Source organism: Lemur catta, chromosome 19 (assembly GCF_020740605.2).
Source record: "Lemur catta isolate mLemCat1 chromosome 19, mLemCat1.pri, whole genome shotgun sequence".
NCBI classification, from domain to species: domain Eukaryota; kingdom Metazoa; phylum Chordata; class Mammalia; order Primates; family Lemuridae; genus Lemur; species Lemur catta.
The window spans coordinates 8042634-8330991 of NC_059146.1; positions in this window are offsets into that span (position 1 = coordinate 8042634).

Here is a 288358-nt window from a genome sequence, read left to right on the forward strand (position 1 = left end):
ATATGTGCAAAGACATATGACACAAGTAAGCATTTTAGTATTCTAACTTTTACTTCTAAACTCTTAGGTAGATTTTGTCTATATTAAGTAATCTAAAATCTTTGATTAATTTTCTACCTCTGTAAAAGAGTTAACCTATACTTAAATAGTGGCTTATAATGGATACATTCATCAATTATTCATTTTAGAATACATAATATACAATATATGTGTGGATTCCTTGAGTCACTTATGAAGCATATTCAGTAACAAACGGAAGTCTCATGTAACTGGTTCTGTGGGAATAAATGAGGATCTTTAATTTGTTTTCATAAATGCCATTGACGAGATAAAATTAAATATTAAAATGTCAGGAATGCTTGTCATTTTGACATTTTCTTTTATTACAGACAATTTCCTTGTATTACTGGGATAATATTAACTAATAGGTGGGAATTGTATTCCTAGTCTGAACCTTCAAACACTTAAGAAAATAATGGGATTGGCTTTATACATGTTACAACAGTAATAGCTTCCATTTATTAGTCATATAGCATATGATATATATCAATTGATCGACAGATACACACATATACATTATACATATTATATGTAATATATACTTATGTATTAAATATGTTGAAATGCTAATAAGAACTCTTTGAGAGAGATACTGTTATCACTGCTTTATAAATGAGAAAACAGAGCTTCATAGAGTTTATTAGAGTTAGTAAGTGGTAGATCTGGGATTCAAGCCCAGGACTGTCTCCAAAGCACATTTATTCAAATATAAATAATGTTGTACTGCAACTCCTAGCAGAAAAGAAAAAAGAAAAACCTTAAAAAAAACTTGGCATAATATAATAAAATGCTTCAAAAGCATTTTAAATACTTAAATACTATAATTTAGTGATTTGTTTTAATTAAATGTATACTTTTAGAAGTTCTGTTAATGGTATACACAGCTTATTTGTGAGAAACACAAAATTAAAATAAATAATTGATACAACTTCCAGTAAAACATTCCTTACTGAACACAATGCTGTCAAATTCTGTTTAAATCATCACTATTTTATCAATTTAAAAAATTGTATGTCAATTTAGAAGCAAATAGATCTGTCAGCTTTTTGTGGCGGTAGACAGGAGTTGGAGGGTAGAGATGGTGGTGTAATGAAAGAACTATTCTAATACATTTTTAACTAATTACTTTTTTCTTTTCTTTAACTCAAAGTCTTATAACATTTGTTTTGTATTAGAGTGCTCCCCATTTATTTGTTCTTACCATAGCCAAGTTCTATAGACAGCTCATAGTAACAGAAAATGTTTTAGGACACTAATACATTGGAACGTTTTTGAATGTATATGCATATGTGATTATAATAATATGGACCAAGAAGCTGAGATAAATAAAAGCTCTGGATTACTCATAAAAGTCCATCCTTGAAAATATCCTTCTAGTAGATTTTATAAATAATGTATATTACAGGCATTTCAGATGGCTAGAGAACGAGTATTAACTCTTTTGTCAATGTACATAATTACAACAAAATGTTCTAAGAGAATTTCATAATGTAAAAATATTTTTTATTTTTATATAAATAAACATAATATCATAAACATGATAAACTCCATGAATTAGAGATTGTCATCATCTCAATTTAATGAGTGTTAGAATAATCAATAAACAATGATCAATAAAAATGCAAAAGAAAATACATTAAAATGTCTGTAGTGAGTTGTAACATAACATAATTGAACACCATACAAACACATAATTGTACATTAGTGTTTTGAAATTCCAAAATAAATTAAAAATGCTTCTTTATTTAATACAATAATGAACATGTAAAACTTGTAGTCTCATAGGTTCCAATTACTTAGAACACATCTAAAGAATTCTTAAAAATATCTGAAAATATTAAGGGAAGCCTTATGTAGTTGTTGTAGTCAGAAGATTTTGACTTTCACAAATGGTATTCTTACATGGTCCAAATTAATAAAATCTGAAGTATCAATAGGAATCTTGGTGATTTATAATGAGGTTTTCGTTAATTCTTTTGCTGACCTCACTTCAGACAAACTGGACATAAAGAATATTGAAGGGACTTCTGTGTATATAGAAAAAGAAAAGAGAATAAGATAAAAAAAAATTCACTTACCTTCCAAACCTGAGCGTCAGTGATTCAAAATATTCAGTTTTAGATTCCTGCACATTTGGTGTGAAATTTGGACCTGTGGTAGAGCACAATTATACAACATCAGGATGTGGTAGAGTCTTCGGGGTACCACTGTTTATTATGCACATTGTACTCAGGCTCTTCTGTCTTCTGATTCTCATTTCAATCCTCGCTTCCATTGTGCCCATTATATATGTATCCCAGGACTTTCTGACTTCATTTATTTGCTCAATAAATTTCTAGTATCCTTCAGGGTCATCAGTTTTATGTTTTGCTCTTTGGTGAAGATTTGGGGTTTGGGGATAGAAAGAAACGAATAAGTAACAAACATTTCTAAAAACTTCCTTATCAACAGCTCCAGGGACCTAGTTGTAGCCCTACATCATATCCTTGCCTTCTCTGTAGTTGTTGTTTTCAGTTTTTTGAGGTTGCTCAAGTTCTATGCAGTTTAATAAGTTGAAGATACTTATTTTGACATGTATCTTCCCTAGGAGAAAGGTTTACCTTAGTACCCCGTGCTGCAGTAAGGCAATTATCACTCAGTTTCAGAAAATTAAAATCACTTTTTATGCAATCACATTATTGAGGTATATGCTTTCAATACAATAAAATGCATACATTTAAAGGCAGAGGTTAAATGACTTTTGAAAAATATATACAGTCATACAACCACTATTGAAACACTACACAGAATATTTCTATCACATAAGATGTGCCCCTTACTGTCAGTCATCCCCCAACACATAAGTAATCCCTGATCAGTGTTATATCATCATACACTTGCTCTGTCTTAGAAAATGATATGCATTAGATTCTATACTATGTACTGCTCTTAATTTTTTTTTTGTAAAGCAAAATGTTTTTCATAAATGTCTATATTGTGGGTATTGGTAGTTCATCAATGAAGCTATTGAAGAAAATAAAAACCTAGACATCCTTTCTAGGCCATCAAAATAGGGATAGATTCTGGATTAGTTTCACTCACTTCCCCACTCATAAACAATTTCCAAGATTCTAAAAGAAGTAATTATCTGGGGTAATAGAGAATATATTATAATGTACTTTTCTTGATTCTTTGTCCTGGATTTGTTTCAGGATGAGATAAAAGATTTTATTAATAAAAGTATGTCTAACACATTGCATTGTTTAACCAGAGTATGACTAATTTATACCAAAGGCATATGTTTGAATGGGTATAAAATATATTCTTACATCACTGTAAATTTATTGTTATCTGATTCTGACCCAATATTGAAAAGTCTGACATGTATAATATTCTACACATGAGGAAAAGGAATCTACTCCTACCAGATTTCAAAAGGCAAATCCTGACTGGGTGGAAGTGATGGAGTTTCTTCCAGATATCGCTGGGAGAACAATGGGTTAATTTCTTAAAATTGCACAATTCTATAGAGGCACTAATAATAGTAGAGTCACTGTCTTTGAAGTATGAGGTATCTGCAGGTTTTAGGTGCATTGGCCTGAAAAATGAGTGACCTGGATTTTAGACCCAGTTCTTCTGATATTTACTAACTAGGTGAAATTAAGAAATCCAGGTAGACTCTCTTAATTTGAACCTTAAAAATAAATGAGGCATTGGTTATGATCCTCTAGAATTTTTATTTTGATTAAGATTTTAATCAACTTCATGGCTCCAGAAACATTGTATACATACAGAGGAAATTAGGAAGGTATTTTATTGACAGAAAAATGATGGTAGATGAGAAGGAAGAGAGGACAAGTAGAAAACAGAAATCATTTATTGAAGAATAATAATTTTACAATTTAAATATGGATGAATACTATCATATGCAATGATGTAACAGAGGGAATGGCCTAGGGAAAAAATGGCAAAAGATGTTTTCTGTCTCTTTAAAAACTGCCCCTACTCTTTTTGGGAACTGAGGCCTGCATTCTCGCCCCAGTGGCTGGTGGTCAGAGGGACAGGGGAATGTCTTTTGTTCTTTGTGTTACAGGAGATAGCACAGCTGAACTGTCAGCTCCATCTCAGGCCTGGGCTGTGGCCTGCAGAGGTCTGGATGGTCCTCCCAGGTGGGAGGAGGTGACAGCTTTGTCTTCAGCAGAGATGAGACTGATTAGAATCATTAACAACTATAGCCTAGAACTGAGGGCCTTCCCTTTAATAGTTCTGTATTTCTGCTTATGGACAGGAATTTGGATTTTTGAGAGGATAGTCTACCATTTTCCTCCTTTGCCAGCAAAGTAATAAACTTCTCTTCAAACTATTTGTTTCTCCTTCTGATGTGGCCTCAAGGACAAGTGTTGAGCTTTCAGTAACAATGTTAGTATCCACTACATTTAATATATAATATTCATGATACAAAATTGTGGAAAACAAGAAAAATAGCCTAGAAAACATGGAAATGACAGTATTTTTTTTTGTAACCTGACAGATTTCTGGGAGATAATCTAAAGAACCAAGTAAAATGTATGAATTGCACTAATACTAAAAATGAACACATATCAGTTATAGAATAATGAGGTTTTAAAGTCAATATTTATTTCTTTTTATCATTAAAGTAATTTTAACTGTACTGAACCCCAGTTGGGTTGAAAATACAGTGTAATGTATTTGATGTTCCTTACTTAGTTTCAGTTTTGTGGTATGTTATTCGAATAACAGACTACAACAACAGGTTAAATTTAGATTGATGTTAAATCGAGGGAAAGACTAACATCTGCTTCTATGGTCAATTTTCTGAAATTTGATATTTTATGGCTTATAACATGCCCAGCAGTTAAGCTGAATGTGAGTTAGTAGTGAGTTAAGAAAACAATTCAAGAAATTTATTTTATTTTGAAGAAAATTTCTTATAGTTGAAAAGAGTGAATGTTCCCCAGGTAAAATTATTTTTCTTAATGGAGAAGAAAGTATCCCATTCAGATTAGATTGCCACAGGGCCACTTGTTTAAGCATTGACTTTTACATTGTTGTTATAGTACTTTGTTTTTTTAATTGTTAGTATATTATAAATAAGTAATGAAATTCAGTTCATAAAATTTACATATAAAGTTATTACTCCTAAGTAGGCTAAATTTTCATTTTTAATTATTCAGGTTGCTTACAAATGTAAATGATATTTTAAGTATTAATGATATTGATGTGACTACAGTGCTTTTTTTTAACAAAGAAAACATCCCATTTGTCTACAGGTTAAGAAATTAAGGCTCTCAGAGCATGTGTGGATGTTTAGAATGTAAAGATCTCAAGTGTGCATGTGAAAGATTCATCAAGTATATCTTACAAGAAACAGATGCATAAACACTTCATAGAGAGTTATTTACTTGAATAATTGCTTCATTTCTTTATTTCAATAAATTAAATCTCTTTTCCCTCTCCATGACATTCCCTTAGAAAGACAATTTGGCCATTGAAAGAATATTTGCATAACAAAGAAATAGCTCCATTAAAGTAAATTAAAATACTCCCAAATGTGATTTCCTCATATCAGATTTTTAAGTTCACATTTTACTCCAGCTGCAGTGTATGCAGAGAAGAAATTACATAATGTATTAATAAAATCACCTAAGATGGTACCAGTGAGGAAACTATTATAGTGGCCGAGTCAAGAGATGACAATAAATTGAACTATGATTGTGGCAATAGAAATAAAAAAATGTGTCCAGGTTAAAGAGATGATCAGGGATAAATTTACATTACTTTCCATAAAAGAGGATGATTTCAAAGAACATATCCAGATTTCTAGCTTGTGCAACAAGCTGGTATCATTCCCTAGGGTAGAAACCATGGAGAAATACTAGGTTTGGGGTATAAAACTATGTTTTTGATTTAAGATATGCTTAATTTGAAGTACTTTGAAACATAGAGGAAATAGATATAGTTTCCAAAGAAATGTTTGAACCTGGTAATGTACATTTGAGAAACACATGGATAGGTCAAGTCACCTACAGAGAGAGTATATAAAATGTCAAAAAAAAATAAAGTCCTAGGGAAATATTTTGAACTAAATGCAATATTAGTTCAGAAGCCAGTGGGGAAAGATTAACAGGCAAAGAGAACAAGGACAAATAACTGGAGAAGAGGCACTTCAAGAATTCTATGTGGTAGAAATGCAGATGGGTATAAGATAAAAAATGGAAATCTAATAAAGGCATGATTGAGGCACTGATCATTGACTCTGTTAAAAGAATTGTACCTCTGGAGACAGGGAAGCCTCTGATAAGATTAAGTGTTAAGTGTTTAGGTGTTAAAGTTAGCAGGAATTTGTCTGTGTGACAAGGTGGGGAAGCAATTAAGAAAGAAAGAACAGCACTGCAAGTGCACAGAGGCCATTCAGTTGCAAATTGTGAAACCTGCAGAAGTACCATGTTGCTATCTACCACCAAAGTGACCAAAATATTAGCATCTAAATCCATTATTTCTTCCTTTGTCTTCTGTATAATATATGCAGTTAACACAGTGATGACTCCAACCTTCTTGCGTCCTTTTCAATAATAGTTCCATACTCCATTCAAAATACATTTGACATATTTAAATAAATAGAGAGGTAAATAAATAAATCAAGTAATACATATTGCCCAGGTAGACTGATGTGCATGATCAACTGTCGTTGAAAAATTTAGTCTCTTTATATATGTTTAAACAAGGCCAGATATAGGCTTTTGAAATCCTGATCTTCACTGCTTTATATACAAGACTATTATTTAGCTTCTAGCTTGCAGAGCAAATTAAGTTTTCAATCCATTGTTTCCTACTTTGCATGAAACCCAGCAGTTTAAATGTGAATTATTTTCAAATACACTGACAAGAAATATAGATCAAATTCGTAGTTTATGGATATTAAAAATACACCCAAATATATGTAATAATTAGTTACCAACATATGAAAAAATAGCTCATTAAAGAGCTGCTGGAAAATAACCTGCTCAGAAATAATTCACTCTAATATATTGCAGATTTTTAAAAATGTTTCCTCTCTCATTCTTTATTTATGGTGATATTTGCATTCAAATAGAGATCATTTGTTTTTAGGAATTCATCTGCTCCTGCTGTTTGTTCTCCACCTACTATTTAATCCTCACTTTATAGCACAACTATTTGTTGCAGTGAAAATGATTAGGATGTCACTAAAGTTTATGCCTTCAGGTGAGAAATATGCTACATTTAAAGTGCAGTATAACTGGGAAACTAATGTTTTGTACTCATTCAAATTGTTTTAAATTAAAATAAGCAAGAGCTGAGAAATTTAAGGAAAATGATACATTGCTTTCTCCTAACTAAAATATCTCTGTATGGTATATAGCTTTTCACAATGTGCCACCTGTTCTCCAGAAATATAACAGCAATATGATAGACATGCTAAAATAATTGCCTTAGAAAACCCACAAATTGCAGAGCTATGAGATCAACATGTTGACAATACCTTTCTATTGCTCCATTGTACATGTAAATCCCTGTTTATGAGATTGGGAATTACTATTTACTAGAAGTGAATGTAAATTAATCAAAGTAATTCTGCATAGCATTGATATATGGAAACTTTACATATTATATATTTGTCAGAATGCAGGCTATTACACTTCTTGTGTCTGTAATCAGTGGAGATTTAAGTTCATAGAGAGAAAATATGACTAGAGCTTTATGTTGTATTGCCTTGTGACAAAGCCAAATGTAACAGTGTGTTCCATTTCAAGTGCAAAGCTACTAAACTAATGAAAATGTTACTGTTCTAAGCAATATGTTCTTAGAGTTATTGTAGAACACAATGGAAATGCCTGCATTAATATTATTTGGCAAGAGAAATGACAGCTTAGATAAATTCTCAAGTATGGTGCTCAGAAAAAAAATCAACAAGAACAAAATATGTTTCTGGTAGGTTAACTATTTAGAAAGTGCTGGTGGTGGAAGACTTTGAAGTAGATTAGTTTATATAGTGGAATAGGTAGGTCTCCAAGTTTAGATAAGAGAAGTATTTTCAAGGATAAGGAAAAAAAGGAGTTCTGTTTGCAATCAGTTATCAAAATTTTGGTAACAATTGTTCAAAGTAGGAAAAAAGTAGGGAAACAAAGTTTTACTTGAGCTCAATAAGAAAGTGAACAATAAGTAGATACATTTTGTTTGGTTTTACAGGACACTTGCATAGTTAGGATTATATTCTCTCTCTCCCTCTCTCTCTCAATAGCTGGGTCTACTTTGGTAATAAATTCAACACCTTGCCTTACAATGGAAGAATTTGTCTGTAAATAGATTTATTTTTTAATTTTGAAGTATACTTGAATAACTGGCTATTCTCCTCTAAGTTTATTCTTAGACTAGTGGTTTTCAAACTGCAATGTATGTATGACTGCATTATTGAGTTATAAAATCAAATTAATGGTTATTGACTAGCATCTTAGGTAATTAAATTGAATGAAATAAAGTACAAAAGAACAAATCAGGATATATCAGAAGAAATGAGAATTTTCATGAATATTTTGTTACAGTTTGTGCATGTGTATGTATTTTTATATGTTAAACAGAGGAAAGTCATAATATAGTATGTATGATTCATTAAAGGTCATGGTCAAGAGTTTGAAGGCCATCGGTAAAGAGAATCATATAAATTTATACAACATGGAGCATTGCTTAAAATTACAATAGTTATAAAACAATCCAAATGTATATCAATGGAATGATAGGTAAATGCATGTATAATTTTATGAATTATATAATCACATAATTGAGTATTACACAGTGCTTACTGTGGATAAAACAAATTTGCCTGTTCAATAGAAAATAACACCCCATGACATAAGCGAGAAAAGAAAGATAAAAGAAAAAATATTTTAACACTATTTATTAAAATTTCAATATATACAACAATCTTATATACTGTAGACATGTTACATACATATAGTAATATAAATGCAAGATTGGAAATTTTAAATGCTTATGCACAATGGAAGTTCACTTGAGGGCAATGGGCAGCCCAGGGATTGGAAAGGATGCTGAGGAGGATTCAACTGATTTTGTTAGCTATCATTTCTTTAAAGGTAAAGGATTCTAAAAATAAAAAATATTGAAGTTTAACAGAGATAGATGCTATGTACACTGTTTATGTTACATTATATCATATTACATATTTTTCTCTTAAAATATTTCATAAGAAAAGATGTTAGAAATAAAGGGATGCAGCAGAGATGCACAGAAGACTAAGAGTTGTTGGCAAAGTTAGACGGCATTTGCCACTTGTTATGCCCTTCAACACACAATCTTAACTCCTATGACTTCAAAAGGGAGCATAGGCTCACATTTCAAGGAAAGTTTTATTACCAGGGAGTAAGATACTTGTGCCAAATAATAGAAAATTACTCTCCTAGAGAATAGCATAGAAGTCAGAATGACAGCTGAATAGCCTACTATTTGTTTTCTAACTTTTTTTTTTTTTAAGATTACACTAGGCATCTATATTTTTAGCAACAGAAAATTTAGTGATCCTGTGTGTACTGCCTAGGGAATAATCAGCAGTAGAGTTGATATATGGGGCACATTTAAGGAGGTGGGATGGGACTGCAATTAAGTTGAAATAGTTTTATTTCAGGCCAAGTATGAAGATACCCGATAGTCATATACTGTTTCACACTTTTCAAGTTTTACACTTTACAATTTGAGTGAGGAGAGTATTAGGGAAACAAAAGAATAAAATAGTTACTTATCAATTTAAATGTTTTCCTTTCTTTTCTCTAAAAAAATCCAGAAGTGACTCTGTACATGTGGCAAATTACAAAAAGAACATTATTTTTATAAATATAAGATTCTAGGAAGATTAGAACAAAGTACTTTGGAGATTTAATCCAATACTCAGTGAATTTTTAAAGTGTGTGTGTGCGTACATATGCACGTGTGTGCCCACACATCTTTTTACAAAAGTGTTTTTACATAATCTCTGAAAATGTCCATCTCTAGTTATAGTAAAGTGAAAGAGTTGGAAAATGGAATGCCTCCAAAAACATGCTTTCTCTAAGATCTTTTATATAATTTAAAGAATCTTTATTAAACATTTTTTATTTGTCTCATACCTGCCTTCTTGATCAGCTAATGCTAGGAATGTTTATTATCAAATAATTTAGGAATATGCCTAAGCTGGGTTATGGATCCTTCAATCAATAAATATTCCAAAGCACCAGATGGGTCCTCTCCCTTTGGTATATACAGACAAACTTAGCAGTGAGATGGCCCTTTAAATCTGATACGATAAATCTTTTTTTTTTAAGGTTGAAACCCATGTATTCTGCTAGAAATTTGTGAGCAATTTTTGGTGTTGGTAGGAGATACTGATCCTGATATCTGGAATCACGCTTTTTTAAGCTGTTTTCCATATGAATTCAGTAATCAACAAAGATTGGGAACTACATCCACATCTTCATGTTAAAATAGGAAAAAATTGTCTCCTTTGGCTATTGGACAAATTTTTGATTTTTTGAAAAAAATCAATATAGTTTTAAAAAGGTATAATAATTCATTTTTTAAAAATATTTTTATTTATTTTAAAATTTTTAGTTATGGGCATATAGTACTCATAGTTGTATATCTTCATGGGTACATGTGATGTTTTGATACAGGCACACAATGGTAATTAATCGAATCAGGATAAAATGTGAAAAACAAATTCATACCATATAAATTAATAAAACAATAATATATAATTTTTATCCATCTTTTTACTTTAGCTAAATTTTAAAAATAGACTAAAAACCAGTCTTAGTGATCATTTTTTATCACTATTTGAGATCCATTTTAAGTTTACCTTTGAAAGATTTTCCATTTCATATAGACAAAAAGGCATTTCAGCGTGTATGTAAGTACATTAAAAGTTTAGCAGCAGAGGACTTTCTGGGCTGAGGCTTTCAGTATATATTTTCTATGCAGTATTTGTACCCTAAATCAGAAAATAAAGGTTTTAAAACATCAAATTTTATGTATTGCTAAGAAAGTATGAAGCAGGTGTTTAAATCAATAAATAGTCCTTATACATGGCAAACTTAGATAAGACATTGCCCTTTGTCTTTGAGCAGTAACTAGCTTTATCACTGATAAAAACAAGAAGAAAATACAAAATTTCTTATTTATTCATTTTCTCTGCTGTCTTTGTAGGTGAACTCATCCATGCTCATAATAACATTTTGAAGGTGACTATTCCAAAATATTTGTCTATCCTAGAGTTATCTGAATGCCGGAAATTCACATTCAGCTGTCAACTTGATATCTGCACTTATAGATTGCATAAAAGTTAAAATGTATGTCCAAAATGGGAATCTCAATTCTTTCAGTAAATACACACACACACACACACACACACACACACACACACACACAGTGCAGCGCACACCTCAATAAAGGCATACCTCCTTATCTCCAAGCCTTGCCCATCTCAGAAAATGATACCACTACTACCTCAATGCTCAACCTGGGGACCTAGGAGTCCTTTTTTCTTGTTCTGCACATCCAACCCATCAGTATTTTGTGTAGAGTCTAACTAAAACAGTTTCAACTTCATAACCACTGCCCATTTGCATTGTCATGTCCTTAGAACGAGAAGTCATTATGACTCCCTGGAATAAAGTAACAACTCCCTAACTGACCTCCCATTTAAATATTTTCCTCCTTTAATGCATTCATGACACAGAGCCAGAATTATTTCCTTAAAATATAAATCTAATTGAGTCACTCCCTGCTGAAAATCCTTAAATGTCTGCTGATTGCACTGTAATAAATTCTAAACCCCTTACTGTGGCCTCCAAAGCCTTGTAGAGTCTAGTCCTTGACACTAGCTTGATATTGGAAAAAATATTCACCTATTTCTCTGTTCCAGAATAACTGGTATTTTTTTAAGGTTTGGAAATACAAAGCACTCGAGCTCGTCAGAGCTTTTTTTTTTTTTTTTTACCTCTCCCTAATCATGTATGGCTCCATCTCATCCTTTTAATCTCAGCATCAATGGCACCTTCTCAAATAGGAGTACCTAATTGCTTTATCGAAATCCAGAAGACTAGAACTCAGCTTGTCCTATTGATGTCAATAATACAATATTTTTAATTTTTAGACAGGGAAAACTCTTTATCCACACAGTGCTTAAGGAATGCAAACTCCTTGCTAAGTTAAGGCACAGTGGTGTTCTTCAGTGATTAGGCAGCATCTCATTAGCGCTGACTTCACTTGCCTGTTCTTCCATTTTACTTACCTCTTCCCTCCCCTCCTCTACCCTCATCAGTTATAAATCAGGATCAGCCCAAAGGTGTTGGACCACATAGTTAGCAAACAGCAGTAATAAACAGATGTCCATTATTGTTCTAGAATAAACTGCCTGCTGAGGTTTGACCAATTAATCTTTTCCCCAATAACCAAGAGATTAGTGGGGTTTTCCTTTAACCCTGATTGGGCTTACATTTATTTCTCTTTTCCCCACGCCCTCTCATTATGCCCACTTATCAAGAGCTGATTGTATATAACTAATGTTCTACTAAATTTCACTTAGACTCCCAAGTTTTGCCTCTTTTTTGGTAAACTTTTATAACACTAGTCAAATTTCATAATGCTATAGATACACCTGTTTAACACCTGTCCAGGTGAATAACAAACTTATTTATCCCTATTTTCCTTCACCTTCATTCCTAAGCCTGAATGTAGGACCTTTAGAAAGGCATCAAGTATTGCTTTGACCAAAAGGGAAATCATAATTTGACAGATTATAAGAAATGTTAAGTGTGAATTTTTTTTATATCCAGAACAGTAATCAAATATTGCCCCAGATTATCGTTATGTGAAGAATTATTTATTCTGGGAACCTAAATTGGAATAATTTAAGTAGTAATTACTTTTTAAGTAATTACTTACTTTTTAAGTAATTACAGATATTAAGTTAGGACCCAGTTTAAGGTGGCAAAACTAGGTTTCAGACCTAATGCAGTTGAGTTACAGAGTCCACGCTCTTCTCCACGGCCACAGCCACTAGGCTTTGCTCTTTCATACTGTAATTAATGGCAATTAGTTCCTGGGTTTTTCCCATCATATAAGTGCTATTGTATATTACTGTGACTTACCATGATCTGGTAGTTATTCTTAACCATATGCTCCATTTGGTTATGTAAATGAAGAATAGTTAATTCTCAAAAAAACAAAATCAGACAGACTTGCATTAGAATTACAGCTATGCTTGGAATTGCAGTGAAATTTTTAGTATGTTGTTAGAGCTTTCTAATGCTTGATTTTTTATTAGTAAAATGGAAAGAATAATATTTCTTTTCAGCGTTGTGACAAAATTAGAGTATACAGGTAAAGTATACTGCTTGGTATTCAAAAAGGGTTTAAGAAATGGCCGGGCGCGGTGGCTCACGCCTGTAATCCTAGCACTCTGGGAGGCCGAGGCGGGTGGATTGCTTGAGCTCAGGAGTTAGAGACCAGCCTGAGCAAGAGTGAGACCCCCGTCTCTACTAAAAAAAAAAAAAAATAGAAAGAAATTATCTGGCCAACTAAAATATATATATAGAAAAAAATTAGCCGGGCATGGTGGCGCATGCCTGTAGTCCCAGCTACTCGTGAGGCTGAGGCAGTAGGATCGCTTAAGCCCAGGAGTTTGAAGTTGCTGTGAGCTAGGCTGACGCCACGGCGCACGGCACTCACTCTAGCCCGGGCAACAGAGTGAGACTCTGTCTCAAAAAAAAAAAAAAAAAAGGGTTTAAGAAATGAGAAATACTAATCTATCATTTATAGCCATGATAGTTTAACTAAATAAGATATTTTAGTCCCAGAAATTTTAAGAAAATTTTTCTTAGAAACCCAATTAAAAAATAAAAGAGATAAAGGACAACTATTCTGATTGAAGTGAAAGCACAGGAAAACAGAGCTCTGTCATTCTACTCTATTCCTTTACACATTATTCTCACCACTATGAGGTCCAGGATCCATGAGACATCTACATAAGCTTACTCCTTAAGCATAATTTGAAAAGCACTTGGTTGTATAATCTCTCTTATCTTCTAAAGACTACATGTCATACTGAGATAATTATTGCACTCCCAACCTTAACTCATGGACATGTTTATATGATTTTTGACTGTAATTGTCCTGAGATAGAAGAACATGCCTAAATCAAAGTGTTGATATAAGCTTTTTTATATTTGTCACATTTAAAAATGATAGAGACTAAGAACTCGGTCATTACCACTGTATCATGAACATTGAGATGTCAATGATATAGTGAAATAAATCAATACTTTACATTTCAGTACAAAAATAAAAAGAAAGAAATATTGCATTATCTGGCAAAATATAAACTTTCTCCCAACTTTCTCTTTCATTGCCAGAAAAGTGTTAAAATTTGAAGCAATAATCATATAAATATTAGAATCCAGTAAAAATGTATCTCCACAGGTAAACAACCAACTCTAATTCTATATATTAATAACAATATTGGTCAACTAATATTTTTATTATAATCTGAAAAAATCGGATTAGACAAATGTAACTTCATTTTAAATTGCAATATATTTTAATTTCATACCTAAAAATACAGCTTCATTTTAAAATATTTTTCAAAATTATTATGATGGCATTTATTTTCTGTAGTTTATCATTTCTGTTCCCACACAGATTTGTAGAATGCTAAGGACAGACTCATGACAATGAAAAGTTAATAGCTAACTTTTATACTTTTCCCTTATAAACATTTTCCTAACTGGAGCCATTGAATTTATTCAACAAGTTTGCAATAGTTAAGATCGATTTTTTTGCCACTGGCTGAAAACCTTCATTGCTGACTGGTGATAGAAATTGATATTCCACAGAAATCAATGGTTTTCAGGCATATTGTGCATTAATGACAAAATAGGCATGAATATTAGTGGCATCCATTTGCTTGAGAATAGATCTAGCTAGTATTTATCATTTTCTCACTGAAATAAATACAAGGCTTACATAATAACTCAAAGGCATTTGGCTCTGCACAACTCCTCTTTGTATTATAATTGTATTTGCAATCCTTAGTTTTCTCCTTTTTTATTATGGCCAACTATATTCTTGTATAATATATTCTGTAAGAGGCAGTTAGAGTTTTCTAGTTTATAATTCATTATCATTACTACATGCCCTGGTTGATGAAGTTTGCACATTTTATGTTTAAGCAAGTCCAATGAGTTTAAAATCTAAAATTTATTTTATTGTGTACCCACTACATGCCAGTGAATGTAAGTTCCATTTTTAGTTATTTAAATGATTTGGAGCACTTTAGTTACATATTATAGATGGACAAATATATGTGCAGTATATACAGTGAAGACTTTAAAGTATTTTAAAATTTAACTACCTAGTATATCAGATTCCAGGCACAGAACACCATTAGAATGAAAGAGTTATCTTCCAACAAACAATGACACTATATTAATAGAATACAGCTTACATGTTTACATCATGTTATATATGCAAAAATCACAAATAAAAGGATATATTTGTGAAGGAAGGATGGGAGGAAAGAAGGAGGAAGAGAGAGAAGAAGGGATGAAGAAGAGGAGGAAAGGAATTATGTTCTATTTACGATTATATTAGCTTGGAAAAAGTCTTGACTATAGACACAGAAGATTTGGGTTCAAGTTCAGCTCTTTAAATTTTAATTACATTGGACCAGGGATAACACACAGCCACTTAGCCTTAGGTTTCTCATCTAAAATGAGTATAATAATCATGATTATATCACAAGGATATGGCAAGGATCATGAACTACATATGAAATATCTATATTTATATGTTGTCTTATAGTTTGTTGTTTTAAAAGCCATCAACTTTTTTTTTTTACCATTTTTCTTAGCCATAATCTAAGAAAATATGATAGAAACAATTTTACTAAATTTCTGCAACTAACATTGATTGCCCAAAAATCAATAAAATAAGTAAAACAAATATGTGTGTGTGTTCACGTGAGTGTGTTAATTCTAAGGACTTCTTGTCATAGTTTATTGTTGTATGCTCCATAAATCTACTTAGAATTATTTGTGTAATGGTTGATATATAATCATAAGGAAAACTGTCAGATCATGATGATTCCAGGAAATATAGACTTTTATGGGCACAAAGACATAATCTGAAATAGATTGCATGCTACTACATCTCTTAGAGTAAAACAAAAGTATGAGTATTATTGTTGACCTATTTTCATCAATCTAATGAAGTATCAAACTCTGAGGCTCAGCCTCTAGTATCATATAGTCAATGAAATAACTTCCAGTGGAGACAGGCAATAAAAGTTATAGTATGTCTGTTATGTTATCTACTAGGTGGCTTTTCTAGTTGGAGCATTCCCCATTAGAGCCAATCACATTAGTCTTGGTGAAAAGAACAAAGCCTGCATCAATCCACTGATACCACTTGAGGGAACAACATACAATGAAGAAGTATATCAGAAATTTATGAAATATTCAGAAACAGGAATAAATAAAATTGAAACATTAAATTAAGTAATTGGTTAAATTGATGTCCTTTTGGTCTTCAATACTAATGTTATTTCAGAGATAGCCTTCATATATTTTTAATATAAATTATACTAGTCACTTTAAAGGAGTAATTTTATTTTTAATGGTGTATTCCAATAATATAGATGTTTGGTTTTGGTTTGGGGACGATTTTTTTGTTGTTTTTGTTGTTTTACTCTTTCTAATCTCTCTAGAATGGCAACATATTCTATAGTATCTGATTGCAGGTCACCATTTTACCTTTTTATCATTGTTCCTGGCATTGGCACATTTCATTTTCATTAATGAATATCTGGCTGTGTTCAGCATCTTTATTAAACTTTGTTGGCCCTGGATCTCAAAATTTGGAAGAAATGGCATGCTGATTTCAACTGTTAAAAATTTATAAATCTAAACATTTGTCTTGGATGACAAATGTCCTTAACCAAAATGCACGTTCTCCTTATACTTGTGCAGCTCTGAAATAATACAAATTTACAAGTATAAGTGTGAAGCCTTCTATTCTACTTATTAACTGTTACTTCATGATCTTGGTTTCTTTATCTCCAAAATGGTATTCTGTTACCTACTTTCCAGTGTTGTTGAAAGGATTAAATGAGGCAACTAATACATCTAAAGTAAATAAATTTTAATTTTCTATTCTTACAACCACTTTTATTGAGGTTTTTCCTTAAGCTTTTAGTAAGCTTTTAGTCAATGGAATGGATAAGAAGAATTTGGAAACTTAGAAAGGATGCATTTTAACATATTTAGTATTAATTATCTGTGTTAGATGTATCGGACATTAATGGGTCCTGTGAAACATAATTCCATGTAATAGAATATATATCATAAAATTAAGCATACATGGGTAATATATGTACCTTTATACTATCAACATTCAAGGATTTCAGCACTTGTTAATTCAGTACCTTTTAAATATTATTTTCTTTCTGACCAATGGTTTATGCTACAAAGCAATACAACTTAAAACAGTTAACTAAGAATGTTAATTTCCTTAAATACTAGAAATGACAACCCAGGATCTCTGAATTTCTGCTCAGAAGTAGTTTTTCATTTAAAGATGAAGAAGATGGACATGCTCTTCATGGTATTTTCCATACACAATGTCAGCCCCCAGTGAGAGTACATCCAAATGTGATAGATTCTTGACTAAAATTAGGTTCCCATGCAATCAGTTTGTTCATCCTGACCTATCAACTGTTTGCAAAGAATGTGGCTAATATTTCATATTATTATAAAAAAATTCCATTTGATTTGGAATGTCAGACTTTTCACTCATGATAATATTAATCACATATGTATTAATCTATTCCCCACATGCATAATTTGAGTAGGTTAGATATAAACTAATCTGGAATGTGTGGTAACTTGGTGACAGCTACAGCACAGCTTGACTTAGCAATCATTCTGATATATTTTGCAATTATTTTCAATGATGGATATTCAACAGTTCTCATAAATGCCAGACTGAAAACCTGGGACATCGTTCTCTGATTTGATAATAGTCTCCTTGAGATGTTCAATCTAGAAAGGAACACTGCTGAGTTGAACGTGTCTGTTAATGAGTAAAGATCTCTATTAAACATGTGTGCAGCCTTCTGCACACGCAATCTTTCCTCCTCCTCATTCTGACAACCATTCTGAACACAAGTGTCACTGATCGCAGTGAAGGGAGGTAAAAGAGTAAATCTTCGCATGTTATTAAGGCAGAATACTCTTAAATCTTGTACTTTCTTGGTGTTATGTCATCACTTACAGATGGCAGTAAAAAAACATATCTGTATCTCTCTATTTGTATATACAAAGAAATAGAGTTTAGAATGTCTTCAGATAACTGTAATTCTCTCTCATGTTTTCTTTCATAGTTTCATATTTTATGTCATTGGTGGCAAAATATATCCATTTCAAACCATGTGGCAGAGTTTTTTTGTTTTGTTTTGTTTTTTTTAGCTCAGAGAATAGGTTTGCTTAGCAAAACATATCAATGTGCCATTTTGGTTGTTTGGCCTTAGTTTGGTGGACCATGATGTAGATTATGTTATAAATAAGAAAGGAAAAAGAATTTAATATTTCCAACAACTCCTGGAGATTAAAGAAAAAGGGGTGAACATAGATGAGAGAAATAAATGACTTCAATAACCTGGTGAGAGTATTTAAGACAGTAGCTTTCAACTTTTTCAGACTCAACACCTTCCTATTATTTATTCTATTATAGATGTTTTAATACTTTTTATTGAGATTCATTAATCTTGCAATAAGATGGAAATACTTGAAGCATACAGTTCAATAAGTTTTTTTTTAAGTGTGTATATATCTGTCTAACCACCACAATAATCATGACATAGAACATTTGCAGGGTTTCAAAAAGTTGCCTTGTATTCCACTACATTCAATCTTGAAATGTCTTATCCCATAAAACTCTAATCTGCTTTTGTTCACTGCTGAAGCAAGGCCTTTTTCTTTTCTCTCTCCTATGCTGCATGAATTATGAATTTTTCCCATCTGATTAGTGAAAAGCAGCACTCACCACATGTGAGTGCCAGATACCTTTCTTTTCATCCTTTTTGATAGTTCTTTTTTTTTTTTTTTTGACATTTGGTAATGTCCTCATGTGCATGCACTAATGAATTTTCTGCTGAATACTTGAGGAGGATCCTCTGCAATACTTTGTTGTTCTCTCTAGAGCTTTGTCCTCTCTGAGTCTCTGTTCATCAACCTCTAGTTATTAATACCTTGATTTCCCTGAATGTTCAGCTCTGTCTTCTGAACTCGGGGAGTCTGCCTAGTTCTGCATGTGTTCCCTTTCCATGCTGCAGCCTGGAAATCGCCTCAAAGCAGTGAGTTGGGATGATCATAGGGGTCACCTCATTTTTTTTTTTTTTTGTCTCTCTGGGATTTCTCTTCTTTGTTGCCTGATGCCCAATGTCCTAAAGGTTGTTATTTCATATATTTGGTTTCAGTTGTTTGGTTGTTTCAGATGCAAGAGAAATTCCAGTTCATGTTACTCCATTTTAGCTAGAAGCACACCTCAAGTTTTAATATTTTTAAAAGAATATTTTTACTGGACAAAGAATCCTAGGTAGTAGCTAGTTTTTCCCACTTTTTAAGATAGTTCCTTTTATTTCCTGAAATTGCATTATTTCTTGAGAAGTTAGCTGTTGGTCTTATTGTATCTTCTATAAAGAAAACATTTTCCTCTGGCTGCTTTTAGGATTTTCATTGCCTTTTCATTTTAATATTTTTACCATATCATGTGTATATATAGTTTTCTTTTCATTTGTAGTTCTTAGGTGTGTAATAATTATTGACTTTATAATTTGCTGATTTTTGTTTTTGAGGACTCTGAGCCATCATGTTTTTAAATGTTGCTTCTTTTTTACTCTATGTCCTGTACTATGAAGACTCATATTGCCAGAATCTTGTACCATAAATTCTATCTCTTGCATCTCTTTCATTTTTATCTGTTTTCAAAATTTTGCTTCTCTGTGCTTTATTTTGTATACATATTTGTTACCTGTTTTTAGTTTTTGGATTCTCTTTTCCAGACTGTCTGTGTTAAACTCACTGATTATATATATAATTCCTCCTATAAATTTTCAAATCTAGGATTTTATTAAAATTTATATAGTTTCCATATAGTTGTAGGAATTCTCTTTTTTGTTTTTAATTTTTGCAAATATAGCTAACATGCTATTTTTTAGAATACATATCTGATAAGATCATATAGTACCTATTCTTTTGGTGCCAATTATGATATATTTTTTCTTTATAAGCATGGTTATTTTGAACTGTGTATTGGCAAGGTATAGTATAGATATAATGTGAGGCCTAGGACATTGTTATCTTTTTCAAGAGTGTATTTTTGTGATTGTAAATTAGCTAGGATCATTTACAAACCAACATCATCTTCATATAATCAGAGCTTGAAATATTTTGAAGCAAGCAAGGCATCAGTCCTAATGATCCATTGCTTATGAACTGATACAGGTCTATTTTTTTAAATTTTTAATTATTATGGATACATAATATTTACTAGTTGTATGTATTTATAGGATGCATGTGAAGTTTTGATACAAGCATAAAATATGTAATAACCAAATCAGGGTAGTTGGTGTATCTATCACCTCAAGATTTTATCATTTGTTTGTGTTAAGAACATTCCAATTTCACTCTTTTAGTTATTTTAAAGTATACAATAACTTATTATTGACTATAGTCAATTTTTAACTCCAAAATATTGTATTCTGGACTTATGAATGATGTTCATTATGTAGTTTCACGTCTTTATGCTTTGGTATATACTGCCCTCTTTAACTGAAATGGCCTTTCCTACTCCTGTCAACATCATGCTCACATTTTACATCCCAAATTAAATGGCACCTACTCTGTAATACCCTCCCTCTCCCACTCTGCCTGAGCAAATAGCTTGTTTCCCTAGATTCTTATAGTCTTTTTAGTGAAATTGCTTGGCTTGTACTTTCACATTCTATTATTAGGTATCTCTTGTACGTTTATAACATGAGCTGTTTGAAGAAAGAACTAGGTCAAAGTTGTAATTGTAATAGGGGACAAAAACCTCAAAATCTTTATGTCCCAAATGTGTAATACATTACCTGAACTATAGTAAGCTACCTAATAATGGTTGCTGAAATGTAGTTCTGGGGTTGCATTGCTGCGTTCACTAGGACATTTCACACCTTGTAGCAATCTCTGGAAATATACTTCTGTGATCTCTGACCAAATCTAACTGGAACACTTTTGTATTAAAGGGCTGTGAATCCCTAGGCAGTGATTTCAACATGTTTCCATTCTTCTGCCAAATCTAAACCATATGCTGTCAAAAGCATTGCCCTAGGGTTAAAATCACATTCAGAAAAATTAAGTGTTTCCATGAATTTAGGCTGATTCCCAGTAGTTTTTCTTGTTCCAATTCCTGCTTTCAAATGATTATAAAAGACACAGCAAAATAAGTAAAAATGTCTATTTTCATATAGTATAAATTGAAAAAAATCCTTAATAGTAGGAGCACATGTACTTAAATTTGAGCTCAGATTTATTTGGCTCTTCAATATGTCAAAATGGGTCTAAGAAGTTAAGTGAGTGGTAGGATAGATGGATTGGAATCAGAAACATGAACATGAAAAGTTAGACCAGTTCACTTGGGCCAAGACCCAGCACAAATGATGAGTAGAAATTCTAGTTTGGCTTCTCCTTTGGGCATCAACACCTATATTCTAATTCTTTTCATATATATCATGGGATTTATTTTCACAAATATATTTGAACATTTTTTATCATGTAGTTCAATCATAAAAGATACATATATAGATGTTGTAAGTTAATACATGTACTATTCTCCCAACATGCCTATGTATATGTACATATTCACGAACATAAACATAATTTTAAAACCATTAATAAAATGGACAATGAAAATATATACAAAGAAAAGTTACTATTTTATTCTGAAACTTGTCTTCTTCCAAGAGCATCATCTATCTCCTTGGATTTTTGAAGACCACAGCTTCTACCAACCCTCTGTAAAGGACCAGATAACAAGAATGATACACTGTTTTGGGCCCTCTGGCTTCTGTTACCAATATTGTTTTTCAATGTTGCCAATGCAGGGAAAAATGTAGCCATAAACAGTAAGTGAACAAATATCTGTAGCTGTGTTTTGATAAAACTTTACTGATAAAAAAGCAGGAAGTGGAAAAGATTTGGCTCAGGAGGTTATTGGTTTTTCAGTTGTGACTGTTTGTATTTCTTAGTAAAGTGTTAGATTAAAATAAAATAATGTAAATTGAATAACTTAGCATGCTACATTGTTATATTTGAAGATTAATAAATCTTCCTTCTTCCCTTCTTTCCTCTCTTCCATCTTTTTTTCTTACTATCCTTTCTTTATTCTTCCCATTTTATATTCTTTTTGACTTTACCATGTCTGAAAACTAATATATATAAAAGTGCATTTACTTCACTTTTTCTGTTTAGTTATTTTTGGTATATTTTTATATTTCTTTCTTCAGTCTTCACCTCTTTATATCAAACAATGATGTAGACTCATTTTGACAATAATATGTATTTACTATTGTTATTATTTATTAATTAAAGAAATAAAGGTTGAATTTATAGTAATACTTAAATTTTTACTCTGGAAGTCTTATGAGGATATTTTGATCCCATCTAGCTCAAATTAGAGACGTGCCAAGAATGAGGAGGTAGAAAGTTGAGACCAAATAAAGTATCATCTAAAATGCATATTTGAAGAAAAAAGAAAATATATTAATTATTGAACAACATATTAGACATATATACAATATGACAGTAATTATTTTTTTTTGGAAAAGCACTCTAAAAATATGGGGGGGGTGCATAGTATGTAATGCCAAAGATAATCAATCACAGTTTACATAACCAGAGAAATATATTCAGTTGTGAAAATGAATAATGCAACAATATAAATATATCTAGGAAAATCTTAAGTGAAAATAGTACAAAGTATGTAGAGTATTGTAATTTGTGTATGCAAAATGAAAAGGTGTGTGTGTGTATATATGGAGTCAATGCATATACTATCAGTGTTAAGACCTACAAAAATTGGCCACAGCAAGATCTTGAATGGGTGTAGAAAAGGAGCAATATAAGATTTTTGACTGTTAATTTTTTTGCATTTTTTTTGATTTTAGACTATTTTACTGCTGCCTCATACAAAAGAAAACATTTGAAAATATTTGAATATTGGCCTAAGTAGTTAATGAATGGAAGAGTTCATGTTTTAGATTTTATGTAACTGCTATTACAACCAACTCATTGGAAGATAATTTAACAATATAAAAATAGTAAAAAAAAGACTAATAATAGGATGTTTTTATAAAGTGATATCTACATAATCAGGTACAAATAATAAAAAATCCTTTTATGAAACTTGTTAATCATGGCATAGCTACACAATAATGTGAGAAATTATTTGCTGTTATGAGTTTCTAATGGTCAACAGAGAGCTGGTTCTTAATGAGCTAATAAAATAATTTTTTGATAATTTAGTAGTTAATTTTAGGAACGATCTCAGTAGAGATATCACAGTAGCTTGTTATGATATTCCTCTTATAAGTTTAGTCAATTTATTTAAAGAAAATGAACAGAGAGAAATACATTCATTTTTAGAATTTCTTTTTCTAAAAGGAACATGTTTCAGTAGCAAATATTAATAGATATTTTAGAAATTTTGTAAATGGGAATATATAATAAAGCTGAGTGGCTTTGAGGAAATTTTTTCTTCAAACTTTTCTTAAACTTATATAGTTTATAAAATAAAATAAACAAAAATTTGATACATATATATTGAGCAGATAAAACCAAGGAAGATTGATTACTGAAGGAAATCACTATCTCATAACAGTCATATTTAATTTTTATTAGCTGTACCCATAATTTGTATATCATATAAATAAAATCCATAAAATAGTATTTTTAGCCCAACACTTTTCAAACCAAATTAACAAAATAATTTATATGTCACAAATATCTTGGAATGTAACAGTTATATCTTCCCCATGTTATTATTTTCTATCTTTTGAGATCATATGTGATATTTACTGTCATATTTGTTCTTTTGTGGTATTACAAATATAACAAAGTCAATTTTTAAAAAATCAATCATGTGTTTGTTAAAATTATTAAAAGACATTGTGTTTATGTTTAGTGCATTTGCACAGATGGGCAAGTTAATCTTAAAGAACTGTTATAACTCCTTCTGCAAACAAAGGCCCCATGATACTAAAATTCATAAATGATGCAGAAAAATGATTAATGTCCCCTAACTTCATTGAGTTCATGCACATGGAGTGGCCCAAAAACTTGACAATGTCTTTCACAATCTCTGGCACTTTTTTCATAATTTTATATTATTGTACTTATATATATAATGAGGTGCTAAATTGAGAAAATTATATCTTTTACCCAAAGATAATATTTCTTATGCATCCTTCATTTTAGAAAAATTTATCAGTGTATTAAAATTTAATCTACCAGCCTCACAGACTAAAACCCTGTCTAACTTAAATATTTTTATTATAAATAGGATATTTATCAGAAAAGATAATCTATTCAGATTCTTTTCTAATGCTATTAGGACATTTCAAAATTTTTTTTAGAAATAAATTTGCCTCCATTCAACACCTCTCAGTTTAAAATATATATCATATTATGACTATTTGGTTTTTATTGTATGTATCCCTTTCTGTTTCCTACTTCAGAAAATTACACAAGCCTGTTATCCTTACTCTTCACTATTAAACTCCCCCCTACCCACCAAAATAATATTGCCATTGCATTATTTATTGGTAAATTAGCTCTCAGTTTTGCTACATGTATATACTCAATATTTTATACCTTTTTCTTTTATTTTTTTATTAATATCAATAGTGCATATCATCATTCTCTAAGACATACAAGATCAGATGTTTCTAGATTCATTTCTCTTAGGCTTACCAGCTTTTTTACAAGCTACCACATTTTGTTGAGCCTTTTCTCGTATTAGAAGAGAAGACCTCTCTAACCCAGGTCTTCCTTTATTGACCAACATTATCAATTGGTTCAGCATCTTTCCACTCAGTGATTATGCTATGGCAATAGCTATATGATCTGGCTTCCAGCTTCTAGAAAAATGTATTACTTTTGTTCAGTTCTGAATATTATAGCTTAAAAAGTATCAAATGAGACAACAAACAAAATAGTCCCAGGAGAAATACATCTTCTAGCAGAATATATTTTTGCTCTATTTTAATACTTGAGAATCTCATTATAAAATTTGATTCTCATATTTCCAGTAACACATTAAAAAGAATCAAAACATAAGTTTGACAGATGATATCAGCTGGACTTTGGAACTCTGACCTATTGGCCAAACAAGTCTAATTACTTGTATCGAGGGTACTAACCTAGTCCTAAACACTCAATTTTAATTCTAAGGAAGATCTAATGAGGTATAAACAGTGGACACTGCAACATTTTCAATTACACATGTGATATAGCTTTTTAAGTAGAAATTCCTATAGCCCATTTCTCAAAAATCATTGGGAAAATCTATAGTAAATTTAAAGCGCAGCACACACAAAAATGCTCATCAAAACATAAATATAACTTCAGAATCAAAAAACTATTTCTGCTACACTATCTTAGATGAAAGTAAAAACTCAGCACAACAAAAGCACTTACACTGACCAGCCAAAAATGTCTACATTTTTTCATTGTTAGAAATAAAGAAAGCAAATAATATCTTTATACACAGTAAATCTTTTATGTTTTAGTCTCGTACCTCTTCAAGTACTTTTATTTCAACAAATATTTATAAATTACCAATTGTATGCACGATACTATGATAACTGTTTGATGTTGATCTCAAAGGTTAAAACAGACTTCCTGATAAGAAGGTGCTAATTATGTAATAATATATGGATTTGCTCCTATTCTTAATTATATAGAACTTTACATTTCTTCTTCAAAAATGGCATATGGTTTTTGCTAAGAGACAGCTATTTCCCATTAGTCCATAAGTTCCATGAAAGCCTGAGTGCCTGTTTTGCTAGCTTTTCATCCCCATAGTTTGGCTTCATTCTTGTCAGATGTCAACATTTTATCAATATTTGTTGGATGAGTGGATGATCCACTGTTTGCAATACAGGGCTGATATAAATATTTCTAAAATGATATATTCAAACAGCTAATGTTTAATATTAAGTTTACAGAATGTTGGAAATAGCATTTGAGAAGGGCTTTTAAAAATGAGTACAGTTGACTGTGCAGACTGGCATGGTTAGAGGTATTCAAGCAGAAACACATGCAAAAAAATACTGGCATGCAAGTGGGGCAGCATAATTCTGGTACCCAAATGCTATTGAATTTACAGATGTGCATATCATCTGTGTAGAGCTTTCAATACCTGGGTAAGGAGAGAATGACTGACTTCTGAGCCTCTTTTCTCTAAGCTTTTGTTTCCATATAGTAATTAAATACATTTACTTATATGTGTGGGAGGAGGAAGTGTACATGCTGCATGAGAGTACTTTTCTGACAGTTGATACCAGATAACATCTGAAAAATAGATATGGATATGGAATTTGCTGCATTGCTGAAATCTAGGCAAGTTTGCAATCTTTATTTCACAAGTTTGAAGGAATTTTTGCTGATGTTATATTGGTAGAACAAGCTCAAGGGAAAAATATTAATATAATGACTGAGAAAGAGTAGCAGAATCTGAGAATTAACTAGAAATGTTTCTAGCAGAATGTCACTATCAATGTGTAAAGTGGAAGGACGTGGTCTAGGACTAAGGGCTAGACATGTGAAAGCCATAGCACAAAACACAAGCAGTAATGTGTGGCACAGATCAAGTTTTTTTTTTCTTTTTTTAATAAACTTTATTTTTTTAGAGCTATGTTCACAGCAAAATTAGTAGAAGACAGTGAATTCCCATATAACTCCTGTCCTGATTTATGCATAACCCCCCCATTAACATTTGTTAACAATTGATGAAGCTACAGGGACATAGCCTCATCACCCAGAAGTCATAGTTTACATGAGGGATCACTCCTGGTGTTGCACATTCTATGACTTTGTTCAAATATATAACCTCATGTATCCACCATTACAGTATCATACAGAGTGTTTTCACTACCCTGAAAATCCTCTGTGCTCTACCTACTCATCCCTCACTCCCCCTTGAGCCCCTGGCAATCTCTGCAAATGAACAATACTTTAGGCATATCTGAACCCCCCTTTTGATACATTGCTCATATGCTGGGCATTGAGTTACAATGTCTTGCAAAAATTACCTTTAAGCCTCAAAACAATTTTATAAGATTGGTTGTATTATTTCACCAATTATACATATGGAAATTGGGTTGTCAATTATTTTGCAAAATTTGGAAGATTATGTGACACATCAGGATTTGAAACAACTCCAAGACCATTCTCAAGAGTATCATCATAGTCATCCAGCATTATTTATAATAGAGAACGGCTAGAAAAAGCTTAATGCCAGTACTAGAGGATTAGCTAAATAAATTATGTTATATTCAAAGAATGAAACACTATGCTTCCATTAAAAATTACGTTGTGTAGTATGCTTAATTATGTGGTAAAATGTTCATAGTTAAATTAAAAAGGAGGGTACTAAAACTTTATTATCACTATCATCATGGCATCAAGTATGTGGATATAACATTTGGAAGAGAATATACCAAAGGATTATCTGTACAGGGTTAGATTATAGAAAATTTTAAGAAGTAATTTTCAGTATGTTTTTGGAATTTCTAATTTTATGTGAAATGGTGTTTAATTATTAAAATAAAAAATATACTTATTATCCTTGTGTTCTTAGATCTTATATTTTACTGAGTTATGTAGGTATATACAGAAAATATTTAGGGTAATGTGAAAACATAAGGGTTTTCACAGGCCAAAGATTTCTCTACCCCCAACATTTAGAGAGACGAGTAAATAGGAAAAGCAGAGAAAACGAGTGAAGAACAACATTAACAGTACTGGCATATACCTTATATTAGTTTCCTAGGGATGCTATAACAGATTACCACAAACTTGGTGACTTAAAACAACAGAAAGTCAGTTTGAGAGGCCAGAAGTCCAGTATCAAGGGGTGGGCAAAGCTTCAATCCCTGGAAGGCTCGAGGCGAAAATCCTTCCTTACTTCTTCCAGCTGCTGGTGACTCTCGGCCTACTTTGGCTAAGGGCTATGTGACTCTAGTTTCTGGCTTTATCTCCTCCTGGCCTTCTGCCCTGGCTGTGTCTGTGTTACAACTCTCACTTTCCTTTCTCTCAGTGCCAGTCATTGGACTTAGTGCCCACTCTAAATCCAGGATGAGCTCTTTTTGAAGTTATTAATTTAATTATATCTATAAAGACCTTGTTTTCAAATTTATTGATACTGGGAGTTAGGGCTTGGATATATCTTCTTGGGGCCACTATTCTACCCACTGCGTTCGTTAGTGTCTTAGCATTGGCTAAACTTCTACTGAATCCTTCCCTACCCCCACACCTTCTGCCATCCTAGACCCCTACGTGGCTAACCTCTTTTCCTGCAAGTATTTGCTCAAATATTACCCAATAAATAAGGCTTTTTCTAATCAGCCCTTTTAAAACTGCAACTCACTGCACCATGTCTTTACTTCCTTTCATCTTTATCTTGACTCTTATAGCAAACTACATAATTTACGTATGTATTATATTGTGGTCACGCACACATGCATACACTCATATGTGTAAACACCGTCAGAATAGGTATTCTAATAGTTTTCTCTAGGTACTTCTAACAAGCAGTTAGTACATGATAGTTGCTCAATAAATTTTAAGTTATTATTCCTCTCATAGCCATCAAATGGCACCCTGTTTCTCCAGTGAGATATTTACATGGAATTTGTGATATTTTATTGTGGAATATAACAGAAAAATCTGTGAAACATGTATGTAAAGCTCAATTAATTATTATAAAACTAACACATAACAATTATTCAGATAAATACATAAAATATTTCCAGCATTCTCAGACGGTTGCCATGTGTTTTTCTGGTCATAATTTCTTTACTTTTCCCTAGACATTTCCACTATTCTCATGTTTATGATAATTGTTTTCATACTTTTCTTGATACTTTTTACACCTATGTAATGACACATCAACAAACAATACAGTTTAGTGTTGTTTTCAGATAACATATGTAAATAGATTATGCCACAGTTTTGTTTGGCTTTGTTTCTGGTTTTGGTGGCAACAGCATACTTTTAAATTTCATCCATATTATTGTGAATACATAGAAGTATTTTTTAATTTTCTGCACTGAAGTCATTACATTGTATAGATATAACACAATTTTTTGATTCACTCTTATCAAAACACTTGTTTTCAGTTGAGATTATTATGAATAATGCTACTATAAGCATTCCATACATTTAACCAGGCACAAAAACCTGCAATTCTGTAGGTTGTTTAACAAAGAATAAAATTAGTGAAACATACATATTCAATTTGAGCAAAGAGGCCAATTGTTTTGCAATAAATTTTATCAAATTTTGCTCTAAGGGCATTATATTACTACACACCGACTTTAATATTTGATATTGTTAGACATTTAATGTTTGTGAGTGTGTAGTGGTACCTAGCACTATGATTCCCTGAATTACTACTGAAGTTTTCATTCCCCTAATTTTCATCCCCATGATTAATAGTGAAGGTAAGCACTTTTCATATGCTCATGGGTATTTGGATTTTCTATATTATGAAATGCCTGTATTTTTCTCATTTTCTTACTGGGTGACTGTCATTTTCTAATTAATTTGTAGTAGTGTTTATAAATAATAAATTGAGCCTTTTTTGGTTAATGTTTCATGATTATCAGAATCAACATATTCCTTATATTTTATTTTAGTGGTCTCTTTTGATGAATACAAATCTTTAATTTTAATGGAGTCAAACTTATCAATCGTTGACTTTATGGCTAGTGATTTTTGTGTCTTATATAACAAAGTGTTTGCTATACTGACAACATGAAGATAACTACCTATGTTTTCTTTTAAGGATGGTCTCGCAAATTTAGCTGTGCAATACACATGACATAGATTTGGGGTTATGATGTATAAGGTGGCCTAGTTTCATTCTGTTTTACAATATAGAATCCCCAAAGACACTTGTCTATGTGTTGTAATAATCATAATTTCCCATTGCTCTTTAGCAGTACTATCATAATAAATCTAAAAGACATTTTGCTAGTTGTACCTGTGCTTAGATTTAGAGATATGATTGAGGAAATAATTGATACAATCATATGACCGAGGAAATAATAGATTTAGTCATATGAATATCCAAGAATATAATATCCTCTTTATTTAAAATAATTTGTGCCTTTATTTATTTATTTATTCAATGAATTTTCATTGTTTGTTTATTATTTACCATGTACTGTGCTAGACAAATACATTATAGTCATACACAAGGCAAAACTTCTTTCCTCATATAGGTTACATGTGGGGAGATAAACAATAAAATTCCTCAGATATTCATATGACTATGTCTTATATTTGTTTAGTTATCATTTCTTCATGCAGCTCTTCCTCAACCACTTTATTTAAATGACAATAATCTATTAGTAGTAATCCCCATATATATTATTTTTTCTTCATATTAATTAGTATTTGAAATTATAGCATAGATGTTATTTATTAAGTAGCTCATTTTTTATATTCTCACATGTAAGCTCAATGAGGAAATAAATTATGCCTTGTGCATTACTATAATCTATTTATCTGGAACAGTGCTTGGTATATTGTATGATAAGTATACAATAAACATTCATTGAATGAATTAATAACTCACTGAATGAGTTGCTTAATTTAAATAAAAAGATATGCTGTTAAAATATACAAATATTAAATATGTAAATACTATTCTAATATCAATATATGGTAATAAAGCTAAGCGAGAGAATAAAATATTCAGAAATTTGAATGAGAAGAAAACTCAAGCCACAGTTCAGGAAAACACTGAAGAAGAAGGGACAGGCCAGGGGTCAATGTTAAGAGGTTAAAATTAAATCAAAATTAAGAATGCAAACTGTTTTAGTGAGGGTTTTTTAGAGAAAGAGAATCAATAAGGTGTCTTATGTATACAAAAAATAGATTTATTATAAGGGATTGGCTCACGTGATTGTGGAGGCCACGTACCAAGAACCTCAGCTGGCCAGCTGCAGACCCAGGAGATCTGAAGTTTAGTTCGAGTTTGAGTTCAAAGGCTTGAAGCCTAGGAGAGCCAATGGTGCATGTTCCAGTCCAACGGCTAACAGTCACATTAAGAAGAGGGACAGAGTCAGCATTTTCTGAAGAAAATCAATAAATTTCCTGATCCATTAAAGGAAGAGTGTTGGAGATATGAATTCCATTACTTGAAGTAGAAATTTAGGAAAAGAGTGAAGGCTTAGGGAGGATCACGGAATTTTTTTAACTATTGAAAATTGTTTAAATGATTTGCAATATAAAATTGTAGCAGTTTGATAAATGGACCCGTATCAAAGAAGAAAGGCTTGGACTAATGATAAGGATGAACACATAGTAATTGGTAGCAGAAGTCTAGGAAATAAATCTGGTTAAAGCTTTAGCTTTAGATTGAAAATTAGAACAAAATTGAGGCCATTGAACATTAACTGATGCCATGTATGACCTCTGATTAAGCGATTTTGGGCAAAGCTGTTGTGAAACTGCATTATTTGCACAGCAACCTTAGTAAACATCTGTTATTTATTATTATTTTTATGTAGTATCTTAACCATGCAACAAACTATGAGTACAGTATGATGAGTCATAAAACATTATAAATATCTGTAAGTATAGTTATCTTTGGAGATCACAGGTATTCTTTTTATCTTTTTGTTTTCTTTCTTTTTTTTGGAGAATAGAGTGAATCTCCACTTATCAACAAAATGGAACTAAAGCTCAATTTATAATAGTAAAAGTAATTCATTTGATAAAACATATATTTTTCCTTGGTTGATATGAAAAGTTTATTCAGGAGCTGGACTAATACAAATACTGACAGGCTATCTTTAGTATGCACAGTAAAGCAAAACTAAACAGACCAGTACAGCTTCATATTTGTAAAGACATCACAGCAGATTGAAATAATCAAAGCTAGTGAAATTTTTGAAGAACTGAATACCTTGTTTTGTGCCTGTTTCTCTGACACAAGCCAACTGACACTGCCTTTGGAAGAATAGCTTCATATCAATTACAAATACCCCAACATGAAAGTCATATAACACCATCTGTATTCAATGCCATTGTTGATCAAAATGCTACTAGATGCCTTTGAATGACCACTTAAATTCTTTTTCCCATGGGATGCATCTAGAGCTCTATATTTTTCATATTAATCTGAGATTTATGTGTAGTATACTACACCAACATAAATATCTAAAATAATTAAAATTTTAATATAAAAAAACTTCATTTGACTATAAATAAGGGTATGCCTCTTTTTGAATACAGAAGTGCAGAACTATTAATAGATGTGTAGTAGAATATGAAGATATGAAAACACATTTAAAATTTTGATTAAATATGGAGGTAGTAAAATGTAGGTTTAGTTGGTGGTGGTGTTCACACTATTGCAGGTACTTTAAATTCTCAGTAAACCAGGCAGTCTTACAGAGGTGACAAACATGATCATCTATAAAAATTTTTAGAGTCAAGTTTACTATTTTAGCAATTCACATATATTATCACATATATTTTTTAGAGATTCTCATACATTTCTGTAAATCTGTGAAACTATTGTCATTTGTTTTTATGGGTTTAAAGTGATCAGTGCATACCCTGTGTTAAAGATGCTCTTGATTAAGAAGATTCAATCAGCAAGTGATATTGGAGATCTTCTCCTTCTTTCTCTCCTTTTCAACCCTCACCTCTGATTTAGTCAATTGTTCCATGTGGATGATAATAATCTCTCTTAGATTTGTGATCTTGGTCTCAGCAGAGATGTACTCTTTGCAACTATAACTGAAAGTCATTCTTTCTTTCCAGGTAGTAGATTTTAATGAATAGCTATCCTTGAATGATGGGCTCTTAAAATTTAGAACCATAATGGACCTGTTGATAATCTTTTTTCTTTCAATAATTTACACTGATAGACTTTAGATGGAAAGCAGACTCTGTCTTGCTTATGAAGGTAAACCAATATAATAAATTCTCACAATATATTAAATTTTGTGCCATTACTCCTTTTTTACATCAATTTTTATCATTCACCTCATTTTTATTTCTAGTTGAATTCTGAGAAAAAAAATAAAACACACTTTTTGATAAATCTGGATTAACTATAAGTATCCCTTAAGTATAGTTATAAATGAAACAGATTAATTTATGTATGTCTACATATTTATTCTAAATAAATATTTTGCTCATTTCTGAAAATGAATGTCTTCACTGTAATATTTTAAAATGAGGATATTATCAAATAAACTTGATAAGGAAAATGGTTTTCTGGGAGCTTTAAAAATAAAGATTTATCTGATGGAGATTTGATTTTTAAAATGGTACATTTATATTTTAATCTCAAAGCCTTTTTACTTAGTCCCAATGGAACATTAATGTCCATATCTTAGTATATTTCTCATCTAGTCCAACATCCCAGAGACAAAACTAAGTCCATTATATTTTGTGTGTGTGTGTGCGCGCGAGCACACGCTCGCGCATGTATGCATGCTCGTGACAAGGTAGCAGTTATTTAAGGGAAAAACACGAAATGTGAGCCTATAAAATAAAATTTTCAGACTCCAGGCTGTTTTTACTGCTCCTCTATTAAATTTAACTTTCTCTTTTTTCAGGATTTCAAATGAGACTAAATATTCTACTAAAACTTTGTTTTTCTTGATGGCAGTTGTGTATATACCTAACACTTATGAAAGACAAAATATTTAGTTTGAAATAACACATACCAAGACCAATCATTCATGTTTTATGTGAGAGAAACATGATCCCTATACAAGATGAAATTTTGTTTTGGATTTTGGAATATTTGAATACTCATAGTTGAGATATCTTGGGGATGGAACGAAAGTATAAACACAAAATTCATTTACATTTTATATTTACATTATACACATAGCATGCATGTAATTTTATGTAATATTTTTAATAATTCTGCACGCAAAACAAATTTATGTACATTGAATCATCAGAAAGCAAAGATGTCAGGTGTGTCACAATTCTCCACTTGTGACATCATGTTGGCACTCAAAAAGTTTCCAATTTGGAGCATTTCAGATTTTTGCATTAGCATGCTCAACCTATAGCACATTTCTTTCTTATTTTAATAGTAGTTAATATATACTGGACAGTCTATAGGATAGCCTGCTAAGCCTTTTACAAGGATGAGCTCATTTTAATCTTCATGAGAATACCATTTGACAGAGGAGCTGAAAGACACTAAATAATTTGTCCAAATATTCAAAATTCTTTTGTGGCTAGGTAGGACTAGAACACAAGTTTCTTGGAGTTCAGAATTCATACTTTTGCCTGGTAAGTGTGCTCTACTGACTCCCATGTGACATAAGAAAAGAAACTGAAAATACTCTCAAGTTGGGCTTAGGTGCCCCCACCATTGAGCTAGTGGCTATGCACTAAAATCTTGCCTCCAGTGTATCTCCCAGGCTGGAGCACCCTCATGCAGGTGGCCAGATTGGGTAAAACTGCAGGCTTGGGGTAATAATTCATAAGCATATATTGTGGGCAGAGTCATTCAAATCAGCACTGGATGTTCTTGCAGGCATGACACACCACCTATGACCATCATGTGTCCTTGTATAGCACATTTTTTTGAGTGATATTTGCTCACCAAAAAAGCATCTCAAGGGAGAGAATAGCCATGGCAGATCTATGCATAGACATAGTAGGTCTATTCTTGCTGCTGTTCTCATATAAAATCCACACTATTACTAGTGGAGATACCAACTCTAGAAAATTATCTCTGTTTTATGCATAGTTGTCATCTAGATAAAGGACTAAATTCCCAGGTCTTTCAAGCAGATATTAAAATTCATATTATGTATTGGATAATGAATCATTGGATAATGAATCTTTTTATAGGGCTCAGAAAAATTCAGAATTTTAAATCAGTAAATAAAACATCTTAAATAAAATGATACATGATAGTTCTTTCAGTATCCTATTAAATTTTAAAAGACATTGACATAAGCAGACATCTAATTACATAATCAATACAAAATTTTTCAAACCATGTGCATACCTAAAATCTTATATTTCTAATATTGGTGTATAATTTGATTCACATAGTCTACAAAACAGTTTCCTCATTAGCCTCACTCCTTATGCAGAGGAGTCATTAAAGTAATACATTTTTATATGCTAATATTACTAGAAATATATGGAATACTCAACTAGTTTAAGTATAGAGATTTCCCAAAGTGTTTCTTGTTTTTCTCCTTGAATGATTTATTAAGTATCAATGATATTTGGCATATAGGGTCAAGTCATCTACATGATAAGTTAGGCACTTCCTCCTGTGACAAACCTTTATTAATTTCAATATTAATCATTATCATGCTCAGCATTAAATAGAAAATATTAAGTCAGTACTTTGTAAACAAAGATATACACAACCACATTCTGCCAGTAGACAATAAGTCATCAATCACAAAAAGTATACTGCCTACATCCTTTCTGATTGTTTTTCACTCCTTATTTTAATTTTTAATACACTGTATTTTTGTTCAGTAAAATTGTGTTTTAAAACATGTGAGTTGTTTTTGCATGGAATAGGTATTTGAGTAATTATTTTTAAGATTCTTCAAACTAAGATTATATCTATATATTCATATATGCATTTCTCTCTACCTATGTAACTCTTTATCCACCTGGTATTTATTTTTTGAATGAGGTTAAAATGTGTGGTTTTTACTTCCCAAAAAGTCATTTTTCTTGCCCTTTTCCCTCCAATGATTGCTCAAAATTCTTTATATTTTTAACTCAATGCAGAAATTTTGCTGGAGATTATTTCTGGGTCATCAATCGTTATTCTAGTAACATACTGTTTTCATAATTAGAGGTTATAATTTATTTTATTGTATGTCAAGGTGAGTTCTGAAGTTGGGGATATATTTGAGATAATGATGCTTTAGTCATATTTATAAACTGAACAAATATATAAGAACAAAAGATAAATTTTAAGAAATATTAAACAGGATAAATTAGTTCAAAGATCTTAAATTCGGTATAAAAATGGCCAGTCTTTAAAAGAGGGTGACTTTTTTGTTTAAGACAAGATGTAAAAAGAGATAAAGATGGTTTTCAGTGTATAAACTTTATGAATGCATACATATATATTCACAGGCACATACACACACATAACTAAAACATCAGACTTTAAATTAGATGATCTCACTTGCTTCATTAAATAGGAGGAAAGATTGTTGTGATTTGTAAACAATCAAAAAGGTAAGTTTTAAAGAAGTATTAAATTGCTGTTCTAAAGTGATTTGGCTTTAGAGAAGAAAGTACTATTGTATTTAGAGAAAAATAAAATCAATTCTAGATATCCATTCTTCTTTCTTGGCTTGAACAAAGTTCAAATTTTACTATGTATCAGTTGACAAATATAAACTTATGCTATGTCGTAGTTAACTCTGTCTGTAATTAGCAAAAGGGACTAGAAAATCAATATTACTAGAGACTCACATTTATGTCACAGTAATGGAATAGACTCTGTAGAAAGTATAATAAGCCATCAGGGAACACTTTGCTCTGGTTCTTTGTGTTCACTAGATAAATGGAAACACAAGTTGTGTATTCAGTGGAGTCAGGGAAGAAATCATCCCAAACATTACCCAACTTACTTGAAAAATCACAGAAGGCTTTTTGTGTCATATTTAATGTAAAGAAATTATCTATATATTTTGACAAAAAAATAGATATTTGAAAATGTGCTCTACACTTTGTGAGGTAGAGACAGAATCTGTACTTGTCTTTGGAAATTGCTTTAGATGATGATCATGGTGATAGTGATGATTAAGAGGATGATGATTAAGAGGATGATGTGAGTCCTTCAAATCAATATGAATTGGGTTTTTTTTTTCCCAGTTTATTGTATACTTTGCCATTTGGTGAAACTAAGGATTAGAAGGTTATATTTAGTACATCATAAATTGATTAATATACCAACAAAAATTTATTGATATTTTTGTCTTTAACCTTTGCTTAAGTAACCTTAAGTGCAGTTTAAATGATTGACATGTATACATTTTGCCTTGAGTATAGTGAAAAAATTACTTTTAACTGTTTGGAAGATATGGGGAAATTGGGATAAATCGGGAGAGCATTAAGGTCATGTCAATTTACTAACATCTAGGTTTATTGTAGACATTAATACTTAAAAAGGAGCTAGAGTGGGACATTTGAGCACCATTCATTTAGGACCAGGGAGGGAGGAACTTCAGTTCAGAAGATGCGTCATGATGTTTCAATTAGCATAGTCTCAGTCTTTCACTGTCCATGTGGTCTAAAAGTCCCAGACAGAATTCTTCCCCCAGGGCTTGTCTCTGGTATCTTGCCGCTGCACCAGTGAAGCTTAACAATCTGCCTGTGTTCTTCACTGGTGCTGCTCTCACCATGCTGGCTCTGCTGTCTTCTCTGGCTGGCTCTGAACGTTCCTAGTTACATGATTCTCCATCTGCTTCCTTTTCTGGCAGCAAAGTGGCCCTGCGTATATGTTACTTTACATTCTGCCATTTTCCTACTTTTGCTGTTGCTTTAACTATATTTTAAATATGTAGCACAGTTGATTGAAAACTGAAGAAATGTCTAGTACTTGTTTAGATTCTTTACCGAGAACAGTTAGTCTTTGCCACCGACTAAACTGTGCTTTAAACCTAGGTGCAGAAACTTCTTGCAATATGTTTTAAGTAACCAAAATGGAAAATCCAAGCAAACTGTTGCCTGTGTTTAGCTTTGTGATTTAAAGACAGCTGGTAGAGATAAGCATGAACATAAATCATGTCTGAATTTCCCAAACCCAGCACATGAATCGTGAAATCTTTATTGCTTTTTCTGGATAGTCAACCATAGGTTATTGTGATATGGGAGAAAGAACAATGTGTTTGAATTTAGAAAATCTAGCTTCAGAATCTCTACCCACTTATGAACTGTAGGACTTTGTGAATATAATTTAATCTCTGTCTATATTTGCCCCTATTCCCACCTCCACTTTGGACATGAGAAAACAGAGGCTAAGAAAAATATATGCAATTTCCTGAAGTTTTTAAAGCTAGAAAGTGACAGAGATAAATGTCAAATTAGGTGTGTTCGAGCTCAAAACCTACACTCAATCATGACACAGAGGCCCCAATTTTGTATTTTTAAAGGTTATATTATAGTAATGTATGTTTAAAGTGATTCTCATTGCTAGAATTCACACATATTTGAAAACTTTGTAGTTTGTGATCAATTGCTACCTACCACTCAAGACCCAGTTTTTCTTTAGGCTGGAGTTGAATTCATGAGCCTTGTTATTATACTGTCCTACCACAAAAAAATCATAAGTTCATTTTGCACTATGACCTTATATTTATAATTTTTTTCTCCATTTCTTGCTGAACTAATGCCCATCACAATTTACATCAAATTTATGTGGATCACTATTTTATCAACTTCTAGTACTATATTCACAGTTCCTCTGATACACTTATTATGATATTACTCAATCTTTTTTCAAAATTCTAAATATGCTTCCCCTTTTGTCCTTTTACTACCTCACAGAACAGAACCATAATCCTGGATAATCAAACTATCTACATTGTCTCGCCCAAAACTGGGCTACAGAGTATTTATGAGGGGAATATATATATGTATGTATATGTATATATATATATTAGATTGAACATATTTACAACTATAAATTCTTGAGAGTCTCAACTAAACCTTCAATTTGCTAAGTGATTCTATTTCTCTGAATGTTTCATTTTCCACTCTCCACAAGTATTGAATCCTCTTCAACTATTATTAAACCTCCAATACATCTTCTTCTTACAATTTCATTTTCAACAAATAATTTCACATACCACTTTACAGAAAAAAATAAAAAAAATAATAAAAAACAAACAAATAGATGGGAACCATTTCAATGTCCAGGAGCTATACAATAAATCTGTCAATGTTTGTAACTTTTTTTCTTTCTCCTTTCTTTCCTTTTCTTTACTTTCTGTTAAAATGTAGGAAGATTAAAACAGATGATGTAACTTGCCAAAAGTCACACAAATGGTGAATGAGTAGGAATTTTAATCTGACCTCTTGCGATAGTTAATTATATGTGCCATCCTGACTGTGCTAATGGACTTCCAGATAACTGGTAAAAAGTCATATCTGGGTGTTTCTGTGAGGGTGTTGTTTCCAGAAGAGAAGAGGGTGTTTCTGTGAGGGTGTTTGAATAAGGAGCATTAGTCAATAAGCTTGACCTCACCAATGGAGATGGGCATAATTCAATCTGTTAAGGGACTGAATAAAACAAAACTTCTCTCTTTTTGAACTGGGACATCCATCTTTTCTTGTCCTCAGACATCTGTGCTTCTGGTTTTGGGACGTTCAGACCTGGACAGGGACTTACTATCAGGCCCCTGGTTCTCGGGCCTGGCTTATAGGGTAACTACACCACTAGCTTTCCTGGGCCTTCAGCTTAGAGATAATAGATCCTAAGACTTCTCAGCCTCCATAATTATGTAAGACAATCACTCATAATAAATCTCATTCTGCATATTTATATCTACACATCTACCCTCCCAATAGGATATATATATCCTACTAGTTCTGTTTTTTTTGGGGAATCCTAACACACCTGTCTGCCTTCAAAGCCCATTTTCTTTCCCCTGAAATACTTTAAAATTTTGTAGAAACATTATCAAGTCTCTATATGAAAGTATTTCCATCTGAAATACTTTAAATTTTATAGAGACATATTATGTGAGTAGATATAGCATCTTTGAATTTAAAATGGTCAATTTTGCTGCATTCCCCAGTTTTCTTACTCTAATAAAAAACTATAATATAAGTAATGAGATAAGAATTATAAGTGTTTATGACAATCCAATAATAGCCTCACTTTTATAAAGGAATAAGGGAAAACAATAATTCATAATAAAGCAAAAACTAATGCTCAACATACCTTTACTGTGGTCAATAATTTAACTTGATGTTTAAGGAGGCCAATTTTGTTTCTTTGAATAAATCACTACAATATGATTTATTCCTAAAACACTGTGAAATTAATGAAAATATTATTTGTGGGGAAAAATGAGTTTACTTGCATTTGTAATAGGCTTTGCCCGCAGCAGCAGTTGTGCCTGTATCAAGAATATGCCATGCTGAAAAATGGAAGGTTGATTTCTGCTGTTTTTTCCTTCTTTCCCCTTACTTTTGTCATTTATCATTTTGAAATAAATGGGAATCATTTTTAATTATTTTATTATATCATGGGGGTAGAGTAATAGTGTGCCTAGAAATGCAGCTATGCCCAACTTACTCTTAATATCATTTAGGTGATTATTCCCATCACTTAAATTTGCTCAAATACTGTTAATTGTGAAGATCAATCAAACCTAACTAACAAATTCACATGAAAATCAGTTTTGGTTCTTCAGAAGAAATTTTAGATTTTATCAGATTGGTAAACTATCATCTGATGTGTTTCAGGCTTACAGTATAGGTATAGGAATGGATCCTTGAGGCATATCTAAGGGAGTTTCCTGCAGATTGTACTTGCTCCATTACTCCGTACTCCCAGGAATGACTGCTTAACCAGTTTCATATTATCCACAAAGTTGTGTTGAACAAAATGATTAGATGCTTTTTTCACATTCATTAGATCTATGATATCCCTGCCCCCGTGCAGAAACAAAATACGTTATAAAATTACAACACTAAAGGGTAATATTAAGAGTATGTTCATTATATTTAATGATGACTACCTCATAGAGATGTGGCAGAGCTTAAATTAGTCAATATTTTGTAAAGCACTTAGAACCTGGCAATTAAGACCCATATATATTTTTTTCTTTTTTTATGCTACTGAAATCATTCCTATACTCATTGCCATTCCTCTGTGAAGGCCAAGAAAAAAACATCACTTAGCAATAGTTTGCAAGATCAGGTAATATTTTAAAACTTTTTAATGTAAAGTAACACCACTGTGGATTCCATATCCTACTGGTGTATTTAAAAGTAGTTATAAAATATAAGAGCCTTCTCATACATAGGAGTACAAATGGGGTTAATAATTCTGGAATATGTAAAACCAATATAAACACAGAATAAGAGTCAAAATAGTTAAAATGATATTCCTTTGTAAAGCAATGAGAAAATCAATCACCTAATTTTGAAACACATATTTATATTTGCTGGTACCCTCCCACCACCACCTGATCTTTTGTTTTCTTAGATTGAAACACCACATAATAACAATGGAATATTTGGTAGGGAAGGAATTAAGCATATTTAAGAAGCCAGAAAGGTTGATTTTGTTCTGTAGTAAGAAGGGTCTATGGGCCTGCCAAAGACCAGTAACAGTACTTACGTCACATATGCAGGCATGCACCTAGCTCTTCTGGTTGAAGATTGCTTGTGCCCGGAGATTACCACTGTTCCTTATTAAGAATCTAGGAGCCAGTTTTGGAACTGCATAACTTGTTTTTGGCTCTAGAAACAAGATAAAAAGAACATCATTTTTCTTTTCTCTTTGTTTTCCATTCCTGTTAGCCAAAGGAGAAAAAGCACACAGTTAGCTCTTATGTTTTTCCATGTTTCTCAGATCTAGGGAGAATTTGTTCAGGAGGAGAAACATCTAGCCATACATAATTCTGATTCATTAGAGAAAAAATGAGCTGAAAGTTGCCTCTAATCTTTAGCAGTGAAATGTTAAATAGCTTATTAACAGCAAAGCAGGTCAAACAATTTAGAAGTTCATTTGCAAGGCAAACAGGTAGCTGGTCTTTCGTGGCATTATGCATTTTTTGAAATCACAGGTTAACAAAGAAATGTGTCATCTATTATAATCTGAAAGAAAAAGGAAAGTATGAGATACAGTCGTCACATTCAGATACTGGAATATTTTTTAACAGCTTCTTTATATTAGGAGGTGATCCCATTATGAATCTGCTTATCTGTGATGCCCACGTAAATCAGATCAATGATAGAATAACTGTAAATGTAATGAAAATTTCAGATACAGCAGTAGGACATTTGTGATGTGCACTCTGACATCACATAACACAGTTACCTGGTGTTTGCTAGCCATAATAAAGGCAAGTTAATATAGAGGAAATAAACACAGAATGGGCTTAGAACCTAGGTTTATATTCCAAATTCATGCTTTGCTTTTTGAGGAAATTGGAAGCTTACACCTCATTTGTTGACATCTGGTTTCTATAATTTTAAGGTATAAATAATAAAGCTTTTTTCTCTCTATGATCAGAGTTTTATGTTAAAGTGTAAAGGAAATAATGTATGTAAAACAATTCTGTATTCCATTATAATACCAGAGTAGTTTACATCTTTAAGGATAGCATGATGATCCTTGGGGGTAAAAAATATTAGTACCTTTTTCCCGGAGTATCAGTCAAGTCCACCAAAACCAACAGACTCACATGAAAATAGCAAGAGCTATTTACTAATGGTCTGGCTATCCAATTTTATATACAGGAGAAAAGCCTGGTTCTATTGTAATGTTTGCTGTTGCCCTTGCTTGTCTGCCAATGGTGGATCTCTAAAGCCAGAATGAAAGTATGCAAGTTATTTGGAATTTCAAATGGGCTAAAAGCTGTGCATGTGCCCATCATGTCAAATTGCAGTCAGTGAAGCTACTTAGTAATTTTATTATTTCATCAGTAATTATCCAGAGATAGCTTAATTATTCACAACTCTGGGTTTATTACATTTCCATTTGTGAAACACAAGATTGTCAGTAGTCTCACACTAAATCCACTGTCACCAATGCTAGGCTGCTAGTTTGCAAGCAAGAATGTTTCCTTGGGGACTATATAAAGCAGGGTTGTGTATTTGTTCCTGTGTGTTTTTTTCTTCCAAATTAAATTTATTAGATTACATATGCTCACATTTCATTATGAGATCATAAAAAGCAGTATACTCCATAAATATTGACGTGATGCAGTACCTAAATTACATTTAGACTGTGCCGAAGACAGCCACAAAGCACTGAAAAATTGTCTCTTATGGTAACAGAGGTATTCAGAGCAGGAAAATAACTTCCTTTGAATGTAGCCCGCCTGTCAATAACAGTAAGCTTAATAAGAACACTTAATTTAAAAGAAGTATTGTCAAATGTGGTCAAATTAAGATAAAATTATAAAACAATTATGCTAAAACTACAATCACACCATAAGCTTTTTTCAGTTCTTAAGTGAAACACTCTTACCATAGTCTACAATTTATCAAGGTTTCTATATAACAGCCATTATTTTAAATGACTTACACAGCATATTTTATTTAATCTTCACAACTAATTCATTATACATTCGTTTTGATTTTTTTTTTTTTTTTTTTTTTTTGAGACAGAGTCTTGCTGTGTTACCCAGGCTAGAGTGAGTGCCGTGGCATCAGCCTAGCTCACAGCAACCTCAAACTCCTGGGCTTAAACGATCCTACTGCCTCAGCCTCCCTGGTAGCTGGGACTACAGGCATGCGCCACCATGCCCGGCTAATTTTTTCTATATATATTTTTAGTTGGCCAGATAATTTCTTTCTATTTTTTAATAGAGACAGGGTCTCACTCTTGCTGAGGCTGGTCTCGAACTCCTGACCTCGAGCGATCCACCCGCCTCGGCCTCCCAGAGTGCTAGGATTACAGGCGTGAGCCACCGCGCCTGGCCTCATTTTGATTTTTTTTGTTTGTTTTTAATTTCTGACTGAAGGCAAAAAATACCAGGGAGAATAAAATGTCTTGACTGATTTTAAGACCAAAAAGTAGTGCCTGAACTCTATCTAGGTCAAAACCATAGAACTGTATTGTTGTGCTACTGTACTAGATGCTAAAGATTTCTTCTTGGCCTTGGAGGATAATCCTTGCCCTCTTGATAAAGGTCTGTGTAGGTGTCTCATCAATTTAGCTTATCAGAGAAGGTCCTATTGGAGGTGGCTCCTACCTCTCTGTGTTTGTGTCCTGTGAAGTCCTGGAAGTAAGCTTCATTATAATGAGTTCATCCTCTTTTCTGAGTTAAATAACAACACTTTGTCCTTATCAGCTGCCCTGTTACTCATCTAGCTGAGAGGAGATCAGAACTTAACTAGATATTTCTGAGTGTCCATGAATTTTGTTAGAATTCACATTATTCATAGAACATTTGTTTGTTATTCTCTTTTGCTCATGGGACTAGTACTGAGTCTTTTCTAAATGTGAATTTTTCTGCTAACACATAAAAAACTTAACCTTTAAACTTTAAAATTGAAATATATTTTAAGTATCAAGAAAATTTTAATTCTCTTTCTGGATTTGGCAATTTAGCTGGTTATTCAATACTTGAAAAGTTCATAGATTTTTGCAAGAAGAGTGGTCACTCACTTTGTGGCAATCTATAATCTGAAACAATATCTAAAATGACATAAAACAAAAATATGATATTCAACAAAAAGTATAACTTCTATATCGTGATGACACTTTGACATGTTTGCCTGTGATTCATACTTATCTTAGAAGACAGAAAAGTAACTACTCTGAAAATTTAGCAATATTCTGCAAGTAGGAAAATTTGAACAATTCTTCAAATTAGTTTCATTTTTCAAATGAAGTCAAAGTAACTCAAACTGTGTCAAGAAATAGCTGTTCTTATTTTTTAAATTAAAGTCTAACATTTAGAAAGTACTCTTATGCAATGTATAAAAGTCCATAGTCTACAACATAAAAATTGTATTGTATAATTTTACTTTTAGTAGAAGAATTGTGCAAAACCATAGTCTACGTTCATTTACTTATGCCAAATGTTTGAGAAACAATCTTATGGCCCTCATGATTTCAGAAAGTTTATCTGCCTGCCTAAACTTAATGAGAAGTATTCCCTTCCCTGTTTCTACTTATACTCTAAACATTGGTATTATGTGAATTTATTTTCTTTTCATGTCGGTCTGTATGGTATTGAAGGAAGTGTGGAGATTTGGATTTGAGCAACTATCATTATTCAGTGAAAGAAAAGGTGACATTATGTTCCTTTCAAATTTGGTTTTCCTAACCCTATATTTCTATACACAAGAGCACAGAATGTGTTCCAATGTGCTATTTTTCTTAATATTTAGGTTATAATTTGATTTATAAGGAGTCATTTTTGAAAAAAATAAAGAATATTAGAATTTAAAACTTTTATGGCTGCATAGAAAAACAAATAGGTTGTACATCACTCCCCATCAAAATAAAGTCTATACACAAAGTGAATTAGCAATTAGAGAAATATGAACAGTGTGTATTACTTCTGTTTAATTCAGCTTTGCTTTTATAGATATAACCCAAATATCTTTTTCTTAGGCTGTGACTTTTTAGTAAAATAAATATTTTGTAAAAATTAACTGTGAATTAAATGCAGTTATATGAAAAATTTAAATGATATAGGAGAGCTAATTTCTAGTCTTAAATAAAGTATATATGTGTGTGTGTGTGTGTGTATCAAAAGTATGGTAACCTTCATATCACTAAGATCAAGATTGTGTGGTGCTTACTGTTAAGGCTATTACATATTATTAACAACCTAAGGGATGAATTCTAATTCAGGGTCTGAAACACAGTCCGCATCACCACTCATGGTTCCTGGATATCTGGATTCATTATTTTACTTTGAAAAAAAAACTGTATTATCTTCACCCTGGCTATGAAGTTAGATCAGTGAGGTCATCTGCTCTTACCTGGGAGAGTCATGCTGGGAAGACAGAGATCTGGGATGTTTGCTAGAGTCTAACATCCTCTCTGCTACCCATGATAGACATTATTAGCTATGGTTTCTGTCATCATTTTGTAAGAGTCCTTGGCAGCTGCTTAAAATCTGATGAAATGTCAAAGACTAGAGCACCAAGAAGCACTCTGAATAGAAAGGAGAGGATGATAAAATTGCTGAGTCCACTAATAACTTGACATAAGCAATTGAGTAATTCCCTATTTTCCTTCACTGGTCTCTAATATCAATTATGGCTATTTCTTGGTGTGTCCAGCTGCTTCGAGTTGTACCTGTTCCCACAGAGCAGGCTGTTTGGAATCATTTACACAGACATGCTAGATCATAAACTATGCTTGATTTCTAATAAAAGCTATGGTATTTACAGCTCATTATTTTAACAAAACATTTTTCAAAATTACCCTAGAGTAGCATTATGATGAACCTGCATAAAGTATGCAGCCTCACACTCCTAGAAGGAGGTTTGCTTTCTGCAGAGCATAGACTGCTCTCTTCACCCGTTATTCACGGTGAGTTTCTGTTCCATAAAACTGTCTTTCCTCCAAAGGGAGGCGTTGAGCGAAGTATTTTCTCTTGTTAATGACTCACACAGATATCTAGGGCACTTGGCAAACATTTCTAATTTCTCATTTCCTTTCATTTTCTCTAGACCTTCCCGCCCATCAATATTCACCATGTTTGAGAGTACAACCATAGACATAAGTCCTGGAAAAGGCACTGACTCTCCTATAGTACCCCTAGGCTAATAGACAGTCCAACTCATAAATGTGATCCAATGTTACACTCACATAGATATTCTTATGGAATTTTTTTTATAGAAAGAAGTTGAATGGTTAAAGTTGGGGTTCAGTGAGGGACTATTCTTAACTAAAACAGAGAATTGTAATCTACTAATTTGTAGTCACTGAATGTCTAATTTATTTATTCATAAAAGTTTTTTTTGATAAGTTACTATATACAAGATATTCTTCTAGTGGCTAAAGATACAACAATGAGCAAAACAGACAAAAATCCCTGCCCACACAGACCTATATAAATGCTTTCCTACTAAATAACCCCTAAATCTTAGAAGCTTAAATTAAGAAAAGTTTATTTATGGCAAAAGTTGAATCTTTATTACAAATTTGGTCAAGACCAATGGTACAACCACTGTGATTTCTGCTAGTCCAGGGGCAGGGAGGAGAAAAGAGACTCTGAAGGATTTTATACCAGTAATCTAATACTCCAAAACAGAATATATATTTCTAATTTTTTTTAATTTTTAATTATTATGGATACATAGTAGCCATATATATTTATAGGGTACATGTGATGTTTTGATAGGCATACAATGTGAATTAATCAAATCAGGGTAATTGAGATATTGCTCCTACCTCATTTGCCAGAACTAATCACCAGGTGCCACCTAAACATAAAGTGACCAGGAAGTGTGATCCTCCCAGGTATCCAGGAGACAGAGAGGTGGATCTTTACTACAAGCAGCATAAAAATACACACATAGGCATGAGCATAAAATAAGAAATCAAATAAATAGAATACATAGATTATATAGGAGTTACAGAGTAAAATGAAACCGAGAAGTTGAAGAGCATGTTTAGCTTCAGGGTTTGCAGTTGTAAATAGTAAGTCAGGGAAGGTGTAGCTGAGATGTTGACACTAAAGATATGAAGTAGGTTAAAGAGTAAGACAGAAGGTCATTTCAGGGAAGAGTGTTCTAGACAGAAGGCAGAGAAAGCACAAAGTTCTTAAAGTAGAAGTCTGTGTCCTGTGTTCCTGGAATAGCAAAGACAATTGTGTTGTTGGAGTGGAACACACTGGGAGAGTGTAGAAGAAAACTAAATTGAAGATGTCGCAATAAACCACATTACTTCAAGCCACTTCAAAGGTTTGAGCGAAAAAGCAAAGTGGACTTTCCGATAGTTTAACAGTATCATCCTGGTTACTGCACTAACCATGATGACGTAGGGGCTGTGGTAGAAATAAGATGACTAGTTAGGAGATAGTCATCCAGACAAGGGACAATACAAGCTTGAACCAGAATGGTACTAATGAAGCAAGTGAGATGGTTGGAATCTGTTTATATTTTGAAAGTTGACCTAACATAGTGTGGTGATGGGTAGTATATGGAGAATGAGAAAGAAAGAAGTAAAAAATGGGGATTTCTATCCTCATAAACTAAAGCTCTAAGATGTCCTATAAGCTCTGAGTCTAAATATATATATGCATAGTGACTTGGCCCTGTATTTCCACCACCCCCACTGCTACCACCCTGGTCCATGTAACCGTCATCTCCCCAGAACCACTGATAATGGTTTAACTCTTTCCACTCTTACGGTGAGTCAATCCTCCACACTGACCTTTTTGCGAAACAAAACACTGTCCATCCCAGAGACCAAAGTTCCAAGTCCTTGTTTTGGATTTCAAAGGCCCTACTTGACATGGCCCTGGGAGACCCCCTGATGCCATTTTTAATGAATCTTCTCCTTTGCTCACTATCCTGCAGTCAGCCAGCATTTTTCCTATTTGAACATAACAAATGGTCCTGTTCCAGGTCCTTTCCCTTGCTATTTTCTGTACCTGGGTCAGCCTTTCCTTCAGGTTTCCTCTCAAACTTCATCTCAGTAAAAGACGTTTCTGAGCGCTCCATCTCTAATCCCGTCTCCTCCCTCACTCACGCTGCTCTCTTTCACTTTATTCCTCTTTATTTTACTTGTAGCACATGGGGCTGACATCATGCAATATATGCATTTGAATAGATGTCATTTTTTTTATGTTTTCCTCCACTAATTTTATAAATTTATGAGGACAGAGAATTATCTGACTTACTTGTACATCTATCCCCTGATTTGGTGCCTGAATTAGTGCCTGACATAGAGTGAACACTCAAGGTAGACTGGTGTGGAGTGGAAGAATAAATGAATGAATGAAATACAGTTGGGCATAATTACCATCTCCTAAAGGTGCTCCACTTTTTGAAGTTTAAATAAGTTAAGCAAAAATCTGGTGAACTGCCAGAAACTAGAGATGTCGTAATGTACTCAGCACCAGGAATTGAAAGGGGAGAAAGATTCAATTACCGATACTGTTAATATCTTGACAAAAGCAATTGAGTTCTGCTGACATTCTGAAACAATTTATGGAGTTCAAATATTGGTGTTTAGAAAATGGAATAGGCATAAAGATAAACCCATAGCATATAAGGATTAAGGAATATTTACCTATTTTCTGCATGAAAATATGTGTTTGGGTCATGCTGTTAATTTTTAGGAATGAATATGGGAAGTAAAAATTATTCCAGAATATAATCCAAACTTAATGAACAGTTTGGAAAGTAAAATTGAAACCTGCAGGCTTTATTAATGGTAGACAATATTTTAAATGGAATTTAAATCATTCAATAGGTATGACACCTTTTATTAATACAACCCTAGACATTGAGTCAGAATAATGAACATTATGGTCTGCTTTGCCAAAATGTTCCCCAGGGGACTCTGGCAGTTGTAGCCATATCAGCTATGTAAGTACAACCAGATGGTTAAAAACATGAAGCCCAGTTATTTGATCCTTTATTCTAGGCTATACAAAGAGTTGAATTTTTAAATGACTTTTAAAAAAGTATGCCATTACTAAATAACTGTATCATATACTAAAGAATGCTTTAAGTTTTATAATATATTTTTATAAGTGCATTGTAGATTTTAAAACAATAGCTGCATGAAAAGTTGTAAAGGCTAGAGTAATGATTAGGACATTTTGGAAACAATTATCTGCATGCCAATATGGGAAATAATTCCAGATAACAACTGAGAATAAATAATATATTTGATAGAAAGAGCAACTTTGACATGATGAGCTTTATTAATATCAGCATGGACCAGTGACTACCAAAATTAGAGTTTTGCAAGTAATGTTTAAGTTGGCTTAACAATTTTATTATATTAATTATGATATTAAAATTCCACTTAGAGAATGAAGCCTGGATTACGTTTATTTTAGAGACAAGATCACAAGGAGTCAAGGTGAGAGTAAACAGTAGAACAAAGAATAAATTTCCAGTTAGTGATTTAATACACTTTAAAGGGATACTGTCAAAGATGACAGAACTCAGACAGCACCTACCCTGTAAATAAATGGTTGTATTTGGCTCCTTCGGTGCTGGTAGAACGTTATTCACTCAGGATCCTAGCATTTGTAACCTAATGAACTGGGCTAAAAATACCTTATTGTTAACAGAGAGGCTTAGGCATCAAAAAGTTGTGACAAAAATGGTGACTTTTTCTCCTGTATTCAAATAGTAACTCATGTCCATAATGAGTGTGACACTAAGTGCATGAGGATTTTCAACTTCTATGAAAGTCATCTGTCCTGTGTTAAATGATGTTATTGCATAAAGCAATCCATTTGTCTCCCTATCCATCTATCATTTATAGATCCCTATGCTCACTACGTCCTAGCCTCTGACATATTTTATACTCTCCGTCTCCAGTTTCAGAGAGAAATTAAATATTCAAATATTCACATTCTTTCCATTGTGAAATGCAGCCTCTCAAAGCAGAGATTTAAGTAAACTTAACAAGCATTTTGGCGATAAGCGGCCTTTAGAAATCTTTTTTTGTCTTTGTATTTGATCTCTTTTCTTTGCAACAGCTCAATACTCTAGAAAAAGATATGCTAAAGAAAAGTCAAATACTAAGGTAAGTCTGTGGTAATAATGGCACTTGTACTTTCATTATTAAATATAAAAGAGGGAACAGACTACGAATAGGTGAGAAACACTCAGGTGTATTGATCTGTTTTTCCTGGTTGCCACACACCACTTGCCCATCCCCTCTCCTTCACCCTACTCCCTCCAGAAAAACACCACAAAATCTTTATGTGAAGTCTATAATTTCAAAGTCTTCTTAAATGTTAAGAATGCTATCAGTCAATAATTTTGTAGTTACTCTGTAGTTTTATAATCTAAAATTACTAGTATTAGTTTCATTTGTATTCATAAACTCTAAGGACTTTCAAATTCATATTTGATTTATACTCTATATTTGCGCCAATGATACTAAGAAACAGTCCTGTAGAAAATATTACTTATTCAGTTGAACCTGTGACTGATTGCAATTTGTTCAATAAGAATAGAGAATATCTAAATATATTTGTGTTTCTTGACATTGAACTTAGTTTGTACCACTTGGCATGTGTCTCTTTTCTAAACGAGGGCAGCATTTCAGTTGCTATTTATTTGTGCCAAATCCTGGCTAAACTATTTAATTCACATGATCCTGAAGAAATGGTAGCCGGGGGCTTTGTTTGTTCTTGTTCCAGTAAATCACAGGACAAAACAGGTTTTAGGGCACTGTTTGAATCCATCCCTCAGGCCTCTCTTAACAAATGGGTGTCACTCAGAAATGCTGGCGATGATGACTTCTTGATTCCAGGCATACTTTTAGAGTGCTAGTAAAGTGACCTATGGCCTTTCTTGCAGTCTGTCCCAGGAAGATGGGAAATGGTAATTATAGTGTAATAAAGAACACAAGGACTCTATTTAAATGGCAGAATTTGCATTTAAATGGAAATTTCAAAATGAAAACATGTAAAAGCTTGATAGATACAATATTTAGTATACAGTGCATGCCAGCAGTTAGAAGCACGCCTAATCGCATGTCAAGGGGGTTGTGTAGAGGTAGGCTTTTGTGCATGTCCAAAGGGCAGGGGCGGAGTTTTTGAGTGAGGTTGAAAAGGAAAAGGTAAAATTAGCCATAGATGTGACACATTTCATTGAATTGAATGAATAAGCATATTATGGTTTTTTAAAAGAGTAGGGAATGAATTCCTGGGGGCACTCTAATCTTATGACCTACAGCTAGTGAAAAGACTAATTGATTAACACTTAGGGACTGTAATGGAATTTAACTCTATAAACTGTTCACAGTAATTCTACATTAATCCATTAATTGAAATTGTTTATTTTTATCCTGGATAGGGAATTAAGGTATACACAAGTTTAAATACATTTGACGACAAGAAGGTATTTTGAAACTGTCATGAAAATCTATCATGAAAATGATTTCCTTATTTTAAATAAAGGAGACCTTCATAAAGTTGCCTCTGCAGGGTGCAAGAAGGTAAATGAGCTCACTTCCCCGAAATTCAGCAAATAACGTGATGAAGGAGAAATTATGTTTAAGTCATGTAAGTTACTTTGAAGGTGCTTTCCTTTGCTTAGGTAGTGATATTGTTAAATAAGGCAACAAATTAGTAATACTAATTTCCAGTCTCATCAAAAGGGTTCTTTTCTTTGCATCCATACCAGAATCAATTGTTTTTGTGGTTTTTATGTAAAAGCCATACTAACAGTGGTAAGGTGATATCGCATTCTTTTAATTTGTCTTTCCCTGATGATTAGTGACATTGAGCATGTCTTCATGCATTTGTTGACCATTTGTCTCTCTTCTTTTGAAAGACATCTGTTCATGCTTTTTTTTCCCACTTTTAAATGAAGTTGTTTTTTTTCTTTCTGATTTATATGAGTTCTTTGTAGATTATGGATATTAGCCCTTTATTGGATGAGTATCTTGCAAATATTTTCTCCCATTCTGTAGGTTATCTATTCACTCTGTTACTTCCCTAGCTGTATAGAAGCTTTTTAATTTAATCTAGTTCCATGTATTTATTTTTGTTGTTTCTATAATTGCTTTTGGGGTCTTAGTCATAAATTCTTTACCTAGGCCAATATGTGGAAGAATTTTTTCTGCATTTCCTTCTAGAATTCTCATGGCTTCATGCCTTATATTTAAGTCTTTTATCCATCTTGAATTAATTTTTGTGAGTGGTAAGAAATAGGGGTCTTGTTTCATTCTTTTGCATGTGGCTATACAATTTTCCCAGTACCATTTATTGAATAGAGCTTCTTTTCCCCAGTATATGTTGTTGTCTGCTTTGTTAAAGATCAGTTGGCTGTATGTAGATGGTTTTATATCTGGGTTCTCTGTTCTATTCCATTGGTCTATGTCTCTTATTGCAGCAAAATTCACAATTGAAAAAATGTAGAATCAATCCAAGTGCCCATTAATTCATGAGATTAATAAAATGTGGTGTATTTATAGTATGGAATACTACTCAGCCACACAAAGGGATTAATTAATGCCTTTTGCAGCAATTTGGATGGAACTGGAGACAACTATCCAAAGTGAAGTATTGCAGGAATGGAAAAACAAACACTACATTTACTCTGTAATAAATTTTAACTAACCAAGGGCATGCATGTGCAGAGAGAGAAGTAAAAGCCATTGGAAAGGAAGCAGAGGGGAGGTAGGGGGGCAACAACCTACCTAATGGCCACAATGAATACTATTTGGGTGATGGGAACACTTATAACCCTGACTCAAGCATTGTAAAAGCTACCCATGTAATAAAAACATTTGTACCTCCTTAATCTTTTGAAATTAGAAAAAAATTAAAAAATTAAAATACAGAAAATTTTAAGTCTATAATAAAGGAAATATTCCAAATGCTAAAAAAAATGATCTTTGAAAATATAAACAATCTTTAGGTAGACTAAGAAAAAAAGAGAGAAAACCCAAATAAATAAAATCAGAGATGAAAAAGCACACATTACAACTTTGTACTGGCAAAATACAAAGTACAATTAGAGTATACCATGAGCAACTATATTGGAAAACCTAGAAGAAATGGATATATTTATAGACACATAAACCTACCAAGACTGAACCAAAAAGAAATCCAAACACTGAATGAGTCAATAACTAGAACTGAGATAGAAGCAGTAATAAAAATTTTCCCATCTAAGAAAATCCTAGGACCTCATGACCTCTGCTGAACATGGATGGAACTGTGAACATTGTGTGAACAACACTGAACGACAAATTTTGCGTATTTTCACTCATGTGTGGTAGCTAAATATTGAAACAACTGATGTCATGGAGACAAAGAGTAGAATGATGGTTACCACAGTTTGGGAAGGGCAGTGAAGAGGGGCTATGAAGTGAGATGGTTAATGGGTGCAAAAGTTTCCAGTAGAATTTGGGGAAACAATTGATATTAAAGAAAATAGTGTCAATAATTTTTTTCTGTTTTAAAAAACAAGATTATTGAGGATTAAAGAAGAAAAATAGATATGGATATTATTAAATCATTTTATATTCAAAGCAGAGAAAATTATGGTACGAAGAAGTACAGACAATGGTAGATTGTGTGGTACTTTCAGCAAGGAAACAGTCCTACCCAAACATATTAGATGAGAAGATGAGATCGAGATGAACAAAGAGGCTAAAGCACAGGAGAGGGAAGAGATCACATACTGGATTATAGGATATCTGCAAAAATCATATATCGCTGGCCCACTATATATGCTTTTTCTTCTGCCAAAAATAACTTCCACTCCCTCCTTTGCAACTAATTTAGACATTTATTCAGTGTCTCATATGCAAATATTTTGTGATCCAGTATGTTTTGGTGTTCTGTAATCTGAGTTGACATGTAGTAATATTACTAGATTCAAAAAGGTATAATTTTAAGAAATAATATTATTTACTCTTAGTTTCAATTTTATGTTTTTGACCTTTTATAGTTGATATTTTTATCCATTATTAAAAGTAAGTTACATTCGTTTTATTAATCTTGATTTTATAATCCATGAGTAAATATAATTACAGTTACCACATAGTAAATGGTTACTCTTTGCGGGGCAAATATTGACTTATTCAATCATCACACTAAATATGTTCGTCAGGCTTTTACATATTTGTTTTTAAGGAAATTGATACACAGAAAGAAAAGTTGTTACATTCCTGAATGGAATAGAGTCTTCATTCATATTTGCTACAACATGCTGCCCCATGGGCTCAATTTACACACATTTATATGGTTTCCAAAAGTGAATGAGAGAGAGAATACATTTATATGTCCCAATCTCCTCTCTGTTGTCTTTCTATGAACTTTAGGGAATTTTATAAAAATATAATGTAAGGGAAATAAAAGTGAATATAAGTGAAGTATGTAAGTGTGTGTGTGTGTGTGTGTGTGTGTGTGTACATGTGCAATCACTTTTGCTTCTCCGTACCCCTCCAGTGAACCTCAAGTTCAGGCATTAATTCTAGAAATCAAAATTGTATTGCACTTTAATATTCTCAGGTAACTGAACTACGAACTCTATGAAATAGTCAAGGTATTACAAGAGAGACTTATAAAGGACACGCCAGCCAAGTTTTGACATATATAATGTTAGGGACCCTAGTACAACCATGTCTCAGCAGTAGCTGAAAGGTTAATGGAATTGGGATTTGTGTAGACATGACTGATTTTCCTGCTGCAGGAAGAGATGGAGGGGGGAAAGAAGCTGATTTGGACAAAGACCTTTAATGTCGTTCACATCTGCATCTTCCTTTTTTAAGGGCAGCAAAGCACCAGTCTTTTCTGTACTAAATCACTCCTATCTCTTAGAGGCATCCAATGCTTGTCAAAGAAAACATTGTTCAGCCAAGAATAAGCTAAGAGACTACAGAAAATAGTCAATTTGAGAAGAGCAAAAACAAACAGTGTGAATCAAGCAACTTGGTGTAGCATTTCTGTTTTCAAGTTAGTGTCTTCCTGGTATAAAACTTTAATATTTGAAGGCATGACTCCTAGGTCTTGAATATTATATAAAGATGATTTTCACAGTGCATTTCTGTCATCATCCCCCTAAAGAATGTATTTAAAACTCTGTTTTAGATAGTATGAAGGTGACACCCTACAGCAGTTTGCTACTGAAAGAAGTTACTTCTTTTTCCCATATATGAAAAAAGCAATTTTATTTTTTTAAGCTTTCCATTAAGAAATCTTTCTTCTGCCTTTTTGTTCCTTGTTGGAATATAACTGTTAGCTCATGATTTGGCACAACCTCACAGAGTAGTGTGACCACAACTATGAGAGAAAATCAAGCCAGATTTCAGACCATTCATTCCGCACATTAAAAAAAAAAAACTGTTATAGAATCCTATGCACAATATAAAGTTTGGGGAAGTTATTTTAATATAATCTATACTTCATAATTTCGTGGGTGATTTTGTTTTCCTTTTGAAGTTGAAAACTAAACATACAAAGGAAGAAAAAGGCTGAAAATCAATACAAGTATTCTATACAGATATCTTACAAATGTTCCTTCCATTTTTCACTGATCAACTTCATTCATTTATCATTTAGTGTATATACTATCTCATCTCTTAGAAACAGATAAACCAAAAATATTTCTATATTTAAATAACTAAAATATATTATAGATGATAAACTAGGACAATTGGTTACAGATTGAAATAAAATAAAATGAACATTGATATTGAGTGCCATCTTCATTGCAGTGTGTTTTGTCAAAGATGTTTAAGATAAGTAAAATAAATAAACCAAAACTGTAGGTCTGCTAATATGTCCCAAATTTTGAGTAATTGTTAGCATCTGACAGTCCCTCTTCACCTTTCTGTGCAGAATAAAAAAATAAATTAGAGACAGAAAATATTGATTCTTCATTCCTGCTGCAGTTAATATTTGCTCTACTGAGGATACCACATTTACTTAATATGCTCAAACTCGAAAAGGGAAAAGCAGAAAAATACATTTATAATATTGACATGAATGTTAATGTAGTCTGGATCTATAAACCTAGACACAGCAAAAATAAGTCACATAGATAAAAGAATATGAGATGGCAAGAACTTCTGATTTCACATAACCCAATACCCTTGTTAAAGCCAAAGAAACAGAAACTCACAAATGGAGGTGCCTGGGCCAATATCTTAAAAGAGGGGTCAGCAAACATTTTCTGTAAAGGGCAATATAGCATTTTAGGTGTTTTGGCCACTTGGATTCTGTTGCAACTACCTACCTCTGCTGTTGGGGTAAAGAAGCAGTCACAGAGAATGTGAAAACACAAGAGGGTGAGTGTTTTCTAGTAAAGTTTTATTTACAGTCAGTGAACTGGATTTGGCCCATGAGCCATAATTTTCCCCTGCCCCAAACTTGTAAAGTAGTAAATTATTAAACTAAGGGAGAAGAACTCGGACGTCCGCTGTAAGACCTGTGCAACATCTATTCTGAGACACTGTTGTTTTCCACTTACATTTGTACTAGACACCCTTAACATGGAAAAACAATCCTTTCAGAGAATGATCCTAAAGATTACAAAATGTTCATTGATGTATAAGCAACAAGAAAGCTCATTTGATATGCAGAGATTGGATATCAGGAAAAAATAATTAGATAATCTTCAAAGAATATTAGATTCACTCATTGATAAGAGATTCTACAAATTGCACTCAAAACTGATGCCTCAAAATAGGACCTGCCTTACATTTTCAAGGTTGCTAATGAATGATGACAATTGCAAGAGTTAAATTTATGAGCATCACCGAAGTTTTCTTAGAGGGAGGAAACAATGACAACTTGCTGCCTTTGGGGACTGGGGACACTGCAATAACACACAATAAACTTGGGCATGCCAGGCCAGTTCTTCTCAGATATTGTTCATTTTGTTCTTTCCGGAGATAAGATATACAATTATAAATCTGTTCTGAACTGTTGAGGTCCAATTACAGCTACGTGGACCAATGAAAAGTTTACCACCGCAAAGATTACTTAAAGTTCAGGTGATGCATAACATGTGATATCATCAATTATGGCTTTCCTCTACTTAAAGGCTATTTGATGAAGAATGGCATCATGAATAAATACTTGTCACAATCATATGAATAAGCTTTTTTAAAAACTAAAATACAATATAAAATATTATATAATAAAATGTCCCATCCATTCAGGAAAAGAAAACAGTAAGTGCTATTATTCATTAAATCTACTAATATTTGATGAGCACTTATTATGAGTTCAGCAGTGAGCTAACTGTTGAAGAAACAATGAAATAGGAGGTCGACATTGTTCCTTCCCTCATGAACCTTTAACTGGAAAAAAATTCTTAAAACTATTATATTTGTAAAATGATTATCAGTTATGATATATACTACAGGGGAAAAAAATAAGGTAGTTTAAAGAAAAGTTCTTATGGTTAAGTGACCTTAATCTTGAAAGATAAAATGATTATATCCATTCTCAAAGTGAGGAAAAGATAATTACAGGCAGAGAAAACAGATTTAACAAAGTCCACACACAGAATCCTGAAGGAAATAGTGTGGCACATTTAAGTGACAAAATTGAGATTACTCTGCCTGAGGCATCGAGGAGATGAAGAAGGGATGAGTTTGGGGAACTTGCTGAAGATTAGATACATAATGCTGAATTTTATAAATCACATTAAAGAACATTTTAGGACCACATGTGCTATTGTGAAACAAATGAATTGTGGACATGGGAACAAAAGGGAACCATGAGAAATGTTTAGTAACAGCTTGAAATGGTCTGGGTTAGAGATAAGTAGACTTGAACTATATTTTTGGAAGCAGAATGAGCAGGACTTCTGATGAATTGAATACAGGAGTTACAGAGAGGGAAGAATCAGAACTGATTGCCAGGTTTCAGATTTGAAGAGTGACTCTCATTGACTGGCATAAGGAGAATAGGCGATAAAAGAGTGTTGTCAAGCACAACAAGCAGTACAATTTGGAGAAACCATATAAATTTAGAAAGAGGTGTGGGGCTGGAGATTTGACAATCATCTGTGTTATACTTTAAGTACTGGTGTGAATTAGATTTCCAGAGAGAAATAAGAGCGGGGAAAATTTTGAAAGAAAAAATATATTAGATATCATTTAGAATGAGTCAGAAGGGATATTACAAGAACAGAAAAAAAAAGCCACATAATCCAAGTATACTATTTTAAGAGGCAAAACATAGTCAATTGTGCTAAATATTGTCGAAAGTTTAAGGAAATTAGGGGCAAGGAAGTGTCTGCTAGATTTGGCAACAGACAGTTTATTGGTGACCTCAAAAAATTAGTTTTAGTAGAGTAGCATTGACAAATCCAGAGTAAATAGAAGATAAATTGGACACTCTCAGTTAACATGGCAGATGGAATGTACACATTTATTTTTAGTCCTCTTGCAAATACCACTAAATGGGAGTAATGTATTTAAAAAGCCATAAACTCCAAACGACAATCTGAAGAAGATATTAAATAACAAGAGAATAAAATATTGTAAATGAAAGGAGATAGACAAATGTAATTATGTTAGCACACTGGATAATGTTGAAACTTTAAGTGAGCAGCCTAGATGAAAAATCTTTAGAATCTCATGTTTATAGATCTTCATATAAGAAAGGCAGCTCGCCACCTCATCACCTTACAGAGAATCCCTGCAAACAATAATCCCTATACATTATATGTACGCAGAGATCCCAATCTGTTTCATAAAGTTGCATTTTCATATATGCATGAACTCACAAGCATCCCCAAAATCTTAGCAAAAATCTTTAAAATGGAAGACCAAGGACAAACAAGATGAAACAATAGCAAAATCAATAATAACTAGAACCAAAAGTCAGTGATAAAATAACTATAACATATACTTTATATATAATTAATAATAAACAGATAATAATAATATTATAAATAAACGTTTAGAAAGCACCTAAAAGCTTTTGCAACTCAAATGTTTAAAAATGTAAATGAATCATTGGTATCAGTATTGTGCTGGAGAAAGCTGTGCCAGCTTGTAAGAGCCACTTCTTAATTCTTCATGAAATTTTGTGAGCTATGGGTAAACATTAAATTATAAACTTACTGCTAGATACATTATATTTTAAAAGACAAAAGATATTCAATTCAAAAATTATCATTTCCTAATTATATTAATACATTTTACTGTTATTTATGCTCTTGATGTTATTTGCATCTATTGTCTCAGTAAATAGGAAATGTTATTAATAATGAGTTATAACACATCTATTTTCACCTCCCCATTCAGTGATCTCAGGTTGTAGCTTGAAATTGGCCACAGTTGGAATATTTATATCATGGAAATTGACAAAACCTATAAATCTTGCCATGATTTACTGTTTTGTGAAATGTGCAGATTCTTTTCAAAGGCACAAAATGTTAAAAATGTAGATTACACTTAAGATTTATAATGATTTTACATTATGAATAGCATGAAAAATTGAGGAGCTATTTCCAGTATTTCCAAAGAATTACCCAATTCAATAACAAAGTAGCTCATGCCATTGATGAATAAGTTTCCCAAAATGTTTTTGTTGTTTTACTTTTGTATTATTTATTAAAGTAAATGACTGTAACAACCAATATTCATATTAAAGCAACATTTTGGGATTTGCAACCATAAGTTGGATACAGGTAAACAAAACAAAACAAAATCAATGAAAATATTCCGTGAGAATCTATTGCTATTTGGAATTTAAACTTAAGAGCATTACATAATTTACTATTTGTAAGGTGTATGATACAAACCCTTTATATCAACAAATATTATATCAAACATATATGCATATCTACATACATATATTTTGCCAGACAAATGATTGTTAAATAATTACCAACATTGCACTATTCAGAATAAAAATATTTCTACAAAGGTCTAGAAACAGAATTGGTTGGGGGATGGAGGAAACAGAGACAGAAAATTTTTGAAAAAATATAAGAAAAATCAGTGCTCAATCCTGGAGATCTAATATCTAACCATGAGAGTTCTAGGAAGAGAGAAAGGAAAAACTGTGGGGAAGTGGGTTATTAAAAAATAACAGAGGACTATCTCTTATAATTAAACACAGTCATTTAGAACTCAATAAAAAAAAACTTTAAAAGATACACACCAAAGCATATAACCAAGAAATGACAGAATACTGGGATAAAGAGCAGTCCTTAAAAAGCTTCCATAGAGAGGAAAGAGTATCTAAAAGATCACAATAAAAAGGAATTAAAATCAAAATTAAGTTCTGAATACAAGGACAAAAAATAATATATTTTTAAATGTCCTTGAAATTTTGAGGGAGTTTAGAATGCTACATTGGCCAAATTATCCATTGAATTTCAACAAAATATAAAGATATTCTATTAAATGAGCATTTCAAAAGCTTCCTCCTATGTACCTTTCCCTAGAATCTCTAGAGGATGAAATCCATGAAAATAGCAGGAATAAGAAATAAGAAGATAATAGATTCAGTAAATAGTAAATCCAATAGAAAAGAGGGAAAATGAATGTTCTTGAACAATAGAAAAATGAAACCCCAGAAAGATGTCTGTAGAATCTACCTACACAACCATTGATATTGTTTGGGATGAGAAGATTGAAAATTTCAAGATACATGTCACCAGGAAGCAAACAAAACAAACAAATAAAAATCCGTCAGATTGATAACTTTTAACCTTTTTGAGTAGAATGTTATGAGTCTGTTGGAGAACTGGAAAAAACCTACCTGGAACACTTACAAAAACAAGTAGAAAAAAAAACTAGAGAAAATGTAAACAAATACAAGAAAGGAAATGAAATCAAAATATATTTTGGGGCTGAGGTTAAAACTACAATTTATAATAATAACAATGTTTAATATATCTCTATGTCCACATTTAAGAGTACACCATACCCAAAATGGCATCTGTTTTTCATATGACATTCACTTTTTAATTGTAGCTTTACTTTTCATTGTAACTCTTCTGTAATAACATTTTTTATCAATCTCTTCCTTTTTCTTCAATTCAAGCAAGAGTATGTGTATGCACACATACCTCCATAGTAAACATCTTTACACATACATATTTAGATTTTTTTCAAAGAAAGACTTATCCTTGTTAGTCCTTACCTAGAAACTGCTGAAAATGTCATATAAATGGGTCTTAATTACCTCATCAAGTTTCCAAAATTGTTAAAAGCTAGTCTTTGCCTGAGACATACTTTTAAATGTAATGGGACAATATTTTCTCTAAATATTTTGAGCAAAACTATTTTAAAAATCTAATGAACAGAGTTTATTCTCAGGACTTATATTGCCTTCATTTAATGAAATGGATGTGTGATTGAAAAATAAACATCGCCATGGTGGTTCACTATGGTGATGGCAGACATACAGCTGTTCATATTTCAGGCTGATTTATTCAAAAGCTAGAGACACTGTCAACTACAAGTCCTTAAAACGACATCAGAGTAAGTATTTTTAAGTGTCTTTGTTCACTAAAATGTATCTACACATCTTTTGTATAATATATTATGAAAATGCTAAGTCAGTTTTAGGTTGTTAATTCTGTATTTGTTAAATTATTTCAGTTATCCTAGATTTAAAGCTCTGTGAAATAATCAAATTGTCTTCCTTCTATATATAGGAAGAAAAAAAAAAAAAGAAACCAAATCACTTGTCATTTTGTTCCAGTTTGTTAGGTTCCCCTTCAAATGTAAATGTCTGAGAGTGTATGTGAAGCATAAAGCCCATAAATACAGATTCCAAAGGAAATCTTTTTTGTTTTTAAAATCGCAGTGAGGAGTCCTTGGTGTCTTTTACTTATCAGTACATGGTAAGTTATTTGTTTCTAAATTATCTAATAAAAAAACATTTTCCCATTCAGAATTAGTCAAACTCATAATTAAATGAGCTGCCTTGGTGCTCATTTCTTTATACTTTTTGAATACTAATGATGTTGCACTTGAAAAAAAATGATGTCTTCCCATAGTTTATGCTTTAAGTCATTCACTTTTGTTAAAAACAGCTATATGTTCTCTGAAGTCTTTCCTATGAATACTCATTATCTTACATTAAAAAGGTCTTTCTTTCCTTCAACACTTAGAACCTCTTTTCTCTCCCATTGCTTTATTTTCTCTTAACCCATTATTTTGTCCATATTATTGTTTCTGATCACTTCATTAACTTGAGGACATAAATAGCAAACCTGTTTTCACCTTACCAAATGCTGATCTTGGATATCTGAAGGTCTTACTTCATTTTGTCTTCATGTAACACAGAAACACTATTAAAGGAATTAAAATTATTTGGGAAACATTGGGAAACATACGTGTTTGGGGTAGCGTTCCTTTTGGAATCCATATAAGAGTGGAAGTGACTTTCTAATTATTCATACCGAAAGCAAAGCCTAGATAGTGGCTCTTCATTGTGCTTCTTCTCAGTAAACATGGAGCTGACTCCTAATAGTTAAGATACTCTTCATGAGGTCTAGTCATTTGTAAGAAAACTTCCTGGCAGTTAGGGTCCTAGCCAGAAACAGATGGCACATCCAACCAAGATGGTAATTTGAAGGGATTTTTTTAAAGAGACCATGTACAAAAGCTGTGGGCAAGATGTGAGAAGAACCACAAAGGATAGTCCAATACCATTGGACTGGGAATGGCAGGTCAAAATGAACACTTTTCAGCCTAAAGAGGAGAAAGGGGCAAAGATGCAGCCACCCAGAGGCAACCCTGAAGGGTACATTCAACCTCACTCTCTGTATTTTTCTAATCTGCCTTTGTTGTTTTTCATTAGGCAGACACAAACTGAAGTCAGAGGGAGGGGGGAGTGCACACAATTAGCCTCCCAGAGCCCAGGGCAAAGGAGAGTGTAGATACAGAGGAGCAAGGGAAGGTACACAGCATAACTGAAATATTAATCATTACTATTACTCTGCTTTCCTCTATCTCTGTTGGAACCTGTGTTATTTTACTTTCAAAGTGGGCATACCATTTATTAAATATATCCTATGAAATAAGTTTGGTGAAATTAATGAAGTAATGAAGTCAACATTTCATGGAAAACATAAAAATCACAAACTTTCTGCAAATAATAAAAGCACATATAAGCAGGTAAACTTTTAATGACATACCACATATAGGACAGTGGCCCCATATATTGAATACTTTTCCTATATCTTTTCTATGTTTAGAGGCACAAATACCATTGTGTTACAATTGTCTGTAGTGTTCAGTGTAGTACCAGAGGCTGTATAAAATAGCCCAGGGGTGGGGTAGGTCATACCATCTAGGTTTGTGTAATTAGTGTTCACACAATGACAAAATTGCTTAACAACATACTTCTCAGAATATATCCCCATCGTTAAACAACAATTGACTATGTGATAAAAATAACAAGAATTTTTCCATTTCCTCAACATTTTTAAGCTTATATGCATAGAGATATTTATAGTACTCAGAGATGATATTTTATATGTATGTGGTATTAGTTGTACTATCTCCTTTTTCATATCTGATTGAGCTAATTACAGTCCTTTCTTGTTTGTTTCTGGTTAATCTAGTGAGAGGACTACCACTCTGTTTATCATTTCAAAGTACCAACTTTTTGTTCATTAATCTTCAGTATAATTATTTTTTTTATCTATTTAATTTAGTTCTGCTATGACCTTACTTACTTTCTTCTGCTGGGTTTGGGATAGGTTTGCTCTTCCTTTTCTAACTCCTTGAGACAATTCATTTAATCGTTGATTTGTGTTCTCTCTTGTATTTCTTATGTAGGCAATTAAGTCTATGAATTTTCCTCTTAGGACTGTTTTTGCTGAATTCCACAGATTTTGATAACTTGTGTCCCCTTCTTTTGTTAGAAGAATCTTTTGATTTCTTAATTTCCTCCTTGACCCAGTAATCATTCACCAGTAAGTTGTTTAATTTCCATGACATTGTGTAGAGTTGAATGTTTCTTTGGAATTGATTTCTAATTTTATTCCACTGTGGTCTGAAAAGATAGATGGTGTAATTTCTATTTTTTTGAATTTGTTGAGAAATGTTTTATGGCTTAAGATGTCATCAATCTTAGAGAATGTTCTGTGTGCTGATGAGAAGAAGGTCTACTCAGTGGTTCTGAGGTAGAAGGTTCTGTAAATGTCCCTTAGGTCCATTTGTTCTAGGGCCCCATCTATGTCCAAAGTTTTTGTGTTTATTTTCTGCTTGGAGGATCTTTCCAGTTCTGTCAGTGGGGTGTTGTAGTCCCCAGCTATTACAATGCTGCTGTTTATCACTTTGTTTATATATAGTATGATTTGCTTTATGAATATGGCCCTACCTGTGTTGGGTGAATAAATATTTAGAACTGTTATGTCTTCTTGTTGAATCAGTCCCTTTACTATTATATAATGACCAGCTTTGTCTTTCTTTAGTAGTGTTGATTTGAAGTCTAGAGCAGAAAATCAAGGGTATCAAAATGGGGAAAGAAGAGGTGAAACTATCACTCTTTACTGACAATATGATTTTTTTTTTTTTTTTTGAGACAGAGTCTCACTCTGTTGCCCAGGCTAGAGTGCCATGGCATCAGCCTAGCTCACAGCAACCTCAAACTCCTGGGCTCAAGCGATCCTCCTGCCTCCCAAGCCTCCCAAGTAGCTGGGACTACAGGCATGTGCCACCATGCCTGGCTAATTTTTTCTCTATATATATTTTTAGCTTTCCATATAATTTCTTTCTATTTTTAGTAGAGACGGGGTCTCGCTCTTGCTCAGGCTGGTCTCGAACTGCTGAACTCAAGCAATCCGCCCACTTCGCCCTCCCAGAGTGCTAGGATTACAGGCCTGAGCCACTGCACCTGGCCTCCTTGGCTTATTTTCTTGCTTGTTGGTTTGGTTGACACTTCTTTACACTCTGGCAGTTTAAGATACTACAGGTTCTTTTAGATTTCCCCTGTCCCAGATTTAAAATCAGCCATACATCCAAGGAGCCTGTTTCCTTATATAAGTTGTCATTTTACTCATTTACTGATATATCTTCTATTTCCTTACACTGAAATATAAGTTTGATGAGAGTAAGATTTCTGTTTGTCTTGTTACCTGCTGTCAGTGTTAAACACAATGCCTTGTGAACATCACTCAGTAATAATGTAAATAGGAAATGAACAGAAAGAAAACCAAGTTCTCCTCATGTTTATTTATCAACCATAATTTTAAAATGCTTTTTATCATTTTGTCAAAAATTTTCCTTAAGAAAAACCTATAAAATACAGACCATCTTGAAATTACCTCCCTCATAGGTTCTTTTTAATAATTATTAAGTTTTTTTAAAAATTGCAATGAATGGCTAGAGTGACCCTGACATACTCTTTTAAAATAGATATTCTTCCTCCTCCTAGTCCCTCATTATCATTATCATCATCACCATTATCATCATGATCACTATTGTCTCATAGAACTTTGAACATGGCCACAGCAGCAGAAGAATTTTACACTACTTTTCTTCTTTTGTGAGCTAAACAAAAGTATTTTTAATGTTTCTCCATGCCTAATATGGTATTTTCTTGATCTGTCTACCATAATTTTATTGCTTTGATGAAACAAAAGAGACTATAATAGAAGTCATTACTGCATATCTGTTTAAGTCAAGTCTGTAAACTCTCTTTTTAGCATCAAAAGAATATAGGAGATAAACAAAAGGAGAGAAGAAAACTGTAAAAGGAAGACAGCAAAAATGGTTTATCTTAAATTCAATGAAAGTTTGTTTTGTAATTTGCCAGTATTACAATGGCTCTAGTCTATTAGCTTTGGTCATTCTGACCATTTTTCTTCAAATGTTTGGGAACTACAAACATTGAAAATATTTCATGGTATCACATTTTTTCCCCCTTGCTCAGAAACTCTATACAATTCTAATTGAATGTCTTTCAAAGTCATATCAACCAATGCACTGTAATCTTTTTAATTATGCAGCACTAAGTTTACCCTCAGAAACAGATATAAAAAATAACTGTAGAAATTGAGAAGTCACTAAAATGGAAAGCTTATTTATCATTGCAATTTTGTTACTCCAGCACAAATTTCCTGATTCTATCAGGTACTGTCATGCCTCAGAGGGGTTTGTTTTTGATATAGATGATATATATGGTAGAAATTGAAATAAAGAGATATATTACTATACCAGAAAATGCTGATTCCAAATTGCTTTTCAGTCACAATTTTCACACTGTGTACATAATCTCAGTATGTAATAGTGCCTTAGTCATTTGTGGTTTGATTTCTTCCAGTAAATACTTGCACTGCTCATAAAACACATGAATTTTGTCAATATTTCAGACTCAGGTTTTGCTTCATGGTGATAAATGATTGACTAACATTAAGAGAATTGGAAGTATTTCTAAAAGGTAACCTGAATTTTTAAAATTTGAAGTTAACATCCTACAAAAGAAAGGATTTATTTTTTATTTCCTAACTTGCAAATGGTTTAACCTTTGGGCAGAAAAATGTCCTGAATCAGAACTGAGGAGAGACTTACTAAATTTATATAGCTTCTTTATTCTAAATAAGTATTGATGCTGTTTGCTAGAAAAGCTGTTGTTCTCCCCAGAATGCCACCCCTTTTAACTCTAACAGGATATGAGATGAATTGATAATATCAGTACACAAATACAACATCAGTGACTGATTGAGGCTGGGAAAAGATTTCACCCGTGCTGTACATCAAATGAATCACTGTGTTCTAAAGTCTATAATGAAAAGTTTGTCCACACTAGACAAGTTCTTATGTATTAATATATGAATAGGCATTTCTTTCTTTCTTTCCTTTTGAAAACATTGGTCATCTTGTTTGTGCCTTTACCACATTTTACAGAGAATACAGTTGTATTTCTTGCACGCTTTCCTGAAGGATGGTACAATGGAAATATTTGTATAAACCAAATAAAAATTCTTGAAGTAAAGATGAGCAGAATATTCATTAGCATTTGAAATCCTAATCTGGTTTTATCATGGTTTCTGATTATTCCTGAACAGTAAGAGTGACATTCTATGTGCTGTGAGATCTGTTGCCATCCTGTTCTTTAATATGTTCTGTGGTGAGCATTATTTGGTGTTTTTGGGGAAGGTATTCATGTGCCTGTGTTGTGTGTTGGCATTGAATGAGGACTTATTTGCTTACACCGTATTTTTTCTTTGGTGAAATCATTGCTGACTTTTCAAAAAAAAATACTTATCTGTAAATATCTATAACTCATTAAATATCTAATTATCCATCATGCAATGTTTTTAAAGCTAAATTAGACTACCAGATGTTTTGAGTTATACTTACAGAAAAAATTTGTAACATCTGAAGGCTTTTAAGCATATCTATGCAATTTAATAGAGGATAATTATAAATTCACATAAAATCATAGAATATTATAATGTTCTTACTGAATTAAGAGAGTAAGGAATGTTAAATTTATGGCTACATTCCAAATTATAAAAGTTAAAGGGACAATACAATACCAAGTGCCGTAAGGGGAGAAGTCAGTATTAATATTAATATAGATGTGCAAATAACCAGAAATAAAAAAAAATGAATTTACCTTTAAATATGTAATGCTTGTTCCCCCTTCAAAATCATATGTTGAAATCCTACCCCCTAATTTAATGATATTAGGAAGTAGAGCCTTTGAGAATAATTAGAATTAGATGAGGTCATAAAGGAGGAACCCTTATAAATGGGGTTTGTGCTTTTATAAAAGTCACAAGAGAGCTTGCCTTCTCTGCTCTGCTTTCTGCCATGTGAGGATACAATGACAAAATGCACTAAAACCCAGGAGAGGGCCTTTAGCAGAACATGACTATCATGGTCCCCTCATCGCAGATTTCCAGCCTCCAGAATAGTGAGAAATAAAATTCTGTTGTTATAAGCCATCCAGTGTGTGATATTTTTTATAGCAGATGAGCTGAATAAGAAAACAGATAATAACATAGCCTAGAGAGCCTATGTGTTATGAATTGGTTAGAAGAAACTGAAAATATTTAAAGGAAGAGAACTCTCTATATATTACTTTTTATTTCAAGAAGAGTACAGACCCTTTGAGGAATGCATTAGCAGACTTTCATAAGTTTAAATATTAATAGTTTCTGAATTACATGCACTGCCTTTCTTCTCTAAAAACATGAAGGCTAACGTAGTGGCTATATAACAATATATACTGGGTGAATATTTGCCTAAGCACAAATGGTAATGTATTTGCTTCTTTATACATTATTTTCTCAGCAACTGATCCATATAAGTCTTCTATAATTATTTTAGAATTCAATATGATGTTATTCATTCTTTCATATTACAGTGAAGTTGGTACTATCTATGTCTCTCTACTGTATTCTGACCTTATTGAAGAAGGACAAGGCCAGATTTCAATCACATAGAGGCTACCTATTGCCTTACTTGATATAGAGACGTTCTTAAACACTTTTTGAGTATTCCCATGAATATTGATACTTTTGAAAAAGGCCCAAAGCACTCAGCTAAGAAATAGTTATTCTCTTAGAAAATACATTTAAGAAACAACCTAAGCAATAGAACAACATAAAAAAAGATAGAAGTAGGAAATCAGAGGAAGGAGGCAGACAGGGAGGAAATGGATTATTGCAGAGTCTGGGGTCACTTGATATAATTTTCAAATTTGTTAGTGGCAGAATTTATTTTTTTCAGTTTTTTAACTTAACTAGTCACTACTATGTGGCTAATTTCTTACCAACGTGAAGTAAGTAGGCACTTCTGGTAATATATCTTATTAGCCTTTGCTATTATAGTCTTCACGTAACTCTGGTCTGAATGCAAATCTTAGTAAATAGCTTCTAAATGAATTCCAGAAACTTAGTTTAAAAGGTGCCTAGGGAATGCAATTTTAGGTTCTTCTGTGCATGAAGTCCAGCAAGGTATACTAAAAGTTTAAACAAATATTAACCAAGCTAATTTGCCGTACCTAATTAAGTCTTTGACATAGTATAGCATTTATTAAAACAATGCTAATTATATTAATTATATTAATTTTAAAAGAAATAAATTTGTTTTCATTTTGTTTTCATGTTCTTGTTCTTATCTCTACCAAAACTAAGAATTCCACCCTTCAAAAACAGTTTTATCTTTGCCCTAATTTCTCTTTCTAAAATAGTATACCTTTGTAAGTTATAAATATATAGAGATATCATTTAGGTCCTAACCATGACTAGAAGTCTTTCTGATGTAATCATGGCATATGATTGATAACCATAAAACAAATTGATTTCAAACAACTACACATCATTTTCAAGTGGTTTTTCATGTCTGGCTTCTCTTTTCAAGGCACTCAGGGTATGCTTGAATCCTGTTAGATAAAAGAAAAATAGGATAGTAGAAAAGGAAAAAAAATACTTTTTCCCTCTACCCTCCTATGTTCTCCATCTGGGACCCTGGAAATTAGATTTACAAAACACAGATTAACAAGAAATAAGCACAGAGATTTATTTAATATGTTTTCATGATACTGGAGCCTCCATAAGGAGATTAAGACACAAAGAAGCAATTAAGCCTAAGCATGTTTACTAGGTTTAATGAATAGTGGAAAGTCATAGAAAAATGTAATAGGAAAAGAGTGTGTGAGCTAAGGGTAGTGAATTGGGGGACCTTAGCAAGGGATGTTTGCTCAGGTTCCTCTCTGCATCCTTCCATCTTTGGAGATAAACATGTTCCTTTCCTCTGGGTATAGGGAGGATGGTTCTTACATGCAGGTCTTATGATTTGCTTTCAGAGGAGAAGGGAAAGGTCAAAGAGTCTTTTCAGCACTTGCTGTTTCTATAACCTGCTTCAGGGGGAAAAGAGGAAGTCAGAGATGCCTTGCTGCACCTGTCATTTAAGTTCTTTCAATTTAAAATATACAGTGTGCCAAGGCACCGTATTTTGGGTAGCATGTTCTGAACCCCCTAAAACTCAAGAAAATAGATATTAAAATCATAACTTAAGAAGATACAAATAGTGTGACTTAGAAATTTTAAATAGAAAAAAAATTTAAGATCAAACTTTATGTCAAAATAAAAGAAAAAAAAATCCACCCAATGCCAAAGTCAAAAACAGTTTAAAAAGTTAGATGGCCATAATTTAAGTTAAAAAATGTTGAATTAGGGAAGAATCTATCATAACGTCATTTTTCTGGTCAATAATATTAAAAGTGGAAAATTTAGTACACAGCTGTCTATAATAAACAGCACATTTTGGACACATAAACATGGTTTTTAAAAATATGACAACCTACAGGAGGATCATCTCTGCTGTGCTTTACACATTTGACAAAATGTGCTTGTATGTTCTCATTCACATACTTAAGCTAAATAGAAGACAGAGTACTCTGTTGACAGTCTTCCTACCACATCGCTTTTATTCTCATGCATCTCAGCAAGAAACATCTAAATCAAAGAATGTGATTCTCTTACCTGAAGTAGAGATGTGTGGCAATCATCTGTGAGTGAGAGGAGTGCATATCTCCACTTACATAACAATGGTCATTGTCATATTTTAAGGGTGATGTATTGTAAATGTGATAGAAAGGAAACGCATGCAGAAAGTTTACTTTTCTGTATTTAACCGCAGAAGCTATCTAAGAGTTAAAATCAGAAGAGATGGATTCATGTGGAAGAATGCAGACTCTTCAGATGAAGCTGGAGTAGATTATCACTGTGTGTTTATTTTCTTGTATGGGGTATAAGTTCTTAAAAATTGAGAAGGAGTGTAAATATGCTAGAGGGAATAAGAGGAGTCTTCAGATTCTCAAAATTTCTCCTTTGATATAAAATCATTTTGAAATATACAATCAGGAAATTATTTGAAGCCTTTTGTCTAGCCTAACAGAGACTAACAAATACTCTGTATATTAAAATAGGAAACATACATTATGCTTACATCATGCTAGGTCCATCTTCAAGAGTTTTATATTTACAGATTTATTTAATAATTCTGACAACCCTATGCAAAGTTGAGGAATAGAAGGATTAATTACCCAGGGAAATACCAATACTAAGTGGCAGAGCCAGGATTTTGTATCCTTGCCCTCTGGTCACGTGCACCATGCTCTTAAGCTTTGTACCATATTGCCTCTGGAGTAGTGATGATTTGTAAAGATCTTTAGCATCACTACTCACAAGAGGTGGAAAACACTAGAATTGAAATGCATTTCTGGCTTCTTGGGAATACATGTATCACTATTTTTAAATTATGCCTGAACTATTCTTTTGAATTTCCTATTCTAGCTTAATTTTTTAATTTTTAATAAAATTCTGTGTAGAGATATAGAAGTCTTGTCTTTTCCTTCATACATCTTATAAAAGGTAAACTGTGAAAAGACAATAGAAGTTCAACACTTCTTCTTAAATACTTCTCCTTAGAATATTATATGCCAAAATTTAATTGGTTATTTGTATTGTAGACTTACAGATGATTTTGTTGTTATCTCAAATTTCCATTTTTTTCTTCTAGAGTAAATAATATTACTTGTGTAAGAATAATAATACAAATTTTCTTTTTATATGAGGTTGCTGCAACATATTATGGGGAAGTATTAGATAAACAAATCAACTATTCAAAACATACCCTGGCATCTAAGAAATGTTAAACCTACATGAAAATTCTGTATTGACGTTTGCCTACAAAATAGGTTGTGTTTCTTTAGTAAAGTTTCCAAGTGCCATTTTTAATAGGTAAACAGCTCTCAGATAGCAAGGAAAAATACCTTTTGGAGATAAGCTCCAGATAAAATTCTGTCATTTATAAGTTATTATGTACAACCTGTTGCCTATGCTGTGTGAGTAATAAAAGGTAAACATTCCCTATCAAAGAATATACACTGTAACTATAAATTCCATTATTGGAAATGCTAATATTCAAGGATAATTGGATTTCTGGTGTCATATTTAAATTAGAGTATAGGAAAGAGAGAACTCATGGCTATAGAGCAAACTGACCTCATCACAGTCTTTTCAGAAACTGCCATAGGACTTACACAATAACTTAAATATGGGGTTTCAACCCATGCATTCATTACTGCTCTTTCTAAAGCCAAATATACACGATGTTCAGAGATTTCTTCAAAACAGTAGAAATACTTTAACAATTATCCAACATCCTTTGACTGCAGTGAGAACATGAGCTCATGTGCAAATGAAATTTGTCAAGTGTGCTAATAGCTCCCTTGGTTTATGTAACTAAATCAGAAGATCTTTACATAATAATATAATCTGCATACAGAAATATAGATAATGCATACAAATTACCTATAGTAACATTATTCAGAAGCTCAGTGTTTATATTAACTATCACAATGAAAATAATTATTTGAGTTAGTTTAAATTTATATTGTTAATATATTCAATTGTTTGCAGTTGAATTAGAATGTATGCTATTAACAAAAAGAATATTCTCTTTGTGAGATATTTCAATTTGCTTCTTCCTTAAAAAATAGAACCAAAGAAAGAAATCTTTCCCAATGGAAGAATGGTATATTTTTCTATTAAATATTTCACAGGATTCATCACACAGTAGATTAGGAGGTAAAGACAATAAAACAGTAATACCAACATGAGTTAATGGAAGTCATGCTCCAACTGATTTAATAAAAAAAGAAAAAACTGTGATAGGAAAAGATGAGATAGAGCACAAAAAAATCAAAAAAGGTTTAGAATTAAAAATAAATTTGAATATAATTAGAAAATGTATAACAAACAACAAATTTTGCTGTGGGAGGAAGAAATGCCAATGTCTATAAGAATTTTTCCAACATTTTATTCTAGAATTCTTATGGTTTCATGCCTTAGGTTTAAGTCTGTTATCCATCATGAGTTGATTTTTGGGGGTAGTGAGAGGTGCAGATCTTGTCTCTGTCTTCTACATGTGGCTATCCCATTATCCCAGCACCATTTATTGAATAAGGTCTACCATTTGATCCAGCAATCCCATTACTGGATATCTACCAAATGGGAAAAAAGTCATTCTATAATAAAGACATTTGTACTCAAATGATTACAGCAGCACAATTCATAATTGCAAAGATGTAGAAACAACCCAAGTGGCCATCAATACATGAGTGGCTTAATAAAATGTGGTATATGTATACCATGGAGTACTACTCAGCCATAAAAATGATGAACAATACCTTCTGCATTATCCTGTATAGAGCTGGTGCCCATTCTTCTAAGTGAAGTAGCACAAGAATGGAAAAACAAACACCACTTGTATTCACCATTAAATTGGTACTAATCCATCAAAACTTATGCACACATATGAAAGTAACATTCATTGGTTATCTGGCTGGGGGAAGGGGAGAGGAGGGTGTTGTGCACACTGTCTGGGGGATAGGCACACTTGTAGCTCTGACTAGGGTGGTATAAAGGCAATTTATGTAACCAAAGTGTTTCTATCCCTGTAATACTCTGAAATTTTTAAAAAATGGGCAAAAGATATGAACAGAAGTTTTTCAAAAGAAGATAAACAAATGACCAACAAAAATCACTAATCATCATGGAAATGCAAATTAAAACCACAAGGAATATCACCTTACCCCTGTAAGAATGATCATTATTAAAAAGCTGAAAAACAATAGATGCTGGCATGGATGCAGAGAGAAAAGAACACTTATACATTGTTGGGGGGACTGCAGCCTCTAAGGAAAATAGCATGGAGATTCCTCACAGAAATAAAAGTAGATCTACCATTCTACTCAGCAATCCCAACTACTGTGTATCTACCAAAAGTAAAAGAAGTCATTTTATCAGAAAGACACCTGCACTCAAATGTTTATTGCAACACAATTCACAATTTCAAAGATGTAGAATCAACATAAGTGCCCATCAATTCATGAGTGGATTAAGAAAATGTGTGTGTGTGTATGTGTGTACGTGTGTACGTGTGTGTGTGTGTGTGTGTGTGTGTGTGTGTATATATAGCATAGAGTACTACTCAGCCAAAAAGGAAATGAAATAATATCTTTTGCAGCACCTTGGATGGGACTGGAGACCATTACTCTAAGTGAAGTATTTCAGGAATGGAAACACATACACTGCATGTACTCTCTAATAATTGGGAGCTAAACGATGTGCACACATGGGCACAAAGGGATGTAAAGGTCATTTGAAATCATGAAAGAGGGAGGGTGGGAGGGGTAAAAATTTATCTATTGGGTACAATGAACACTATTCTGGAGAGGGGCACACTAAAGTCTCTAATTTAAGTATGACGCAAGGTATCCATGCAACAAAAACATTTGTACCTCCTTAATATTTTGAAATTAAAAAAGGAATAAAATATATACACACATTATGGGTAAAAAAAAGTTTGACTTATGGAGAAGAAAACATCTCCCAACTAACACAAGAACTTAAAAGAAAGATGGAAACAAAGAGCAGTGAATGATCATCCTCAAGAGTGAATCAAGGAGGCTGTGGAAGCTTTGATTAGACAATAAAACAAAGAGCAGAGAGTAAAGAGGAAGCTTGGAATAAATTAGAAACCTGCATTTGTGAATGTGTGTGTGTGTGTGTGTGTGTGTGTGTGTGTGATATGTATACGACTGCAGATTAAATGAAAAAATATATGTTGACATCAGTCGAAAAACACTAATTAAATGGCTGCCCTATTGAGACTCTAAACATTGTAGAAGCTTAGAATGTAGTAGTGAACAAGTCAGTTTCCTACCCACTTGGAGTTTACTATATATTAATAATAGAGAAGATATGCTTAAAAATAGCAAATAAAAAATAAAAAAGTTATAAATAAGCAAATAACACGTGAAGTGATATGAGTTCATATAATAAGGAGACCTGACCTAATCTTGCAGGGAGTGTCCAGGATAACGTTCTATAGAACTGAAATTTCAGCTTAAGTCTAAATGTTGAAGAGGGAAAGAGAAGAATCCCCAGTGTGGGAATTCTTCCAGTTGCTGACTATGTCTATGTTAATTCTGTAAACGGAGAAATAGCTACAGGATGGGTTCATGGGCCCTCTAGAACCCAGTATGAAATGGACCTGAGCTAAAACTCCATTGATCACTTGACCTCCACAAGCTCCTACTCTGACTTGTGGTCCACGGTGACATTTTAGGTCTCCTGGAATTAGTATCACTTTAAAGCCAGCACCTAGTAGTCCCTAAAAAGTATAATTATTTCTTTTTTCCCAATGCACAGTCACCCTGGTAAAAGGCTGTAGGTCCCTTTGGGGAAAGCTGAAAGAAAGATTAATCATATAAATTGTGACAGCATAGTGAGGTCCTTTCTCAAGGGGAACCAGCCTCTCCTTCATTCAAGAGGTTCTGGGTCTGTTAAAAAACCTACTTCTGGAAGTTGATCAAGGGATTATAATGCTCTGTTTTTAAGATTCAGGTTAGACTTCCCTCATTTCTCTTTATCTGACTCCAAATTATATTCTATATCCCTTAGCCTTTTGTTTATTTGTTTGTTTCAGTTGCCTGGGCTAGAGTGCAGTGGCTTATATAGCTCACTGCAGCCTCAAGCACCTTGGCTCAAGCGATTCTCCTGCCTCAGCTTCCTGAGTAGCTGGGACTACAGGCACGTGCGCACCACCACATCCAACTAATTTTTCCATTTTTTGTAGAGATGGGGGTCTTGCTCTTTCTCAGGCTGGTCCAGAACACCTGGCCTCAAGCAATACTCCCACCTCGACCTCCCAAAGTGCTAGGGTTATAGGTATAAACCCCTGCAACTGGCCCATCCCCTAACCTTTTTAAAGTTACCAATGCACTCTCTTAGATGTAATTTTAGTCATTTTATATGATGTCTCAGCAGTGTTCCACATAGTGGATCTTTCCTGGCTTCTTAAAAATCTCATATTTTACCAAAATAAAAGGATTTTAGCAAAGTTTTCATTTGACTGTGAAATTCCACACTTAAAACCCTTCAATAGCTCCCTCTTCCCTTAGAATAAAATCTTGAGCTCTAAGTCTCTTCAAGGGGGGCCAGCTCTCATCCCTCCAATTACATTTTCCTTAGTGGTTGAAAAGTATATACATAAAATAGGTTCTGTTTCAAAATAATAATCTACAAAAACAGCCAAGTTTTAATCTCTGAAATAAGCTAGAAATATCTGAAGTACAAGAAATTTTATACTCATTAAAGGAAACATGTAGAAACATTAATACAATTCTGACATGGCTCATTGAGAGTACTTAGTGGACAAGGGAACAGTTCAGAACACAACTTAGGGCAACAAAAACAGAAGATAATTGATGAGTTGAAGAGATCACACAACCATAGACCCTTGCAGGAAATAGATGGCTCCAGGCTCACCAATTACAGGAAGTAACCCCCAGATACTAGGTAAAGGGGAAATAAAGCCTGGAGGGAAAAATACATGGTGAATTAGTTCTGGCACAGATTATGATGCATCAGTCCTACCTGAGATTTCACTAAAAAATAAAGTCTCTTCTCCATTAAATACATCACCACCACCCACACCCCTGAATTAGGAATTACTATGAAAATTTTCAAATATCCAGCAATAATATCTAGGTACCAAATCCACAGTCAAAAAGAATTAAAAATGTATTCATCAGAAGCTCCTCACTATGAAAAGAAAATATCAAAGGAAGGATGGAAAGTAGTATTGAGAAGAGAAAAATGTTTTTCAAGTTATGGAAATTCATGCCTAATTGAATGCATAAGGAATGGATCCAATAGTCTATAGATACTGATAACGATGGAGATAGAAAAAGGAAAGGTGATAATGGGGCCACCAAGAGACAGGAAGGAATGGAAATCTGGATGCAAGAGAAGGACAAAATATCTTTCATTTATTACAAAGTAGTATTTTACTTTTATGAAAAGAAGTCACAAGGGGTGCTTTTTTATTCTCCTCTATTTTTTCAACCAGTCGGTAGGAAAAAGGTATCCCTTTGATTTCCTTGTAATACTAAAATTGCCCAAACTAAGTAGTGCAGAAGTAACTGTTATATAAAACAGCTGACGTGTTTATGTGTGTATAACCAGAATAATTTCCTGACCAGAAGGGAGGTTTCTCCTCTTGACAGCCCTGTCCCTTTAGTGTAGCACCTGACAACACCGCTATGGGCAGTCATGTCATCATTTGCTTTCTCCAGGCATTTAAGGATGTCATTAGGCCTTAGGCTTTTTGAAGCAAGAAAGGGTACATGCTTTGTACTTTTTCTAGTGTCATATTTGGCAGGCTTTCTATGAAATTACTGCAGTGTTCTCATCTGCCAGATGTCAATGAAACTTGAAGGAAAGGGACAAGCACTGCAGAGATTTTAGTGGAACTTTTTTTTTTTTAATAAAGTATCTACCAAAGACTGATGGAAAAAATACAAGCCTACATACATTGTAATTGCTTTTGAAGTGCTTTCCTTGATGGCTTTAAAATACATAAATATGGAAAAGTAAAAAAGTAGTATCAAAATAACTTCAGAGAGAGATATGTGTGTGAGTTTAACAAAAGTGAAATGAGGTGAAAGGGGAATACTGAACACACCCAAAAATTCAAAGATGAAGAAATCAGCAGAGACGTACAAAGAGGAAGGAGAAAAAAGTGGTAAATCACAGTTGATAAAATAAAACAAGAAATACGTATCGTGCAATTTGGAGGGCCCTTAATGTTCTTACCTGAACAAAATTAACTCCCCTGGTTTAATCATTTCATTTGTATTTTATGTGAGCATATACGGATTTTAATTTGTTCAGGCATTAACAGAATTAGTAGAAATTAGTTATTAACTAGTTAACATAATAGAATCAATGTTTGATGGTGCAGCAAAACGCACAGTCTTGAGGTAATAAAATTAATTCCCTTGATTTATAAATTGTATTAGCATACATGTTTTTTATCTAATCATCCTATCAATTCTAGGAATTAAACAGGGAAAGAATTAGAGTTATATATTACAGATGGGGAAATTAAGGTCTATGACCAAGTATTAACAAACGGTGGAAAATAGGACTAGAAAGCTGGCTTTCTTCCTCCCACCTAGGGTTCTTCCTTTTTTTACAGTACGAGTTCAACTCTATCAGGAGAGACAAATTTGGGTGAGAAGACGAATGTATTAAATAGATAAATAAGCGAGTAAGCAAACAAAGCTAAAGAATGAGAGTGAAAACATACATAATAACTCCTGAAACAGCACAATAATACTCCTGAACAGTTTTTTGGAAAAAAAAAAAAAAACAATCAATGATGGAGTGGCTACAGGAAACACGAAAAAGGCAGACAAAGCAAAATGTATGAGTTACTGCTCAATTTGACATCACAATTCTGCTTAGTGAGGCAAGGTATAAAATATTTCTTTACAAAGTCTGTTTAAGAGTGTATTAATGTCTCCCAGAGAAACAGGTTTTATGTGTGTGTGTGTGTATATGGGGGAGTGGGAGAGAGACGAGAAGAGATTTGGTATAACGAATTATATCACGTAATTATGGAGGCTTGGAAGTCTTAAATCTGCAGTGAGGGCTGTGAGGCTGGAGCCCTGGAATGCAGATGATACGCATGAAGTCTGAAGGCCATCTGCTAGCGAGGTTCCTCTTGCTCCAGAAAGGTGGTCTTTTTGTTCTAGTCCTGCCTTCAACTGATTTGATGAGGCCCAACCACATTAAGAAGGGCAATCTTCTTTACCCAAAGTTCACCCTTTAAATGGTAAACTCATCCCAAAACACCCTCCAACTTGACACATAAAATTAAGCATCACAAAGGGCATGTCCTCAATAAGAAGCTAAATAAGCAGAAAATCGAATATTACAGCTTGGTCTATAGTTTTCATCTTGCTTTAAAAATACAACTTAATATTTATTGAATATCTACTGAATACGCTCTTTTCCAGGCTTAGTGATAAAACTTTCAGACAAGGCCCTGAGCCTCATGCTTTTTATATGCTCATCATTCTTCATGCTTTAATTCTGGGGCAATGGCATTTGAATGACTTTGGTAGCTTAAAGCAAAAGGCCTTTTTATGCAATGTGTGCATTAGACTTCCTTCCTCATAGGATGAGTCTTCCTTTGGCATCCTTACTAACACAAGCCGACTGACAACTTACTTATGGCAGGTATAAGCATTTAGCAATGTTTACTGAAACACATATTTCTGAACATCTACTCTGGGAGAAAACAGAATTAAGTATCTTTAAAAGCTTTCTAGATTTCCTATCAATTTGTATTGAGATCATTTTTATCAAAGGACATTACAGGGAGATATAATTTCTTTGATGTGCTACCTAGAGTATAATAAATCTTTGTGAGTATTAAAAATAGCTTTGAGAGGAAATATATATGTATAATATTATATATTGTAATTTATATTTGCTCCAAATATAAAACAAAGCACTTACTATAAAGTTCAATTTGATTGTTTTATGGGGTTTAGAGCTTATTAAATTATTTAGCATTAATACATTTTATATGAGGCCAATGCTCACTCATGGGGAAAAACCTAAGAACAAATATATTTTATTCAAGACTTCTATCTTATTGAAATATTCAGCTGCTGTATTAGTTTTCTAAGGCTACTGTAACAAATTCTCACAAACTTGGTGGCTTAAAACAAGAGAAGGTATTCTTTCAAATTTCTGGAGGCCAAAAGTGCTAAATCTATAGCACTGATCTAAAATCAAGGTGTTGGCAGAACCACACCTTTTCTTTACAGTCTAGGTGAGATTCCGCTCATTGCCTCTTCTGGCTTCTGTTGGCTGCAGGCATTCCTTGGATTGTGGCCACATCATTCCATTCCTTAAGAGCAGCATCTTCAAATCTTTCTCTGCTCCCTTTTCACAGTTACTTCTCCTCTGTGTGTGGCTGTATAAAATCATCTCCTGTCTTTTTTTTATATAAAACTCCTTGTCATTGCATTTATCACATCTGGAAAATCCAGGATAATCTCTTTGTCTCAAGATCCTTAATCTAATCATATCTGCAAAGATGCTTTTCTGTTATAAGGTAACATTTATATGTCCCATAGGACCTGATATCTTTGGGGGGACCTTAGCCAGCCTATTACACTCACCTTGTAATACATGATTTTCATTTTCACATTTTCATGCATGTGTTAGTCAAGATAAATTAGATTAGGAAACTAACAGACAACTTAAAAATATTTGTGGTTTAAAATAACAAGCGTTAGCTGGGCTCAGTGGCTCATACCTGTAATCCTTGTATTCTGTGAGGCTGAGGCAGGAGGATTGCTTGAGATCAGGAGTTCGAAACCAGCCTGAGCAAGAGTGAGATGCCTGTCTCTACTAGAAATAGAAAAAATTAGCCGGGCATGGTGACATGCTCCTATATAGTCCCAGCTACTAGGGAGGCTGAGGCAGGAGGATTGCTAGATCCTGGGAGTTTGAGGTTGCTGTGAGTTAGGCTGACGCCACGGCACTCTAGCCTGTGCAACAGAGTGAGACTCCATCTCAAAAAAAAAAAAAAAAACAACAAAAAAAACAAGTGTTTATTTTTCTCTTCTGCTACATATCCATCACAGTTCCTTCACACAGAGGCTAACTCTTTTTAGCCTCACAGACATGGGTAGGCACACGAAGAAAGGTACTGTGAATTGTGCACCACCAACTTTTAACCACTCCACTTGGAAGCTCACATTTCACTGGCCACCCCTAATTGCGAGAGATTCTATTTTATTTCTAGAAGTTAGAGAATCAGAAATGTTGGTGAATAGTTCTAATGACTATCATAATGCATTTGCATGTTTCAGATCAAAATCCCAATATGATATGAAGAAAATTGATTTGGAGTAAAACCTAAGAACTTAGCATAATATTGTTTATAATCAGTGTCAAGATTTTAACTTAGAAATTCTACTTTAAGATTTTTAATAATAATTGGGCCGGGCACGGTGGCTCACGCCTGTAATCCCAGCACTATGGGAGGCTGAGGCGGGAGGATCGTTTGCGCTCAGGAGTTCGAGACCCGCCTGAGCAAGAGTGAGACCTTGTCTCTACTAAAAATAGAAAGAAATGATTTGGACAGCTAAATATATATATATATATAGAAAAAATTAGCCGGGCATGGTGTCTCATGCCTGTAGTCCCAGCTACTCGGGAGGCTGAGGCAGGAGGATCGCTTGAGCCCAGGAGTTTGAGGTTGCTGTGAGCAAGGCTGACTCTACGGCACTCACTCTAGCCCGGGCACAGAGTGAGACTCTGTCTCAAAAAAAAAAAAAAAAAAATTTAATAATAATTTAAAAAGTTATACTATTTTTCAATATAGTAGTTATTGAATAATAGGTTACCATCAAATCTATCCAGAGGACCTAGATATCTTTCTGGTAACTACTATTGGTTCAGATTTTGAAACATGATTGAATGAAGTTGCTATTTGCTTGGGCCTGAACATATTTCCTTGGGGTGTTGGGGGGAAGATGTGATATTGTCTCAAGCAATAGTATGAATAATGAGCCCTTTATAAAGACTTTGATATTTGTCTTTCGAGTTGCTTTTTCAGCAGAAAGAGGATACAGGTTTTTATGTAGGGTCAAATGAAGTGCAGTGGCCAATGGAAAAAACAATGAATTACTGAATGTTCTGAAGCTCAGAAGAACTTGAAATGAGTTTTAGATAGTTGCAGTAAGGCCAGGTTCCTTGGGGAAAACTTGAAATGCTGTTTTTGGGTGGATTTCATTTGTCGAGAATGTACCCACCCTCAGCATCAGTGAAAATGATCACACTTATTTGGTCATCTTGACAAAATGATTGTAGGAAAGGAATGCTTTTTATATAGAGGAACATGATGATAAATGTGTATGAAAGCATGTTATGAACTGGCAATCACTACTCAAATGCAGACTTCTTTATCCCTGAAATTTAGCATGTTAATTCATTGAAATATCTCAGAATTTCCAGCACAAATATATACAAATCTACTTTTTACACATTTTTTATCATCTCATATTTTCCAAATATTAGAACTCTAAATTATAATTGAGGACAGCAAATTACGGAGTCTTTCATAGAAAGAAGTGATTAATTTTAATGAAGTCCAACTTTTCAATCCTCTCTTTGGTGGATTGTGCCTCCACTGTCATATCTAAAAAGTCATCATCAAACCCAAGGTCATCTAGATTTATCCTATGTTATCTTCTAGGAGTTTTACAGTTTGACCTTTAGATTTATGACTGTGATCTATTTTTAGTTAATCTTTGTAACACCATTAGGGTATATTTTTATTTCTCTCTATTCAATTATTTGATATCTCATTTTCAGAAATACCAATTATGCATATGTAGAAATATTATATTTATTTTTTATTTTATATATTTATCTTCCTTATTTCCTGCTTAATTCTACTGGAACATAATAATCCCTTGAATATAGGAAACATAATTTTTTTTTTTTTGGCAATCTATTATTGGCATATGCTATGGTTTGAACATTTGTTCCCTCAAAAACTCATGATAGAATTAGGTGGCTCCATCTAAATTATCAGTCAAGATAAACATGTGATCATTCCCCTTTATAGTGGGTAGAGTGAAGTAAGGAAGGCGTGGTGACCTCTGGGGAGCTCAGAGGAGAAGAGGAAGTGAAGAAGTGAATTGATGCTGGTGATAGAGCAGGATAAACATAACATTTTAGAAACTAACAAATAGTAACAATATCATGTATCATCCCAACTGAAGTGATCATTATGAATTTGCAGATCACTAAATACCTATATTGCAGTAAAATTATACCAGAAAGGCCTTGCAGGTACTTCTCTAACTCTTCAGTTGTGAAAATTAACATCTATAAAATTCAGTTCAAATTTATGAAAAGCTTTGGGGTCTGCGGAGAAAAGCCATGGCACAAGTGCCACGTGTACATGTGTATATATTTTGGTAAAATGGAAACAATTATATTAATTTATGTTTTAATATTCAGTTTTATCCAAGAATCACAAAATATTTTATAAATTAATGAATTCAATTATTTTCAATGTGTGAATAAAATAAAGTGCTAGGGAGTTCAAATAATTCACTTTAAATTGTTGGAAAGAGATTTTCATTTTGATTCTACGTATAGCTGAAAGTCCCAATTTATGGCATCTACTACAAAGTCTATTTGTAGAATTTTGTTAATTTGTAGTTAAATAAATTGTTATTAATAGAAATAACTTACATTTATGGTTTACTCTACCAGAAAAAGTACATTATTTTCTTTAATCTTTAAAAGGGCATATATGTAAATATGTAAATATAAAAGAGCATGTGTTATTGCGCATAGTTTATAATGAAGAAACAGAGGCAAATAAACATAGGTGAGTTCCCTAAAGTTGTCAAGTAAGTAATGGAAACAGGCATAGAAAGATCTTCAACTTTCTAGTACTTTTGCAAAACTCAATTCACTTAGTGTTCTAAAGATTAAAGGTGGCTTTTTGCCCCATAGCCACCTTTAAGTAACTGAAAATCAATTAACATTTGTTGAATTGAAATAGTGTGATAATGAATTATATAACTTGAAACAGATGTATTTTTTTTCAGTGAGGTTGTATAAAGTGTCTCCAGTCAGATTGCCGGAGTTGAAATCCAAGCTCCTCTCCCTTGCTAATTATGCTAACTTGGCTATGTTGCCCAAACTCTCTAATTCTCAATTTCCTCATCTATAACTTAAAGTAAAAATAATATCTACTTTATTGGGTATCTATGTAAATTAATGGAATCAACATATGTAAATTGCTGTAAGGGAAAATGCATTTGTATAGGCAATAGGTTTCTTACGCCAAACTAAGATGACTGCCCCAGTGTTACTTTTCTGCCTTGCTCCTTAGCAAGCCAGTCTTCCTTCCTTCCAGGGAAGCATGAGTCAGCACACTTATGTAACCAAGGCATCACCACCTATGTGAACCCAGGTGATCATGCTTTCCCATCTTGCCACTATTGTTCAGAGCCATATGCAAGCGCTCACCATGTTCTTGGCCAGGCTTTTCACCTATGCTGTCTCCCGCTCTCCCCAATAAAGAGCATGTCTCAGCTGCCTGTTACCACTCACTTTTTCTTCCAATTTCTGAAGCCTGCGCTGGAACACTCTCGCTAGCCACAGAGCTCCCCTCTCACAATTGCCTAAGATATTGCCTGGCATCAATGAGATCTCGGTAAACATTACCTGTTACTATTATTATACTGGAATATTTTCACTATGGAAATATATTGATATATTGCTTGGCTTTTGTCAAGAAAATGGAGCTTCACAAGCCCACTTCTCTGGAAATCACTTACAAAGATATAATCATATTTAATTTTAGAGGTACAAAAATGTTTATGGAAGCTATTATAATTCACATACGAGGAAACTAAGATCCCCAAAAGTTACAGGCCTCCCCAGAGATAATATCCTTGGGTGGTAGCATGTGGTGCAGTCACCATTTTTTCTCAGAAAGTGATCTGAGAAAGTGTTATGTGGAATTCATTTTACTTGAAATAAAATCATAGAGAAGATTTTGCATTTACTCATGTTTTTCTGAAAGTAATTAACTTTTTAAAAAATTTTTGCTGCTTAAAAGTATAAGCTTTCATCTCTTTAAAATTTTCCCAGGTAATGTTATACAAATTAGGTGCAATTGTACTTTTCAGTTCAAAATATAATCATAAGTAATTGTCTTAATTCTATAAGCACCAATTGTATAATTCATGAAAAAATGTGTGTAATGTTTAATTTGGATTTTCTAGGCATTCTAACCCGTCTCTATTAACATATTAAGTGCTCCAGAAAAAAAAAATCTTTACTCTTTGAAGTATCAGAAAACTTATAATTAGGCATGATCTAAGAACCATGGAAGACAAAGAACCATTATTATATTTATTGTCAGTTTAATAATAATTGAAGAGAGTTTCAGAAATTTAAGTGTCTTTTTTCAAATGACTCCTTGATCTACTATGAAATTTGATTTGGTTAATAAGGGTATAAAAATGATTTTATGATCCAATGCTAGTAATGTGAATGGTAAATTGAATATCTGAATTTAGTTTTAAATCTATATTATGTGCACATTATGTGAATGTGTTAGAAAACTGTTAGATTTGTCTTTAAAATGAAATCGGCTTAGAAGTAAGGAATCATACAAATGAATGTACATATTATACATTTTAAGAATTTCATTACTTTTTATAATATGCTTAAATGACAAATGATTATATCTTTTCTTTAGGTTTCCATACATTTAAGCACTTTAAAATTCTGTTTCTTCTCCAATCCTTGAAAATGAACCATGAAAATTAATTAACTAATATACAAAAGTTCACTCCTTTGACATACAGGATCATTTACTTTGTATATTCTCAAGAATACACAGTATGCAAAAATTCTTCATCCTAATACATAGGGCTAAAAAAGTGAATGCTTTAATCAGAAGTTTGTGTTACTCAACAATGAGGAGATTTCAATTCAAATACAAGAAAAATCGCATTGACTTATATTTCAGATATCAACACCTGCTTGCCAATGAAAATAATTTCATCCACTCAGATTTACTTATCTTTTAAGTTCCTCCCTGTGAGATGTGGCCTCTTGGTTGAATACAATTTAAGCTTTCAGATTCAGAAACTTTATGAGTAAATACCATATTTCATGACAAATTTAAAGAGTTTCCACATTTTTTCACAGTACTAGATGAAGGAAATTGCCATAACCAAGTATAATCTTATATAAGACGGCATAACAAATGCAACACTGTTATATCATAAACAAAGTTCTCTCTACTCCTTGAACTACAGATATTAAAATATCTCATACATAAAGCTGGTTGTTGCAATTGCAGGTAAAGATTTAAAAATGTCCAGTTCCTGTAGCTCAAGGAACATAACCTCTGAATATAAGAGAAAAAGACTTGCTCTTGATTTTCCTGGTATTTTCCTCATTGTAAATGAACTGGACACTAATTTGATATAATTCTGACAGGTGCTTTAGCTTGTGAACTCGCCTCAGTTGTTGTAACTGGATTGTCATTTGGACTAGTGGGAAAAATGTTTTGTTAGCAGGAAGTTAGAAAGAAAAAGAAAGTGTTGTGGAACTTTTTTTTTTTTAAATTTAGAATAGAAACAAAGCACCAAGAGACATTTTAGAATTCTAGAATTTAACAGTTTCATAGAGGATATAACAGATGTAATAGTGTTGCATTGTGTGTGTGTGTGTGTGTGTATAAAACAGTATGTGGCACTGTTAAATGGAATTAGTTGTTTTTTGAATATACACATAATGGATTTTTAAGAAGTCCTGTATTGTGGCGTCTACCTTTCACTTTCAATAGAAATTTCTTAATAAATTGCAATTTGTATGGATTTACCAGAATATTTTCTCCAGCCAATACACTTCCCACAAAAGAAATATAGAGAAAACTAGAGTCTAGGATTCAGACTCTAGTTGTTTATATTTATCTGGCTTAGGCACTATACAACCTCAGAGCATTTTTCATGGACCTTACCTCCTCATGGCAGATATTTCCTTCTAACATTCACTGTAACATATTCCTAACAGTTATTGCCTCAACTAGACTTTAAGTCTTTCACTTACTGCCATGCTCACTTTCATTTAAACAAAACAAACTGCTTTTCTCCCTTTTTCTTCCATTTCCCCCAAAGATTTACTTGGGGATCAACAACGTTTATTTGTTTTCCTAATTTCATATTTTAATTTCAATGCTAATCTCAATCAATACATACACAAGCGCATATCCATTACTTGTTAAATGTGTGTGTGTGTGTGTGTGTGTGTGTGTGTGTGTGTGTGTATGTGTCGGGGGGTTGGATTGTCTGCATCGGTACTTTATAGCATATTAAAATCATGGCATTATAGTTTCCTTTTTGCAACTTTGTTTGCAATTACTTTAGTATTAGATACTAGTTTACCTTAAAAAGGTAATTGTCAAAAATAAAATAGGGGAGACAGACTCAATATTGTATCATATATTGACATCAACTAAAGGGCAAATTATGCCATGATTGCTCAACAATGGCATCCCAGTAATCTGAATACCTGAAATGATAGAAGATTTGAGTTATCCCAAGGCACACGGCTCTGGAGATGTGCTGAATTTATAGCATACCATATAATATTTATTTCATAAGTGATTCTGTTTGTAAACATGATCTGTTCTTAATTTAAATGTTATTATTTGAGTGATTTTTTGTGTTTTATTATTTAAAAAAGTTTCCTGTTTTGATCATTTTACAGGAGATATGAGTTATACCTGTTTTTTATTTTACATATTTAAATAGCGTTATATTAAAATAATCTAAGTCTACAATCAGGAATTCATGACTTCACTTATTTAAGTGGACTTTTTCTATTACTCAAGCTTGAACAATATTGTTCCAAGACATTAATATATTTACTAGGAGAATAAAGATATTGTAACTTTCCCCCATTTTATGAATAATAAAATTTCTCATAATGGTTTAAGATAAGCTTCTTATTCAACTATATTCTCTTTTTTAATTTTACTTCAGAATATTACGAGGGTACAAACACTTTGCTTACATGTATTGCCTTTGCACTGCCTGAGTAAGAGCTACAAGTGTGCCCATCCCCCAGACAGTGCACACTGCACCCATTAGGTATGAATTTACCCATCCCCTCCCCTCCCCTCCCACCTGCCTGACTATATTCTCTTTATAATTTTTTTTTTTGGCTTCTAGGCAGCTAAATTGCACCTTCATACAACATCATCATGTTTCTAGAGGAAAGAAAACTTATTTCAGAATGGAGTGTCCAGGTTTTCTTTCTCAGTACTTAATGCCGCATATCCTACTATTCACATAAGCCTTAGGCACAAGTAGCAGAACGGTTAATGCCATCAGAAGACTTTTTTATTTCCTTGTCAGTTGCATAAGTTCTTTGGGAGCCTTTTATTTCTCATATGAAGTAAGTCATTTTGGCTTGCTCATTATTGGCATAATAAATTCAGTAGTAAAGGCAATGTCTCCAGACGGTCTACTTTATTTTCTGTCCCAGTTCTCATTTTAGCACGTGGAAAATATCATCCTATGCAGTCTGTATCCTCAAGGCTACTTAAAACACAGCGGCTTCCTATTAATATAGATATATTCATTTGGTATTGCTTGTTCAAATGTTTCTGTGCTTTGCTGGATGCCACTTCATTTATGATTTTATTTAGCCATTTTAAGGCGAAACATACATCGTATGATACAAACCATATATTCTTCTTGGACTTTAACCATACTTTAAACCATGTATACTATAGCCCTCAATTATCCTTGCCTCTTGGTATTCACATACTTGCGTATGTCCCTATCACAATAAGTTGGGCTGACTTGCATCACCAGTAGGATATTGCAGAAATTATACGTGTGACTTCTGAACATGAGTCATAAGAGATGTTACAGCTTCCACATTGTAGTCTGGGATCACTTTCTCTGGGGCAAGCTCCTTTTGAGGACACTCAAACAATCCTATGGCCAGACTCAATGGTGAGAAACTGAGGTATTCTGTCAACAGCTATGTGAGTGAGTCATTTTGGAAGTAGATCTTCTGACCCCAATCATGTCTTCCAATGATTCCACCCCCCACCCAACATAAAAATCATAAGAGACCCTGAAACTTTAGGCATGGTTCAAAATTTTATAGCTCATTCACAAGTGTTTTACATTTAACTACAATTTAAGCTGGAAGTTAGGGAGGGGAGAAGAGATCACCACTTTTTATAAAAAACAAATTCTAGAGAGCTCCACATATGATAGTAAAATCACTACTTTAGGGGAAAATAAAGTTGAAGGATTTCTTTCTTTCATTCATCTTACCATTATTATTATTACGCAGAAACCTAAACTTGCTAAAGGATTTAGCATTCATAAGAATGGATATGGATTTATTTTCTTTCATAATTCTTCCTTTTTTTAATCAATTTCTGTTTATTTGTTTTTTCATCGTCTTTCAAGTAGTTTACTAGAAAAGTTAAAAGCATGGGTTGGGAGTGAGATAGTCCTGCCTTAACTTTTGCTTAATCCCTACTAATTAGTTTATAGCCTTAGCCAATATTATTTTACCTCTCCATACCTCTGGTTCTACATTTTGAAAGTTATGACATAGTACTTATTGTAAATGATTATTATGTACATTAAGTATAATAATTCACATGAAATCTTTACCGTAAACATTTGATAAATATTATACTTAATGTCGACCTTTAATTGTCCCTTCTCCTTTTTATTGTGATGCCCTTAAGAATGCATCTTGCAGACCAACTTCATGGAGAATTAAAGGCAAGAATCCCAACTGCCATGCTCTGGAACCATGGCCATGTTAGCACTGAGGTCGTACCTCCAGCAAGCTACTCCCAGCCAAGGATGGAGTGTGGTGGGGATGCTAAGGCATGGCATTCCTGGGGACATAGGAATCTTTTGAAAAGACATTAGTTTGAGGGCTTCCCACATACCCTGCCAAACCTTCCTTAAACTGCAGGCCAGTCTAGCACACTTCAGCCAACTTCCCCTCCCTCTCTGGTTGCCTCTGGGTCAGACTTGCATTGTGGTCTGGTACCTCTCTCAGCCTCCTCAAATTCTTTCACAGGGACAGTTGCCCTATTGAAATCTTCCCAGCTCTAGTCTCAGTTCGGTGTGTGATTGTTAGAAAACTCAGTCTTTACACAAGCATTTATCTTTAGAAAACCTACTTCTTTGCCATCAACTCCCCTTGTACTGTCAACATATGTGCACCTTATACTTACCCCTAGTTGCCCCACTTCCCTCACCTGAAATACTTTACCAATAAAGCCCTGGAATCAATGAATAGGATAGATCCAGGACCGATCTATGCAATTCAAGGTATGCTTCTCAAGAGCTAAATTAGATTGCCGACAATAATACCCTCAATATCAGATTCATAACAAGTGAATAAGAAACTCAGCCTAGTTTATTCTTTAGTAGGTAATGAATAAAATTTCTCTTGAAAATGTTTGAAGAGAAATGGAATAAAAAATGTTCCAAATGCACTGGATATCAATTGATTCAGTGATTGTAAGTACATTTCACCAAAATGCCATTCAGATAATAATAAATAGTAATTATCAAAACTTCCCTTTTATTGTCTTTACACATATCTATGTGTGTAAGAAAATTTATCTCATTTAGGATTTAGATTTTCTGTGCTTTAAACTTAGAAGAAAAATATCAAAGTGGGATGGGGACATATGATTTATTAGCACAGTACTTCCCAGAGTGAAGCATCTCTGGAGTTCTCACACTTGGATTCCTAATACTCCATCATGAAGACACAGCAGGGGTATATAACTTTCACTTTACAGATTTGATATAAATTCTACTGTTCGTTTAATTTTAGCTCAGCATAAGCAGCCTAGAAATGTATAAATAAATAAACAATAAATACTTTAATAAATAATAAGAAAAATCAAAAAAGGAATCAAAGGGAATAAAGGAATATAAATACAAAGTAGCTTAAAAGGGAAAAATTTATTGTACTAGCACAGAGAGTTTGCTCGCAGGGCTAAAAGCCCCTGCTCTGTTTCTTATTGGGACATAATTCATTTGTTGGTTTCTCAAGGAGTTGAAAGAACAGACAGAACATCGTAGGTGTCTTTTGGGGGTGGGGGACAGGGTCTTGTGTTGAATGCCCCAGCTAGAGTGCAGTGGTATCATCACAGCTCATTGAAACCTCAAGCTCTTGGGCTCAAGCAATCCTCCTGCCTCAACCTCCCCAAGTAGCTGGGACAACAGTCACATACCACCATGCTCAGCTAAGTTTTTAACTTTTTGTAGAGACAAGTAGTCTCACTATGTTGCTCAGACTGGTCTCAAACTCCTGGCCTCAAGCAATCCTCCCACCTCAGCCTCCCAAAATGCTGGTGTTATAGGCATGAGCCACTGCACCTGGCCTGCAGGTATCTTTTAAGGATTCTTTTTACCTACCCCCTGCCCCATCTGTTTGCCTTCTTTTTTCTTGATACTTTCGTGATAAAGATCCAAAGAATGAGATGACCTGAATACAGCCCAACTAGGACTCTAAACGTCCTGCTTCTTTTCCAGGTGACTGGTACGCATGCTCTCACAGCTTCAGGTGACACCCTGTTGCTACCAAGAGTGGTACAGCTTGAACTCCATTTTCAATTCAGTATTATAGCTCTAACAAAATACATCAAAGCATTCATATAATGGGTATGAAAAAGTAAACAAGCATTGGTTTGTCAATCTCTGAAGGAAGCAGAACATTAGACCCTTCCCAGTACCTTCAATTTATTTGAAGCTCAATGTAATTTGTAAAATGAAACGTCTAATCTTTTTTAGCTTTTCAAACAATGGATGCCTGAAAGGTTCAATAATGTCCTGTGTCTCCTCTGAACCACTGGCCCAGGGTTTAATTGGCAAAGTAATTCAGTGCCAACCTCTGCTCAGTATCTAAACATGTAGTGCAGGGACCTTTTCTTTATCTCTGCATGCCCCAATCTGAAAGAACCAAGGATTAAATGAACTAGTAAATCAGATTAAAAGTACAACAGACAAATAGTCATCTCAGCTCTCAGTTTGAAACCAGCTTCTCGCAAAATTCTATTTTCATGTAGAGTGTCTTTGTTTCTCAATGGTGACTCAAGCTCAAAGGCAAATATTAAAGACAGTGAGAACTAAGACAAATATTCTAAGAGATAAATAATCTAAAAATAAAATACACCCAAAAAGGCAATTCACAAATGAAGAAAATGGACAACAAATTTATGAGCTCTATTCCATTAGAGTAGTACTCAAATCATGACAAGGAGATGCCAGTTTTTCCCTAACAAAATGGAATTTTAAATAAATATCTACAGTAGTCAAGTGATTAGAAATGGCAGTGTCCTCATCTACAACTAATGGCAACTATAAGTAGGTATACGTATTTCTCCGAGTAATTTCTTAAAATGAAAATCCTATCCCTGAGCTTTTCTTTTCCCTTCCCATCTTGCTTAGATGATGCCAGGAGAGGTGGCAACTATCTGTTATCTAGCCTCCTTCTCGTCCTCAGACACTTCATAAAGTCTCAAATGATAGATGGATACGTAGAGAACCGGAAAGTCAATTTAGCATTAGTCACATTAATGAGAAGTCAAGGAAAACTTACAGAAAAAAAAGTAGGTGCAGATGATAGGATGTAGAAGGGATTCAAGGGCCAGATTTTTTAATGAAAGAAAGAGACATAGAGTCCAGAGCTGTCAAATAGTTTGAAAAGCATTAAATATTATTGTGCCAGGCACTTTTGGTGGTCACACTGGTGAACAAGAAAGACAAAAGTATCTTCATTTGTGTTAAATTTAAATTATTGATCCATAAGGACTACTGGATATACAGATATTAAAATTGTATTTAAAAGAAAGTTTTAATGAGATAGAATTTATTATTTGAAGTTATACTAAATACATATATATACATGAAACACATAAATATTTTACCATCGCATTTATGATAGATTTACAAGTGATTTCTGAAATTTATATTCTTTCTTTTCCATCATGCTCAGAACAAGTTCATTACTTTAAATAATACTTTGCTTTCCTCCTATATGTTAACACTTCTCATGATGAAGAAAAAGAACTGTTTTTAAAGATTTTGAACAGTTTGAATGATAGAAAAGATAACACAATGCTTTTGAAAAGAAACACACACACACAAATTATACCATCATAGTTATAATAGATTCAAAAGTAATTATTTTTTTTCCTTCTGTTTCAAAAAAAAAACGTAGAGCATCCCATAAAAGAACAGGGGACTATCACAAAGGAATAATGATGGCTATTTGATGTATAAGGTTTATAAAATACTCACATAAGAGGATTTGACATAGCTGAAATAGGGAGCAGCACAATGTAATGATTGATCACTGAGAATTTGTCAGTCACATGCCTTCATATCCTGTTTGTATTATTTCTTGGTATTGAGATATTGGTCAATCTTAAACTCTCTCTGCTTACCCACTTCATCCATAAAATGGGGATTGTAGGACATGCCTCCTAAGATTTTTAGATATTATATGATAAAACATTCAAATTTTAACAAGGTACTTGGCATATATTAAATACTTAATAAATGATAGCTAATAGTATTATTAAATTAGAGGTATGTAACATAAAAAGTGTGAAGATAATTTTTATTAGAACAAGAATAAATAAGTTATCTAAAGCATGACATAAGTTGAGTAGAAATTAACACAAGGTATATGAATTGTGATTCCAATTACTTAATATACCAGTCAATTACTTCTCATATCAGCCACCAATGCACAGTAACTAAGAATAATATTTATGGGGAAATATTGAAATGTATTTTGTTCCCATTTATTCAGCTTCATAATTAACTTGAACAAGGAAAAAGTGGTATGTTATTTCTATTTTAAAGGCTTTCATGTTCTAATTGCATAATAAAAATGAAAACATAGAGCAAGTAGTATGGATTAAGCCTCTTAAGCCCCTTGATAAGAGAAAGATGATCACCAAAACAAAATTGTGATTGCAAAGGGGTTAGAATCACAGACACACACACACACTGTATTATACATTTATGAATGTACAAAGTAAACATTGATGTAACTACACCTTGCAAAGTTTATATAATTGACGTAGGTAACAGATTTTCAGGAATTCAGTTTTCTATGTTACAGTCTGTTCTCAATATTATGGATACAATTTATCTACAAAAAGATTTCTTTGATTTATAACACTAGTAAAAAATAAAAAGGGGGGGAGAGAGAGAGTCCATTGCTTTTTTTTTCTTCCTGTTAGATATTTTCTACTTTTGCATACCTCATGAGTAGGCATGCAATGAAGATGATTGGCGTAGGCAGACAGGTTGTCTTAGGACTTCCCTATAGGAAACATTGCTTGAAGGACCAACTGAGAGCAAAATTCATACTTAGAGAACTACACAGCTGCACGTGTCTGCATTTGTGACTCTTGACCTTGCCTCCTCATCACAGATAATGACCCAGGAGTGGACACTTGACACACACTGGGCCAGTTAGATTCTTCCTTCCAGATATTTGGTTACAGAGACATCTGTCAGGTTACTCTCTTTTGATTGCTCAAAATGAAACTTGTGTTCTATGAATCCTTGTGCACTAAAGTAAAAGACACATATTTAACAAGTATTTTTATATATTTATTTGTTTGTTTATTTATTTATTTATTTATTTATATTTTTTTTGCTTTCTTTGCAATGTCACTTTTATCTATTTTTATTATTTTTTTATTTCAGCATATTATGGGGGTACAAATGTTTAGCTTACACATATTGCCTTTGCACCACCCGAGTCAGAGCTTCAAGCATGTCCATCCCCAAGATGATGCGAACCACACCCATTAGGTGTCAATATATGCAGCCCCTCCTCCCCCCTCCATCTGCCCAACACCCAATGAATGTTACTACTATATGTGCACATATGTCTTGATCAGTTAATACCAATTTGATGGTGAGTACATGTGGTGCTTGCTATTCCATAATTGTGACACTTCACTTAGTAGAATGGGCTCCAGCTCTATCCAGGATGATACAAGAGGTGCTAGATCACCATTGTTTTTAGTGGCTGAGAACTCCATGGTATATATATATATATATATATCACATTTTATTAATCCACTCATGTATTGATGGGCACTTGGGTTGTTTCCACATCTTTGCAATTGTGAATTGTGCTGTTGTAAACATTCTAGTGCAGATGTCTTTTTTATAGAATGTCTTTTATTCCTTTGGGTAGATGCCCAGTAATAGGATTGCTGTATCAAATGGTAGCTCTACTTGTAGCTCTTTGAGGTATCTCCATATTATTTTCCACAGATACCAAGGTATAGTATAGCTTTGTTCATTTTTAGTGACCAGGAATTAAGAAAACAATAACAAGAAAAAAAAGAGGATTTTAAATTATAATTAGCTGGAAATATACATTTAATAATTAAGAATCATAGACCAAAAAAAATCACATTTCATACTTCTACATTGTATTCTTTTAGGCATTCTCTTTGGCAGTCTGTGCTCATTCTGATACTTTGTATGGACACAACTTTTTTGTCAAAAACCACAGAGGAGTTTGGTAATTCTGAATATCATGATCAACAGGCACGATTCCACTTATTTTCAGCTCTGTTTGGACAGATTCATTAATCCCATATACTCTCTGATGGATTTATCTATACCCAATCTGGTTAAAAGCCACCAACATCTCCCTTTAAAGCACTCTTTTTCAGAATGTGTCCTTAGTTTATTACAGGCTTTCCTATTTTTAATCATTACATATGTTTTCAACATTTCATTTTTCTGCTCCATTTTATTCCATTTATATTTCATAAAACTTCCCATCTGTCTATCATATCTCCATGTCTTGTCTACTATTTTCTATAATAGTTTCATTCTGACCTTTATTGAAGTGTCAGTTTTATGCTTCCTACTTTAATCAATATCTATTTAGAAACAATTTGCTTTCTTTCAATGAATGGCTTTGGTATATAGAAATTTTGTCATTTATTACAGCAAACTCTGATTGCATGTACCTATTTTTCTAGATGTCAGCCTTCTATCAATGTTGCAAAATGTGTCTCATTTTACATCTGTTCAGACAATAATTTTAAATATAATAATATGCCTGTCTCCCTACAAAATACCATTTCAACAGCCAACATGTTTTAAAAGCTTTTTCCTCCAATTTACAAACTTTGAATAAATTTCTGCAGTAGAAAATTAATGTTAGAAAATAATCTGGTTTAAGGCCAGATTTTTAAAGGAATATATTTCTTTATGGAAAATATATTTTTGACAAATAATGCTATCATTTACAGAACTTGGGAAAAATTACTGTATCAGTGATGATATTATAATATTGGCTATAAATCAATTAGGGAGAATTTTTACTCCTTGTCTCTAATAACTTAAAGTGTTTAGATGAAATTGAACAGTTTCTAATGCCATAACTAATTATATATTTTTATGGTGTTCAGTAGAAAAGTGCCATGCAAATGTATTAAACTCTGTGTCATTCTCTTCCTTTGTTCTCCCTATTATCACTATTGCTTTCAATGTTAAATTGCATCTACTCAGTAGTTATTCATAAATTATACTATATACACAAGCTACATAAAGTAAAATGAATTCTGCAGGATTAACTGTGTCATTCTTTGAAAATTTATGATGTTGACATTGATTATCCTCCCAAAGCTGAGAAAAAAATCTAAAATCCTTCCAAACATTGTTTGTTCCTCAATCCTTCACAAAACTAATACTCACACAGAACTCTTAGAATAATAGCATGGTAATTTAGAATCAAAGAGACCTGGATGTGAAGTCTGGAGCATGTTCTTACTAGTTGTGTGATGTAGAGCATGTTATGTAAACTTAACGAGCATCTTTTTTTTTAATTCATTTATGAGCTAGTTTTATCAATAAACTAATATCCTTCCACAGAGGATATTTGTAAAATTAAAGGAGATAATTTTTGCCATATACTTCATATTAACACTTGGCACGTCATAAGCACTCATTAAATCATTGTTGTTTTTGTCCTTCTTATTGGAAACAAAAAAAAAAAAAGGAGACCCATGGTGCTGGTGCAGAATAGGGAGAAGTTAAATGCCTTTCTTCCAAAGCAAACCATCATCAGTTGGAAAATCACAGAAAACACAGAAAATAATCCAAATGCAGCTGAAGTTGCTAGTAGGTGGTAAGAGGAAACGAGATGAATTCTAGTTTCTCTCTCCTCTACTAAGATACATAGAGGGGCTTTAATAATACAGAAATGGGGTGATGACAGAGAATACTTCTGATGTTCCCACTAGCTAAAAGCTGGTTATGAAATTATAAATTATCTCTAAATATCTACAGGCATACCTTGGAAATATTGCAGGCTCATTTCCAGACCAGTGAAGTAAAGCAAATATTGCAATAAAGAGAGTCACACAAATATTTTGGTTTCCCAGTGCACATAAAAGTTACATTTACAGTATACTGTAGTCTATTACGTATGCAATAGACTTATGTCTGAAAAAATAATGTATCTTAATTTAAAACACAGTTCATTGCTAAAAAAAAATGCTAAGAATCATTTCAGCCTTCAGTGAGAAGTAATCTTTCTGCTGGTGGAGGGTCTTGCCTCAGTGTTGATGGTGGCAGACGGATCAGGGTGGCTGCGGCACTTTCTTAAAATAAGACAACAGTGAAATTTGCTGTATCCATAGGCCCTTTTTTTCATGAAAGACTTCTGTGTAGCATGTCATACTACTTAATAGCATTTTACCCACAGCAGAACTTCTTTCAAAATTGGAGTCAATCTTCTCAAACCCTGCCACTATTTTATCAACAAAGTTAATGTAATACTCCAAAACCTTTTTGTCATTTCAACGATGTTCACATCTTCAGCAGAAGTGGACTCCATATTAAGAAGCCACTTTCTTTGCTCAACCATAAGAAGCAAAGTCCTCATTCATTTAAGTTTTATCATGAGATTGTAGTAATTTAGTCCCATCTTCAGACTCTACTTCTAATTGTAGTTTTCTTGCTATTTCTGCCACATCTACAACTACTTCTTCCACTGATATCGTGAACATCTCAAAGTCTTCCATGAGGATTAGAAGCAACCACTTCCAAAATCCTATTAATGTTGATATTTTAACCCCTTTTCATTAATCATCAATGTTCTTAATGGCATTCAGAATGGTGAATCCTTTTCAGAAGGTTTTCAATGTACTTTGCTGAGATCTATCAGAGGAATCAATAACTATGGCAATTATAGCCTTATAAATGTATTTTTTTAAAAAGAAGACTTGGAAGTCAAAATTATGCCTTGATCCATGTGATGCAGAAAGGATGTTGTGTTGGCAGGCTTGAAAACAATACTCATTAATTCCCTTGTACCTCTCTGTCACACTTCTTGAGTGACCAAGTGCATTGTCAATGAGTAGTAGTATCTTAAAATAAATCTTTTTTCTTAACAGTAGATCTCAACAACGGACTTAAAATATTCAAAAACCATTCTGTAAACAATGTGCTGTTATCCAGCCTTTGCTGTTCCATTTATAGAGGACAGGTAGAGTAGATTTTCACAGCCCCAAGATTTCCAGAATGGTACATGAGTATTGGCTTGAACTTAAAGTCATCTGCTGCTTTAGCCCTTAAAAGGAGCCTTCCTACTCTTTGAAGCTTTGAAGCCAGGCAGTGACTTCTATTTAGCTATGAAAGTACTGGATAGCATCTTCTCCTAAAAGAAGACTATTTTATTTACATTAAAAATCTGTTGTTTGGTGTATCTACTTTCATCAATAATCTAATCTAGATGTTCGGGATAATTTGCTGCAGCTTCTACATCAGCACTTGCTGCTGCTTCTTGTACTTTTATGTTATGGGCACAGCTTTGTCATTATAATTCATGAACTAATCTCTACTAGCTTCCGATTTTTCTTCTGCAGCTTCCTCACCTCTCTCAGCCATTATAGAACTGAAGAGAGTTAAGGCCTTACTCTGCTTTAAGATATGGCTTAAGGGAATGTTGTAGCTGGTTTGATCTTCTATTCAGGCCACTAAAATTTTCTTTGTATCAGAAATAAGTTTATTTCATTTTCTTTTCATGTGTGTGTTCACTGGTATAACACTTTTAATTTCCTTCAAGCATTTTTTCTTTGCATTTACAACTTGGCTCACTCTTTTGCATAAGAGGCTTAGTTTTTAGCCTGTCTTGGCTTTCTGCTTGCCTTCCTCATGAAGCTTAATTATTTCTAGCATTTGATTTGATGTGAGAGACACACAACTCTTCATTTCACTTGAATACTTAGAGGCCATTGCACATTATTAATTGTGCTAATTTCAATATTATTGTGTCTCAGGGAATGAGAGGACTGAAGAGAGGGAGGAAGAGGGGAACGGCCAGTCAATGGAGCAGTTAGAACACATACAACATTTATTGTTTAAGTGCACATCTTATATGGTGAAGTTTGTGGCACCTAAAGCAATTATAATAGCAGCATCAAAGACTACTGATCAGTGATCCCCATAACAGATATAATTATAATGCAAAAGTTTGAAATATTACAAGCATTACCAAAATATGACACAAAGGCATGAAGGGAGTGCATGATGTTGGAAGAATGGTGCCAACAGAATTGCTGAACACAGGTTGCCACAAACATTTACTTGGCAAAAAAATGCAGTATCTTTGAAGTGCAATAAAGTGAATCACAATAAAATGAGGTATGCTTATACTTGCATGTTGGGAAATTCTGTAGACAGTAGTTAAAAATTAATTAATGTTAAAAATGACATTGTACTTTATTAAAATACTAAATCCCTCCTGTAATCAAATCAACCTGAGATCCAAATGCAAACTTGTGAGGATAAATTTGAGGCAATAGTCCTGTTATGTGTAGATGGGTATTATTGGATTTATGGCTATTTCTCTTCCTCTCTGGATATAAGTATTGAATGCTACATTTCTCAAATGTCAATCAATTTACTGTACTACTCAAATCAAATCAGATCAAATCAAGTCAAGGCTACACAACTCTCCATTTTTATAGTTCAGTTGTCTGGATTGCTCTACATTGATTTATCACACTTTGAAAACTATGAAAGTTTTATGACTTGGGGAATTTTGGACTATTTATACAATTTACTCACTCAAGCAAAAATAATTAGAGTTTAAGTGATTTAAATTTAGGAGAAGTAGAGGAAAGAAAAAGATTATATCTGATTTTTGTTGTTCTTTTTCAGTGTTGATGGCAATTTAGATAAGTGTTCAGAATGTTAGTTTAAGAACAAATTACTATTTCAATGGCATTACATTTTTGAAAATTTGGAAAGCGCATTTATTCAAACAAAACTATGAATTAGATAATACAAAAAATTATACTCACAACATTCTGGAAAATCATTAAAACTTTTCCAATCTATCTAATTGTTCAAATCAGGTACTTGGAAGACATATTTAACTCTTTCTGTTGCTACATCTGATAAATCACCAAATCCTAAATTATACTTCTAAGTACATTCCCAATCCACTATTTTCTATCAAGCTGATTTTTTAGTGTGCAGTGTTCAGGTAAATAATTATTGTGGGATCTTTAATTGTTTAAAGGATTTAATTTAAAAATTATTCATCAACCTTTTACAAGTATAGTGATTTAGAAAAATGGGTAGAGTACATGAACTTACATATTTGTTAATTTTCTCATCAGTACATGTAAAATTATTCATAATGAGGCATCATATCTTTTTGTTAAAGTCCAGAAATCATCTCTTTATGTCTTTATTGGCAAATGTGTCATGCTGACTGATGTCTTATCTCCCACTGTGAGGAAAAGCTAGCAAGCCCATTATTATGATACTATTTCTCTTCAAAACACGTTAGAATTGAAAAGATTTGGACTTTTTTGCCTCTGTAATTCCCTTATACCAATTATTTAATGCTGGTAACATTATTTCATTAGTACTCATGGTGTCGCATCATTCATTTTGCCTCCCCCTTTCCAAATCACAGTTTCTCATGATTTTCTCAAAGATTGTTATTGTACTTCATTGATGATGGCCATGAATGCAAACCTTATTAAGAGTTTACAGGAAAATGTGAGTTATTATTCATTTGCTAGATATGTTACTTCACCATAACATTTTAAAAATGTAAATACAGAATAATGCATCTTCCAATTCTGTTTTTTATTGAATACATTATGCTGAAATCATTATGCATTCCTAGATTATGCATTAACTACACCCCTTCCATTCACACACAGTTACCTGTAATTGGGGACAGTAGTCAATGAGTCTGTGGGCAGAGTAAGAATAGCAGTTCAATCCACACAAGAATTTCTGTTCCTAATCTTACATGGCTTATAGCTGATAATGTCACCACATTGACTAGAAGGGTCCATTAGCACAATGGGGCTATAGTGTTGAAAGCTGTTGGACAAGATTGATGTAGCCCCATAGACTGGCTGGCATGTGCGTGGAGACTTCATGGGAGGTAGGGCAAACTATCCTGGATGACATGAGTGAGTGCACAGGATAAAGGATCCTTGTCACTACCCCAAGTAAGATTCTATAGGCCAGTGGTTCCCAAAGAGGGCTGATTTGGTCACTCAGGGAGCATTTGCAATGTTTGAAAACGTTTCCAGTTTTCACAATTCGGCAAAGGCGGCGGTGTGGCCAAATTGCTTCCAGAACTCCTACAATGTACAACAAGAAATTATTCAGCTTAGAATGTCAATAGTGCCAAGGTTGACAGATACTGCTGTAGACCCCAGGCTACACTGACATGGGAACTCTGATGGGTGAAGGCTGAAGAAATAATTCACACACACTGATTACATCTACAAGTCAGCAGTGGACTGTTAGTTTCCCAGACCCCTAAACTTGTGCTCTGTCCAACATGAATGTTATCCAAATCAGTATGTCAGCACCATACTGGGTTCCAATCTCATATCATTATGAAAGAACGTATTGGCCAGGGGTGCTGATCCACTCACAGGGCTGCCTTCCTGGAACTGGGGTCTGGTCTTGGGGCCCTTGGACAACCTCATGGTGTAAGTTCCAGAGCTTCTTGTAAAATCTGCTTGACCCTATGCATATAGAGAATTGAAGATGAAAAAGAATCCTGAAGGGGAGAAATAGGCCCCAGGGCCCAGACATGTCATAATCTGAGCTCAGGATGCCCTGCCATTCTGATGGCACTGCCATCTTGGCCAGTCAAGGTACCAAAGGGAGACTTAAAACAATTTAAAGAAGGCACTGCAATCTCAACCTCTCAGAGTTGTGTATCCTGATACCAGTCCTGCTTTCTACTTCCTGAAACACCACCATCTCTTATCTTGATACCTACAGTGCCTTCCACATAACTGTTCTCTCAGAGCCACACCTTGCCATCTCTAATTACGTTCTCTTCAGGAAAAGTGACTTTTCTGAAATAAAGAGTCATTTAATTCAATTTAAGGTCATACAACAGCTTCCCACTTTTCTCATAATAAAAGCCAAAAATCCCTAACTTAACTTATAAGAACCTCAGCTGCTGCCTAACATTCTAATCTTATCTCACTTCTCTCTCTTCTTTTCTCTATTTTTCCACCATACTATATACTTTTTTGTATTCTTTAACAAATTGTTATTTTTAAAAAACAGAGGAAGCTGTAGGACCATCTAACAACCACTGAATCTCCTTTATCTGCCCTTGAGATTCTTCCTTATAGGAACACTCCGTTCTGGAATTTTTCATTTTCTTTCAGGCTGAGTGAGGTCCAACTGTCACACACATTTATAGCATCTCACATTTTATTCTCATCCCTTATAATAACTTGATCAATGCTTATCATCCCCTTTATACTATTGATACATGTTCCATGAGAGCAGGGACTGAATCAGACTATCTTACTGAACTATCCCCACAGATAGCATGGAAGCTAACTAATGGTAGGTGCATAGGTAGTGAATACTTGGAAGCTAAATAGTTGAAAGAAATATTTATTTCTGTTCAATTTAATATCAAGTAGATTCTACCCTCATATTACATTTTATTATTAAAACCTACAAACATACAGAAATACGGAAGGAAAAATATGACAGACCCTGAATTCTCAATACCAAGATCTAACAGTTGTCACCATGTATTATTCTTACTTCATCTACTTTCCTCTAATATTTTAAGAGAATTTCATGTTATCTACCCCAAATACTTAAGTATGAATTCCCAAAAGCAAAGGCATTCTCCTATATCAAAAACAAAGGTAATGACGAGTGTTGGTGAGGATGTGAAAAATTGCAACTCTTGTTCATCATTGAGTATAAAATAGTGCAAACAGTATGGAGAACAGTTTTATGGTTCCTGAAAAGGTTAAACATACAGTTACCATATTGCCCATTCATTCAGCTACTTGGTATACCCCCAAGAGAAGTGAAAACATATATCCACACAGATAATTGTACATGAATGTTCAGAGCAGCATTTCTCATAAGAGCCATAAAATGGCAACAACTCAACTGTCCACCAATTGATGAATGGATAAATAAATGTGGTATATTCATATAATGGAATGTTATTCAGCTATGAAAAGTAATGAAGTACTGATGCATGCTACAATACAGAAAGACCTTGAAACATCATTCTATGTGAAATAAGCCAATCACAAAAGATGATCCCATGTTATATGCTCTCATTTATATGCAACATTCAAAACAGGCTGATCTACAGAAACAAAAAATAAGTTACTGGTTGTTTGGGGAGACAGAGTATGGGGACTAAGTACTAATGGGTATCAGGGTTTCTTTTTGGGGTAATAAAATTGTGCTAAAATTAAATCATGCTGATGATTCCCAAATTTTGCAAATATACTAAAAGCATTTAAGTTTTATTTATACACTTTAATTTGGTGAATTTTGTGACATGTGTTTTATGTCTCAATAAAGCTGTGAAAAAATATGATAGACGTGAGGATGAAAGAAGAAGGAAGACAATAAAGAAGAAAGGAAGGCGCTTCCTGAGCATACATTTTGGGCCAGATACGGTGCTGGATGTTTCATAGAACTTTCACAGTGCTCATAACAAACACGAGGTAGGTTTTGCTTTCAATTTATAAAAAGAAAATTGAGTCTTAGAGAACTTAAAAGCTATCAGATAGTTTGTGATAAAATTACGATTCACACTAAGGTTCAACTGACAACGAAACCCATAATCTTTCAACCGTGTAGCTGCATGAATTATTTTACCAAGATAAAGTATAAAGGAAGTCATTTTTTCCCAATCTGTTGGAATGAGCTTTTTATTTCCTACATTACAAAATAAATTTTGTTTATTGAAACATTTTAGTCAATAAGATAAAAATTTTGGGAGATGAGAGACATTACTGGATCAGCAGATGAAGAGGTGTGTATGTATATATATATATATATATATATATATATATATATATATATATATATATATATAAATCAGTACTTTGATTTACAGAGTGCATAATGATCATTTTGTTTGGTTATCCTAAATAAAAATTAAGCAAATGCTTTTCTGGGAATACTTGAACTCCTGTTGATTCTGAGAATTACATTTATTAAGAAATATCCATTTCAAATTCAGAAACATGTTGGTGGTGGACATACACCTCTGCCTGAACAGATAGGACCTTGAAATATTCTAATTTCAACTTCTATAAGAAGGTAAAACAAAACAAAACAAAACACTATCGGTTATTTTAAAGTAGGTATAATAATTTGTTATTTGTTAAAAATTAAATAAAATAAAAAGTACCATGTCTTAAAAAGCTTTAACTTTAAAACATGTATGAATAAAAAGTGAGACTATTATTAGCATACCAGGTGTTAAATAATTATACACCGATCTGAATTTCTTAAAATAACACAAGATAAATTTTGAGTATTTTTTCATTGACTCTATCTTCAAAATTTTTCTTTTTACTAATTCACTTTTTGCATTAATATATCCTCTATAACCTATTAAAGACAAAATTAAAAAGAAAATTAAAAAGAAATTACTTAGTCATCATACTATATAACTTAACTATTGAAATTATCCTTTATTAACACATAGATCTTTTTGAAATACAGGTTCTTGGGCTTGACTGGATTAAGAAGGAGTTATTTTAAGAGAACATCTGGTTGTTTATAACTGCCTACTGTGGAAAAAAAGGAATCCAGATGCTTAGATAATTCACCTCTACATCTCTCTCTGGTTTAAAATAAAAATATATTTGTAGTAGATATAGTAAGCAAAAATTAAATGCTTTCGGGCTCACATATGCCTAAGAGAAATATACACATATATATTTTTCCAAATTTCTCAAGTTGGGAATGTGCACAAACCTACTAGATATGTGTGTGTATGTATGTATATATTCTTATTACGACTCTGAAATAAAATTTGTTATGGCTACTTTGACTACTATAGGCAAGACAAATGCGGGAGGATGCATTCTACACTGTCCCCAGGGTTTCTACTCTCTGGCTACATGCTCTGCATAATCTCCTCCTTATGATTGTGCGTGTGAACTGTGAACATGATGGATGCCACTGTCATGATGGGTTACATTACATGACAGATGTGAAAACATTTTCTACTAATAGATGTAAAGCTCCCAATCCATTGACTTTAATTGAATCAAAAGGGAAATTACCTTGCCTGGTCCTGACCTAATCAGCTGAGCCCGCTGTAAGATTCAGAGCTGCAGAGACGCTATCCTCCTGGCCTTGAAGAAACCGTCACGAGTTAGACATCCGCAAGGACATGAATTGTGCTTTAGACCAGGTGAGCCAGGAAGGGAACCCAGAGCCTCAGGGGAGAGAGACCAAAGGCTCGATGGGAGACACCTTTGCTGTGGCCCTGTCACATCCTAAGCAGAAGACACAAAGAACCTGTGCTCTGACTCCTGACCTGTAGTAACTGGGAAATAACAAACGTATGTTTTTGCAAGCTGCTAAAATTTGTGGAAATTTGTTGCACAGCAATGGGAAAATAATACAGTATGTGAATCACAAGGCCTTGTATTTGATAGTGATTTATATATGGTGCACATTAATTAATACTCCTATTACTAATTTTAGTTTAACAAACTAAAGGTAATTTCAAAGCCTTTCATAATACCAAGGATTGTTTCCTGTCCTGACATTAGCAAATAGTTCGTTAGTAGAAACTCTTCGAGTGTAGCAGCTACAGGTAAATCTCAAGCATATTTGTTCCCAGCTAAAATTGATTTAAGGTATGTCCTTGAATATAAAAGATGTTTTTCTATAGACAGGCTAAGGAAGAAGGAGGATTATTGCAATACATTGAAAAATAAAAGAGATTTACAGTATAACCAATTGAAGTTTCACTTCTAATGCTAAGAATATTTACCAAGTTGACTGGGCTTGTGAAGCACCGGTGAAAAGTGGCTTACAAAGAAAAAAAAAAAAAAAAGGTTTCCTTTTTAGGAAACATAATTGCAGAGGAAGACCTAGCAGGAGGCAGTGTAACAGGATATATTCTTCTATAAGCATTATTTACCTTTGCAATAATACTTGAGAAATTCAGGAAATGCTCTCTAAAGTAGTATTAGAAGAAACGGAAGATTTATTTCATTTTATTCCTTTTTCTCTCTTTTTAGAAATAGAAAAGTAAATGAGCAAGAATTTCTTTTGATCATTAGAAATGTCTTGCCATAGTGCTAACAAGTTTCATGGTTATTTATTACAGTTAGAAATATAAGATGACACAAAGGGATACGCATAGCAACATTTAGCATCTTTACATAAAAAAGAACCATGGTTATAGAAATAGCAAGTATTCAGAAGACCAATTACAGCAGAAATAAGATCCAAATATATTATCTGAGAGAAGCTTACAAGCATCCATCCCCCATGGCAAAATAAACAGTAAGACAAAAGCAAGACAGTCATCACTTTTATATAATTGGAAAACAAATAGAGGAGTCATGTTATTGTGAATACCCATTAAATATTGCAAATTGTATTGCAGTGTTTAAGAAGTGCAATGAATAACCAATGAGTTTATTATACTCATCATTGCCAAAGTAAATGTTATAATAAGAAGTTTATAATATGGAGTTTGTGATCTATTTACCAAAGTCTTTTTATTTGTGATTTTGGTCTGAACCTTTATGAAGAGATAGATTTTATCTTTGTCCTTGTATGTAATTTATCATCATTTCATTTTTTTTCTCTCTCTAATGAATACATATTCTACTACTGCAAGTGCTAAACTTTTGAAATTTATCAAGCATTGTGTACTGAATTAATTCACTCTTAACCAAAATTGGTTTTGAGACAAAAAGATAAGATAAATCTAAATAGGAAAGTCAGTGCAATTTAACACCACAATCTACTGATTTGCATGTTAGCTTACCTTAGTAGGGTAAAAATTGTCATTACCTGTGTCTTATAATATTTCTCATTAGTGATTTCAAATTAGCCTTAGGACTATATGCCTAGAAGTTTATAAAGTTCTTTATAAAGTTCTCCTTGGCTCCCTGCTAATACTTCTTTATTCTTATGCCTTCCTTTAGTCTCAGTTTCACAAAATTCGGGTATGATTCCCTTAGGATAAAGGCAATACTTGCATACTATCTGCAATAGCCATTGCTCCTTGAAACTCTGCCAGTTACTCTTTGATTAGTTTGCATTGATCTTCCTGAATTTTTCCTCTCAAATTATGTCCAATATTTGTAACTATATTTGTTCTATCTACCTTGATTCTTAAGGGTTGGTTCCCAGTTAATATAGCGATAGACATTTAATCTAACTTCTCCCTCCTCCTAGGATGTCCCTCTCCTCCACAAGAGAGAAAAAAGAAGGGCAGAGCCACACTGCCCCATTACTTTTCCCAAAATCACCAATCAAATAACTCAACCCTCCTTTCTTGAATAAGAGGAAATGAAGAGAGTTGTGCCTGTCAATTATGAACTCCACTCACAAAGATTACTGAAGGCCAGAAGAAAGAAAGTTCCCAAAATTTGGAATAATGAGACTGTTGGACTAAGACTATGTAATACATCTTATTAAGCTCCCTAATCTTTCTAAGAAAGATTTAGAGTGGAATGTTGTTGAAAAAAATCCAAAGTCTCTACTCTACTGGAACTTATCAAGAGGATATTTAAAAAACACAGCATTTTGGAATAAAGTCTAAAATACACAGAATAAAGTTTAATGTGCACAAAAAAACAAGAATAAAAATAAACTAGTGAGTCTATTTGCGAAGTAATGGAAATTCAAAGTTAAACTTGTTTTTCAGATTCAACTTAATAATGCTAATTTTTATTTCACAATTTTTAAAAGACAATTACTTATTTTAATTTGCTACAATAGGTACTAAATTAGAGTTACTGCCTGATATAAACCATTTAATTTTGAACAATGACGTCTACATGTGCAGTGGTATGTCGACTATGGTACATCACACACAGTTATATTCTTCTACTAGGTACCTAGGAGTATTCCTCTTTCACCTACGTGATTTCCCAATACTATGTTATACTGACTAAAGGGAAGTCATTCTGCTCTTGGAATAATCCACTGCTGGTGTCTGGTTCCAAAAAAACAAGCAAGAACTAATTAATTAGATAGAGATTAAATATGAGGCTGCTAAAATATTCCACCTTGCCCTTATTGATTTCCATATGTTCCAGGTATTGTCTATGTGTCTTTTCAAGTACACTCTCCACTTTTTTTCCTGCTCTCTGACTTGGAAGAACGGCCTGTAGAGATTCCATGAACAAGTACCCTACAGTCTGGCTTCAGGTTAAGTTGGGCCAATGGTGAGCTCAGAGGTTCAAGGGAGGGAGAAGACTGAGATCAGGGTAACTTTCACTAGCTTCCTCCCCGAGGAGACGCTTCAGCTGCTTGTGTCTGTTCCCTGAAGGTCACTGTCCTCAAAGCTCTCTCCTCTACAGAACACTCTTCTGCTGGTTCCTAGGAATCACCTGTGTTCTCTGCCGCAGCTCACTGCACTATTTCTTACAGCCAACCATCCACCCTTGGGTTAATAGTCCCTTTTTAAACACTTCCAGGATTATCTTAATTTTAATGTGCCATCTATTTTATACAGACACTCAGACATACATAGCCTACATGGCCAGGTCTGTCTAAAAGCATATAAATCATTTTGTGTGTAGTACAATCAGTGTCCTTTTTAGTTTTAGAGAATTTAAAAAATTTAGTGTCAGGCAGGTAGGAAAAGATCCTTACCTCCCTTTTTTAGATCATTTGTATTCTAAATAAAGGTAGCCTTTACTGTGCTCATACAACCTTACAGATCCCTAAATTATTGAAGCTTTCCTCATAGATAGGCATTTAAAGAACTTCGAAAGTAGATGTTTTCTCATTCATCTTCATACCTGCCAAGGAAAGGCCTTTCCCCAAGAACATTATGATGATGTACAGGATGTTGTCTGATCAATATATTTCTACTTAAGAATGCCAGATACCTAAGGTGATGATCTTTCAGACTATTTAATATTAGGATTTTTCTTAGAGCTACCGTACCATTTTAATAAAGAAAAGCATTTACAAAACAATACAAAATGTCAGTTAAAAAATAAAATTACATTAAACTAAAAAGGTGCTGAATTAGTCAACCAATAAATATATGGAAGTCACACCACTCTCCTGAGAAGTAAAATCTAATTACCTTTCTAAACCTTGATATTCACCTAGTGCTAGCAGCCTACTGCCATTTTCCAACTTCATAGCTTTACACATATGGATGCAAAACTACATAGCAGGAAAACATTGAAAAAAAATCTTAAAAATGAGATAGCTAAATGCAGCATGAATTTTTTTGATAGCAACTGGTGGATTTCCTCCTTTTTTCTCCCCATGAAATAAATTCTCTTGAGAGAGCATTTCTAAAAGCCATGCATTTTGAAATACAAATGAAATAATACACTCTTTACACAAAAGTTTCCCCATAATGTGCCCACCTGTGCCATCTGTTTGTCTTTTTGCTCTTCTTAAAAAAACTTCCAATACTAATAAAGGTATTTACACCATTCCCTTAAATCTCCCCATCACTAAATTACTAAAATAAATTGAACTGTGAACAGTATTTCTTGAGCTTCTCTTCAAGTGGAATATTGCTCTATAGTACTAAGAAAATTCTAAGAGTTATGCAGGTATGTTTTGTCCCCCTAGAAATATGGTTTCAACCTGGAGCCCTTGGTAATAAAGCACCAGGAAAAACACTTTTGCAAAAGGAAACCCACAAGCTGAGATATGTTTACTACTTTAAAGAAATAATCTTTGGCGTCATGTTCTTTTCTTCTTGGGCAACAAAATGTCAAAAAACATTACAAGGGCCTTTTATGAAACTCGATATTAAAAATGTCAATACATTTTTCTCTATTCTTCCCAAAATTCATTAAATAAATACATGTGTCTAATTATGAAAGTAATTAGAATGAAATAGAGGAAAATATTATGTACATATGAGCCAACAGTTTGAAATAGATTATTAATGAAGTAAATTTCAAACCATCTGTTTTTCTAATTCAATTAAATTAGAATGTAATCAGTATGAATGGATCAGCTGTGGAACATACAAAACTGTCACATATAAATGAGTCATATATAATAATTGTGTACATATTTAAAATGAGAACTTCATGCACCAGATCAATAGAAATATACAATATGATATCTTCTCCCTTAGCTTTTCAATGCAAATTGCCATTAGGCATATTCCATCACTTTACATTTGCAGAAATCTGTTTGCCTTTTTCATGATCAAGTACTTATTAATAAATTTTTAATTCCCACTCTTTGGTGAGAGACAAAAACAGAAGAGTAAATTAGAGCCCCTGCTCTCAAATAGCTTGTAAACTTCCTAGGGAAGAAAATAGCTGTATATAGAATATCAGTGAACACTATAAAACAATTCCAAAACACATTACAGGAATGTGGTAATAATTTATGCCCTATATAATTTACAGAGTTAAATGATCATTCATGCACAAAATTTAATAAAGTGTTTGTGCAGAGTTGCTGTTTTCTGTGAATAGGTGAAGTTAAACAGGTATGGCTCTAGACAAAAATTTAGTGTATAATTTCTTTAAATTTTAACATTGGCACCTAGAGAACATGTGGCAAATTATAGGTGTTCAATCAATATTTATGAAATGAAAAAGTAAGGGAATGTGAATCTCTCTGAACTGGGAAGACACACTCTAATCTATTAAAGCACTCAGAGTTCTGCAGACATCTGGAGGTAAATTTCCTAGTTGCCATGGTTGCTTATTGCTTAAGCTACAATATCATTAATACTTTCAGCATTAGTAGTAATAGTGTTTGTTTTACAGTCATTATCAATCTCCCTGTTGGAAGCCTCTGACATCTCACAGGAAGAGGCGGCATCATGAGGGCTGCCCAGAAAGCCGGTCAGATAAAGGATGTTCTGTTCAACATCAGGCTTCTGCCTGTGCTCCAGGAAATGTTTCTGCCTTATCTTTCCTGAAATATTCCCCAATCTAGTCTGGCTTTTGTTTAACTTGTTTTCACTCCTGGACCAGTGACAAGATTCACTCTGGCTATCTGAATCTTGTGCTGTACAGGTCCCGGAATTCTGCCTTTGGAATCCTCTCTCTTGTTGCCTGCTTGGAACCATGTATTGAACAATTTCTGATTAGTTCTTCTTTTTCTTAACCTTAATAATTGACTATGTTGCTGACTGACTTTGCATGAACCTATCACGCACTATTTTTGGTGTGGGCTGCTTCAATATATTCAGACTCCAAATGTGCCTCAGGCAAGTCCTTAGCTAGGTTTAAACTTTCCTAAACTCCCTGTAATCCTGACCAAAAGATAAGTATGAGGGGAAAGAAACAGACAAAACATCTCTACCTGTAACTTAACTTAGATGTATGAACCTAGGTGTCCTTCATGGAGTAGAACCTTCCCTAAGAAACGGCAGGTCACAAACATTCAGACTTAAGGAGTTCTCTGTAACTAATACAAATTTTTCTTAGGGTCATATTGAGACCAAGACAATGCAAACATTCTCTTTTTTTTTCCCTCTTGCCGTCACTATCACTTACTCAATAACAAAATTTTTCCTTGTAAATATTCACAATGTAGAACGACAAGTGTAAAAGTATTCCCCCAACCAACTGCAATATAAATGTGTTTATTTTATTATTTTTACTTGTATGCTTTTTTCGTTTTGAGGATTTTATGTCACCTACTTTCACGAAGCATCTCTTTTCTCAGATATGAAAGGCCATGTAGAAGGAAAAGCTCCAGCACCAAACCTGCAGCATGAGGGAGTGTCAGTGGTTCATAAGGAAATTCTAGAGACAGCAAAAGAGTCTTCTTTGAGAAATGCTGTATCTTCTAGGATGTTAATAGCATGGGGGAGAATATTATGCAAGAAAACGTGAGCAATGGTGGTTGTGTCAAACATTGAATCAGAAGAGTCAGAGTCTTAATGAAAATATATTTTACATACAGCTTAATCAATTATAGCTTAATCAATTGCATTATTTATAGTTTCTTTTTGTGCAGTCAATGATATGTGATAAAAATCTTGTTCTAAATAAATCTAAAATAGCTCATAAAAACAAGCTTTATAAGTGAAAAGATAGCATCTTTTATCATTGTTTAATTAGAATTATTTTCAAATTTTATATGAAGTAATGGTTCCTTTTAATACTTTGATTAGATGAAGTAAGGTAATTATGTACCACCTATTTGGTTAACATATTTTGGGCTGCCTATTATGGTTTATGTTCCCAGGGAAAGACCCTGAAAAGGAGATTTGTGTGTAGAAAGTTTATTGCAGGTGCTCCCAGGATCTACTGAGGGTGAGTGAAGAAAGCAGGATTGTGCAAGGGAGTTAAACTCAGATGGAGTATCAACAAAAGTATCAACTCATCAAATAAGGAGTCTCTACAGAACAGTGGGACAACACTTTAGAGTTGTACCTAAGCAAGGAGGCCTTGTCTTTACATTCTCACATCAACCAGATTGCTGGATGTCCAAGCAAGGGAGAAATGCTATCCTTTAAGAGAAAAGATGGAACCACTTGTGCATGCTTAGTAAGTCCAGAGGTATAAAGAATTTCAAGGTCTCCAAAAACACTAAGTCAGACAGGCATAATCCAAGTCTCAGTGTCCCACTCCTTCTCAATCAGAGCCCTGACCTTGGCAGGGACAATGTTGAGGGTCAGGAATTCAGCTTTCTCTGGAGCTCTGCTACTTTTATAATCTTTCTCAGACTGCAGGAGATAAGTATCTCTTCGCATGCTGCCAAAGAGTCATTTTGACTTTTTAGCCAGCATTGCAAAAGAAGCTCTAATTGATGATTATTCACCCTCAGCCTTTTATTTTCTTCCTCCAAAGTGTCAATAGTATTCAACATAACTGTCTGATTTTATTGTCCTTATAATTGGTACTTCTTAAATTTCTTGAAGACCTGAGATATTGCAAACACTAGTACAATATATTTCACTGGTGTCTTATATCAATTTTCTTCTTTTTTTTTTAATTTCAGAATATCACAGGGGTACAAATGCTTTGGTTACATATATTGCCTTTGCACCACCCAAGACAGAGCTATAAGTGTGCCCAACCCCCAGACATCATACATCATATCCATTAGGTGTGAATTTACCCATCCCCTCCTCCTCACTCCCACCTGCCCAACACCCTATGAATGTTACTTCCGTATGTGCACACAGTGTTGATTAATTAGTACCAATTTAATGGTGAGTACATGTGGTGCTTGTTTTTCCATTCTTGTGATACTTCACTTTGAAGAATGGGCTCCAGCTCTATCCAGGATAATTAATACAAGTGGTGCTAGATCACCATTGTTTTCTGTGGCTGAGTAGTACTCCATGGTATACATATACCACATTTTATTAATGTACTCATGTATTGATGGACACTTGGGTTGTTTCCACATCTTTGCAATTGTGAATTGTGCTGCTGTGAGCATCCGAGTGCAAATGTCTTTTTTATAGAATGTCTTTTTTCTTTGGGTAAATACCCAGTAGTGGAATTGCTGGATCAAATGGTAGTTCTACTTTGAGTTCTTTGAGGTATCTCCATATTAATTTCTGTAGAGGTTGTACTAGTTTGCAGTCCCACCAGCAGTGTAAGAGTGTTCCCACCTTTCAGCATCCACATCAACATTTCTTGTTTTGAGGCTTTTTGATAAAAGCCATTCTCACTGGAGTTAAGTGATATCTCATTGTGATTTGAATTTCCATTTCCCTGATGATTAGAGATATTGAGCATTTTTTCATATGTTTGTTGCCCATTAGTCTGCCTTCTTTTGAAAAATTTCTGTTCAAGTTCATTGCTCACTTTTTAATGAGGTTGTTTGATTTTCTTCTTGCTGATTTTCCTGAGTTCTATATAGATTCTAGTTATCAGCCCTTTATCAGATATATAGCATGCAAATATTTTCTCCCATTCTGTAGGTTGTCTATTTTCTCTGATGATAGAATCCTTGGCTATGCAGAAACTTTTTAATATGATCAGGTCCCATTTATTTATTTTTGTTGTTGCTGTAATTGCCTTTGGGGTCTTCTTCAAATATTCTTTGCCTAGGCTGATGTCTTTAAGAGTTTTTCCAACATTTTCTTCTAGAAGTCTTATGGTTTCATGCCTTAGGTTTAAGTCTGTTATCCATCATGAGTTGATTTTTATGAGTGGTGAGAGATGTGGATCTTGTTTCAATCTTCCACATGTGGCTATTCCATTATCCCAGCACCATTTATTGAATAAGGTCTGCCATTTGATCCAGCAGTCCCACTACTGGGTATTTGCTGTAAATGTTTTTTTTTTTTGTTGTTGTTGTTGTTGTTGTTTTTCCTCTTTTGACAATTGCACTGAAGCAATATTCCAGGGGTTATTAGGGGTTTACCTACTGCCAGTGATAAGATCATTATTTATAGCATGTCTCTAAAATATTCTTAGAGACTGGTTCTTTAGATAATTCTTGGCACCAAATGTATTAGTTCAGGTTCCTCATAAAATAATCTTTGGGATGAAGATATAAATGTGTAGCAATAGATTGACAGCAGTATTGTGGAATGCCCCTAGCCTCAACATTTTGTGGATGAATGAAGAAGTAGGATTGGGCAGAGTGAGGAGCTGAACAGTGATACCATTACAAAAAAGGCCTCAGCCAATTCCATGGTGAGTCAGGGTTGCTCCTAAGACTGACTTACCTTGAGACAAGGTTATTACTCTTCTCTGATCTCCATCCTAGCTGTTTCCTAGCACTGTCTCTGGATGAAGTTTCCCTTGGAGAAAGGGGTCTGAGCTGGATGATCAGGTTCTCTTAGCCTGAGAGCCTTTCTGCTTAAGGTACTCAGGTGAAAGCTGTCGGCCACTAAACTCGAGGTAGGTGGGCAATACACTACCCTATGCTCTAAACTCCCCAAGGCTTTTGATTTCCATCTTCTTTCTCCTTGGTAAACAGCCTGGTTTGCTATTTCAATGCTGTCCTTAGCACTACTCTCTCTCAGGTGATTTTCTGCATTGTCCACAGAAATAACCACCCAGCTGAGATGACTCACACTCCCAGCCCCTCTTCTCTTGCTCCTGGGTGGTAGAGTATTGTTGGAGGAGATGTAAAACTATGCAGACCTGTCCCAGTACAAATCCATGCTGTGCAACTGCAGTTACATTTTCACAATTATAAGCACAAACATATGAAATCACCTCAGGCAACACTTTGACAGCTCCCTAGGGTATTGCTCAATTCTGAAGAACACTATGAAATAGCTTAAAAATATATATATATATGTTTGACTACCCAGCACCAGCAGACACAGACAGAACTAAGCCAGGCCTCAAGCAGAGTAAATTCCTTCTCCAACAACTCGACAACGTTATGAAATGATAGCGAAAGTCATGCATAACTAACAACTTAAAATTCATACCTATGGAAATATTTGCCAATACAAAAAAAGTGTTAAATTCATTGTGTAAAGCTACATGAACAAAGAAAAGCCATCTTTTATTTCCCTATCTCCCTTGAACCTCAAAAATACTTCAGTGCAGCAGAATCCTAGAAGACATAATTTCAGTCAGGAAATTTTATGTCACATCTACTGTGCGCCAAGTACTATCAAGAAACTTGACATAGTAGTGCAAAGTAGCAGCAATCAGAAAACTCCCTGCTCTTGTTGAAATTGCAATATTTCTCACTTGCTCAGTTTCTTCCTTCTCTCCCATCTCCTTGTCTCTGCACAGGCCACTACCTTTGTCATTGCTGCATCGCCCAACTTCTGAAAACCTAGCTCAGCTCAAGCATAACATGTTCTTTTCTTGCCTGTCCTCTTCTCATAGCAATTCTCTCTCATCCACCATTTACATCTTTCTTCAATCTCTTTTTCTCTCTTTCGCCACCTTCTTGTTTATACCAGCTTTTAAGTTCCTCAGTGACCAGCACAATCTTATTGTTTGTATATCAAGCATAGCATATTTTGACATGTGAAAGAATTCATATAATGTTGATAATCTATGGGGAAGAAAATATGAATGGATGTGTTAATAATTATAGTTATGTGTCAGTTTTTGTTTGATAATTTCTCAAGAGGAAACAAAATTGATCCTTCTCACTTTCAGTGAATTGGTAATGATTTCCTAGAGTATCAGTTTGAGACAAAAATCATAGTTGTTGTGCTCAGGCTCAGAAGGAAGGATTATAATGACTCATTACCCAAGCCTGGTTTGAGTTCCCAATAAGAGATGCTACAGTACACATTAGTCTTTTGAATTTGTTTTTTCTCCTCCTCCTCCTCTTCCTCCTCCTTCTCATTCTCCTTCTTCCTCTTCTCCTTCCTCTCTGTCTCCCTCTTTCTGCTCCCTTCCTCCCTTCCTTCTTCTCTTGCCTCTTCCTCTTTCTTACTCATTTACTTTCTAGGATATTTTTAAAATTACAGCAGTGAAAGAGAAAAAGAACACAAAGTTTATATAATTTTCCTTCTATGAAAGAAGAGGAAAATAATTCAACTAAGTGGTTTTCCTGTTAAAAAATTTTAAAATAAATTTGTCTTGCATGTCTTTATTTGATGGACATAGAGTAATGCAGTCGCAATTAACCACAATTTTATGGAATATAGACATGTTCATCAATTGACTCTCCTTGGCTTTCCCTTCTCTGACATATTCCCTTTACTTTACTTCAGCAGCCCAAATAAACAGCCATAACCTAAACCTCAGTGTTGCTCAGAGTAGCTTTATCCAGGAAATCTGAACTCTGAAAGTCTTCTCAGGCCGTAGCTTCCTATGACTCTACCTCTCTCACACTTCTATGCATTTTTTAAAACTAATTTTTTTTGGTTCTTCCCCATTCCAAAAGTGTTCCTTAATTATGTTGCCAGCAAGATATTCAAAATAAACATTAAAACATGTTAATCCAAAATTAATATGTGTGCATATACACATATACATATAAGGGTATTAACTATTTGATACCTCTATTTCAAGAAAGATATACATTATTGGTTATCTATCACTGAATTAAAACCACTTCAGAATTTAATCACTTAAAACAAGAACCACTTTTATTATCCCTTATAATTTTATAGACTGGGTTTGGCCCAGTGATTCTCGTGCTGTAAGTGATGTCAGCTGAACCACACCCAACAGGGAGCTCAATTGAGTTAAATCATCCAAAATGCCTCACTCATACACTATTGGCTGGCAGCTCAGCTTGAGCTCTTACATATAGTGTTTTGGTTATGCTCCATGTGGCCTCTGCATTTGGCTTGGGCCTTTTTGAACATGGAGGCTGGAATTGAAGAGACAAAAAGTACAAGTTGCCAGTTCTCTTAAGACCTGGGTCAGGAATTCCAGAACATAATTTTTACTGCACCTTATTTTAGAAAAGCTAGACCAACTCATAAGGCCATTTGTGCTGTTGTCAAAAAATTATTGATAGTACATTTTAAGATGCTTATACCAGTATATAATATTATGCATTTAAAATTAAAAAATGACATGTGTAATGCCAGTTTATATTGCTTTACTTTGAAATGTTTCTTTATGCAGAATTCAATATAAATGTGTTTGTGCTGACTTTAATCTACACCCCTCAGGGAAGTTCCTTAACAGACACAGAAATGCACTCTTCAAAAATGGTTAGTTATTATTTGAGCATTTCTGATCCAGAATCCTTGTGCTTACTTAGTCTTATTTATTTATTGCTGGAAGGTTGGTGGGAGTGAGGGAGACGGCGTGATGGGAGAGGAGCAGAGGCTAGAACTGGGGGAAGAAGAACCTGTGTCTGTTTTCTTTTGCTTTGATGGCTCCAGACTCTAGGGATTGGGGCAGTAGAAGCTGGCAGAACAAAGTAGCGACATGATGTGGGGAATTAATATATATAGACGGAATCACCAAATGACAGCTGAAAAGATCCTAAATGAGGGAAGCTGAAGTTTCTGCTGAAAAGTATCCAAGGTTCAAGTGCCTAAGATTAAAGTGTCTAAGATTTGTTTATTACCAATGACTAAAGCACTTTCCACTTTGGGAAAGTGATTTGTGTGGGAAGAAAAAACTGCTCTCTTTCCCACCAATCCTTACTTAAAAGTAAATTTTTTTCCCTCCTCCTTGTAAAGTAAGCAACAACAACAGCAAGTATCAAAAGCAAGAACTGTGTCCCTGCCGAGTCTGGCAGTGAAACTGAAAACAGTGACCTTGCCCTAGACCATCCTTCTCCAGCAGGCTTGGGCCAGAGCAGGAAAATAGGAAGCCCCATCAAGGAACCTCTTCAGACTCCTGGGTTTGGCTGCAGGAGCACTAATGCAAAGCTTATTCCTAAAAGCAAGAAAAAGCTTTCTTGTATCAACACATCTGCCTATGCAAGAGGTTGGTAATTGGCTTGTCAACAATTCACTCTGTTCTTTTCTGACAATGCTAAGCAGAAATAGCAAAGATCCAAATCAGTTCACAATTTTCCACCTATGGGCTGACGGTGATGGAACTAGCCCTGTGGAGTTAGCAGTAGTATCAACTTCAACAACTTCGTGCTCACTGTAGATATCATTGTATTTCTATCCAGCTGGGCCCAACTAATCCCACAGGTGCCACTATTTCCTAAGCTGTTTTCACAAGAGTCAATTTTAGTTCATCTATCAGTGATGTGCCCCCTCATTGAGATTGGTAAAAGTGACTGCCTTGTGAGATGTGCCTTTTGTGCTTTGCCAGGCCACCGGTGTGAAACAAAACACAAAGATGCAACAGAAACCAGCCAGCGACATTGCAGACACTTCCCTTTCGTGTCTTCAGAGGACACAAGCAAATTTGGACAGTGCTAACAGATGAAGTGGTCTTTCAAAGACATCTCCCTCCCTCACTGAACCTAATACATAAGTTTATGGGATTTTAACTCTTTAGTGATTGCTGCATACAAAAAGACTGCACAGATGAAATTTTAAGCAAAAATTACAATTTAACTTTTTCTCAAACAAAATGATTGTCATTAATATTGTCATGATGGCTCGGTTGATGGCACAAGACTAAATGCATCAGCGTAAGAAGTGTTAGAAATACTTTACTCTTCCAGATACTGAATTAACTGTAAATAATGGGCAAGAACATCTGCCCTTGTATGAACAAAAATATAACAATCTATACCTCTTGCATTAGTGCTCTAGGCATAGGACGTTTATCTGATTCTGTTTTTTGCTACATAATAGAGAATTCTGTAATGAGATTCCAACAAAAGGTTAGCTGGCTTCTGCTGCTAAAATATCATGGCATGTGCCTTGAATCAATCATGCAAAGTGCTTAGGAGTGTCTGCAACTTTGCTGAGCTCACAAAAATAAATTGTATGACTTAATTTTTGTCTTCTTTCTGGTACAAAGACTTGTTTTTATCTGGTAGCTCCACTTATTCGAAAGATTGTTGAAGAAGAGAATTAGAGCCCTCACTTCTAATTTCTGAAGGCTTTGAATACCTACCAGAATAGCCTAATATTATAAATGGCCAAATTGTCTTAGTTTAGTTCATAAGTTAAGTGTCATGAAGGAAAGATGGCTGGCTGACTGACTTATTTGGGTGGCTGCTGGCAATGTGCTTCGCACCGTGAAGGAAATTAATGTGTTAAACCAATCTAGGCAATACTCATCCCACAACCCACATAGAGACCAAAGCATTAATATCCTCAGTCCAAGGTCACTTTTATTTTGAAAATCCATGAATAAGCACAGGAAAATCTCTGTATAGTTGGATCATGCTTTTCTACGAGACCGTGTAACCAAATCCTTGCATAGCATTTCCCTACACAAGATCACTATCAATGACTAGGTTTTCAATAATTAGTTGTAATCACTTTGAAATGCAGAATCCCAGATAATAGTTCCACATAGCCTGATTGGTGTTCCAGGCATTTATAAATGCCTCAAGGAGACACACTTTATTTAAACTGTTGTATAAGTCCCATTACTTGATTCTAATAATTGTATGACTGTTGGTGGGAATATAAATTTGTACAACCTCTATGGAAAACAGTAGGGAGATTTGTCAATGAACTAAAAGTAGATCTATCATTCAATCTAACAATCCCACAATTGGATATCTACTCAAAGGAAAATGTCATTGTGTCAAAACTACACCTGTAATCAATCAAACGTTTATTGTGGCACAATTCACAATAGCAAAGATATAGAATCAATTTAAATGTCCATTAACCAATGAGTGAATAAAGAAAATGTGGTACACACACACACACACACACACACACACTCCAAGGTACTACTCAGCCATAAAAAAGAATGAAATGATGTCTTTTGCAGCATCTTGGATAGAACAGTAGGCCATTATCCTAAGTGAAGTAACTCAGGAACAGAAAATCAAACACTGCATGTTTTCACTGATAATTGAGGGCTAAGCTTTGAATGCATGGTAGTACAAAGTAAAATAATATACATTGGCGATTCCAAAGGTGGGAGCTTGGGAGGGAGCAGAAGGTTAAAAATTTACCTAATGGGTACGATGTACGCTATTCACTTAACAGGTACACTAGAAGCCCAGGCTTCACAACTACATATCTGCACTTGTACTCCCTAAATCTATTGAAATAAAATAAAAATAAAGATAAATAAATTTGACCAATGTAACCTTTAGAATCTACTTCAGTGTATGCATTTTTCACATTCTCAGTGGACACCACACTGCTCTACACAGTTAATAATACGTTTGGTAATGCACAAGTGAAGGATCAATTTCTATTCTGCTTCAGTCCTTGTCTATAACTCAGTTTCTTTGTTCTCAGTTTTAAATCTTCTGTACATTTTCTTTTCTTCTTCTTATGGTTTCCTCAGAAACTGTTTGAAGATAAAACATCATGGGAATGTACTAATTGAAATGAGAAATCATACGATTTATAGGATATAAAAGAGGAAGGAAAACTGTCTTTATTTCCCTTCTGTGATTCTTTTTGAAAGAATCACAACAGAGTGGAACTATGTCTTACAATTTTCATGTAGGGCTTATTTTAAGTACATTTACCATTTTAGCCATTACTAAATACATACTTTCACAAATTAGCTACACAATGATTTGACCCTGTCTGGAGCTAAAAATTCCTTGAGTACACTCATCTTGATCCTCTCAGAATGCCACAGACAGCCCAGAGTTTACCACTGTTTCTCTCTGCCAGTCTTCGTGCTGCCAAGAATGTTTTTAATGTTTTATTAAAGTGTAGGATTCTTCTGATTGTTAAGTCTGCATTAGGGTAGAGTCTGAGACCAAACTTTCCTGACAGTCCTCCTACAGAGTATGTCACGAATGACGGCAGACACAGTGATGTTCACAGCTATATGGCAGCTGCCAGAGGGAAGCAAATAATAAGCTCTAAAAATGCCAATTTTAACTTAAAAAGAAATCTATAATGTGCACGAGGTAAGAGCCCAGGCTTACCACGGAATTTTCAAAACAATATGCTGAGGAGCATGGATTCCTACGCCCTTGAAACCGACTCTGAGTAAGGTCTGCTTTGGAAACAAAGATAATTTAGAACCCTCTTTTGTCTTGGCCTCTAAGCTCTAATCAGACAAAAGGGGCACATTTTGGAGAGGTAGTTTGCTTTTGAATGAATTACCAATATCAATCCTGTGGGGAACTGACCTTTGCAAAGAAATTTTCAAACAGCTCATAAAGGTGTCTCCTGGTAATCCCTTGCCAGACAGAACCTTAGTAAAGTACAGGATGTTTGAATTTTCGTGTCTCACATAAAAGAATATCAGAATGCTATAGATGGCTCTGTCAACTGGGACTCATTAATTCTGATCACACTGTATTTTAAAATCCTTAAAGCCCAAAGTGACTACAAAAAATGTAACTGGTTTCCTAGACAAATCTCCCATGTTGCACAAGGTATTAAGTGTTTTACCCAAGTGCTTCAAATTATATATTTTTTCTTATGTACCTATCATCTTAATATATGTTTCATATTTGGGTTTTTTGTGTTTTGTTTTCCAAAAACCTATACTAAACCATTTTGTAATATATATGCATGTACATTTTCTTTAGACATTGTTGCTAGATGGAATTAGATTTGCTAATGGGTCTGGGGCAGTCAAAAGTTAATAAACACTGCAGGAATATATTTCTTGTGTACTTAAATACTGTTGCTATTTGTGCTTTTCATATCTATATTAGTCTGGGTTCTCCAGATAGAACCAACAGGATATATAGTTGTATAGATACAATATATGAGAGGGGATTTATTAGAGAGGTATTAACTCGTGATTATAAAGGCTGAGAAGTCCCATGATAGGCCATCTGCAAGGTGGAGACCCTGAGATGCTGGTAGTCTGGCTTGGTTCAAGTCCAAAGGCCTGAGAACCAGAGAAGCTGATGGTGTAACAGTCAGGCTGAGGCTGAAGGCCTGTGAACCCAGCTGGCTGCTGGTGTTAAGTCCCAGAGTCCAAAGGCTGCACACCCTGGAGTCCTAATGTCCAAAGTCAGAAGCAGAGTGTCCCAGCTCTAGCAGAGACAGAGGAATAAGTTTTCCATTCCTCTGCCTTTTTGTTCTTCCCAGGCTCTCAGCAGATTGGATGTTTTCTACCCACATTGAAGGCAGATGTTCCCCAGGCTCACCAGTGATTCACATTCTAATCTCCTCTGAAAACACCCTCAGAAACATACGAGCAAATAATGCTTTACCAGGTATTCCTTAATCCAGGTGACACCTAAAGTTAATGAGCATGACAGACAACAAAATCTCTTCCTTTTTTCCGATTTTATTTTCTGAAATAGTATAATGCAATTGGTTAAAAATACAGTTCCTGGGATCTAATTATCTGGAGTTGAACCATGTTTCATCCCTCCTCTGCAATTTTCAACAAGTTACATTTTCAGACTAAATTCAATAATTTTGTGAATTTAAACATATATGTTATTTCTGTCTCATGATTATTTGGACTGATTATTTCATTGTAATGTGCTTTTGTTTCATATTTTAAAAATTTCAAACATTAAGAGGGGAAGGAATTCCTGAGAAACCTTAAAATCTTTCAGTATGGTATAATGAAGGAAAATGGGCTGTGGACCATTCTGTTAATTTGTACACCAGATAACATACCTAACTTGGAGTTGTTGAGAGTACACGTGGAGGCACTGTGTTCTGATTTCCTTGGTATTTCTAAGGTAAGGGGGTTCTTGCATTAGATTTTAAATACCTTTTGTCTCATTTGTCCACTTCTAGAAATATCTTCCGTGCTTGAACTTCATTATTGCAAAAGACATTTCTCACTTTTTCTTAATTACTGATTACTGACTTCAAACTTCAACTTTATCCCTTCATGTTTGAGATTTTCAGAATTCTTAGTTTTATATTGTGAAAAGCTATGAAGACATATGTCTTCTTTAGTGATAATTAAAGACTTTTGAACAATTCATGCCCTTGAGTCAATTATTTTTAATGTATTTTTAGTGTTTTAATTAATAATGACACTAACTAAAAATAGTAATATTCAATCATTATAGTTTTGGGTTATTAGAATTTATAATATTTTTATATTAAAGATCCTTCTTAAAACATCCTAGCCAAGAATAAAAAATATATATATGTGTCACTACACTTCATATGTTATGTACATAAAATCTTTTAATCCTCAAGTCAACTATATACATTTCAAATGTCTCCTAACACACTTATAACCATATCATTCTCCCAAGTCTGTCTACCCAGTTATGATAATGAAATGCATTAATTTGCAAACTTCTATCCAAATGGCCAAAACAAAGTTTTCCTTATAGCACAAATTTGCATTCTAATATAAATGAAATACTGTGCAGCTGTAAACATTGAGTGTTATCTTCAGTTTCAACTTTTGTTTTTGTTTTCAACCATACCTTTTGTAGTGAATGATTGTACACATCTTTGGAGTACATTCCAAGAGCTTCAATATTTTTTTCTTTTTTTTTTTAATTTTTGGATTTGTTATCCATTGTTCAAGACAAAAATAGACAAATAATAGGTTACCATCAGTCAGAGACCAATGGAATGAAACTGAGGGAATATTGGCATGTTGATACTGTCTCCAAATTGAATTCAACTACAAAATCTTACTATACTTATTCTGAATAATTCATGAAACTTCTTTGCATATTGGTAAAAAGAAAACAAAAATAGTATATTGTGTTCTACTCTCATTGAACATAGAACTGATCCTTAATTTTTCAAGTTCTATAAGTTCCAGAAAATTATAAAATAATACTAGTATCTCATATTGACTCTGATGTTAATAAAACATTTTTCCTCATTCTAGCCCACCAAATTCACCTTCTTACAAGACTAATTTTTATATAATTGGTTACCATTATTGCTAATATTTCTATTTTTCCTTTTTTTTAAAATCGACTTCTTAAAATTGTCATGTAGAGAATGGTTTTGAATTTCCCTCTGGAATTCAGTATTTCTTCCTTTTTTTCTTCAGAAACCAATATAATGTTAATATTTTTTTTTAACTGCTAATTTTTGGAAGATGTATCTGAGATGAATGAAAAGAAAAACAGAAAAGAATTTTTATGAAGCAAAATTGTGAATGAGTTTGAATATATGGCTTGAAGGCAAACCATATAGGCAAAGCTAGACAGCAACTATAATTCAGTACTGCTAATTTATGTAATTCCCCCCCACTATCACCAAAACATAGGCACATCTATTATTTTTAATCTCCTACTACTTTTCCTTGTCTGGTCTTAATCTTAGAATGTTTAGTCTAAGCATGTTGACATTATATTTCCTGAAAAAGTAAAACTCATACAGAGTTCTTCCCTAGCCTTTGTCTTTCCTTATTTTGCCTTCTCTACTTGAAATGCTCTTTCATCTTTCCATTAATTTGAAATTTATTTTGATTTTAAGCAACAAAATTCTAGTTAGAGCCAGATAAGAAAAATGTAAATTAATAAAATAAAACCAATCAAAGTTGAGCAATTAAAGTAGATTTCAGGGATGAACAAAATCTTGGGAAAAAAACAGATTTTTTTCCTCTCTTTATTAAATATTTGTTTCTCCCTTCATGTTCTTTCATTATTTCTGAATGACATTGTTGCTGGGTTTGCACATAAACCTCTCAGCAGCTTTCTGGTAAATACTTGTCAGGCTTGCCTTTGAAGGTGACTCATCATTATTATCTTTAAATTTAGAATTAAAGATAATTTAGGATTCCTATGAAAAAGGTTCAAATTTTGTTATTTATCTGTCCTAGAACTAAGGATTTGTAACCTAAGGGTGTGGGACAGTGTTGGGTTATAGGTCCACCAGTAGACTAACCAGTGTGACCAGAAAATCCCAGTAAAAAACTATATTGTACAAAGCACTGGAGCTGCCACAAGCAGCATGTTATTAGAATGATCCCATTAACAAGAGAGAAGAGAAAGAATGTTGAGCACTAAATCTTTTAAGATACAGCTCAAAAAATACTTTGTTCATCAGACTTTGTAGATGGCTCTTCAAGACTGCACTATTTACTCTGTTTCATGTTCCCAATAGAACTTCATTCGTATTCATGTTATTATAGAAATTGTTATATAGCATTATATGATCTCACATACGTGTCTCCTCACAATTTGAGCAACTTGAGTTTGTTTCATGTTTTATTTACCCATTGATTACACCAGATCTGAAACATTTTAACTGCTCGATATACACTCCTGAATAAATGAACCACTCTACACATTACTTGATGTAAGTACAATATATGCATGTTTCTTTACTTCCTCTTCTTCCTTCCTTTTTTCCTTTCCTCATATTATCATATTAAATGTTTAAGCCCACTTTTTCCTCTACCAAATGACTACACATGCTCTCTATTATATTAATCTGAATTATTTTCTTCACTCACCTTCTCCTAAATTATATTTATTCACATACTTATTTGTTTCTCTCATAATGATTTATTATATCAAGGATCTTGTCTTATTCATCTCCAAATTCTTAATACCTAGAACAGTAGCGGTTGTTTTCTGTATAAATGACTTAATAATACATAGGCGATCTAATATAAATTCTAGGCTTCAGAGATTATTGTTTTACACTGAATAAAAAGGCTAGCAGTTAAGCACACAAGGATTACTATGAGGACTGACATGCATAAAATTGTTTCTTGGCAAACTTCATGTGGCAGTTGACATCTGAATGAGCCTGGAAAAAAGGACTGAATTTGTCTAGGTGGAACTAACAGTGGAAGGAAACCCCAACTGAAATATCAACATGAATATGGGGTTAAAATGAGGTACGTAGGCATAATTATTTGAAAGATTTGCCAGGGAAATGAGATGCTAGCAAATGAGACTTGGAGAATGAGGTTGGAAAAAAATTTGAAGCAAGATCTTGAAAATTTTTAAATTACAACCAAGGAAAATGAATTTATTCCTTAAATGCTGAAGAAGCATTGCCGATTTTGTATCAGAGAGTGCCCCAATCAGTGTTGGTTTTCTAGAAGAAAATATCTGTTTAAAATACATAGAGTAATAATGAAGTCATTGGAGACTTGCCAGAAGGAAATTGTTAGAATTAGAATGAAAGGTAATGAAAGTGTGAAGTAGGAGAGTGGGAATGGGGATAAATAATGAGGAAATGCGTGAAAATATTGTTAAGGAGAGATACATGTAATTGACAAGAAATCATAGAGTCAAACAAGGAAGATACTGAGATTTTGAACTTAGATTACTGGACAGATAATGGTTATCAGGTACATAAATTAGGAAAATATAAAACTGAGAAAATTTAAGATAAATGATACATCATATTTTGTAGTGGTCATAGGATATCTGGAGCTATTCAGAAGTAGGGGCTGAAAATGCAGGACTAGAAAACAATGGAGGATAAAAATAGATATGATGGTCATACACTCAGATGAAAATTAAATTCTGATCTGGTTGAGATTAATTATATATAGAAAGATGAGAAGACAGCTTAGAACAGATCCATGGGAAACTTCTATTTATTTAATATTCTTTGTGGAGTCATAGTGAGTTAGGGGAAATGTTTTTGCAGTAAATAACACTATAATCAGAAAATGCTTCTGTTATAGAAATAACCCAATATAACATAGTGGTAAATGTCAGATTTGACATTTATTCTTTCTTCCAAGGTAATTTGCCTCCTGAAAAGTTGGCAAAAAATTCTTTATTGCCATAGATTATTAATTCAGCAGTGAAAAACAGATGGCTCTTTTGTGGCTTCTCGGCACTGGGTTTGGCACTTGCCTGTCTTCCCTATGGTTAAAATAACTTGCTGATTTCAACTGCTAGTCTTCCAAAGGAAGATGCTAAAAATGGATTTTAGAATATAATGTAATCCACACTTTGGGTTTTTCTTAATTTGCAATGAAAACATTCATTTAATTTGTTCATTTAACAAACAAGTAATGATTACTTATTGTGTGCTTTTGTCATTGATTGTAGTTCATTTGCTTACCAGACTAGACTTTCTTACCACTTGGAAGAAATGTACACAGTGTACTCCAAGAGATTGGAATTTCTTCTTGGATAATGAACTCATTCTGAAAGAACTAGCTGACTATAGTTTGGGGAAAATTTTTTAAATTGTTTGGATGGTACTAATGTTGAATAATTTAGCATAAGATTGTGTCACTACTGTAATATGACAAGATCTCAAAGAAGCTTCAGAGTAAGGAATTTGTTTCCTTGCATACTCAAAACTTTTCTAGCAAAAATGTGGAAATGAGTGAACACTTACAGAAATTTAAATAGAAATGTTTGTGGCAGAGCATAGAGATAATACTCAACTTCATTCATATATGATTATTTCTATATTTCAAAATAATTCATGCCTGTCCTTTTCCACCTTCCTCCATTCTGTCTCTGACAATCAAAAGTTTTTGATTTCCAATTTTAAAGCTTTCATTTAAAATGTTCATTTCATTGAAGTAGGCTGTTTTCAAGATAATGCAGTTTATCATTTTATTGTATATAGCATTTTAAATTGAATTATGCCAAAGAAATGCATGCAAGTAGAAAAAAATTAAAAACATATATAAAATACTAAGAAGTCTATAATGAAAATAGCAGTATTTTGCTTCTCTCTCTCCAGCCCCTACTCCTACACCTTGAGGCTAACCATATTTGAATATTTAGCTATTATTACTAGAATTTACCTTAATTTATAAACAGTATGCTATATTAGTAATTTCATTTAACAACATTTCACATTTTATATCAACTTTCTGTGTGGAAGGTAAATTTTGATTATATCATTGCTCCCTAAAGTTCAACTATCTGCATATTATCATGTATAGTTATATTAGCATTTTTTAAAATCAACATTTTTATTATATTGATTATGTATTTAAATTGTTTATTTCTGCATCAACATAAAAGAATGTTTCTTTTGTATAAAACTTATTTTTCTTGAATTAATAAATGCCTTGTTTTTGAGTTGTCTGGTTTTCTTTCTTTTTTTTTTTTTTTTTTTTTTGAGACAGAGTCTCACTTTGTTGCCTGGGCTAGAGTGAGTGCCATGGCATCAGCCCAGCTCACAGCAACCTCAAACTCCTGGGCTCAAGCGATCTTACTGCCTCAGCCTCCCGAGTAGCTGGGACTACAGGCATACGCCACCATGCCCGGCTAATTCTTTCTATATATATTTTTAGCTGTCCAGGTAATTTATTTCTATTTTTAGTAGAGACGGGGGGTCTCGGTCACGCTGGTCTCGAACTCCTGACCTCGAGCAATCCACCCGCCTCGGCCTCCCAGAGAGCTAGGAATACAGGCGTGAGCCACCGCGCCCAGCCTAGTTTTCTTTCTATCTTAAGCTTTCACATACTCCATCAGATCCGATAGATATCTATCAATGTCACTTTGGAGATGTGTAAACATACTGGATAATAAATGAGGGCATTTCCTACCCCTCCTGGCCTCCTCTTCCTGCTACAGTCAGCTCTGGCTGTTTCTTCTCCTAAGCTGCTAACAAATATCATTTTCTTTTCGAATCCTAGATCATCCTTTGCCTTTTTTGGATGTTAGATTTCCTGTTTTCTGGACTATACATTTTATAGTAGCTCATATCAAAGGGAGAATGTAAAGTAAATATTGAGAATTCTTGCATTACTGTGAATGTCTTTTTTCCTACCCCTCCACTTGACTAATATTTAAGTGGGTATATAATTTTAAGCTGAAAAATATTTTTCTCCAGAAATTTTAACCATGTTGCTAATGAGAATTCTGATGTGATTTAGAATTTTTGTTCCTTTATTTGCAACATGATTTCCGCTCTGCTATTTTCCTTATTCTCCCTTTCTATTGATAAAGAATATTTTATTTTCTACTCCCTTTCCTAACTTTCATGGGTTTTTCACCTGCAGCCTGGAGGGTGACAGGGTTTTCTGTCTTACCTCCAGTGACAAGACTTCTGTGCCACAAGGGAGATGGGATAATAGAGCTACCTGGGGTTATACATTCTCCCAGCAACAACTGTGCCCCTTCCTCAGGCCTGCAGCACAGAGAGAAGCTCCTACTGGTCTCCTCTTCTGTCACAAATCTTTCCTGTGAGCATGCTGTAAGGTCCATAGAAAGTACGAATGATTATATACTGTCATGCTAGCCCACACTATACTGTTGGAAATTCGTTTTAAAATGTTTATTTTCTAACTCTTACAGACATTGGCCTAGGCAAAGATTTATGAAAACCCAAAAGGCAATCAGAGCAGCAACAAAAATAAATAAATGTGACCTGATCAAATTAAAAAGCTTCTGCACAGTCAAGGAAACTGTCACGAGAGCCAACAGACAACCTACAGAATGGGAGAAAATATTCACATGTTACACATCCGATAAAGGGCTGATAACTAGAATCTATATAGAACTCAGGAAAATCAGCAAGAAAAGATCAAACAACCCTATCAAAAGTGGGCAAAGGACATGAACAGAAACTTTTCAAAAGAAGATAGACTAATGGCCAAGAAACATAGGAAAAAATGCTCAACATCTCTAATCATCAGGCAAATGCAAATCAAAACCACAATGAGATATCATTTATCTCCAGTGAGAATGGCCTTTATCAAAGAGTCCCAAAACAATAACTGTTGGCATGGATGCAGAGAGATGGGAACATTCATACACTGCTGGTGGGACTGCAAACTAGTGCAACCTCTGTGGAAAGCAATATGGAGATACCTTAAAGAGATACAAGCAGATCTACCATTTGATCCAGCAGTCCCATTACTGGGCATCTACTCAAAAGAACAAAAGACATTCTATAAAAAGACATCTGTACTCAAATGTTTACAGCAGCACAATTCACAATTGCAATATGTGGAAACAACCCAAGTGCCCATCAATACATGAATGGATTAATAAAATGTGGTATATGTATACATTGGAGTTCTACTCAGCCACAAAAGCAATGGTGATCTAGCACCTCTTGTATTATACTGGATAGAGCTGGAACCCATTCTACTAAGTGAAGTATCCCAAGAATGGAAACACAAGCACCACATTTACTCATGATCAAATTGGTATTAACTGATCAATATGTGCATATATAGTAACATTCATCAGGGAATGGGAAGGGGGAGGAGGGGATGGGTACAATACATACACCATCTGGGGGATGGATACACTTGAAGTTCTGACTTGGGTGGGGCAAGGGCAATATATATAACCTAAATATGTAACCTAAATATTTGTACCCCTGTAATATGCTAAAATAAAAAAATTAAAAAATAAATAAATATATTTTTAAAAATAAATAAATAAAAGTCAAGGATATTAGTCTGTACTAGTGCTATCTTATAAATTATATTACTTGTGACTGGTTAAAATTTATAATAAATAAAACACACTGTCCATTAAATTACATTTTGTAAGTAATAAATGCTACTGTGTTTATACTTAAAGATGATTTTGTATGTCATTCAATAAGATACAGAGATAACACATTTTTAAACATCATTATTGACAGTCAAAATCATGATTAATTTTATTAGACACATTTTTATTTTTGTAGAGTCACCGTCATAGTATATGCGTAAAGTAAGAAAGCGCAGATATTGGGATTCATGTAATGCTAGTCAAATCTAAACAATTTATACCCATCCTAAAAAGGACAGCTTCCAAATTTTAGAGCATTTATTCTTTGTATTGGTTTTCAAGCAGCTAAAATACTACCACTCCCATTACCTCCAATCCATCTATCATCCCAATGGATAATTCCTCCAAAGTCATGTGAGCTATTTCCCATTAAAGAGGCTAATGGAATGATCTACAGTGACTTTCAAGCACACAACTTCTCTTTATCCATATTGTAGAAAGAAAGAGTATGATTGCTTTTTAAAAATAAACCTGAAACCTACAGAGGTTTAGGGACAGATAGTTGTTGAATTTGCCTTAGGATAAGGGTCTTTGAAAATGTTTTTAGGGAACTCTTTCCCAGAATAGTTATTTAGATGTTTACTTTGATAGGAAGTGCAGCTGGTCATAACAAAGGCAATTGCAGTCAAGCCTCCGGGTTCCCTTTCTCTGTCACAATTCCCACCCTGCTGAATGAAATATCAATCCACTGAACCATGTCAGGGCAATGAGCATAATGACAAGAACTCCGTGGTATAAATGAGGTTAATAACTGGTGAGAAAGCAGAGCTTTGTTACTAGATCCTTCACATTTTCTCTCCACACAGTGTAGCTCTGTGGAAATATTGCCTGTCCGTGGAGAGCTAATGGCTCTCGTCATAAAGCTAATACACTGTGCTTCAGTAGTCTTGGAACTCATTTCTGAAGTCACACTAATCTGCCTTTCCTCTGCTATGTTTTGTTTTTGCTCCTGAAAGGTTTTCTTATTCCCCAAGACTTCCAGCTGAGTATAAAGTTTTTTTACTGCTTTTTATGCCATTTCTAATCAGGGGTGACACTTTTGTTTCTAGACACTTTTTTTTCCTAATTTCAATTTTTAATACACAGAGAAGCATCTTGGTAAGGAAATAAAGAGTATTTTTGAAAATGTTACAATCCAGCTTTAATACTGCTGCTTTGTAAACTACATTCACTCTTCCTTTTCTTCTTTCTCCATGTTCCCTATCTCTGAGCATCTTAAGAGGAAATTTGCTGTCTGCTGCTCTTACTTATGTCTTGCATTGTCTGTCTTACAAGGTATTTCGAGGATATTGAGTCTCATAATAGACTTACAGAATTATAGACAGGTTAAATATAGGTGTATATACATAGAGAGAGAGAGAGACAGAGGGAAAGAGAGAGAGAGAATGAGAATTGCCAGGGATTACCTAAAGGCAACTGGATCCATTTGTATTCTGTACTAGTATTTCCCTGTAGTCCGTTTTCATGGTTTATTTTGCTCATATACCCATTCTTTGTGCTACCTACTCCTACACCTACATACTGAATATCTGCAAACATTTAAGGAATGAAAATAAATAAACAATATTGAAGGAAAGTCAAATCACAAAGGAAAAATACTTATATAAAACAAAAGCCATAAAACCTCCATTGCTAATATTTATCATCTTGCCTGTAAGAGGATCATCCGTAAGCAGAACCGTTTGAGTTTGTCTGTGATCATGCCTTTTCCTTTTTAGTGTTTTTGTTTCCTAAAATACTCTCAGTAATACTACAGTAGTGGTTAAAAGTTATACACTGCGTCCTATATGCCAGAACACTGCTTTTACATATATTAACTCTAGTTATTATTAGTAGTAGTATTAGATATTATTATTAGCCTGCTTTTGTAAAGAATGCGATCAAACAATCTGTTTAAAAGTGGTTCAACAATTTGCAATGAGATATAAGGTAATTTGCTCAAGGTATGTAGCACACCAAGGATGTGGACCAAAAGAATCCAGCTATAGGGATCATGTTCCCAACCACAACACTGTACAGAGTACAATAGGCCTATGCATAGCTTAGGGGCAGAAGTGAGAGCATCAGTGTATGGTCAGCTAGGTCTGGATGGAAGCACAGTTCTTAACAGAAATTATGGTAGTGGGTATATTACATTGTTTCTTGAGCCTCAGCTTCTTTATGGGTAAAATAAACCTAACAACCTTGTTCTAATCGTGATTTGTTAAGGATTAAATATAAAAATATATAGATATTATCCCTAACTTTCTGATGAGAAAAAAATAAAGAGATTATATGGCCATTTATTGAATATTATATATAATTACATATGTATATATAATATTGAATACATTCAATATATAATATTGAATAATATTCTTTCCTATGCCCATACCTTCTGTAACCTTGAGCAATAAAATTATTTTCTCTCTCTATCCCCATTCGTTGCTCCTCCATCCAGCATCTGCTCTGCTTTTGGGATCCACTGATGTGAGTACCCCATCATTCCCAGTGGCATTGCAGCTTACTGCAGTATTCCATAGTGGCTGCACCATTTTTCATCCTACCAACAGTGTACAAGAGCTCCAAATTCTTCATAGTTACATCAACACTTGTTATCTTGTGTTTTTATTGATAATAGCCATCCTAAGAGGTTGGAGGTGATATCTCATTGTGATTTCCATTTGCATTTCCCTGATGATTACTGATATTAAAAAATGGACCTAACAGACATCTACAGAACATGCTACTCAAAAACTGTAGAAAATAATTCTTCTCATCAGCACATGGGACATTTTCCAAGACCGATCATAAGTTAGCTCACAAAACAAGTCTCAGAATATTCAGAAATACTGAAATCATTCCATGTATCTTCTCAGATCATAATGCAATAAAACTAGAAATCAATTCCAAGAGGAACTCATAAATCTACACAAAGTCATGGAAATGATCTGAATGACCCTTGGATCAGTGACAAAATTAAGATGGAAATCAAAATATTTTCTGAATGAAATGACAGTCATGACAATTCAGCCCTCCCAGTGTTAGTCAGTCAGGAAGAACTTCCTTGGGAACACAGTTGCATCCCAGATGCAGAGAGCAGCTTGAGCAGAGGCACAGAAGTGAAATACCATGAAGTTTCAACTGCGAACAAATTCCCATAACAGGAGTATAAAGATCAAGACTAGTGCAACTGTAGATAAAGCTGAGGATGTAGAACAGGAGAAAATTTTGCAGTTTGGAGATAGAGTGAATATGATGTTAATCATTCAGTCTGTCAGCTAGACCTTGCACATAAGGGCAGGTCAGTAAGGAGGCTCTCTGAATCACTGCCAGTCATAGAAGGAAATATTCCAGGTAATTAGGTAATTTTGTGATCACTTTTATGGGCTGTGGAAATAATCCATATATTTACTCAACATGATATATCGGAACATGCTGTACTTTTACCTCCCAATGTATTAAAATCGGTACCTTCTTACCTACTTCCCCTGATTAGTGTAGGAAGAAGGAAAGCATAAGAAGGAAATGGAAGCTTTTGAAGTACTTGGACATTTTCCCTTGTGCTTTCAGGAGCCTGATGTGCTTACTTTTGAGTGTTGAGACTGACTTTTGGTAAATAATGAACTTTTGGAAGGAATGTATTATATCAGAATTATAAATTAGAAGAATGCTATGTCTTTAATTAATGCTTAAATGTTTGTATATTGTCATATAATTGTGAATAGAGTATAAACAACTTTATTTTTCGTATTTTCAGTCACTAATGAAAACAGTATAATTCCAATTTTGCTTTAAAATATTTCCTTTTGTACTTTTTCAGATTTCGTATTTCTCAGATTTGATAATATTTGTAAATCAATGTCTTGATATCAGTTGCTAAATACATATTGTTACTAATACAAGTTTCTTAATATGCATCACAAAGTTTACAATATCATGAGTGATACACTTAAAGAAACAATAGCAAAACTCATGTCAATTTTATTTGGTCAGCAGATGGCAGTGTCTCTGAGCTGGTGAATACAACTTCTTGTTACCTACCAAATTTTAAGTTTCGGCATTGAAATGTAGGTTTCTTACATTCAGAATTCTAATACTGTAGAGACTGTAGCATTGTGTTGGAAAATGAGTTTTTGAAAAGATTAAACACTATGAATCTGGGGAGCAGTGCTCTCATGATTCTGATCTACACTAGTCCCTGTCAATCTTCTTTCCCTTCCCCCTCTTAGTTTGCTATCTTACTTCTTTCTTTGATTCCTATTTTCCTTGATTCCTTCTCCAAGTACTCATTTCCTACTTGTTTCTAATTTTTTTCCCGCCATTCTTTTTCCTTACCTGTTTAAAACCATTCTAAAAATCTCATTTGTCAAGTTAAAAATTAATATAAATGCAAAGCATTTAATATAAAGATCAGTCTTGCAAAAGAAAGATGTTTTTGTAAAAGCCATGTGCAGGAGTGTACTGGAAAAGATTTTTACTTGCAGAATAATGCTTTGAAAATCAGACTAATCAATAGGTTGTTGTTTGATGTTTATTTAAATAGTGAAAATTATTTAATTTTTATTCTATGAAAATAGAGGGTTTTTTTTTAATTCACATGGTAACTTCAACTGTTTCAATGCGGAAAGTGTCATTTAAGGTTTTCAAGAGGCTTGGGCTTTTCCATATATTCAGGAGTTGTGTAGTAGATTTGCAGAGTTAGTTTTGAGCTGTTTGGGAGGTTTTATTTTTCCCTATGTCAAATTATGTTATTTGTTATGTCTAAAGAAAATCTATTAAAATGATTTATTTTCTTTAGGATTCTTTAGGCCTTGCTTTAAACCAAAATTTTTCTTTCCTATTGGTCAGTTGAATTCTGTCAGTAGTATTTCATAGCAAAAAATTGAATATTAGATAATGTTCGAAGCAAGAAAAATGAACTATTTAATGAATAAAAGCTCTACTTATTTTCATTTTAAAAGCTTACTCTTCTATTTAGGGAAAAGGCCGTATCTTAATTAAGGCTATTAATAGCTATTGATCACCTCACTTTCACTGGGATTTTGAAAGTATGCTTAACGTTGTGTACCTGTGTGCTTCTTATGAAGAAGCTACATTCAATGAACATTTTATTATACAGGATGTAGCTGGTTGTAAATCCTCTATTGTTCATGTAAATATTACTGTGAGGAGTACGAATTTCCTACCACCTGCAACCAGAGCATTAGTTACTGTTGCAGCAAAAAAAGCACCTGTCTGACCCTGGTCTTTACCTGCTGTGGATTTAACATTCCCATGAGTACACCTCCTCTGAGCATCCAAGGAGGACCCAGGAAACATCTCTGGTCATGTGTAAGGGTTGTGGGGAACTCTGATCCTAGTGCTTAGAAGAAACCTGAACAGGTTACCAATATGTGGGCATAAGAATATAGAGAAGTCCCATAAAATTTAAAATGTAAAATTTATGTGCAAGCTGATTATCTTTCTTTTTGTTCAAGTTTATATTCCCACATACAATATTATTTTATTCCCTACATATATAAAAAAGATACCTAATGCTTGTTGAACACATATATGAAGAATTCTAAGCAAGAATGTATTCTCATTATCTTTATCTCATAGCTGAGCAAAGGCCTAGGAAGGTCAGACTGCCAGATATGGGTATATTCTTTTGGGGGATGAGGATACACTGAACGTCTTTAAAAACCAACTAACCAACAAATCAAAAAACAAACATACTCTTGGATGGCATGACCAGAGCTATTTTACAGAGGTACCTCTGAGGGCATTGCAGAAGAATCTTGGTGAGGAGTAAAGAAGCTCTTGAGTAGCCAAAACAGGAGGAGGTAATTCAGATCTGTACAATGACAGTTGTATAGAGAATTGAGAAAAAAAGTGTAGATACAAGGGACATCAAAGTTGAGCTTGACATAATTGATTTACCTTGTGTTGAGAGCAAAAGAAAATGGAATTCACTTAACTCTACAGTAAACTCTTTGAAGGTTTTTTCTGTTTACTCTGACTTCTACTCAAAGGGGTCAGGGAACTCAATAAATATAAATATATTGATGTGCAGCTGCTTTTAACACTTTGAAAATTTAATACGATTTTTCCCCCTAAGACAGATCTATAATTAACAAATGGGGATTGAGTTAATTTGGAACAGATAATATTATTTGCCTTCTTTTTGCCTCCCGAGAGTCACAAAATCAAAATTCATAAAAGGAGGCATTAGAGGAACGAAGCAAGCACCATGTTTTTCCTTCTGGCTTTAAGGAATATTAGTGTTTGGAATTAAAAGGTAATTCACACCGGAGCACTTAAAAATTAAAGTGATTTTTAAAAATAAGAAGGCTATGAATAAACTAGGGAAAAAAGAGACAAAGCATACCACAGACCCAAATTATATACCAGTCTCAAAAGTATACAAACAAACAAAAAAAATCGTATGACATTCATGTTAACAGTAAAAAGACAGACTTGAATTCAAAACATCCTTCCTACGGTCTATAACCACTCAAGCTCATCCTTCCCTTCAACTAGCTGGATGCTTTTGGACAGTCTCAGTGAGACGTGTCAGAGAGTTCACTCAAATGGGAAATTTTGGAAAGGTATCTGAGGAGGAAAAAAATCCTTATTTTTCTGTGACAAACAAGAAGTCTCTTCTAAACAAATTAGAATTTATTTAAAGATAGAATACTATTCCTATTGGAATATATATTTTTCATTAGTCTCTAGAATTTGTACATGTAAAAAATTGAAATATAGGCAGGCTGGACAAAAGATAATATACTGAATTCTTACTATGTACCATGTACTTTACATTTTCTCCTCCCATGACCTTATTATATCTTCATTTTACAGGTGAGAAAATTGAGGCTGAAAGAAATTAAATAGCATGCACAAGACTCCAAACAATCTGCCTTCAGATTCCACATTTATAATTACTGCACTTCGGATATTTCACTTCTAATAAATGTTAAATTACAATATTAATATTTCATATTTACTGTTTAGGATATGTTTTCTGAGGGCAAATTTTTTATTACTTAAAAAGTTATGTTATGAAAATATTTAGATATGCCTGTACATGCCAGAGGATTACAAAGGACAAAAAATAACATTACAGAAGATAATGCATTCTCTACCTACATCTGCGTTTTCTTGTATATAATTTTGTCTTTTTAATAATGTTGCATGTTTATGAAAAATTAAAATGTCAATAGATTCCTAGATGGTCACTGATATTTGCAAGTCTCCAGATATTCATTATGCTTTAAATGGTAATACAATAATTAGTTTTGAAAGTATAAATGGCAGGTTGAAAATTACATTGTTTTATATATTATAGGCCAAATGAGAATAACTCCCCACTGCTTAAAGACTCATCTGGCTCTCCTCTGGTGGGCATATTAGAACTGCAAGTATGCAGAATGAATAATAATTCAAGTTTTAAAGGACTTTTCTTTCATTAAAGCTGTAAGACTTTTATTTTCTTATTTTTAAGTCAATGGAAATGATTTCTTATAGAATCATATTTTGAAATAATTTTGAACTGACATAGATATTGCAGAAATATTGCACTTACAGAAATGTTGCGATGCAACTCTGATACAGCCTTTGCCCAGATTCTCCAGTTGATGATATTTTACCACATTTGCTCAACCACTACTTTTGCTCACCGCATAATAATGTCAAGAAATGTGAAGAGTCTGAAATTTTATCCTGCATGTAAGTTGATAAGTTAGCTTGTCACAGTTTCATAGATGCTGGCAGAAGTTTAGAGACTTTGGGAGCAGAGACAAAGATTTTATTACTCATGACAACAGGCAGCGTTAGCTTCATGCTCCCACTGGTTCCTCTTGCTCCCAATGACGGGAATGATGAGAAGATTAGCCCAGGTGGGTGGTGCACACCCAGTGGGTCTTTATCGTAATTGAATAATCCCAAACTTAGAGAATCCTCTATCTGATAAGGAGGCTGCAACTAAACCCTTTCAATATTTACCCCAGAGGGAAATATTAACTTTATTATTCTAGTCATAAAATGAGTCTGCCCTCTGGAATGAAAGAAGACAGACCCATTTTTCCCTTTTTGAGCCATTGAAAATAGTTCTAGACATTAAGCCTCATTTGTCCTTAATTAACAACACACTTCATATTTTACAAAAACAAAAATATTCTCCTACATGACCATAGCACAACCATAAAAACCTGGTAATCAACATTAATACAATATTATTAATACCATGAAATCCACAGACTCCATTCAAAATTCACTAATAGTCCAACAATATCTTTTTTCCTTTCTTGTCCAAGATCTAATCCAGGATCATGCACTGCATAATCAGGTCTCTTTATTCTTCCCCAATCTGGAACATTTCTCCAGTCTTACACTGTCTGTCATGACTTTGACTCTTGGGAAAAATGTAGAACTTTCCATCTACGGAATTTCCCTCAGTATGACTCTGTCAAATGTGTTTCCTCATATGTACAGTCAGCTCCTGACCTTTGTGGGAGAATACCACAGGATGACGCTGTGCCTTTCAGTGTGCCACATCATGGGGACAGGGTATGTTCCCATCCCCCACCAGAGCTGCAAGTCTGGTCAGCTAGTTAAGTTGCAAAATTGTCTGCTAATTTTCTCTACTGAAAATGCACGGTCTTTCTTTGTGTCATTTTTAAATATTTGGAAGAAAATTACTGTGAATCTACCTTGATATTTTTTACCATCCAATCTTTGACCACCAGTTTTAACAACATTGATGCCCCCTGCCTGAATCAACACCCACCATAATGATCTATTTTCTACTTCTCTCATTCTTCCTATATGTATTGTGATTCTAACCTAAGGATGAGATTTCACTTTATTTCCATGTATTTATTAATGTGTTAATTTATTTATTATATCTGTATGGAATCATGGGTTATTTTTTATCAAATATGATATAAGCCATCACTATCGATATTTTCATTGATACTCAAATTTCTTTAGATTTAGCAAGTAGAAGCCCCTTCAAGTTGACTTCTATCTCCTTTTGACATGTTTTGATGCTTCCTTAATTTCTATCGCAAAAATGTGTTCCAGTCTCATCTCGTACTTTCCCTCATCCAGACCTGAAGTCTGTTATTAAACCATTTCTTAAAGGAACCTTGTTTCCTTTTAATGGAAGATGGTATTTACAGACTACAATCTATCTGCTTGCTTTCCTCATTGCTACAGAAGTATCATAGAATCAAGGTCCTGCAGATAAGAAAGCTAAAAATTACCTATATCTACATCTAATATTAATACACATACATGCATAGTTATATTTATTTTTACATATAAATCTGTGGAGATTCATTTACAACATCACCAAGTACAATCTAACACCATCGTCCTTTCCATATTTATAAATCCCTTATCTGACAGTGAGTGTCCTGGCTCCTTTTATATCAATCTATTTATTTATTTGCTCATCCCTTTACATGCACTCAATATCCTGATGACACCAGCCACTTTCTTGCAGCTGGCCACACTGCTGTCCCCTGGCCTCCACTGCCTCGTCTATCCTCAGTCACATCACCAACTCCTTGGCACTCACCACCCCCTTGGCTTTATTGCAACTGTTTCATCCACTCTGCCTACTTGGCCCCTTTAAGGAAAAAGACATGGAAGAAAAAGAGGAAATCACTTTTAATTGCTATTTTTAAGTAAGCATTACTTTTTTAAATAGTTGACCATGTAAATTTTTGCAGTTATACAAATGGCCTTTACAAAATATCACAGAATCAATGACATTTTGAGGAGAAGCTATGCAGCTCTATCTTGCCTAGAATTGTAATACGCTTGTATGTAGATTTTAGTATTAAATCATCATTTTTTGAATTGTATCTGCTGTCCAACAGTTTTGTCTCTCAGTTTTGTTACATCAGAATGACATTCTACTAAATCAATGGAATTCTGTTCAGTGTAGTCCCAGTGGTATGGAGTTTCTGAGAAAAAGCAGAAACCAGTGACTTATCAGAAATAGTGTCTTTGAACCATGACAGGCCATCATATACCTTCAGCAGGACTGGGATAGTTAAGTCCCAAGAGTTGCAGATAAAACTCTGAGTGACTTAGATATTATAAAAAAAAAGAAAATGTTGGAAGTATCTTGATATCTCTTCAGGATTCCAATATGATTTTCTAAAGATACGTATGTACACTAAGAAAGAAGACTGCATCACTTCTGAAATAAATGTGAATCTTTCATCAAATCTAATTCAACATGAATTGAAGGCTTAAAAATCAGCTGTGCATAGGCACTAGTTTTAAAAACTGTTAATAGAGCTCTAGTGTAATGCTTTGTGATTTGAATAATCTTTTGAGAAATCCAGGCATGCTCATGTTATATTTTGAGTAAAAATATGTCAAAGTAAAATTTAAAGGCAAGAATGAAATCAGGGGAAATTCATTAAGTTATTGGAATTGATTCCCTAAGGAAAGCATTAGGAAAAGGTGTGATTAGTGAATGCAGCTGAAGTGAATTTCTAAGTGTACGTACAGAATGATTCTGAACCCACAAATGTTTAAGATCATTTACTAATCTTAGATGAAAATGGCAATTATAAATATCAGGTGCTCTAAAAATGTTAGCTGTTATTATTTGCTGATGTGGACATTGAGAAAGTGGTTTTGAGAGAGAAGGCATTTTCTTTACTACATACTAGATTTGGATTATGCACCATTCTACCAGGTGAACAATAATGTAACTTCAGCTAGTCAAAGCTATATTGGAAACCAAGATGCTAGCATATACATCAAGGCTAAAGCTAAGCAAGAATTTCATGTGAAAAAATAAATAAGCAATGTGTTACATTTTATATAATTATGTAGATAAATTTTCTATTGTTTTAGTGAACTGTCACTAAAATAAAAATAAAAATGATAATAAATTTCATAATTTTATGTATTAACATATTCGGTATGTTAGAAAGTACTCAAAATAGCATAACTAAAGTTGTAGATCACATAATCATGCACATTTAAACCTGTGTTTCTTGGATAAGATGGGCATCAGCACTGTGAATCTGGGTTTTTAGTCATGCAATTCATAACCCTCCCCTAACCCTGCCAGTTGTTATTTTATCTTATCTCCTCCTCTTAACTGAATATTTTGGCCACATGGCTCATTCCCACTCTCGTTCTCAAAAAAAAAAAAAAAAAAAAAACTGCTTTGACATTGTCTCCTTTTTATTTATTTATTGTTCTCATATATATCCAAAGAACTTGTTCTCTTTCAACTGACTTACTAGAGGAAATGTTCCATTACCCTTATGCATATCTAACTTAGTTTTTCTCTTATCCATGTTTTTTGTTTTATTTTGTTTTTCCAGTATTTTGTTTTGGTTTTTAACCAAACAGAGGGACTCAGTCCTCACAAGAAGCACTCCCTGGTTGATTTGTTGGGATAAAGTAGAATCAAAAATTTATATCAACATCTATAGTTGATATGATTTTATTACACAGAATGAATCAAAGATTGATAGAATCTTTTGAAAAATATTAAGGATAATTATATGCAGAATAATAATTAGCTTGTCTCTCCATCATTTTTGGTTATGGGTTAATTCATATATAGCAAAATACTAGAGAACTTAAAAGTAAAATATGTAAGAATGGCATAAAACTTATGAAATGTTCCCAGAGAAAGTATGAAGTATAAGGCAAATATTCCTCTGAATAGAAACTCAGAAATCAGCTCAGGAATCAGTGAGATATAAGGTAAGGAGTCAGTTCCATCTTTAGAGCCTGAAATTCCTATAAAAATTTCTCTGGTGAAGTTGGACTAGCATGACGAAAAAGTTTCCACAATCCTACAGCCACCAGCAGTTTAGAATCTTAGGGGGTTACTGCAGTCAAATTGACTTTGTGGCAATATGTACTGGGCAGAAACAAGCTGTACTAAACTTGATTTCTTGGCCACATACTGTAATCATTTTTTTCATCAGTATCACTGTAACTTTTTATTGCTTTCCTGAGAAAAACAAAGTTTCTACTTTTCTATTGTTTGGAAAGCTCAGTCCCCTACCAACACACAATGTGGGATAAAACAACCTAATAGTGGGTAATTAAGAATAAAAATACTCCTGTTTCATATTAATTAATCATTCTATGATTACTATTGGAATTTAGACTTAAGTGATAGATTAGAGAGAAGTTACAGAATTGCTCTTTGTTAATTTATATGAGTCATACAAAAATAAAAAATGAACACATGCCTAAGTAATAAAGCTTCTCTATTTTCCTATTTCTAATTGTTCAAGGATTTCTATAAAATTATCCAAATTAAAACAAAGTAATATTTCAAGGAACATTTTGGATTTTAATTCCGATATATTAATATTTTCTCAAATGTAATTAAGTTAATTATATAGTGATTATTATTCTTGTGATGTAGTAGTATTTCTGCATATGCATTTGTCTCCAGATCCTAAAAGACACTAAGTTGGTTTGGTTAGGAGCATTTTGAATGTTTAAAACAGCATCTTTTAAATCATATAGGGTAAGTTTGTATCCTCCATCTCTCCATCTCTTACCTACTAGACATTAAAGACAAGTTATTTAATCTACTTGTCCAAATAATTTAACATTTTTGAGTCCCAAATTTGCTCTTTGTTAAATTTTACAAGATTAAATGAGTTAAAGTCTGTAGTATACTAAGCACATTTTAAAAGATCGATAACTGAAAGTTCTTATAAATGTCATCATCATCATCACCACATATAAATACCTTTCCTAAATATTCCCCAAGAGGGTCAGGAGACCTTGATCAAAGAAAAAAAATAAAAGTTTATAAACTTATTTCTACCAGAATAAGTAAAATTCTAATGTTAGCACATTGTATGAATCTAAATACATACTGCATTGTCAAATATGTATGCAATTGATCTTCATTTCCTGACCTAAGGTGCTCTGGAGTAACCACGTTCATCAATATAAAGCTCTTATGCAAGACAAGAATGGTGGGTGGAAAGTCTCAAAATAGTTTGTATATTATGTTTGCATCCATCAATATAAAAAGCAGAAAATTGCAAAACACACTGTGTTACCTGACAAGCACCATGAAGTGTCTACCACTACTGTATATAAATATCATATTTTATTAACATAGGTTAACAGAAGGGAGCAACATTTGCAGTCTAGTACGAATTTGTAAGTATGTAGTCCCTCGAGGTGCATATATTCATAAAATCAATTTAGGACTCTTAGAGATTATGAAAAATCTACCGTATTTGCTTGTAAACTGTTTACAGGCATTCATTAATGCAGGAAAAACATTTGAGGATCAACTATAAATGAAGCAAGTCATTAGACTATGAGTATCCATAAGAAACTATATATTTTCTTTGATTTCCAGAAGCTCACAAGCTAAGGAGAAAGATTATCACCAAAATAACTATATTGGCAGTAACCAGATCACATCTATATCCTATTAAGTGTGATTATCCTCATGGGCCAAGAAACAAGTTAAAACAGGGACTTTTGGGTAGGCCCTGATCCAATAACACTGGTGTCATTACAAGAAGAAAAACTTGGACACAGAGACATGGATGGAGGAAACATGATATAAAGAAACAAAGGGAGAAGATGACCATGCACAAGCCAAGGAGAAAGGCCTGGACCAGACCCTTCCTTCACTGTCCTTAGAAGGAAACAAACCTTATGTATTAGATCATAGATATCATATATATTATGTCTGTCGCATATATTTATAGAGATTAATTATAAGAAATTAACTCACATGATTATGGAGGCTGACAAGTCATGAGAATGGCAGATTGAGTGGGGAAGCTGAAGATCCAGGAAAGCCAGCGACTTAGTTCCAGTGCAAGTCTGAATGCCGGAAAGCCAGGAAAGTTGACGGTAGTTTACGACGTTGTTCCAGCTTAAAGGTCAGCAGGCTCCAGACCCAGGAAGATCAGGTGTTTCAGTTCAAGCCTAAAGGAATGAAAAAACTAATGTCTCAGTTCTAAGGCTGCCAGGGAGGAAGAATTCCTTCCTATTCAGGGAAAGTCAGCCTTTTTGTTCTATTCACGCTGTCATCTAATTGAAGGAGGCCTGCACACATTGGGAAGGACGAGCTGCTTACTCAGTCTATCAATTTAAATGTTACTCTCACCTAAAATATCCTCATAGAAACAACCATTATAGGCCGGGCACGGTGGCTAACGCCTGTAATCCTAGCACTTGGGAGGCCGAGGCAGGCAGATTGTTTGAGCTCAGGAGTTAGAAACCAGCCTGAGCAAGAGCGAGACCCTGTCTCTACTAAAAAAATAGAAAGAAATTAGCTGGACAACTAAAAATATATAGAAAAAAATAGCCGGGCATGGTGGCACATGCCTGTAGTCCCAGCTACTCGGGAAGCTGAGGCAGAAGGATTGCTTGAGCCCAGGAGTTTGAGGCGGCTGTGAGCTAGGCTAACGCCATGGCACTCTAGCCAGGGTGACAGAGTGGGACTCTGCCTCAAAGAAAAAAAAAAAAAAAGAAACAGCCATTATAGCATTTCTCCAAATATCTAGGCACTTTGTGACCCAGTCAACTTGACATATAAAGTGAACCATCACAAATCGACAGATCTACCCCTTGTCAACTTGGTACCCATGCACATGTCCTTAAACCATACTTCATTTCCAAATGAAGACAATAACAGGGTCTTAATTCTGACTACTATGGTACAACTATCCTGTGTACAACTGAAAATGCACAAACCTATTCCCCAGAAGAAAAAATAAAGTCCTTCAGTGACGTTTCCTTTCCTCCTTGATATCCCATAACTTTAATACTATGTTGTAAAAATTAACAATACCCCAATACTAAGATATAACAATGCATCTTATGTTATAATGTTATATAAGGTGATAAGGGAGAGAAGGAAACAAAGATTACACACACACACACACACACATAATTAATATCTCTTTATACACACACACACACATATGTATGTTCTTTCACATAAACATATTCATAACAAAATGAGGACATATTCATGAAAGTTACAGTGCTCATTTCTGTAACTGGTGATGTGTTTGTAACTGGTATTTATAACTGTCTTCTTTCACTGCCCATTCTATATTCCTTTTGCCTTCAGCAAGCACTTTAGCTGGTCATGGTTCCTCACTTGGTGGGGGTGAAAAAAACCTTCATCTCTGAAGTGTCTGGGCCATTAGTCGCCCTGGCTGGATTGGGTTGTTGTAATTTTCCATTGACCTTAATCACAGGGCATAGTAATAAGAGAAGCCCTAAAGGATCTCCTGTATTCCAGGCTCAGTATTTCCTACCACCATTTTGGAGCAGTAGTCTGATTTCCCCTTGGTAGGCTGGATCAATTACCCTTTCCAGCACAATAACTTAGCAACAGAGTAACTGCCTGTTGACTCAGAGTCACCAAGAGCCCCAAATGGCTGAGGACTGGTCTTAACTTCCAATTTAAGGGAATCATTGTTGCGTCTTCTGGTGGAAGCATTTCTCCCTTTGGAAATAAGATCTTTAGGCCAGCAGGACATAAGGTCATAAGAACAAGCAGCAAAAATTTTGCTAGTGGCTCACTAGGAATTATAGTGAGTAGTACCACTGTCATTTCCATTTCTTGATTCCTGGACCCATGAATACTGGCTACTAGAGAAGCAGCACCCTATATTATATGCTGATTCTGAGCATATTCAGCCTTCTCGAGAATCTTACTGCAGCCCTGCAAGGTATTGTCACCTAAACTGTGCTGTAACTCAGGCTTCAAAGGCCATTCCACCATTCTATTAAGCAAGATGTTTCAGGATGGTAGAAAACATGGTAAGAACAGTGAATTCAACGAGCATGGGCCCATTGTTACACTTGGTTTGTTGTGAAGTGAGTTCCTTGACGAGAAGTTATGGCTGTATGGAATAACATGATGGAAGGCATGTTATAAGGCATTCTACAAGTCCATAGATAGTAGTTTTTATAGAAGCATGTATGCAGGGAAGGCAAATCCATATTCAGAGTGTCTATTCCAATAATGACAAAACATTGCCCTTTTTATAACAGAAGTGTTCCCATGTAATCACCCTGCCACCAGGAAGTTGCCTGATGACTCCAGGGAATGGTGCCATATTGGGCTCAGTGTTGGTCTCTGCTGCTGGCAGACTGGGCACTCAGAAGTAGCTATAGCCAGATCAGCCTCGTAAATGGAAGTCCATATAGCTTAGCCCATGCATAACCTCCATCCCTGCCACTTTGACCACTTTTTTTCATGAGCCCATTGCACAGTGAAGGGGGTGGCTGGAGAAAGAGGTTGACTGGTATCCACAGAACAGGTCATTCTAGCCACTTGATTATTACAATCCTCTTTGCTGAGGTCATCCTTTGGTAAGCATTCACATGAGACACATATATCTTAACATTTTTTCCCATTCATGAAGATCGAGATATATAGATATAGATATCTATCTATCTATGTATGAATATATATATATCTCCCCTAAATTTCTTCATCACCAATTTTCCAAAAATTTTCCTTCCAAGTCCCTGACCATCCATCCAATCCATTGGCTAGAGCTCATGAATTGGTATATAATTGCCCATTTGACTAGTTCTCCTTTGAAGCAAGGTGTGCACTCAGGTGCTCTTTCTGAAGCTCTGTCCACCAGAATGATTTCCCATCATTGGGTGAAAAATACACTTTAGAAAATCTTTCTCCTTAATTTCTAACTGACAAACTCTCTTTCTAATTTTTCTGCTTCCTTTTCCAGGAAGCAAGTAACTGATGATTAGGTTAAACACATCCTGCTGTAAACTTTTCTAGGGGTATTGGCTATTTGGCAGCTTCCTTGGAATCATCATGATAAAGGTCATTTTTCTTCTCATCTAGGGAGATCTTATGCTAATAAATATGACTTGCTCTTCTGTATGTACTTATTTCAGGATTTCTGAAGGTTTGATCTAGTATCTTTTTTCTAGCTTTACTCAGACATTATGCTAGGGACCTGAGATAACATACATAGTGGCATGGTAATTATTTATTGTTAAAAGTTCAGAATTACATAGGCATAGTTGAATAAAAATCATATAATTCTAATATATGGGACCACAAAACATATATTCTATATTAATCATCCTTTAAATAAAAAACGTATTTTTGAATATGTAATGAAACTAAAATAAATTGATACACTATTTGATGTGACATTATTTAGTTTTCTTTTTTTAAACTTGCATTTCAATCAGTTACTTAAAAGGTCATGTTTAATGTCACATTAGCACTTTTCCAGAAAGATGTATTTTTGTTTAGGCTTAGTATGATAAGATAAAGACTTTCTGGGTGTTCATTCCAAAAGGAGCGTTTTAAAAGTTCCATTCAAGATTTTAGCATGGCTCCACTGAGATGTCCATCTTCAGTCAATGAAATCTACCTATTATAAAGCTTTATAACAAATAGTGCACAGTAATATTTCTTCCATATGTCTTTCTCTTTTGGATTTTTGAATTTCTTAAACAGATAGATAAAAAATAATATGGGTAGACATTGCTATATAATAATTCTAAGCATAAAATGTTATTCAGATAAATTTCTCTTAAACTAGATCAGTATTGATAAAATCATATGAATCAATGGGTCTTTAAAATTTCTTTGAGCATTAAAGGAACTCCCATTCCTTGCCTCACTTTTTCTTCCCACTGGCCAATATTTTCTCCAAGCATAATAAAAAGCATCATGGCCTGATGGTCTCATTGAGCCTTATTAAGCACAGCTGCATATACAACCATCTCTCATATGGGCTGTGCACTGAAAACAATCACCCAGACACTTTAGTGAATCAGGCAAACAAACGGCGTGGCAATAATCTCTACCATTTTGACATCTTAGCATAATTTCTTCTTTTGTATTGTTGATAGAATCCCAATTTGGTGGTGGTGTGCCACTTATTATATACTAAGCAATCTATGTTACTTAAACCCAGAAGAAATAACAAATTGGCATTTGAGGATCAGTATTTCTCATCTCTCCAGTCATAATTAATTCAGGGTACAAAAGACATGAGCATTGGCTAGTGGTTTAATGGGAAAAAAATATCCCGTTTGTCTATCGTGACTATCAGGAGAAATGTTCTCTTCCTGGTTGTTATAAAAACTGGAAACACATAGATCCAAAAGTTACTGATATACTTTGCCATTTCTCAAGAAGTTTTAGCTTTACATTTAAATAAGTGCAGTGGAAGACATAGAGGATAGAAGGAATGATAAAATGGTTTGTTCTGTGAAGTTTGGATTTGGTTGAGAGGCCATCCATACCCAGGGATCTGGAGGGCCACATGTGGCCTTAAGGCCTCAGGTTCCCCACCCCCAAATGAATTATCAAGTGTAAGTGCCAAAAATATCTCTTTATATTTTATGCCAAGAAAACTTTGCCTTTAACACAACAATGCATAACTGATAGTATCACCATTCTCATAATCAAAGTAAAGGTACTAATACAATTAGAAAATTCTTGAATTCTTTTTGTACATTTTTTGCATGTCTTTCAAGTTCTGCATCTGTAATGTCAAATTTGGTCATGAATGAATATATTTATCTATAATATTTTGGAACTGATGATATGTTATTTTAAAATTATTTGACACATAATAAACCATACCATATTTATATTTAATATTTCCTCATGAATCTATACAATATACAAAACAGATGTTACTTATATTCTATATCATGTACAGTACACAGAAGGTTGCTATATATCTTGATAGAAGAAGACAATTTATTAAATGTCTAAGTTGATGACTGTCACTACATTTTTCACGTATAGAGATAAAGACATATTAATGAGATTATATTTACCACCACATGGAGATTTACAGCTTAAAAGGGGTGGGTTTTGTCATGGTTTTAAGGGAAAAGAAAAAGAAATTTATTTGTTTTTCTTCCTCATCTCTTTCTTTTACTATCTCATCTATTTTTGTTATTTCTTAGGTCCAAACTTTCAATCTTTGTTTATTTACTTCCAACTTTTAAAGATGAATACATTGTTACTTTTCCTAGTAATCTCCACTAACGTCTGTATTTTCTTTATAACTTAGTTTACTTATTTCCTTTCTCCACGCATTAGATTATAGCCACCCTTAAGATGCAAATTACAGTTTGCTACAGAGATTTCTCCCCTCTTTTAATATTTCTGTTCTAAATAGACACATCTCAGTTTGTTGCATTCTTGGAGTGCCTATTTATAAAGTGCCATCTCTTTGAATATGGGATGCCAACTGTTCAGATAATTCATAAAATGAATTCTGAAATAATTATTTTAGTATATTTTCAAGATTTCAATTTAATATTTAAAATACAATTATCTTTAATATCATTGATTGACTTATCCAAACTTTTGAAAAAAAATATTTGGAGAAAATAGAGCATGTCACAGAAAATATATGATGTAGTAATTATTAAAGTCTGCCCCAAAAAGATGTTACATGTCTGTATTTATAACATTCTCTAATAGTAAGAAAAATTTTAAAAAGTGTGATCAATCAACATTTACTAGAGATTAACACATAATAAAAGTAAGGCTGTCGTAGAAGTGACAGTATACAAAAGTGTTAATTTTTGAGATTTAATTTTTTCTCTAGATTCTTGAATATATTTCACAATACCTACATCTTTGTGTTGTTTCTTTCCTTTATTGGAAATCCCCTTATATTCTAAGCAATAGCTATTTCTTACATAAACCTATGTCCTCTCAAATTAAAGATGGAAGTCAAACTTTCTCATGTCTTCAGAAGTATCTAATACTTAAATGAAATTTCCAAATAATGGACTGATTTATTTGTTTTATCCATCAGATGGTTTGTGTCAAGTATATACAAGGATAGAGATTAAATGTCCCATAAATTTGCAGTGGACTTGTAGATATGACACCAAAAGCTTAAGCAACTAAAAGCTAGATAAATTAAACTTAATATTGAGTTTAAATTTTTTTGCTTCAACAGACATCACCAAGACAATGAAGAGACATCTCACAGAATTGAAGAAAACATTTGCAAATCATATATATGAGAAGAGACATCTAAATATATAAAAAACTTTTACAACTCAATAATAAAAAATAAAATAATTTAATTTAAAATTGTCAAAGGATCTGAATAGATGTTTCTTAAAGAAGATGCAAAAATAGTAAAAAATACATCAAAAGATGTCCAAAATTAGTAGTTATCAGGAAATGCAAATTAACACTAATATGAGATGCTCTTTTACATCCACTAGGATGGCTATAATCAAAAATAGATAACTGGTGTTTGCAAGGATAGAGAGAAATTGGACCCCTCATGCATTGCTGATAAGAATATAAATTGGTACAGCCACTTTGGAAAACACTCTAGAAGTTCATAGAGTTACCATTTGGCTCAGGAATTCCACTCCTAGGTATATACACCAAAGAAATGAGCACATATCCATACATAAATGCTCAGAGTAGCATCTTTTATAAAATCCCAAATGCAGAAGCAAGCCAAGTGTCCATCAATTTATTAACAGAAAAATGAAATCCAGTATGTTTATACAATGTAATATTGTTTAGCCCTAAAAACAACTGTAGTAGAAAACATGCCACCCTATGTATGAACATTGAAAACATTGTGCTAAGTGAAAAAGGCAGACACAAAGGCCAGTTATGGTATAATTACATTTATATAAAATGTCCACACTAAGGAAATTCATAGAGATATAAGGTAGATAATTGATTTACTTGTGCTGGGGCCATGGCAGGGTCTGGAGATGACAGCTAAAAACTACAGATTTTCTCTTTAGGGGAATAAAGATATCCTAAAATTGACTGTCTTGATTGTTGTACAACTCCACAAATATACTAAAAATATGGAATTATATGTTTTAAATAGGTGAATTTTAAGATATATAAATTATATCTCAATAAAACAGTTACTAAAAATTAAGTAAAGAGGTAAGTCTGGATATCATGTGAGGGCTGATGAAACTGTGATCTTAAATATAAAGATACAGAGAAGTTCAAATAATATCAGTAAATAAATGGGATTTATCAAAAATTAAGGATGATCTTAGATGATCAAATTTAATCCAATCTTATTTATGAATCTATAACATAATGTTATTTCTAAGAAATCATTATTCATCTATCTTGAACATCCCCAGTGTTGGGAAAATACAACCCTGGTGTCAGCATTCACTCTTGAACATAATGATTTTACGAAAGGTTCCATTTGGGATAAATTGGCTTCACTGAAATTAAACTGGTTTCTGGAGATCACTACCAATGTTATGTTATGTCATAACAATATTTCTTTCCTCTACTTTCAATCAGGTGCCTCTCTTTCCCTGACCTCCTTAATTACTTTTTCACAAGTATACCCTATGTTTCTCATATAAGTACATAACACCTCCCATTGTGTTTCAACTACCAATCAAGTACTGTATTTTTTTAAAATGTTGAGCTTTTTTTAAGCTACATCAGTCAACCAAACTCCACAATGGGATGCAACATAATCAGCCTGTACAAATGTAATGTTTCTTCATTGGCTTTTTTTCTACAATCTCCAGTTTATAATTTAACTTAAAACCATTTAACTTAAAATTCTTGTATAAAATTGAAACATTATTTACTCCACTATGGTCCCGTATATAGGTTTTCTGAATAAATCAATTATCATTCATCAAGACAAGAAGGCTCTCTAAACTTATAGTAGATATATCTATATTATAACTTCCTCTTCCTTTTCTCACTTTGATTTTCTCAAACCATTGTTTCTTTTAATACTATTCTGTATTCAACTCTTTTATTTTTTGAAATTTTTTTCTGAGCACAAATCATTTGAGAAGTTTACACAGTTGACACTCTCCTTAAAAACTCATGGCATAATTTCATGTTTGCTTTTCTTTATGTGACTCTCCTATAATTTGTTAAAGTCACTTTAAAATATGAGCTTACCTGAGAGCTTCATTAATAGTCACATTGATCTCTTTGGACATGTACATTTCATTGTCACTGAAGATAATCTGTGATGTTATCATTTGGTCATTTATCTTGAGAATTCTAAGCCCAGAGGTCATCCATCATTTCTACAAAATCTTTAAAAATATTCCTTGTTATGTTTGCATTATACAGCAGATAATCTTTAGCATCCTCTTCCAAGACCAATGCTTATTTGCTTCTGATAGCCTATCATTTCCTTCTGTTATGTGCAGCCCAGATGAGTACATTTAAGGACCTGCTTAGGTCCACAGGATATATTTGACATCAAGCTGCATAACAGGTACCCCTTCCAAATTAGTTCTGAAGTTGCTGAATCATTTACTTCGTTTTTTTCTCTTTTTTTCACATTCTTTCAATTTTTCTCCTATTCCCTTTCTTCCTTCGCATTGCCCATTACTAAGTGATATCAAATTTTCCTGACTATGACTCATATGTCTTATTTTAATTATAACAATAATCCAAAATGGCTTCATTTTATGTATCAGATATTGTGAGAAATGATTCACATAGATTATCACATTTTATACATGACTATCAAAAACATAGGTTAGTACACTCCCAGGTTTCTCAGGCCCTGAAGACCTTCCACCAATAAAATGCCTTTGCAATTCTATCTCACTCAGAAATAAATGTTCTTGTAGGCAGGGCCATGACATCGCCAATCAAGAGGTTCTTGCCATTGAGAATCAGATTCAGAAAAGGGAGCAGCTAGCCTTGCCATCCTTTATTCCTTAAGAGACGTGATTACGATTAGTGGTTTAGAATTCGTTTTCCACATACCTACAACAACTTTTTCTCAAATATTCTGAAATGGTCTCTTATTCATAGAGTAAAGTGAAGCAAATATAAGAAAAGCATGTTATTTTTATCATTTGAAACTTGATGATGACAGGTGTTATGTTTTAGTAGCTTTAGTCCCTCAAATGAACCTAAGAAAGTTTAGGTATAATATCATAAAAATAGATTTAAGTTGTCTTTCCAGAGTTGAAAAAGCAACGAATGAGGCACCTAAAATCTACTGGAGCCCACAGTTCTCCTAGTCCACTGCCAGTACAGAAATTAACATTTTTGTGCTTGTGTCTGCTGTTTACAAAGATTTTATGCCTTTCCAGATAGTGATATACACAGTCTATCTTGCTCAAATTTCTTCTGTCCCAAGACTGAATGAACAGAAGTAATTTGGCACATATGATTAAACTTTACCTACATTACGTTGTTTCTTATATTTTATACAAAAATCAAAAGAAAATTATTTTAAAACTATTTTTACTACTCCAAGTAATGTTAAGATATTTTGCTGCTCTTCTTTTTATTCTTATTAGAATTGGGCAACAATCATATTCCCTAATTGTTTGGCCTTGGGAAATTTACTTAACCACTCTAAGACTTAGTTTTGCTTGTCTTTAAAATGGAAATAGTAATAATAGTTTTTGGGGGGCAGTTGTGAGGATAAAATGAGATAAATGCAAACTGTTAGATAAATTTCTCATTCTAATACAAGGTTATTACTCAAAATATATTCTATGATAACTGTTCATTATTATAATTAGCTCCAAAATATTATTTCTAATATCATATTCCTTTGTAATTATAAATAAAAAACATTAGAGAAGAAGCTCAAGATCTATTTACACCTTCAGGTCACTCTAGGAGGCCAGTTCCAAAGTATTAATTGTTCATATGTTACCGTAAATAGCTATACTTTCCAAACAGGAGACCCTACTTAATATATACAGGAATTCTAATTCCCTTTGCGGAGAGGATAGCAAAACAGTATATTGTGAGGAAGCCTTATCATGTTTTTAGTTCCCCATTGAGATGATAATAAATGTTTGAATTGCCCACCTAGAAAGATTTCCTCTGAGGAGAAAGTGTTGGGGTCATTTAAAAAGTCGCTTGATACTATGCTAGAGAGAATAGCTTTTCTCTTGGGTTGGCTATCAATAGATGAAATAGCACTTTCCTCTCTCCTTGCCTCATCCCCCACCCCCATCACTCATGCCCTTTATAATGTTCGACAAAAGCATTGCTCAACTGCATCTTGTCTGACAGTGAAGGTACATAAAATGCCATTTTGTTTAAATCAATCGCAGTAACCTTTTTGCTATACTAACTACTACTGCACCACAGGAAACAGCATGGGCTCTGCTTGTATCTCTTCTCTTTCAGCTCATGGTGTGTAACAGGTAATATAAATCACAATCCCCTTTAATCTGATAATCATTCAACATTAAGTCCCCGTGCTGTATTCAAGTAAGTTCTTTACTTATTTGAGACACCTAATGTTTCTAAAGTCGTATACTCCCTAGCATTGATAAACAACATGTTTTCTTAAACTAAAGGAATAAAAATAGCCACTAGCATAATCTCAAGTCCTGCAATGCTATCCTGTCTTTAGAAACAATCTCTATAACTACCTAATCTTCAACCTTAAGACACTAATTAATAAAATTTTTATTAGTTCTTATTAAGTCGTAGTCTCATGTTAAGTGCTGGGCATTGAGTAGTAAGCAAGAAAGGTATAAACATACATTCATTGCCCTGCAGTTCTTTATTTCATCTAGGCTATAAAATAACTCATATTTACATGCTCTATGTATTTTTACAACATATATAATATTTTATATATTTTACATATGTTTATTATTTTGAACTAGCAGAAAAATTATCAGCCAGTCACACAGGTCCTCCTCCCTAGAAAACTCATATCCCTATTTTATTGCTAGATTACATACATACTGAATATATTTAAAGTGGCTGAGGCTAATATTTATTATGAAAAACAATAATACAGAAACAATTTAAGAGCAGAGTTAGAACAAATTAACCAATTTATACCACCAAGGTTCATATTGGAAATGGTCAAATTGGTGAAATCATACAATCACTGGTTTAAAGTCTGTTTTATTTGCGATTTACCAAGGAGCATGCCCTGAGACAAGTACTTCAGTTCCAATATTAATAGTTAATTTGGGAGGGAATTCCAGAAAGTATCTGCAGAGAAGGGTGGAAATAAGACTAGAAAGAGAAGACAGATAATAAAGAGTTCACTGTTTAGCAAGTTGCCACCATGAAATAAAAAAAGCTTAATCTTGCTGAAGAATTCTGACATCTAGTAGAGAACATCTGGCTCAGAATTATCTCGCCTGTGGGGTGATAGGGCTGAGGCTACAGACTTCTATCTGTTGTTGTTTGAGAGCTGCTTCCTGGTGATGCTCACTCCCAGGTACTTCTTGCTCACTGTAATGTGGATAAAGAGGACTACAAAATCTAGAGAAACTCTTTAAGCAAAGAAATGCAGGTGCTAGCTATTGAGGATCTGCTCAGCATGCACTGAAGCGGTACAGTTGAGGGGACATTGGTAAGATATCTACAATGTCTTATACTAAGACATAATTCAATAATCAGTGAGGTAGTGGGAATAACAGCAACAAAGGCTAAATGAAGCAACTGACACGAGTGACACATAACCAGACTACTCTTTTACACATATTCAGAACTTATAATTATTCCCATTTTCCCTTAGTTCCTTACACTATATTAGGTGCTCTTTCTGTGGACTGTCTCAACACTTTATTCTTCCCAACCACTATTTATAAAACTTTAATTTTATTTTTTTACTTTATATATTAATAAAATTCTACATCCTTTTGTAGAAAATGAGCTATATGAGCACAGGAACAGAATACATCTTGCTAAATGCCATATCCTAATAATTAACAGAGTGCTTACCATGTAATAGGTTCTTTGTAAATATGTGATGAATGAAAGGGTCAATAATGCTAAGTATATTTTGCAATGCCATTCTAAAAGAAATAAATAAGGGTGTGTGTTTTTAAAATAAAACATAATGAAATACATATTTGCAAACTACATTTAAAATGGCTTTAAGTAATATCCATATGTTGCAATAATGCAACAGAAATAGCATTTTTTTTCATATGCAGCCCATACTCACTAGGTGAAATTAATTTCAGGGCTTTATAATTACACAAATTATTTTCAGTTTAATCAATTCACTGCTATTTTTAGAAAGTTAACAATAGTTTATCAGGATGATTTTAAGCTACGATTGCTGTTATGATCTGGTAACATTTATTTTTGATCTAAATTTTTTTCAAACTGAGATAAAAATGTTTCTCTACTTGCAAGAACAAAAATATTAAGCTGCAAATATTTTATGATTTTCAGGTGATGTTACTTTGAAGAAAGAATAAACCCTCAGGAAAAGCAAATGAAATTGGCAGAGCCTTTAATTAGAACTTAGCCAGACATTGACAAAGAATGTTTAATGGTCCACATGATATCTAATATTGACTGTATTTAAAAATTTTTGAAAGTACTTTGATGTAAAATATCTAAATAAATGTTTTCAGGTTTTGGGGAAAAAAAGAGACCCTGTCTCAGTGATTCTGTGTACTGTATTTCTTTTGAATACTTTGAAAGCAAAAATATGTTAGTTTTTTAAGGTTGTGAACAGATTAATTTGCTTAGTTGTAAGGAGTAGAAATATGGAGAGGTTCCTAAAACTCAGGACTTGAAATTGTAAAGAAATATATGTAGTGCCTTTCTCTTGAAAAGCTGTACAGATTTGACTTAGTTTGTCCTAGAAATGTCTTAATTCAATTTTATAATTAAAAAGGTAAGTATTGAAAGTAACAGAAAACAAGTTTTTCATCATGTACCCAACTTCAAAAAGCTGACTTCTTAGACAATATTTTACTTTTTTCATAGTTCTAAAGATTTCATCTGTGTTTCTTTAAGTGGAGAATTATGAATAAAGCCAATGTTCCGTGTCATAAGACAATATGATTAATGTCAGGGAAAATCAAAAACATGTTTTGCTATTCTTTCCCCATGGCCTTGTTACATGAACAATTAATTTTTGTGCCTATATATGAGCCAAAATCTATGCTAAAGTTAGTTAAAGAAACAGATTCAGAAGATCTAGTACATGAACTGGAGGAGCTTAACCTCTACTTGTTTATTTGATATTTTCACTTGAATATCTTAATGGCAAGTGAATATATCCAACAATTTTCTTATAGTGTTCAGTGTCTTAATAAAAGACACTGCCATCTATACAGTTGTGTCAAAACTAAATTTAGGAGATGTCGTGACATCTTTCTCTCTTCAGCTCACATTCAATCGAATACTTGTCACTGTTGACTGTCTCTTACATTTCTCCGATTCTGACCAATTCTCTCATCCTAACGGCCATCCTTAAAACCAAGCCAAATGGCTTAAGGGAATGTGGCTCAGAAAGAACAGCATATGCAAGCACATAAACTGGGTATTTTCATGATCTTTCCACATCTTCCCACATCACTTTTAACATCGTCAAATCAAGTTTTAAAAATTCTAATATTATAGTTTTATATACATTTATGTTTACATGTAAGTATAGTATTATTCAAACTCTTTTCTTTTTAAATGAAAATACACTATTTTAATAATAGTTCAGAATTAAGAAATTGCATGACTTAGGAAATTTCCACATCACTTCAAATTAAACATCTTGGTCCCATGAGATCATTGACTAAAACGTATCTTTTGCTAGTTATCAAATGAATGACAAGTTAAATTCTGTTTGGCTCCCTCATTGGAGATTTGATTGCTCATCGCTCATCTTTGTAGCTGCTGTAGATCATTAATTAGGAGGAATCAAACTCATTGCTAACTCTGGAATATCAAAGTGGAGTGATTAATCAAACTCTGAAAACCCACAAAGATGGTCGGAAAACCAAAGACTTTTCCAGGACTATTAGGGATAGACTAACTTGAAATGAATTAAATTGATGAGTTTAGGGAGAAGTCAGATGTGGTTAAACACATTTCTGGTGTTTTCTTCTTAGGTCTCAAGAAGAATTAACAACTCTATATAAAAACTGGACATTTTAGCTTTCACATTTCTAAATTAGCTGACGCATGACCATTCTGACTTATCACAGATCAGTTATTTCAATAGCCACTCGATAAGCACAGACAATTACAGCTGAATAAAGCCTATAATTATGGATTAGTGTAACACATTCCTGCTGCAAAGGGAAATTATAACTTATAATTTGCTGTCAAAAAAGATTAAAAGAATATTAAAATGGTTCTCATATTATCTTTAAGAAGATTTACTTCCATTTTTTTAATAAAAATTTTAACAAATAAATTAATGAGTAAGATTAAGTGTAGAGTTAGCCTCACTATTATTCAAATGCACATGTTTGTTGCTTTATATGCACATATACTTCTTATTTCTGTAAATGTGTTAGCAGTTTATAATGTTATTGTTAACAAAAATACTGGATATATATAAATTCTCACATATATCTTATAAACATAATTAGCAGAAAAGCATATCTGTATATGCATACAGTGGATATGTTTTTGTTTTGTTTTGCTTTGATGTAGAGATATAACTTTGTAATTGGCAGTGTTGATAACTCTCAATAAAAAATCTTAGTTCATTTTCCCACAGTATAAAAATAACCAACTTTTTTTCTCATTTCCTTGAATTTAGAATTCATTCTTTCACTTTAGAAATTGACTCTTTTCTTTACACTTTATATTCTAATTTGTTTATTCTTTTCTAAAGTCATTAGAGATTCTTGTCTAAGACCACTTTTTACTCCCCAATAAGATATCAAAGATGAAGCATAATTTCAATTGGCAAGTGAAACATTCTTAACACATTCTTGCATTTTCTTCCATATGCTACTTTCCTCTAAGATTCTTGTAAAGAAATCCTAATGGAAAATGGAAGAGAAATGTCAGATGGAATATCTTGATCTCATCTGGCTTTACTGAACTTTAAAACAGCATAGGTCAAAGTATGTTTTGCTCCCACTTTAGCTTTATGCCTGAGTCATTCTATTCCATGTGCATATAACCTTTTACATAACAAATGCTTGCTCAGACCCATAGGCAACTCTTTGTGATAACAATATATATGTTTTGTTTTGAGAAGAATTTAAATGGATAATGAAGTTACAGATTTAAGACCACTGTAATCTTGACATTTAGAGTAACTGTTAAATCATGAGATAGAAGAGAAAATATAAGTAATAAAAATATAACTAGCCAGTTTTGAGATTATAGGTTTTCATGAAGTAATAGAAATTTATCAGAAATAGAAAGTTATCAACCTCATAATTGCAGGAAGATTTGAGATCCTTAAGCCATTTATTCAGTACATAGTTATGGAACACTATTTGTCAGACAGTGTTCTAGGCTTGGGAAGTGCAATGGTGAACAAGGTTTTTCTCTTCCCGGTAGTATTTATAATATAGTTGATAAAAAATAAATAAGTGATAAAAAATAAATCATACAGTTTTAGGAAAGCCACACATTTATTTATTATTATAGTAACAACAGTCATTGAACCACTATATGAATGGTAAATGATGAAAATTGAAGCAATCAGATTTCTTCCCTGAGATATTTCTAATTAGAGTTTTTTGAGGGAAATTAGTTTTTATTTCCCTTGTCATGCAGCTTAAATATTTATCTCAGATCTTTTTTATAAAAGCCATTATCACTGAAGTTAAGTGATATCTCATTGTGGTTTTGATTTGCATTTCCCTGATTAGAGAAGATGTGGATGTGGAGAGATAGGAACATTCATACACTGCTAATGAGACTGCAAATTAGTGCAACTCCTATGTAAAGTAATATGGAGATACCTCAAAGAACTCAAAGAAGAACTACCATTTTACCCAGCAATCCCACTACTTACTAGGCATCTACCCAAAGGGAAGAAAAAAGTCATTCTATAATAAAGACATTTGCACTCGAATGTTTATAGCAGGACAATTCACAATCGCAAAGATGTGGAAACTACCCAGTGCCCGTCAATACACGAGTGGATTAATAAAATGTGGTATGTGTATACCATGGAGTTCTACTCAGCCATAAAAGAACAATGGTGAACTAATACCTCTTGTATTATCCTGTATGGAGCTGGAGCGCATTCTACTAAGTGAAGTATCACAAGAATGGAAAAACGAGCACCACATGTACTCACCATCAAATTGGTATTTACTGACCAACACTTATGTGCACATATGTAAGTAACATTCACTGAGTGTCTGGCAGGTGTTGGGGTAGGAGAGGATGGGTATATACACACCTAATGGATGCTGTGCACACTGCCTGGGGGATGGACACACTTGTAGCTCCGACTCAGGCAGTGCAAAGGCAATATATGTAACCAAAGTGTTTGTACCCCCATAATGTTCTGAAATAAAAAATAAATAAATGCATAAATAAAATTTGCCCCAGATCTATCAGCAGCCATGTTCCCCACAAGAAGGAATGCATCCAGAAAGACAATCCACAAGGCTGCCAGAGTATCTCTGATTCTTCCAACTCTCTTTTTGCTTTGGAAAACTTTAAATAAACCATCCTTCACCACCAAGCATATTTACATTTTGGGGTCAGTCAATAGTTACTAAGAATTCTGTCTACATAGTTACTCTTACAGCAGTGTGGCTATTATACAACTGTATTACTTTTCTCCAAAAGTGCTTATATAAACATTTTCATGGCAAACATTTAGATAGATCTCATATTGGAATTTTGGTAGGTGCGAGTGAGAGTGAAGGAATATAAAGAAATTGAGTTAAAGGTATTGGAAAAAGAAAGGGAGATTATGGTAGAAAACAAATTTTTTCAGTGATTCCTCTGTTCTAATTTTTACACCCCTTGCTGCTCCCATATCTTCAAAATTTTATTAGGCTACCAGGAACTTCTACAACAGTATTAACAAACTGTCGTCCTCCATCCCCTCCCGCCTCAAGCATGTCCCTTAATGTTCTCTCCATCTCTTTGCCTCAGTAATACCTTGGTCCTGTCCTGGGGTTATAGTTTCTCCCAGGGCCCTTTCACGTACATGTTGCTCATTCTCTGAAAAGAAAGGGGGAGACTCCATATATGGCTTATACCACAAAATATCAATCAAAATTACCATGACCAAAATACAAATAGGTAACTTTGATGAAGTGCTTCATTTGTGCTATGCATTGCCCTGTATTTATATCCATTACATGTACTTTTCATTTAATGCTAAAAGCAATCTTCGAGCATTGGTTTTATTTGTATTGTATAAATGATAGAATGTGGGCAATGTTTGGTTATTTAACTTTTCAAAAGTGACACAGCTAGAACAAGCTTTTCTCAAACTATTGACTTCTGCATCAGAATTCCTGGGAATATAGTTTAAAATGCTGATTTATTAATGCCCATTCCTGATGTGCTGTGCAAGACTCTCTGAGGTTGTGGGACTCAAACGTCTGGATTTTCAGCATATTTTATAGGTCATGCTAATGTATCCCAAAGTTTGAGAACCAGTCAGCTAGTAAGTTCAAGAAATAGAACTTTAACCTAGGTTCTCAGGAAATCTGAAATTAGGCATTCTTAACCTCTATAATAATATAAAATAATATATTTTAATATGACTATCATGGTGTTAGGGTGATTGACTCTCAAGGGACTTAATTCAGGCATTTGGTGATATTTATTGGTCTTTAGGTTAAAGATAATTTAATTAAACAAAGTGATACGTTATGAAGTGTGTCATTTTTTAAAAAATTTATTTTATCTACTGAATTATGGTTAGATTCCTGGTCTATCCCATATATATTTTTTCTTTGGAATATTTAACAGCAAACTTTATTAAACATAATTATTAATTAAGTTAATTAAAATCTGAAAATATATTGCTGCTGAAAATATTAAATATTTGTTTCATAGGGATGACTTCTATCAAAATACTTAAATTGGTGTATATTTTCAAGGGTATCCTTTAAAATGTCTCATTTGTTAAAACAATAGGTAGATTATGAATATTCACAAGATTAAAAAACTTTAATACTTAATATTTAGATGTGGATCCAAACTTTACAATCATATATGGTTCAGTGTAAGTAATAAAAATTGTACTTGGCTATATTTAACTTTTGTCCCTAAATTTATATTTGTGATTTTTTCCATTTAACTTGAGCTTATGTATTTAAGCATAATATTTTCTCTTTTTAAACCATGTTGATTAAAAGGTATTTTAAAATGATTTTTTTTTCTTTACAATTCATGATCATTTTGATGAGTGTCAACAGTTACACTGGTGTCAACAATGTGACTTGCCTAGAGCCACTGCAGTGAACAGGACAAGGATGGTGCCCCACCTAACTTGTTTCTTTTATACTCTCACAGAGGGAGAAAACAAAACCAATTCATTTGCAACTATATCTAAAAACATTATAACAGTTAAAAAGATTAGACCAAGAACTGCAAATTACATTAATGAATCCAGACCATACAACTGCTTAGAGACCTCTATTTTTTTCCTTGTTATGTGAGTTTGTTTTTTGTTATTCCTCAATCCTTGTCTATATTTAGTAGATGAGTAGCAAAGGGGTGAAATGTAAGAATATTACATTAGCAACCTTAAAAAGGAAGCCTTTGTTAAGGTAACTGCATGCTTATAAATCATACATCGTTACTTATTTATGATTCACCTCATTTCTTCTTAACATCCAGCCAGCACAGGCTCTGTCTCACTCTTTTTCTCTTATGCTGAAACAAGACAATTGAAACATTATATACCAACCATTCCTTATAGGCTTAAAGTCTTGTATTGCTTATCCTCTAGTGAGTGCTGACGAGAAGCCATGAGAAGCTCTAGGGAAATTATTCCAGGTAGTGGCTCTGGCAAGGGAAAGGAACATTGCTCCTAAGCAGTGGATTGATTCTGATTGCATGCCTTCTATTAGATGGTCCCCATTCTCAGCAGGATTTTCAAAAGAGATTATTGACTTACTGCCCTGATGTCTCAAGCCCCCAACCTGTAAATCATATGACAAAGACCACAGGAAGTTTATTTCTTTGGACAGACAGAGAATTCAGATATCCTCAAAGAAGATTGAAACTCCAATTATTGATTTTCGAGAAAGACAAAATTAATCGAAGTGTCTTGCCTCCTATCCAGTCAAATCTCAAGACTTCTCAGCTGGATGAAAATTTTCCTACCTTTAAAATCCAAAATGTAGCACAAAGCATGTTAGTTTGCACTCCAAAAATAAAACCTGGATTTGTTTTTGTTAATTTGATTTTGTTCATCATGATTTATGCACTGTTCTTAAGGAAAAAAAATTACTATGGATATATTCAGGGACACTTTTCTGGGCTTTTTTAAAAACCCAAATCAGTTCCATTAAAGTTTATTTTTACTGAGCTCAATTTTCTGAGTGATTTCTGAGGTGACATTTTGACATTAACAACTGAAAGAGATGTGTACATGTGATGCTTTATTATTGTGCAATTTGGTAATTCATTGACTAATTTTGAGTTGTTTGTGGTACGCACACACAACTATAAATATGACAAATACTCATCTACCTCCTGGAAGTCTTCCTCTCCCAACCTGAATCATATCCGCCAATGTTTTTTTCATTATACGGTGTACCTTGATCTTTATGTTCTATCACTGATGCATAAATATGAATAACCAAGGACCTACTCATAAAAAAGTCCCTTGCCATGTTACAGATTGCAAAGAGATCAGTTATGAATGCAACAAAATATCACTGTAAGTCATTTTCCCCTTGAGCATTTGAAAAGGAAGATAAGAATCCTGAAATAGAATCTGAAGAGAGGTTGCCTGTACTTAGGAAACACGTGACTCCTTTGTGCCTCCCGTATGTCCACACTCTGCATACCCCACCTGTCTGTTACCATGTACTCTTAATCCAGAATTTTTCTATTCCCTCTTCTTCCTCCTTCTCCCTCTTACGAACTATGCAGCAAATACCTAAGTAAAGGCAAATATAAATAAATAATTTAGGCATATTTCCTGTTTCTGAGAACCCATAAGTTTTGAAGGAATTCACCTATTTATGACACAGGAAAGCAGTCCCCCAAACTGGGGTCCACACTGAAGGCCACATGGGTTCTTGGCTTCGTGCAGGAAAGAATTCAAGAGTGAGCCAACAGAGAAAAGCAAAAGCAAGTTTATTAAAGTAAGAAACATAAAAATGTAGGCTGCTGCACAGATAGGGCAGTGGCTATCTCTCAGAGGAACAGTAAGTACCCATTGTGAGTTTCCAGGGTCTTATTTTATACTTTCTGTTTCATTTTATGTTAAGCCGAGGGAGAATTACACATAAGGTTTCAGGGAAAGGCGTGGAAAGTTCCCAGAATTGAGCATCCCTCACCTTTCTAAACCATATAGGGTAAATTCTGGGAATTGCCATGGCATTTATAAACTGCCATGGAGCTGGTGGGAGTTTCTGTTGGCATGTTACTACATACTAACTAGCATGTAATGAACACTGAGTGTAACCTGAGGTCAGTTTTCATGACCATCTGGGTTCTAGCTGGTTTTGACCAGTTTCTCCACTGCCCCCTGTTTTATCAGAGACCGTGGGTCAGGTCTTAAGACTCCTTATTGATCAGGGCCTGCAGGTTCCCTATCTCATTTACAAATTTATTGCAATTAAGTTGGTGGAAAATGCCTGAGAAGGAACGGACAATAAAACATCTGGAAAACCCATAGATAATGCTCCTCTGTAAGAACTCCATGTCTTACTACCCCTTCTCTCATTTCACTGACTAGACTATAGGCTTGGGACCATGGGGAATTTGATCATAGAAAATGTTCAATTTTTCTCCTCATTTAAATTTTCATCAGTAATATATTCCATTAATATTTATTGATTGTAGTCTATGTTTTAACAGGTATTCTGTCAGGTATTATAGATCTAATTATAAACAGGGCTGGCTGGATAAATATAGGATATATTGGGAGAATATAGGATAGGCAACTGGCCCAGGGACTGGGGTTCCAGAAGGTTTCCTTGAGAAGATGTACGAATGCAGTTTTGAAGAATGAACAGTAATTTGTTAGAAAAATAGTGGGCATAATATGTGGGTACACAAAGAGTATCAGTCAGAATAGGCTATGTTTTTCTGTAGTAAATAACAAATAAATGTATAACCTGAAAATCTCAGTGGTTGAAAACAACAAAATCAGTTCCTTGCTTACACTGTATGTTCATAGAAAGTTTCCAAAGGGGTGATACTTGTCACTGTCTCTCAGAGACCAAAGCAGATGGAAGTTCCGTCTTGACATATATTTCCACAATCTGAGATACAGTGAAAAGAAAACATGGGAATGACAGACACCACTTTTACTCACATAGTCACTTTTACTCATATATCATTGGCCAAAGTAAGTCACATAGCTAACGCTGAAATTAATGGAGCGTAGATAAATATTCTTCCCCACAGAAGGAGAGAGAATATTTATGAGGAAAAATACACACTTCTACAGAGAGATATAACTGAAGAACCTTCAAGTACAAAGTTCCAGAAGCAAAAACACTTGTAGTGCAATCTTTTTAAAAAGAGGCAGCAATTAATTGATCATAGATAATATTTTGACTGTTAGTTTATCAAGATATGAGACTAGAGTGATAAGCAGGAACCAGATAAAATAGGACCTTGTCATCAACCTTGAGTTTTATCTTGAGGAAAATGTTAAAATTGATTAGAAATCATATCATCTCATATGCTTTCTTCATGAGTTTCATAATTTCAGACTATTCTTTGACCGTGTACACATACAACAACCACTTCTCAAATCTTTTAATACTTTACTTAGGTATAGAAATTTTATTTATATATAAATATATATAAGATATATTTATATATTAACAAAATCTGAGATAAAACACTGAAAGTTGATTTCATGGAGTAAAATTAAATTTTATGTTATCCATATTAAACATGTATAGTATTTGTTGAGTGGCCTTTTACTTAGTTATTTTAGAAAATTATAAACAAAACAAGTAGCCTGTTCCCTAAGCTTCATTATTTTATGTACCTCCATTATTACTCCTATTTTTCTCCTTCCTGAAGGAAAAAAAAAAGGTGGTTATGAAACATTTCTAATGACACAAATGCAGTTAAATGCATGATCTACTAGAGTCATAATAGCTAATGCATTCCATTTTAGAACATTTTTACCAAAGAACGCTATTTGTTTTTGTAGTGCTTTACCGAATCCAAGCATTTTTAAATCACAAAGCAGACTATGTTGTTTCTATAAACACAGACATATACACTTAACATTCAAACTTTTGCTTCAATTGTTCAAAATTCTATTGTTGAAAATCTCAATGAGAATTTTAAGGTGGATTAAATACTAACATTTAAAATTCAATTGATCTTGAATAAACTTTAGATTTCATCTTGTCTCAAAACATCAGAAAATCTGGGTATTGAAGCTCACATTTTAGCATGGCATCATTTCCTCATGCTGAGTGTTGACTGCTCACTCTGGTTGACTATTGTCACTTTCTGATGATGCACATTCATTTCTATTACCTTTCTGACCCTCATGAACATTTCCATTTGAGACCCAGGTTATTTCGCCCTCTTATCTATTTCAGGACTCCTTCCTAGAATATCCCAGAAAAATGTCAGTGAAAATTATTGATTTCCTCAGAATGTCTTTTATTTCATTGTTTGACTATTTCAATTGTTATAGAAATGGTTATCATTCAACCCTGTTTGAATTCAGATTGTCATTGAATAAGAAAACTTAAATGTATAATAGCTATCATGAAACGTCAAAAAGTGTAATGTGAAATAAAGATTAATTGCATCGTATAGATTTCCATAAAGAAGACACCAGCTGATGAGCACAAAAACCATATTCTAGATCTAGGAAGGCGTTTCTGTTAGTGTGCTTCAGTTAGGTTCTGCCGCATACCAGATGACCCCAAAATTTAGTAGTTTAAAACAATAACCTTTTATTTAGTTCATTGTTCAGTGAGTTGGCTGCATGGTTTATCTGATCTAGGCAACTTAGTAAATCTAAATTGGGATCATTCATGCAGTGTCCGTCACTTGTCTGGTGGTTGGTAGACTGTTGGATGTAGTAGCAACACAGTTGATTTTGTTCTTGTCACTTGTCATCCAGCCAGCTTATCCACATAGTAGACACAGGGTTCCAACAGCAGAAAGATGAGAAGCTGCAAAACCTCTTGAAGAATGGGCTTGAAACATGTAGGATATCACAAAGCAATTTCTAAGGCCAGCCCAGGCTCAAGGCATAGGAAAATAGATCCATCAACAGGAAGTAAACTGAAAATTATTGTGGTTATTTTTGCAATCTACCAAGCAGCAAGAAATCATTTCTTATTTACCAAAAGAAAGGATTCTCAACACAAGACTCAAGTTCTGGGAAAAATTTTCCTTGGATAAATTCACTTATGTATGTATGGTTAGAAACTGTTTCTACACTGCTCATCAGGGTAGAAACATTTTATCTATTTTCATAACTATTTCCTAGAATTTTAATTAATTCTCCAGTGATTTTTTTCCCCTGAAAAATTCTATATAGGTTACAGTATTTCTGATAATATAAATATCAAGATAAGACAAATATATCGGCCATTATCAAAAGTATAACCAGCTTTTTCTAACTTCTTTTCTGATGCTTTTTCCTGTTAAACTCAAGGGTTTTTATAGCACATAGGTTTGCTTAATTTTTTTGCCACTGATACTTTTATCCTTTCCATGCAGCATTTCAAATTGCTTCCAATTTGGCAGAAAAAGCACACACAAGGCAAAGATTCCTCACTTATTTTGCCAAAGACACATAAACTTAACAGAAACTAGGTGTGTACACAGAATAGAAACAGATGAAGCATATTGTGGCATGTCTTTTCCTTTGCCCACTAATATTTTTAGTAGGGTATATAGCTACTGGTTACAGTCTTTGAGTAAAATCAGTTCTACCAAAACATCCTATTGCAAGCTACTGTCTCTAGGCTCAGTTATATCAAATTTCCATACACTTTTAAATGTATGGCCTTCCTTTAAAGGAAATGTTTTCCTCAAGATCCTATTTCCATGAGCTTCAGCCTCTGATTCTGATCCATTTTTTTCCTGAATTATAATAAAATCTTAATTTGGTCCAAGGTTATGATCACAACTAGATTTACCCTACATTTCCCTTTGACAAATTTAACACTTACAAACTAATAGATTCAGTTTTGAGCACTTCTGTTACTGTGGTATCACATGCCCTAATCACTGCCTAGCACATCCACTGTGACATAACCACACTGTACACCCAGTATTAACTAATTTAATTGTTTTCTCCACAACTTTCTTCTTCCACAAACTATTCTCTTTACCAATATCTTCCCAATTACAAAAATCCAAACCCTAATTTCACTTTTCTTTCTCATATTGTTGCACATCCAAGTAACTTTTGAATCTTATTATTCCAAACCTCAAATCTTCCTCTCCATTCTGTTTTCTATTTCTTCTGCCCAATAACTTATCCATCTGGTCTCCAAATTAATTGTTTGGCAAATTCTATCATGTCCCAATAAATATACCCATAACTACACTGATTTTATTGAAGCAAAATTCTGATACTTCTATTCTCCTTCTTTTAAAAAAAAAATCCAGATTCATTAGAAAATACAAAAGGTCCTTGCAGCCAAAATTTAATTTGAATTGCCTAATATTTTTAATTGCCCTGGTTACCATATATACAGTGAATTCACAAATCCCTATTGTTTGCTTTTTTAAAAATTTCCTTTCCTATAATAAAATATCTTCTTTTCATCATAGCCAAATCATATGCATCCTTCAGGGTTTACTTCCAAATACTATCTTCCACAGGAACTATTTTAAAAACTTTCTCTATTTCACTCTTCAATGCACTCATCTATTCCATCTATACTTCACCAGTACTGATCACTTTTAATGTGCTTATAACTTTTTTGTGTGCATATGACTCATTCCCACGTTAGCTAACTCTCTGGTTCAACTTATTTCACCCCACTAGAAAGTATGCATAATAAGCAGTCAGGTACAGTATTAATATAATGGGTGAGTGAGAGAATTAATTAATGGAGTCAGTATCCCGCAGCAGCCTGCTAATCATTCCCGGCATCCGGTCTATGCTGTATTCTCTTTAAAAACAAAAATTATGTTTTATTTTGTTTGTTTATTTTGTGTGTATGACACCCATCACACAGTATGCTCTCTGCCTTCTGCTTGATGCTTAGTGTTTATTTGTGTAATGACTGAAACACTAGTTTTTCCACTGCCTTCTTATAATGAAATACATCAAGCTGAACACCCCACTGTTTTTGTTTGTACTTACATGAGATCATATGAGAATAGGACTGATTTCTCTACACAGAAAAATAGTATGCCTTTTGATATACGCTATGACTTCACTAAAACTTTGGTTGTCACACTTCATTATTAATTTGCAGTTAAATTAAAAACAGCTAAAGTTTTTTTATATATGTGCATGTGTGTATCTGTATATGCACCTGTGTAAATATGTTTGTGTATTAATAGCTGTTAAGGAAGATGGTCCTACCCTTTTTCAAAGCACTACTGTTTTTAAACTAAAATAGGGTTCCATAAGTATCTCAATTTTAGAGTTTTTCTTCCATCCTGTTGAAAACTTTGTGATTCTTATTTTTCCACAGTTATTTGTTTCAGTATGTGTCATAATTAGATTTAAAAGGCATGCATCACCATGTCTGGATGCTACGTTCAACTTAGTATCATTAAGCTATAAAGTAATATTGATTGTTTTTCTGGAATTAAACCAGTGAATGTTTATGAAAAGGGAATACAGAAATGTAGATGAAAAACTACTTTTTAAATAAAATGTATTTCAAACTACATGTCACCCCTAAGGGAAATGTATGCTTTTTAGATGTTTATGTGTTATTGCATGAAAATGAAACAGTACGAAATAGTTATAAAGATATCTGCTTAATCTATCAATTGTCAAAATAGTAGTTTTAAAATATCACACAATGGTAGTCAGCCTTTTAAAAATTTATTTTGTTTAACCAATTAATGCTTACTTTATGTATTTTGAGACTATGTGTTGCAATAAACATTTTGTCTTTGAGCAATAATGAATGTACTTCATACAATTAAGCATTGACAGTTATTTTCTCTTGGAAGGATATTCTCTTGGAGATATAATTTCATTCGTTTCTGTACTATATTGTTATCATTCTCCTATAGGTGATCTATTTTTCTCTGGGCTTGGCTCTAATATATTCTTCCTTTGTTTAATTGTATATATTTCCCGTAGACACATTTAGATGTGGAGTATCTTAAAATGATTCTTGCTTGGCATTTGTTAGAATAATTGGATTTCAAGATTGAGGTCCTAAAAAATTATCAGTCTTAATCTCTTTGATGATTGACACTTCTTTCTCTCTTATCTTCTAGAACGTTGATTTGAGTAGTTGATATTCTTACTTCATCTTTCACTTCTCTTTTTATATCTTGTTTTTGCCCTTTTTTGCCTCTCTAGGCTGCAGTCTGGATGTCAAAGACAGCAATGCCCATTCAATATCTGAACCCCAGTAGCTGAATAAATACTTTTTTTTTTCAGTTAGTGAGAGGTACACTGGGCAGAGTCTCTTGAGAAAATGTTGGGGCTTGGGGAAACATTCTGGGGAAGCTATGTTGGCTGCAAAGATGGGTTGGGTTGCCATCAGCTTAGAAGCATGCTCACTGGGTTGACACCCGAGTACATTTGCTGATCTTTAATAGGTGTGGCTGTCATTTGTTAACTTTCAGAAAGATGATCACTGAAACAAATCAACATTCATTGATATAAGATGTCTAAAATAAATTCTGGAACTTGTTTGATACCTTGACTATGGAACAACCAATTTTTTCCTAGGAGTATTAAGGATATTATAACAATCACAGATAATTATTTATTTTTAAATTTAATTTTATTTAAATTTTTTAGTTTTATTGAAGTATAACTGACAAATAGAAATTGTATATATTAATGAGTACAATGTAATATTTTGATATACATACACATTGTGAAATGATTATCATAATCGTGATAATTAAGATATCTGTCATTTCACATGGAATCCTTAGCTCCTGTGAAGGTATTTTTGCATGTAGATGGTTGTTCAAATTGATATTATTGTGAGGGGACAAGCATTACAAACTCCTATTCCACCATTTTGCCGACATCATTCTACAGGTAATTACTTCTGATGTACGCCTGTGGTTTACCAATCTTCTGTTCAACTGTGTTTAATCTGCTAGTTAAGCCACATGTTGGGTTTGTATTTACAACAATTATATTTTCATATGCAGAAGTTATGTTTGCTTCTTTTTTACATTTACATGTTGCTTGCTCATATCTGACATTTTTGTTTTATCCTTTATATTGAGTGTATGCATATTTTTAAGTTCTATGTTACATAAATCCATTATCTGGATTTTTCACAAGTCTGTTCATTTTCTGATTGTTGACTCTAAGCTTCTTGTTTTCCCTGGAATTTTGTCTGAGATAATACTTTGATGCATGTTTTGAAGTATAGTTCTGCCAGGGGACGTGATCATGTAACTTCTGAAAGTAGGTTACAGATTATCCTAACTCAAATCATTTTAAATCCAATTCTTTTTCTGAGATTTTTTTTATATGAGAAACATTGTTTAAAAATGTCAATTTAACAGTGAATAGTTGTGATTATAAATTCCCAAGAGGGCTTTTTATTTGTCTAAACCCAATAATAGGTTTTAGATAGGTAAATTTATTTGCTGTCCCTCTGGGAATAGTGGGGTTTATTTTTTATACCTCCTACAGTAAGCTATTTAACTGTTGAGGTCTCATCATTATATGGGGATCCTATAAAATTCCCGAGCTACAGTAGGTAGACTTTGGCTTCATTTATTGCTTCTTTTGTCTAAAGCAGCTGCTCAGAGCTCAGCAGAAACCCTGACTGTTTAGTTTTCGATAGTTACTTATTTATTTATTTATTTATTATTTCAGCTTATTATGGGGGTACAAAAGTTCAGGTTATATATATTGCCCATGCCCCCCCCAGCCCCCCCGAGTCAGAGCTACAAGCGTGTCCATTCCCCAGACGGTGCACATGGCACTCATCATGTAGGTATACACCCATCCCCTCCCCCCACACCCCACGTTTTTGATAGCTTTTAACAGCCAGGAATTAGAGTTTCACTTATTTTAAATTCTTGGCAGATTGTTTACATTGGCAACAGCCTGACGACGGGTATAACTGTGTTATACTCATCTCTAAATATATATTGACCTCTCTAGATATACATATAATATAGATATACACACATGTAGACATATGGGCATAGATAGAATAATATCCTTGATTTACAGTGGGGTTACATTCCAACAAACCCATTGTAAATTGAAAATACAAGTTGAAAATGCATTTAATACACCTAACTTACTGAATATCATAGCTTAGCCTAGCCTACCTTAAACTTGATCAGAACACTTATATTGGCCTACAGTTGGAAAAAATCATCTAACACAAAGCCTATTTTACAGTGAAGTATTGAATGCTTATGTAATTTACTGAATACTGTACTGAAAGTGAAAAATAGAATGGTTGTATGAGTACTTGAAGTATGGTTTCTACTGAATTCATATCACTTTTTCACTATTATAAAGTCAAAAAATCATAAGTCTCACCATTGTAATTTGGGGATTGTCTGTATGCAAAATTTCATCTTCATTTTCAGCTATTATATGACTGTCCTGTCTTTTAATATTTATTACTAATATTATAGCACCTAATATTTAGTGACTACTTAATATGTTCTAGCTTGATGCTAAGAATTTAAAGGCATTATTTCATTCAATACTCCAACCAGCTCTTTGAAGATGATATTATTATGATCTCTATTTTTATATGAAGCAAGGGAAGTTTTAGGTTAAATAACCTGCCAAAGATCCCACAACATATAATTTTCAAGCTGAAAGTTGAAATCAGTGTATCATCCACCAAATATCTAATGCTTAAGCATGGAACATCTTGATTTTTAATAATTACATGCTGTTTTTATAATTAGATTAATAAAACCTTTCTGTGCAACTGACATAAGAATCAAGGATCATGTGTCCTGCTGAAGCTTCCTTCTGTATCAGGACGTAATTTAGAACAAATCTCTCTTTACCACAGTGGTTCTAACTGTAAACGAAGAAGCAAATGTGTGTACATTTTTTCATAGGAAAACTGGGGATTTATCTGTTAATTGGCTTTGAGATCCTAGGATTAAGGGTTTAAGTACTATCTTTATTAAGGATAAAAACTAATTAAAATTTTAATCTCAAATAATCTTAGGATTAAAGAGTGTCTCTTAAATTTATGTAATGGTTAATTGAAATAAACTGCTTCTTTATAGTTCCACACTCCTCTCCTTTCACCTTTCCCCTGCTATGATTTTCATTCTAAGTTTTTCACTGGTCACTGGCAGAATAATTTTCCTATTCTTTCAGAGGAATATCACAAATAAAGTTTTCCATATTTAGATCAAGAATAACTATAGTTTGCTTTCAATATGAATAACTTGCCTGTCTCATAAGGATTCCTCAAACAAGATTCATAAATCTTAGTCTAATGAGTGATCAAATTTCAGAGTAGAAAGCATTTTTATATTATCACTAAAATTATTTCTTAGCAGATCTGGGAATTACTATTGAAATAAGGTAATAAAAACAATTTATAACATGGTTCTAGATATTCTCTTGTCTTCAGTTACACTGCTGTCTCTTCCACATGAGTTTGGGTGGTGAAACAAGGAGTAGCCTTGGCTCTACATAAAGAAATTAAAAATCTTCTATACATAAGTCTTTCCCCTCTTCTCAAAGAAATTCAACTGGCTGTGGAAAAGCACCCATTTTCTCAACACGGACTATCTCAAGGAATTGCACAGCTGGAGAATTCTAAATTAAATGGCATCTTCTAATGTACTTTGCTTATATAAGATAATTAGTAAAGAAAAGATCAAAAATATTACCAAAAGGGAACACCTCACTATCTATATTTACATAGATACTTAGTCCGAACTTACTATAGCAAAAAATGTATCTAATGAAATATGCAAAATTCTCCAAATTCAAAGTATAAAAACTTATTGAGGAAAATGCTCATAAAAAATAAAGAGGAAAGAAAGTGACAGTAAGCAGTTTTAGGCTGTGAATCTGATCAGAAACCTATGAAAGGAGATTGGGAAGGAAGAAGGAATGGTGGAAACAGCCTCAGATTGCAGTACACCTTTAGCAAAGTTTTGGCCAGATCCATTAGAAGCCACAGTACAAGGATTGTTATTAGAAGAATTCTATATTGGGATGTTGGGTAGGATTGTCCTATTTTTATAACTCTTCAGTGTTCAGTCTCACCTGGGAGCAGCCCAGGTGGAGCATGGTCTGTGTGTGAATGTTGAGTGGATCCTATGTGAGAAACTGGAGAATGTGAACAGGTTCACTCCTGAACGGTGAGATTTGAATGGTGTACTACTACGATGGCTTCCACAATACATATATAACAGATTTCCCCCATATTTTGATTACTGCATTTAAATACAATTTGTTGTCTTTATATCACATTCCATACATTTAAAAAATTTTATTCTGAGGTTTTAATAAGCTTTTCCCCCAACAACTGCCATAGAGTCCATGGTTGAAGATGTTATGAACCCTTGAAGTATAAAAGACATAAATGGGTAGCATATCAAGTCAAATTTCACATTGTGATATCAAATTTCTCTAAATATATATTTATATATCAATGTTCTAAATAATTTCTGAGGTTGAATAGAATAATTTGAATTGTTTGTCTTGAATCACTTCCAGGAAATACTCTGTCTAGGTTTCCTTGTAACCATGGCATCAATGTCTTATAAGAATGCTTTCTGTGAGAATTCAGGAAAAGCTCTATTTAGATCCAGACAAAATTATTTCAAATAGGGATTTATAGAAAACTGTTTCCAATCTTTAACTCTTCTATTTGCTAGCAGAGAAAAAGAAAAAAAAAGAAAGAAAGATCTGTGTGTTTAAAAACCTTAAGAAGAAAAATTTGAATTTGTAACTAAATCAGATCATTAATTGTATGAGGAAATATATACATATTTTATCTATATGTGTATATATATATGCATGTCTTTTTCTGGTCTTAATTAATTAACTTAATTCATGCTTCATTTAAAAAATAAAGATCGTAGGCTTTAAAATCTGCTAAATCTGAGACAATATCATTTCTTTCTTTGGCTAGTGAAAAATAAAGTCTTGGATAGTCAACCATCATCTTTGTTTTATCTGAAACTCTATTTTTTCCTCCCACATTTGTCCATTTTTAATCCTAGCCATCCTTATATTTGTATTCTACACAATTAGCACCAGAACGTGCTTTTCTAGAGCATTCCATCTCCGTTGCTTCTCTCTACAAACTTTTATTAACATAGATTATTGCATATCATATATAAGAAGTCACTCTGACAAAACTATTTTTAAATTATTTTTGTGATGGTTAATTTTATATGTCAAATTGATTGGGCCATGGAGTACCCAGATATTTTATTAATCGTCATTCTGTATGTAACTGTGAAAGTGTTTCTGGATGAGTTCAGCACTTGACTTGGTGACTGACAAAGCAGATGTCCCTTCTCAACGTGAATAGACACATCCAACCCATTGAACGTCTGAATAGAACAGAAAGGCTGAGTGAGGGAGAATTCAGGATTCATTCTCTCTGACAGAGAGCCTTCAAGCTGGGACATTGGTCTCCTCCTGCCTTCAGACTGGAGCTTACACCATCAGCTCTCCTACTACTTCTCAGGTCTTCAGACTGGGACTAAAGCTATACCATCGTCTCTCCTGTATCCTCAGTGTGACAACTGCAGATCTTGGGACTTCTCAGCCTTCATAATCACTTGAGCTAATTTCTTATAATAAACATATCTCTCTCTCTTCTCCCCCCTTCTCTTTCTACACACGCACGCGTGTGCACACACACACACACACACACACACACATATATACTGTTTCTCTGGAGAACTTTGACTAATACACTTTCTTACTTCTTTCTTACTTTCAGTCAGTGAGTAATAATACTTGGTGGAAAGTTCACCTTTTTGGACTTAGTAAGCAGTCCATTAGATGATAGATTTGGTTAAGAGCTAGAAGGGCATAATAGTATCAAAAGTAAAAAAAGAAGTCAGATTTCTCATCAACTATGATTCACACATTTTGGCCTGAGGAGTAAAAAGAACTATCAGATTTTTGTTTAAAACAGATCAGTGTTTTCTGATTTACGGACCCAATTTTCCATAGATTCCAGCAACATCTATTTTGTCACTGTGGAAGAAAAAAGACTCTAGTACTGAGAAAGTTTGTGCTAAAGAAGTGATGAATGGAATACTCAAAGGCTAGCCTTGTCAGCAGCAGAATAGATTTCTCTACAAATAGTGATATTGGGGATTTGAGTTTTCTTAGGGGGAAATTTGTTGGTGAGTAGAAATTATCATTCTCAACATCAATTTCTCAGCTGGTTTTTCAAGGAGAACATACAAAATCATTCCATGAAAATAGGAAAGTAATCATTCAACATATTATGAAGTTAAATATTGAACTAAAGAAAACATAAAAGTTAAAACATAGACTGAAAGTTCCAGTTATGTGAATGTTTTTGAGATCTTTCCCTTTCATATAATGTTTAAAGGCATGTAGGAAGGCAGAGGTATTAAACAAATAAGATTATAAAAATTATGCTCAGAAATGTCTAGGCACCTGGAATTTACTAGAATAAACACCATGACCTTGACTTTAGTCACATGGTGCTGGAGGCCATCGTGTTTGTTGTTCTACGTCATAAGCTCGAAACAGAGTGGGCTAGTAATTGGTCTCAGTTTTTAAGCGTCCCAATGCAGGTCCATGCTAAGGGCATTTCTAGTGAGATTGCTGTGGAAGAACATTGAATGTGGGTATAATATATCCATTCATTATCTACTTATTCATTTATTAGTTTCATTTATAGTCTCTGGAGAAACAGACAAGTATCCTGCCATCATAGAACTTACATAGTTCAGGGGCAGAAAGACTATAAGGAAATAGTCAATAAAGAAGAAAAATAATTAGAGGTATAAATAATTGATATGAAGCATATCCATGAGCAGTAAAATGGATAATAAATCGAGGTGGAAATTTCTAGTTTGGGCACTCAAGTACAGTTTTGCTTAAGAGGTATAATTTTAGAAAAAAATATGATGGATAAAAAGTGGCCAGTCATCCAAAAAGCTGGGGAAAGTTATTCCAGATAATAAAATAGTATGGATAATGGCCAAGAAAGGAAAAATCTTGACCTGCTTTAAGAAATGGGAAAAAAGGGCAATGTTGTTAAAGGCACCTCGATGTGGAGACTAGTAAGTGATCATGCTAGAGAGATTCATGGACATCAGAGTAATGAAGGTATTATACCATATTACAAATATTTTATCTCTTTATTCAAAAGCAATTAGAAGCCACCAAGGGATTTTAGGTAGTGTAGTAACCAAAACAAATTAATTTTAAAAGATTACTCTGATTCTGCGTGAAGAAATGCATATAAAAGTAGGGGTAAAAGTGAGTTGATGAGTTATGTCACTGAGTTCTTGTTTTGTATATGAAAGGAATGATCTATTACAGTACCTAACACTGAAAAGGAGCTCAATATATATGTTCATTCAATGAATTTTTTGTGAATAAATAAATTGACTTAATAGTGGATTGACCTCCCCCGGAAATAATGTCCTAGCTACATTTTCATCATATTACTTTGTTAATATCCCTCAAATATTTTCTACATACACTACACTGAGAATTCCACAGTCATTTAAAGGTAGATACAGGGGAAAGAAGAGACACAATCAGCTGACCAGGAATTACTTCCATTAAGTTTTATGATTCTGCTGCATTGCTATTGAAAACCATTCTCATAATGGAGCTAGAAAAATAATAGCATTGCCAAAATAATACTGGATGAAAGTGAGTAAATATTAATAAGAATACCCTTTAAGCAGGAAAAGGCACAGCCTCCATGTTTCTGCTCAACCTGATGTCCATTTCTATTTCAAATCATAATCTAATAGTGCTTAGATGCAAGAAGTCTATGTGTATACAGAGACATCAAGAATCAGTTGGTGAAAACACAAGAAAAGCAGTATGATTTGAAAAACAGACGCAGAAAAAAAATTGTGAGATGAGAAGAATAGATTCAATTATATTTGTAGAAACTAAGGGTTTTCATAATTTCTCCAATAAGAAAGAAGAAAAAGTCCATTTATGTCAGAGTTCTACTTCTTAAATTGTATGCCCACGTGAACTGTATAGTAAAATGAATATGCTCATATGATATTTTGTATTTGCCAATCTCGATAATTTATTCTTATAAATTTCCAAATTAAATAACCCAAAACATTCCTACCATCATTAGCTCATTTGTTCACTAAACAAATATCTGTAGAATGCTAAAAATACCAAACAGTGATAGCAAATGGGTTGAAATAGTGAATGGTTGCAGATGATGCCTCTGACATCAATAGAATTGACAGTCTAAGGCTTCAGTCCTCAATACCCAGGCCATGCACCAGTACTGGGCTATGACATGTTAGGGACCAGGCCACAGAGCTCCACCACCTACCTCCCTACCCCAATCCATGGACAGATTGTCTTCCATGAAACTTAGGAACCAGGGGACCACACAGCAGGAGGTGAGCAGTGGGTGAGCGAAGGAAGCTTCATCTGTACTTACAGCTGCTCCCCACTGCTCACATCACTGCCTGGGCTCTGCCCCCATATCCCCGGTCGGTGGAAAAATTATCTTCCACGAAACCAGTTCCCAGTGCCTAAAAGGTTAGGGACAGCTGGTCTAAGGGTTTATATACTATAAGGTGCCATTTCAATATAGTGTGATCAATACTATGATGAAATATAAATAGAAAGTTATTCTCTAATAAGAAATTATTTTTCTGTATACATATAAGACATGTAAGATCACATTATTCTTCCCAGTAGAACTCACATCTAAAGTAGATCCTAAAAGATGAGTAGGATTTAGCCAAATGAAGATAAAATGGTAAGTACTATTGACATAAATTACTTCAAGAAAACAGTACTATAAACAAATAACGTGAGAAAAGCAGAAATCAAGTGTCTCATGAAAATGGATAAATACATCTGGATGGGAATAGCATGGTGGGTTGAGTGTGTTGCATGGGGAAGGGTAAAGCAGCACCTGACAATTAGAAAAGAGCCTTGGATAACAGGAAGAGTCCTGATTGCTGAGGCCTTGTAAGCAAAGTGAACATGTTCGTCCACTTCGTAAGGGATTTGGAAAGCCACGTGTTTTAGTCAAAAGTATCATGTATTATTTCTTATTATGGCTAACTAGAGATGTCATTAAGAACTTTTACTTGGGATTAGTCACATTGGCATATGGTACCTGTGTGACTGATCTCAGCCTCTCAGATTCAAGTCTTCAGAAAAAAGCAGGCATTTACCATACACACTGTTAGTATATTTATCTTTTAAAATTGGTGCAGTTTGGTCCAAGGACCCTGACATACAAAAGCACTCTCATCAGAAAAAATATTCCAAGGACACAGAGCTAATTTCTCAAGAGCCAGTCAAGGGCCAGTCTGAAGGACAGGCCTTTTTTGGTAATGAGCAGGTTTTGAGGAACCCAGATCTGATGGGTTCATGTTTTCCTACACAGGGTCTTCAATATATTATTCATAGTTATTTTAAATATCTTGTCTGATAATTCCTGCATCTAGGTCATATATAAGTCTGGATCTAATGACTGCTTTGTCTCTTCAGACTATATTTTTTTTCTTGTTTTTGCAATGCCTTGGAATTTTTGTACCTCTTTGGATACGTTTAACTCTCCAAAGTTTTGTGGAATCAGCTTGTTGTAAAACCTAAGTTCTGTGATGGGTTCAAAATATCACTGATTTTCAGCTATTTCATCTTTCTCTTGTTTTAGGTACAGAAATAACAACTTCTAAGATCTTGACATGTCAAAACAAAACCAAAATTCTGTTTATTTATTTCAGATAGAATAACTTACAATGTCAGTCCCAGAAACAGAGAAAATAGTTGACTTGGAGTTTGAGTAAAACATAGTGGCAAAAGGAGAATTACAAATGCTGGTGAACTGAAAGAGAAATGGATATACAACATTGAAAAAATAATACTTCTTTTATACTAATTTTTAAAGATTAGCCAATTTATTATAGACTGCTCAACAAATTTCAATCAGGAAACAGCAGCCTGTACAATTTTAATGTTTAGAGCAAATTAAGCATTGTTAGTATTTAGCTATTGAGTCCTTGAAAAACAGACTGACTACGATGATATGATATTTGTTTAAAATGTAAATGTGTGAAGTATATTTTTAAAAGTTAAATTTTGACCAATTTTTTTCTCTTCTAGAAGCTCTAAATGTTAAAACTCCATTGTATTTTATTCTATTAATACCAGAAATTATGACTTAAGGTAGAGGGAAGATTCACTTACGCCTCTATACCCACCAGTGTGGAGAAACAGAGGTGGCTGTATTGTGGTATAGACTGGAAACAGGTTAGCTGTCTAACCTAATAAGAACTTAAAAAAAAAAAAAAACTTTCAATTTTCTCTATATTTGGTGACACCATAAAGATCCACCTGTGTACTGGTAAATATTAGTACACTGAGTTTTCTTGCACTGTGGCTTCCTAGCCAAGATTCCAAAAGCTACGGGGCTCTTTCCTTAGCAACTAGAAGTTTGAGCACTCCTGAGAATGGCCAATGATTGTGTCCTTAATACAAGAGCACCCAGAAGTCCTCAAATACACATGAAATAAAATGCTATAATTGAAATTAATTCAGAAGTGACAAATGAATCTTTAAAATTTACCTAGATTTTTATGTTATTGATTGAATTATGATATTGCTTGGTGATGGTTGACAATGTATATCATCATTAATATACTCAACATTTTAAATATTTTAAAAATGTAATACTATTTCATTATTACTAATTATTTAATCTATATAGCTTAAATGTAGCTAATAAGCAATCCAATATGCACATATGAGCAAGAAAGATAAACCAGGGAAACATATTTTTATTACTTTAATGATAGCTTGAAGAAGGACTGGTAAAGACAGTCATTATATATTTGATCTTTCCTTAGACAAAAGTGAGAGTATACGAGAATGGTGTAGATGTCTGTGATTTAGCAACGTAGCTGAAGAGAATCAATCAGTGCAACCTGTTGTTGGTGTGTGTGTGTGTTGGGGGGTGGTGTGTAGAGACTGCAAAGGCTACAGAGAACTAGATCACTAACAAGTAAGGTTTAAAATATATGAAGACTCTGATTAACGTTTATATTTAAAAAAATGTTGACCATGTGTGATCCCTATTTAATGGTATGCTGGAACTGGCTTTAAGTGACTCACAGTAAATGATCAGCAAATTTTCAAGAATTTGCCAGCCAGTTGTGAAACGGTTGGCGCTTGAAATTGGCCATGGTGGGAAGACATACATCACAAAGATAAGAAACCACGGTACATTGAGGTTTTTATTTTATTTTTTTCCCCTTGGAACTGGCTTACCACTATCCCACTGCCCATTCCCTTTGTTTTGCTTCTTTAGTTGAGCAACCATGTACCTGGTGGCTACCAACTGAGAAGGTCTCTGTGCCCCTTATTAAAGTGAAAACAAGAGCTTACTGCAGAATTGTTCAGTGGCCATAAATGCAACTGGGAATTGTTATTTTTTCACTCTTGTTACTGTACCTTTGTATGTAAACCCAAATATGCCCTCCATGTCTTTGGACTGTATTGGGATAAAAGTTGAATAAATGAATTATGGATAGAATTCAGACTTTTTATACCCTTTTCTCTGAACCATAATTTATATTATTTTACCAATGTACAGAATTGGTATTTTTAAACTGTCAGATGACCAAGAACTTTTATTTTCGTAAGCCACAGTTATCATTATTTCAGTAGATAGCAGGTAATATGAAGGGTATTAGTTTAAAAAATAAAATAAAATAGGTAAGTTCAATGAAGCTGCTAGTTTTTAAAAAAATAATTTGCAAAAACTCATCAGAAATTAGACATGAATGAAACAAGTCAATCATAGCATGTCCTTCTCACTTATACGGAAAACATTAGAATTAAGCTGTCATTTTGCACATATGAATTTCAAGTCACAACTGAAGGTAAAATTTAGACTTGAGACAATAGCTAGAATTTTAAAAGTATGAAATTTTTGTGTATGAATACATAAGTTTCAGTTTGTAAAAGCTTTGCTTCTAACTGTAATCTTGAGTAGTGTTGGCATACATTTTTATCATGTTCCACATTGTTAAACATACAAGGAAATTATTTAAATTTCTCCAAAGGGCTTCTGTGTTTAGGAATCTCCGAACTGTTTCATTTTACCAAATATTACGAACTCTGTTAATTATTCTTATATGGAAACTGTGGTTGCCAAGGCTTTTTCTTCTTCTTCCTTTTTTATTTTCTTTGCTCATTAAGTTGGACTACAGAATGAGCCATTTTTAGATAATCATAAATGAATGCTATGTGTCAAAACTTGATTGAGTCTTGCAGTTGAGAGAAACGAAAAAAAATCAGTAATAAGCTTCTAAAGTTATTACCTTAGAAAATCAATTATCTGCTGTAAGGTAACAACAGTGAATAGTTTTCTGGAGATATGAGAGAGAAAAGCAGTGAGAAAGAATTAATGGAGCAGTTAGCACAGTATTGATTAGGCCCCAAACTAGCAAATTTAAGTATGGATCTTGCTAAAAAGGAGCAATAGCCAATTTACCCAAATAATAGTTTAATAACTATTTGGTGAGAAAAAGTTTGAAGACATTGCATCATATTATTTGGTATAGCACCACATAAGCTAGATAAATAAGGACACACACATACATAACTAACAAAGGATATAAATGAAAGATATTCCAATCAAATAATTTCATTTTATTTTCAGATTTTTGTCTTCCCTTGACAATGTGCCAATCATCAGGTCAAATATTAACAACTCATAACATTCACTTTTTGGAGTATAAACTATGCAACAGACACAAGGAAATTCTTTTTTTTTTTTTTTTTTGAGACAGAGTCTTTGTTGCCAGGGCTAGAGAGCCGTGGCATCAGCTTAGCTCACAGCAACCTCAAACTCCTGAGCTCAAGCAATCCTTCTGCCTCAGCCTCCCAAACAGCTGGGACTACAGGCATGTGCCACCATGCTTGTCTATTTTTTTCTATATATTTTTAGTTGTCCAGCTAATTTCTTTCTATTTTTAGTAGAGACGGGGTCTCGCTCTTGCTCAAGCTGATTTTGAACTCCTAACCTCTAGTGATCCTCCCGCCTTGGCCTCCCAGAGTGGGAAATTCTTATACAGACTTTAAGGTAGTGAGATTTTAGGACTTATGTCAGGAAGTTTATTTCCAGGGGAATGAAGGAAATAATAAATATTAAAAACATAAAAAAGTTTGTTTGTATATTTTATTCTACTTTAAAATTTCTGACAGTCCTTCATTTGAGGGAGTTACTTAAGGCTTTAAATTGATTACCATTAGTCCAAAAGAAAATATGATGCTATGAAGCTATTAAGTAAATAAAATGGTAATGTTTCTGCAGGTCCCTAACATACTAATACTAAAACTAACAGCAAATGATTAACAGAAATTCATGTGTGTGTGCACACGTACACATTTGTGGCATCCTCTTTGCAATATATGTGATAGACAGTATAATAAACATAATAAAATCTTTTTGAATAAATAAAATATATTAACATCCACAATATTCAAGAAGCTGTTTGTGATAGTCAAATTTATGGAGAGAGACTAGAGTTTGTGTTCTGATATGTTTCAGGAACAGCTTGACATTTTTTAATATATCTTTTCAATTTTAATTTTAAAATGTTAACAAGGATAAGCTGGGAGTTAGAATTTTAGTCCATTTTCGTTTTCATAGTATGTACATAATGGCTGTTGAAGTTCGAAAAAATGTGCTTGTTTTCAAGGGCATCTCAATCTACATCTTTTTCTTTTTAACCTTAAGGTTCCTTATAACAAACTGCACTTTCAAAGTCAAACTCTCAAAACTTGAAGATGAAAACAAACAAACAAAAATAATTGTCAGGTTTGATTGAAGGCAAATAGATGCATTTCATATTACACTAATGTAGTGCCTGGATACATATGTTATTTTTTAAAATAATATACTGCTACGGATAGTTATGTGTCAGATTGATAAATGAGTTTTATAGGACTTCTCTGCCTTCCAGCATTTTACTTTGACTTGTTTTTATTTGGGATTTCTTTGCCAATCAATAATTTTCACTCTAGCATTTTAGTTTACATATTATCAAATAAAAAACTAAAGCCCTCTGGACATATATTCTGCAAGGAATTACTACTATAGTTACATTTATGTTTGTAGAACTTAGAAGCAAATTTCTATTTAATATTTGAACTATGACCTCTTCATTGATAAAGTGGCAAAGCTTTATATAAGCCAGGCCTATAATAAATAATCATACCAGAAACCTATCTGTTTAGATGCTATTTTTCAAATAAACCACCTTGTTACATGATCTGTAAATATCCTAGGAGAAGATTTGATTTGTTATAACAATCAAAAAAATAAGAACAAGTTATAAGGGCTATGTTTCACATGTTTATAAGTATGTATTTGCATAACATTGAGTGTTATCTAGAAATTTTCCATTTCATTTCTTGATATTAAATTGGTAATGGTAAAAGACATGCTAATTACATATTCTTAAATCATTATTGAGTAGGATAAAAATCATATAAAATTTACCAGCAGTATTTACATTAAGCAACTAAAAGCATTCAAATGAATATAAATTAATCAGATTGCCTCACTCTTAATTCAGTTGTTTAATAAAAATTGATTTCTATTGTCCTTTGGTCAGGTGTGATCAGTAATTATAGTATAATTAATTTTCCTGTGATTGACTTATTTAACTTATAAATTTACCTAACATAAAGATGGACTGACATGTGAAAAAGAATATAAGAAAAAACAATTATAAAATAAAGTTCAATATAAGATAATGGCTACTCTTAATTACTCAAATGGAACAAAATCAAGAAAAATAAATTAAATGCCTAGTGAAATTAGAGTAAACCCTATCATACTATTGAAATGATAACATGATTCAGAATATATTTAAATATCCATAACCTGATTAATTAGACCTTTGAATGTAATTGCTAAGAAATCTCAAAATTTATGTCTAGTAATGTTCAAGTCTCAATGACAGACTGAATTCTGTTTTGCTTTGTTTTGTGTTCCTATTCCAGTGTTTGTTCATTTATTCAACACCTATGCATTAAGCACAGCCTGTATGTGAAATAGTGCATCAGGGTTTCATTACAGAATTTTTGTAAAGAAAAGGAAATGCTACCTTATCACCAAAGTTTGCAATTTTAATATGAACTGCAGGTACCAGAAATGAAACATGTTCCCTAACTTGCATTTAGAAGGTAACTAAAAAAGAATACAAAACCTAGTTTTAAATCATGTCTCCCAGTCTTAGAAAATATTCAAGTATTAAATAAAAGAATGAATGAATGGTGGGTTTTGGTAGAGGAGTTGTGATGTGAAATTGAATTTAAACACTGAATTCAAGGTGATGGTAGAAGCAATCAAACAGAAATACTATGACATGTCTGAAATGAAACTTTTTTTTTAATGGTGTGTTGTCTGTTATGTGGTTTTACATGATGAGGATAGATTGCTATATGTTATATAGGAAAATATTCCTTTTTGATATTTGAAGTAGACTGGAAATTCACTAGCTTAGAACTGGAAACATACTTTTCAAGTGAATACATCCATATAATTATGTATCTACCAAACGGATAAAAGCAAAATTGTTCTTATTAATAGAGGTCTGGGCCTATATGCCTATGTACTTTATCTCACCACTTGTGCAATCACATCTGTGTATCTATAAAATAGGGCTAAATATATTCTACTAGGACTGGCCAAGATAATTTAAAGAGTTTCCTGTATTTGTAACTATTTTTCCATGTCAGCAACAATATGACTGCATAAAAAAGGCTTCTTTCCTATTAGGTCTTCACTATTATTTTTACTAACTACAATATTTAAAAAGAGAATAAGAATTAAACTTGATTGATATAAATGGAAAATTATATTCTCTACTCAATTAACAAAATCTAAAGGAACAATGTAATGTGACAAATATGCATGTGTTAAGTTATAATTGGACCCTCACAGATGCCCTATCAACAAAACATCTATTAGCACCAGACATATTGCACTTTGAGTGCATGAAATAAAATATACACACAATACACAATTCACTGTTGCATAAAGTGTCAAAACAGAGGTTTATATTTATATGACAGCTGGGAGTACCTTGAACTGCTAACTTTCAGATCTTAATTAGAAATGGAAAGCAGATGATTCATATCTTTTCTTATTTTGTACCAACTTACTTCTACTATATTTAGCATGGGGAAAGAGCCTAGAGAGGCTGAAAATTAAATTGAATAAGACACAAATAAATGTGTACAAAAATAAGAATGGCTGCCAAATAATGCATCTCTATAACATGTTTGTACATCAAAACCAATAACATAAATATGAGTTCTACAAATAACAATGTAACAAATTAAAACAAAAAAAAATCCAATTGTAACAATCAAATGCTAATAAGCACTTTTAAAAAGTATTGAATAAATTTGATGAATAAAATTTGGGGGGGGGATTTACCACACAGTTTGGTTTATTTATTCACTTATTCTTTTAATTTCAGAATATTATGGGGTTACAAACATTCTGGTTATATATAATGCCTTTGCATTACCCAAGTGAGAACTACAAGTGTGCCTTCCCCCATGCAGTATGCTCTGTATCCATTAGTTGTGAGTTTACGAACCCCCACCACCACTCTCCCACCCCTCCAGCACCTGATGAATAGATGAATATTACTACCATGTGTCAACCAAAAACGGGAGGTCCAGAGCTCAGGAGGACTTACCAGTTTCACCAAAGAGTCAGGGGGCCCCAAAAGGGCCACGCTGGTACCTGGCGCTGAGTTCGGGCTACTCCTTTGGCCGTCCTGAGTCTTCTCTGAGCCCCATGTTGGTCGCCAATCTTGTCATCAGAAAAGAAGACAAATGCTGTAAAATAATTTTAAAGAGATTTATTCAGAGCCAAATTTGAGAACCATGACCCAGATCCATGCCCAGGAAGCCTTGAGCAAGTGGACTCACTGTGGTTGGGTTATAGTTTGGTTTTACACATTTCAGGGAGACAGGGATTACAAGTAAAGTCATAAATCAATATGTGCAAAGCATACATTGGTTTGGCCCAAAAAGGTGGGCCATCTTGAAGCAGGGGCTTACAGGTTGTAGGTGGATTTAAAGATCCTTTGACTTGTAATTGGTTAAAGACATGAGGCTTTGTCTAAGGACTTGGAATGTCTTAAGATAAAAAGGCCTGTTAATCAGACAAGCCACCAGACATATTTGTTGTATAAACTGACGACCTGCAGGTTTGTCTTGCATATCCTTAGGTCTGTTAATGGGTTACAAAGGATACCTCCAAGAAGGGAGGGGGCATGAATACGCACATCTGATGTCTGATCTCCCTCCTACTGGCAGGTAATTTACTTCTAGGATATCCCCTTGGCCGAGAGGGAGGTCCATTCAGTCAACCAGTGTAGGGGGGAACCCTAGGATTTTGTTTTTGTTCACACATGTGAGCACCTTAGTTTTGATTAGTTAGTACAAATTTGATGGTAAGTACATGTGGTGCTTGTTTTTCCATTCTTGTGATACTTCACTTAGTAGAATGGGCTCTAGCTTTATGTATACCATGGAGTTCTACTCAGCCATGTTTTACTTTTTATGGCAAGTAAATTAAAAGATCTTCACTTACAAGATTTCCAGAACGATCTGGCCAAACATTCAAATTTGTATTAGTATTTGAGACATTCTGTTGATAATTTCTGTCTAAGTTTGTTTTGTGTTGCTATAAGGGAATACACAAGGTTGGGTAATTCATGAAGAAAAAAGGTTCATTTAGCTCAAGGTTCTGCAGTCTGGGATGTGGAGGTAGGCACAAGTATCTGCTTGGCTTCTGGTTGACAGCCACGTGCTAGGTAAGAACATCACAGAGAAGGCCAAAGTGGAAGTGGACTGTATGAAGAGCAAAACCCAAGGGGCATCTTGGCTTTATAACAACCCACTCTCACAAGAATTAATCCATTCCCTTGAGTACTAATCCACTCTTGCCAGAGCAATAACTCACTCATTACTGGGAAAAGGGAATCAAGGCATTCATGAGGGATCTGCTCCCTTATTAAACACCTCCCACTAAGCCCTACCTTCTAACATCACCACAATGGGAATCAAATTCTAATGTAAATTGGTGGTGGGGGGGTGCAAACTCAAATCATGTCCAAAGCACTGAAATTGCTTATCACAAAATGCATGCAAGTTTAGCAGTACTCTGCTGTACTGAAAGGTACATGTGTCTTATTAAATTTTAAGAACTAAGAATTAAGTAAGTTTTCTCTAGTAAAGTTGAAATCAGTTGTGATCAATTTCTCCAAGAAAAAATACAAAAGAGATGACTAGGTCACGTGGGAACAAGATTCTCCAAGTTATAATATTATAATATTATATACTAGCTTTCTGTGCCAGACATCTGGATAAACTAAAGATGAAGAAAATAGCCAAACAGTGCTTGGATTCACAAAATATTTTTCCCCTGAGTGCAAGGTGCAAGGGATTGCTTTTATTTAATAATGTAAGGAAGAGACTACCAAATAAAACTGCCAGCCATAAAATATATACTCCCATGTAAATAATAAATTTTCACATTTTATTTTAGATTTAGCAAGTACATTTCTATTTAAATTTGAGATAATGACATATCACAACATATGTATGTACATATATACATACATACATGTATGTGTGTGTATACATACACATATATATAAAGAAGGAGAAAACCAAAGAATCTCTGACCTAATTTAGAGTTTTTTGAACTTAAATATAAACAAGGTTGTCAGAAGTGTGGTAAAAATAACTGCATTAGATTGCAAATGCTGATCCATGTTCTTGTAGATGAAGTTATCTACTGTTGTCTTAATCTTCAATCTTCAGTTTTATAGGTAATAAAATATTAGATCCCTATACCTTTGAAACATAGTAGATTGGTGTGAGTCTAAAGGAATATGCATAACTATAATCATTTGTTATGGCCTTTAAAATATGCCATTTTCCACTTACCTCCTTAAAATTTTAAAAACCAACATTGTGTGCATTAACATCTTATAAAGTCTAACTTGTTAACAGCTAATTCCCTGGAAGATGTAGTACATAAGTCAAATATCAGAATAACGGGATAGTTGACCCTGAAAGTAATAAAATTGAATGGCTTTCTGGTCACTAAAACCCTGGAACATTCCATTATTTCTATTACAAATAAAACTGGAAATCCACAACAGAGTTTAAATGCCAAGTGAAGAACTACTAGAAGGTTGTTTCCATAAACTTTCCTAGATCCCAAATCTCAGACATGTTACTAGAATATTTTCTTTAATTGCATGCTGTTATGCCCCTAAATGTCTTTTATGTTGCTCTCCTCCTTAGACATTTAGCCATACAGAAACTATCAGAATTCTGTTTGATGTCTGACAGCAGGTTGAGTCATGGCTTCTATTTTACTTTCTTGCCACAAAATCTCTGGATATAACAGCAAAGTCATAGTGAATATGATTGAAAAAATATTTATCGAAAGGGAAATTAGTGAAGAAAATATTCATATAAATTTCAAAAGCAATGGAACAAATATGGTGGGGGTCAAAAATTATTGAGGAATCATAAATATACTTTTTCCATATACACTTGTCAGTTTGTCCTTCAATGATCTTGACTCCTCATCATCATTATCATCGCCAAGTCCAGGAATTGAAGAGGAGAGTACTTATATTAGACAGCTTCCTTAAGTGAGGAAGGTAAGCCTAATAACTTGTTACCAACATCACTTTCAATAGCATCCTTTACATGATAAAGTGAGCCAAACTATGCTTTTCTCTTTTATCAACAATGAATTAACATGAATAACTGCTTACTAGCACAAACATGCTACTAAAAGTATGGTGACTGTGGAAAGAATCTAGCACATACCTGCGTTGGAAATTATTGTTCTTGTGAAAATGTTCAAATTAAAAAAAATATTCTATGAAAGTTTCAGTAATAAAATTGTTACAATATTCATCTCAACTGAAATTTTAGATTTATTCTTGTATTGCACCAATTGAATCTACACTGTTGATACAATGTCCATGATGGGTTACTGACTTTAACTCCCAAACACTTAGCATTTTATTTAAATATGTATTCCATACATATCTACTTTGACAAGAGACATTTTATTAAAACCTGTAATCTTTTGTCTTAAAGTACAATATCTCTCATCTGTTGTTATGTAAGATCTATTTAATTTTGGTTATTGGACTGATTTATTCATAATAGAAAAGTGAAAATGACCCAAACATGAAAATATCTAGAAAAACCTAGATCCTTCAGTGCTTAAGGAAAAAAACATGACTACATACGTAGTACTCACTGAAGAAATATGTGTCTCTCAGATATTAAAACAAAAGATTAAGTAAAGCGTGTATTAGCAACCCCAGTGCTTTCAAAGACACCAAAGCCTTAAAAACATGTGCAATTGTTATATTACTTAAATAAAAATTATGAAGTGTATACCACGTGACCTTGAAAAGCATCCTGGATTATTTAGATCAAAATAATTGTTCATGAGTAAAACTGAGAACAATATTAGATTAGTTTGTTTTATGACTTATCCTCACTAATATCTTCAATGTATAATTATAAAATTCACTAATAATTAACATTGCTGATCTGCTCTAAATACAAATGTCTGTATTCAGTGTTGGGTTGCAAATTGCCTTGAATTTGATATGTCTCAAGGACATATAATAGAGAAAATATTAATGTGTCCCATTTCTCTGTAAACTGAATTGTACTTATTGAATATTCTAGCACAGAAATTCTATGGGGCTTATTATATAATTCACAACAATGAATTCAACTATTTCAATATTTACAAATAATTAAAAGTGTTCTTGGTAAGAAAAACCCTGTAATAAAAAGACATTTATCAATTGGAAAAATATTAATAGAACAATGTTATCAAATATTTTTATTTACAAATGGAATTTGCTCTTGGTTTTTACACATTCTGTATAAATCTATCATGTCCTTTTCTGACTTATCTTCATCTGTTTAGATAAACTTTGCTTCCTTGCCATGTGCTGTTTGCACTGTCTTTAGTGATTTACTGGTTATACACACATACACACACACACACACAGACACACATACACATACACAAACAGGATATCTCTCATCGCAGAGAAGAATCTTTTAGAAAACACATATCCCTATTTTGGATCATTTTTGATATTATAATAAAAGAATTAGATGCACTATTCCAAATAAAATTAAGCATGAAAATTAGAGTTAAGAAAGGAATAAAGACCAGAGACAAGAGAGTTAAAACTTATATAAGAGATGATTATTTTCTATTCATTTACTTTTTATATTTTTAATAGACCAGTAGATGGAAGATTATTTATAAAGCATGCTAAGGTCTTGAAATCTCACTCTGGCATTTGTTAATATCATGAATTTATGATTTGAGTAGAAGAAAGTATACAAATCTTGAAATATGCATAAGATTAAAGAAAGAATCTGAATATATTATATATGTGGATTTTGCTTCAGTAGTCCATTATGTTTTAAAATGGAGTACCTGGGTGATTAAAGTGATAAAACTAAACTTTTATAATCCCAAGTATCAGGAGTAATTTTGGTTCTTGTGCATATATGAAATGGGGGTGGGGTTGATTCTATCAGTATCCTAGGAATGGAATTAAGTTATTTAACCTTATTTATGTTTTTAGTAACCATGTTATTTTGTATACCCAGGTTGGAGATGATAGCACTCAAAGAATCCAATATGTTTGCAAAACTCATTTTATATATATTACATATATATACACGCACATATATACCTGTACTTCAGCATTCAAGGGACTATTCCTTATAAAGTAGAATAAATAATATTGAAAGTTTGGTATGAACAGTTGTAATCACAAATTTCTACAAACTCTCCATTATAAGATTTCATCCAACTTTTAATATTTTAATGTACTATTCAAAATTATACTCCTTAGATGGACAACTTTCAGTGAACAATCTACATAGTAACCTATTTCTTTCTCTCCTCATTTCAGAAATTGATATCCCTATCTAACCAGTTACTCAAGTTAAAAAAAACCCTATCATTGAGTAATTTTTTTATTGCCAAATTCATACCTCCAAATCTGACCTCTTTTCTGACTTCTATCTAAACCATGCTGTCTAATTAAAACTTATGCAATGGTGGACTGTTCTACAGCTGCACTGTTGTATGGTAGCCAGTAGTCCCATGTGCCTCCTTAGCACTTCAAAGGCAACAGTGTAAATGATGAACTAAAATTTTAATATTATTAAATTTAAGTTAATTTAAATTTAAATACCCTCATGTGGTTAGTGGTGACCATATTGGGCAATGCAGTTCTAGACCTATATAGCCAAGTGCCAAATTTATATCTTCTTTTGGCTGTGCTATCATAATCTCAAATGTAATTTCCACTGAACTCAGAGCTCTTGATTTTCCAGGTCCACTCACCAAATTGGTTCCTCTCACTTTCCTATCTAAAATTTGCCATTGCTACTTTTTATTTGCTTACTCTACATTATTAAAACTTGAAAACACTTTTGCTTTATCATTTTACACTCTGTTTATCGGACTATGGTTTTTTGGTCTGTTTCCTGATTACAGTACAAGAAACAGAAGGAAGGGATCTCATCCATCTTTATTTTCACTCTATTCACAATGCCTAGAATAGTGTTATCATAAAGTAATCACTCAGTATTTCTTGATGAATGAATACATGAATAAAGTATTATAAAAATAAGACAAAATATGAGAGCCATCAGCAAGTGCTCAGAATAAGGCAAGAAGTTTGTAGCTAAATATTAAAAGTATTGGATCTGTATAGTATGAGTAATCTGTCCTCAGGTAAAGGACTAATTAAGCATCAGCTTCCCCTTATGTATAAGAGATTATAAAAATATATACTTTATAAAGTTATTTCAGTGCTGGAAAACTATGTAGCTTTTGTATGGCATTTAGTGGGTTAATGTCGGCCATTGTAAAACTAGTAATAGTAATTCTTGCTATTGTACTTTTATTTTTGATGTGGTGAGGATCTTTAGCTAAGAATACTACATTTTCTGGCATCTATATCTTCACCTGCTCCATGGAACAGTTGGAAGTTTTGACCTTTGTTTTTAGAACTAGCAAACTCCATGATTCTGGATATGAATTCATTTTCTAGTGCATATTTCAAATGAATAAAAATTGGCAAGCAGGTGAGAGGGGGGAAGAGGGGATGTATAAACTCACACCTAATGGGTACAATGCACACTATCTGGAGTACAAAAGCAATTTATGTAACCAAAACATTTGTACCCCCATAATAATCTGAAATAAAAAAAAGAAAAAAATTATGCTATAAACATATAATCAAATGCATATAGTTTTCTCCCCCTCCATTAAGTAAATTTCATTACAATTTTAGAAAATTGACATTTCTCTACTTCTTCAGTTTAAAATGCCTCAGGGAATCACAATATTGACTTTTCAAAATAATAAATTATTGCATATTTTCTCTTCAATGGTTTCAAATTTCAGACTATTGGCATTATCCAGTTTATCAAGTTTACTTTTGAAATTTTAACATGTTTTGCCTTTGAAAATGTGGTCTCCTTCACAGACTTAACTTACAAAAGAAAAAGGAAGACTTCATGGTAGATCATTCTGGAAGAGACTTTAATGTTATTTAATGATTTTAACTGGCATGTTTATAAGCGGCACAGCAGTACCAATAGATCAAAAACCAAAATGCTCTGAAATTCTGATGCACAATATGTGTTACATTTAGAAAGTAATGAAAGGAAAGTGTATTTGGAGGGGTAGGATAGTAGTTTTCCCTGGACCGAGCAGTAGCAACCCTAACTGCTACATATGTCAATGAATCATCAAGTTACAGTAGCAGGATATGGCAATTGGGTAGAACGGACTATTTGCATTAAAAATCTGTCAATTTAAGATGCAATAAAAATTTTAAAAAATCAATAATAATACATTTAAATTCAAACAGTCATCACAGCACTGCAATAGCAATCAGTCATATTTACCAAGGCCACATATGTAATAATCCTCCTGATCCCTATATAATTACTGGCTTTGCCTCTTGAATTATCACAGCTCTTATGGTTTATTGCCTCATACTTGCTTAATAAGCATTTGCAATCAATAATCTTGCCACAGAGTAACAGGCAACCAGCCAGCCAGGCCCAGGGTGTAAATGCCTCAGAAGCGATCATAACACTGGTGTGAACGGCAAGGAGGTGGCTGTGCTAATGGGAGAGGCCTGCAGTAAAGAGGTAATTTAGAAAATCTGCTTACTGCAATGTGTGGATCTTACCATAGCTGGTGGTGTCTCAGCTATGGGGAACAGTCACCCTTGAAAACACAACTTCAAATCCTTCCCAGAGGTGCTTTTACAGTGATCATCATCTCCAGCAGCTGTCTTCTATGTCTTGCTATCAACATAACACATCCGGTTTGCCTGAAGTGCTTTTTGCCCAAATGGAAAAGCAAACAGTTATTTTCTTTATTCACATGATATGTGATGGAGAACAGGAATTTATATGCAAATTTGAGTATTAGTGACACTTTGATGAGAACAGTTTAAGGACCAATTGTAGTTGTCAAAAATGTCTGAAAATCCTTATTAAGGCCATTCACATGAAACATAAAATTGAAAATCCAATAGAGAAAGTGTGTTGTATGGATAGCAATATCACGTTGCTTATTTTATTCGGTCTGTTAAATTAAAAAGATTTTCACATTTTTGCAAGAGGGACAATTGGAGATACCATCATTAGGATAATTTCATTTAATTTTTAACCTTGTAAATATTAACTATGTTTTTTATTGCTGGTATGTAAAATTTACCATTTATCTATTATTTAGGGCACTTTACAGAATACATAAAAAAGAAAACACTGCTTTTGCTCACACACAATTTGTATTAAAGGGGATAACACAGCAAAATAATCACTTAAAAATAAGGCTTGGAAGTGCTTATTTATATTAATTATTATAATCGTACAAATTAGATTATAGGTTCACTGAATTACATTTAAAATAGGCAAAAACTACATTTTTTTCTTTAAATCCTATTAGACCAAAGTATTGTCAAAGTCATTAAGATCTAGCCAGTCACTTAGCTAATTGTTTATCAAATCTATCAATCTTTTGGACATTCATATTTTTCAGCTGATTCAAAAGTAGACGGTTTTTGAATCATTTTATGGATTTTCTTCAGTGAGCTAACACAAGCCACCCTAAATAATTGATTCTGTTTAGTATTGCATACTGGTTGCCATTCCACATAGTTAATTTTCTCACCAGACAAGGTCCAATAACCTATTATACAGTATCAATACTAAACCTTAGAAATATATGTATCTATGAGCATTTTATATGGAAATCTAAAGTTACTCTAAGAGTCACTCTTTAACTGCTAGAAATGTATTTGGTACAAATATCTGGAAAAAAGTTTTCTAGAGGAATTACTATGAGATCCTGAGTTGACTTTTATCTTAAAGACTTTTCCCATTTACTTAAATGTCCTGCATGTTGTTTGTATCTATCCTTTCTTTTGTCTTTAAGAAAAAATTTTCTCATTAAACTCTCAAAGTGTTTCTGAGGTACTATAGAAGTTTACACAACAAAGGACATTAGTAGAATCTTGTTTTATTTCCACAGGTAGCTAAGACATGATACTTTCCTATTAGCATAGCCCCACTGCTTGGCATAAATGCCAACATTTTGGCTGCAATTCTACTCTTTTTTCCATTCAGAAAACATTTTGAAATTCAAATGACTGAAAACATTTGGTAACACTAGTGTCAGACTGTGTCAGGAGATAAATAAGTCCACAAATATACTTATTGGTATGTTCTAGACTCTAGATTCTTTGTGGTCCCACATTCAAAAGAGGTATGGAAGTAAGGTTTCTTTTCGGATGAAAAAATGCATATTCAGGAGAGCTAATGTTACAGGAAATAATAGTAAATAAACATAATAATAATAATAAAACATAATTCATTACATGTTTGTATGAAGTCTTAGTTTTTGAAGAGCTTTTGTATGCAACCTCCAATCTGAGTAAATGTAAATGTAGGAAGAGTGCAGTTGTGGGATAAATTGGCATTGTCTTGATATCTGCACTGATATTACATATTTTCTACCTTTTTTTCAACATGTTTTTCAAATAAAATAGGTTTTATAAAACAAAAACAATATATTTCAATAGACTGAGGTTTTACCCTGGTTTTTCTCAATAAGTTTCTATCTCTTATTTTGTCAATTTGGAAAACAAAGCAAAATTACATGGAGTAGTTTTGCTGCAAAATACAGTTTGCAGTGAATTGCTGCAGTGTTATTCCCATTTTTCACTCATAAAACAAACAAAAAGAATGCATTGTACTCAGTGATACCCCAGGGATCAGAGTAAAAAATGCATTCAACCTAGGCTATCAGTCATTCAACACCACTGAATCCATGTAAATGAATTGAGCACACCAGCTAAAAGAAAGAGTCAGGTGTTACATGGGCTGAAGAGAATGATTCCCCAGGGAAGTGAGAAATTAATTTCTCTCAAATATAAGAGTTAGAGACAAAGCAGATGAGATCCTTTAATATGGAAGCAAAAGAAACTACTTGAAAAGAAAAGCTAAATCTAAAGATTGCGGAAGTAGTCCTTTATGTGAAATATTTATTAAATACAAATAGTTAGAGATTAACTCTTTAGGTTGACAAACCACATGATTTATTTATATGATAGGTTTATTTTGCTTGTATTTTAAAATCCATTTTGTTTAATTTTATTTCCATATTTTTATTATTTATGCACTCACATTGATATAATAATTACATTAATACAGGATAATATATGGATAATATATGGAAATGCACACACTAAAATTATTCATGCTTAAGCATTTGGTGAAGATGAAAGTTACAACTAGATTTCTATTTAGGGTTAAAGTTGAGTCTTTGTCCTAAAATACCTTCAACTCACATCTCTTCTCTTGGCACTTTATAGCATTTTAATGAATGTATGAATACTTCTGTTATTTTCTGTTTTTACTTAATAATACTTCATATAATTGTCAATATATTAGTTGACTCTGTATGCTTATGATTTCTAAGACTTTCAGCCATATGAAAACTCCTTCACAAAAATACTGATAGTATGGAAATGAGAGGCATAGAAATACATGCAAATATATTTTTTGTATTTTTGTTTCAGGCACTCTCATCTGAGGACTCATACAGATATGTTCTAATGTTTCATACATATGTTCTCCTAACTTTATGGTCTTCTTTGCTGAGTTCAAAAACAGAAAAACTAGAATACTTCTTGATTACATGAAGACATCACATACAATCTGGATCATAAGAGTCAATTCAGTGTCATTTTTCGTAAGATTACTATAACCACTGCCAAGGTAATTGTTGAAAATATTATGATTTATTTTATATGATAGGAGAAAACTTCCAAATCATTATGACATTTTCACTTTGGCAGCTATCAGAAATTTAGATGAAATGAATATATATACTTATGTAAGTACACAAATTGTATTAATGTGACAAGTTTTAAAGAAGATCTTGAGAAAATTGACATTAAATAGAATTTTAGATTAGAGAGCAGAAGAAAGCATTCATATTTTAGGAAATATAGTTAAATTTAAGGTTCAAGTGGGAACTTGTAGTTTCTAACCCATTCACTTTATTTTCATAACTAAACACTTGATAAAGGAAAATCATGCCAATACTAAAATTTTATATAGTATGCTTGAAAAAAATAGAACCCATCTATCTCAATATGAGGATGGATATACATGAATTCTCCCCATTAGTTAGTGAGTTCCATTTTGACAGGGTCAAAGTCAGACTTGTTCAAATATTACTATCTTTTATAAAAAATAAATAATGACGTCTCAATAACCCTTTAAACTAAGGAATACAGCAAATGTGCATAAAATAGATTGAAAACACAGTATGTAATGTAGCATTATTTGCTCTATAAATACAAGATATACAGCCAGTGTGTTAGTTATAAGTATTTGGTAATTCTGTTTTGTTTTGTTTGTTTTGGTCATCATTCCAAGCTTATCAAAGGAGAAGAACATAATGGCTCTCCAATGTAGAGTTTCCCCAAAGTAAAGTTTGATGTATCCAAAGATAGATTGCTTTAGTATAATTTTTAGTTCTTTAACAATTTTAGTTTTAAAACATGTGAATTAAAAGGCTGTCAGAGATAACTAGATACAAAGAAACCTGGGAAGAAGGCTGGAAAACAGAAAAAATCAAAGTATGTCAGATAGTAGAATTATTTGATATTGTTACTATTATCCTTGTTTAATAAATACATGATCAAAGATAAAGAGAGATTAGGTAAAAGGTATTTAGGGATTAGTACTATACTATAGAGGCATCTGTAATGGTTAATGTACTGACATATTTGTTAGGTAGACTGAGATAACCAAAAGGGACCCAAGAAACTGTAAGTAATAATAGGCAATTCTTATTTAACTCATAACATCATCAGATGCTTTCCATATTTTGGCTTGTTTTGTGTTCACATGAATCAATGAGTTAGACTGTCATTATCCTCTTTTTAAATACACAAAGATTATATTGAAATGTATTTAAGTAACTTGCTTTAAATCACACGGTCAAAAAATGGCAGAAGTACTATTCAAACTCTGGTAACGCGGCTGCATAACACATACTGTTAATGTTGCACGGTGCTTAAATAGGATAGATTGAGGCCAATAGTGAAGGGTAAGATTTGAAGAATTAACACTTTTGAGTATATAATACAGAAATGTAACCAAGAAAAGTATATTAAATAGTTAAAATTGTATTTATCAATTTAAAGCAAATATAGTCGGTAAGTAGAAATTGATTATATGTTGCTGATGACTTTAATTATTGTATAAAATTATGTCCTTTCTTAACTATATAGGATTTATTTCAACAAACGCAGTTTTTAAATATTCATTATTATCCACATTATCTGTGATGTGCTTGTTACTGAATAAAGTATTGTAAATGTTATTCAATATTATGACTATTATTGACTCAAAACAAGTTACGTATATTTACTTAGAAATTACAGAATAATTACTTATATAGTAAATTGGAAGTAGATTCATAATGTCAGATTTATGTTAGTTTTTAATAGTTGAATAAAATTTTCAGCGTAGTAAGCCAGTGTAGTACACTAAATGAAAAACAATATAGTTATTTTATTGGTATCAATTTTATTAAAATAATATTTTATGCATATTTTATACGATATTATGTGTGTGTATATATATCTTTAAGTTTTAACTCACATACCATAAAATTCCCCCATTTAAATATACAGTTCAGTTGGTTTTTGTATACAAATACTTCTCAACTTATCATGTGGTTACATCCCAATAAACACATCCTAAATTGAAAATATTCTAAGTCAAAAATGTATTTAATACACTTGATGTACTGAATATCATAGCTTAGCTTAGCCTACCTTAAACATGTTCAAAACACTTACATTAGCATACAGTTGTGCAAAATCATCAAACACAAAGCCTATTTTATAATAAAGTATTGAACATCTCATGTAATTTATTGAATACTGTACTGAAAGTGAAAGACAGAATAGTGGTTTGAAGTATAGTTTCTACTGAATGTGTATCACTTTTGCACCATTGTAAAGTCCAAGAACCCCAAGTTAAATGATGGTAAGTGGGGCACTGTCCATATTCACATAGTCATGCACGTTTAACCTCAATGTAATTTTATGGTAGTTTCATCACCACAAAAAGAAGCTTCATGCCCATTAACAGACCTCCCCATCCCCCTTCTGCCAAGCCCTAGGCAACAACCAATCTACTTTCTATCTCTGTACATATGCATCTGTTATACATTTTATTTAAATAATAATTATATAATCTTAAATATATTATATTTAATTAAAGCTAATATTTAAAAAATAATCATAATAAGCATCTCTTTTGACTGTCTTATTTAACTCAGAGTGATGATTTCAGGGTTCATCCATATTGTATTATGTATCAGTACTTTGTACCTTTCTATTGTTGAATTATATGAATAACATTTATAGTTTGGATACATTTCATTTTTTTTCTCTATCAGTTGATGGACATTTGGGCTTTTTCTAATTTTAGGCTATTATGAATAATAGTCACACATTTGTAGGTAATTTTTGTGTGGACATATAATTTCATTATTTTGGATATATACATAAGGACAGAATTGATGGGCTATATGATAACTAAATGCTTAATATCTTGAGGAACTGACAAATAATTTTCCAAAGCAGCTGCCCCATTTTGCATTCCCACATCAATGCATGAGGGTCCTAATTTCTCAACATCCTCGTCAACACTTCTTATCATCTGTCTTCTTGCTTATAGCGATCCTAATGAGTGTGAGATGGTCCTCATTACGTTTTGATTTGCCTTTCCCTAATGACTAATGATATTGAGAATTTTTTCATATGCTTATTGGCCATTTGTGTCTTATTTGGAGATATTTCTATTCTAATTGCTGCCCAGTTTAAATTGGGTTATTTGTCTTTTTATAGCTGAGTTGTAATAGTTCTTTATATATTCTGGATACAAGTTCCTAATCATATATATATTTTCAAATTTTTTAAAACTTTTATTCATTTTATTGTAGTGCCTTCTGATATTTTTATATATAAATATATAAAATATTATAAATAAATTTTAATTATATATACATTAATATATACAAAATATAAACATATATAATACATAATATATAAGTATATATCTTTTATATCAGAAGTTATTACACTGAAATGAAGTGTGAATATATATATTTTTCCATTAGCATTTCCATAACTAATAACATGATATTTTATTCTATTCTGTAAGTCATCTTTTTTCTTTCTTAAAGATAAGAAACTTTTGAAGCATGAAAGTTTTTTATTTTGATGAAAACGAATTTAGTTTTTGTCCATTCAAATGTACTTTTGATGTCCTAAGAAACCACTCTCAAATCCTAGATAGTAATATATAAAGACTTCATTCTTTTTAAAATTTGAAATAGTATTTGCATAGTACTCTGCTGTGTGAATATAATAAAATATGTTAAATCAGGCCCCCTACTAGTAAATATTTGGGCATTTTTATGTGAGACTGTATTGTACTCACAATATACTTGAGTTCTTTATGTTTTCTTGAATGCTTAGAAGTAGAGGAAGCCCATACTTTTATCACCTGGGGGTCCTTTTTTTGTTGTATTTTTTCCAAGGATTAAATGTGTTAGCTTCTTGGCTGGGCATGGTGGCTCATGCCTGTAATTCCAGTGCTTTGGGAGGTCAAAGTGGAAAGATCACTTGAGTGCAGGAGTCTGAAGTTACAGTGACCTGTGATCACAACACTGCACTTCAGCCTGGGCAATAGAGTGGGACCCCGTCTCTAAAAAAATAATATATATATATATATATAATCTAAAAAAAGTTTAGCCTCTTCCTCTCCTCAACCTTTATCTAGTCCCACTTTTTCTTTATCCCTATTGTTCCTGTGCTGCTGGATTTGGATTTTACTCTCAGTGTTTTCTCCTCACTTCAGTGCTTCAGTGCACTGGACAAAGGGAGTTTAAGTTGATCCATTTCAATAGTTCTTAGATCCCCACTCCCTACTGTGGTCTTGTTGCAGCCTGAAAAACTCCCTTCCCATTTTATGTGCTGTTCTAAAATTGGCTTGCTGAGCTTTCCAGTGAGTAGCTTTTGGCATTTGGGTTTTCTCTGGATTTTTAAAAAGTCACTTTTCTTTTCATTATGCCTTCCCTCTGGATTTTTCTTATAATTATAATAATATTGGAGTTAAAAATCTACTATATGTATATAAAATTTTTTTGTGGCTGTGATGATAACTTCATTGGTATAGCACTGGAAATTTATAAAATATTTCATTTTATTTCATTTTTATAACCCTAATGGACCCAAGTGTATATCAAATACCTTAAGATACCTCCCACTGATGGCAAAAAGAGTTAGTATGTAGCAGAACTGGAATCGAATGCAGCTTCCAACTTTATGCCAAAAGCGTATTCCACGCCACTGTGGTTTACATTTAAATCTCGGGTCAGTTGGATGGAAACTATTCTAACCGACTGACATAGTTTCCTCATATTTTGGAGACTTAAGGGAAATAGCCCATGAATATCCTAAACCAGTAATGTTCATTATCTCATATTATAGCACAAAAAAATTCAAAAGAATATGTGAGTGACAGAGCAAATCACCATCACCATTGAGAAGAGATGATGGACTAAGTCTCCTGTCTCTCAATCCACAATCCTATATGCTCTAATTAAATGGAAAACATTCCCTGAAGGAAACACTCAGCGAATTCTCTGCTGTTACTCCTCACTCATTAAAATATTATTCTTTTAAGTGAAAGAACCAGTTACCTTTAGGGAAGACTGCTTTTCTGAATTTCAAAATACCTTTTCCTGTACTCTTTACTACCTAGAGTAATACATGAAGAATAAAACTATATGAACCATACTTTCTCATTTATTAGTTTGCGGCAATACTGAAGTAAAAATAAGTGGACTATACCTAAGCATTACCTGTCAGGTTTTGGGTAAGATGTTTACACAATTTTTTTCACCAGTACAAAATCACAGATTGTTATGAGATGTTTTCATTATTGTGGGGTTTTATCTCTCAACTTTTGATCCTATATCCTTGAATTGTGAGCCATAAGGCAATGTTTTCCAATATAAGAGAAATAACTGCACATAAAATTAAAATACAGGTTGTATAAATATAATTTTGATAAAATTTTAGGTCATATGTGTATCAAAAACTCAGTACAAGGGACCCTGTGCTGGGTGACTTGGCATGTCTCCTCAAATATATTCCTATGTAGCTAGGAATTATAACTGTGGCCATTTTGGTCAGTCTAATCAAAAGATGGAATTCATGCAGTAAGTTAAACAGGTAAAATTTAAAATAGGAATTATTAACTATAATAAAAGAATAATTATAAGATATAATGAAATCCTATATGGTACCCTAAGAGTAAGAGAGAACACTCAAGGAAGTATGAGCTTGGACAGGGTTCTGACTTCATTGAAATAGATGTGGTGCATTTAGAGCTGAGACACAATAAATATAAATTGATGAGTGACACAGTAACTAAGCCAATTTCTGAGTCACACAAATAGCCAAAGGAAAGGTGACCAGGCCTTAAAAGGAGTGGTAAAAAAAAATTTAAATAGGTTAATAGTAATCATTGTGTTCTAGTGTCCCTTTTCTTACATGATAATGTGAAAACTGATGAATACATTGTTCAAAGTCTTTCATATTTTAAATTATTTTCTTTCGTGGCCCAGTCATTTTCCCCAATATTAACTACTAAGCTTCTGTACAGTGAAGGAAACAATCAACAACAAGAAACAGCAGCCTGTGGACTGGAAAAATTATTTGCAAACTGCATATCTGATAAGGGGTTAATATCCAAAATTTATAAACAATTCATACAATTTGAGTGGAAAAACAAATACCCAGTTAAAAATATGCAAAAGACCTGAACAGATGTTTCTCCAAAGAAGACATAAAAATGGCCAACTTGTATATGGAAAGGCATGCAACATCATTAATCATCAAGAAAATGCAAATCAAAACCACTACAAGATGTCACCTCACACCCAGTAGGATGTGACTATTACCAAAAAGTCAAAAATAAATTTTGGCAAGGGTGTGGAGAAAAGGGAACCTTTGTACACTTTTCATGGGAATGTAGATTAGTACATTATGGAAATAATATGAAGGCTTCTAAAGAAATTAAGAGAATTACTACATGAATACAACAATTTCTTTTATGGGTATATACCCAAAGGAAATGAAATCACCACCTTGTAAAGATATTTGGATTCCCATGTTCATTGCAGCATTACTGACAATAGCCAATATATGGAAACAACTCGACAGACAAATGGATAAAGAAACTATGGTATATATCTAATGGAATATTATTCAGCTCTAAAAATGAATGTGATTTTACCATTTTCCACAAGAATGGATGAACCTGGAGAAAATTATGGTAAGTGAAATAAGTCAGATATAGAAAGAAAAATACTGTATGATCTCAATTATATGTGGAATATCAAAAAAATTCAAATATACAGAGAAAAACAAAGTGGTTACCAGGGGCAGGACAAGGAAGGGAGGAAATGGAGAGATGTAGGTCAGAGAATACAAAGTAGTAGATAAAGAAAATGAACAAGTCTAGAGATCTAATGTACATCATGAGGTGTATAAGTAACAAAATTGTACTGTATATTGGATTCATGCTAAGTGAGTAGAATTTCAGCTGCTCTTGTCACAAAAACAAACACAGGTAACAATGAGATGATGGATATGCTAATTTGCTTCATTATAGCAACATTTTATTATCTAAATGTATCCCATAACATCATGTTGTATACTTTTAACATACAAAATAAAATTTATTTAAAAAATAAAAAATAATAAAAAATAATTCTATGTTAAAATTTATTTTTGCTGAGATACTTAGAATTTGTGGCTTTCTCTTTTAGCTTTCAGTTGTGTTCTTTATAATGTCCAGTGATATTATGATTTTCAATCTATCCTGATTTCTAATCCTCTAGGAACTTTTAGGTTATCATTAGGTTTTACATTTAGGTCTGTCTGTTTCCGGAGGTCCTTTGAATTATTGATTCTTTGCTTTAATGCTGAATTGCCGTGTGCTTAAGATGTTAAAAAGAGTATGAGAGAATGAAATAATTGCATCAACAGGTTAGTTCAAAATATAAACTTTTTTATGATTTTTTATATTAGCCATGTAATTACAGTTTTGGATGCAAGGCTAAATGTTTTTTATCACTACTGTTAGGTTTACAAACTAGATAACATAAAGGGAAACAGGAAGGTACACTTAGTACTTACTGCCTTAAAGCAAAGTTCTGCCTTAGGCATTTATTTGTCTTCATATAAACTGACCATAGTACTGATAAACCTTCATGTAAACAGAGTTTGAAGCAACAGTTCTAAATAACTGTGGCAGCCTATTCTAGATAATTTTATAAAATGTTATATCTTTCAAAAGGCTTTTACACAAATGTCTAAAGGCATTTCTATAATATTTAACGCCTAAGTTACGTAATATAAATTAATAAATGGAATTAGAGATTATGATTACATTTGCCATGGCAATGCTAATGATTTACTTTAATTAAATCTGCCTTCATTGGGCACATTTGTGACTATTAGCAAGAGATAATGCACTGGGATTTTACAAACATATGCAAGTTTATGGATTATTTCATATTAGTGTCCCAGGCAATGAATACTTTCACATAGTAATATTTGAACACTCACATATAAGCACATATACAGCAATCGCTACTTGAATCTATAAATGGATATTTTTCACTATAAACACAATTATTTAAACTGTCAATTCTTCTTAATTGTGAAGCTGTTCCTATATGTGATCATTAATGAAAACAAGACCAGTGTTAAATTATAAACATACAGTTGACCAACAGATATGTTAAATAAAAAACACTTATGAGCAAAGCCCTAGCCCAATCTGACTCCTAAGACTGAGCTATAGACTACTACATTATAGTGCTCTATTTATATTAACACTAAGAGAAGAAGCAGTGAGATATTTTGCCCCTTTTAAAAAACACATTAATGAGAGCCATTCCCTCCAGGCCCTTTCTTTTCTAATGTGACAGAGAAGAAGGAAATGGCCACCAATTCAGTTAGTTTAGCCACTGGAAAATTAGATTCACACCTCCTCTTTATAATACCCATAGGATTTGTTATAAACTTAGTTTAGCTGCCCAAAAGCTTAAATGAATTTGAGTTACCATTGTGAAGTCTTCATTTGTCAAATTAATGGACCACCAACTCAGCAATCAGGAGATGGCCTGAAGAAAATAGGGCCCAGAAGAAACACTGTGTTCTTAATGATAAAGAATAGAAATTCTGAAATCAGAAGACATTTCAGGCTTTGGAAAAGCATCAGAGTAATGGTGCCTGAGAAGTCAGTTGGAAGGTGACTTCTCTATGTAGGAGGAAAGCACCATGGAGGAAATAGAATCCATGATGGGTACATTTCGTCTTTGACCATGTCTAATTCCTAATTTGATAGGAACTGTTTATTTTGCTTCTCCCCAAAGGTTTCCAGTAACCTCTACCAGTTCCCTAATCCACAACTAATCTAAATCCCTTTAGGTCCAATTACAATGGTTGCATCACAGAAAGAGCTCAAAAATTATACTCAATATTATACTAAGGAAATTTGAAAATATATATGTATATGTGATGGTAACATTTTCCTGGTCTAAATTTTCCCTTCATGCTCTATGGTGTTATCTTGAGATATGGTGGTACCTTGAGGACTATTCTCCTTTCAAAAGTCCTGATTCTGCTGCCTACCTCAGTCAGTGGAAAGGCCTAGCCTCCAGTTACAAAAAGAATATAAATCACACCTCATACATGATTTGTAAATTTAATTTTTATTTAAAACACAGTCTAGCATGGAACACCAATATCTATTAATAAAACAGATGAAAAGTAATCAATTTTAAGAATATGAAAGTGATAATTTTTTAAGTGGATAAGTTAAAAGTGAAACTTCTGGTTGAAGTTTCAGACACACAGAATTCAGGGTTCTTTCTATTTAGTTTGGTCCCAACCACAACCCAAGATACTTAAATCACTATTGAGAGCTGTGTATTGTAGGTCTTCCTTCAAATAGTAACATTATTCCTGGCAACAACAACTTAGAATCTCCACTTATTTAACATCAGCTAAACTTAGCTGAAGTATCTGCTATTTCAAAGGGCTAGCTTAAGATGTAGGTGAACAATTCACTTTATGACATATTCGGGCTAAATGATCTTACATATATAGCTTTCTTCAGAGCACCATACAGCTACCTGAGTGTATCCTGAACAGACCTTCTCAACCAGTTCACTTGTTCTGGGGGTTATAGGGCTGACATCTTTGGGGGTCATTGTTCTATGAAACACACACTATTATAGTCACACATCACTTAACGATGGGGATACAGTTTGAGAAATGCATCATTAGGTGATTTCATAGTTATGGGAACATTGTAGAGTGTACTTACACAAACCTAGATGGTATAGTCCATTACACACCTCGACTATATAGTATAGCTTATTGCTCCTAGGCTACAAACCTGTACAGCATGTTACTGTGCTGAATACTGGAGGTAATTTTAAACAATCTTAAGTGTTTGTGTACCTAAATATATCCAAGTATTATAATCTTATGGAACTGCCTTCATACGTGGTTCATTATTGTCATTATGTAGCACACTACTGTATGTTTTTATAAAAAAATGTTTATTTTTACCTAAGAAATATTTTCTTTTTCTTTTGTATGAAACATGGTACATATAATTTTAAAGGATTTTTATTGTAAGATAAAAGCAGAAATTTATATTATCTGGACATCACAGCTGTGATATAATTAATGCCATATTATCTGGATAAATTTTAAGAACGTGAATCTTAGTGATACATTTTTAAGTGGATAAATTAAAATATTTTATTTTTACTCATCAGCACTTCAATATACTGACTCCTTGATAATGTAAAGCTTCTACTTAGCACATCTCTGAATTTTCTTTCAAATTTTGGTAGGTCTAAGTACTTTTCTTTTTAAGTGCTTTTATAGTAATTTTAAAGAGACTTGGGAGAGAGCTACACTTTCAGTGCCTTCCATGTTGAAGAGGAAACAGTATGAACATGCTAACAAATTTCACAGAGATTTAAAGAAAAAAACTATGTATACTAATTATTGTAGATGTTTATATGGCATTATTGCCACCAAGAATGAAAAACATGATATATATATCTGTATATATTTTTTCTCATTTCCAGAAAATTCTTAGATTATGTACCTATCCCACTAGCATAAGTGGTAGTAAAACAATGAATATTTAAAAATGAGAATATTAGACTCTTCTAGAATGTAATTCTTAAGTGCATAGTTTTTAAAGTTACTCCTTAGATCTGTTCACCTAGAAACTTTCTACATCCTTGGTCTAATATGCTAGCCACTAGCAATGTGTTGCTATATGACACTTGAAGTATGTCTAGTATAACTAAGGAAATGAATTTTAATGGAATTTAATTTATTAATTTTAGTGTAAATACACATAGCCATATCCATCATGCCTAACGTTTTGAGCCATGCACTTCTACTTAAAGAAACAGAAAAAGTCCTAGCAATGCATTTTTTAAAATATTTATGCACATTTATAAAACTTTAGGCTAAGTATCTATTTCTTTTTAATTCAGGCTAGGATATACAGTTTCTTTCATTCAAATAAAATTAAAATCACATTGAAAATCACAACAGAAAAATATAACAGCAGCCAATTTCATCAAGCCTATTATCTTTTCCTGATTTTTTTCTTACAATTTTAAGTGGTTTTTTTTTTCCACTAATGTAAGCATTTTCTAAAGGAAATGAAAAATGAGTCTCAGTGGCAATAGAACTGGCACAAATGCTTCAGCACTGAAAATAAAGCAAAACAAAACAAACAAAAAAGCCTGTTGTAAACAAATGTTACAACCATAAATGTTTATGCATAAAGCAGATTCACATACTTTATCTGCCTTGCTTTTGAAATTTATTGTGGATTCTGTGATGTAAGTCTATAAAGATGTAAAAATTGTCCTTTTCTCTCATTTAAGCCATTGGCAAATCATCAGCACTTGGTAACTTTTGTCACTATAAATACAGTCAAAATGACAATGCATTTTGAATTATTTTAATATAATTACTGTATTTTTGCACATTTTATTTTCTCAGATAGTCGGCTTTAATAATCCAGTATTTTTGCCAGATTTTAGATTTTTAAAGCTATCTTCCCATCTTAATGTAAAATAAGCCAACCAACAAATAAACAAATACATGAAAATCCCAAAAATCCTGTATTAAAATAAGGTTGTTAATGCCTTGGGCATCTATTCTCATAGGGCATAATAACCTAACTAATAACTAATTTAATATTGTACCAGTGTCAGAAATATCTTGAATAACTATGAACTGATGTACATTCTGTCAAATAAATCCCCCACGAGATAATAAATTAAGCCACCACTGTGAATGACAACCAATTCAGTGATCCATTATAATTATGTGTAGAGGCACAATCAGGTATTTCTTATCTAGCTTTTCTACGTTTCAGTCATTGCTAATAATCTAGGCATTAGAATCATATATTCACAATTATAGGCACACATCAAGCTTCAGTAATATGCCTCAGTCTTTCAAATTTTAATTTAGGCAACGTTATGCATATATAAATTTTAATCAGCATAATATTCTTGATATTAAAGTTGCATTCCAATCAGCTTCTTATTTTAATTGTTTCCCAAATAAAGAATAGATATAAGCATGTAGGTAATTATGCAAACAGATACTTGAATCCAAAAATCTTGTATCATTTTTAGCCTAAAATTTAGCAATAAGTATAAGCCATTATAAAGTTGATATTATTACACAATAATTTGGAGAGAAAACCTAATAATGCCCTGAAGATAATCACAAATGTTTGAGATTTCAGAATAATTTAGTTATAAAATACATGTCCTTTCATCTATAAATGAGTATTCAATTTGTGGCCTAAAGCTAGTGTCATAATTTTGAAGTTTTTCTTTTTTAATAACTGTGAGATTTTTTATTTAATATATTTACATTCTCTTTCATGGTTTCTCTTGTGATCAATAAAATAGCTACTGAATTCTTTATTTACGAAGTTGAGGCTCTTGCTATTCAACATTCCTGATTTAAATAATTTCCCGAATAACTTTTACAACTGTTTATCAAACGGTATTATCTAACAAAGATGCTAACAGTTTTAATTCACATCCAATAATTTCCTTTCTATTGCACATTCAGTAAGCAACATTTATTCTAGTTCATCAGAAAATGGATTGGTAACTCAACGAAGTATATTTAATCACCATAATTTTTATTGCAATTTTTCCCTGAATCTATGACTGTTTCTTAGACTGAAAACAAACTATTTACTGAGTTAAGCAGTCCCAAAAGGCAGAATATTGTGGCCAATGTCAACAGATGAATATATAAATAAATTTAATAATTTTTTTATCTTTAATGTGAGATTTGAAAAAATGATGTGAACTGAGAGAGAGTCACAAAAGATTGTAAAATTGTTCTCTTGCACAAATGATACCCGAAGAAAATAAAATTATTTTCTGTAAAACTCTTTATTCTGTAGGTAGCAGAATAATTGTGCTATGTATATATATTTTTAGATGGATAAATAATATAAATTGATAATTTGAGGCAGAAAAATGAGGTTTAGAGATGATATAAATTAATCAAGAATTGGTCAAGATAATTTTTAGGGATCTTTCACCTAAAATGTATAGTGGCTAATATGTAAAATGATTTGTAGAGGAAGTCAGAGATTTAATTATACACACACACACACACAGTATTTGATCAAAAAGGGAATGTCTGTCTATTATAGGTAAAATACCTCTTTGTAACAAATATTAACAGTGAAAATGTGAATTCTGGTAACCACAAGGATTGTCCCAAGTAGAAAATAAGTGCACTTTGCAGAAAAATATAAAAGCAAAAAGATCATACTTAATATCCCTTCTCAATCTTAAGAAGAGAAAAAACGAAGCCATTAGGATATTTGTCTATTTTTACAAATGCTAAAATTATTGGCAAACCTTAAATTATAGGTCTGCCCTAAGAAATGTTTTTCCATTCACTTTATTTTGATATTCTGCTAAGAAATTCTAATTCCAAGCAAATAATTTGATTAGTATAAATTTTCTGAGACATAAGAATAGTGTAAATATTTGCCCTTTATTTATGAAAATGCTTGCCACAGATTATATTATTTAATAATTAGGTATACTTCTTTTATGAACTTGAGTATAAAAATGGTTAGGGGAAATATCTAAATATGTTTTGTAATCATGGGTTAGCTAATCTTGGCCCCTTTACAGATCAACACTGTAAATACTTTCAGTGTTGCATTCCTTATTACTGGTTGGTCTTCCTCTTGGATATTTTCCCTATTCTTTGATGCAGATTTTAAGCTACGGTACCACAAGTTACTTTATCACTGTGATTGTAAGCCTGATTGTGACAATTTTAGAAATTACAATATTTTCAATAAAGAGGAAGAGCAAGTCAGTGAAAGAAGATAATTTAATGGTCTATAAAAAAATTCACAAGAAAAGCCACCAATATGCCATTTGGTTATTCTGATTTTCCAAAATAAACACACACATGGTTTTAGCTGAAAGTCTACCTTCCATGTCAGTGGGGCACTAGACAGTGTTGAGTGAGCATGTGTACTGTGCAGCCATCACATTCAAAATGACTCAGCGAGTAGAGCAACAAACCTGCATCAAGTTTTGTGGTTTTTTTTTTTTCTTTTTTTTTTTTATTTCAGCTCATCATGGGGGTACGTAAGTTCAGGTTATATACATTGTCCATGTCCCTCCCATCCCCCTGAGTCAGAGCCTCAAGCGTGTCCATTCTCCAGACAGTGCGCCTGGCACTCACCATGTTAAGCTTGAACATTTCTCTGTAGAAACTATTCCGATAATTCAGAAGGCTTTCAGGGATGATGTAAAGAGTGCAGTGCAAATAAAAGTGTGGCACAAATGCTTCAAAGATGGTTGAGAATCTGCTGAAAGTGATCCATGTTCTGAAAGGCCTGCAACAAGCTGAACTCCTGAGAATGTTGAACATGTACGGGTTAGGTTAAGAGATGTTGGAAGAACTATGTGAGGTTCCCAAAGGTGCCTACTTTGAAGGAGACTGAGGCACCACTGTCCTATGTACAGTGTTCCTTGAATCATCTTCAATAAATGTCTCTATCTTTCATATTACATGGCTGGATACTTTCTGGACAGACCTTGTAGTCTAGATTTTCATACAAGCATGTTTTGTATAAACAATAAGAATATTCTTTTTAATAAACACCAATTATATGCTTAGAACTTTGCAGATTCTTATGTTACATAAATAAAACAGATTTGATATGGAACCTATAGTCCAACAGCTTGCTCCAATTTTAGTGAAAATAGAATTCAATATATAAAGACTATAGTAGAGAGAAGGTGCACCTAACTTTTTCTCACAGATAATGAAAGGTATTCGTGAAGATGGGGATCCTAACTTCAGTTTTAGAGTAATGAGTAAAAAAAAAAAGAAAAATAAGAATATTTAACAGCATGAAATCTAGAGCCAGACTGCCTTGGTTTATATTTCAGTTCTACAATTCACTAACTGGGTTCATTGCAGTAAGTTCACTAGAAAATATACGCCTCCATTCTCTCATGTGTAAAACGAATAAAAGTCCATGTCCCATAGGTATGTTCTTAGATTTAAATAATTTACATATGCTTATTGCTTAGAACAGGGCCTGGTATAGAAGTGATTATTATTATTATTACTTCAGACATGATATCCATATGGCACACATACCCTAAAACATTTGAGGCAAGAAACAACATGATATGTTTATGGAGCCACAAGAAATTCAGTGAATGAACCATGGGAGGTGTGGAGCTGGTAACTTGACTAAAGGAGAGAGAGGAAAAGCCCAAGTCCTAGAGTGAGTTCAGCGTTGCTCTAAAGAAACTCAACTTTGTAATAGAAAACCATTGGAACATGTTAAGCTCTGACCTTGGAAGATTTTATGTTTTTAATACATTGCCCTAAGGTGAGACAGTTGATTTGAGTGTAGTGCAACTAGAGTCAGGAATATTTAAGGGGCTATAATAATGGTCCAGATGAGAACTTAAATTTGTGCAGTTGTGTTAGATATGGATCATAAAATGGGGAGCGCAGATTTTAGAAATATAAACAGAATTGTTTGTTTGCATGTTTTGGTAGGGTGTAAAAGAAAAAACAGGAATTGAGAACTCCTTTAAGTGTTTAGTAACATTTACTTAAGTTAACATTGTAAAAAAGGAATACAGAAGACACAGCAGGAAACAAATTCAGTTTAACATGGGATGGGCTTGAGGCTCCTGTGTAACATGATGGAGGTTGTCCAGTACACGTTTGGATAATAGATACTACCATCAAGCTGTATTTGTGTTTAGCCATTCATAGGGTTCTACATTTTTGTTTCATAGTTTTTTTAAACTAATAAAATAGGTACAAAATATGTGATGCAATAAAGGAAATCTCTCAAGCGGAGCACATTGTTGTAATTTTATCAGTTATTAGTACGATTGGGGCTAAACTATAATTTATATTATGGAAACTATTTTCATTTTTAATGAAAACAAATAAACCAAAAACATGTAGACAGTGCTTCAGGACACATATTTTTGTCAGCTGGTTCAGTGAACTTTTAGAAAATGTGCTTTTACTCTATTCAAATCAGGAACAGATGAAACACCTAGATAAAGAAATCAGCTTGTTCCTAGAAGAATTCTTTTTCCATCTGAAAATTCCTCTAACTCCCCATTCCAATTTAGTAAAACAAAATTCAATTCTTCCGGTACCTAGCATTTTTAAATCTCTTTTTATTCTTTCTACCACTAATCAAAATGAAAACTTTAGGTCTATGTTTTGGTTACTAATTACCTACTGCAATTACATTATGTGGCCATTTTATAATTCAAATTGAATTCAGAGAATGCCATATAAAAGTAAGACTAGCTTTTCTGCAACAGTTCTTTGTATTTTTATTTCCTTTATGTTATTTTTTTCCCTCCATTGCAATCAAATTTCACTTACAGAATTTGGCAAGAGCTAAAAGATCGGTACTGTGTTCTTTTGACCTTTTATTTATTAAAATCTCTGGGTACAGATTAATTTACTTTGCAAATATTTATTGTTGTTTCACCTGACTTGAAATGGGAGCTGCAGGCACTTCGATAAATGAATCAGAAGGTTGTCTGGCTTCTCCAAACCTCCTGGAATTACTTTTATCCCTTACTGAAATGATATCTTGCAATTTTCTGCTAGTGTGTCTCTAAGGAAACTGCAAACTATATTCCTATGAATTCTATTTCTACAGCAATAGCTCTATTTCCCTTTGCTCTCTGTTAGTGAAGATATAGTGTTGTTAAAAAGTTATTAACACTCTGAAGCACTGACTTTTTGCATCTCATGTCTTAAGGTTGTGTATTACTGATCAAAATTAATGAGGCTGCAACGTGAAGAGTCAGGAGAATGGGTCTGTTCTCTGATCAACAGGACATTGCCACAAGATAATATTTCACATGCATTGTGGTTATGGCCACTTCTTATCAGGGACTCCATTTATTATAAAATTTCCATGACTGTTTTTAACTCTGACAGTTATGTTGACCTATTTTTTTGTAAGGATACGGACCTTGGATATAAAGGTCTCTATTTTATCAGCATAAAATGAAAAGATTTAGTTCAGCTACAAATCATACTTGAAAAAAATACATATAGATGAAGTTTTGCTATTAGGCTGGGTGAGACAATAATATGTCAAGACTTCTATGGGGTAACACAGAGCAAAGTTTAGTTGACTGGGTAAAGTTATGAATTTCTCTAACAAATCCATCAAATCCACTCGTTGGCTTCAGTATCAAAGGAGGCTTTGTCCAACAATTGTCTGCTTCTTTCCATGGGAAATGCTACCAGTCACATTATTTTCCCTTTCTGCAATAGATATTTATTGAGGGCTCACAAATCATTAGGTTCTCTTCAAAGCCTTGGGGAGTCAATAGTGAACATGAACATAAAATATCCCTGCTCTCTGGTAACCAGAGATTGGGAAGAGAAGGGTTGAAGAGAGGATGGGGAGAGGTTGGTCAAGGGGTACAAAGTTACAATTAGATAGAAGGAATAAATTCTAGTGTTCTGTGGCACAGCTGTAGGGTGAGGATAGCTAACAGTAAGGTATTTTATATCATGAAATAGCTAGAAGAGAGGTTTTTTGAATGTCTTCACCATAAAGAAATGATAGATGCATCTGTAAATAGTCATACTAAATACCATGATTTGATCATTACACAAGATATATATGTATCAAAACATCAAATTGTACCCCATAAACATATACAATTACAAGGTATGAATTAAAAATAAATTTTAAAAAGTCCCTGCTTTTATAGAAATTACATCTTGTGAAGCAAAAGACACTGAAGTATAAACAATGAATTAAATACATAAGTGCTAAGAAAAAAGATAGAATGTCCTAAGTGGGTGGAGAGTGAAAAAAATGTGGGACTCCACTGGAGGCTTTGAATGAAGTGATGCAAGAAGACTTAACTTTTTAAGAATTACCCTGGCTACACTTTCAAGTAGAAAGACCTCAGTTTAGCTTTAGTTTTGGTTTGTACATAGGATTTTGTCAGACATCACAATATACTAACAATCACCAAGCATGCGAAGGCTCGTGGATTTTTTTTTATTTCTATTCTAATCTCCAGAATTAGGTTTTTAGTTTAAGATGTTAAACAGAAATACATGGGAAACATTGATTACATCTACATGGACTCAACGTCTGCATATTTACATAGCAGATCGCTTCTCAGGTGGGAGTATACTTACCTGGGTGGGTCTTGGTTATGGGAGACCCTTGGAAAGTATACAACACAAGGGTACCAGAGCCCCTTGAAAATCACATATATTACACTTTTCTTCAATTCCCTGATTGTATTATAATTAAAAAGTTATTTTTGTCTTTTGTATTTAAGTAACTGGTACAGTAAAATCAATAAACACCAAAGGAGGAAAATAGAAAATATAGCCTCACCATCCTTTCCATATGTCCTCCATCTCACTCAGAGGAGTGGATGTATGACAACGAACCAACTTAAACCACATAAATGAGGACTGTCCCATAGAGATGGCAAAGCCACAAATTACAAGGGCCTGTGTCTATGATACCATGGTGCTAGCCCATCATTCTAGGGTGGATCACTCTCACACCATGACATTAGAGAGAAATAGACTCGCATTTTATTTAAGCTACTTTTACTTTGGGTCTTTGTTATAACAGTATATTTGTAATAGCTTTAAAATTATAATCAGTGCAGTTATAATGAATACATTCCTTCTTTCAATAAAAACAACTGCTACCATAGACAAGCAAACCTTAAGTATGTGAGGATTGGAATACTATTGCAACTTTAAAATGCAAATTAAGAAAACTTTACTACCTTATTAGTATTATAACATCACCTTTCCAAGGTAAAAAACCTTTTCAGTTATCTAAGATGTAGCTACATTCTGTTAAAAAAAATTTTAGATGAACATATGGACATGACAATCTATAGTCAAAACTCTACACACAAATGGATCCCAACCAGTTGTATATTTTCCCTCACTGATCTGTATTTAGAACTTATAATTGTGTCAGAGACTTGACTTTGGCTTGACTCAAAAGTCTTTTTTTTAAAGTTTGATCAAAAGTCTTTGATCTAAGAAGAGTCCTTTGTTGCTGTTTTATTTTCTCCCCCTTTCATCTTTTAAGCATGGTCCTAAGTTTTAGCAGGGTCAAAAGAACTTTAAAGAATATTCATTTTAAAATGTTTTTAAACTTTCTAAAAGTAATACTATTATTCCAGTTTACTGGGCATGATTCTACTCCCCTGGGGTTGCTGTCTGTGAAAATCCTATGTCCTGTGCCGCATCCATCTCAATTTCATCTTCAGTTATTTCGACCTATGAGCAATTTATAACCTCTGGCTTTCTTACTTTTTACAATCAACATGTCTGAATGAACATGTACAAATACACACAATTATCTTAGCTTTATCTGCTTTGTATAATTGTGCATATGTTTGCAGCTTTGAGAATCCTCAGACTAAGTACTGTGTTTCAGTCTTATGTATTTTTTTTTCCCCTGTACCATTTCTGTAGTACCTGACAGACTAATTTCCAATAAACTCTTGTTAAATTTAATTATAATTATATTGGGAAGACTTTGGTTAAAAAAAAGATCACCACACTATTTTCACTGAATTCTAGAGGGACGTTCAAGCAGATAAAATTCTTTATGTACCAAAGTGCACTCTTTTTGACACAAAATAACTAAAGGTCAGGTTATTCATATGTGAAGATGCCATCATCTGTAATTATTTGCATGAATTAATTAGCTAAAAAACTATGGGTTACTCAGGTGGAGACAAATACTAAGTGTGCTAAATAGTGTGCCCTAAGGAAATATTTTTTTATATAATAACCCATGTAATTATTTAGAGTTTCATTCTTGATTTATAAGTATTCCCCATAAAAATGCTTATATGTTACATACTCTGACATAGGATAAGGAGAATTGACATAGATTACGTTCTTAAAAAAAATTAAAATTATTTCTTGGAACATAATTTTATAAATATAATATACCAGCATCATCATCGAATTTGTGTTTTAGAAGGAAACAATGAGATTCATTGTTATTATTACATTAATGAGAAAATTTAGGCTTAGGAAGGTTTACTCTTCGTCCAAGAGCAAATATACACTTGGTATGGCAGCCAAAACATTTTTAAAAAAAATACCTATTGAGCCCAAAATGGTGGTTTGCACTTGTAGTCCCAACTACTCAGGAGGCTGAGGGAGAGGATAACTTGAGCCCAGGAGTTCAGGTCCAGCCTGGGCAACACAGCAAGATCCCATCTCTAAAGTATAAAAATCAAAAAGTTTACCTATCATTTATTGAGCTTGTACTCTAGGCACCATATTAGATACTTTCTAACGACACAGTGTACTGTTGTAGTTAATAGCAAGGGCTCTGGATTGCTTAAACCTTAAGCCTTAAACCTTTCATCTAAATATAGATACGCACTCACTGTTACCCTCTTTTTGCCTCAGTTGACTCCTCTGCAAAATAGGCTTTTTATTAGTATTTTACTCAATTAGCTATTGTGGGGATGAAATAAGTGAACACATGTGATATACGGTGTTTTATGTAGTATCTGTCACTTAATAAGCATTAGATTATTATTAGCTATTCTTATTAAATAGGTCACATTTAATGTTCAAAAATTTTTGAACATATTATCTTCATATTTTATGTAAAAACTGTGACACTCTGAGATGGTTAACTTGCTTAAAAGCATAGAATGCGGGCATATTTTACCTGGAATTCAAATGTTGTTTTGACTCAAAAGCTTTTTATCACTATATCAAGCTGCTAATTCCAGTACTCTTTATTCCAAACTATTTTCACTGAAAGTGTCCTTTGACCTGAATTATTCAGTTAATAGTTTTTACTTTTATGGCAAACAGTTTAAATATAATAATCAAACATGAAATAAAATATGATACTGAACATCCGGATTTTTCAAGTTGATGAAAATAATCTTACCTCATCAAATGTATATGCTTTTGATTAGAGCAAAATAGCACAAGGAAGGTTTTTGTTGATTCTTGTTTGCTTGTTTGCAATTATTCTGGAGTTTTCTTCTGATAATTGTATGTTGCTATTGCTAATACAGAGAAATTTTGCTTAGAATTTTTATGATGTTAACAGAAATGTTTTTCTGTTAAAATCATTTGATCTATATTTTCTGATGTCTCAACATTGGTTCAGGAACTTTTTATATCAACAAAAACCTGATGGTTTAAGAAACATTTATTGCCTAAGATGTGTTATAGCAAACAATGTCTTTTTATTTTTTATCACCAATATAGAAACATACATGAAAACAAAATAAAAACCAATGTGTAATATATATTAACAAACAAATGAAGTACTTAAACATAAGTCCCCTTGTGAATCAGTGCGGTAAATATTGTTAATTTTGGATGATTATTAAATAATGTCTCTTATGAATTATTTAGTACAAAAAATAGGTAATATGCTGTTGGCAAATTTTACTGATTTTAAGATATTTCATGAAATTCTCCATGATTTTATTTGAATCCAACTGTATCTAAACATTTGTATTATTTAAAGACACACCCCAGAACACTTGTAGAGTCAGTAGAAAGTATCAACTGTTTCTGGAATTTCATCATTTATAAAATGAGGAGGCTACAGAAAGGTCTCTTAAGTCTTTTCTTTGATAACAGAGGAAGAAAAAAAACGGTCATATTGGAGTAATATTACATTACAAAATGAAAAAAATACCATCTTCCTTTTCTCAAATTCGTCTTTAATTTCAATTAAAAACGTCAAAGAAGTTTTATATTTAAATTCATGTGCTTAGTCTGAAACATGTACTACCCTTTTGTCCAATTCATTACATTATTTACAATGAGAGCAGACAGTAAACAATTATTTTTGAATCTAAATGTTAGGGTTTTTTTGAACAACATTTGACATGTTATAAACTGGAAGTAATGACATATTTAAAATAAAGCATGTTTATCAAATCATTGGCACATATATTTGAAAATTTCATATAGATTATTGATATTGAGTACATTCTTAATATTTCAGTTAAATGTAAAGATTTATAAAGGATTATCATCATTGTAAGATTGTGTGCTTTTTCAAGAACATAACTATGCAAAAAATTAGAAAGTTAAAATTATTAATGGGAATTTGTGGAATGATGTGTTACTGTAAAACGGATCTTCAGAACAAAATATATTGAGAGATCATCTTTTATGTTATCAAGTATAAATTACTGTGGGCCAAGGTCGTTTATAAAACAATCCCAGGTTCTTATCCAACTTTTTGCTTCTCTTTCCTCAGTAAACCTTTTCAGATTGCCCATTCTGCTCAGCCTCATTGCTATCTCACATAGCTGTCATGCTGTGGTAAACTGATTAATGGCCCCAAAATCCTGAGGATTAGTTTTCTGATTCTTGGAATCTGTTAGTGTTACCTTATGTGAACAAAAGGTCTTTGCAGATATGATTAAGTTGAGGATCTTGAGATGGAGCAGTTATCCTGGAATTATCTGGGCAGATCCTAAATGCAATCACAAGTGTCCCGGTAAGGGAAAGGCAGAGTGAGATTTGACAGAAATGGAAAAGGAAAAGGCAATGTAACAAGAGATCAGAGTGATTCAACCACAAACCAAGGAATGCCAGTGAAGTGCAAAAAATGAACTGTACCCTACAGCATCCAGAGGGCAGCCCTAGTGACACTTTTTGGCCTGGTGATACTAATTTTGCACTTCTGACCACAAGAACCAGGAGAAAATACATTTCTGCTGTTTTCAGCTTTGAGGTGTGTGGTAAGTTGCTAAAACAGCCACAGGAAGCAGACAGACATGCTCACTACCGTTGCTGTGTTCCCTTACTTAGAGATCCATCCCATTTCCCTCTGACCTGATTCTAATTGTATTTGTCCTACAAGAATCATCCATCCTGGCTTCAACATTCACCATAAACTCTCTCCTGCCACAGCAGCCCTCACTGATCTCATTCCCGAAAGTTCTACATTTATTTTGCCACACAAATGGACCTTAGTTCACAGTTGCGTAACTGAGTAATTTTTCAATCAAATTTTTCTCAAATTTTATTAAACTCGCCTTCAGCTTATAATATTATTCCCATAGAGCTTATGACTTCTACAATGTTGATTACATTTAAGGCATTTAAATATTATATCTCTCCTAAATCAGATATGAATGAAAAAAATTAAAAAAAAATTACCTCTCAATTGAAAGGCTTTCTAACATTGTGGTATTCTTGTTCCATTCTCTTCTCTCCATGCATATTTTTTCTTCACATCATTGTACACTTCCCTCTTTAGCTTAGTTTCTAATATTCTGTTTCAAATATCAATGCTGGTTTTCCTTTTTTGAGGAAAAATTCTTTTGTGGCTTTTGAATGCTGCGTTTGAATCCAAATTCTCAACATTGGCAAACTTTTCAGTGATGAAGAGGTTATGCATATTCAAGAGGATACACATTTGGATGGGTATCCACTCTGTTTTGATTGCCAACATATAGCTGGCATTTAGGATATTGTCTGAAGCTGTGGCCACATACCAGTATTATTTGTAAGCAAACTACAGGCTTTATTCCCAATTGGTTCTTTTGTGTACAAAGACATGGCTAGAGACAAAAGAATTCGCTTGAGCACAGCTCTATGCACATGTTGTCATTAGTTAAACCACGAAAGAATCAGTGATCCTGACCACTTTAAAGCCTCAGTTTTGAAGATAAATAGACCAAAGGAAATTAAATGTGGGTGTTTGTGAAGTATAATTCCAGACAAAGGAGGCTAATCCTGTTTTAAGGGGAAAAACTACTAATTAATCAAATCTTCAAGATAGACCAGCAGAGCCCTTTGCATAAATTTTATTGTCCCAATCGGCTAATTAGTCGAAGAGAAGAAAAAAATTGATTTGACTGATTGTCATTAATCTTAACAAAAGACAGAAATTTGGTCTCTAGGTATTATATAGCAAACTTACTTGGCAATGTTTCTCTATATCTGATTATGAGTTTAGTATCATATAGATATAACAGAGCACACACACAGATGTGCACATACATACACATGTCTACCCACACACAACACACATGTATAACATGCATCTTGTAAAGAAATGATGACAAAAACAACTGCATGAGACCTAAATGCCTGATACGTAGGGAAAGAGAGTTTACCTTGCTCTTCTTTAATAATCCCTCATTGTTCAATCATAATTAAAAAGTATTTAGTAGCATGAGTATCATGGAAATGAAGGAAGGCTCAAAACAAATGTTATAGAGGTTCCAGGAAAACCTATTAAACAGAGGCTCTTTTTATAGAGTGGGGCACTTTGTGGAGGATACAAATAAAAATCTTGCGAGGAAGAGTCTCACTTCTTCCGATTTTTCACTTAATCTAAAGAAAATTGGATTCATAGCAGTATTGTGGCAAAACAGAAAGAGCCAAAGATTTAGAGGGAAATATTTTCAGACACCACCACCATTATGAATAATACACATGCCACAAATTTAATGTTTCTCTTCACAAAACTTATTTCGATGCCTCCCTACCAAAATCCTTCCACCCTATTTTTGTGAGGTTTTTCAGAATTTCTCATCTGTTCTTTTCCATTTCTGAATCATTTGCAATTTTCTGCTACAACAGCTTTATCCACAATGTTAAAAAGTAAAATACATTTGCTGAAATTTTTATATATAAGTATACACTAGAACTATTGATTTAAAATTCATTACACAGCAGCCAGAAAAGATAATTTAGCACAGTATGGTGTTCTGACTTCAGAAATAATTTTCCTCCGATTAGTCTCTTTATCTTTTTCTATTTGTTTTCATCGTTGCTGCAAAAGCATATAAACTTCTTATTGGGTTTAGATGCTTGGAAGTTCTGGTTTTCAACAGCTGACCTATCTCTGCCACTTCTGTAAATGAGCACCCCAGCCATAAATGTGCTTATATACTTATTTATGCATCATGGAACATTCTGGCAAGCCTTGCAGATCCTGGGTTCGTTCTTTCAGCAAAATATTTTTTTTTTCTTTTTGGTAAGCAATATATATTTTCTCTCTCCTATTTCAGACCCCTTGCTTCTGTACATCAAGACCTAGAATTCATCTTCTCAGAGAGGTCAACAAGGAAGGAAAAAATGTAATTTAAATATCAGAGAAAACACAATTTTCATTTTTAAATGAAATGCATTCTGCATTGCTGGTCATAGAAATTGAAAATATCTCTCCTTACTCATGTAAGTTATCCCCAAGTAAAATACCTCCAGTAAAACTTGACATGGGTGGATTTCCTAAATGGGAAGAAAACTTTGGGGTCTTAGGTGAATCATAGGAATTTATTATAATGAATCCTATCCTTTCAAGACTAAGTCATCATTTCATTTCTACAGATTTTTCAGGTGGTGAACTGTAGCAATGAAAGACAGAAGATTTTTAAACTGTTACTATTTATTTGTTCTGGTGAAGCCAGGATGCAATTGAAAATCTGCCTTTTCTTGGAGTAACTGATCACTTTTCTAGCTTTATGTATGAACAGAAAATGAGAGTCTGAGAACTGTAAGAATGAGGTATACATTCTCAAATTTACTTCATCTCCTGTTTGAAGCCCTATTTGTGTTATGCCAGTTACATCCTTATTAATCTATTAATTTAAATATCTGCATAGGTAGAGACAATTTATTCCAGCTTTTCAGAATTTCTTACAGTCAGTTTGAGAGCTATAGGCATACTTAAAATACTACTCTTCTTCATAGGGCACTTTTATTTAAGTCCTCATATTTTCATATTCAGTTGTAAGTTAATGAAGGATTAGGATATACTGTATTGCTGCCATTTAATTTTCCAAGTGGATTTGAAAAGTATATTCAATTATTTCTTTGTAAATAGAAAATATTCTTTCCTAATTGAAAAGGAAAAGGGATATTCTAGTATTTTTCTCCATAGTCTCTCCTGAGCTTTTTATTATAATTTTATTTTCTAAAAATGTGAGACTTAATTAGAATCTTAGTTGTTGTGTCTGTCTCACCAAGATATATTCAAGAAACATCTAGAATTAAAATAAAAGATATCATAAAAATAGTTATGTTTGCAAAACAGTTTAAAATATTCAACATATTCTATTAATAATTTAATATATATTAAGTATATCATTTCATACATGTTTTAAATCAATTTTATTTATATATGATAAATAAAATAAACTGGATACATTTTAAGCCAATTGTTTGATAAATTCTGAGAAATGTATAAATCAAGATTCAAAACTTATGGAAAAATCTAGCCAACGTCCCAATCACCCCAGAAAATTCTGTTGTGCCCTGATGCTGTCAGAAAACTCTCTTCCTCCCTACTACTGATGCATTTTCTATTGACCTAAATTAATTTTGGTGTTCTAGAACTTCTTATAAATGAAATTATAAAGTATAAATTTATTTGTGCTTGGCTTGTTTTGTTCAACCCAATGTTTTGGTTTTGAGATTCATCCATGTTGTGTGTGATATGTGTAGCTTTTCCCTTTTTATTGCTGAGCAGTTTTCTGCATTTTGAGTCCATCACAGTTTGGCTATCCATTCACGTCTCGATAGACATTTGGATTGTTCTATGTTTGGGTCATTAGAAATAAAAGTGCCATAAACATGTTTTCTACAGGTATTTCCATTGAAAAAATGTGTTCACTTGTTATGGGTAAATATCTGGGCATGAATTTGCTGCTCATAAGTGTTACTTTATTATAAGAAATTGCAAATTGTTTTCCAAAGTGCTTTTCCCCTTTTAAACTCTCACCAATGACATATGATGTTCCAGTTTCTCCACATCCTTATCAATGTTTGATATTGTTTGAGTGGATATGAATGATATTTCATGGTAGTTTTACTTCCTAACTAATAATATCAAGCAACATTTTATACATATATTGGCCACCCTTATGCATTCTTTTGTGAAGAGCCTACTCAAGTCTTTGCCCACAGTTTCTTAATTGGGTTATGTGGCATCTAGTTTTCAAAAATAGTTCACAATAAAACACCCTTCCCAATATTCTCTTGCACAGTCCTTGTTCACACTGAATCTCAGATAGCCCCGTGACTCATTTTATCCAATTGAATGTGGTAGAAGTAATGCTATACCAGATACAGGTCTAGACCCAAAGAAGGCCTGAAATCTGTTTTGGTGCTCTAGGATGCCCAAGTATCATGTTTGAAAGTCAATTATTTTGCTGGAAAAAGGGCCAGGAGGGAAAAATGCCATAAGGAGAGAAAAACTACATAAGAAAGATCACTAAGGACCAGACATGAATGTGAACTATTTTTGGCATTCTAGCCCCATTGATTTCCATGGTGACTGTAGCCCCTGTTGCTCTCACACTGGCAGAACTATCCATCTGATTACAGTCAATCCACCCTTATGAGAAGTAATAAAATCATTGCCTTAGGTCTTCATGTTTAATTTTTTTTAACATAGCAAGTTGTTTTTATTTCCATTATAGAGGTATACATTGATTCTTCCTCCATAATGCCCATTTTCCTGTTGAGCCAGCCAATGTTGCTTTTATTCTTTCACATGTTGTATTTTTGGTTCTAAAATATTACTTTCATTTTTAAAGATGTTTTACATTTCTCTGTTGAGATTGCTTATCTATAATAATCATTCATTCTGACACCTTTTTTATAAGTGATAAAATGAAATGATTTTTCCCCCTACATGTTGGTTTGTTCATTGCAAATATCTAGATAAATGTGGATCAGTTTCTGTGATTTTACTTTTTATAATAATTTGGTATATTATTTGTTTACTTTGCACATTTCATTTTAAAAAATATTTTATGCTTTTTATATAAGAAAAGTAGAATTTGAGAATTCAATTTCCTGTATTGTTTATAGCATAGAATATGTACCCTTTTATATATCCACCAGCAAATTAAGGAAGTGATCACTCACATTTCATCAAGGTTTGAGTGGATTTTAAACTGGTATTTACTAAGACTGAATTTCCCTCTAGTTAGCTTCACCCCAATCTTATGCAACGTCCCTGAGTGGCTAATTTCTTTGATTTCATGAATATTTGTTCTAGTCAGGAGATTGGCCTAGGTTTCATCTTTGGATTCAACAATATGAAGCCCCCTACTTTCAAGAAGCTAAAAGAATTTGAAAAGCTGTGGTCTCTATGAGATTTTTACCTCTGCTTTTATTGGCCTCTTTGTAAAGTTCTATGAGAGAGGGATTACTAAATTAGAGATATTATTGTTTTGTTTAGAAATCATTTAGGCTTACTGCTATCTTGATTTGTCCCGATTCCACTAATAGCTTGTCTGTACTTTGCTTAATCCAGCAAAGTCCCTGCCTACCCAAGACCTGGCATGGGTCTCCAAAACTCTGTTGTGGCTCACTTCCCAAATGTGAAAGTCTCTTCTCTTTAGTTCTTCTAGGATCTCTTCCATGTACTTTCTACTGGGAGTGCCACAGATAATTATTAATATGATTTCCATTTTATCTGGATTTTTCTTGGTGCCATGATAGGAATGAAGAGTTCCCCTATCCTTTTGTGTCTTAACCAGGAGCAGAATTCAGTGACAATTAATTTTAAACTTATTTTTAAAGGTCATATTCATGCAATATTCAACTATTAATTAATTATAAGTGGTCAGCATATCCCAAACACTGGGAATTTAGCAATGAATTAAATAGGTAAAAAATAGTTGTCTTCTTGGAGTTTATATGTTAAAAATAATGTGGAAATTAATCAATCTAGTTATTGTATTGGGTATACAATGTGATATAAAATAAAATTTCTTCCCTCCATGTTTCTAAACCTCTCTTTTCTATGAATCTCACCTTCTTTCCATCTCAGAGAAGAAATTATGCTTATACCTATTTTATTTTGATCTGATAACTTTGCATCTGCTCAAGATTTTTTCATTATTGCTTATTCAGTTTCCTAGTTTTTAATCTTCTCTTTTTTTCCTGAGCCCATCCCAAATGTCTATGAACATTTTCCAACCTCTTTTGCATTAAGTGAAAACAAACATAATTTTCTGGAATCTCTTCTCCAATATATTTAATACTTTATATTTCTTATTAGTTTTAGATTGAAGGGACTGAAAGAATGATCTCAAATCTATTTCTTCATTTATCAATTATTGTCTCCTATTCTCCAGTCAGTGTTCTGCCCACAACACTATTAAACTATTCTAGTAAAAGTCACCAACAACTGCCTCATTACCTACCCAAGTGAAACCTTTTGAGCTTCATTTACTTAATCTTCCTTTAAATTGTAAAACTACGTGAGATTTACCCTTTGAAATACTCTTCTTCCTGGGATGTCAGAATGCCATCCTCTTCTGTTTCATCATTCTAATCACTTTGTTGGTTCCTCTTTTACTGCCTACTTATTTATAATCGGTATTTAATTCACATCGGTGGCTTCAATGGTTCTTATTGTAATAATTGCCTCCAAATCTTTATCTATATTCAGACATCTTCATTAGCTCAAAACTATATGTCAAAGCACACACTTAGCACTCTCATTTGGATATCATAGGAACAAGTCCAACTTAGTATAGCCATAATTAAATCTATTATAATTTACAATCAATCATATTCCTGATTCAAATTTATCAGTGAACATGCCACATAGCCCTCTCATTTAATGGTCCATCCTTTCCTAAAATCTCACATTTACCTAGTCTCCAAACCCTAGAGCTTGTTCATCAGAAACGTTTGTTATTTTAGTTTCCTCTTCCTGTCCTCACAACTATTGAAATTATCCACAGGCTAGAATTTAATTTACAGAATTATGTGCCAGAAACAGTAGGGAAGTGAAAGAGTAATTAGAAGAGATTATGAGATGAATTGATATGCTTTGATGAGATAACATACTGTGAGTGAATTAACAAAAGAAACAGGGAAACACAGGGAAAATAAAAGTTTTGAAGGTAAATCAAGACTTCTGGTGACATTTTCAATGGTGGAAGCTAGGAAAAGAGAGAAAATACATTGATTATGTCTTCAGCTTTATTTGATAAGATAAAGACCACATTGGAAGAGAAAACAAGAGAAGAGAGAAAAGAAGGAAAGAGAAGAAAGAATAGATTTAAAGTATATTGTCTGCACTAGACAATATTGCAGAGTTTTTTACAAATATTTTCTCATTTACTTCTCCTAACAATCTTATGAATTAACTATCAATAGTCCTCTTTTATTGTAAATTATGTTTCTGAGCTGTCAAGCTACTGCCTTAAGTCACACCACAACTAAGTGACTAAGCAAGATTATTATAATAAAAGACCTGATGTTACTTTCTTACCACACCTCTCCAAATGTAAAAATTAAAATGCTTAAAACAAAACATTTATTCAATATATTTTTCATCAATTAGAAATATGAGAAAACACATAAATACAGTGAACCCTTTTAATATCCCAGCAGAATTTCAATGATATATTGCATTTTTATGTCAATAATGAGCATAATATATTCATACAAGTTCTGAAAATATTTCCTATGATTTGATAATAATAAATTCTAGAAATCAATACCTAAAAATATTCTGTTATGTTTATGCAAATTTAAAACATCAACTGTTTTTAAATGAACTTTATTTTGCAATTTAGGCATTTAAAACTTTACTTTTTATTTCATTTTATTTATTCCATCAGTCATAACCAGGCACTATTGTTTTGTGGTAGAAGACAGCAGTTTACTGTATTTGAATATAACATCAGCTGTGTATCTGGAAAGCATGCATGTTCTTTATTACAAAATTTATGTGAATATATAAATTAGTAAATTTAAAATATTAGTAGCATCTTAAAAACCTCTCATTTTTATACCAAATAATAAACACTTCTCATCTCTGTTCTGCAGTTTGTCACACACTTGATTATAAAATAAGGCAGAAGTTATGTGTGTGCTATTTTTTGCTATTGGTACCAATGATATGCTACCTCATGGATTTCAATTATTTTTCAAAAGTGATATCATTATTTGGTTGCCTTGCTATGTCTCCCATAATTCAAGCAAATACCCATTTTGAAAAATATATAATTAGATACCCTTCTATCATACAGTAAACCATTTCATCAATTAACCTTTTTAAGAACCTACTATGTGATGGTCTCTGAAATAGGAAATAGTGAACAAAACTTCCATAGCCACTACTCTTAAAATTCTTATGGAGAAACATAGATATATAAAAAGAATTATACTGTTGGTTTAAATAATTATTTATATGCATGTGCTCTAAAGGAGTATGTAGAGGATTTTGTATAAGCCTAAATCTAGGAAAACTAAGTTAACATTGGGATGTAAGAGTCATCAAAAAAAAAAAAAAAAGAGGGTTCCTTAGAAAAATGTTGTTTAAAACTAGACATGAATAATAAGAAAGGGTTAACTAGGTAAAGAGAGGGGAGACAAGAATTTTAAACATGTGAACACTCAGTGGCGAGAGAAAAACATGTTGAGTTTAGCACTGAAAGCAACAAGATGATGAGTTGTAGATACAGGAAGCACAAAATGACTTGAGAAAAGAATGCTTATGAAGAACTGGGACTAGATAAGTCTAGATGAGTCTGGCAGTATAAAAAAAGCTCAGGTCATACAAGATTTCCTAGGACCTATTAAGGATTTTCAGTTAAATCAACACTGGATACCTATGGAAGATTTTTAAGCTGGGAGTCTTGATGACACAATGACGTTTACCTTTTAAGAAGTCTATATTGGACTGTAGTGGGGGATGAGGGGCTCCATGAAGACCAATTATAATACTACTGCTGTAGCTGGGCTAAGTGGTGTAGTAATGAACTTTCACAGAGATTTCCTAGCTGAAGATATTCTATTTTTTTAATATCAGCTTGAAGCACTATTTTGCCAAGAGCTAGCACACAGCTAAATAAACTTAGCCGGTTCCTTGGATGTTAAGTATGGCCATGTGACCATGTTCTAGCCAATAAAATATGTGTGAGAGTGACTGGCACCTATTCCAACCTTGGCTCATAAAACTAACCCACTGTGCTTCTCTACAGAAAATACAGCAAACTGTTGACTATGACACAGCCCACATCAGGCTGGATCACAGGCAACTTTACACCAGCTGGGCATGGTGGTGGGCACTTGCAGTCCTAACTACTCAGAAGGCTGAGGCAGGAGGATCTCTTGAGCCAAGGGATTCAAGGCTGCAGTGATCACACCACTGCACCCCAGCCTGCAGAGTGAGACCTTAACTCTTAAATAAAAAATTAATTAATAATAAATTTAAAAAAATAAAAAATAGCAGTATAATTCTTGGACTTCTGTCAAAGAATTATGTAAAAGTCAACACATTCATGATATGGAATACTTTTATCACCCCACAACTCCTGACACTTTGCAATGCACCACCTCCAACCCCAGTACCTAACAATCATTAATCTGTTTTCTCTCACTTGTTTTGCACATACTAGCATGTCACATTAATAAAACCATACATTATAACACATTTTATGTCTGGATTCTGTTACTTAGACAATGCTTTCAAGATTCATCCGTATTGTAGCATATATCCAAAATAAGTTTGTGCTACTGTTTCCATTGTATGAATATACCACAATTTGTTTATCTTTTCACCTATGGATGGAAATTTTGCAGCATATATCTGGGTGTGCTTCCTCATCACCCCCATGAGACTTAGGGGGCAAGGGAGACTGATGAGAATATGAAGCTCATGCTACTCTCTGTGCTGTGAGTAATAAAAGGCTTTTTGTAAGTGCCAGAAGTCTCATGTAATTCCACCAGTAAGTGTGAAACCATGACAGCCTAACTTAATAACTTGCAAATAGGGTAAAAACCAGTTTCTTTTTCATCTCTTTTGTTGATACTTATTCCAGTGACTGATAATTGCAAACTGGTATCTGACAGGTTATCTTTGGCCCTGTTTTTTCACACTATTTGCTGTATATGGTTGACCTAATTTATATCAAATGTTTCAATAACTACCTTTATAAAATAACTTTGAAATATATACAAATAGTTTAAATATCCTCCTTTAACTCTAAATCACTATACCTTATGACATACCTGGACATCCTTTCTTGATTATAAAATAGATACATCAAATGAACTATATCCACAATTAAATTTATTAAGTATTCTACATAGCATTATTCTGATCCTAAGTATATCATGGAATACCACTCCCTCCACCCATTCACTTAAAAGATTTCCATCACTGAACTCACATTGTTATTAAATACTGTAGCTTCCATATCATCCATATATCTTCAATCTGATGCTATAATATTTTCTATCTCTCATTAATGAAATAATTTTCCTAGTTATTGTGGCAGAAAGAATAAAGAAGTCAGCCAAAATTTAGACATTTGGGGAATAAATTAGCATGCTTTTATCACTATTGAAGGGTGGGAAACAGAGAAGGTAGAAAGAGAATAAGAGAGAAAGAATGAAATGGAGAAAGACAGACAGAGAGATTAGAGATGACTACAAAGTTGTTTGATAAGATGTAGATAATTGGATTACAAGAGAAAAGAAATTGAGAAAAGAATAAACTTAACATATATGGAAAGCCTGCTATTCCAGGTTCTTTTACAAATATTTTCTGATTTACTTCTCATAATAAAAAGGATAAAGTAACTATCATTGGTACTCATTCACATTAGTGGAAAATAAAATTCAAGTTACTTGTTCAAATTCACATGAATATTAAGTCTTGAAACTGGAATTAAAGCCCAGACGTTCATGATTTAAAAGTCTATATTATTTCATCTCCTCATATTTCTAAAAATAAAAATTGATATTTTTGAGACAAGTTATTTATTTTATCATGAATTAGAAATATATATTTTAAACACACAGCCATAAAGTGAAACACTTGTAATAGCTCATTAGAAGTTAGAAGTTTTCATGAAAAAACTGAAAAATTTGTTAGTGACTATGTTCAACTGTATGCAAATTCTAGCCATAATACATGCCAAAATACAATATTTTATAAAGGTAAATTAAGGTATTATCTTTTATATAAATATTTTATGTATATAAGACATTATTTTGAGATAGATTATATATGTATCAATCAGAACATTGAGAATTTCACTTGCTTTTCTTCTCTTTGTTCTTTGTTATTCAATTTTTTAAATTAATTCATCCTTATCATGCATGTTTGTAAATGGTGTGAGTGAGGGAAATGAAGGTGTATATAGAATACTATCAATTATATTCTGGAAATTTTCTAAGAGAGTATATTTTAGATGGTCTTACCATACACAAAACAAAGGTAATTCTGTAAGTTGATGGATATTTTCAATTGCTTACCTGCAGTAATTATTTCATTACGTACATGTATAACAAAATATCACGTTGTGTACCTTAAGTTTATACTATGAAAACATTAAAAATAAATAAATATAATTAACATATTAATGGCCATATGAGTTGTATTTAACTAACACTAGTTTTGAGGTGGGGGCCTCCTGAAGCATACATAACTCACAGGTCTTTCCAACTTGGGAGCTGCAAGAATTATTTTTCAAGATGCATATACCTCATGCACAGAAAGCGATAAAAAAATAAGTAATTTTTCATTAAATTAGAGAGGACAGTTTTGTTCTCGGAGTTTTTATTCTATTTTCATAATAAAACACCATGGCCCCAAGGGGAAAAAAATTTTTTTTTCTAGTGTGGCAGTCAATGTGTTAAACAAGGAAACAAGTAGGTAAATGAAACATGATGGCTGTTTGCTGTAATTTTTGTATTAAGATAGTAGCTAATGAATTTAAATAATGAATATTACCTTAGAATCTCTTATTTCTAAGTCAAATTGTACCTCCCTGATTTCCATTCATCAGTGTATGACACCAGTGGGAACTATATCAAGAAGTTAGGTGTGTAGTATTAGGGTCTCTATTCCTGACAGCTTGCTACTGCATAATTTCCAAAGTTTTTCAAACATAATTTTTTATTTGCTCGCTTTACTTGTTCTCAAGGATTTTAAATAACTATGCAGGTAATAAAGAACATAGACACACATGTATCAAACAGTAAAATCATCCATTAATTATCAAATACATATTAAGAGCTCGTGATGTTTTGGTCACTGTACTAGGGATTGATAAGTAACACTTTAGGGTTTTACTAAGGAAGACAGGAAGACAGGTATTTAAAATGATTATAATTTATTTTGCTGCTATTGACTGCTTTGTAATAGTCACTATTATCACACAATGGTTAAAAGCTAGTGAGTATGCCACATCTCTTAAAAATCTCCTGAGCAGTAAAATCAGAATATCATGTTGTTTTGAAAACTTTCAAGTCTCTATTAATAGATGTGTAAAGTTAGATTTTTCAATGTTTATATTAATCCTGTTAATTACTGAAACATGTTTATATCCTGTCATTTCTCTCTCAGGCAGTTAACAGAGGAGCAGTTTTGATATATAGCTGATCTAAAAAGTTAAATTTTGATTCAACATTGTTCTTACAGTTATGCATTGGGAAAAAAAAAAACGAACCAAGGATTTGTACCCAATTTTATATTTACTTATTTTTTATTTATTTTATAGATAATATTTATGCATGTTTCTTAGCAAAAATCATTATAATATATAGTACCTATTAATGAATTTCAAAGACCTCTGGGGATTTTAATGCTTAATAATTATTTTCTTATTTGCAGATTCTCTCTACACTTTGTCTTTTACCTCTGCTTCTTAAATACTAATGTCTTTTAAAAGTCTAATATGCGCAAGGGTGGAAATTTACTAGGTGTTCACTGCACAGGGGAGAAAGATTTTTCACACAGAGATTAGGATAGAAAGAAAGAAAGAGAGAGAGAGATAGAAAAAGAGAGAGAGAGAGAGAGAGAGAGGGAGTGGTCACGGCACATGAACGAAGGAGTGAAAATGCCAGATAGTTGAGGAAAAGCTGTTTGGAGATTTAAAGGGTAAAAATGTTTTTGTTTTTGTTTTTTCTTTTTTTCTCTGCTTTAACAGACTGATAACAGAAGCAGCAGCAAAGCTGTTGCAGGTGTTTTTTCTTTTTTCTGTGAGGCTGGGTTATCTGGATCCTTGAAATTTGTTCTGACAGGAACTTAGGCAGAGAGTTGGAGCAGGGAGACTGTTCTGCATGCTTGGGGCTCTTCAAGGCTGAGAAAAGGAAACTCTTAGAGACAATGTGTTAGGTAACAGGTGTTTTAATTAAACAAAACAAAGGAGGTAGTTGTGTTGTGAGTTTTCTCTTTAAAGGGACAGTTATGTGCTACGAGTTTATTTTTCCAACTTTCTGTTTGATGGTTTATTTTCCTTTGTTAGATAGGTTATTAGTAAGGCCACCTTTCCATATGGATTTTGCGTCATTCCATGACATCTTTAATGCTGCTGACAAACAGCGTATCACTTTATTTCATTCTTTCGCTCAAAATAATTCAGTACTCTTCATCACCGTCAAATTAGGATGAAAACTCCTTGGAATATCACATAGTTATTCATACTCTCAGCCTTTTTTAAGACCTCTCCAGTGTCAACTCTTTTTGCTACTTTCCTCTTATCTATATTGAAGGGATATTGCAGACTCTAAACCCTAAGAACAGTTTTTGTTTCTTGCCTCTATGCCTTTGCGCATGTCTTTCTCTCTGCTTTGAAGGTTTTCTTTTCTATTTTCTGGCGAAATGCAACATATTCTTGAAGAATTAAACTTCTTGTGGATGCCTTCCCTAATATCTGGGTTTGCATCAAATATTCTTCCTACGGCTTCCAATAGCACCACAGAATGGCACTGTGAGTATATAAATGCTATCATAATGATTTCCTTCCAGAATCATATTCAGTGCTGTACGCCCAGAACCAGGCACAACACTGGGATGCTCAATCATTTTGTTAAATGAATGAATGAAAACACCAGCTTTGTGGATAGGCACCGACATAGGGCCCTTACTGTTGTCAGGTAGCTGGTTTCCCTGTTCTTTCTCCTCTTACTCCTCTCATTATACCACAGTTACCATTCTGTGGACACATGTTTCATTTATATGCCTGTTGTCCCTGGCAGATTTCTGCAGTTCACGCTCAGTGCTCCTTAGCATCTGCTAGCTTCCCTTCAGCTCCTAGTTTAAATAATGTTCCATATGCATTCTTCAAGGTTTATTGATCCTGCTCTCTAGAGAGTGCCCTATACTTCAAGTGAAGAATTTGAAAATATGGGGATCATTAAAATAAATTTTTGTGTTTTGGCTAAAGTTCAGCGATGGTGCTGTAGTTGTTTGCAGATTTCAGCCTGGAAGCGATATTACATAATACAAGAAATCGGAGGTATGCATCTAAACAACAGATTAATAACCGGATTTTCTGGGTCTTAATTTTAATCAGTTTATTTGCCACAGGAGAATAGTGTTTGAAGTCAGCATTTAAAATCCAAATGCCCCCTGGACAGCTAAGAATCAGTGCAAGTTTACTTCTCTAGTTCCATGCTTTGTATTTGGCCTTTGGATGTTTAGTTAACTGGTTACTAAGGGGGTAAGGAGGAAATGAGGATATATAGGTCAGGGGATACAAAGTAGCAGATATGTAAAATGAACAAGCCTTGAGATTTAAGGTACAATATGAAGACTATAGGTAATAAAATTGTACTGTATATGGGATTCATGCTAAATGAGTAAATTTCAGCTGCTCTTGCCTAAAAAAGCAAAAAAGGGATGAGATGGTGGGTATGTTAATTTGCTTCACCATATTAACCTTTTTACCATCTATCTGTATCCTCCAACATCATCTTGTGTATCATAAACATATACAATAAAATTTATTTTTAAAAAAAGCTCTTAGAAATTACCATTTTCTATTATTTTCTTAATGAACGTCTAGTTTTTCAGTGACTCCTACAGGCTCTACTTCCTAAATGTATCCCTAATTTGACCACACTTAATTAGTCTTATTCCTGTTTTAAGGCCAATCCAAGCAAGCTTAATCTTCAATTAAGACTACAGCAATAACTCCCAAATTGGTCATAACTTATCACTACTTTTTCATACCAGTCTGAAACCTGTTTCCAAACGGTAAATCAGAGTATAAGTTCTATTATTCGCAATATGTTTGTCTACAAAAAGCAAAGGTCTCCCACCACACACGTAGAAATGCTTGATAAAATTCATGCAAAAATGTTTTTAAATATATAAGTGAGACTTTAAGACAGTTAACTAAACATCCAAAGGCCAAATACAAAGCATGGAACTAGAGAAGTAAACTTGCACTGATTCTTAGCTGTCCAGGGGGCATTTATCAAGTTGTCATTTATCCTTATAACCAAGAAGCTTATATTGAAAGCTCTTGCAGAGGGGAGATCACATCTTGAGGTTGCACAAAATACATAGTTGGAACTGAGACATTCACTTAAATATAAAACCTTACAAAGACTTTTATGATGAAATGTAGACTAGCATAGCAAGCAAAATAATAAGGAGACATCTTTGTCTCATCCTAAGCTGTACATGGAAAATATACAGTTGCCCATGAAAATCATCAACACAAACACTGATGGTTGGGGATGTAAATTTGTACTTCAGTTTAGCCACCTGAGTGTATGGCAGAAGGAAATGCAAAACACTTGCAGATCATGTCTATCAGCAAAGAAGTCACTAATAAAAAAAGTCTTCTAATAAAAAAAATCACTAATTAAAAAATAAAAAAGCACTAATCATCAATCACTAATCATCACTAATAAAAAAATCTTGTTTTGAAAAGCTTCTGTTCATGTCTTTTGCCCACTTTTTAATGGGGTTGTTTGATGTTTTCTTGCTGATTCACTTGAGTTCTTTGTAGATTCTAGTTATCAGCCCTTTATCAGATGTACAGCATGTAAATATTTTCTCATATTCTGTTGGTTGTCTGTCTGCTCTATTGATTGCTTCTTGGGCTGTGCAGAGCTTTTAATTTAATCAGGTCCCATTTATTTATTTTTGTTGTTGCTGTGATTGCCTTTGGGGTTTTCTTTATAAATTCTTTGCCTAGACCAATATCTGTAAATTTTTCCAACCTCTCTTCTTCTAGAATTCTTATAGTTTCATGCCTTAGGTTTAAGTCTGTTATTCATCATGAATTAATTTTTGTGAGCGGTGAGAAGTGTGGATTCTGGTTCAGTCTTCTATATCTGGCTATCCAATTTTCCCAGCACCATTTATTGAATGGGAATTATTTCCTCAGTGTATGTTTTTGTCTGCTTTGTCAAAGATCAGACGGCAATATGATGATGGTTTTATATCTGGGTTCTCTGTTCTGATTCATTGGTCTAGGTCAAATTGAAACTTACAGATCAACACTCATGTCCACATATGGTAGTAAAATTCAATGGAAATCAAGTATGTGGGAAGCGGGAAGGAGGGTTATGTTAATTCACACCTTACAGGCACAATGCACACTACATTGGTAATGGACACACTTACAACTTTGATTCAAACTGTACAAAAGCAATTCATGTCACCAAAACATTTGTACCCTCATAATAGTCTAAAACAACAATAATAATAATAATGATAATAGGAAAAAATTACAAATAAAATCAAACCAACCTAAGGAAAAAACCAATAAGATACCATAAGCAAGAATAAGCAAAAGAACACATAGTAGAAATAGATTCCTCCTAAAACTTAATCTAATAGCTATCATTCGATATATGTGCACTTTGTGTCACAGAGTACTCCTAGTTTTTCACCTGTAGTAGCATTTAATTCTCAAAAGAGTGCAAACAGATATTGGCATTGTTTCCATTTGCCATGTGACAAAAATAAAACAGATAAGTTTAAAATACTGCCTCTTTGCATATATGAAAGTACAAATTACATACTCAAACTTCGCTGTTCTTGTTTGAAGCCACCATGCTATGCTGCTTCCTCTCAGAAAGATCATCTAAAGAATACATATTAAAAATGACTAAAGGTTGGGAGTGGCTCACTCTTGTAATCTCAGCACTTCAGGAGGCCAGGGCGGGAAGATTCCTTGAGACCAGGTGTTCAAGACCAGCCTGAGCAATATAGCTTTACGTAATAAATAAATAAATAGGCAAGAATGATGGTGCATGACTGTAATCCTAGCTACCTGGGAGACTGAGGCAGGAGGATCGCTTGGGCTCAGGAGTCTGAGGTTGCAGAGGGCTCTGAGGATGCCACTGCACTCTAGCCCAGACAGTGGAGAGAGACCACATACAGTTTGCCTATGTCTCCAAAAATAAAAAATAAAAAAAGGAAAAAGAAAAATGGCTAAGAAACTGTTATGAAAGATGATCTGAGAACAAGATAAAAGAGTTTATCAGAAAAAAACCTAATGTTTTTAAAAGGAGTGAAAAACATTATTGAAATAAGTGAATTACCACCAAGACTAATCTTGGTTGCAGAACTAGCTGAGGTTATGTTCACTTTTATTGTTTAATGACTTCTTTAAAATTTATTTAAGTTTTAATAATGGAATTGAAGGTGTTTTAATTCATGCACTAATATGAAATGGACTTTTATTTTTTTTGTATCTGCCTTGAGGGTCAAAGGAAGAAACTGCTATAGTCATTGTACATCTGGCTGAGACTTCCTGGTATCCTGATGAAACTGAGACCAAGATTTTTTGTCTTCTGTAATTCCCTTCGAGTCCTTTGAAGTTTCCCTATTATGTTAGGTTACACAAACAATGAGATTTTGCAGACATAAATTTTCCCAATGTAAGGGAACCTTTAGAGGTTAGCATGCTTTCTAGATTTTGTCATCATTAAGTTGTGCTATAATAATTTATGGTGTCCTAAGAATTCCCACAAAGTATTGTACATGAAATACCCATTCAAATTCTAAGATCCTGAAATAAATATGCGCATTACAGGGCTGAGCTACAGCTACTGAACAGACTCCAACTCTTCCCAGACAGAAAAATCTCTAGCTAAGACTGAACACTGTAAGACCTTGAGGGTAGGTAATGAATTTTAGAGTTCAGTTTTGAGGACTTTTAACTAAGAAGCTCAAGAGTGTTTAATTTCATACTAATTAATGTGGTTATTGACCTAAGAATTTTAGATTTTTATTTGTAACTCTAAACTTTAAAATCTTGGATTTTAATCCTCCTCCTAGTATCATAGTGGAAAAAAGGTGTTTGTTTGTTTTGTTTTTTCTGAATATAGGGAAAATATTATATATTGTTGGAATTTAATTATTGGAATACATTAATATTGCCATTTAATCCCATTGCAAAACTTCTGATAAGCACAATGTGGCTGGACATTATATTTAATGGGAAACAGAGTAGATTCAAGTGCAGTTGATTTAACATAATTACTTTTCTTAAACCCATAAAAATCATGTTGACTATCAGACAGAAACATATACTATTTAATCCTGACCATTTCTTTCATTAGGAAAAACATCCAATGAAGTAAAAATTTTTTGAACTCTTTCCTCCTTTTTTTTATTAATAGATTTTGACAGAGCAAAACTGGTTTATATATGAATATTTTGAGCTTCACTGTTTCAATTTCTTGTCTCACAAAGACCATAAGGACTTAAAAGAAATCCCTTCTTAGCTTAGTAAGGCAACATGCAAAACACAATTCAAAAAAAGTTCCCTTGGTGTCTTGTTAAATTAAAGTATTTGTATAGATCCTGAATTTGGTCTATCAGAATAAAATAAAGGTGATTTGGGAAACATAGGCGCCTATTTGTAAATCTGGTGAACAATAGTATGGAAACTAGATCCCAGTTGGGACCAGGAAGGATCAATTTTTTTAGCTTTATAAGACAAAGTCAACTGCCCCAGGATCAAGACTCCCTCTTACTGTGTTATATAATAATAATACTATATCTCCATAGAGAATTGTTTTTAAAGAAAGATAAACAAAAACTCCAAAGAAGTTTTCTTGTTATGAAAATATTCAAGGTTATGCTGTTATGAGTTCATTTTTTTCTAATTAATTCTGTATGCATACTAAAACTCAATGGGTTCATAATATAGTTCATTTGGTTCCAATAAAGAAAAAGTGTTTATATACATTATACATTAATTTTTCTGCTGAACATTCCACACCAAGAGTATGTTTTCTCCTTCACAAAGTAGAAACCTGGATTTCTCAGAACTACATTCTACATGAAAAGCAATCGAGCTATTTAGACATTTATACTAATAATCTTAAACATTATCTCAGAAACAAGACAAAAATGGTTGCAATATTTGTATGTCTCATAAACATTAGTAAAAATCTCTGAAAATATAAAATAGTGATAGGAAAAGTCATATGCATTCAACATGGGCCTCAGAGCATATTTCCACCTTGCTCACACACAGCCTTAAGCTACCATGAAAGTCCAAATTAGTTAAAACTCTTGTCTAGATACAGAGAGAAAGAAGCCCATGTTCTCTCTTCCTTTTTAACTTCAATTTTAAAATTTGGATAATGCTTTCTAGTGAGTTTAATTCATTTTTTTCCATAAAAAATTGATGCATATTGATATCTTATTTTTGTATGTCTAAAATGGTGTTAGCAAAACATTCATCAAAAAGAACAGATGAGAATGATTTTCAACAGGGGTGATTAAGTTAGGTAGCTGAGATAAAATCTTGAACACTGGAAGACTGTGTTTAAGACTAGTTTCCTCATTTCACTTGTGTGAAAAATGGTGATACTATGTACATTATTACCATGTGGCCTTCAGATAATTTAATGAGATAATCCACAGTGAGCACTTAGCAGAGTGTAATACTTCACAACACTCAACATTTATGAAAACTTTAGCTTTCTGAAATAAAAAATGTTTACTGTAGAGAGGTTTTATATTAGATATTAATACACTGATTTATGTTGTATCAATTGCCACAGACTCAAAATTATTATTGATTTATAATAATGAGATTTATATTACTTAACTATATGTGTATTATAATTCAGTACAAATACATTTGTTCTGTATATGACTTTGTCTAGGTCTAAGTTTTTTACATGCATGTATTATGTGTAAGTATTAGCCACTTTTAACATTTTTAACCATTCTTTCATTTATCTCACATTTAAAATGATAAATTATTTGGTAATCTCAGCATGACTGGATGCTATTCTAATTTTTTTCTAGGAAAAAGGTAGACATTAGATAAAATTGAATATTTAAAATTATTAAAACATTTCTGCATTTCATCTGGCTTTTCTCTTATTGGTGGTATCTAGCAATCTCCAAACACAGTAAAACATAAGATGTTAACAAGCAGTCTATTATTTAGTTTGTAATATTAGCAGGTTATTTTCTTTAATTCCCTACAAGCGTTTTAATGACATGCAAGAACCATGTCTTTCTTTACACACACACACACACACACACACACACACACACACATATTAGAAACTAAGATAAACACAAATAAAATTATAAGGTAGTTTGTAGACAAAAAAATTTAGGGACACTATAGAAGAAAGTATGCAATATAAATACCTTGAAAAATTGAATAATATAAAAATGAGGAAGATTATTAGTGGCAAAAAAATGGCAATAGCAGCATCTTGTAATAAAAATCATAGAATTTTACATGTTAAATATTTGATATTTAAAATAAATTTACTCTCCAAAAGTTAGTCTTCAAGGAACCACACAACATGGTTGATAAAAGACTGAGTTTTCTGATGACATCTTTGTCAAAAGAACATCATAATATGTTCAGGAAAAGTACAGGATTTATAGGAAATGCCAAGATAATTATAAAAGGACCTATGAATTACACATAAAGGGAAAAACACCATATGTATTTTCTAATAAACTGCAACTAACCAAGGGACACACATGTGCACAGAGGGAAGTAAAAGTCATTGGAAATCTAGTCAGGGGTGGAGGAAAGAGGGGAGGGGCACAAACCTACCTAACATGCACAGTGAACACTATTCAGGTGAGGCGCACACTTCTAGCCCTGACTCAAGCATTATATAAGCTATCCGTGAAACAAAAACATTTGTACCCTCTCGATATTTTAAAATAAAAAATTGAGAAAAAAGATCTTAATTTCTTTACATAAAAAATAACTGCAATATGTCACCTTTAAAAACATGTGATGTGAAGAATTTTGCTGTAGATAACTCAAATAAAAACAGAGTAATGGAGAGTATCTTAAAGACAATGGTTCAACTTTTCACAAATCATCATTAAATTTTACTGATGAAATACCACAAGAAACCTACTAGCGGGTTAATACAGTAGTTAATCCCGCGTATAATAATAAATAGCGTTGACTGAGCTTGCTGCAACAAGGGAGAGTACACATCAGAGCAGGTATGGGGCATCATATACAAGAGAATGTATGATTGCAAGGGGCTTCTAGGCTTCTAACAGGATTTGCACTTGTGCTGGAAATTTTCAGAAAGTTAAGGCAGTGAGGGCTACTTCTTGATTGCATGCTAGCAATAAGTGGGAGGAATTCTGCAATTGGGTGTCATAGTAATTTTATCTAGGATGTGGGAGGACTGAGGCATTTCTGGAGGAGCAGTAGCTATCCCTGTTGGCAATGAGGCTGTGCAGGAGCCTGGACTGTGTTACAGTTCAATCCAGCTCGCAGATGGTCTTGCTGGAGCACTTGTATTTTGTAAGCATTAATAACGTGTGGTTGGGAACAGCATGTCTGGCTGCCAGCAGAGCCGTTTCTGCTTTTCACAGAATTTAATAGTTTGGAATTTATTATTTTAAATAAAACTCAGTCATCATTACACCCAAAAACATTAAGTTTATTTTAACATGATACTAATAGATGGCACCATGCACATGTAATCTTAGGTTTAGTGCCTTCACTGTGTCTTCAGTTCATTGCTTAGGCTAGTGATAACTAGTGAAAGGAAAATATAAATTTGGACCGGACAAGTGAAGACTGGTGAGAATGCACTGACCTAAGAATGGAGGACAGATCTGGACTTGATAAAAAAAAAAATTATATAACTTTAGCAAGTACATTAACATGCTCTGCAGTTCTCCACTGCAAAATTTTAACATTAGTAATCAATTCCATGATATGTACTTAGAATTGAATGACTACTACAATTTTAAAAAGCACAGAAAGTAAAAGTTTTTTCTAAGTGCAAGTGAATATTGGTCTTTCATGTCTGCTTTCCAAACCCAGTCGAGCATTTTGCTGATATTTAAGCTAGAAAGTTAGCATTTTCAAGTATTATATATTTAATAATTCCTGGTCACTTCTCTAAAATAATATCAGCAACAAAATTCTTAATGGCAGTGTGTATCCTTTTGTGACAGCAAAGAATAACTTTTTTTTTGTAATCTCATTAAGTAAAAGCCACGTTTCTCTTCTATTTAAACTTAGTTGTGTTGCTTAAAAGTAAACATACACACACATCTACACAGATGTACATACTCATGATATCTTATGGAGAAGGGTTAAAATTATATACCAAGAAAATTATATAATAAGGGTAATAACTATTTAGGAATAGAAATGTATATAAAGGATGGCATGGACTAAGTATAGAAATTCTATAGTATGCTACATTTCCATATGAAATAAAAAAGAAATATGCTTGCATTTTTATCAAATAAAATATAGTAAACTAAGACCCTTTTAAAGGTTATTTTAGGTTAAAAAGTACATTCATAAATAATCTGAAGAAGAGGGAGAGTGGTGTAGATGTGGGAAATATATTTACAAAGAAAGATTTAAGGCAGGCTGGTACAGTTTGTTTTCTTTCGAGGGCTAAAATCCCAAAGGACAGCAAGGTAAAAGAAACCAACATTGGTTAGCAAACAAGAGGACAGCAAGTGGTGGAATTTTAGAAAGAATTATTTTAGTGGAAAGTAGAGACATGACATGCAGCAACGTTGTGGTAAACTAAAAAATGCCCCCCCCCCAAAGATATCTAATCCCTGGAACCTAGAAATGTTATAAGTAAAAAGGGTTGTTGCAGATGTAATTCACTTAAGGATCTGGAGATGGAAAGACCACCCTGGAATATAAGGGTGTTCCTTAAATATAATCACACATACCCTTTTAAGAGAGAGTTAGATTTCTGTCTTTTTAAGAGAGAGACTTCTCTCTCTCTCTCTCTCTCTCTCTCATATACACACACACACAGAGAGAGAGAGAGAGAGAGAGAGAGAGAGAGAGAGAAGAGGAGAAGTGATGAGAAAATGGAGTAGAGAAGGATTTCAAAATGTTGTCCTTGAAGTGTGGAGTGATGTGGCCCCAAGACCAAAAATGCCCATAACCACCTGAAGCTGGAAGAGGTAGAAAGTACATTCTCCCCTAGAGCCTCCAGAGGAAACCCTGCTGACATCTTGACAATAGCCCAATGACACTGATTGTAGACTTTTGGCTTCCAGAACTATGAAAACATAAATTTCTATTGTTTTAATTCCCAGTTTGTATTAATTTGTAACAGTGTCCACAGGAAAATAACAGAGACATCATACTCAATATCAGTTTTAACACTGTGTAGATTCTATGATTACTTTAAAAACTTACAAAAATGATGAAAAATCTGCTATTTTGACCTTGCCATTTCCAACACAAGCTCAGAGCCTCATAGTAATACTGCTGGAACAGGCAAAGATATGCCAGTGAGAACACTTTCCTGAGATGAGATTTCTTGCAAACTGATAATAAGTTAACTGCATTATTTCTGAAAAAATAAAGTAATTATTTACAGAAAGTCCACTTAATTAATTGTTTCCATTTTGAGAACAGTTTTCTTTTTCCCAAAAGGAATTATTTTGAGTGACAGCTGTCTTCATGTCTATTAAAAACTTGTTCAACTTCTTGGAAGTAGGCAGCGTAATTACAATACTCTGTCAACATAATTTACCAAAAAGAGGTTGAAAAGTCTTTATCTATGCTAAAATGGTGGAAAATGTTCGCAACCTCATACTAAACACATAGAACAATATCTGCCAGATACACTACTCTTCAATCCCAATTAAAAGAGGATGCTTGACAGCTAAGTTGACAAGGCTGCCATTTAATGACATGGGCAGATAGAAAGAGAAGTAGGTTTGAAGCATAATGAAAAAAATCTACATTTATAATAAGCTCATTATGATAATTAGACCAAAAATTAACACATAAAGTGGACAATTTAATACACAACTGAGCACTTCAGTCAAAATATAACTTAAGGACACATTAATATATGTTTATGATTTGTTGTAAGACTAGGAAGAGATTGTACATACAGAATTGAACGGCGCCTCATGAGAGGACAATGAACTATGACAACATTTAATATTAAAAATTGGGTTTGGTTAGAATTGGCCTCATCTACACAAAAGAACACAGGAATAAAGAATGAAAGGAAAATATGCAAATATAATGCAGTAATCAGAAAGAAAATATGGATATCACGCAAAAATCAGTAAATGAAGAAAAATTGGGAAAAAAAGATTTAGTATAGATTTACATTCACACTCTAAATTACAAAAAAACAGAAACTCTGTAAAATAAAAAGTAAGCTATGATAGAAGATTGTGGTGACAACTGAGCCAGGCAAACTAAGGGAATAAGTTAAGGAGAAAGAACACAGTTGGGTACAATGAAGTATAAATGAAGCAGAAAAGGGAGAATCGATAGCATAGAAAGACACATCAGTTCCATGCAGTATAGGCTTAAGAAAATCATACATAATGTGACAGAAAAGGCAAAGAAAGCCAGCCATTTCACATACAGAACACAATAACTAAAGATGAGAGACCAAGGTAGTCTCAAATAGTGATTCTCTAGTTTACCTGAAAGAACACCAAAGGAAAAAAAACATTCAAATTAAAAAAAGAAGAAAATTCTAACAAAGTAAAAGAAAACATGAACCTTGAATATTAGAAGTTGCACCTCCTTCTGGTAAAGATGAAAGAAATCTGATGATGGCAATTAGCATCATTGATTTCAATTCTCCGTTTCCCCTGTGTTCACAATCTTTTTTCATGTGACCCTGTAATTCTCCCCACTAGAGGTAGAATTTCCTTCCCTGCCCCACGGATGATGGGCTTGACCACGGGACTCACTTTAACCACAGATATGTGTGAGGAAGAGACAATGTACAATCTCTAAGCCTTGGCCTTAAGAAGCATGTATATTCCATTTTGCTTCTCCTGAACTTCATCCATCTCTATATGATCTTCAGTGCCCTTGTGTCCATGCCTGTCATTCACATCTTCTAATTCCCAGCTCACTCAGTGGTCCACAGGGAATGATAAACCCATGAGGCATAAGCCCACATAAGCCCAAACTGCAGTTTAGAGTCATGGCCAGCTAAGCCCAGCCTCTATCAACCAGCCAGTGACTAACCCACTAACATGTGATCACAAATCAATGAGTTTTAAATCAGTGAGTTTCTAGGTGATCCTTACCTGGCACTTTTGTGACAATAACTGACTGAAGCATTGACCAATAAGAAAATATTCCATTTATTCAGTTAAATTCAACTTTAAAGAAATAATCTACTTTGGATGGATAATCTATTTTGGATGGAAATAAAGTATACTTGGAAAAATGCATGGAGGCACATTCACTGAGCATATGAAAAAGAAATCTGTACATATTTGTTGGGTAATGAATAAATCCAGAAAGAAGCCATTCACCTTTCAAGAAAAGAAAATACATATTAAGCAAACTAATCTCAGGTGTCTCAGTACTACTGCATGTGACTCCAAAATAAATTTATAAGGCAAAAGCTAGGGAATTTTTTAAAAGCTTAAATAAGATCACTGAGTTCCTCTTTACAGAACACCAAAGTGGTTTATATGGCACTTAGATTAAAATCCAAAACACTTTACCTTAAATGATTTAACCTGAAGCTATATATCTTCAACCCTTTACACAACCTTCTCCATCACTTAATTTTGTCTGCCAGTACTGGCTTCCTTGCTGTTCCTAGTAAGGCCAACTATTTTTCCAGCCACAGTCTTTGCATTTGCTATTTCTTCTCCTTAGGCACTTTGGCGTTTTCCTTTCTTTTTTTTTTTTTTTTTTTTGTTTTTTATTGAGACAGAGTCTCGCTTTGTTCCCTGGGCTACAGTGAGCACTGCGGCCTTAGCCTAGCCTAGTTCACAGCAACCTCAAACTCCTGGGCTCAAGCAATCCTTCTGCCTCAGCCTCCTGAGTAGCTGAGACTACAGGCATGAGCCACCATGGCCAGCTAATTTTTTTTTTTTTCCATTTTTAGTTGTCTGGCTACTTTCTTTCTATTTTTGGTATAGACAGGGGTCTCACTCTTGCTCAGGCTGGTCTCAAACTCCTGACCGCAAGCAATCCTCCCGCCTTGGTCTCCCAGAGTGCTGGGATTACAGGTGTGAGCCACTGCACCAGGCCCTAGGCACTCTCCTTTCTGATTTCAGACTGATTATTCACAGATGACCTGACCACACTTCCAAAAAACAGTCTTCATATCCCTTACATGGTATACTGTGTATTTATTTATGTGTATCTTATATGCTTATTTGCTTGTTTATTGCATTGCTAATGCAATGAGAGCTTTATTAGAGTTGTTGTTTTGGTTGCTTGCTCACTGCTATATACTCAGCATTTGAAAATATGTTTGAAAGGAAATACAGTCACTAGATTATTATAAAACATTTAAATACATTGATAAACAAATGATACAAGTGAAATGAACATCTAAATAGTTTTAATGGAAAAAAATCCCGAAAAAAATCTCTCTGTGGACCACATAATCCACATAAAGTTTTCAAATAAAATCTACTTCATATAATCCTCTAGACTACTGAAAATAAACAGAAATAAAAACTATAAAAATCAGAGTGTAACAGTATCAATGTACTGGTGGTAGCACTGAATCTAGTTATAAACACAGCAATTGTGTTAATTTAACTGTGACACTTATGGATATAAAGTTATGATGTAACTTGTAAAAAAATCTACTACCTAATGCAAAATTAATAATAATTTATCCACAAAAAGAAAAAAATATGAAAAGAAAAGTAGGGGAGCATATAAGTAATTTATTACTTTATTTTTCATAAGGGGAATCAGTATATTTTGCTTTGTTTCTAAAGTTGATAAATCAAGAAATATAGATTGAGGATTAATATAAACAGGTAAAGAAAATTCTACTAATATTAATAGAATAAAAAGCACTCTATAATTTTCAGATTATCAGAAGGAAACATAAGTAAAACAGAACATAGATAATAAAGCACATGCTAGAAAACAAAGGCAATTGCTAGGATATATTTTAAAAACAGAAAATCCAATAAGATGACAGCGTAAAACCAAAATGGTATACCAAAGCAATATATATTAAGGCGATAACTTCATAGTCAGGGTTATAAAATTAAATCAAACTATAAAGGGTTGTAAATTTTAACTGTATGTTGTTTACAAAGAGAAATACCCTCAAACTAAATGATTTAAAATGTTTAAATGAAAAATAGTGGAAGAAATATAGAGAAAAATGTGAAAAAGAAAGGAGTTGCTACAATTTTAATGTCAGAAAATAAATGAAATTCAAAATAAAAAGAAATAACAAAATATATAAAACAAAAAAATTTCTAGAAATACAAGAAGAAAAGAAAAGAAACAATGTATTTTTGTCTGCTCTGATCGCTCATGCAGACAATAACCTACTTAATGGGTAGAGAAAACACCATCTAGGTTACAGGCACACTTATAACCATAACTCCAGCATTATAAAAGTGATACATGTAACCAAAAATATTTGTACCCCCATAATACTTTGAAATAAAAAATAAATAAAAGAAAAATGAAAAAAAGGATATACAAGTTCTAAATAGATATATTTCAATCTAAATAAAGACAACAGAAACAAAGAAAGCCTCTATAAAATTCAAAACCATTAGACATACAACTTCCTCATCAGCAATTAAACAAAAATAATGGGAAAACATACAAAGCTATATGAAAAGGGACTCAGGGGTATACAACAAAAGCAGAAATGTGCATATTCATAAAACATTAATAATTATAATGAACTGAGCACATTTTCAAAATCTGTGGAATATGGCTGAAATTGTACTCAGAAGAAAATTTATTGGCTTAAAAACGTTCATTACCAAACAAGAGGAATGAAAATAAATTAAGCATTGAACTCAAGAATTTTAAAAAAGAGAACTTAAAAATAATTTAAATAATGTGAAAATAATATCAAAATGATTCAAAGAATATTAAAACAATGAAATAAAAAATGTAGATATAAAACACTTTCAGTTAAATGTGGTAAATCAACACATTAACCCAACAAATTTGTTCCTGGCTGTCTTCTAAGCACTTGGAAAATGTTAGTGGACAAGTGCTTTTACAGTCAAAGTCCACGCAACTGTCAAGGAACAGCTCATCTCAATCTAATCTAAATTCTTCCAGAGAGTATGAGTTATAAGAAAAACTCCCCAAATTAAGATATCAGTATATCCTCTAAACTAGTCCCGCCAAAAGAAGAAAGAAAAGAAAAAAGATAATAAAAAATAAAATCATGAACATGAACAGGAACATTTCTCTGGTTTTAGCCAAAACCTAGGAATACCAGTAGTCTGAAATACTAGGTAGTTTGTGCCAGTTGTCTGGAATCCATGATGAATTCATTAACATTCAATTAGGAAAAGGTCCAACAAGAACTTAATTTTGTCACAACATATTTAGCACATTTAGAAGCCAACCAGTCTATGGAATCTGCCTCCTAGGGGAGGACCCCACATTTGCTTCAGCTGGAACAGATTTCTGAAATGAAATAGATTTCTGAAATGAAGCTGCTATAAATGTTTCTAAAGCCTGTTTCACTGGAAGTAGAAACTGGGGATGGGGTCGACTGGTATCAACCAAACTTTGGTTATTTGCCCTTCAAAATGCTTTTTTTCCTTCTATTTTCAATTCTATAAATTGTTCAGCAATGTCCCCTCAGGGCACAGGCAGCATCTGTATGCTCACTTACCATTGTTCTCTCACCTTAAAATACACTCAGTAATATTTTCTTAGAGTATTTTTCATTCTTGAGCTGTGGACAAGTTTCTATATCCCTCCACAAAATCCTCTATGGCCCTGAATGCGGAATGGAATTTGATTCAGTGTATTTAGTCATGTCTACATAAGCCTAGCTCTAACAATTTAAAGCGGGAAATTCCCCTGTGTTCTAAGCACAGGCAAACTCAGACGCCTTGCATTTTAATGTCATTAGAAATTGTTCTGCACAAAAATGCTTAAGGAGACAGGAAATATCTGTTTCCTTACAATGTCATATTTGCTTCAGCCAAATATTCCTAGGAAATCTTGCATCTGTGTTGAAAGCCAACAACAGCCTGCAAATTAATGCCGCCTGAGCCTGCATATGTGGCCTTGGGATTGTGATTGTCGTGTTGGCCACCTATCAGGCCAGTGTTGGAGAGGCCACTCATGACCTCTGCTATTTTCTATTCTATCTTCCCTTCATTTGTGCCCACTTGCTAAGGCCCCTGCAACATTGTGACATATTTGATATGCTCTTTCAGTTCCCACAGAAACCATTCATACCTCTTTCCTTTTGTATTTGCTTGGGTTCACAAAGTCCTGCTGACCTTTGTGCATTTGCCTGTGACGTTCTTTAGGAACCCTATAAATTTCCCAGGTTTCAAGTATCTTTACCACTATCTTTGATTTTATAAACATAGCCACTCAATTGTGGACAGAACCTCCATAAATACTAATCACCACCAAATTCAAAATACCATATAGTCCAAGGCTTAAAAACTTATAGTCCAAATGCCACTAGAAATCATTAAGGTCAAAACTGTACTTGAATCCTAAATTGTAAGGTCAAAACCACATGGTAGACTCCACCAAAAAGACACTCCTCCCATGTATTTTGTGTCCTCCTACTCTGCAATTTCTCCAGTCATGAAAAACATATTGTTATCTCCAATAGGGCACTCCATAAATAGTTGTACCTTCCCTGGTAAGAATCTAAAAATAATTAGAAAGAGTAACTTAGAGTAGAGGATAAAATATGACCATTATGACTGATAGCAATTGGACTAAAGAATGTATTTAGTAGGGAATCCAAATGGGCCTTTCAACTGAATTCAACAATTAGGGAATTTAAAATCATCCAGTTACTAGGCCTAGAAAGGCCTGACCAAGTCACATTGTAGCATGGACAAGCAGAGGATAATCCATGATTCCTATTGTCATAAAAAGTAAATACAAAGAAATGAGCTAAGGTTTTAAGTAATTGTGAAAAGGATGAGTGCGGTCTAGGAGGACAGTATGGAATCCCATGGAGCCCCAGGAAAAAGCTGGAACTCACACTCAGCTGCGAGCTCTCTTTCATATATTCTCGTACAGTGTTTACAAGAAAGATTGGGGGTAGTAGCAGAGTCCAAAGAGAGCCTTTGCCCCTCAGCACCTGTAGGAAGGGATTTACTGGGGTTGTTGGAAATATTCAGAATTTTACTCTCTGCTTGATGTCATCTTTCATACTGAGAAAGCTCTTAGCTACTGGGAGAGGAGCAGCAACTTCTGCTGTTGTCAGGGTGCAGGTTAATTTTGACTGTGAGTGGCAGAAGAATGGAAAGAAAGCACTTCATAAACTCGAGGTTGTTGTAAGAAACCTTATTAAGGTCAGGATCCTATATCAGTGCTATTAGAGATCTCCTACTTCTAGAGCAGCAAACTCTCTCCCACATAAGATTCACCAGAGACACAAAACAGAATTGGACTCTCATGGGGAAGAGGGAAAAGAATATGGAGAAAACTGTTTCTATGAGGCCAGGTTATTCCTTCCAGAACCATACTCAGGAGCTCCAACTGACAAGTAGGAATAACGTAACACTGAGGAAGGGGCAATGTGTTAGGGTTTTTCAGAGAAACGGAACCAATAGTGTGCATGTGTCTCAGTGTGTGTTTATCCTATTTGTTCTGACTTTAATTTATTATTAGGAATTGGCTCATGCATTTATGGAGACTGAGAAGTCCCAAGATCTACAGTTGGCAAGCTAGAGACTCAGAAGAACTGACAGTGTAGCTCCAGTCTGAAAGCTAGAAGGCTCAAAACCCGAGAAGAACTGATGTTTTAGATCAAGTCTGAAGGCAGAAAAAGACCAACGTCCCAGATCAAGGCAGTCAGGCAGAAGGAGTTCCCTTGTATCTTGCTAAGGGAAGGGCCAGCCTTTTGTCCATCTCAGGCAGGCCTTCAACTGATTGGGTGGGATCCACTCACATTAGGGAGAGCACTCTGCTTTATTCAGTCTATCAATTCAAATGTTAATCTCATCCAAGAACACCATCACAAATATGCCCACAATGTTTGACCAAATGTCTAGGCACCCTTTGGCCCAGTCAAGTTGACATAACAATTATACATTACACACAAAATAATGGAGAAAACACTTTGTGGCCCAAGTGTATGGGAATGGCTGCACATCACCAGTAATACATACTGACAACATATATCTCTGATATGACACACTAAGAAGAGCACATCACTTTTCTGGTGTTCTTGCCAAAAATGCATTACCTCAAATTAATCATGAGAAACAGCTGGCAAATCCAAATTGAAGGGCACTCTATAAAATAACTAACCAGGACTTTGCAAACATGTCAAAGTTGTCAACCAAAAAAAAAAAAAAAAAGAAGAAAGAAAGAAAGACCGAGAAACAGCCACAGGTTGGAGGAGACCAAGGAGATAGGACAACTAAAGACTACATAGAAACATGAATTATATTCTGCAATAGAACAAAAAAAAAAAAGGCATTACTGGAAAAACTTGAGAAGTCCAAATATCAGCAAACAATTTAGTTAATAGCATTGTTTCAATATTCATTTTTAGTTTTCATAATTGTGCTATGATTATATAAGTTGCTAACCTTAGGGAAATATGGGGAAATATGGGTGAAAATTATATAATAACTCTCTGTGCTCTCTTGCAACTCTTCTGGAAACCTAATATTAATATTTCAAAATAAAAATTAAAAAACAATGTGTCAATTGTAGTAATGAAAGCAAATGCATCTCTAAAAATCCTGCAGACATTAAAATGATAAAAAAACTTTCCAACAAAGAAAGCTGAAGGCCTAGATAACATCATTGATGAATTTTACTTAATATTTAAGAAAGACATAATACCAATTTTACATCATCTCTTTCAAAAAAATGGAACAGATGGAAACAAATCCCAACTGATTTTTTGAGGCAAGAACCATCCTGATTTCAAACCAAAGTAACTACAATAAAACTACAGAAGAATATCCTTCATGAACATAAATGCAAACATCTTCAACAAAATATTAGAAAATCAAAGCCAGGTACAAACACCAATCTTGAGCTCTATCTTGAATAAGACTGTACTGAGGATATGTAGAGTCCTGAGACAAAAAGCAAATAATACCTGATGATGAAGTGAAGTTTATCCTGGAAATATAAGATTGTTCAACATCTGAAAATCAATCGATGTAGCTTTATAATCATAGGCAAACTGGAAAAGAAAAAAAAATATGATTATTTCAATTGGTGCAAAAACGGATCTTACAAAATTTAACATTTATTTATCATTTAAAAATATATAACCACTCCAAGGAACATAGAAATTGAACTTTCTCAGCCTGATAAAAAACATCCTTGAAAAATCTACAACTAACGTGATACTCTATGATAAAACATTGAATATGTTCCCTTTAATATTGTGATCATATTAAAGATATCTATTCTAACAATCTTTATTAAATATTGTACTGTAAGTGCTAGCCAGTTCAATAAGATAAGAACATTTTAATAAAAGACATATGGATTGAAAAGGGAGGAGAAATTTTTTCTTATCCGCAGGTAGAATGATTGTCTAGGTAGAAAATCCTGAAAGGTCTACAAAAAACTATTAGAACGATTAAGTAAGATTATCAAGATTAATTTACAGAATACAATCACTTTTCTTTATAGTAGAAAAAACAATTGGGAATTACAAATTTAAACATATAAAAATTGCAACAGCATATGAAACACCAATCATATATGCGCAATATCTTTTGACTAAAACTATTAAAGATTTATGTGGAGAATTAAAGAGGACCTAAGAAAATAGAGCAGTATTCCTTGTTCATGGATCAGATTGCTAGATATTATAAAAAAAAAATCAATTCTTCTTTAATTTAGCTATAAATTAAATGCAATTGCAATAAAAATACCAGCAGCCTTTTTAAATAAATATTTGCAAGCTGAATCTAAAGTTTTTTATGGAAAATCAGAGGCACAAGTATAGCAAAAACAATTTTAAATAATAGGTGGACTACACATATGCATAATTTAAGGACTTACTGCTTACTAGGAGAGGCAATAAAAAGATTATATAATGTTATACATGAAAAATCGCCCTTTTCCCCATACCATTTCTTGTAATCACTCATTATTGTCATACTTTACTATGATTTTTTGGCATTTAGAATGTTAAATTAATCAATTAAAATTAAATTAAATATTTACAATATTAAATATTAAATAAAAACACATATGACATATATGACATATATACACACACAAAATATTATGTATTGGTCAGAGTTATCAAGAGAAATGGAAATAATAGGAGATATTTAAGGAAAAACATTTATCACAAACTATTGGCTCATGCACGTATAGAGCCTGAGAAGTCCTATGATCTGCCATCTGCAAGCTGGAGACCAGGAAATCTGGTGGTGTAGTTCAGAGGCCTGAGAGCCAGAGATGAGAGATGGTGAAGCTTCCAGTTCAGGCCCAGAGGCCTAAGAACCAGGAGGGCCCAGGGCAGGAGACACACCAAGACATATGTTTAACCAGTTATCTGGGCCTCCGGTGGCCTAGTCACGCTGACACATAAAATTAACTGTTATACATTATAATTAAGATATATGTGTGTGTGTGTGTGTGTGTATCTATATATAAAGTTTGATAGTTAGATAGACACACATCCATATCTTTCCTATTCCCTTATTTATTTTTAAACATATTAGTTTCAATTTTTAGACTCATGAGAAGTTACAAAAATAGTACAGTATTCCCTTATACTCTTCACCTAGATTTTTTCAATATGTTCTTACATAATCATGGTACATTATAAAAAGCAGACAGACAATTTAACCAGCTAAATATCACATATTTGCATATATGCACAGATTTCATAAACTTGGATATTTAAAAGGACTAATCAAACTCCAAAGAGCATAGGCATGTAAGGCTTTTGTTTAAAGGTATAGATTATAATACCGAATGAGAAAGAAAGAGCAAGCAAGCACTGGGGCTGTGAGAGACACAGAGGCACCATCTCCCCAGGGTCCTCAGGCACACAGGGACATCTTTTGAATCTGGACTAAATCAATAAAATCTGTGTCCTGAATCCTGGCTTCAGAATAGCTCAAAACAGAAGTCCCAGTGGGATCGTTTTATGTCCCTGTGGTCAGCTAGTTAAGCCAGGCAGGCTAACTGCTAAGGCCAGGTGGAAATCATCAGTAAACAAACCAGCTGTGTGTCACAGAGGTAGTCTTGGAGTTTAAACAGCACACCATAAATTCCATTGCCCTCATATTAGCCAATAGTCAAAGCTGGATGTGTAGGCACACCTTGGGTAAGGCTGGAGCTTTCCTGGCCCAGCTGTAAATGAACTCACTCCTATACCATGTTAGAGTCTGGACTTTAATCCCAACATTGTGGCTCCAGAGAGTATGCTCTTAAAATCATGCTCTTGGTGTCATCGGGGAAACTGAGTATTCATTTAGTCTAACATTTCTTATTAAAGATGGAAAACCAGGTCTCCTGGACTCACAGTGGTAAACCTATTCTAATACTATTAACAATATATCAGTTGATCATAATTTTAATAGCTGACATTTACAATTATATTATGAAGTAGGTAATTTTATAAGCATCCTCATTTTATAGGCAAGCAAACTGAGGCTTAGAGATGGTGTGCATGTGTGTGTCTATATATATGTATATATACACACACACACACACACATATATATATAAAATGTTATATAGCTTTGTTTTTAGAAGTGCCATCCACCCATCTATCTACCATCCATCCATCCTACTGCATTGGTTATGAGTTTAAAGTATGGAGCTAGACTCAGTTTGAATTTGGATTACAAATTACTGGGTGGATGTTTTCAACCACAACCCTTTACCATCTTGCCTATGAAATGAGTTTTCTCATTTCTAAACAGGCATAATGGTGGCACATACACACAACACAATTCTGCTTGTGAGGATAAAATCAGTTGATACATGCGCAGCTCTTAAGACAGTGCCAGGCACCCAGTAAACACTATATTAGCATTAGCTATTATTACTCATTCAATAAGTGTTTACACAATCTGTTCCAGACACAGGAGATACATTAGTCGATAAGCTAGAGAAAGATAAGCCTCTAAAGGAGTTCACATTCTGGTGGGAGAAGACATAATACATAAACAAGTAAAAATACGCTATATAAATCAAGAGATAATACCATCAAGAAAATTTAAACAGAGAAATGTTTTAGAGAGTTATAAATAAAAAGCTTATTTGCATATGTTTATGCTTATTACATAAGATTTGAAGAAAGGCCTAATAAAAAAGGGGAGAGACTAATGCAGACATCTGGAAAAGAACATTCATGGCAGAAAACAAAAGTGCAGTGGCCCTGAAGCAGGCATATGTTTGTACAGTAGGAACAGCAAAAGAGGGCGTGTGGTGGATACAACAAGAGAGCGAAAAAGCTAAAGTAGGAGACTTCTAGGTCATTAAAGTAAGGAAGGAGGGTTGGGGGGGGAAACTCTCCACCATGTACAGTTCATGCACTGTAATAACTTTGGGCTTTATTAAGACAGAGATGGGAAGCTATTTAAGTATTTAAGGAAGATTGAAAATAAAATATAAATTACTGTTTAAAAATATTTCATTAATTCCTGTGTGGAAAGCAGACTGTGTGTGTGAAAAGAGGGAAGGAGGAGAGGAAACTGTTAGAGGAGAGCTGATAATTGCTCAGACAAGGGCAGTAGATTGATAAGAATAAGCCCTGTGTATTTTATTTTTCTCTCTCTGAGATGCCTATAATTCTTATATTTGGTTTCTTTAGTTAATCCCACATTTCTTGTATGTTCTGTTCTTGTCTCTTGCATCTGTGTTTTTCTTCATCTCATTTGTTTAGCACATAGGCATTATCTTCAAGGTCTGAGATTATCCCCTCTGAGTGATCTATTTTTAAGGCTTTCCACTGTGTTTTGAAGTTCCTTGTATGCTTCCTTCAATTTCAGGATTTCTGTTTGGTTTTTTCATAATATTTCAATTTCTTTAGAGAATTTTTCATTAATTTCCGGTATTGTTCTTGGGGCTTCTTTGAGCTGGATTTCTATCTTCTCTTCAATTCCATTGAGTTTCCTTATAATCCATATTTGGAATTCTTCCTCCTTCAATTTAGTCATTTCATTTAAATTAGTATCCAATTTTGGGGGTCTCATGATTTCTTCTGGGGGTGACTTTTCTCTCTGATCTTTCATTTTCCCTGTGTTCTTTCTCTGCTTCTTTCTCATCCAAGCAATTGTTTGAGAACTGGGAGTGCTAGGACTGGTTTGTGCCCTTAACTTCAAGCCCCCAAGGGACGTTCCTTAGCAGTGGTGGGAGGAGGTACACTGGTCTTGTATTGCCTTAGAGGTATTTTGGCAAGTTTGCAAACCTCTGACCTGTTGTCTTCACCTCTTGACAGTGGAGATTAGTGAGTTTGGTCCCCTAGCTTAAGCTCCTATGTGGTGAATTGCACCTGTGTGTATAACTCTGCTGCCCTCTAATAGCTTGAGATGGAGGGCACTGTGTTGAGCTGTGGGGTTACCCTCTCTGTCACTGGTTGTAGATTACATGTAGCAGCCAGTTATCAAGGTAATCTCATGCCTCTGTATTGGTTTCTGGTCCCTGGGTGAGGAATACTAATGCCTTGATCTTTAGGAAGGATCTTGCCACTCCTGAGGGTTACTTGGCCCCTATTCCCCCTTAACGTGGTTGTAGGAGCAAGGCGGGTCACAGCTGCTGCCTACCAGCCTGGATGTGTGCTTCTGTGGTTGCTTGTCTGCTGCTAGGGGAGCCACTAATATGTCATTCAGGGTTCTTCCGCCATACTTAGGAGGCCGCTCCTGATAGGAGGGGTTACTTGGTGTACCTGCCGTGGCCTCTGGCCAGGCTTTTTCTTCCCTGACCGTGAACCCCACTGTTGGCGGCCGCCCCGATGTGGAGAGCAGGCCCCAGAGTTATGATCCCGCTAGATGACCTAAGCCCGTCTGACAGGCCAAATCCCTGGGCTGTCAACCACTGATCTGCGTTAAGCGGCTGCAGATTCCCACCAGTCTCCCACAGAGAGAGTGGGGTTTTTTCGCCTCTCCCTACGTCCAGGGGTGACACCCACCACTTTTGGCATGAAAGCTGCCGTGCCAGGAGGAGGGGTGATGCCCGAGACCGCCCAGCACCCCAGTGCCTGTGAATCCCACCGGGGCAGCCCCCACAGCTGAGGAAGCACTCAGTATGCACCCAGTGGAACAGACCTGGCCAGCTGACGATGGGTCGCAGAAGGATGGAGCCTGTCGCGAGAGTCCCCGGGCTGGAGGAAGGAGCTGCCTGAAACCGCAGCTCACCACGGCGTCCAGGGTGTGGACTCCCGCAATGGCGGCCGCCCGCCCGCAGGGCTCTACGGGGAGCGACTGCTCAGGGCCTGGCAGATGCTGGATGGAGGAGCCACTGTTTCCTGTGTGTCCCCCTCCCACCATCTCCGCCTGTCCGGCAGGGCGTCCTGCTCTTTCTGACCCGCCCTGAGCCGCCCTAATCCCTGCGGTGGTTTCTATGGTAGAGCCCCCTTCTCAGTGTCCTCCCCGTTGTCCTGGTCCCGCTGACCGCGGAGGCGAGGCGCGTGTCTCCAGCTCCCCCCAGCGGTAGCTCGGCCCAGTCCCTCCCCGCCACTGCAGTCCTACCACAGAGTTCCAGGAGTTCTAGATGCTTCCCTGTCCACAGAGCCCAGTGTCTCCTGCCGTGAGTTTGCACCGACTTCAGGCAGGTCCGTGTCTGGGCGGGAGTGGAGGCCGGTGGCGAAGCGGGACGGTCCCCTGCGGGTCGGAACCGCTGCACTCGGCCCGGCGGGCGCAGCCGCCCCGCGCTCTGGTCTCTATTGTTTACCTCGCACACTCCAGACTTCCTGATCCTATCTCCCATTTACCTTTTTTTTTTTTCCTGTGTTGTGTGTCCTACGCTGTTCTCTGCAGTTTCGTAACGCTGTCCTCGAGGGGGAGCAATCCACTCGTGCGTAGCAGTCTGAGCTCCTCACCTCTTTCTCTGGGAGCAGGGAGCCCGGAGGTTACCTTTACTCCGCCATTTTTCCTCCCCTGATCTCCTGGGCATGGGCTGCATAACATAACTTAATTACGCGGGTGATATCCCATCATATTCAGAGAACCCGATCACATCCAATGCAAGAGGTTGTTCAACAGCTTTTTTTTTTTTGAGACAGAGTCTCGCTCTGTTGCCCTGGCTAGAGTGAGTGCCGTGGCATCAGCCTAGCTCACAGCAACCTCAAACTCCTGGGCTCAAGCGATCCTCCTGCCTCAGCCTCCCGAGTAGCTGGGACTACAGGCATGCGCCACCATGCCCGGCTAATTTTCTTTTTTATATATATATTTTTAGCTGTCCATATAATTTCTTTCTATTTTTAGTAGAGACGGGGGTCTCGCTCTTGCTCAGGCTGGTCTGGAACTCCTGAGCTCAAGCGATCCTTCCGCCTCGGCCTCCCAGAGTGGTGGGATTACAGGCGTGAGCCACCGGGCCCGGCCAACAGCTTTTGTTATTGGGGGTCATCCCAGAATTATTACTCCCACATGTATTATTCTTCCTTTGCAAAACCATTGTTCTAAATACATAGCTGGTAAGCAGCACTTATAAAGGATATTTAAAAAATTAAGTGTACATTTTACATTACTTAATGCAAAAATTAACAAATTAATTTTGGAAAAATTAAAAACCAAACCAAAAATAAAATACATGTGCCTTATCCTAAATATGCCCACTAAAATGATTGTGATCTGAATAAGACTAGATATTAATAATGGATGGGGTTGATTTTATAGACGGAACTAATATTTTGTTTCAACAACAGTTTAACTAAGACACCAAAGATAATATAACCTTTTATTTTAATATAAGCAATTCATTTTTTCCTGTTCTATATTGGTGTGTTTTGTCTGTTACTTTCTAAATAGCACAAGCATCAGCTTAACAATTTTATACCTTAAAAAATACATCTATCATTAAAGAGATCTTTGAAAATACTTTTGGAGAATCACCTGGTAATGGTGTTATACTTTCACTTGTTTCTTACAAAGATTTCACACTCTACAGTTAACTTCTTTTAAATCATTTATCAGCTTCTCTGTATTCATATATTGAATCTTGTCCCTGGGAATGAACTTTAATTCTCACCATCTGTGCCTTGGCCAGGAATGTCCATATTCCTTTAATGCATAAATACATTCTGAATACTTCTCATTCTGTTACTAAGACCTGCGAAGCACAGAAAATAGTGTTTCAAAGAGCAACCATAAGGGATCATTTATTGCTCCAGCACTTTGAAAAATCTATGAAATTCCTTTATGGCTTCTTCATTATATTTTCAATGGAACAATTAGTTTGAGTGGCTACAAACACTGAATTTTCATGACCACTTTAGCCTTTGAAGCCAAAATTATTGAATGCATTATTCTGTATGCAAAATATAGTGGGATGAGGTGAGTTTGTGATTAAAAAGCATAAGTTGCCTCCAACTGGAAAACTAGTTGAGAGTTAATTTCCTAACAGCCTATCTGGTCACACTTTAAAACCCACACGGTTTGCATAATTTAGTAGTTTGTTCCAAGGATATATTTTATAAGTCTTGAGAGCAGTAACTCTGACTTTTTTTAATATTTAGTGAAGCTCTTGCAATGAGCAGTAGTGTCTCAAGTACAAAAGTAATCCCTTGAAAACCTTGGTTGCAGTCTCTAAAGGTAATAAGACATTTCACTCCCATTTCATTTAACTGCACACTGTAATTATCTCAGAAGTACTCAGGGCACAACTCTAGCACCAACTGAAGCAGTTTCCCATAGCTTGAAATAGTAAAAGCATGATCAAAATTTCTTCAAATAATATGATTTACCTCTCCTAGGGGACCTAACCAGTTCTATACTTTTAAATTCTGGAATGTTCGGGTAGTTCATGAAGATTTTGACTCTAGACCAGGGATTGGCAAAGATTTTCTGTAAACACAAATGTAGTAAATATTTTAGGCCTTGGGCCATACAGTTTTCATGGCAATTATTTGACTTTGACTTTGTAGCAGGAAAGCACCTGTAGACAATATTTACATGAATATGTGCAGCTGTGTTCCAATAAAACTTTACTTATAAAACAGGTGGCCGATGGAATTTGGCCCTCAGGTACTAGTTTTCCAACCAATGTTGGAGACAATAGAGTAATATCCATGCCTCCCACTTCCTCAAGACAAAACTATTTTTCTGGTTGAAGGAGGCAGTTACATCAAGAACTGAATATATTATGCTTTTGGAAATTCATTCCCTCTTCCTTGTGGCAGTACTACTTCACCCAGTGTGGCCTGGTACCCAGATATTTTTGGTTAAACACTAGTCTGATTGTTGTTGTGAAGGTGCTTTTTAGATGAGATTAATAATTGCATCTGTAGATTCTGAGTAAGCAGACTACTCTCTGTAATGTGGGTAGACCTCAGTCAAAGGCTAATTAAGACAAAACAGACTGAGGACTCTAGAAAAGGAGGGAAGTCTACCTTTAGACTGAATTAAGACTCAAGAATCAATATCAACTTTTCTATGAGTCTATAGCCTGTTTGCTTACCCTGCAGATTTTGGACTTGCTTGCTTTCACAATTTCTTGAGCTGATTTTTAAAAGTAAATCAATCTGTGTGTGTGTGTATGTGTGTGTATACATACACACACATACACACACACACTTAACAATGGCAATACATTCTGAGAAATGCACTGGTAGGTGAATTTTTCATCATTGTGTGAACATTACAGAGCACATTTATATAAACCTAGATGATATAGTCTACTACACATGTAGGGTACATGGTACAGCCTACTGTTCCCAGGATATAAACCTGTACAGCATGTTATTGCACTGAATACTGTAGACAATTGTAACACAGTGATAAGTATTTATATAGCTAAACACATCCAAATATAGAAAAGGTATACTAAAAATATGGTATTATAATCTTATAGGACCACTGTCATATATGCAGTCCTTTTACTGGAGATCTCTAATACAGGTCTTAAATTCTGAAACTGTTTTATTCAAAATCTAAACAAGCAGAACTCTTCACTGTAACTTCATTTATATAGTGGAACTAAAATTACCACTAATCAATTTATTTAATGAATGGTGTTGCAAAGTTAAATAGTCATCTAATACAAATTTATTGGTAAAGATTACCTCTTCTAATTTCAATACTTTTAAGCTAATATTTAGTATAATAAAGTAATATTTTTTTAAAAGTATCTCCATAGTTTCCTAAATATAAATGACTGAATTGCTAGTAGTCTACTAGGATGGGGGATTTTTATTTCTCAGAGTTAATTCTTTCTTCTTTTTGGATGCTAAGAATTCTCTGTTTTCTAAAATCATCCATACATTAAAAATATATATACTCTTACCTAGATATGAGCATATTATATGTACATATGTGTACATATGGAAGTATATTATATATGAGTATATATTTATAAATAAATACATATAATATTTTCATCACTTTTAGGTTTAATTTCCTGGTAGCTATTTTCAGTATATCTAGTGCTGCATTGCCAGAAATTAAATTCACCTACTTAAATTTAAATGTTAATCTGATAAATGCCATACACACACACACACACACACACACAAACACACACACACAGTTGGAGTTGCCTTAATTTTATAATATGTGTTTCAGAGTGCCTTGTACACTGTTTGATATTTAATCATTATTGTTGAAAAAAATATATAATTCTGACAATCTTCTCTATTTCCCAGGGGTTAAAAATGTTAGTTAGGTTTTTTTTTTTAATTCCCACTTCTCTTATTTTTAAAACATAAGTTTAAGTCACAGGGCAGAAGTAAGTGCATAAGGAGAAAAAAAAATTATATAGAAAATCTAATGTGTATAGACCTGGTCATTTCCTACCAAAACTCATGATTGCAGAAATAGACTTCAGCTCCCTAAATCAGAAACCAAGGGAGAAAACCTAAGCATGGTTAGTCCTCTCCTAACGTGGTGGCCAAGCTGTGAAACAATCTGCCAGCTCTATTATTGTAGCTATTGTAGGAATCTCTCCTTCCCAGCCTCTTATTTGGGGTTGATGTTTTGCTCCCAGATGGACTATGCTACTGGGTCATAGAAATTCTCAGAAGATAAGGAGAATCATGTCACTAAGGCTTCCTGCTCTAGGATTCTGAGTAAATATACATACCCTAAAAAAAAAAAAAAAGGAAAAGGAAAAGAGGATGAAAGTGATAAACAGTCTCCTCCCTTTTTTTTTGATTCACAAGTAAGACTTAGTTTATTATTTTCATTTTAAGCTATTTGCCTTTTTTTTAGGAATGGATTTTATTTATTTTATTTTATTTTATTTTATTGTTTTTAAATTCAGGATATTATGGAGGTACAAACATTTTGGTTACATGTAATGCATTTGCCTCATTCAAGCCAGGGCTACAAGCATGCCCTTCCCCATACAGTGTGCTCCACTTCCATTGGTTGTGGGTTTACCCTCCATATCCCCCCACCCTCTCAATCCACCCACCAACACCCCTCCCCCCGCACCCAAACAATATTACTATCATGTGGACACCTTAGTGTTGATCAGTTAGTACCAATTAGATGGCGAGTACATGTGGTGCATGTTTTTCCATCCTTATAATACCTCCCTTCGAAGGATGGGCTCAATCTCTATCCAGGATAATATAAGAGGTGCTAGTTCACCATTGTTTTTGGTAGTTGAGTAGTATTCTATGGTATACAACTTTGTTTTTATCAAGATTGTTGTGGCTATCTGGGTCCTGAGAGATTTCATATAAATTTTATAATGGACTTTTTTCTATTTCTGAAAAAAATGTCATTGAGAACACTCCTATTTTTAATTGAATAAATGTATTTCACTATTGGAATAAAGTAAATTGAAAAAGGGTGTGACATTGCAGCATTTAACTTTGGCAAAATGAAAAAAAAAGTATAAAAAGAGACAACTTCTGTAACAAGCTTTTTCTTTCAAAAATATTTGCAAATAGAATCCATTTTCTTTAGTTCCCTTTATATACCACCACGTGCTCTTCTCTCACATGGCATGGGGTGGACAGAGTGTTAAGGATGTGAACTCCCTTTAGAGGTCCATCTGGGAGTCTGAAGTATAGAGGAAAGAAACACCTGTCTCCCCAGGTCAGGGATAAGATTTTACCCAAACCCCATTTTCCACCCAAATATTTGTATTTACTTACTCATGTATTTATTTATCAGCATTATTAAAATCATACACACTGTACACTATTAGATTTTATTTACAATGGTACAAACAATATTTCCAAACTTAGAGTAAATGTGAGATTCCAGAGAGAAGTCAGTTTATCCCATGTTGACAGTGTCCCTATCACTCTGCTGCATATTCACAGGGATAAACTTTTTCAACAGAGAATTCCAGTGATTCTTTAATAGATTTTTTAAGAGCTTAAGAAACAGAGTACCTGGGAAACAAGATTACCTCCCTAGAAAACGAGCTAATCTCATGATCCCATAACATCAAGCTTGCTTTGCTACTTAGTGATCTTTCAAGGTGTAGGAAATTGATAGAATCAACATTTCTGTAAGATTAATAATTGTGCTCAGATATAGAAGACTACAAATGGAAAATTTTGAGTATACTCTGGAGTCAAAAAACTAGGTATTATGTAAATAAGTTGGATTAGAAAGGAATGATAATTATAATGATAATGGAGACAGTAAACTTTATCAATAAAATATTTAATGATAAACCAGGAATTTGCAGATCTCAGAGAATGTCAAGCAGATTGTCAGTAACATTGATACATTAGAAAATCTGTGCCCATATTATGCCCCACTGATATTAAATTAACTGTTTGTCATGTATTATGAATAAAAAGCTACTAATGGGAATGACTATTATCTTTTAAGATTTCCATCCTTTCATTTTTCCTATATTTTTAATTTTTTCATTGACATGTATCTATTCATAAATTCATATATGGTGTACTATTTACTATAGTATAAGAATGCATATTACAATGTGTTAAAGGTAAAATAAAGACATTTTGATTATCTAACTTTTAAAATAATTTTTTGATGTTAAATTACTATTCCATTTCCTATATTTTTACCGCCTAGGTTTCTTACCTGACTTAATGTAACTCAGGTTACTCTTGCTTTTGCAAAGGAGATCAGTTGAGCTGAGAAACTTCACAGCACTACAGAAACAATTTCTGTCTCATAATAATAGGTGGGGGTGTATCATCCTTTATTTTCTCTTATTATTGAAATGTTAATTGAATCCTTTGCTGCTTCAAATTTACTAGCAGCCAAAATTTTTTTGTGATCAAAATGACAACAGGAAAAATATACCCATCTAACTATATGACTAAACTCTGATTAGGAAAATTATAACTCTATATCTGTTCAGAATGATTACAACCTGGAATTGAAAATACAAGTTATTATTACTCTATATCTCATTATAATTTGAATTGAGTAAAAGGCAACACAGATCTTCTCTTCTTTTATTTTCATTCCTTGTGGTGTTTGTAATCTGAAAACTTGGCACACCTTCTATTGGCCTTGCCCTATCCCAAAGTCCCAACCACATTTTATTTTCAGGAAATACTGAAGAAAATTCTCTAAGAAGAGAAAATAAAAACCTCCCTTCTCCCCCTACTAAAATAGTAAAAGTAAAAAAGACAAAAAATGAAGTCATATGAGACTTTATAATTGCAATTATCTCTTTAAAAGGAGCATTTTAAAGCATGTCTTTTAAGAAGACACAATTACATTTGATAATTACATTCCTACTCGGTCAAAAATAATGATTGAAGAATCCAAACAACAACAACAAAAAAAACTTAAGTACTAGAAAGTACAGGAATGTAGTACAATATGTAAACTCCTGAGAAATTTCTCTCAATTTTTCTTAAAGATAAATATTATTTACCATTCTTATATAATCCATAATAACCCAAAATGGCTATAAAAATCCTGTTGCAAAAGGATGGATATCTTGCCTAAATAACAATTTTAGGTTTCTTAATTTTCAAAATCATGTGTCAGAGAAGCCAGTGGTGATTAATAGAAGATACCTTATAGACAAGAGGATTTTATTGTCTCATATGAGTTAAAAGCTTAACATATCAGCTACAATTCAGTGGTCCACAGCGTTTCTGGGACCAAGGACTGGTTTCATGGAAGACAGTTTTTCCCCAGACCGGCAGATAGGGGAGGATGGTTTTGTGATGATTCAAGCACATTACATTTATTGTGCACTTTACTTCTATTATCATTACATTGTAATATATAATGAAATAATTATATATCTCACCATTATGCAGAATCAGTGGGAGCCCTGAGCTTGTTTTCCTGAAAGCAGACAGTCCCATCTTGGGGTGATGGGAGACAGTGACTGATCTGATAGGACACGGAGCTCAGGTGGTGATGCCAACAACGGGAACAGCTGTAAATACAGATGAAGCTTTGGGCCCGCCCACCCACCACTCACTTCCTGCTGTGAGGCCTGATTCCTAACTGCCCAAGGACTGGTACTGTCTGCAGCCACCAGGTTGAGGACCACAGAGCTACATAATTTCAGCTAAATAGTTTAAAATACCTAGGCATTTATGTGGGTGTGTGCAATTATACTATTCATAGAACATTTACTCTGAGCCAGACACTGTGCTAGGCATTTTATATATTTTTCTTATATAAATCTCATGATAACTGCATGAGTCAAGTATAATTACCCTTATTTTTTAGATAAACTGATATTTAGAGAAACCAATGCAATTTGCTTAAGATCAAATGACAAGCAAGTAGCAAAGCCAGGATTTGAAATGAATAGATCTAGCACCAAAGCCCATGAATATATTTAATATAACAATTATGTTACATTGCATCAATATATTTTAAATGGTCTGTTTATAAATTAAAGTGCCTTTGGTTGGTGCTCAATAAGCTTTAACAATTGTTATTCATTATTCTGTGAAGAATTTCAAGGATAATAATTTCGGCAACAAAAGTTCTATAGCGTTTACTTTTTTTTTCCTATTTAGTACGCTTCCCACCAGCAACCCTCCAGTGTAACCCTTGGATATTATTATATTCAATAACATATTATTATCATGAGAATATTTTACATCATGGGTGAAAGCTGTATTAACTTTCATTGAAAGAATTATGGAATTTACCAAATAGAGCTTAATTCTAGGAATCAGTTTTGGGATCAAATACTGACTTAATCCTTTAGTAATTATGGTCGTGGGAAAGGTACCTATTCTTTCTGAGACTCCCTTTCCTCATCTATAATGCGAGGCTGTGAATGCACAGCAGAGTGGAAATGTGAGCTAAATTCATCCTGCCATTACCATCCACAGCATCGCATGTGCATGCACGTTGGGCATGTCAGTTACTGTGCAGGCTCTGTCCACGTTTTTTACTTTGAACTCTGTAATTCATAGCCCCTTGTCTCAGGGAAGCTATGTTATATTCTTCCTTACAAAGGAATAACCAGAGCTTATATCGAGTTGATGGTGGCTAACTGAGCTGGGGCTGGCTCCTTAGTAAATTAGACAGCAACATCTCTGTGACCAATAGGGATAATAACATTGATAACAATGACCCCAGCCAACTGGACTTTCTCTCTTCTTAGTATCAACAAAAGGGTGGTAAGAAAGGATTGCAGGGATGGGAGCAGAGGAGAGAGAGAGAGAGAGAGAGAAACCATGAACAACAAAATAGCAAGAGCAGACTACTCATAAAGCTGATAAGATAATTTGATTGCCCATAGTTTTTCCTACCTCTAGTGTTAGAATGTATATACCTAACATAAATTCCATCAATCTAAAATCAAGCAGAGTGAGTCTCTGCTACTTATAATTATATTAGGCATGTTTCTTTATATATATAATATATAATATTGTATATTATTGTATAAAATATATAATAACCAAGATGTGCCAGGGTTGCCAGAAATTGGCGGAGATTTGGATCTATCTGCAGTATCAGGATGAACTGAGAAGCATTAAGCTCTCCATTCTATGATTGGAATTCAAGGACCGAGAGCTGTGATGATAAAGCAGTGGATAAACATCCCCCCTCACAATATCTTACCACTGTGGTCCCCAAGCCCTGGGCTGCGGAGGGCTACTGGTCTGTGGCCTGTTACTAACGGGGCGCACAGCAGGAGGTGAGGAGCAGGCTGGCCAGTGAAGCTTCTTCTGTACTTACAGCTGCTCCCCTTTGCTGGCATCACCACATAAGCTCCGTCTCCTGTCAGAACAGTGGCAGCAGTAGATTCTCATAGGAGCGCAATCCTACTGTAAACTACAGATATGGGGGATCTAGCGAGCTCCTTATGAGAATCCAATGCCTTATGATCTGAGGTGGAGCTGAGGTGGTGATTGATGCTAGCACTGGGGAATGGCTGCAAATACAGATTATCATTAGCAGAGAGGTTTGACTGCGCGATAAACGTAATGCGCTTGAATCATCCCCAAAGCATCCCCATCGCCACCCCGATCCATGGGAGAATTGTCTTCCAAGAAACCTGTCCCTGGTGCCAAAAAGGTTGGGGACCGCAGTCTTAGGATACCAGCACTGACTTCCAAAAGTTAGTTTTTGCCAGCCTATTTCCACTTTGGCCACTTAAAAGAGGAAAAAGAACAATTTCATATCTCAGGTTATTTGACAAGAAATAGATAAGACAGTGTGGGCTGCCTTGAGATCCTGCTACATAAAATATGAGAAATTACAAGAAAAGTCTAAAGCTGATATGGCAGAAAGATGATTTTCAGGTTTATTGATTACATAAGCTAGATGGGCTTTTATGATTAAAATTCAAATCATAATTAATAAGATTTGGTTGTTAATATACCTAAAGTCAACAAATTTTCTCTCTTTCTTTCTTTCTGTAAGTTGACTAGTTGGACCTGTTTACTTTCCATCCAAGAAGACTAACAAAGCATTTAATACATATTCATTCCTTTCATTTCCTACAACTTTGTATTGAGCAAAAATCACAGAATACATTTTGTGTCTTATGTACTATATTTTTTAAAATTTGTGATTATTATTAGAAGTACATTCTTTTACATTCGTGCACTTGTCTACACTGTGAGGTTTCAAACTGTTCCCACTGATGTTATTTTATTTAATCATACGTTCCTACCATTACTCATTGTCACTTACTCTCCAAGCATCGGGGCTGCCACAAAGATTGAGAAACAAGTCTAGATTAGCAGACAGTCTGTCTAATGTGAAGACTGGTGGGCAAATGAACAATTGTAAACTGGAAAAAAAAGATGCTAGCATAGTTCGGTAGAATCACAGAAAGAGAAATAACTAACTACAGGAAAAGACAGACTGTATAGCCAATTACTTCAAACTTTAGCCCTCAAAAATAGTTCCGGTTAGATTAACAACATTTGTTTATATATTTCTCAATCAAATATTTTTTTCTGACACGACTAGCCTCCTAATTACTGGTTAAATGAATTGTTACTTCAGCGGCAACAAAAAATAGTCTGTGTTCTATCTTTAGAAGCATTTTAATTTAGTTGTGTGGGAAGGAAACTACAAATAATATCTTATTAACCAAATGTTGTTTAAAAGAGCAAAAAGCCAGAAGTTCTGCAAAGATGAAAATTTCCTATTTTCTTTATGCAGTGCTCAGAAATATTCTTCAGGAAGGCCTTATTCACACCTGCATGAGAAATACACTAAAAATCTGAAGAGAGGAAGCGGGGTACCATATGTTTTTCTAGGAAATCCTGACACTAGCAAAAAGAAACGAACAAACAAACAAAGAAGCAATTAGTGCCATGATGAGTAAGGAGACTGATGGCGAGGAGCTTTCTCTAACAGTGTGTCCCTGTTTTCTTTTATTGCATACTATTCTTAAAACAGTAAGAATACATAAATTCAAGACTGTTTTCATTCTGTGGCTACAAAAGTCAGCTAGCATGGCAGATTCTGCAATGACATCTGTTTATGCCTCCATTCTTAGCCTCCGTCATTAATGAGACATAAGATAACTTTAAATCTTGGGTATTGGAAGAAAACCTGAAAACAGTCATAAAGGTTTAACATTTAGAGTTTTTTAAACATGTTTGTTCCTGATTCGCCATTTAGTAGTCATAAAATATGATATAAAATTATAGTGTTTTCATTTCTTAAAAGAAAAAAATATTTCATACTTTGGGAAAAGATATTTTCTGTCATTTATTTATTTTCAATTTGTATTTAGATCCAGAAACTTCTTCTGAGATAACAGAAATTGACAGAATTGTCAACAGTAGGATTTTTTATTCAATAATTCAAAATTTTTTTCTGATTTATAAAAGTCATTCCCATTTAACTTTACCAGCTCTCACTAATAGTGTTACTAGATATATCTCTAATTTATGTAATTTTATAGGTAGAGAAAACCGATTTTTTTAAAGGTTGACAACTATTAAATCAAGACTTTATAGCAATGACAGAAGTCAGAAGCCTTTGTCCTCAGACCTAGCTTTAATTAATCAGGTCACCTATCACCTTGACAAGTGACAAGGGCTTTCGGAGGAAAGACCCAGACTTTATAGTTTTATAGCGTGATTATGAGCATGATTTTGATCTGGTGACATTTACATGGCCTAAGTTACAAGATAAAGACTATCTTCCTAGGACTGGCTGAAGTTAATTTATGAGGTCTGAAAGATGATTAATAATGCTGTGACAGGAAACAAGAAAGAGAGAAAATGTTTTCTGGAGTTTCTTTCTCCTGTTCTCCAGGAGAGGGTCAAAGGTGTGATTTGCCCAGGTGCAGTCCTGCATGAATCAGTTATATCCTGTTTATATTCCTCCCACCATCTGCTCTTCTCCTGGGGCTAAATGCTCATTGGGGAAGGAATATTTTTAGAGATTGTGAGAAAGATACCAAAGTCTTCTGAATGTTTCTGTACTTGCTTGTAGAAGGACATCACCTTAGTCAGTTCAGCTGCTATAACAAAGATATCACAGACTGAGTGACAAACAACAGACATTTATTTCTCACAGTTCTGAAGGCTGGAAGTCTAAGATCAAGGTGCCAATTGATTTGGTTTCTGATGAGGACTACCTTCTTGGTTTGCAGACAACTGTCTTTTTGCCGTGTGCCTCCCATGGTCAAGGCAGAGAGAAAGAGAAAGGCGGTGGGAGGGAGAGAGTTATTTAGAGAAGACAGAGCAAGCTCTCTCATCTATTCTTAAAAGGGCACTAATCCCACCGTGAAAATGGAAAATTGTCTTCCATGAAACTGGTCCCTGGTGCCAAAAAGGTTGGGGACTGCTGATTGAACCTATTTTAAGTCAGTTATATAGTTCTTCCAATTAAATGGATCCTAACTGAATCAGGAGGCTGATGACTGTGACTAACAGATCTTCACCTGTTCAGGAACATACCTGGACAGAGGCATTCTCCCCTGGTAGTTAGTTCCTTTGCTTTCTGCCTTTAGAGCAATACCTTGGAACTGGAGGCCTTTGGGACGGATTTTGCAGGACATTGCTCATTTTATTTCGGTTATTTAGGGGCCCTGGTCCTTTCTCCCAGGTAACACTATCTATGATTGAAACCCATAGGTAGACACAACCTTTATGGCCTGCTGAGGAATTTCCTCCTTTTGCCTTCCTACAACAGCACCTTATTTCCCTGAGAAAAAGATATTAAGAGCTCTGAGAGTGGCATAAAGCAACACCCTGCATCTATAGATAAACTTTCAGCAAGTAGTTAGATAAAACAGCAATTGAACCACTATATTAGGGCCTATAGCTTTTAAAAGGCTTATTTCTTTTCAATAGGGGTTAACTATCCTAATGTCTGTGGTGAAGGACAGCTTCTTCAGTTTGAAAGAACTCTACTTTTATTGGGCATAAGTGTTAATACTAAGCACCTCTTTACCTTCCTTCCACTCACATTGTGATGCTCCCAGCCTCCATTACAAATTCCCCCTCCTAAAGAATTAATCCTTTGTTGGGAAAGCAGCTCACTCAGCATAAGGCATAGGAATAAAGAACCTCCACCACCACATGCAGAGTGCTTGCAAATGAATGCTTGGGCAGATGACCATATGTGGATATACTACCAGTGTAACTTCTTTAGCTGCTGTATAATGGCTCTTATGAACTAACAGACCCAGAAAATTGCGTGGGGTAATTGTTATTTGAATTTATATTTAATTTCCAGTGGAGAGTTTGGGGAGTTTATCAATCAATACGACCTTAAAAATCCCTATGCCTTAATTACTTTATTCATTAAATTAAAATAAGAACAAATCCTTTACGATGATGCTATTAGAATTGGAAAGACACTACCTTCAAAGAAGCAAAAGGCCTTATTGTTAAGTAGCATGCAATATGTAACCTAAGCAGACACAGGTCTATTCAAGAAATATAACTCAGATGTGAGAAAAGGGAGAAAAAAGGATATTGAATGACCAGTTCATCACTGAAAAACCTCACACTCGGGGGGAAAAAATTAACTGCATTTTATCAGGAGACCAAGAGTAAACACAGGGAAACCTCATTTCTAAATTAATAGTTACCTTATAATTAGATAATTTAACAAATTGTAATTTACCGTATTTCCTACATGTATCCCAAATCAGGCTGTTTATTATCATGCCAAATACCTTTCCACACTCGAGAATGTTTTGTAAAACAGTGGTTTACAAAAACAGGTAAATCAGTGCAATACCTCTTTGTCATACAAATATATTTTATTTATCGTTCAAGGTTAATATTACATTTATAGCTTATTTCCTGCTCAAAAGCCATAGGTTTTCAACGGTTGAAGTTGCTACAGAGAAGCATCTTTGAAAATTTTCATTATTGACATATTGAAACCATAAAATCTTACAGAATAGCATCAGTCATTTCTAGCTGCTTTTAGATTAAAAGAATACCATCACATATAGCAGAAATTTTGAGTTATAATGTATACAGATGGCCGGGCGCAGTGGCTCACGCCTGTAATCCTAGCACTCTGGGAGGCCAAGGCGGGTGGATCGCTCGAGGTCAGGAGTTCAAGACCAGCCTGAGCAAGAGCGAGACCCCGTCTCTACTAAAAATAGAAAGAAATTATATGGACAGCTAAAAATATATATAGAGAAAAAATTAGCTGGGCATGGTGGCGCATGCCTGTAGTCCCAGCTACTTGGAAGGCTGAGGCAGGAGGATCGCTTGAGCCCAGGAGTTTGAGGCTGCTGTGAGCTGGGCTGACATCATGGCACTCTAGCCCGGGCAACAGAGCGAGACTCTGTCTCAAAAAAAAAAAAAAAAAAAGTATACAGATGACATAGGATGAACTAATCATTAACAATAGAAAAAAATAAAATCTGGTTTTTAAATTGTTATACATTTTATATTCTGATTTTTCCATTGTTACACATTCTAATTCTGTACCAAAGTTTAGTTTAGTAACAAATGAATTTATTTTACCATTCTGCATTAATTACATACAAATAAATTAAATAAGCTTTATCTTAATTGACGTAAAATAAGAATTTGAATAATAGATATTGAGAGTCTGCCTTTGGCTGAGATGTGATTATTCCTGATTAAGAGAGAGAGAGAATCATTCACTAGGTGTTGAGCAGAATACACACCTAACCAGAGGGTGGGTATGTAAAAGGTTTCTATAGTTATAGAGGTAAATATTAACAAGAGAAGGGGATATGTAATGTCTTATTATCAAAATATAAAATATATTTTGCAATGAATACTACTAAATATACTGCAGTCACAGAAGTCAACCTCTTGGGTAGAACACATTTTCTATTTCGAAAACTTAAATGACTTGGCCACCATTATAGATTGCTATTTTTATATTGTTATGTATTACGTCAGTACAATACCAAAAATATCATTAGAAAATACAACCACTTTTAGAAATCTTTGTATTCCCTGCTTATGGTTAGAGTCTGACTTCAGAGAATTTTAATGGAAGATTATGTATTGTTAATTATTTGTTTCTATTTAGGCAGAGGATCTGAAAGACTCTTCTGGTTGATTGGACTGCATATTGTACAAAAAACACAGTGTTTCAAAAATGTTTTAAAAGATGCATTTAAAATATATGTGTGTGCACATTTTTTTTTATTGTTTCTTTCTACAGTAAATGACAAATAATTAAAAATAATTACATATTAATGTTCTAAATGACAGTTATCAAAAGTGAGATGTAAGCATTCAATATAAATTTTAAATTTAAAAATATAAAAGGAATTATGCTTAACTAATATTTAATATTTAGACTGGCACTGGCACCTTCTCTAAGGCCACTAATTTCAGAAGGTCCTGTGATGTGCAGAGTAACACATGTCCTTAGGGAAGAATGAGGAGGTAGGTAAACGGTAAAAGTGGCACTCTCAGTAGTTTCTTTCCTTTCAGTGTATTATATTTTGACAGATTACAGTGTCCATATGCCAGGTTAAAGTGATTTATGGGTTATATTAGCTAGTTTAAACTAAGTAAATTTTTAAAAATGGATAATGACTTTAAAATATTCCTGTAAGGAAACAGTCTATTAAAAACAGTACCAATGATTCAAACACAATAAATAACAACAACAAAAGCAGATATGACATTTAACACATCCTAGCAAAAACTCTTCATCTGCTGCATCATGAAACAAAACAGTGGACATTTTAATCGTATTTGATAAAAGGTGGAAAACAGATGGAAAAAGATCAGATTACTAGGCAGGGATTTACATTCACTATATTTAAAAATAAGTTGTACTCTATCTCTTTGATTTCTGAGTTAATGCTCTGAAGTTCTTGTGATTAGAATGGTATTTTCAAAAATTTATTTCATCTTTTTTTAAATATTTATATTTTGAGTATTTTATTATGTTTATAAAACTTACATAAGGATAATAACCCATATATAAAATTAATTTGAACATATTTATATTTTGCAGTGGTAGTTAAAATTTGAACTAAGTGAAAAATATGACAAAAAGAGTATGAAATATGTAAAATAAAAATGTACCTTGTTGCTAATAAAGCTAATATTTGATATCTGCAGGTTATTTGATTGTTTTAATGATTAAACACCCAAATTTGATACCTTTCCCTCCCCAGTCATAGGTAATGTTTAACTACTTCTAATATGCCTGCTCTTTTAAAACCTATTACATGAAGAAGTAGAAAGACTAGATTTTTCTGTGGACAGACTTGCTCCTAAGAGCAAAGAGAACTAGCAAGCCATACATCCATGCCAAGTTCTGCTCTTAACTTCAGTAGCCAAATAAATTACTTATCTTTTGAAAAGGGATGGGTTGGGGGCGGAAGCACTGAGAGGAAGCTAGTAACGTTATGCTTTTGGAACTCCCTCGACATGGAAAGAAACACTGAAAGTTAGAAAGCTTGGCATATGAATCACATTATATGTAGGGACAAATTCATTTTTAAGAATTAAAATTAATGTTGAATTTAGTCTATGATTACCAGAAGAAACAATCTCTGCACTTCTGTTTGTGAATTTGTACTTCACAGTTACTAATTCTTCTTGAGCAATCAAACCAAATTGACATGGTTTATAGAAGAAAGTTTCTAAATATACCAAAAGTTTGCATGTTGCTGTTAGAATATATTCTAAAAGGAAAGTATTTCCTTTTTTGTATATAAAAGATGAAACTATCCTCTTTCCTTAATGGAAAGTTATAAATGATTATTAACTACTTATTTTTTACAGAAATTAAATGATACTATAAGGTTCTGAAATGCCATTTACCAATATATCTTGAACATTCTAATATGGCAGCATATAGACTCAATTCATTTCTTTTTTATAAATACAAAGCATTATATTGAATTGGCATATTTTTATTTCTTTAATACTTGCTTGGTAGACAATTAAATTTGGGGGCATTAAAAATGCATTAAATAATACTCTTGGCAATATATCTTCCTTCAGTGATCTGATTATTTCACTCGAGTAAAATATTAGAATCAAATTGTTCAGGTAAGGAAATTTTTTATTATATATTCCAGAACTGACACCCTTAAAAAAACTTAACTGAATAACATTGTCACTAAACAATTATTACTTTGTGTATATTGCCAGTTCATTACAAGTGTTCTGTGCTTTATTTCCACTGTATTTGAATAAAGCACAAATGATTAAAATTTTTTTGATTCATTATCATGTAATTTGAGCAGTATTTCTGAAGTCCAGCAAAGCATATGAATGTAATATTAATATTTAAGGATTCATAATTGCACATTATTTCAGTATAAAATTAAAAATATGGTAAATTTGTACCTGTTCCAAGGTATAATTTTAATGTGCTTCTAATTAAGACATTTAATGAATAAAAGACTAACTGATGTGTTTTGTTTAGAAATATCTCTAATGATTTGTCCAGCCAGAACCTGAACAGAAAGACACATTTTCCTTTTAGAATATGTATTCTGCAAGCAACACCATTCTTTAGGTATATTTAGAGGCTTCATTTATGTCAGAGTATCTCACCTGCAATGTTTAATGAAATAGCTCATTTATTCATTCATTTGTCAACAGTATATACTTTGACCTCCTATGCTTCAATTATTGTGTTAAGTGCCAAGAATACATAGGTGAAGCAGACAAGGCCTCTGTCATCTAGGATTTTATAGAAGCTATATTATTCTGTTAAAAAAAAAAAACAGTTGCAGCATAGTCTATGCAATCTCAGATCATTATTGTAGTATCAGTCAATCAAAATAATACTATATACATATTTATATTACCATAGGATTTATTCTTTGAATGAGTGAATAAGTTAACTATATGATTCTCTGATTATTAATGTGAAGAGTGCACAATGTCTATTTGTGCATCTAGCCAAAATTATAAAGTATTCAAATGTGTCCCCAGAAACCATGTTAATGTTTTAAAGTTTAACGTGTATGGCATATGTTCTACCCACCCGTCTCTCTGCTCCCAAAGAGAACTGATATTTTCATGATCATCAGGATTAATTACTCATCTGCATGTAGAAATGTCAACCTGGTTGTCCCTAGAAGCACATCACATTCTCTACCATATTCTGGGTCTTTACACAATCCAGGTCTTTGTCATCAACACTGTCTAGCACATATCTGGTACATTAGAGTCTTAATTTTAGCTAAGAATTCAATGACTTACTAGAAGAAAAAAAATGTAATTGGATAGTTATGTGTTTATGTTTATTTACGGAGAAAATAATTAAGGAGAGCTTATCTTTTGTACAGTACTGTGTGAGGTGCTAAGGATTAGTCTTGGGGGAAGGGAGCAGAACTAAACTGAAAGTAGGATTAAGACCAATAATATTTTAAATTACTATTTTATTATAGACCGTACTATCAATAGGGCCGCTTGATCAACAAGTTCAGCATCTTCCAATTTTCAAATATTCAATTGTATACATGACACTTGTTTTGATGTATTTCTCCCACAATTTGCTATGAACATTTTTTTAATATAGTAAAGACATACTACTTTCACAGCATGCCCATTGTACATTTAAAACATTTCCCACTGGAGGCCTGAAAGATATGCATGATAATCTTCACAATTCCAATTAACTTTAAATAAAAGTAAAAATAGATAAACAAAAGTGTTGTCTTTATATATAACGGGCAAGATGAATATAAACTTGATATATAGTATTTGCTGCTTAAACTGTAGCAGTATGAGAATAAGCATTACTTAGGATTTTTTGCTTGAAATGGAGAATCTCAAGCCCCACTCTGAATATGCCTTTTAAAAAATCTTTAGATGTCCATATTAATGGTATAATAAAATTTAAGGAGCACTGCTCTGTAGAACTTTGTGTGGCTTGAAACAGAATGAGATAAGGTTATGATGAGAGGTAAGGTGCTAACAGGCGTGGCTGGTTAGAAGGGAGAAACCCTGGAATGGTCAGGATGGCGGTGAAGGTAGGCTGAACTGGGATGGTGGGGCAGATGTGCTGTTTTCATTGCTCTTCAGCTTGTTCTTTAGAGCACCCAGGTATCCTTGAAACATTCTCAGATGTTTATGATATGCTTGTTTAAACTCATGCAAAAAAAAAAAAATACACATTCTGGGGCTGAAAGTCACTTGACCTAGATGCCATCTCTACCAAGCAAGTTAAGTGTTTTAAGGCATTTCTGAGCAATTATTAGCTTTTTTTTTTTTTTTCAGTTATACATTCACAGCAAAGAGTGAATGCAAAGCCACCAAAACATATCCTTTCATGAAACTTCTAAGCATTTCCTGCATGGAGGTTTTCTTAACATCTTAGGATAGAATCCTTTACTCCTTCATTTGTGCTATTGTAGAAAGTCATTCCTGCCATAAGAATTATGTGTCTGTCTCCTCATAAGACAGTCTCTTTGGAAACAGAGACCAGCTCTGTTTGGGTAGCTTTAATCCACAGCACAATCTTACACAGCAGGTGCTCTACACCTGCTTAATTACTGAGACCTGTTTGGCTCAATGGCAGAATGAATGGTGGACTAAATCATTTAAGTTAAAGAGATTTCATTTATCATCATAGTGTAACAAGAAGAGAAAGAGAGAGCTGTGTCCTCAGCAGTTGTATGGAGAGGGTCATTAAGCGACAAGGGCCCACCCCTTGATTTTTCAAGAGGCAGCTGCTCCATTCTCTCAGCAGGTAATGCCAACTACTCTATCACTGATAGCCCCAGGGAAGGCCACTTAGGGGGTAACTGCCACTTTAGGGGGACTTCATATTTGCACAGACAGCAGGCCATGTGGTCTAGTCTACTTTCTATTTATTTCCACAACTTCTGAACACAAACAAGAAGTTTTTAAAGAATTACATCGAATCCAGTTGTCCTCTCTGCCACAGCCAGTGTTGTTGGATAATGCGAATGCACATTATAGAGTTACAGGAGTTCGTTTGAAAATAGATAAAAGAGAGAAGCAAGGTAATGTAAGTAAGATCATTAAATGAATTTTATATATCATTAATTCTGATAACTGATTTTATTGCTTTGGAAAATTATTATGGCAGTCTGCTACAAAATACTTAACCTAATTTAAATTTCAGAACACATTTTTTGGCAAATCGCTAGAAGCAATATTTTTAATCAATGAAGTGGATCTAATTTGGATTTCAGATGCACCAAGAGAAAAAGAAAGACAGAGAGAAAAAAAAAGAAGTTTCCTAAGGTAAGCACTTTGTATTTCACAGCTGTGTTTTAAATGATGTTACAAGAAGTAAAGTTGAATGATGACTTTTTATATCTATACAGAAAACCCACAAAAGATCAAAGTCTGAACTATTTCCTTGCTGGCATATTTTAATTGATATTTTTGTACAGTCATTATGGTTTCAGGAACTACTTTATTACCACTGAGCATAATAATTTTGCCAAGAACCAGATGATGGTTAGGAGTTCTGTTAGAACACCTAACAAATATTGTGTTAGGAGTTAGGATTTTAAAATTGCTATCACTTTGCTCTGACCAACCACTTAACCTTAATAACTTATTCTGATTCTCAAAAGTTTAAGTTGTAAATTAGAAATACACCTTTTTCTAAAGTTAATTTTTTTCAGTTCAGATTTCTTTGGTGGTATCACCTTTATCAAAATGTTTGCATCAAATATTAATGATATGAATATTGGTCTCATACAGATGAAAAAGAAATGTTCTACTTTCCCATTTGCTCACTATAAAATGTTGGTAAATGTGAGAAAAGGCAGTGTTCATATCAGTTGGTTGACTACAGGCTGTGAATTGTAAGCAACACTCACAGAATCCTGGCTTCGTTTCCTTGTTTTATTTCTTCCTAGAGCAATCATCCATGATACCAGCAAATAAAACTATCCACTGCACTTAACCTAAAACCTAGATGAGGTCAGTGACTGTCAAAGTCCAATGGGAGCCAGCAGTACATAAACTGGTCCTTCTTCTGAACATCGTTGAGGAATGCAAACATTTTTTAAAATGATGTGTGTGCACTGATAGGAGGAAAAATAGATTAACTCTGCTTATGTTAAAGAGATCAAAGGCTTTAAAATCAATCGGCCAAATTCTGCTTTTTATTTATGTGCCTATTATCCCTGATGAAGTCAAGATGCATAAATGAAAGCAGAAGGCCGCCCAGCTCATTCTAGATTCTAGCATGTGTTAGCTTTGTCTTAAAATGCTCTTATATTTTATATGACCAAAGGAAAAAAAGTCACATACGGAGAACCTATTTCTACCACTTGTGACTGAAAACCCATTTTTCTACCTACATGCCTTTCTCTTAGGATGTGTAGAAGTAGGTGATAAGACTTAACACCACTCGAATGAATGTAATATGATTTGGTGAAAAAAGTTCAGTACTTTTGAAATGAAATGATACCAGGAACCAATTTACTACATGGTACTTAGACAAAGAGCAAGCCACCTGAGTCTCATGGGGGATAGCTAATCATCCCCTGAAGAAGTGGAAATTCTGATCCTCTTAGCAGAACATGCTCTTGAACAGATAACTGAATCAAAGAACTTTTGAATAGAACATGAGAGCTGCAGTTTTCACAAAGGAAGTTCAAAGGGTATAATCTGTGTCATGTAGAGTGACGGATTTCTTTCCAGGAAATCTAGCATATCATCATCGAAGGGGAGGTATAAGACTATCAGAACATTATATTGGGATACTGATGATTTAATCTTGTTCTAAACAGACCATTTACCAAACAGGAACAACAAAAATTTCAGGCTACAATTTCAGCTACAGACACGATGGTACTCTGACAAATACCCCATTTTAGGTGATATTATTTGAAATACCATAATTTTGTCTTCAAAAATATCAGAGGACATAGAGGAAATGCACTTGAGTTTCTTCAGAATGTGGTGAAACAATATGATTTATACAAAAACAACTCTTTTTTAAATGTTATGGATTGGTACACACAGAATTATTCCAAAATAATGTATAAATAGTTATTACTATTTTAACTATACAGACCTTTCTACACAGGTTCATTTGAATCAAACATTTAGATCATTTCAGTATGCACTTACTAGATGCCTGTCCTATCCTGAATAATGAGATAATAGCTTTTTTGAACTCTATTAATAATGTATAGATTATGTTAAAATAAAGCATGTAATTTTATCATCGCAATTCAGTAAAATTTTATTTTTAAAAAATGTGTGGTTGAGGAAATGAAGGATTAGGTCACACAGAGAAGAATTGGGAGAGACAAGATTAAAATCATAGTTTCTCCTGCTAATACTGGTTTTCTTTCTATTATTATAATTGCCTTGCAATTATTGAAATAAGCGATTCAGTCTTTTTTATCTACTATAGCCTAAATGTGTTATTTGTGGAAAGGTTCAGATAATAGAGTAACTAGCCCAGTGACTTATAGGTCAATTAAGACCAGTGACAAATTGATTCCAAAAAAAAAAAACAAGTTTGCTTACTGCTCTATGTGGAACTGGTGGATCATGTTGGAGAACAGAATGCTTCATGGAGAGTTATAAAAACAGAAAGAAAGTGAATGATCTAGAAGGAAGGAGAGGGTAGCGTGGAGTGCAAAAAGCCTAGAGAAAAAAAAGCAGGGTCACCCAGCATCAGAAGGTAATGTAAGAAATTTAGTTTTCATCATAAAGAGACTAGGAGCCTACTAAAATATTTTTGGTATTATTTAAAAAGATGGCTCCAATATGGAGAATTATGGGAGATGAGTCAGAGTTGATATGAAGTGACTAGATTGGAACATCTGTGGTATAGAAACCATATGTAATGGTACTTAATATGTGACTTATGATGATGATGATGGTTGTGATTATGCCTTAATAAAACCGGGAAGGAACAGCCTCTGAATTAGCAACGGGACATTTATCATCTACAATTATTTATGAACCAACCAAAAGGGTCACACAAGTCATTAAGGAAGATATCCATTGATCTCTATTATTCAATTATTCTCAAAGCTGGGCCACAGTAGTTTATGGCTATCCACAATTTGCTCTGGATTATAAACCAAAAGATATATATGACCCATTAACTCCAGAATTTTATGTTTTTAATGTAAATGGGCATTTTAACTACAGAGTAAGAGAGATCTCTAAGGGGAAAAATGGATTGCCAATTTAATTTCTTACTCATTATATAGTATTTATTCATTTGAATAACTATCACTGTGAACTATTTGATCTCTGACCTGAGTTGCGTATATTCACAGTTACTGATTCAACTGCTTTGCTAAAAGACTTTTGTGAGTTTCTACCCAATAGCTACAAATATTTGTTAACAATAAATGTTTAATTATTGTTATGCACTAGTCATCCAGTTAAAATGTTTGAAACAGTTTTATTGAATGGACTTATATCTTAACCAAATTATACTTCCTCAGTGAAGATTACTTAAATTACTACATACCCATGGGTCAATATGCTAATCTTGTTTCCTAAAGACCTGGTAAATTGTAGCAACTGAGAATGCTTAATTTTAAGAACTAAATAGTTACTGTGCACTGGGAGCCTCCGTGGCAGCCTCAAAAATGCACTACTCAAAGGCCCTGCATAATTGACACATGGGTCCATCTACTGCCACTCTGATTGTTTCCCACCACATCCACCCCCGGGCAATTCCTCCTATGAGCTGCTTTCAGCCAATGAATGAGAATTCTGGGGGTACTAATGAAGATCATTTCTTTGAGAAGTGGGACTTAATCTGATGAGCAAATTTGGCTCTAGGACTCCTAGGTGGGCTTGTCAAATCTTTCTTGAAAGAGCAGTGCATTCTGAGACTTCCTATTCAAACTTCTTTCCCCTACTTTTTTTCAGCAGTCTTGCTGCTAAGGCTCTCCTCATCTTCTTCATCTCCCTCAGTATTATTCTTAACCTTCATTCCCAGCAATAATTCACACTTGTACATTAAATTTTGTCTTTGTGTATGTGCCTCAGAGGAATCCTGCAAACACAAATATTCTCAGTAGTGGTCTGAAAAACCAAGCAAGTTAATAAGAAGTTAGAAAACTCCAGCTGGTGCTGTTTCAGTTACTAAAGATTTCACTGTTGGTGACCTGCAAAAATGTCTTACTGCTAGGTGAGAGGATTCCAGATTTGAAAATATGGGAGGAACAGTGTCTACAATGAGATCAGAGTTAGCAGATTGCAGTTGAGTAATACTGACACACTGCAGAAGAATAATAAGAAACAGGGTCATTAACAAGCAGTTACAGGCTATTATGAAAGGGTAGGTTTCTTTGGTAACTTAAAAAAAGATACTTATCTCTTGGAATGGAGATAAGCACCACAGCTGAGGAGCATACTGAGGACCTGATAGTCATAGAGGGTTGGTGACATTTAAATTTCCAAACAAAATAGGTCATTAAGCTAAGGTCAGAACCTTATTGTTAAAATTTGGGTCTTAGAAATATGGGGTAGGAAAATCTAGATGAATGCCTGAGAAGACATTGCCTCCGCAGAGCCCTTTAAACTCTCAAAGCTTTCAAAAGTGTCCAACCTATCCCTAGTAAGAGCCAGCATTTCCCCTATCCTGGAAGATGCTGCCAAAGCCTCTCCCACACAAGACAACAGGTACGACACTCAGGAGTTATCTCTGTCTTCTCTCCTGGCTTCCAGGCTAACAAAAGTTAAATTAAAAAAAAAAAAAAATGTCAGTCTGGATTTGCTTTGCCTGATAAGGAAAGAAAATGATTATATGATAAAGGAGTTGTGATGATTAGATAATGACTTTTCACAGGAACCAAGAGAACATTCCTGATACTGATTTAGATTGTGCTTGATCACCTGGGGCAAGATATGAGACATGATAAATAAGAAGTCATTGATTTGGAAGCATTTTCTTGGGATAGCAGACTTCATACCCAGGCAAGGATGCCTGGAGTTCGGGCAAATACTGCTAGAGTATCTCTCTGAGGTGTGGACAAAGTGATGGCCAACACTGAATGAAGCATAAATGAATGAGTTGGCCTGCAGTTAGTAGAGGAAAAAATAAAGAACTGAGAGGAATAGAAATGATGGAATGGATATAGAATGTGAGACTCCAAGACTCATGGAGGGTAATGCTTCACAAGACAGCGCAGAGGACATGGTTCATCCAGGCTACCAGAATGTATTGATGTGGAGTGCCAACATCACTAATAAGTTCAATGGTGACTTTCCTCTGCAGGCTAATTCTGAGGTTAGGAGAGCAGAGAGCCTGGCTTGATAGTATCAACAAGGATAATATAGCCCTAGAGTAATAGAAGCCAGGTGGTAGAGGTGACAGTTCTAAATAATTAAAACCCAGGATTCTGCATTTACCTTAACTTTCAGCATGATGGAAGGACATTCAAGAGAGCTCAACACATGATGAGTTGTGGAAATAGTAAATAAAGCATGGTATCAGTACAGGCAAAAGAGTTGGGCAGGCAGCAAGGGTAGAGCTTAATATGTACAAGAAAAAGGCAAGTGAAGAGCAGGAAAATGAGGATAGTTCTCTTAGAGAAAAATCATGATTCCTTGCTCAGAACCCACATCAGATCCATTTTTTATATGAAGAACATTTTGACTGAAAAAGAGGCTGTGTCCCTTGGAGGAAAGGCTTTACAACATGACTGCAAGTATATACTATGAATTTCCTCTAATGTCATGCAAATGGACCTATGGCCATTTAATCGGGTGACTTTGCAGTGTAAAAAAGAGAATACCCAGGCATTACAAACATGGAAGGACAGAGAATATGAGTTGAGAGTGATATATGAAGACCCAAAGCATCAAATCAGTCCTCTGCTAGAATAACATCCTAGCTAAATTTCTGCTCAGAGGCAAAAAGCCAATAATTTTTGAGAGCCTAAGATTTGTTAGGCACCACTGACTTCATTTAATAAAGTTGTTCACATTTGTTTATTACATTTTTGACATTATTAGATGCACAGTTGGCAGACATTGTGGTGTAATCTACAAAAGTATGGCCTTTGGGTCTACTGCCTCTAGGAAGAAACCCATTGGTTTTTGTCCAGTCCTTGAGTGTATAATTGGAATATACTTGAGAGTTGGGGTAAATTCCACATTCAGTTCTTGGCCTGTGAGGTTAAAGCTGTCATAGCAGGAAAGCCCAAGGAAAAATCTCTGAACCTGTACCCATCCGCCCCACACAACTGGCCAAGAGAGTAAAACTAAAATAATAATGTATCCTGGGAGGATGAAGGGAACATGGTGGAGTTTAGTGCCATGATTAAAGTCCTCAAAGATACACAGATACAAGTCCCTATCATACATTTCTTTTGCCATCTGGTGACCACAGAAGCTCAAAAGTTTTGAAGAATAAATGTAGACTACTATATTTAGTAGTCCCACTATAAACAGCTGAAGGAGAGAGAAATGAGACATTATGCCAAGTGAAAGAAGCCAGATACAAAATAACACATCTTGTATAATTTGATTTATATGAAATGTCCAGAAAAGGCAAATCTATATAGACAGGAAGCAGATTAGTGATTGTCTGTGGCAGGGGTAGCAGGGCTGGATTAATTATAAACACACACTTGGATTGAAGGTATATTCTAAAACTGAATGTTGGTGATAGCTGCAAGAATTAATCTGTTAACTAAAAATTTTCAAAAAAGCTTAATAGTTTCTGAAGGTATATATATAATAAAATGACAATATCATTTTATTTTTATTTTATTAAATCCTCAAAATTTAAAAGTAATGATAAACTCCATTGTGGTAGTTTATGTGGGAGTTATAGAAAATGTATATACATATAGGTCTTTTGACATTTGAAAGGGTAATACTCTTTTAAATTTAAATTTACTAAAAATAATTTCATTGTATACTTAAAATGGGTGAATTTTTTGGTTTGTATATTATATATCAATGAAGTTGTTTAAAAAATTAACTCAGTGTTATCAAGAAATTACATGTAAAAGACATAAGGAAAAACCCAAATTAAATAGGAAAGCCATACTAGCATTTTAAACTCACTCCATATATACATATGTGTGTGTATGTGTGTGTACATATATATATATTTACAACTACACATATAATATAGTTACGGTAGAGCCATGTAATTCTTCTCATTGTATTAACAATGATACTTTCCAGATAGCCATTGTATATATACACACATACACATATATACCACTATCTTAATTATATAAAAATGCTTAATATTTAAAAAGAACATATTCAAAATTATTCCTAATGGGATTCTCTAGGTAACTTTAATTTTATTTATTTATTTTATTTTTTATTTTTTTTGAGACAGAGTCTCGCTCTGTTGCCCGGGCTAGAGTGAGTGCCGTGGCGTCAGCCTAGCTCACAGCAACCTCAAACTCCTGGGTTCAAGCGATCCTCCTGCCTCAGCCTCCCGAGTAGCTGGGACTACAGGCATGCACCATCATGCCCGGCTAATTTTTTCTATATATATTTTTAGTTGGCCAGATAATTTCTTTCTATTTTTAGTAGAGACGGGGTCTCGCTGTTGCTCAGGCTGGTCTTGAACTCCTGACCTCAAGCGATCCACCCGCCTCGGCCTCCCAGAGTGCTAGGATTACAGGCGTGAGCCACCACGCCCAGCCTAATTTTATTTTTGATATTTTTATACTATATGTATTTTATGTTATGATATTCTAAAGTAATATAGTTAAAATAAAAATTGCATTACACATAACATTTTCATCATGTCCAAAATATGTAGATAATTAGCTTTTTAAAAGAGAGACTCAAAAAACTTTAAAAACATTATTCTATTAAAAACTTGTGCCCGGCTGGGTGTGGTGGCTCACACCTGTAATCCTAGCATTCTGGGAGGCTGAGGCGGGAGGATCGTTCGAGGTCAGGAGTTCAAGACCAGCCTGAGCAAGAGTGAGACCCCGTCTCTTCTAAAAATAGAAAGAAAAGGATTGCTTAAGCCCAGGAGTTTGAGGTTGCTGTGAGCTAGGCTGACGCCATGGCACTCTAGCCAGGGCAATAGAGCGAGACTCTGTCTCAAAAAAAAAAAAAAAAAAGTTGTGTCCCTATAAATTAGTGAAAAACAGAAAAAAAAATCTGAAAATCCAACTTATATAAGTGACATTAGCAAAATGATAAGAAAAAATTTCCAAGATCACAGAAGAAAAAAAAAATAGTAGAGTATCA